Source organism: Papio anubis, chromosome 14 (genome assembly GCF_008728515.1).
Source record: "Papio anubis isolate 15944 chromosome 14, Panubis1.0, whole genome shotgun sequence".
Taxonomy (NCBI): domain Eukaryota; kingdom Metazoa; phylum Chordata; class Mammalia; order Primates; family Cercopithecidae; genus Papio; species Papio anubis.
The window spans coordinates 64,926,622-65,214,979 of NC_044989.1; the positions used below are offsets into that span (position 1 = coordinate 64,926,622).

The 288,358-nt window shown below is 41.4% G+C and overlaps 2 protein-coding genes, 1 long non-coding RNA gene, 1 other non-coding gene and 2 pseudogenes across 12 annotated transcripts; 4 read left to right on the plus strand and 2 right to left on the minus strand.

Annotated features, from left to right (window-relative positions):
- The first annotated feature begins 1,041 nt into the window (after nt 1-1,041).
- Nucleotides 1,042-71,563, plus strand: AFTPH (aftiphilin). Of its 3 annotated transcripts, XM_003908731.5 has the most exons (10): nt 1,042-1,237; nt 28,615-30,581; nt 45,734-45,885; nt 47,283-47,409; nt 47,817-47,873; nt 51,687-51,809; nt 58,151-58,211; nt 59,762-59,845; nt 63,691-63,814; nt 70,451-71,563. In XM_003908731.5, exons 2-10 carry the CDS (start codon nt 28,647-28,649, stop codon nt 70,593-70,595), a joined length of 2,808 nt encoding a protein of 935 aa, XP_003908780.1. In that variant the 5' UTR covers nt 1,042-1,237; nt 28,615-28,646; the 3' UTR covers nt 70,596-71,563. The 3 variants fall into 3 exon arrangements, 2 of the variants coding, with proteins under 2 accessions (XP_003908780.1, XP_003908779.1); XM_003908730.5 differs by lacking the exon at nt 59,762-59,845; XR_636502.4 differs by lacking the exons at nt 58,151-58,211; nt 59,762-59,845.
- On the plus strand, nt 57,554-57,659 carry LOC116270397. The gene has a single exon (XR_004178438.1). It is a non-coding gene; the product is annotated as a U6 spliceosomal RNA (small nuclear RNA).
- Nucleotides 71,564-110,085: 38,522 nt separating the features above from the next.
- Nucleotides 110,086-232,737, minus strand: SERTAD2 (SERTA domain containing 2). 6 transcript variants are annotated; one of them, XM_009184314.3, is made up of 3 exons: nt 147,879-148,434; nt 145,377-145,450; nt 110,086-115,399 (listed from the first exon to the last, which is right to left on the minus strand). In XM_009184314.3, exon 3 carries the CDS (start codon nt 115,393-115,395, stop codon nt 114,451-114,453), a length of 945 nt encoding a protein of 314 aa, XP_009182578.1. In that variant the 5' UTR covers nt 115,396-115,399; nt 145,377-145,450; nt 147,879-148,434; the 3' UTR covers nt 110,086-114,450. The 6 variants fall into 6 exon arrangements, with proteins under 6 accessions (XP_009182578.1, XP_009182577.1, XP_009182580.1 ...); XM_009184313.3 differs by lacking the exon at nt 147,879-148,434 and adding an exon at nt 147,646-147,730; XM_009184316.2 differs by lacking the exons at nt 145,377-145,450; nt 147,879-148,434 and adding an exon at nt 231,918-232,737.
- LOC101026614 lies at nt 144,190-144,711 on the plus strand (annotated as a pseudogene).
- On the plus strand, nt 153,844-154,541 carry LOC101026259 (annotated as a pseudogene). The gene has a single exon (XR_004178282.1). The product of XR_004178282.1 is annotated as a 60S ribosomal protein L10a pseudogene (transcript).
- A 6,252-nt stretch (nt 232,738-238,989) lies between the features above and the next one.
- LOC116270287 lies at nt 238,990-244,391 on the minus strand. The gene is made up of 2 exons (XR_004178283.1): nt 244,195-244,391; nt 238,990-239,568 (listed from the first exon to the last, which is right to left on the minus strand). It is a non-coding gene; the product is annotated as an uncharacterized LOC116270287 (long non-coding RNA).
- Between the last annotated feature and the right edge of the window lie 43,967 nt (nt 244,392-288,358).

Below are 288,358 nucleotides of genomic sequence, written 5' to 3' on the forward strand. Positions count from 1 at the left end.
TCAAATTACGATGCAGACGTTTGGCAAACATGGGCAGAATGAGGAACCGGCGGGGCTCATGATTTGTAGGACCCCGGGCTCATCATCCGAGACAGTAATAATAATCCTGTAGCCTGTAGTCTGATGGTTACACTGGCCGGTGTTCTAGCAGATATTCATGGTAAAGGAGGAAAGGTAATAAAAACGCAAATAATCAACTGCTCAGGACTGATGATGGAAACAAAATCTGTTACGACCTCTGTTCCAGAAATGCGTTTGAATGCAGAAGTTTATGGTGATCTCTTTAGCTTCACTGGATATTCTCCGGAAGGATCTATGAAAAACGACCACCGTCTCCATCCGTTAGCCAAATTCCGGACTACTATTTTTTTCTTGGTCTCGAAGACGATTTGTCAGTTTGGCGGCTGCGTTCCCACCTTAAATTCTATTTATCGCAATCTCTTGTTATTTGTTAAATACCCAGCTTCTTCCTCTGTGGGCATAAATTTAAAAAGAGGAAGAGACAGGCTGTGACTGAAAAAGTCGTTTTTCGGGGCGAAAAGGGCAAGCTGACGAATGCTCTCTAGCAGGTTTTTCGTAAAACGGGTTCTGTATTTCCAAACCTTTACAATTTTATTTGGAGAGCAAGAGACTTAACCCGGTCCTGAGATGAACGTTAACCAGCTGAGAGGAGCACCTGTCCCTCGCCGGGAGCGCAGCCTCAACGGGCGCCTGAGTGCGGGAAGACGTCTATCCCCCTACAGCTCTATGACTCGCAAAGAAGTAAAAGGAAAGGGCAGCTTGCCCGCACCCAAAATGGCGGCCGGCGTTCTGTACGACAGCGCCTGCGCAGGGGTAAGCGTTCTGTGACACCAATTCCCCTGGAGTGTCCTCCCCCACCCCACAGCACCCACCAGCGCCCGGTCCCGACCTAGCCACCTGCGCCCGGAAGTGACGTGTCGGCGGCAGCGGTTCCCCCGCTGCATGATGGGAAAGTGTGTGGAGTGGGCGGGGGGTCTCCGCGGAGGAGGTGGAGGCGGCGGCGGCGGAAGAGGGCGGAGGGTAGTGGGATGGGGGTCCCGCGGCAGCGGTGAAACTCCGGGTGGGCGTCCATGGGGCTGCTGCGCTGACAGGGCTGTGAGCAGCCGGCCTTCCGCTTTCACCAGTTCCGCGTCGGAATAGACGGTCCTTCCCCGGGGAGCCAGTTCCTCCCCGGGCCCCTGAGCCATGCCCATCGCGGCCGCCCCGAAGGAGCCAGGTAAGCGCCGCCGCTCCGCTCCCCTAGCTGCGCCGGGGAAAGAGGGTGTGGGGACCGGGCCCGGCCCAGCAGCCGGACCCTCACCCGGGCCGGGAGCATCTGCCCGCCGCGGAACCGGGGGCTGCGAGGACGGAGCCGGCTCTGCGGGCCTGCGGGCTCCCGGCTTGGGCTCTGCTCTCTTCTGCGGCGAGTGCGGGAACGCCGCTGGTGGCGCCCGAAGCGCACGGCCCCCTCCTCGCCATCCCGAGCACCGGCCGGGGAAGTGGGAGTCCTTCCCTCCCCGGCCACCGCCGGCTCTCCCTGCCCCTTTGCTTCCACCTGCCCAAAGCTCCGCTCTGGCTGCGTTCTCCCGGGAGCTGTTCAGAAGTTTGGGGCTTTGCTCGGGCTTCCTTGCTCTCCCTCCCCCTCCCTCGTGACAGGTGTAAACACTGCTTCCTTCACCGAGGCCCGAGGCTGGCCGCGACCTGAGTGCTGCTTCCAAGGGTCTCTGAAGCAAGCGAATTTGGAATCCTCCAACAGGCAGAGGGAACAGCCCCAAAGCTCACTCATCCCTTCCTGAGAGTACCTTTTCTGCTGTCTTCTTGCACTCTTCAAGAAATTATCTGCGTCTTCTCCCCAGATTGCGTTTGAAAAGTTGAGCCATTATTCTTTAAGCGCCTGGTTTGGCAGGTGCTGCGTCTTGCTTGGGGCAGAGGCAGCGTATGGGGTGAGCGGTGGTAGGGTCCTTGCTCTATTAAGAAAGTAGTGGGGATAGCAAGGTTTTTTTTCCTTGTTGCTTTGTGCAAGTTATAGCTTGGTTATACTGAGTCTTTTCTGTTGGGGCCGAGGGAAGAACTGACTCATACATGTAAATTTTTTTATTGGGCGGGGGGATGAAACAGAAGTAATGGTTCCGTTTCAAAGTTCTCACTTTAGGATAAGTAAAGTAGAACTTTGGTTTTCAACTTTTCCTACGGTGTAAGTCTTCCTTCCACCTCGTATTCCGAGGATTTTCTTTGGTGGAGGGGAGACACAGAGTTTATCTTTGATGTTACACTTAATTGTTGCTTTCAGTTAATCTCTTAGACATTAAAATGTATGCTAAACTCTAGGGACAACAAATGTTTCAACATTATTATGTTAATATAATTAGCACAGTCACGTACATTTTATATGCTTTGCCAGTTTAAATGTTGGCTTTTTTAGTAGTCATTTTTAACACTTTGCAGAGGTATATTTGTTTAAACAAAGTATCTGTAGTAGTCTCCTAAATTTTGTTCATAAAGATATTTCAGATGGATTAAAAGACAGATCTTGTGTAAAATATGTAGCCCAGCAAATGGCACCTAGCAGATATTCATTAGATCTAGTTGTTCCTCCGTATATCAAATTAGATATATTAGTTGATCTTCAAAGTACATACATATTTCTAAATCTTCAAAAACCTCTGGAAAAAACCCACTACATTTCACATAATATGTAGGGCACTTAAGTTTTAATGTTTGCTGATCTTTTGACCTAGAAACTAAAAAAATAATCCTATATCACAACGAGGATAATAGCATTGATACGTCTTGCAGAATCTAGTTTTCTTTATGAAAATTGTATAATCTGGGTGAATCCCATTATAAAACATCATTTTACATTTTCATTTGTTCTGCTTACAGTTTTTGAAAAACTAATTCAGAAATGTAATGAAATTTGAGTACCAAATAATGTTTTATTTTGTGTGAAATCTAAAGTGCTTTCCTTAGCAGGCAAAGTCTTTGAATAGCATCTCATTAAGGGATTGCCCCTTCTCTCCCAATCCTTCCCCCAAATCTCATAAAAGGAGGCCGCTAAGTATTTAGGTATTTTTAAATCATCATAAATTATTTAAATAAAATGTTTATATTCTAATTTAATGTTACCTACACTTTGTAGGTTAAAAAATAAAGGTTTTTCCCTTATTCTTAGCACTTTCAATTCCTCTTTAAGTAGAATAGTGAACCTTTCTGGCCGGAACTTTGTAAGTATTTTTAGTTTTCACACTATTTTGAAAATCTGGCATTATATGGATTTTACGTATCTCATTTTGGTAATCATTTTCTCTATCAGTTTGTGTATATATCAGATATAGTCAAGTCCTTTTGCAGCTTTATATGATAATTACTAACATATCTGAGCAATATATATGTTGCTCATACATATTGCTTCCTGTGAGCAAGATACTTTTCTAAATGCTTTATATACAGTGTACTAACTCACTTAATCCACACAACCTGTAAGGTAGTAAGTAGTATTATCCCTCATTTTTCAGAGAGGAAACTGAGGCACAGAGCTGTTAAGTAACTTGCCTTAGGTCAAACAGCTGGTAAGTGACACAGCCATTTGATAGACCATTTATATAGTCTCATGCAAAACTATATTGTCTGTGATTTGTGCAGTGTGTAGCAAAAGTATAACAACGTGCATGGGAATGATAAACACCAAGCAGAATAAAGGTGACCTCTGGAGAACTTGAGAGGCATGAAGGATCTAGGAGGGGCCCATGAGTTTACAAACATATCTTTACATCCTTAAAAAAATCTGAAGTTGGCTTCGTAAGAGATTAAGATTTAACACACCTGGGTGATGGTTACTTGATCATTCCTTACGGCCTTTTTGCCCCTAAGGTTTGTATATGCATGAAATTCTTCACAATGAAATTAAAAGTTTAAAGGCTGGGCGCGGTGGCTCACACCTGTAATCCCAGCACTTTGGGAGGCTGAGGTGGGCAGATCACCTGAGGTCAGGAGTTCAAGACCAGCCTGACCAGCATGGAGAAAACCCTTCTCTACTAAAAATACAAAATTAGCTGGGTGTGGTGGCACATGCCTGTAATCCCAACTATTCGGGAGACCGAGGCAGGAGAAACGCTTGAACCCGGGAGGCAGAGGTTGCGGTGAGCTGAGATCACGCCAGTGCACTCCAGCCTGGGCAACAACAAGACCAAAACACCATCTCAAAAAAAAAAAAAAAAAAAAGACATTAAAAGTTTAGGTATTTAACTTTAAAACATGTATCAAGTATCACTCTTCTTTCTGCATTGTATATGCTGAAAGAGGACCCGGAAGGAGTTAGTATTATTTTTTGTTGACTTTCTTTTAAAATACAAGGAGCTTCTAAGTTTAAAAAAAAAAATTTTTTTTTAAATTAATTGGCCTCTCCAGATTCCTCTGCGTTAACTTACCTTGCCTGGGCTCTTCTCTATTGCTGGCAACCATTTAACAGTCCTTTATCACACTTCTAGTTTCTATTTCTGGCCTTACCCTCCTAGCATAGGGGCTCATAGGTCTGTGGATTAGAACTATTCCCAAGAAAAAGAGAAAGGTCAGAACTAAGTGAGGAGGAAGAAAGAAGGTGGGGAAATCACTGCTTATTGATTTGGGAGAATTGAAAAGAGGAGGGAAATAATGATTTAAGACTCCATCCTGTGGTTGTCAGTCACTGTCACCCTTGTTCCAAATAGCTAACTTCAAGATAAGCCTTGCAAAGATAGATTGCTAATTAATTAAAGGTTAATTTACAGGCACTGTATTAGTGAATAATTCCCGTAGGAAAATTACACAGTACATGGTAATTTACTGTAGGTTCTATTTATGTAAATATTTACAGTATGCCATAAACCATTTCGATTAAATATCTGCTGACACCATGCATGTTATCTTCTTCCTTTCATTCATAAAACAAGTGTCTATTGAGCACCTGCTATTTGTCAGGCCCTGTTGTAGCTGCTGGGGAAACTGAAATGGACAAACAAGAAAAAAAATCTGCCTGCCTACAGCTTCAGTTTCTTTGTGTATATATGTATGTACTCACACGTTTGTGTACGTATTTGGGACAAATAAGCAAATAGCAATAAAATGACAGATGATGTTAAGTATCATCAGAAAAATGGAATCAGTTTTGGGGGATAGGGAGTGGTGAGTTTTTTGCTTTGAACCAGTAGTAAGGGAGGTTGGTGGGGCTTGCTGTTTTATATAGGGTGGAGTCACAGAAGGCTTAAACCCAAAGAAGGGGAAGCAAATAAGAAGAGTGGTAGAGACGGAAGTATGCCTGGAATAGTCAAGGAATTGTGGCAGAGAAGTCCAGGGTGAATAGAATAGGGTGAATAAGTAGAAGAGTAGTACGAATTATGATCAGAGTTAGAGGGTAAGAGGGGCAGTGTTTTAGGGTCCTTACAGAAATTCTAATGACTTAGGCTTTTTACTATGGGGGATAGTAAGTCATTGCAGGATTTTTGAGTAAAGGTGTAAGATAATTTATGTTGTAAAAGGATCTGTCTAGCTGCTATATAGAAAATAGACTATAGGAGTGGAATGTAAGAATAGAAGCAGAGTCAGGAGATAATTGTGTTGATATAGTTAAGAAGAGATGGTAGTGGCATGAACCAAGATGGTAGCAGTAGAGATGGGAAGTGGTAGGACAGTTTCTTGAATTGGAACCTGCAATAATTCCCTCATTTTTAAACTCAGCTTACAGAGGCACTCCCTTCTGAAAATTCAAGGCCCTCGCCACCTATGTTTCTAGCTTAATCCTTGTGCCCTTCATAGATCCTGTGTTCTAACCATATTTTATTATGTGTCTTACTGTTCCTTGACAGGGGCCCCATGCGTTATCTTTAGTGACTACCATTTCCTCTGTCAATTAAATCCTTCCTATTTCAAATTTTCTCCTTATGAAGTTTGTTTTTTGTGGGTTTTTTTGTTTTTTTTTTTGTTTTGTTTTCTTTTACCCTTCCTTCTCTTCCCAATCAAGTGTGATATTTTTCTTAGAATCTTGGTAGCCACATTTTACTGCAGTGATGTTTATATTCTGCAAAAAACATATGCATTATTTTTGCTGTTCTCTTGTGTTATTCTCCTTAATTAGTTGTAAGTTTCTTTAAGGTTGAGACTCCTTTTACTCAGTTCTACCACTGTTTTGTATGTAATAGATGCTCAGTAAATAGTGGGCATATACATATTTAAATTTTTTTAAGTAGTCTTATTGCAGAAGCATACAGGAGCATCATAGAAAATAGACAAGCAAAAAAATCACTTTTTTTTTTTTTTTTTGAGACAGAGTCTCACTGTGTCACCTAGGCTGAAGTACAGTGAAGTGATCATGGCTCACTGCAGACCAGACTTCCTGGGCTCAGGCTGTCCTCCTGCCTCAGCCTCCTAAGTAGCTGGGACCATGGGCACACACCACCATGCCTGGCTAATCATTTTTATTATTTGTAGAGACAGGGCCTTGCTATGTTGCCCAGGCTGGGAAAAGATACTTTTAAAAAAATCCCTCAAGCACGTCCGGTGGCTCATGCCTGTAATCCCAGCACATTGGGAGGCCAAGGTGGGCATATCACTTGAGGTTTGGAGTTGGAGACCATCCTGGCCAACATGATGAAACCTAGTCTCTACTAAAAATAGAGAAAAATTAGCCGGGCATGGTGGCGGGCACCTGTAATCCCAGCTACTTAGGAGGCTGAGACAGGAGAATCACTTGAACCTGAGAGGTGGAGGTTGCGGTGAGCCAAGATCATGCCATTGGACCCCAGCCTGGGCAACAGAGTGAGACTCCATCTCAAAACAAACAAAAACAAAAAACAAAAAATCCCTCACTGTTGCAGTGTATATAATAATGCATAGTTTCCTACATATTTTAATGTATTTATATATGTGTACTTTTTACCAAAATGAAGACTTGTTGTACATAGTGTTTTGTAGACCTTTTTGTTTTAAGTCAGTTGGTTTAGTCATCTAAACTAATAGTCAAGGCCATATTCAGATTATTCCCCAGTTCACCCAGAAAAGTCCCCTTGCAACTGATTTACCCAGATCTTTATCTACTTCATATTATGTTTTTCCAGTTATTAAAATTATGAAAAAATAATGTGCTTATTATAGAAAATTTGGGAAAATGTGGGAAAAAAAGTAGAAAGAAAATGGGTGTGTCCATGATGGCAGGAACCCATCTGTTTTAATGCCTGGCACAAAGTAACACTCAATAAATACATGTTAAGAAGGATAATAGAAGAAAAATATCACTGGTCATCATGCTACAAAAAGAAAACTGTTAATATTTTGGTTTTCTTCCTGTTTTATTTTTACTGTGGATATGTGAGTGTGTCATACACATGCATATGAATCATATTACATTGATTTTTTACTTATTAAATTGTGAGCATTTCTCCTTGTTACTAAATTTTCCTTAAAACATGCTTTTTGGCCGGGCATGGTGGCTAACGCCTGTAATCCCAGCACTTTGGGAGGCCAAGGTGGGAGGATCACCTGAGGTCAGGAGTTTGAGACCAGCCTGGCCAACATGGTGAAACCCTGTCTCTACTAAAAATACAAAAATTAGCCAGGCATGGTGGCAGACACCTGTCTTCCCAGCTACTCGGGAGGCTGAGGCAGGAGAACTGCTTAAACCCGGGAGGTAAAGATTGCGGTAAGCCTAGATCATACCACTGCACTCCAGTCTGGGTGACAGAGCGAGACTTTGTCTCAAAACAAAACAAAACAAAACAAAAACACAAAAAATGAGAAGACCGTGCTTTTTAATGACTGTGTAGAATGCCATTTTCAAGTTATCTCTGCTGTTTCCCACTAATGTGGCTTTTCCAGATTTTACCGTCATAGAAGAGCATCTTGGTGAAAAGGTTTGTACATAAATCTTTGACCTTATTGTTGATTATTTCCATAGGATCAAGTCTTAAAAGTAGAGTTATTAAGTCAGAGGGAGAGCCTGTTGCTTTTTAAGAGGTTATAATAAAATCACTCCTACCAGCAGTGGTTGAGTCCCCATCTCCCTCTCATTTCCTCAGATGATCAGTAATATGCAGTTTTTAAATTACAGGAATTTTTATTTTGAATTTAAACTTTTCAGCGGTGTGGAATGTTTGCATAATTTAAATTTTTTGAATGATTTAAACCTGTGATATGCCTTTATTTAATATAAGGTTAATCTTGCTTAATGCCATGCTCTTTTTAAGGTAACCTATTCTGTTAGCAAGTGATTTCAGTATTAAAAAATACAGTACTGTCTTCTAGAACTGTCTTGTCTAATATGGTAGCCACGAGCCAAATGTGTCACTTGAAGTGAAACTAGTCCAAATTAAGATGTGATTTCAGTGTAAAATAGCAGATTTTAAAAACTAATGTGAAATATATCAGTACTCTTTTACATTGCTCACGTTAAAATAATAATATTGTAGATACTTTGGGTTAAATAAAATTTCATCTGTTTCTTTTTAAATGTGGCTACTAGAAGATTTTTAATTGCATATATGGCTTTATTGTCAGTTGGCCACGCTGCTCTAGAAATGACACTTTTTATTTAGATAAAAAATATAAGATTAACTTCACTCTTATAGAAAGGAATACATAGATTTTTCTTAATTACATATTACATTTAAACCTCTCAATATATTTTCCATAGTATACATGGGTTGCACAGTAATTTTTCAAGTTACAAGTGTTTGATCACAAACTGTAACTTACTATGGTTCTTATGCTCTGAAAGAAATATGTGTAGGAGGACTTGAGGAATGGTGTTAGGAAACTTACCTGAGGAATTGATCTCTCACCTAAAAATTGAAGGATGTATGGGAATGTCTTAGGCACTGGGACTGTAAGTGCAAAGACCCTGTGGCACAAGGAAATGTTAATTATCTACCTTTCAAAAACTGAAAGAAGTCCTAGCCTAGAGCATTGAAAATGGGGGAAAGGAGGAGTAAGGCTGGAGAGATAGGAATGGTTTAAAGTCTTTGTTAACTTTTTTTTTTTTTTAAATCTTTATCACAAGAAGAGGATTGGCATGATCAGATTTGACTTTCAAAAAGATTACTTGGGTTGGGCGTGATCGAATACTACTTAGGGAGATTAGTTTAGATGATAATGGCATTTTGGACCAGAGTGGAGTCAGAGGTGAAAAGAGGTAGATATTCCAGAATTGAGGGATTTGTGAGGTGAAATCATTTGTTACAGATATTAAAGGATAAGGAGCTTTGTCAAAGGGGATCTTAAGTTTCTGGTATGGTAACTGGGTTAGAGAGCCCTGGAACATAACCAGCTTTCAGGAAAAAGCTTGAGCTCTGTTCTTGTTAAGCTCAGTTTGAGATCTTTGTGGAATCAAGTGGAGAGGTCTAAGCAGAGAGCTGGCTTGGCTAGGCTGTAAAGATGAATCTGAGAGTCCAAGAATATGGTAATTATTAATAAAAGCCTTAGGTAGATGAAATTGTTTTGGGAAAATTGAGTAAGGATGAAACCTAGATAAACTTATATTACTAATTTGAGTGTGTTTAATACCTATGGGAAAATTGGTTTATTTTGCAGCCTATTTTGTGTAAAAATGAAAGCAAGGAGTAAGATCAAATAAGTTTAAATACGTACTGTTTGACATATGTGTAATTAAGTAGATAATCTTACATAATGCTTATTTGATTCTTTGGAAACATTTACCTTTATCCTGCAGCAGAAAATAAACTGGGCTTCCTAACTATCAAACAAGCTGAAGACAATTATTAATAGGTATTGCTGTTTTTGCTGTATTAATAGATCTAGGCCAGGTGTGGTGGCTCATGCCTGTAATCCCAGCACTTTGAGAGGCCAAGGTGGGTGGATTCCTTGAGCTCCGGAGTTTGAGACCAGCCTGGGCAACATGACAAAACCCCATCTCTACAAAAAATATAAAAAATTAGCCGGGTATGTTGGCATGCACCTGTAGTCCCAGCTACTGGGGAATCTGAAACGAAAGGATCACTTGAGCTCAGGAGGTCGAGGTTGCAATGAACTGAGATCACACCACTACACTCCAGCCTGGGCAACAGAGTGAGTGAGATCCTGTTTAAAAAAAAAAAAAAAAAAAAACTAAGGAAAACTTATATAATTATCTTCAAAAATATTGAAAAGGCATTTAAAAACCCATTTGTGATTTTTTAACAAAGCAACTTAAAATAAGAATAACTGAATAATTCTACAATACAATAAAAACATACACCTCAACTCAGAAATCAGTATCTTAATTAAGGGTGAATATTAGATTCCTACCTATCACCATTGTTATGAGACTTGGAAAGGAAAAGTCAGTCTACCCCAATTTGCTAGTGATGTGATAGTATACTATGTAAACACCAAGAACTTTTGTTTATGTAAATAATGCTTGCCAGTTAGACAGGGTGGAAGTGAAGACTACCATTTACATGAACAGAAAAAGGTAAAATACCTAACAATAAACTTGATAAATGTAAAAATTCTGTATTGCTAACAGATTCAATTTTTATGTTATATAAAATGAACAATTCTATATTTAGGTAATAAAAGTGATCCTTCCTGATGAATGAATTGCCACTTGTTATTCTTTAAATCATTTTAAGTGACATGTGATACTTTTCAAAGCAAAACTCCTAGGAGTAGGATTTTTAATATTTGCATACATTTTAGTGAGGCCACAGTTTTTTAAATGGTCGAAATAAATAGTGTTTCTGCCTTAGCCACCCTCCCAAGTGAGTTTTTTTGGTGTTTTCTTCTTGGTGATTGCTTAAGGTTTTTGTAGTATTTTCAGTTTCGCTGTGGTTTTTCATCTCTCATCTTGTTTATTGTGTGGATGCAAAAATGTTGACCTGGAGTATTTGCAGCTAAAATACTTCTGCTACAATGACACTCAAAATCTGAAGCATCGATTTATTTTCTTAAGGCTTTTGTTTTTAGTGGCTATTTATAAAAAGCAATGAACTTATTAAGAGATAATTTAACTATTTTTATACTGAATGCTTTTTATACTTTTCACTATTTTTGATAATATCTTCATTCCAAAAAAAAATTACTAAGAGATTCAGGTATCAAAAATTTGTATTTTCTCTCACCTAAAGCCCAAACAGAATATTTGAGTATTCATCACTTCATCACTTCTTTCTTCTTTTCCATATTTCAGATTCTGGGCCAGCAGATGGTAGTTTTCTGTCTCATTAGGTTTCATAAGTTTACACAAAGCACAGGGCAAGTGTTACATGTAAATAAAAAGTTCAGATTTTAATCAGATTAGCAGTGACCCTGGTTTCTGGAAGTAGGGAAGTTTTTGGATGGTGCTGCTGTTCACATAAGCATTTCTTTGTGTTCATCTGCAAGTGAAACTGTGATTAATTCTTTAAGCTTGTTTTTTTTTTTTTTTCTGAGAATTCCTTAACATTTAAATTATATACTAATTATAAGTGAAGCTTCAAAAAGGAATAAACAAATGATTTCATAAGCTTTCTAGCTAAGTAGAAAGTAGTAATATTTCCAAAGTGGAATTTCCCATATCTAGAGCTGTATCGAATACTTATGTATTGTTTCAAAAATTGTCACAGTGCTTAAACTTTGATCCTTTTAAGTAAATTTTTCAAGTTTCATTTTTAAGAAGAGTATTGAAGATTTAATATTGTGAACTCGTTTTTGAAATCTTAAAGATGTTAAGTTTCTTAGTGCTAGTCTCAGATAAATGTGTACAACACAACTTTAAAATATTTATACAACCAAATCATAAGAGAAAACATTTTTGTAGGAAAAAGTACTGTTGCAGTGATTTACCTATATCAATGAGTTTAGCAGTTCAGTTTAGAAACATTTAGGTCATCCCTGGAGGTATAAAGTCCAATGGCATTCCTATACTCTGGGAACTTAACACAAAGGTTCTCAACCTTAGCTATCCCATTTAGTATCAACTTCGAAACTTTGAAAAATATATAGATGTTTGGGTCTACCCATTCTATTAGAGAAAAAAGTTAATACAAAGCTAAGGTTGAAAACCTATTAGGGGAAAAAACCATGGAAACAAATGTGATTTGCTTTGTTAAATGTAATAGGAAGTAGATATAAAGGAGGATTAATTCAGACAGGAAACTTGATACAATGAAAAGAACACTGGTTTTGATGTTAGAGTCCCACTTTCCCTACTTATTCTTTGTGGGACGGTGAACAGATTATGTGACTTGTTTCTTCCTCTGTAAAATGGGTTTTTGTGATTAAACTGAATGTATGAATAAACTGGTGTACAAATAAGTACCTTGCACAGTACCTGTCACATAGTAACTTAGTAAGTATAGGTGATCTCGCTTCTCCAGACTTCATAGAAAACTTCATGCTTGAATAGAATTTTGAAGGCTTAGTCAGTGGGTTCTCTGGACATATAAGAACAATACATTAGAAGAAATGACATGTGTGACAACTTAGAGGTAACAGTGCCAGTGGAGGATCCAGAGGTAATTTTGTCTGGCTGGAACAAAGAGGGAGTCTCTTAGCCACGTTGGCTAAGATACAGAGTTTTAAGCAGACTGCAGTAATCCTGGCCAAAAATAATGAGGCCCTGACAAGGTGTAGGTTGTGGATTAAAACAAATACAGTAAGAGATGTTAAAGAGGTAGAAACTTGATTGATTTAATTTGTGGTAGAGGGGGAGCAGTCAGGGGTAACACTCAGATTTCTAGACTTCGAATTCAGAATATAGTGTAGGAACAAGTGGTTTCTGTTTACCTTTTGAGTAGAGGTTGAATTCAGTCTTGGAACTGGGGAATATGGGATGTCTCTGAGACCTCTAGGTAGAGAGATTTTAAAAAGGCATTTGGGTAGGTAGATCAGGAGGTCAGACATATAGATAAGGTTTGAGCATTATGAACAGATAAAAACAAAAGGGGGATGAGATTTCTCAGTGATAAGATATGGGGAAGTGGCTGGGCATGGTGGCTTATGCCTGTAATCCCAGCACTTATGGAGGCCAAAGTCGGTGGATCACCTGAGGTCAAGGAGTTTGAGACCAGCCTGGCCAACATGGTGAAAACCCATCTCTACTAAAAATACAAAAATTAGATGGGAGTGGTAGCACATGCCTGTAATCCCAGCTACTGCTTGGGAGGTTGAGGTGGGAGAATCGCCTGAACCCAGGAGGCGGAGGTTGCAGTGATCGTGCCACTGCACTCCAGCCTGGGCGATAGAGCAGAGCAAGACTCCAGCTTAAAAAAAAAAAAAAATAGAAGCCAGGGCAATCAGATTCATTGACGGAGAAAGGATAGGATAAAAGGAGAATCAAAAGAGAATTGCCAGCAGGGTGTGGTGGCTCAAACCTGTAATCCCAGCACTTTGGGAGTCCAAGGTAAGTGAATTGCTTGAGCTCAGGAGGTTGAGACCAGCCTGGGCAACATGGCAAAACACTGTCTTTACAAAAAATTTAAAAATTAGCTGGGCATGGTGGTATACACCTATAGTCCCAGTTATTTGGGTGGCTGAAGTGGGAGGATTGCTTTAGCCCAGGAGGCAGAGGCTGCAGTGAGCCATGATTGCACCACTGCACTGCAGCCAGGGCAAAAGAAGGAGACTCTGTCTCAAAAAAAAAGAAGAATGCTTTTCAGAAATGCTTTTTCACTTAAAAATGTATTTTAGACACTTTCGCCTGTTAGTAATATAGCTTTCTTTTTTTTAATGGCTGCACTTTTTATTTACCCACTTCTTTATTAATTAAGTTTTCAGCTGCTTTTAAAAAAAATTGAACAAACAATACTGGAATTAATACTTTGTGGAAATATCTTTGTATATTTGCATGAATGCATCTGTAGAATACATCTTTGCAGATGAAATTGCTTAGTCAAAAGAATGGAAACAACAGACACCAGAGCCTACTTGAAGGTGGAAGGAGGGAAGAGGGTGAGGATGGAAAAACTACCTGTCGGGTACTAGACTTATTACTTAGGTGATGAAATAATTTATACACCAAACCCCCATGACACACAATTTACCTGTGTAACAAACCTGCACATGTACCCCTGAACGTAAAATAAAAGTTTAAAAAATTAAAAATTTAAAAAAGAACTCACTAAAATGTTTGATATGCTACTAAACTGCAATAGGGTGCGTGAGCCAATATATACTCCTACCAATAGTATCTTTTAGAGAACTTTTACATTGTAGATGCTGCCCCAGAAAAGTTAATGTTTGCAAACTTAAACAATTGCTAAATGCTTTCTGAAAGTGAAAATCGTTAAATGCCAAAGTGTTCAAGTTTTATGTTATGTTTGTATTTTTTTTAAATATTATCCTTAAAGTAGCATGCTTCCTAGATTGAAGGTAGTATGAATTTGAAAAATAGTAATTTTCATTTATTACTTTTATGCAAAATTCTGTAAAGAGAAAACGAACACTTTTATTTTATCAAATACTTGGTTCGTTGAAATAATGTAATTTAAGAATGCATTTTGTTTTTGTAAGCATCAGAATCAGGGAGGAATTCTTTGTTTTAAAAGAAGCCCTGTTCCCTCCTCTCATATGCTGGAAGTAATAATTAGATTTAGAGGAATTGGATCAAAAGGAAAGAATACTTTTTTATACTTTGTATTAAAACCTATTTCTGGTTTGTAAAATCAGTTTAGAGGGTCATGACCAGCTTTTAAGAAAAAATGAAATAGAACTAAAAATCAGAGTACGTAGAGAGTAAGGGTAAATGCTGTTTGGTGAAATTTTTTTTTTTTTAAATGTATGTTGGGTTATCACGTAAAATGTATTTCTTCTGTGAGTCACGGGAAAAATGTGTGAAAAATTCTGCTTTATATGACAGGCCAATTCTCAAGTTGTTTCTAACCAGATGTATTTGGTACATTGCAAATAATAAATGTTATATATTTTTTTCTTTTATCCTTTAGCCTTTCTACCTCTCAGGAAAAAGTAAAACTTTAAACTGAGTAAAAACACCATTTAAAAAGGTCAACCAGCTAGGAATTTGTTCACCAAGGAATTCCTTCCATAGTTTTTGTGGGGTTACTAGTATCGGCAGACCCATTTGTGGCATTACCTGTATACACTCCACACGCATACACTCTTGAGCACTATTTTGGAATGTGTTTGTATTTGATTTTTCAGGTATACAAAGTTTGTTTTATAATAATTCCCTGAAGAATATCATGTGTGCTATTATCTGTGGATCATTTATGACTGTCTTTAAGTTTGGTTAATTGTTTTGTTTCCTTCTGTCACTTCATTGCCTCCAGGTCATCTTTTTCTCTTAATTGATGGGTGGTAAGAAAACAAATTAAAGTAAAATTAATAGCACCTGGCAGAGACTTAATTTGTGCGGTAAATCTGCTGTTACGTAGATCATATTTTAAGGCCAAATTTGTGAGTTGTAGATTATATTGGACATTGTTGCTTACTTTCTTATTGGCTCAGATAATTGAATTCTAACTGCATTTGGTTGAAGTTTTATAACCTTTAGTAGATGCTTCTTTCTCTAAGAGGTGAGTTGCTCTCATGGTGGGTGTTTGTGATGTAGAAAGCAGCACTGTTGGCCAGGCGCAGTGGCTCACGCCTGTAATCCCAGCACTTTGGGAGGCCGAGGCAGGCAGATCATGAGGTCAGGAGATCGAGACCATCCTGGCTAACACGGTGAAACCCCATCTCTACTAAAAATAGAAAAAATTAGCCAGGCGTGGTGATGGGCGCCTGTAGTCCCAGCTACTCAGGAGGCTGAGGCAGAAGAATGACATGAACCTGGGAGGTGGAGCTTGCAGTGAGCTGAGATCTTGCCACTGCACTCCAGCCTGGGTGACAGAGGGAGACTCTGTCTCAAAAAAAAAAAAAAAAAAAAAAAAGAAAGCAGCACTGTCAGAGGAATGGCAGCTGCCACAGCGTACATTTTTAGGTTACAGACTAAAGTATTTTTTTCATTTTGAAAGTCCACGCAGTAGTTTGTTATTTTGTTTTTCTGGGAATTTTTTTCTCAGACTACACTAGTCACTTGAGGTTTAACTTAGTCTTGACCAGAATGCTAATTTAAAACTTTACAGCAAGAAACTTATTTTGAAGCATGTCAGCTGTTCATGTCAGCTGATTGCAAAATCTTCTGTGGGAAATTTTTCATGTAGTGTTAAAGCAAGTCCTGGGGAGCGGAGAACAAGAAAAATTAGTTGGACTATCCAGAGTGTAGCATTATGCTCTGGCGACACTCGCTGACACCTCTGCTTATGCTGAGGAATTGTCTCAAATCAAAGCACATATTCATGATAGCAGGTCTGTTAAAAACTTCACTACACTTTGGGAGGCCGAGACGGGTGGATCACGAGGTCAGGAGATCGAGACCATCCTGGCTAACACGGTGAAACCCCGTCTCTACTAAGAAATACAAAAAACTAGCCGGGCGAGGTGGCGGGCGCCTGTAGTCCCAGCTACTCGGGAGGCTGAGGCCGGAGAATGGCGTGAACCCGGGAGGCGGAGCTTGCAGTGAGCTGAGATCCGGCCACTGCACTCCAGCCTGGGCGACAGAGCGAGACTCCGTCTCAAAAAAAAAAAAAAAAAAAAACTTCACTACAAATTTTTGTCATTTAGCTAGGGTGTTTTGCAGCTTGCATATAATGTACTGCCCCTCTTAACATACTTTCTCTTTAGGCATGTTGCAGCACAAATGACTGGGTTGTTTTTCCCACATTCATCACATTTCAGGCCAGCCTCCCTCAAATCCCACTTATTTACCTTGATTAAATTTGGATATTTCATAACTTATTTGGTAAAGCACCAGGAGACCAGAGGTGTGGTTATATAAATCTAATTGGAGTGTGGGTGAGTTGGAGCACAATTCAAGAGTGGTTAGGAGAATAAATGCCCCAGCAAGAATGGTGATAATATATTTAGTTCCTGCTGTGAGCCAGGCTCTGAGGATGCAGTGGTAAACAACAGAGGTCTATGCCTACACAACATTTACAGTCGTTTGAGCTCAAATAAAGTAACTCTTGAAAGAGCAATTTCAGTAGAGTGGTAGCATGGAAGCCAGATTGTGTTGAGTTGAGAAGTGAGTGGGAAGTTAGGAAGTCGAGCGAGTGAATAGGCACGTCTCTTTCAAGAAGCTTGGTGGTGAGAAGGAGAAGAGCTAGGCCGCACAGAAGAGAGGAGGATTTTGTTTTGTTTTGTTTTGTTCTGATTTGTTTTGAATTTGGAAGAGGCTGAACGTTTATAGGAAAGGATCAATAGTGATGGAGAAAATTTTAAAGCCCCTGAGCAAGCAATTGAGAAGAAAAACAGAAGGTCCAGGGATTATCTGTACGCAAGATTATGGATGTAAGCAAGATTTTAGTGAAGGGACGTGAAATCAAGCAGTTTCTGCCTTTCAGATTCTATTTGCATTGCAGAGTTTAAGGGATATGAGAGTTGAGAATTAGAGTGACTAATTTATTCTGCATCTATATGATAGGAGCTGAGAGTCCTAGGGCAAAAAAATGTTTTCCAAGGGCTAATCCATCTATCCTCATGGCTGCTTCTATTTTGTTGCCCTTGTTATCAATAGTTATCCAATGTTATGTATTCAATTTTATGTTAAAGTACCTTTTGGGAAAAATAGCTAGTAAACTCTCAAATATGGTCAGCTGATATGACGAGTTAAAGGTACAACAATCTCTAATATTTTTATCTTGTTTAATTTTTACATGAAACTATCCAAATGCAAATAAAATGTGTTGTTATGAATTTGTGTAGAAGGTTAAAATGTTCAGCAGAAGAAAAACTTTTTCATGGAAATTTTTGAAAACCGACTTCTCTCAAATAACTCATTGCTGTTTAGCAAGGTGATTATCACTTGAAAAGTGAAAGTGTGTTGCTGCTCATGTAACTGACTTATATATATTTTTACTTTTATGGGTCAATTGTATTGACATCAAAACTAGAAAGACAAAATATTTTGTTATCACTATTGACAGTGTGGCTTTTTTAGGGTGATCAACTTCAGTATAAAGATATTTTGCTGCTCATTTTCATTGTTTGCTCATGTTTGGTACTATGTACACTAATACTGAAACAAGATATTTGCTGCTTGGCATTTTTGTTGGTTATACTGTACTTTCTCGTCTTGTAAAAATCTTTCTCCTTCCAAATTACTCAGCGGTTTCAGAAACCTTTTTCTGAACCACTCAGAAACCTTTTTGTGAGAATTTTTATAATTGTAATATTTGCTGTCAATCACGTCTAATATTTTAAGACATGTATAAAATATTTGATTAGCTTGTGATTAATTCATCACTTACTAGTTATGCTACCTTGCAGGATTACTTAACCTCTTTGAGCTTTTATTTCTTCATCTTTAAAATGAAGCATTTCTACCTCATATGATAGTATGAGGAGATAATTGAGATAATTCACGAGTTCTCTTCATATAATATTGGCCCATAGTAAGCACTCAGTAAGTATTAATAATGACATTGGTGTAAACACGGAGTGAAAACACATGGAAGATACTATTTATTTAACAAATGTCATCTTAAATAATGTACATTATGCACTTGGTGACTTAGTGACATACAGTTGGTGTCTGATATCTTGGGTTTTTGTTTTTAGGTTGGCAAGTTAATTAGAGGCTCTCCTTGTATTTGTTAGTTTCTGTTGCGCTAATATGCTAAGAACAAAAGAAAAAAACACCCATAAAGTAAAAACAATTATTTCTCTAGATTTTAAAATTTAGAGCCATGAAAACAACTGTGATATCATAGCATTCTAAATATATTGAAAACCAAAAAGTTAACTAAAACCCAAATCTTCATGTGGTTCAGAAGAAGGACTCTTTTCTACTTCTTTATGACTCTCAAGCAGAAATGTAGGCTGGGCAAATTCATTGAAGTACATTTTGATATTACCTTAAAGTTTCCATAAGGATATTATAATAAAGGTTTTTAATAATTTGAACTACTCTACACCAGACAATACTTGTAATGTAAATTGATGTTGTTAATGCTTATATAATATTTTCATTCATTTTTCTAAAGAAAACACAGTTTTTCTTTTTTGTTTTTTCCTTTATTCACCCAAATGACTCATTATAAACCTTGGACATACTGTGGTAAAAAGCTGGTGATTATTTTTTGCCATCCATTAAATATACTTTGCTAATGTCGTTGATACTATTGAAGTCATTAGCATATTTCAGATACAGTTGTTTTTCTTCTCCCTTTTCTTATCATCATCCTTCTTTCTACAATATCTTCTCCTTCACCCTCCATCCTAGTCCCTATAAAAATAAGTTGAGAGTGAAGGGCCCTGGGTGAAGCTGGATTGTATAATCTAGGTCAGTTTATCTGTGCTTGAAAGATGATGTGCACATTGATACAGCTGAGCTGATACCCTGTAAAGGATGGGAGTTTCTCCCAGTTAAGCAGTGTGTGCTGTACGTTTTTAGCTTGTCTGGAAGGAACTCTCGATGTTTGATTCTGGAAAGATTGCTAGAGGACCTCTTACTTAGAGACACTCTGCCCGCCTCAAATGTGAGCCCATGGACCTTTAGGGTGCATGATACTGTGTGTGGATGATAGGGGGTAGGAGGGTACCAGGGATTAACTATGCCTTAGAGGAATATGTAGGGAATACCCTATGTATTTCCCACATACGATGAATCCTTTCCATCCCAACCAAGCACCTTCTAAATTCTTGTGGTTGTTCATCTAACCAAATAGGAGCTACAGGCAGTTTACTTCAAGATACCAGTGAGACCTTCTGAGTTACATTTTTCTATTTCACTTCAAAACTTCCATCTTTTAACAGACTAGTAACTGGACCCTCGAGTTTGTTTAGAGGTTATGATCTCAGTCCTTCAACCTTGGGCTTCAGATTTAGTTTGTTATCAGCACCCCCCATCCCCCATGCCCCCAAGCCTATGAAATTATGTAGTTATATAAGTCAAGTTTTATATTTTCTAGGGATTAGTTATAAAAATTGGCAATAAAGTTAACTTCAGTAAAGTCAATGTATCTTTAGTGTGGTTATGAATATTTTTCTTAAGTGACTTATTCTTTGAGTGACCTTTTAAAATATAGAGTCATATGAATGTTTGTGCCAATTAAGCAAACATTGACTTAGATTTTGTTACAGATAGATTATTATTTTAGCCACAGAGTTGGTCAAAGTTAAAATATAATGGTAGTTGATCATTTACTTAGTGCACAGAATGTTCCAGGTACTGAAGGTCTGGTATAGTTTTAGTACGTATTATCAAACAGTTTTCTAAGTATCTGTACCAGTTTATACTTCCACCAGTAAAGTGTGGGAATCACAGTTTCTCCATGTCCTTACCAAAAGTGGCTATGGAGAGAACAATTTTATTTTAGTCATTCTGGTAGATGTATAGTGGTATCTTATTGTTGTTTTAATGTGCATTTTTCCCTGATGATTTTTTATATGCTGTTGGCTATTTGGATATCCTCTCTTGTGAAATACCTGTTCAGATATTTTGGCCATTTTTCTGTTGGATTGTTTCACATGGATTCGTAGGAATTCTTTACATATTCTGGATATGAGTTCTTTGACAGTTACATGTGTTGCACATATCTTCTCCCAGGCAATGGCTTTCTTGGTTTTTCACTCTATGGTATTCTTTTGATGAACGGAAGTTTTAAATTTGAATGCAGTCCAATATATCAGTCTTTTCTATAGTCAGTGTTTCTGTTTCTTGTTTAAAACATTTATACCTTTCCTAAGGTCATACAAATAATCTCTTCTGTTATCTTCTAGAAGGCTGATTGCTTTACCTTTCACATTTAGGCCCATGATCTGTCTATCTGGACCTTATTTCTGTGTAAGACGTTAGAATCAAAGATTTTTTTCCTGCCTGTGTAGATATCCAGTTAATCTAGCATCATTTGTTGAAAAGTCTATCCTTTCCCCTCCACACTGTAGTGGCGTCTGTATCACAAGACAATGGGACTTTAAACCAAGTCTTGATATCAGGTAGTTTAGGTCTTCCAACTTTGTTTTTCTTGAGAAACTATTTTTAAATGGCCAAATAGTCTCAGACAGTTGTTGGCCCCATTCCTTCCTTCCTTCTGCCTTCTCAAGCCCATTTGCCTTTTGACCCCAGAGCTTACAACTTACAGACTCATCATCTCTTCTCTTCCATGACCATTTCAGACTAGAGGCTAGAATTCCATAAGCAAGTGCAGCTGCTTCTTTGGTGGAAGATTAATACAGAATCACCTTCACCTGTTGTATGCCCTGCCATCCTGGCTACTGATTTGACTCGGGGCTTAGGTTCCACTGCTGATTGCTATTGGGCTTCTGGACTATTTCCCTGACCCCTTTATATTGGACCTTCTATGCCAGAATTCCCAAACCCAAAACCCACTGATTTTCCTGGTTTGTAGCCCTGAAAGTCGGCTTCAGTTTGCACTTTTATTATTTTTATTCACCTATATTGTCCCCTAATCTTCTTATAAGGATGTGATTTCTCATAGACAAATCTCCAAAGTACGGGAAGCCCACCCCAAATTCTCTATGCTCTAACTACTAGGATATCTTGTTTGCTACCCAATTATGAGACCCTCCTGTCAACTGTTTTTGTATACGGTGGCTTGCAAGACAATAGCTGCATTATTTATTTGCTCCCCTGTAACAGGTCTTAGAATAAGTAGACATAAAAATGGCAAGTTACACACAAGCACGCACGCTTGTTTGTACAGGTTATAAAGAAATTAGATGACTAATTGGGACTCCTTGTGGTGTGGATGGAGAAAGTAGTCCATTAAGAAGGATGAAGAAACATTTATTCAGTTTGTTGTGTGCCAGACACAGTACTAAAGTAGCTCATCTATCCTTTTTTTCTCCTATTAAGTAGGAACAGCTATTTAAAGCCCATATTTTATGTGTTAAAGTGGATTATATAAATGAAACTTTATTTGTAAATTCATTATACAAGTAATACTTCAATTAACATGAAGCTTCTTTTAAGTAGCGTTGGCCTAGACACAGAGGAATTTTCTGGAAAGTTTTGAGCCTCCCCTACACTGACTGGTTTGAGGACACTTAGAAGCAATGGCACTCTCTTAGGTTTCTAAAGGGTAAGTTGAGTCAGAGCCAAGACCTGCTACAGGGGAACATGGAGCAGCCCAAGTTCTCACCATCAATAGGTGACCCCCCTTTTGAGAAATATGAAAATGTTTTTACTCTAGAAGGCCAATAAAGCCTGTCTCACCTATAATGGAAAATAGAGTACCTTGCAAAGGTATGACAGGAAGAAAAACTTTCAGAGTTGTTGCTTTGGTTACAAAGTTTCTGATTCATATCTTTGTATTTGCATTAACGTCTGAGTTTGGAATAGGTTGTGAACCAATACATTATTTCATTTTTAAACAGTAAAAGTTTTGGAAAAAAGCAATAGGTTAATCACAGATTAGGCTAGAAAAAAAAAGCCATCACACATAGTTCTTTGAAAGTAAGGTATTATGGGCATGTAAAATGGTACAGCCACTCTGGAAAAGAGTTTGGCAGTTTTTTACATAACTAGACATATACTTACCATGATACCCAGCAGTCACACTCTTGAGCATTTATCCCAGATAAATGAAAACTTACATGTCCAGAAAAACCTGTACATAGATGTTCCTAGCATCCTTATTATACATACTATTTATATATACTATTTATACTATTAGTGTATATGTATGTACACACACACTATACATATGCAATTTATAATAGTAAAATACTGGAAACAACCAAAATGTCCTTCAGCAGGTGAACAATTGAACAAACAAACTGGTATATCTGTACAATGGAATGCCACCAGCAATAAAAAAAAAGACTAGACGGGTGGATCACGAGGTCAGGAGATCGAGACCATCCTGGCTAACACGGTGAAACCCCGTCTCTACTAAAAAATACAAAAAAAAAAAAAACTAGCCGGGCGTGGTGGCGGGCGCCTGTAGTCCCAGATATTCGGGAGGCTGAGGCAGGAGAATGGTGCGAACCCGGGAGGCGGAGCTTGCAGTGAGCTGAGATCCGGCCACTGCACTCCAGCCTGGGCGACAGAGCAAGACTCCATCTTAAAAAAAAGGCCTAACCTATTGTTACATGCAGCAACCAGAATGGACCTAAAGGGCATTACACTGAGTGAAAAAAATTCAACCTCAAAGGGTTGCATACCTTATTACTCTATTTACATAATACTCTTGAAATGACAAAACTGTGGCCATGGAGAACAGATTAGTGGTTGCAAGGAACAGGAATGGAGGTGGAGTGGGGGCAGTTCTGCGTCTTGATAGTGGTGGTAGTTACACAAATCTGAATAGAGGATAAAATTGAACAGAACTATACACAAACACAAATGCAAGTTCTTTTTTTTTTTTTTTAAATGAGATGGAGTCTTGCTCTGTTGCCCAGGCTGGAGTGCAGTGGCACGATTTCGGCTCACTGCAACCTCTGCCTCCCGGGTTCAAGCAATTCTCCTGCCTCAGCCTCCCAAGTAGCTGGGATTACAGGCACCCGCCACCACGCCCGGCTAATTTTTGTATTTTTAGTAGAGATGGGTTTCACCATGTTGGCCAGGCTGATCTCAAACTCGTGACCTCAAGTGATCCTCCTACCTCGGCCTCCCAAAGTGCTGGGATTACAGGCATGTGTCACCACACCCAGCCTTTTTTTTTTTTAATGGTAAAAATTGAACAAAGTCTGTGAACAATAATGTTAACAGTAATGTACCAACATTGTCATGGTAAATTTTATATTATGTATATTTTACCACAGTTTTTTAAAAGGTGTTATTGTATAAGTAACACATTTATTCTAAAATACACATATTTAAATGCAGGCATATAAATCTCTTTGATTGCTTTCTTTTTTTCCATTTTGAAACAATCACAAACATAAAAAGTTGCAACGTGAATACAAATAACTTTTTTTCCGGAACAATTTAAGACTGCCAGCCTGATGTCCCATCACTACCAAATAGTTTAGTGTGTATCTCCTACAACCAAGAACATTCTCATGCATGACTACAATACTAGCATCACAAGGCTGGGCGAGGTGGCTCATGCCTGTAATCCCAGCACTTTGGGAGGCCGAGGCAGGCAGATCACAAGGTCAGGAGATCGAGACCATCCTGGCTAACACAGTGAAACCCTGTCTCTACTAAAAAAAAAAAAAAAAAAAAAAAAAAAATTAGCCGGGTGTGGTGGCAGGTGCCTGTAGTCCCCGCTACTTGGGAGGCTGAGGCAGGAGAATGGTGTGAACCCAGGAGGCGGAGCTTGCAGTGAGCCAAGATTACGCCACTGCACTCCAGCCTGGGTAACAGAGCTAGACTCCATCTCAAATAAATACATACATACATACATACATACATACTACCATCACAATCAAGAAATTAACGTTGATACATTGCTGCTATAGTGAATCTTTTGGACCCTGTTAAAGTAGATGATTCACAATCATCCCAGTAACAACCTTTTTAGAAAAGAGATCAAGTGCTGCATTTACTTCTCATGTCTCTTTATTCTTCTTCAATCTGAAACAAGTTTTCAGTCTTTCCTTGGCTTTCATGAGCTTAATACTTTTGAAGATTACCGGCCAGTAATTTTGTAGGCTCTCTCTCAGTTTGAATTTCCCTGAAATTTCCTCCTGAAGTCAGTTGTTGTATTTTTGACAGGATATCCTAGAAGTGACCGTGTATTCTCATTGCATCTCATCAGATGGTGCATGATTTCAATGTTCCCATTACTGATAGTGTTCATGTTGATCACCTGATCAAGGTAGTGTCAGGCTTCACACTGTAAGCTTATACTTTTTCCCTTTGTAGTTAAGTATATTGTGGGGAAGTACTTTGAAACTATGGAAATACCCAGTTCCTCGTCTAACTTTCAGTTTATTTACTTACATGTTTATATCTGTGAGGACTCAGTTTATTATTGTATTGATTGGGTTATAATCCATTATCATCTTTATTCAGGTGCTCAAAATGTTCCTGATTTAGTTAGTAACAGCCCCTTAAAGCTAGCTTTTGTATCATATCCTTTTGACATGTCACTATCTTTACTAATGCTTTTAAATTTTATTTTTACTTACTTTTTTTTGAGATAGGGTCTCACTGTCACCCAGGCTGGAGCAGTACAGTGGTGTGATCAGAGCTCACTGCAGCCTTGACTTCCTGGACCCAAGCAATTCTCCCGCCTTAGCCTCCCAAATAGCTGGACTACAGGTGCATGCCACCATGCCTGGCTAATATTTTGTACTTTTTGTAGAGACATGGTTACATCATGTTGCCTAAGGCTGGTCTTGATCGAACTCCTGGGCTCAAGTAATTCACCCGCCTCAGCCTCCCAAAATGCTGGGATTACAGGTGTGAGCCACTGCACCTGGCTGCTTTTAAACTTTAGAAAAAGGAATCCTGTAGTTAATGGCTGTATAATATGCTGTTGTAGGGATATAGCATAACTTGCTTAAATAATCTCTTTGCAGCATTTTGTTTTAGATTTCTTTAAAAAGAGTTTGCATAGTACAACCATATTGCCTTCTGGAAGGCTTGTAACAGTTTACACTCACAAGCAATGTGCATGTGTGCAAGGGTTGCTATCCCCACATTCTCATTAACAATCGCAAAGTGATTTTAAATAATAGGAATTTCATAATTAGAGGGACATAGTTAGAGGTCACTAAGCATTAGAAGGGGTTATCAGGACACTAGGCAAGGGAAGAAAATAGGATTTATGTGTATCTTGTACTTTTTTTTTTTCTATTTAAATCAGCAGCAGGAAAGAAGAGTATGGCAGAGCAAAGCAGTTATTCTCTTTATGGTGCTAATTTCGTAAGAAAGATAATTTGAAGTAGATATATTACAATGGAGCCTTTTCGTTTTCTTGTGACTTGCTCATTTCTTCCTGGTAACTCTCAGTGACTGACCAATCATTAACCTCAAAGATCCTTTTCAAAATTCTGAAGCCATTCTCCACTAAGCAGCTGTCTGAATGAACTTTGGGAAAGTTGCTCACTAGTTGGCTTCATTTTCCTTACCTCTAAATTAAACTGTGTGGTTTCTACAGTACCTTCACTCTAAAACTGGAAGATCTTAGGAAATTTTATTCTGAGAGAAGGCTAGCTTGCAAAACTGGTTGAATTTTCTAGTAAACATTTTCTTCATGTATCTAACTGGGCAACTGTGAGTTGTAAGAATTATCTGTTTATTATTTATGGGCTGGGTTTATTCTAGGACTTTGGCTGTTAGTCCTCTGTTTGCTTTCTGTTTTTTTTTTTTTTTGAAACCGAGTCTCACTCTGTCACTCGGGCTGGAGTGCTGTGGCATGATCTCGCCTCATTGCAACCTCCACCTCCCACTTCCCGGGTTCAAGTGATTCTCCTGCCTCAGCCTCCTGAGTAGCTGGTATTACAGATGTGCATCACCACGCCCAGCTAAGTTTTTTTTTAGTGGAGATGGGGTTTCACCATGTTGGCCAGACTGGTCTCGAACCCCTGACCTCAAGCGATCCACCCACCTCAGCCTCCCAAAGTGCTGGGATTATAGGTAGTCCCTTTACGTCTAATGTTAAATCTGACTTGTGGAACTTTTGACTCCTTAGCACAGAGGAATAGAATAACTCAGGTTTCATTTAAGAATTAAATACATTAGGCTGGGCGCGGTGGCTCACGCCTGTAATCCCAGCACTTTGGGAGGTCGAGGTGGGCAGATCATGAGGTCAGAAGATCAAGACCATCCTGGCTAACACGGTGAAACCCCATTTCTACTAAAAATACAGGAAAAAAAAATTAGGCAGGTGCGGTGGCGGGTGCCTGTAGTCCCAGCTACCTGGGAGGCTGAGGCAGGAGAATGGCATGAACCTGGGAGGCAGAGCTTGCAGTGAGCCGAGATCATGCCACTGCACTCCAGCCTGGGCAACAGAGTGAGACTCCGTCTCAAAAAAAAAAAAAAAAAAAAAAAAAAATTTAAATATATTGAAAAGAAGCTATTATAAATTAATTAGTATGGGAAGGATTATTCAACAAAAGGGATTAAGACCATTGCTTGGCTGTTTAGAAAAAAAAAATTCACCTTACATTTTTGCTTTACATCATACACCGAAATAAATTCTAAATGTGTTAAAATTAAATGTTTTTTTAAACCCTAAACGTAGAAGAAAATAAAAGTGAATATTTATTAAATTTTATATGATAGTGAAATAATGAAGAAAGTTGCATAAAACTTTCTTCATCTTCCTGAAAAGATCAATTGGTTTGACTTCCTAAAATTAACTTGGGAAAACAGCTTGGCAGTTTCTTATAAAGTTGAGTGTGCTACATGACCCAGTATTCACACTCCTGGGTTTATATATTTTAGAGAAATGAAAACTTGGGTTCACATAGTAATCTGTACATGAATGTTCATAGCAGTTTTATTTGTAATAGAAAAATACTGGAAACAACCCACATAACCTATATGGAGTGAATGGGTAGACAACCTGTGGTACATCTGTACAATAGAACACTAGTTAGCAATGAAAAGGAGTCAGACCCAGGAGTGGTGGTGTGCACCTGTAGTCTCAGCTACCCAGGATGCTGAGACAGGAGGATTGCTCAGCCCAGGAAACCAGCCTGGGCAACATAGTGAAACCCTGTCTCTAAAATAAAGAAAAAGAAAAGGAATGAACTGTTGACACATGCAGCAACATGGATAGCTCTCAAGGGCATTAGGCTGAGGGAAAAAGCCAGCTTCAAAGGGTTATGTGTTTTGTGATTCTATTCATGTAACATTCTTGATGTAACAAATTATAATGATGTAGAATAGATCAAGGATTAGGGTTTAGGGAAGAGTGTGACTATTAAGGGGTAACATGAGGGAGTTTTTTTGTGTTGATAGAATAGTTCTTATCCTGATTGTAGTGATGGTCACTCTAATGTAATCCACACACATAAAATTTTTAGAACTGTATACACACACACACACATAACTGGTGAAATCTAAACAAGGTCTGTACCTGAGTTAATAGTTGTACTGATGTCAGTTTCCTGGTTTGACCACGTGTTATGCTTATTACTGTATTACCACTGGGAGAAGCTGAGTGGAATATACACAAAAATGCTTTTATTTCCAACTTGTTTTGAGTCTCAAACTATTTCAAATTTTTAAATTATTTAAAAATTAACTTGGGTCAGAAATAAACATTGAAAAGCCAAATGAAGAAAATATTTGTAACAATTATTAGAAAATTTTTATGCCTTTTATTTATTAATATAAAGAACTCATACAAATCCATAAGGCAAGCACTGAATCCTTAATGAATTGAAGGAGAACTTAACAGAATAAGCATGTACCCAGGAGAAAATTTTGTAGGTGTACTTTTGTAAGTGTATATTCAGAATTATCTGGAATCCCCACAATCAGTCAGTGTGCCACCAGTGCTCTTGGTAACATGTCGTCTAAGATAACTCTTTTTTTTCCAGTATATTATAGCTGTGTAAAGTAATTTCACCTAAGAGAAAAATAGATTAAAAGATACAAAACATTATGCAGGAAATGGTCAAGGAAAAAAGGAGACAAAAGAGAGCACTGTAAATTTGCATTGTTTTAAAGTAGCTTTGAGAGAATTTTGAAAGATCTTGTTCTATGTAATCTGTCCCCTCCAAAAAAAAATTTTTTTTTTTTTACAGGTGTAAATTAATTATTTGAAAGCAACTGAACAATGGAGCCAGACATCATTCGAATGTACTCTTCATCCCCCCCACCACTAGACAATGGAGCAGAGGATGATGACGATGATGAATTTGGGGAATTTGGCGGGTTTTCAGAAGTTAGCCCTTCTGGTGTAGGGTTTGTTGATTTCGATACAGCAGATTATACTCGTCCCAAGGAAGAGTTTGTACCTTCAAACCATTTTATGCCAATTCATGAATTCTCAGAAAATGCAGATAGCCTTACAAGCTTTAAGTCCATTAAAAATGGTAATGATAAGGACATCACTGCTGAACTTTCTGCTCCTGTGAAAGGACAGTCTGATGTTTTACTTTCTACCACCAGCAGAGAAATAATTTCATCTAAAACATTAGATACTTCCATTGATGGCATGGAAAGTCCAGGAAATTTAAATAAAGTAGTGGAGCAGAGACAGAATGTTGGAACACTTGAAAGTTTCTCTCCAGGAGATTTTAGAACTAATATGAATGTTGTTCATCAAAACAAGCAGTTAGAGAGCTGCAATGGTGAAAAGCCTCCTTGTCTGGAGATTCTAACAAATGGGTTTGCAGTGTTAGAAACTGTAAATCCTCAGGGAACAGACGATCTGGACAATGTAGCTGATTCAAAGGGATGGAAGCCTCTTAGCACTCATAGCACTGAGTATAATTTAGACTCTGTACCTAGTCCTGCTGAGGAATTTGCAGATTTTGCCACATTTTCCAAAAAGGAAAGGATACAACTAGAAGAAATAGAATGTGCAATTTTAAATAATAGAGAAGCACTAACCATTCGGGAAAACAATAAAATTAATAGAGTCAATGAACTGAATTCTGTAAAAGAAGTGTCTTTGGGTAGAAGCTTGGATAACAAAGGAGACACTGATGGAGAGGATCAGGTTTGTGTTTCAGAAATAAGCATAGTGACTAACAGAGGTTTCAGTGTTGAAAAACAAGGCCCTCCAACACTGCAACAGGATGAATTTTTACAGTCAAGTGTTCAGTCAAAGGCTTGGAGTTTGGTAGACTCAGCTGATAATTCAGAAGCCATTAAGAGAGAACAACGTAAAACTGAAGAAGAACTTGACTTACTTACTTCTAAATGTGCTCACCTATGCATGGATTCTGTTAAAACTTCGGATGATGAAGTCGGTTCTTCCAAAGAAGAAAGTAGTAAGTTTACTAATTTCCAAAGCCCAAACATTGACCCCACAGAAGAAAATGATTTGGATGATTCTGTAAGTGTAAAAAATGGTGATAGTAGTAATGACTTTGTGACTTGCAATGATACCAATGAAGATGATTTTGGTGATTTTGGTGACTTTGGCACTGCCAGTGGCTCAACTCCACCTTTTGTTACTGGTACTCAAGATTCAATGAGTGATGCCACTTTTGAAGAGTCTTCAGAGCACTTTCCACATTTTAGTGAACCAGGTGATGACTTTGGAGAATTTGGGGATATAAATGCTATTTCTTGCCAAGAGGAGACAATATTAACAAAGTCAGACCTAAAACAGACTTCTGATAATTTATCAGAAGAATGTCAATTGGCAAGAAAATCTAGTGGAACAGGCACTGAACCTGTTTCAAAACTTAAAAATGGGCAAGAAGGTGAGTTTGGACATTTTGATTCTGTGCCAAATATTCAGGATGACTGCAATGGTTTTCAAGACTCTGATGATTTTGCAGACTTCAGTTCAGCTGGTCCTAGCCAAGTTGTAGATTGGAATGCTTTTGAGGATGAACAAAAAGATAGTTGTTCTTGGGCTGCTTTTGGAGACCAGCAGGCTACTGAATCTCATCATCGAAAGGAAGCCTGGCAGTCACATAGGACAGATGAAAATATTGATACTCCAGAAACCCCCAAAATGCACAGTGTACCTTCAGCAACTTCCAAAGGAGCAGTTGCTAGTGGCCATTTACAGGAATCAGCCACTTCAGTTCAGGTATTTACTAATTTTCTCTAGTTTGTATGACGTAATAATTGTTGTGGAGGCTTCTAATTTCAGCTTTTCAAAAAATGTTTTTTCAACTGAGTACCTGTTGAAGAAGTCTTGTTATGTTGTATAATGCCTGTCTGATTTGTGGGTTGGTTACATTTTTCACAACCCTTTGGGAAACTAATAATAGTCCTATAGTAAAGCACAATAAGATTTTTTTTTTATCTCAATGAGTTTCATTAATATTTACAGATATTCATCAACTTGGATTTTTTAGTGACTATAAATACCATTTATGTTAAAAAAAAAAAAAAAGCCCACACTTATTAGCTAATTAATGGTTCCAGTAAATCCTTCAGTATTGCTCTTTACAGTGATTTTAAAAGAAGGTTAAACTGAGATTTAGATTTTTTTTTAAGCTTAAGAAAAAAATGTTAATTTTGTCCATCAAAGACCTAGGAAATTCAAGTACGGTTTTGATTCCAGGAGAGAACAAGCAGAATTTGAAACCTCATTCTGTGCCAAAGGCTATAGTGAATTGAAGAATAGAAAAAACAACTAGAAAAAAGCAAATTTTTCTTTTTCCTCATAATTTAGCAGCTACTAAAAGACTTGGGGTGAGGGTATGAGATGAATTAAGGTCTAGTCCTAAAATAAGAAACAACTATAGGTTCACTTATTGTAGTTGTATTTATTTGCCTATACTTTCTTACAAATGTACCTGTTAGCTCTTCCTAGAGAGTAGGTGTGTCAGGGAGAATATTTTTACCCCTTAGCTCCTATACATTATCCTTTTTTGATTCAGACTCTTTCAGAAAAGATTCATTAAGATTCACTTTGACCTAAAGTAGCCCCTAGAGGTGTAGCTTGATATCTCAGTTGCTCCCCAGTCCGGAGTTGTACCCTGTGCTAAATTTTACCTTTTTTCAACTCCAGGGGTGTGGAAGAGGGCACTCCCTTGAATGTCACTGCCTTATACTGACAATTGATATGTGTAACTAACACCTGATCCACAAGCTTATTTTAAATATGCCATTAATAAACTCAGAATCTGGCCGGGCGCGGTGGCTCAAGCCTGTAATCCTAGCACTTTGGGAGGCCGAGACGGGCGGATCACGAGGTCAGGAGATCGAGACCATCCTGGCTAACACGGTGAAACCCCGTCTCTACTAAGAAATACAAAAAACTAGCCGGGCGAGGTGGCGGGCGCCTGTAGTCCCAGCTACTCGGGAGGCTGAGGCCAGAGAATGGCGTGAACCCGGGAGGCGGAGCTTGCAGTGAGCTGAGATCCGGCCACTGCACTCCAGCCTGGGCAACAGAGCGAGACTCCGTCTCAAAAAAAAAAAAAATAAATAAACTCAGAATCTACAAACTTTATCCAGTTATCTTTTGCTAAGAAAACCATTTTCAATTGGAAATCTTTCCAAAGTCTTTGTAATTGAAATAGTTATACTTCATTGCCTTGATAACTTTGACACAGTAAGATATTAGAGAAACTATGGTATTACCAGTTGGTGTGCATAGCTAATCGCTTTTTAGTTGGCTTTTGTGTCTGGGTAGTTTAATTTGCTAATTCAATTATTACATGGTTTGACTAATGTGTATTATTCCTAATGAGTAATTCATTATTTAGGCAGAACCTTGCCATTTTAAACAAGAAGTGAACTAATTAGTTCTAATTATGATGCTAAATGAGAACTGTTGCTTTTGACCTAACCCTTTCCCTATTTAGTTTCATCTCACTAGAGGATAGGGTGACACTGGTATTGGATGATCTTGAATTTATAGCCTTAGAACTTTTAACATCATCAGATAATGCATTTTTAAAAGTGTGACCACTTCAAGTAGGAATTTCTTGCATCATACAAGTTGATTGAAGTTATTTATGTATAATTTGATAACTGGATATAGGAGATAATAAAGCATGTGGGCTTCATGAAATCTGACAGATCTGAGTTTGAATCTTGACCCAGCCTCTTAAAAAGCCTTATGATTTTGGATAGGTTACTTCTGAACTCAGCTGTATATACAAAGAAGATAATATCTACTTCAGAGAACTTTTGTGAAGATAAAAGGAAATTTTTAAATGAGTGAAGAAATCAATCTGCTAGAAAATAAGAATTTTATAGTATGATTCTATTTTTTTATAAAAAATAAAACAGAAACTGTATAGATGTGGCAAGATACATTAAGAGTTTCTGAGGCCAGGCACAGTGGCTCATGCCTATAATCACAGCACTTTAGGAGGCCAAAGTGGGTGGATCACTTGAGGTCAGGAGTTCTAGCCCTGCCTGGCCAACATGGTGAGACCCTGTCTCTACTAAAAATTGGAAAATTAGCTAGGCGTGGTGGCATGCATCTGTAATCCTAGCTACTCAGGAGGCTGAGACAGGAGAATAACTTGAACCCAGCAGGTGGAGGCCGCAGTGAGCCGAGATCATGCCACTGCATTTCAGCCTGGGCTACGAGAGAGACTCTGACACACACACACACACACACACACACGCACGACTTAGATTTGTTTGGCTCAGGCCTTACGCTTTTATTTTTGCTAATGGGTTATGGAAAATGAACAGAATTTGGATGTCGGGAAAGAGAAACTGCTGGAGGAGGCCAGAAGAACTTTGGGAAGAAAGTTGAAGTAGTGAAATGGGTAACCCCTGCTGAGTAAGTGACTGAGTCAGAAGTGGAGAAAGATTGAACCAAGACTTTCATTCTTACCCTGCTGTTGGTGAAGGAGAGTTGCAGCCGGCACTTTCTTTCTTGGGCTTCAGATTCTGCTGGAAGAGTATATTAATTTAGCCCTTTTGGAGAGGATTAGATTTATTAGTATTTTTCTTAAAATGTTTTCCCTAGTTGCTCCGGACAGTGTTCCAAACAAGCACAGAATTCCTTTTTTTTTTGAGACAGAATCTTGCTGTGTCGCCCAGGCTGGAGTGCAGTGGCACGATCTCAGCTCACTGCAGCCTCCGCCTCCTGGGTTCAAGCAGTTCTGCTGCCTCAGCCTCCCAAGTAGCTGGGACTACAGGCCCGCACCACTACACCCAGCTAATTTTTGTACTTTTACTGGAGATGGGGTGTCACCATATTGGCCAGGCTGGTCTCAAACTCCTAGACCTCAGGTGATCCACCCAGCTCGGCCTCCTAGAGTGCTGGGATTATAGGCGTGAGCCACCGTGCCCGGCCTCCTCACATATTAATAACAGTAACCATTATAAGTTTTTTAGTGGTAAAAGTTGAAATGATTTATTCCTGTTCAATCTTACCTGGATGCCACAAGTGTCCCGAACAAAATGCCATCAAGTGGTTTTGTCTGAATTTTGCTTTGACAGAATGTGAGTGTTTCAGAATTCAGAGCTTAATTAAATTAAACAAACATGGCAATTTGATTTAATTTGTTTGATTAAGCAAGCATGGAAAACAAATCTTTTGTGAAGTCAGACAAATGGTATAGTTGGTCATTTCAGATTTCTTCCACTTTTCACTATTTGGTATGTGACATTGTCCAGGTCCCCATTTCTTAGCACTTTCCTATTTTTAGCCCACCAAAAAGATATCTTAAAATGTTAATAAATATGTCTTCCTTGGGGTTAGTGCAATAATTTGTTACTTAGGTAGGGGAAAGTCAAGCAAGAATTCTTTTGAAATTAAAAAAATGTTCTTAGTCTAATTCTCAGCTGTGGGTCCAGCGAGTCTCAGTGGGTTCAAGCTTTGATGTAAAAGCCATACATGAACATTATTAAGAAATGGGTACCTTCTCCCCTCAGTGAATAATTTTTTCTGAGAACCTAAAGTTTAATATATTTCATTCTTTTTTTGTTGTTGTTGTTTTTTGAGGCGGAGTCTCACTCTGTCGCCCAGGCTGGAGTGCAGTGGCGCGATCTCCGCTCACTACAAGCTGCACATCCCGGGTTCACACCATTCTCCTGCCTGAGCCTCCCGGGTAGCTGGGACTACAGGCGCCCGCCACCATGCCCGGCTAATTTTTTGTATTTTTAGTAGAGACAAGGTTTCACAATGTTAGCCAGGATGGTCTCGATCTCCTGACCTCGTGATCCACCCACCTCGGCCTCCCAAAGTGCTGGGATTACAGGCATGAGCCACAGTGCCCAGCCTGTTTCATTCTTTTGTTAACATTCGTATAAATTGTAGAGAAGGTAAGTACTGGTATCTCCATTATACAAATGAGAACGAAGTCTTCACTTTTTGGCTAAAGATTTAAAACAACAAAATGCCAACAACAACAACAAAACCTTCCTTACATTTCAAAGCAGTCCTTTTTTATGAATGTTATTTTAACCTTTTTTTTTTTTTCTATCCTGGGAAGCCAGGAAATTTTCTGTATTTTTAGTAGAGACAGGGTTTCACTGTGTTAGCCAGGATGGTCTCGATCACCTGACCTTGTGATCCACCCGCCTCGGCCTCCCAAAGTGCTGGGATTACAGGCATAAGCCACTGTGCCCGATGGAAATTTTCTTTTTTAAAAAAAAAAAACAAAACTTTTTTGTTTCAGAAAGAAATCTTGATTGAAATAACCAAGATGCTTGTTTCACAGATATATGGTAAAAGAGATAATAAATGTCATAAGCACTGCATTTAACCCTGAGCTTTTCTAAAATGTTAAAATATTGTTCTGGATATCATTTAGAAATTTAGGTAACAGGGAAGTAATCTGTTTATATTAATTGGCTATAGAAAAGGAGGCTATGAGTTATTTTTTATTAGACATCCAACTGATAATGCTACAGGGAAAATGCTATTAGCTGAAGATTTGTTTGGAGAGCTTTGAAAGTCGAGTGCCACCAAAAAGAAGAGAATTACTAATACCTTGGCTTGTGTTAGTTCAGGATTAAGTTACTGGTTTGTTTTGTTTTGTTTTTGAGACGGAATCTTGCTCTGTCGCCCAGGCTGGAGTGCAGCAATGCAATCTCGGCTCACTGCAACCTCCGCCTCCTGAGTTCAAGCGAGTCTCATGCCTCAGCCTCCCAAGTAGCTATGATTACAGGCACAGAAACTCAGCGTTCTTAAACTGAATATAACCAATCCTACCTTTTCATCTTCACTTATTTAATCATCTAGCTAATATTTATGCAGGTTTTCCCTCCTGTGAACATTGGAACATACAACTGAAAACAGAAGTAAGCAACAAAATAAGAGAATTAAGATTTAAGACTTGAGCCTTCCTTATAGATCTTTGCTTACTTATTTGAATAGAATTTCCTTTTGCTATTTTTTCCTCAGAAAATTTGACTATCTGGTGTTTAATTTCAAAATAGAAATGCTTTATTAGGTTTATTCAGAAACTGTGCAGAAGGGAAAAATCATGTTTAGATCATGGGGAATATTACAGCTGCTCACTCTTCATAGAGCTTGAAATTGGGGATTGGTAAGTATACAGTTGTAGATTGTACTTGATAGCTTACTTAATATTTAATGGTGATGCAGCATAAGATATCCTCTTAAATGGAAGATTAAATTACCCAGTGGATTTTAATGTTTCCTCTAAACTTCTACCTGAGTGTGAAACCTAATGCTATCAATATTAAAACTGTTGATATTAATCAACTTCTGTCCCTAAGCAAAAAAGGAAAACTAACTGGAAATAAGTTGAAGGAATATCAAGAGTTACCTTAAATATAAAATACTTAAGTCATTACTTAATATCCTTGATAGGGTCTTGGAAACTGCAACTTTAAGGGAAAGGACATATAACAAAACCAATTTTACTGTAGGCTAACTGATATAAACAAGAGTTAAGTTTCTATGGCATCTTTCTGGTCACAGAAACATCGCTGAACTTCTAAATAAAGACACAAAGCACTTCTAATATTAAACATTTAAATAAATGTGAGCTATACTTACATTTTTAAAAGATTACTAAAAACAAACATAATTACATACCCAGTTTTTGGTGAATCAGTGAGTGACACCACTTGTAGTGGTGCTGGGTAAAATCAAGGGATAAATGTTTGCGAAGCAAAAATGATCTAAGGAGCGTCTCCTACCACCATACAATTCAAAAACAATCACAAATCCGGCAGACTCACTGGGCACTTTCATACTGCATCATTTATTGCTGTGCATTTGTATGATTAGTGTAGACTTCATGAATGTTTATTTTATAATTTATTCTTTTTGCAATCTACTTATTCCAGCTCAGAGTCACCAGTGACCAAAGCCTATCCCTCCAGCTCAGGGTACAAGGCTGAAACTATTCCTGGCCTGGATGTCATTCCATTGCAGAGCACACTCACACACATACACCAGCACTCACTCAGACTGGAACAATTTAGACATCTAATGTGCATGTCTTTAGGATCTATGAGGAAACTGGAATACCCAGGAAAAAACCCATGTGGACATGGGGAAAATGTGCAAACTCCACACAGATAGTGGCTGCAGCCAGGAATCAGTTGTTTTTCTCATCAACATTACAACAAAATGACGTTATTCAAGGACCTGCTGTCCTTTAAAGGAGATAGGCATTTGAGTGGCATAAGAACCAGAGTCTGGGCTCCTATATACACCTCTCTGGAAAGCTGAATGAGACTTGCAATACACTTAATCTCTTTATGCTCAGGTGTAGTCTTTTATAAAATAGAGGTATATTAGTTACAGTTCCAGATAAACAGAACCAATAGGGTATGTGTGGAGGTTAGGGAGGGAAGGATGGAAGGGAGGTAGGAGTGGAGGTAGTAGAGAGAGAGAGAGATTGATTATTGGAAATCGAGAAGTTCCAAAAGCCACAGTGTGTAAGCTGGAGACCCAAGAGCTGATGGTGTAGTTCCAGTCTTGAGTCCAAAGGCCTAAGAACCAGGAGAGCAGTGGTGTAAGTTCCAGCCCAGAAGCCAGCAAGCTTAAGATCCAAAAAGAGCTGATTTTTTAGTTCAAGTCCAACTGAAGTACCAACTCAAAATCAAGCAGAAGTTCTTTAGCCTTTTTGTTCTTTTCAGGTCATCAGCTGATTGGATGAGGCCCACCCACATTAGGGAGGGCAGTCTGCGTTAGTGAGATTACCAATTCAAAGGTACTGCCAGAATAACGTGTTTTGGCATTTTTTGGTTTGTTTGTTTTTGAGACAGGGTCCCATTCTGTTGCCCAGGCTGGAGTGTACTGGCATGATCTCTGCTTACTGCAGCCTCCACCTCAGCCTCTCTAGTAGCTGAGACTACAGGCATGTGCTACCACAGCTGGCTAATTTTTGTATTTTTTTTATAGAAATGGGATTTTGCCATGTTGCCCAGATGGTTTTCAACTCCTGGGCTCAAGCAATCTGCCTGCCTCAGCCTCCTAGAGTACTGGGATTATAGGCATGAGCCACCGTGCTCTGCCTCAGAATAATGTTTGACCAAATGTCTGGGCACCCATGGCCCAGTCAAGTTGACACATAAATGTAACCATCACAAGAGGGAACACCTTACATCCATATATAACTTTCAGGATGTTTGGAAGACTAACCTGTTTGTGACTAAAACATGCCAGTTGAGAAGGTGTGCATTAGATAAAATGGCTTACTTGCACCAATGGATAAAGTGAAATGGCTGCTTATGTACCCTGGGACTTTCTTCCTCTACCCCCAGACATAAAGACATGACAGAACTGGGAATGAGCAAAAGTTGTCCATTCATACTTGAAGCTTTGCCCCATTGATGAATTAAACCATTGGGTAATCATTTTTTGCTTTCCCAGAAACCAAATCTGGTTTAAAAAAATAAAAGTAATTATAAAGACATTCAAGGTAATGAAGGACCCTGATAGGAAAATGAATATATAAGAAATGAGAAAATTGGGAAAGAGGAAAAAGCTATAAAAGCAAGTGTACCTTTGAAGATGTGGTATAGCCAAGGATGCATTACGACTTTCGTGAGCCCTTTCTCCATAAAATATGTTTTTTGATTAACAGTAGAAAGTAATATGGAAGGGCCGGGCATGGTGACTCATGCCTGTAATCCCAGCACTTTGGGAAGCCAAGGCGGATGGATCACTTGAGGTCAGGAGTTCAAGACCAGCCTGGCCAACATGGTGAAACCCCATCTCTACTAAAACCACAAAAGTTAGCCAGGCAGGCATGGTGGTGTGCGGCTGTAATTCGAGCTATTCAGGAGGCTGAGGCAGGAGATCACTTGAACCCGGGAGGCGGAGGTTGCAGTGACCCGAGATCGTGCCACTGCACTCCATCCTGTGCAACAGAGCAAGACTCCATCTTGCTGGGGGCGAGGGGGAAGAAAGTAGTAGGGAGGCAAATTTGTGTGAGAGTGCCCCCTAGTTCTGGCTCTTGTCAGTATACTCAGCTATCAAGCTATTTTGAGAGCAAAAGCTCCTGCTTTGGGCTAGTTTCCATTCAGAATGATTTTTGATAGGTACGAACTCGTCTAAGCGTAAGTATACTTCTGTGTAAGTAGCATAGCTCCGCTACTTGGCTTCGTAGCATTGGACATTAATAGAGAAAATGAAAAAGGAGGGTGTGGTACCTGCCTTGAATAGCATTTGATTTTTAATCCTACATTTATCAGAGCCCCAGTTTTTGAAATGTTTAATAGCCAGATGTGCTACTGTTTGCCAGGCTTAGAAGCTGGTACTTATATGAATGAAAAGGCATGACTGAGTCACATAAACTGGCATTCAGCTAGCCAGTCACCAGTTTATTCCATATTCAAAGGAAAACTGAGGACTATTTTTCCTCTTTATACTTTGAAGATGATGGCATTTAAAATTAAAGTAATCAGGGCTGGGTGTGGTGGCCCACATGTGAAATCCTAGTGCTTTGGAAGGCCAAGGTGGGAGGATTGCTTGGAAGTAGAAGTTCAAGACCAACCTTGGCAACATAGTGAGACCCCATCTCTACAAAAAATAAAAAGTAGCCATGCATGGTGGTGTTCACCTGTGGTCCTAGCTACTCAAGAGGTTGTGGTGACAGAATCGCTTGAGCCCAGAAGTTCAAAGCTGCAGTGAGCTGTGATGGCACTGCTGCGCTGAAGCCTGAATGAGCGAGTGAAACTGTCTCTTAAAAAAGAAAAAAAAAAATCGAGTAATTGGTGTAAAGACTATTTTAATTTAACGTTTAGTTAGTATTGTAACATCAGCTAAATGTTTAGTATGCTAAGTATGTGTGCATTTATTTGTTACCCTCATTTTCAGAATGCAGCCCTGACTCTTTAGTAAGAATTAACAACTAACTTTGTTGAAAATGATGAATTTTAGTGTTCGATAAAGTCATTTGCTTTAAGCATAGTTATCACTGCACATTTAACAGGTAAATCCCTTATCTAATAATGTCTGGAAATGTTTTGAAAGACCACAAAAAGTGGGGGAAACATGGTTTAGTGAAAAGAATGTAGGCTTTGCAGTCAGACTTTGGATCAAATCTCGCTGTGTACTATACCACCAGTAAGGCTATGGTTAATTATCTGAATCTTCCTGAACTATAGTTTCTTCATCTATAATATGAAGACAATAATACCTCTGGAGTTTCTCTTAGAAGATTCATGGAGTAAATACATGTAGAGCGTCAAGCATAGTATGGTATATAGAAGACAAAATTTGGCTATTATATGTCTTATAATTATTTAAATATGCCCAACCTGTGTATAAAAATGATTTAGATGGCTTACAATAAGATATACTTTTATAAGTAGAACAATTATGCCCCCTGCAGTCCTAAATGAAGGCAAAGTGTTTGTTTTTTGTTTGTTTGTTTGTTTGTTTTTTTGAGACGGAGTCTCGCTCTGTCGCCCAGGCTGGAGTACAGTGGCCGGATCTCAGCTCACTGCAAGCTCCGCCTCCCGGGTTTATGCCATTCTCCTGCCTCAGCCTCCCGAGTAGCTGGGACTACAGGCGCCCGCCACCTCGCCCGGCTAGTTTTTTGTATTTTTTTAGTAGAGACGGGGTTTCACCGTGTTAGCCAGGATGGTCTCGATCTCCTGACCTCGTGATCCGCCCGTCTCGGCCTCCCAAAGTGCTGGGATTACAGGCTTGAGCCACCGCGCCCGGCCTGTTTGTTTTTTTTAAACTAGTGCACATTAATACCAAGTATGTGCCGGAACCTAGGTACTAGAAATTCAAGAAAAAGACATAGTCCCTGCCCTCAGAGCTCTTGTAATTTTTAGAAATTGGACTTAGAACCGCTTTGATGACAACATAATATAGTGGTTAGGAGCACCTACTCTGAAGCTATACTTCCTGGGTGGGAACTCAGCCTCTCCACTTAATATTCGTGTGACCACAGGAAAGTTAACCTCTTTCTGTTATGCTTTTCTCATCCAGGAAATGGAGATAATATTATTACCTCCCTCACATGGTTCTTTTGAAACTTAAATGAGCTAAAATTTATAAAGAATTTAGAATAATGTCTGCCATGTGGTAGGCACTATGCGAACATTGAATGAAAATTATGATGCACCATAGCAAGCTTTTGTAGTTTCTGAGTAGGTTTCAGAGTACATCTTTTGATCTTTTGCTGAATTTAGGCTCCCACTTTCCTGATCTGGGTTAAAATAATATTGTTTGCTTTACCTATACTGCCTTATGTGCCTAAGGAAACTAGAGCTCAGCCAGTCTCACTTCACCAATTCTAAATAATAAAGTATTTATTTTTTGGAATTTTACATCTAATTCAAGTCCACATGTACTGTGTTAATAAATGTCACTGTTTGATGCAACCTTTTTCTGCATTAATCTGCTACAAGGAGTTTGAAGATTTGTGTTGTGCCCCCACCTAATCAAAACCAGTAGATTTCCCATTATGGCTACATGTACTCTGTATTGAAATAGGAGTTCACACAAGCAGGGTAATATAAGCAAAGTACCTTTTTACTCATAAGAAGAAATCCAAGTTTAATATTTTACTTTAACTTGAGTTTTGATGTGATACTGAATTTTACCACTAATTTATATGCATATGTTAAACTATCCTTGGCTGATATTGAGAGGATGATTGTAATTTAAAACAGATTAAAATAATGTATGTACCCCCAAAAAAAATTTTTGAAAAACAAACTTGAAACCTTTGCCACTCTCACAGTTTTGATACACCTTTTATCCCAAGTGCTCAAATTTTATGTTCAAAATAACAATGATTTCTTTTTAAAAAGTAGTGTCTGATTAACAATCTGGGAAAATCTGTTTCCTGAAAAAAACCTGTCTGGTCATAAGAGAAACTGTTCTTGTGGTAGGTTATTTTAACTTCTCTTCTTCTGAGTATTATATTAGTTATATTCTTGTAACTGTTCTACTTACCAAGTTATTTGGACTGTGTTACATCACATTTTTGCATGTTTAACTTTATTTTGCTTCTTAGGAAGCAAAGTACTCTTTTTGAGATGGAGTCTTGCGCTTCCGCCTCCCAGGTTCAAGCGATTCTCCTTGCCTCGGCCTCCCACATAGCTGGGATTATAGGCACCCACCACCACAACCAGCTATTTTTTTGTATTTTTAGTAGAGACGGGGTTTGACAGTGTTGGTCAGGCTGGTCTCGAACTCCTGACCTCGTGATCCGCCCGCCTCGGCCTCCCAAAGTGCTGGGATTACAGGCGTGAGCCACCGTGCCTGGCTGAGAAGCAAAGTATTCTTAATGCCTAATGGTTTACACATTTTGTGTTTCATAATGCAATCAAGATTTAAGTCATAATACCAATAAGCCAACCACCAATATCCAAAATGTAAACTCTACAAGGAGTAACCATAGCAGATTTCATTTATATGAGACTCTTAAAAATAGATACTTAAAAACTAGGTACTTTTTTTTTCCTCCCAACTCAACAGGGATGACCTTGGGAAGGATGCACAATACTTGGATTAATTTCTTGTTATAATGTGTAGAAATTGATAAATTGAGATAAGTATTTTCATAGTGATTTAGAATGCTAAATCATAGTAGAGAAATATTCTTAGTGAGCTTTGATTCTAGTTTTGAGACTCATTTATTTAATTCCCTGGCAAGCCACCTGTGTCTATATGTATCATCTGTATAATAACAGTAGTAATGATAAAAACTGCCACCTCTGACACCCTGGGTGCCAAGTATTTAATCCTCTAAATTATCGTCCACCTCATGAGGTAGATAGACCCTGATATCTCCAGATTATAAATGCAGAAACTGGGCAGAAACAGTGGTGGGCACCTGTAATCCCAGTTACTTGGGAGACTAAGGCAGCAGAGTCGCTTGAACCTGGGAGGCCAAGGTTGCAGTGAGCTGAGATCGCACCACTACACTCCAGCCTCGGTGACAGAGTAAGACTCTGTCTCAAAAAAATAAAAATAAAAATAAATGTAGAAACTGGAGTCTTAGCCCCTGGATCTATAGCCCTCTATTGAAGTGTTATACCAGTCATTTACTTACTGGAATTAACTAATAGTAAGTTAAATTTGGCCTTATTTATTACCAAGAACAAGATAGTGGTGAGAAACTCGTTACAGGATGTCCTTACCACCAAACTGGTCTTATGGAAATTGATATACTTTTTTTGGAGACCAAGTCTTGCTCTATCACCCAGGCTGGACTACAGTGGCACAATCTCAGCTCACTGCCACCTCCATCTGCCTGGTTCAAGCGATTCTCATGCCGCAACCTCCTGAGTAGCTGGGACTACAGGTGTGTATCACCATGCCCTGCTAATTTTTGTATTTTTAGTAGAGATGGGGTTTCACCACGTTGGCCAGGCTGGTTTCAAACTCCTGACCTCAAGCAATCCACCTGCCTCGGCTTCCCAAAGTGCTGGGATTACAGGTGAGACACTGCACCTGGCCGGAAATTGATACACTTTTAAAAGTAAAATGTCAGAGCAAATTTAATTTTAATAAAAATCTTTGGGCTGGGCGCAGTGGCTCACGCCTGTAATCCCAGCACTTTGAGAGGCCGAGGCGGGCAGATCACCAGGTCAAGAGATTGAGACCATCCTGGCTAACACGGTGAAACCCCGTCTACTAAAAATAAAAAATTAGCGGGGCGTGGTGGTGGGCACCTGTAGTCCCAGCTACTTGGGAGGCTGAGGCAGGAGAATGGTGTGAACCCGGGAGGCGGAGCTTGCAGTGAGCCGAGATTGCGCCACTGCACTCCAGCCTGGGCGACAGAGAGACCATCTCAAAAAAAAAAAAAAAATGTTGGGCAATGCTGTTAATGGATGCTGGTTATTTATTATTTACAGCTCTATCTCAAGGGTCAAATCATGACCCACAGAATGAATCTGTCCTGCCGCCTGTTTTTGTAAATAAGTTTCACTGGAACATACCCATGCTTATTCCTTTATGAATGGCCTACAAGGCCCAATGTATTTACTATCTGGCTGTCTAAAGAAAAGATTGCTAATCTCCTGCTTTATCTTATTCAACATAAGATTTCAAGCAATCTAATGTAATATCTGATCCTAAACATATATGAAACTTTCTTTAGAAATTTCCATTCAACTTATATCCTTTATGGGAAAAGGCTGAAGAAGAAGTAAAAATTGAGGCAATTAGGTAATGTTTCTTTGCCTCAGCTTCATTCCACTCATTGGAGAATTTTGCTGGTGTCTTGACACCTGGCAGTTATGTGTAACATTGCCCAAGTGGTTGGATGTGTTTTAGGGTCATTTCTTTTCTTCCTGTGGTAAACATTTTTTTCCTATCCCATTAAAAAGATAACAAAGAGGATACAAGAAAGATTTAATTTACAGAGAAATAAAATTTGGTCATATGTGAGTTTTTTGTTTATCTTCCCTGCCCAGGAGGAGCCAATCATGTATCCAATTAGGTGGTTATCTGATCTCTTTGAAAATAATGTCTGTCCGTTCCCTCTGTTGAGGCAAGTGAGAGCAAGGGCCCCTTGATGCACTCAAGTTTCACAAGCCTTGGGATCTTGAGGCTACCCTTTACTTAGGGTTCATAATTGATAGAACCTTTTCCAATATCACACACATGAATATAATTATGATGTAACTTTTGTAGAATTACAAAAGAGTACCCTGAGACTAATTATGCAGTGTTAAATTTTTACTCTGATACAGCTTCCAAAAGAGATTTGGATTCAGAAATTTTTTCCTTTTCCTTTTTTTTTTTTTTTTTTAAATTTTCTTGGGTGCTCACTACACTACAAAACAGAAATCAAGTATCAGCTTGTTTTTGTTACTTGGCAGGAAGTACCACCATGATGTGGCATTTTGCTCATACAGTCTGTCAATTCAATAGTAAACTTAATCTTACAGCAGGCTTTAACTTACTAACAATTTGTATTCGTAGTTGATGTTTACATGGTAAACTGGGCTAAGTTGGAAAATATATTACATGTATCTGAAATAGGAAAATAGGAATAAATGTTATTGTAGGTTACACATGTATAGTAAACCTAGTGGTACCAAAACTAAGTTGATCTAAATCCAACAAGTTTTAGTTAATAAAAATACGTTAGAAAAAATGCCAAGAGATTTATCTGTTTGTTCTTGGTGAAACTACTCTGGGGAATATGAAGGCTTTACTTAGGAGAAAGGTAGTATTCTATTCAAAAATAGACATGCAACAAAGACGAGTAGAAATGGAATATCTAAAAGATAATACATATCACCAAAATGATGAATGAGCTTTTTGAATTTTTTATCAGTAAAAATTGAGACATTCTTTCCTACTTTGCTTTGTACTATTAGCAGCAAAAATATTTCCAAAAGGCTATCAAAATTCGTGTTTATGTCCAAAAAAAAGATTGTTTAGCTATAATAGCATAATACTTCTCACAAGCATCTGATCTTTTTGTTCCTAAATCTAGAGTAGATGAGTGGTGGTAAGAGACATTCCAGTGTGGTGGAAAGAATATAAATGCTCTCTGGGTTTTTTGGGTTTTGCTTTGGGCAGATTATTCACACATTGAGATTGCTTTCTCACTGTAGAATTGGGTAATTTATTTTTTGTAGAATTTTGTAATAGATTAAGATACTACATGTAAAGTAGCAGGTATATTGCTTGGCACGTTGCTTTTACTTGCCAGCTACGTAGCTCATCATCATTATTTAAATTAATCATTTAGAGTGATTGTTTCGTGAGTAGTTGTGTTCTTTTCACTTAGTGTTTTCTGTATCTGAGTGATGGTTCTTACAGTAGTGGACAGGGTGTGCATGTGTTTGCATTTTAATGCTATTACTATGATATCAAAATTAAATGAAAATAAACTTTTGGGGGGTGTTTTGATGCAGACAGCTTTATTAAACCGCCTGGAGCGAATTTTCGAAGCATGTTTTCCTTCCATACTTGTCCCTGATGCTGAAGAGGAAGTTACTTCCCTGAAGCACTTGCTGGAAACAAGCACTTTGCCAATAAAAACAAGAGAGGCCTTACCTGAAAGTGGGTAAGTAGAAGAGAGTTTTTAGATAGCATGTGTTTTTGTTACTTTCAGCAGTTCTAATTTATAAGTTTATCTTAAAACATTAAGGTTCAGGCCGGGCGCAGTGGATCACCTGAGGTCAGGAGTTTGAGACCAGCCTAACCAACATGGTGAAACCCTGTCCCTACTAAAAAATACAAAAAAATTAGTAGGGTGTGGTGGCGCATGCCTGTAATCCCAGCTATTTGGGATTGAGGCTGAAGCACAAGAATCGCTTGAACCCAGAAGATAGAGGTTGCGGTGAGCCAAGATCATTGCACTCCAGCCTGAGTGACAGAGCAAGACTCTATCTCCAAAAAATAAAAAATAAAAAATAATTAAGGCTCAAAAACATTGTGTCAAAACCTAAACTCCCTGCCTCTTTTCTTTTGAGCTGTTTGTTTTTATATTTCTAAATCAATATTCTAATCAATTGATGTTATATATTATTTTTTGACTTCTTAGAATGGTAACTGAAAATTTAGATCTTACCTCTGCTATTCTCCCCTCATCTTCCCCATATATCAGTTTTTGGTTAATTCCTTATTTGGCATTTTCATTATTATAATCATGTATATATTGTTTACTCTTAAGCCACTGTTTTCTTTATAGTACAACTTCTTCCTGGGCTTCTCTTTTTCATTAGTGTTTCCCTACCCTTTGAGAGCTTGTTCATACACTTGTGATCCAACCCCTTATTCTGCTCCCATCTAGAATGGTTTCAGTCTGGGCTTACACATATGTTGTCTTGGGACTTCCCTTCACTTAGATCCCATTTTGGTGGAACACATCCTCCAACAGCCTTCTGAGAAAAAAAGATAGATGGGAGGTAAAATTTTATTCTACTCTCACATTAAATTTATAGTTTAAGATCTCTTTGTTGCTGATGTTCTGAAATTTCACAATGAAATATCTTTTTTTCTTTGAGACAGAGTCTCACTCTGTTGCCCAGGCTGGAGTGATCTTGGCTCACTGCAACCTCTTCCTCCTGGGTCAAGCGATTCTCCTGCCTTGGCCTCCTGAGTAGCTGGGATTGCAGGCGCCCACCACCATGTCTGGCTAATTTTTTGTATTTTTTAGTAGAGATGGGGTTTCACCATGTTGGCTAGGCTGGTCTAGAACTCCTGACCTCAGGTGATCCGCCCGCCTCGGCCTCCCGAAGTGCTGGAATTACAGGCATGAGCCGCCATGCCTGGCCTCATTTAGTTATTTTTCTAGTGACTGTAAGTGTTGGCTCTTGATTTCATTCAAATAGTTATATACTTACATTGGATCCAAGAATAATTGGAATGTGTAACATGTCACAGCCATATTGTAAGTAGAACTCATGGTGAAAGTTATTGAGTAACCTATTGTTGATGGCTTCATCATGGCCTTTGCAGGGAATTGCTAGATGTGTGGACTGAGCTACAGGATATCCATGATGCACATGGCTTGAGATACCAGTGGGGCGGCTCCCATAGCAACAAGAAGCTTTTGTGCTCCTTGGGAATAGACACCCGAAACATTGTGAGTTTGTTAGTACCTTGAAAAATCTTTTAATCAACCTGTGGGTGTTTTAAAATTCTGTTATACTTCTGTTTAAGCTGTGGTAAGCTAGTTCCTCAGAAAATAAATATTTGGTTTAAATGTTTCTTTATATTGAATGTGCTGACTTTTAAACATCAATCTACCTAAATTTTTCTTCAATACTTATTTTTAGAAAAAATTGTTTTAGTAGTTTTTCTTAAATATAAAATGAAGGAATTGGACTGGGAGATAAAATAACCCCATATGGGCAATTTTTAAGTTTCATCAATTTATTATTCCCAATATATGTAATAAAACATCGCAAGCATATTTGGAAACTGTTTCATTGTATGATAGATTATTCTCTAAATATATGTTCTTTCTGTCTGTCTAACACGTGTGTGTAGCTCTTCACGGGCAATAAGAAGCAGCCTGTTATAGTGCCCATGTATGCAGCAGGATTGGTAAGTACGAAAATCTCTCTGCATGTATTTATCATTACTGCATTTATTCTGTAAAATCATCTTAAAATATACTTCTGTGTCATGCTATATAAGAGACATTTAGTGTTGGAATCTGAAGGATATAAATAGATCTTTTTTGAACTCATAAATCCCATCAAATACTGATCGCAGGACTTTTAAAATATTTCATTAATTACAGATACTGTTTTGTTTTAGATTGAAAATTTTTATCTTACTAATATTAGCATATATAACTGTTTGTAAAATGCACCTTTGGAGGATTCTTTTTCTTTTTTTTTTTTTTTTTTTTTTTTTTGGAGCCAGTTTAGCTCTGCCGCCCAGGCTGGAGTGCAGTGGCGGATCTCCAGCTCGCACAGCTCCACCTCCCGGGTTCGCCATTCTCCTGCCTCAGCCTCCCGAGTAGCTGGGATTTACCACGAAGCCCGCCACTGCGCCCGGCTAGTTTTTTGTATTTATTTTTAGTAGAGATGGGGGTTTCACCGTGTTAGCCAGAATGGTCTCGATCTCCCTGACCTTGTGATCCGCCCGTTCGGCCTCCCAAAGTGCTGAGATTACAGGCTTGAGCCACCCGGCGCCCGGCCCTTTTCTTTTCTAAACTTGCTTTAAAGAAAAAGCGGCTGGGGCGAGCGTGAGGTAACTTTCAGCCAGCACTGGAAAAGAACAAACGGCGGATACCGGTCCAGGAAGACCTGGCTGCTGATGGCTCCGATAAAATATAACCCGGCCGAGGTATTCGAGCAATGGCGCTCTTCCGGAAAGCGGCTTAGAGTGACCTACTACTCAACCTAGTGTTCATGAACTCGTCTCAACATAAAAAGAAAAAAAGAAAAAACTTTAACTGAAGTATCTGAAGGCCTAGAGATGTAATTTGTTTTAATTCAGTTATTAATTTTAAATAATGCAATATTGAGGCTATAGATGTACGTAAAAGCTTAGAAACACCAAATTATAGTGAAATTAAAATGAGCCAGGACTTATAATGGGTTCTTAGTTTTTCCATTAATGTTTTAAATGTGTTGAAATTTTGTTTTTTCAGATATGCCAGGTAGTACCGGAAAACAGACATTTTCATTCTGTTCCTCCTCGAGACTCAGTCACATTTTAAAGTTTGATGTTTGTGTTTTTTGGTGTGTCTTTTTTATTGATGAATAAAAATGTCCCATCAAACTTAAAACATTACTCTAACCGTTAAATTGGAAATAAGGGAAAAATAATGAAGGAATCTTTGGTATAGAATTTATACAACCCATTATGTGCATGTGACAATTTGCTGTGGAACTTGACCTTTAAATCTATAAACTTTCTCCATGAATAAGCACTAATTATTGATTTTGAATTGGAACATTTTGATTTTTGTGGAATTTTCTAGAGTTTTGTTTTTTTTAAATCAGTGTTTACTCCTTCGTAAATGGTTTTTATCATGTACTTTAAAAACACTTTGATGATTCCCCATTGTTTTCTGTTGTAGGTAAATATAATGCTGAACATTTCTTTAACTTTTTGGTTATTTGGATTTCTTTTTTTCTCAAGGAGTAGCACTCCAGAGGTTGTTGATGTTATGGAACTAGGAATTTAATTTGTAGGCACTTTCATTCAGCATATTAAGGGCAGTGACCTACTTAATGCTAATGTGTAGCCTCACCCCATTAACCAGTTCTGTGAGGTTTGTGAGGAGTTAGAAGCTAAAGCTTATGCTTTATTTTTCAACCTTTATTAGAAATATTTTTACTATTTCTATGGGCTTTTTTTTCCACTTCTTTCCTCCCCGCCACCTTTTTTCCAGTTTATTTTCACATCTATCAGCTCATACCTATAGCTACTATTTCTATATAAGCTTTAATACCAAAGTTTAATGAATATAAATGTATCTCCCCTCCTCCATCTTTGTGGTATCTTTCATTTAGAAACCTTTCTTTTAATACCAAGTTTTAATTTATAGCTAACTTTACCCATGGTGCCTTACATGTATGAGATGTTCAATAATCTTTTGATCTCACCTGGAGAAATAGTACCTGAAATGATCATTTAAGCCACTGGTTCTCAAACTTTCATGTGTATCAGAATCACTTGGAAGACTTGTTAAAACACAAATTGCTGAGCACCCCCCCGCCACCCCCGTTTCTTGTTCAATATTTCTGAGGTAGGCTCGAGAATTTGTACATCTGACAAGTTCCAAGGTGACACAGAAGCTGCTGATCGGGGATCACAATTTCAGAACCACTGCTTAAAGTGATCATTCAAATTACAAGCCTTGGCTGAGACTAGTAATTGTTTACCAAATGTATCGACTCTGCATACGGGCACACTAGAGAGCCTGTATAATACTTACGATACTGAGTCAGACCATGAACTTCTTTCATTTTTCTAGCTGCTGGGTTAAAGCCTTTCAGATGTGCTACTGTTAAGAATTGATTCTGCAAACTGTTTTAGTTTACGCCTATTTTATTGGGGAAGGGAGGAGGCAGGGATTCTCCTGAAAATCTTAGAAATTTACAGATTCTAACATTAATGACTTAGCAGCTTTGAGTTTTGTTTTGTTTGTTTCTTTTTGGTCCAGTTAAGGGTGATTTTGTCTAGGATATAACCTTTGATTGAAAAATATTCAAAAGCTTATCAGATATTATTTTAAAACATGTAACAGTTTGACTTTTTTCAGACCTAGATTATGGCCCATTTTGAGTTTGGTAGAGTGTTGATGAAAAATACTGGTTTTTTCCCTATTTCTGTAGCCATACTGAACATCTATCTTTCTTACTCAAAAAGCATATTAGGCCGGGCACGGTGGCTCACGCCTGTAATCCTAGCACTTTGGGAGGCCGAGACGGGTGGATCACCTGAGGTCAGGAGTTCAAGACCAGCCTGGCCAACGTCCCATCTCTACTAAAAAAATACAAAAAATGAGCCACACATGGTGGTGGACACCTGTTTCTTAGCTACCCAGGAGGCTAAGGCAGGAGAATCGCTTGAACCCAGGAGGTAGAGGTTGCAGTGAGCCAAGATCACACCACTGCACTCCATCCTAGGCAGCAAGAGCGAAACTCCATCTCAATTTAAAAAAAAAAAAGTATATTAGATTTGTACCAAACCCTGTGGAACCTGTAAGATGTTTTCCTCTCTAAAAAGGCTGTGTATCTGCTTTGCCTGTCCAAGGAACTAAGTACTAAGTTTCCAGTGCCATCATAGGGATCAGGATCAAACATTACATTTACACTGAAGGATATAGATGTCATATTATATGGCGTGTTTTAGAATCAGCTCTCACTTCTCACACCACCATGGGGTAATGTGTACAAAGGGTGCCCTTTCCATTTTAGTGTCATTAAAGTGTTGGATTTTTAGAGGTTAGATGTGACATATTGTTGTCTCCCCCAACCCATCCCGAGTTGGTGCTTATGCTTTCATGTGACAGTAATAACCCTGTACTTTAAAACATCTGATTTACAATACAAAGTCTTGCTTTAAAAACTTTTGATTCTAAAGGTATTGTGAATGGTTCTCATTATAGTGCTATAGGATTTTCAGTAAATAAAATTTAAGAATAGCCAGGTGTGGTGACATGAGCTTGAGGCAAGAGGATCCCTTGAGCCAAGGAGTTTGAGGCCAGCCTGGGCAACATAGTGAGACCTTGTCTGTTAAAAATGTCTCTTAGAAAAAAAAACAAAAAGACTACTTCCTTTTTGTCTTCAGTACTTTCCAAGTGACCTGTTTTTTAGTTTCTCCTTTCTGATAGATTAACTTAAGCTTGTGGGCTGTGCCTCCTACCACCATTAAAGGCTAATATTCCTTTTTCAGGGTATGTTAGAGCCCACCAAGGAACCATTGAAACCACTTTCTGCTGCAGAAAAAATAGCTTCCATCGGTCAGACAGCCACCGTGTCACCAGATATGAACACATGTACATCTGATCAGTTCCAGGTAAAAATATCTATATGTGTATAAATATGTTTATGCATGTATATACACATATATCCACACATACTGCCTTTTTCCTTCATTTATGACTGTTTTAAAAATATTTTTAAAGCTTGATTTAATGATGGATATGATTTTGATTAACATCCCTTGGAATACAATGAACAAATCGTCTTTAATTTTTGAAAACAGAAAAGCTCAATTTGAGAAATGGGTGATTATGGGTAAGTTCTTAAACCTTTCCAGGCCTTAGTCTCTTTATCTATAAATTGAAGGGTTTAAAATGAATATCTCTAAAGTCCCTTACAGTTTGAATATTGTGTAATCATAATTACTGACACAAATCTGGTAAGTGCTGGATTTTCAAAAAGAAAAAAGGAAACATTGTATTTATACCAACTCTATAAGTCTGCCAGTGTACAGGGGAGTAGTAACACCTGCAGAACTAGTATTTTTTCTGGAATCCTGTGAAATTTTATAAAGCAGTAGTAAAGGTTAGGTATGTCCATTGCCTTAAACTTGTTTTTAGAGTTTAAGCAAAATGGTTATTTAACTCGAAAATGACGTGACCTTTAACTGAACAATCTATGGATTAGGAAAATAGAAAACTGTCTTACTTTTTTTTTCTTTTTTTTGAGATGGAGTCTTGCTCTGTCTCCCAGGCTGGAGTGCAGTAGTGCGATCTTTGCTTACTATAATCTCTGCCTCCCAGGTTCAAGCAATTCTCTTGCTTCAGCCTCCCAAGTAGCTGGGACTACAGGCATGTGCCAACATGCCCAGCTAATTTTTGTGTTTTTAGTAGAGATGGAGTTTCACCATGTTGGCCAAGCTGGTATCGAACTTGTGACCTCAGGTGATCCACCCACCTCAGCTTCCCAAAGTGCTGGGATTACGGTGTGAGCCACCACACCCAGCCAGAAAACTGTCTTGCCTTTCTTATCCTTTACCTCCTTGGCACACTTAAGCACAAATTTTTTTTCAGACTAATATGTTAATATAAAGTCTTCTCTCACTTTTTGTCTAGGTAAAATGGGCCATTTGGGCTTGCTTACTCTTTCCATATCAAGTTAGAAACTGACTCAGTGCTGGTTAAATATTTTTTTTAGAAGCTTAGTATTTTTAAGTGAACATTACCATTTCTAAAACATATTCTTGCCATGTTTTGTCATTTCTTAACCTTAGATGTCATCTTTAGTTGTATCTAACACAAAAAGTGTATGCTTAGACAGCCTTTCCCAAAATGTGTTCTCATTGAATATTAAATCCCCATTAAAACCATTTAGAGATGGTTCACTAAAGGGTTCCAGGGTAAAGTAAGTTTGGGAAGTACTTCATATCATACCCCCATAACTACCCTTAGAGATCACAACACACATTAAGGACACTGAAGGGTCCTGCAATGAATGGCCTTAATTTTAATTCATTTCTCAGATTTACTTGGCCACAGGACCTTTTTTTGCAGAGACCAGAGGAGAGGGGAGTGGTAACACCTGCAGAACTAGTGTTTTGAAGAACATACTTTAGAAAATGTGTAAAGCATAGGTCCTACCATTTTAGGTGTGTTTCAAGAAACATCTAATATTACTGCTGTGTACCACTATGTTTTATACTTGGACATAGCTTAAATGTTGAAGCCAGCTTATTACTAGCACTGAATTAGTGGGCCATGTTTATAATACCTGGCCTTGATGGTTGGGCAGCAGACAAGGTGGCTTGGGCAGAATGTCTCCATAGGTAGACTCTGTTCTTAGTTACCTTAATTTTGTTGCCCCAGTGTGCCCTCTGGCTATAAACTGCTCTCCCAGGTCTGCCCTGTCTATGCATATTTCAGAATTACCTTTCCCATGGCACATTTTTATTTCTGCCTCGATCTGCATTCTTATTTCTACAGTGTTAGGTACTAGGAAAGGATTTTGAGTAACTACTTGGTACATTCACTGAAAATGGAGCTGTTCTTATTGAGACCATTTGTTGCTAGTTTTGCTTGCTTCCTCCTCCATCTAACCACTTCCACCTTACAACCCCATAAACTATTGCTTATTGTGTCAGTTAGCTGTTGCCTGTCTTTTTTGCCTCTAGCTGATTTGATCTTACTGTATATTTCATTTTAGTCATAGCTTATGTTTCCTATATAATTTCACTGTGGACTTGACAAAAAAGTAGTCCAGATGACCTAATGAAAAAACGTGTTTAGAATTTTGTGCTAAGATGCCTGACCTCCATCACAGAATTGTATGGTGCTTGCTTGACTCCATACCTCTGACTCAGGTTAAAATATTTAACAGAGCAGGCGTGGTGGCTTATGCCTGTAATCTCAGCACTTTGGGAGGCCAAGGCAGGTGGATTGCTTGAGCCCAGGAGTTCAAGACCAGCCTAACCAACATGGCAAAACCCTGCCTCTACAAAAATTAGCCAGGCATGATGGCATGAGCCTGTAGTCCCAGCCTCTCAGAAGGCTAAGGTGGGAGAATTGCTTAGAGCTCAGAAGGTTGAGGCTGCAGTGAGCCATGTTCACACACTGCACTTCAGCCTGGGCAACAGAGTGAAACCCTGCCTTGGAAAAAAAAAAAATTTAACAAACATCTGAAGTACATTTTCTAAAGAGTCTCTTTACAGAAAATTATATATATATTATATATATATGTATGTGTGTATGTATATATGTGTGTGTGTATATTATATGTGTGTATTTTTTTTTTTTTTTTTTTTAGGTAGAGTCTTACTATGTCACCCAGGCTGGAGTGCAGTGGCATGATCTCAGCTCACTGCAGCCTCCACCTCCCAGGTTCAAGCGATTCTCCTGCCTTAGCCTCCCAAGTAGCTGGGACTACAGGCACACGCCACAACACCAGACTAATTTTCGTATTTTTAGTAGAGACGGGGTTTCACCATGTTGGGCAGGCTGGTCTCAAACTCCTGACCTCAAGTGATCTGCCCGCCTCAGCCTCCCAAAGTGCCGGGATTACAAGGCATGAGACATCGCACCCGGCCTAGAAAATGATACTTCTTACTACTCTTGTTTAGCATGCTACATACACACACACACACACACACATATGTGGATTTCATACACACAAATGAAATACACAAATGTGTGTGTGTGTGTGTATACATAATTTTACTTTTTGGCCATGCAGGAAGTTACATCTTCCTACTAGTCTTACTTCTTTTAGATGGAACAGCTCTAGCCTTTAGTGCTAGAAGCAACAGTGGCTTCCAAACTTAGCACAAGCACAGTTGGATAATTCCCATTATGACTACATGCTTTTGGGTCTATCTGTTCTATCCCAATTTTGGTACCCATTGAGTTTGTTTTTGTCTTCCAAATTGGCTTGTATTCATTGATCTTATAACTATTGCATCTCTTGTTTAGAAATGTATTAACTTAGTTTACAGGTGAAAACAGTAATTTTAGCTTTTTTGGGATTGTGTGTGTGTTTTCATTTTTATCTGCTAAATTTCAAGGTCACACCATTGTGACCACTACTGATTTCCATCTTAGTAAAGTCAATACTTTACACTTTATTCATCGTTAAGTAGGGTCAACACTCGGACTAGCAGTTATCTATCTAGTCACCACTAGCAACCTCTTAGACTGCCTGATATATTTTAGTTGTGAATCAGAATTTTAGAGCTAGAAGAAAAAATGATTATCTAGTTCCATGTTTTTTTTTTTTTTTTTTTTTTGAAACCAAGTTTTGCTCTGTTGCCCAGGCTAGAGTGCAATGGTGCAGTCTCAGCTCACTGCAACTTCTGTCTCCTGGGTTCAAGCGATTCTCCTACCTCAGCCTCCCAAGGAGCTGGGATTGCAGGCACCTGCCACCACACCCGGCTGATTTTTATATTTTTATTGGAGATGGGTTTCACCATGTTGCCTAGGCTGGCCTTGAACTCCTGACCTCAAGTGATCCACCCACCTCGGCCTCCCAAAATGTTGGGATTACAGGCGTGAGCCACTGCGCCTGGCCACTATGCTCACTTTTTACAGCAAGAAAACATATTTGGAAAGTCTAAGTGATTTACCCAAAACTATGTATTAGTGGTACTGCTAGGACTAGAATCCAAGCCTCCTGTCTCCATGTTTTTGTTCTTTTTATTATGACCTTATTTGCCTAGTGCTGTTTTCTCTGTAGTAATAATTCATACCACATTGCTTCAAGTGGTTTTAAAATGCTTCATTCTCATGCTTTCTCTTGAGTTTCCATACTTGTGAACATCATTAGTTTTAATCTTTTTTTGCTTTGGTATCCTGTTTTTCACCTTTTTTCATTTCCATTAAATGTTGATTCATGTGTATCACCTCATTATGATTTTGGCTGTCTTCTAAATACCATACCCTATTTGAGAAGCTCAGATTTCAGCAAATCATTGAAATATTTCTAAGCACCCAGCTACTTGACATCATTCAGATAGAATGTGTTCATGAAAGCTACTTGACATCATTCAGATAGAATGTGTTCATGAAAGAACTTGCTCCATTTATTCAGAAATTGTTATTGCATAAACCTAGATTTTGTCCATTCAGTGTAGATTATGAGCAAAGGTGTCACTGATCTAGAAGTGGAGTAAGTTGAATCTGCTAGAATGCTTAGAGATGTTTGTTTCCTTTTAAGATCAGCTAAAGAAAATATTTTCTAAATATTTATTAGCTGTGTAGGTAGGTTATAAACTAGGTTTTCAACAGTTTTTTAACTTTTATCTGAAATAATTATAGATTCACAGGAAGTTGCAAATATAGTACAGAGAAGTCCCTTGCACCCTTCACCAGTTTCCTCCATGGTTACATCTTACATAATATACTATAATGTAAAAGCCAGGAACATGACATTGGTACAATATGTGTATATAGGTCTATATCATATCACATAGATTCATGTAACCACCACCACCACTATTAAGAACACCCTTCATAGTCACTGCCCCACAACCATCCCTTAGCCCTGGCACCCACTAACTAATGTTATAGTATTTTACTCAATTTATACCTTGCTCCAGGCTGGACCTGATTTTTGGAAACTAAATACTTAAATTAATTTGCCTGTCATTGGTATCCCAGTTATCCTGATAGTCATATTATAATATCATGGATTAGACTTTTCAAAAATAACTGATTCATGCTCCTTTTCTATAGAAAACAGCAAGTGACCTTACCTACCCAGAAAAAAGTTAATACAAAGTTTTAACAGTGCCTGCCTTACAATAAAGTGTAGTGTTAAGTGATGTCCAAAAAAACTGATAACAAAGTCTAATAAAATACAGCCTATTTTACCACCCCCAAAAGAAAAGAAAAAAACCAACATTTTTTTCTTGTGAGAATATTCTTAAAATGAAGTGTGAATGCTCATTTTAAAGATGTTTTTGCACTGCCTTCCATCTTAAATTTACCATTTGCTTATTTTATATGTTTGACAGTTAAGAAATTTAAACCCCTGGAATAGTGGTTTTTTTTTCTTTTTTTTTGGAGACAGTGGCACGATCTTGGCAACCTCCGCATCCCGAGTTCAAGCTATTCTCCTGCCTCAGCCTCTCAAGTAGCTGGGATTACAGGCGTGTGCCACCATGCCTGGCTAATTTTTTGTATTTTCAGTAGAGACAGGGTTTCACTGTGTTAGCCAGGATGGTCTCCATCTCCTGACCTCGTGATCCGCCCTCCTTGGATCCCGAAGTTCTGGGATTACAGGCTTGAGCCACTGCGCCCAGCCTGAGCATCCCTTTAGTTTTGTTTTAGTATTGTTTTTAAAATTCTATGCTCACTTCAGCAGCACATTATTAAAATTGGCAAGGTACAGAGGAGATTAGCGTGGCCCCTATACAAGGATGACACCCAAAATTAAATTCTGGTATCTAATACGTAATTTCTAAATTAAAGAAGTTGATTAAAATAAATATTTTAAATCAACACTTTAAAAATGTCTCATTTATTAGCCCATGATTTTCTTCAAAATTTGGAAAATTGTAAGGAACCAGACAGACCTTAGACATTGAATCTTCTCATTTTATACCATGTTTTTTTATTGTAATCACACCAATAGTTTAAATCACGATTTGAGAATAGATTGAAATCTTGGCATAGAATCAGTTCATAAATTTGTTTAAAAATGTAAAGATAATTTCATTTCCCAGATACAGCTTTTTAAATGTCAATAACCTGTACTGTTTGTAAATTTTGCAATTTCAGTTTGTGCTAATATTTGCAGGTAACCTTCTGAAATTGTAAATTATCCCAATTTTGTCTTTAGGTACTTTGTTGCCTAATGGTCTTGCTATAATTTTTTTTTAAAAGGATTCTTTACGTTGCTACAACCTGTACTGATTAATTTTGATTTTTTGGTTTTCAACTCTAGGAGTCTCTACCACCCGTCCAGTTTGACTGGAGTAGCAGTGGCCTTACTAACCCTTTAGATGGTACGTCTCTCCGTAGAGCCTCTAGCACCAGAGCTAGAGTTAAGAAAGCTACAAAGTTCAGACAAACTTCTCTCTGCTGATTTCCTTTTTTGTTTGAACATAACTTATTCTTATCTTTGGAAATTCAGGCTTTCTTTCTGAATAGTAATTGCTCAAGAAACCAGCCGTTACTATTATCAACAGTATTAATGTCCAAATATAGGTAATAGTAGTTAGGTAAAATTTTAGTTTCTTTATCTTAAGTCAAAAGTAAGCTTCTTTATTTTTTACAAATATCTAGGTAGTTTAAAAAATTTTAGCTAGGACCAATTTACCTTGAATTTTTTTCTGTAAGTTTTAATTTATGGAATTTTCTTGGATGCAAAGTCTTGTGGCTAGAGGCTGCTTCAAAGCACAAAGCACAATTATTTAACCAAAAACAATGTGCATAGATCCATGTTTATTGACTTAAAGTAGCTTTTAGATTTAATATTTTATAGAGCACCTATATGCAAATAGAAAATAAATTTCACGATCCTTTTCTAAAGCGTGTCTCCAAATGTTAGTAGGCAGTTCTAAAAATAATTGGTTTCACTTATGGCTTTAAAAGAAAATCCTCAAAAAGGAATAACTTATTCCAGTAATGTAATGTGGGCTTTTTAAAATAAGTAACACACCAATGCTAGTTTCTAGTGTTGACACCACAAGTTTTAAGTGGATCCCAAGATGTAATTGGTCTTACTCCTTGTGCTTAAGTTGTTCGAGCCATTGTCTAAAACACCTGTCATTGTCTAAACGGCAATTATTTTGCCATTGTAAAAAGACACTATCAGCTTGGCCTTATAGTGGGGTCCTAGGATATCTGGAAAGCATCCAATTGAATTAATATAGTGCTGAAGGAAAGCCTGGATGCACTTTTTGCTGTTGTCTGGTGTCTTCAGTCAAATCATCATGCTTTTTATTAACAAACAACTTCTTTAAAAATGTATACTATTTCTGATTACTGTTTCAGAGTTAAAGGGGAACAGTACAGCTTGAGGTTGCACATCAGGGTAGGGTAGTTATGACATTCTTTATTATGTTATTTTAAACTAAACATATTGGTGCGTGTCCTGAAACTGACAACTTTGTCACTTTTTAAAAAGCATTAATTAGAAACCAGTATTACTAACATGAAAGATTGATTTGGGCATGTACAGCGATTTTTAATATTGGGTTGAGATTAAAGTATTGTTTCCCTTTAACGGGTACGCTTTCCTTTTGGTCCTTCTGGTATGGCTTCCAGTTTTGATTGAAGGAACTGAACTCCTAAAACCTTACTAAGTGTTACATTCTTTACATTGTACATGAGAAAATGTACATTGAATTAAACTGTTACTTTAGAAATGTCCTTAGTAATGAAAAACTAATACTGTACACATTGTTTTAATGTTGATTTTTAAAATGTGTAATGATTACTAATTATAACCTGCATGTTCAAGTGTGTGTCTTACCCCTTTTTACACATAACCCCTCCTCCCTTGGCTTACCTTCTGTGTGGCTGCCTACCAACACGGTCACTGAATTTCAAGCTAGTGGAGGTTCCACTCTTCTGAACCTTGATTTCTTTGGGCCCGTGGATGACAGTAGCTCTAGCAGCAGCACCACAATCCCAGGTCAGCAGAGTGTTAAAACCACAATTCCAGTTTATTTACTAAAAGCATGACCACATCACTTGACTTTCCTATAAACAAGGAAACAAGTAGATTGTATTCTCTATGTCTTTTTAATACTTTTCTTTCATCTGTTATTTTCTAGTATCTGATTACAAAAAAAAAATGACTTATGTGAAATGTATTTCAAGGAAAACTTTCTCAAAGTGTAATATTCAAAGCTGAAAGTAGTTTCTAGGAATAAAACATCCCTAATGTCCTTAGAGAGTTAAAGGTAGGGTTGTTGGGTTTTTTTCCCTCTAAGTGGAAAATGTGATATTTTATAGCTTATTTTTAAAAGCATATTCTATAAAGCCATTTGAAAAAAATACAAGTTTAGAGATAGAATATTTTAGTATACAAAGATGACTTTACATTGTAGTGCCTGTAATAATATAACCTTTACGAATTCCAGCATTCAATTAGTTGCTTATTAGTGCTGCTAAATATATAATTAGGTTCCAAAATGTTGGAGTCTAGCACTAAGTATATAGTCCCATATAGAACTATTTCTGTTTTTATGTAGCTCTTAAATAGAAAGTATACTGTTAGTTTTCCATGGGGAAAAAAATGTTACAAAAGTTAATAGTAGAAAATAATTGCTATGAGATACTAAAAGCTAGAAATTAAAAATTACTGGAGTGCCTGTTAATGTTCAGCCCTGCAAAAGTTCAGTTCATTGACCAAAGGACTAATGTACTTTGTCATTTTCTAACTGAATAAAAGATTAAAATTATAATGGCATTTTTATGTTTACATTTTATTCAATATTATTTTAATAACTGTCGTCCCAACATGTGATCTGGTAATCATGCCCATTGATCACCAGACAGCTGTTGGGGTGCCATATAGATGCCCATGCCCAGAATGCATAGTGAGAGTCCCTTTCTGTCCCCACCAGTGGCTAGTTTCACAACTGGCCTGGTTCCTGAAAATTCACTGGTTTTGTGCTATTCCACTAGATAGTGCTACCACCCACTTCCAACAGTTGAGCAGCCATGATGGGATATGGATGGGGGAGACTAATAGTCAGCTCAGAGTGAACCTGGGACCCAGGAAGCCCTTGAGATTTGTTTATGGAAATCTGATTCTGCTGCAGGGAAGTTCCAAGGTCATTTGGTATAGAGTGACTGGATTCCTCAAATCCAAGCCCCTGATTGTTCTTACTGTTTTCAAGATTTTGCAAGCATATGAAAAACCAATCTGTCTGGTTTTGACTTCAAAATGCTATTGTACTATTTACTTAAATTACTTCTAAATTTACATTTTATCTATGCAATGACCTGGGTAAGCTAATTGTCTGACATTTTAGAATACTTACTGGGGGGTGGGAGGGACAACCAAAAACATGTATATCCTTTTGTTACTATATTCCCAAGAATTAAGCTCCCATTTTAAATTTGCTGTCAGCTTTGTTTTGTCATAAACTGTATTATCATTTGAATGAGGTCACTGTTTTTCTTTTGGGTCCCTAAAAACCTGGTTTAAATTTAATTTTTGGTTACATTTCAAACTCATTTAAAAACCATTCATAGGAGCACAAATAACGTGGCTATATAAAGAAGTACAGAAATGACCTGATAATCAGGCTCAGTGTACACAGCTGCAAGAAGAGCAAGCGGTTTCAGAAGCTTAGAGCTGTAATGGAAGTGAAATCAGCATGGTCAAATGCAGTTCTCATTACTTTGGAGCCTTTTAAATATTTTTGTTCAATATTTTCATTAATATGCTCTAGCTGCTATATAAATTTGATTACTATATATTTGCTTTGGCTTCTTTTTATTGCTATTGGGTTTTGTTAAAACTTACCATCAAGCTACAGGTATCAACACCTTCCTTAGTATTCCATTTCACCACTTGCTTGCATTTTTTCTGACTTGTTTCTGGGAAAGTCATTTTGTCTTAGCTTGCGGTTAATTATTTTGTGTGTGAGACTTAGGAGGTTGGCATAGAACTTGGTTGGCTAGCTTTAGTAATGTAACTAAACTATGCCTCATTAAGGCTCTTAAAAAAAAAAAAACCTTCCATTAAAAAAATTACTCTCCAATTATTATAGTAAATAGTTGTCTTGTTTTTGAAAAATCTAACCATAGTTTGGGGGGGGGTTTTGGTGTAGTGGTAGTTATTTGGGGGTGTGATTTTGTTGTCTTTTTTTATTAATCTGCCACTTTACTGTTTGACAGCCAAGTGGCCAGTATTTTATAAACCCAACTAAGTTTTTACTAGCACTTTCCTACTGCCAGTCAGAATGCAGTTATTTATTCTGCCCTATACACTAGACAGCAGCTTAAATTTTGTGGTTGCTGGAATCTAGCCTTTAGAGAGAGGGAAGTACTTTGGGCTCATTTGGTCCCTTTACAGACATATACAATTTTTTACATTTTAATTGCAACCCATATTCTTATTACAGGAACACAAAGGAAAGTCCTTTTAAAGTATATTTTGAAACTGTACCTTAATGAAATATTGAGAACTTGGGAGAGTCAACATACATTTTCTATAGCCTTCCTCCCTCGTTAGACTTCGTAACTGTGGAAGTCGCTTTTGCTTGTCTGATTTCTGTAAACATCTGAGATCTGTTTACTTCTGTAAAGTTGGTTAATAGAAGTCAGTTTCTGATTTTTTAATTTGCTAAGTATCTTAAAAGGAAAAAACTTGTTACTCTAAATATATGCATTTATATATAACTTATATATAACTTTATCTGCTGATCTTACAGGGCATTTTTTTTAAAAGAAATAATAAGTAAAAACTTCAGAAACTGTAAGACATTCTTCCTTAGAATTTTGCTTTGCTGTTACACCCTGCAACTCATGAACTTTTTTTCTTAAGTTATTTGCTGGTACCAGGAGAGTGTAGGATTAAAAACTTTTTTTTTTTTACTCTGAATATCTTTATTATCCAAAGTGTAACTTAAATTTAAAATATTTAAACTGTTCTTTTCCATGTTATTGTTGTCATCATTGCTATAAATCTGTATTACATGAGAAATATGCAAAGTTATATGTATATTTTAATGAAGTCAGATGGGGGAGATTTTTTAAATCAATTTTTGCAATAAATCTAACCCTCTGAGCTTCCTTTTGAATTACTCTAACAAGATATTTGAACTAATGACTACCAGATTCAGATATGAGACTACAGAAATATAATTAACCCTATAGACAAGAATTTTCATTTTGTCCAAAAGTGGTACTTTTACTCACCTTTTCTGAAAATCTTTTACCCTCCCCACCTCTAACCTGAATAAAGAACTATGTGGTATATGTTTATGATTAGTCCTTAGTCAAAATATATTTAAACGAACCAGATCATTTACCATGTTTGAGACTTTATATTAGCTTCTAAATCTTTTTCAGTGAAAGAAAATAGAGAAAAAATAAGGAGGTGAGGAAACAGGAAAATTTTTTAAATGAGGTTAGTTAATTGAAAAATGGGATGTCATATCATGTGCATTCTTTTTATAAAACATTGATAATTTTATATCCCTTCCTGATCCAAATTGAGGGAGTTTTCTATAGCAGATAGAAATTTTAGAAATATTTGGTTAGCATCTGCTGCATAAATGCTAGCTTAAGGATATATTCATTCCAAAATGGAATTTGAAAAGTATTTTCCTGTTTTATAAAAACTCCAAAAAGTAGAGTTCATAATTTAAAAAATAAATGCAGTATTCCAGTGTTCTGAAGATAGTTCTGTTTGTAAAAGACTCAGATGTTTACAGAATATTGCCTTTTGCATCTTGGATTGTGGCTAACTGGGTAACCCACTGCAGCCTACCATCACTAACTATCATTTTATACTATAAGGTGTGGATCCGGAGTTGTATGAGTTAACAACTTCTAAGCTGGAAATCTCCACCTCAAGCCTCAAAGTGACTGATGCATTTGCGAGACTCATGTCTACAGTAGAGAAGACAAGCACATCTACCAGGTAAACAGTTAGTGTCAATTGTACCCACATTTTGAATTCTGAGACAAAATGGCCCAAAGGAAAAAGCACGTTAAGTTGGCAGCATTTCAATATATTGTATTACAACTTGCTTTATAAAAGTCAGTTGATGCCCAAGTCCAGAAAATATTATCAAATTATGTTTAATTATGAACTTAATAGAACAGGATTATTTCATAAGAGATTGGCCAAGGCTGACAGACGTGGTTTTCTTCCCCCCTCCCGCCTCCTCTTTGTAGAGACTAATTCTGATTAAGTATTGTGATCATAAGGCCATTATAGAAACACTCTCCCTTTCTCTTCATAATTGCTGAGAAGATGATCTTTGAGAACCCAGTTTTATAATCCTGGAGTCACCTAGGCTGATCTTTTTACTTGCAGGCTAAGATGGTTCTTGGAATTTTCATTGACGTGCACCTCTGATTTGGGAGGTAAAGCCTTACTTTACCAGGCTTTCTAGAAGCCCCTTCAGAGGCATGTCCTATAGAAAAGTAATTACCATCTCCCTATGTTGGAACTAAAGGCACGGAATGTCACTCGGGCCATGTGTTTGGGATTCAGAAAATCTTTAGTTTCATATGATTAGGCTGGTACAATCCATTGCTTTGAATTACTGTTAACCATGAGACTGAGCCAGTTTCTAACAGGAAGATGTCATTCTGAACCAGGAAATCACTAGTGCAAAAGCAAATACTGGTTGATTGGCACACCAGCTCTGCTGTCTCAATCCGCGATTCATCAGCGTTTTAAAGTGGAACTATTTACCCATTGGTTGCCCACTTTGAAAGAAGTCTTATAGCTCTTTCTCCTGAATAAATACATGCCAATCACATGTTAAATTCAGGTTTATATTTTAAATAGATTCTTCTATAGAAAAACATCAATTTAAAAAAGCCTTTTTTATTGTGAGTAATAAATGTTCATCACTCTTAACTTTAGCTTGAATTATCACATTGTCGTTTAAAACTGTGTGTGCTTAGGCCGGGCGCGGTGGCTCAAGCCTGTAATCCCAGCACTTTGGGAGGCCGAGACGGGCGGATCGCGAGGTCAGGAGATCAAGACCATCCTGGCTAACACAGTGAAACTCCGTCTCTACTAAAAAATACAAAAAACTAGCCGGGCGAGATGGCGGGCGCCTGTAGTCCCAGCTACTCGGGAGGCTGAGGCAGGAGAATGGCGTAAACCCGGGAGGCGGAGCTTGCAGTAAGCTGAGATCCGGCCACTGCACTCCAGCCTGGGCGACAGAGCGAGACTCCGTCTCAAAAGAAAAAAAAAAAAAAACCGTGTGTGTTTTTATTCCCCCAGATTTTTCTTGTTACCAATACATATAATGATGAAATACATTATTATACATTTCATAATTGTAGACTACCTTTAACTTTTCCCTAGAATGGCTTTGTAGCATGTAAATCCTTGTCTGCCAGTTCTCTCCATTGTGCTCATTGCCCCATCTCTTTACAGTATGCCACCTGGCACTGCCAAAGCCTCCTCTTCAATGAACCTACTTGTAAATGTGGCTATGTGGATTTTTTTTTTCTAATTTTTTCTCTTTCCAAATAAATCACTTCTTCAAATTGAAACTCCTCTCATAGAAAAAAATGGATGAGAAATTTGTATGTGTTAACTAAAAGCTAACGCACATTTGACTTAAAAATAAAAAAGGATGCTTTTATTGTTTGGATTTCCCCCTGCTATTTTTAGGACAACCCCTTCTAGGACAGTTCTACTCTTTCCTCACTTTGTTTCCTCTGCATTCTCACTGACGAAAGAACTATAATTTTGAACATCGCAGTGATGAGAATTCATTTTGTGCCATTAGGAGGAGCTCTAAACCACGTTAGGCTCTCCTGATTCTTTAACTCATCTTTGAAACACGCTGAATCTAGAGAACTCTTCCAAGCCCTATCACTTTAAGAAGCTATTTTTTCTCTTGTTCTATACTAATAGGGAATGAACTTATCATGTATCCTGGAGTTAACGTCTGCTAATTCTGTATTGAGTTACTCGCTAGGACCTGTCCAGCATCATGTTTAAAACAAAAATTGGAGAGAACAAGTTGCCAACTTTGTATTTTCTGTTTTGAGAAATGTCATTTGAAAATGGTAAATACAAATGCCCACAAGTATTAAAATACTGTAAAATGTCCCAACGAGTGATTCTCAATTGTATAGAGCAGAGACAGGCTTGTGGCATAATTTCAGAAAGCATTTTTAATATCTTATTTTTAGGTTTTCTTTCATTTTTCTCTTGAATAAAGTGAACTGCAAAAAAGCTCAGCAAAATCTTCTTGGCTATTGACAGTAAGCAGAAGATAAAGTGAAAAGGCATTGTGATAGACTGTAGGGTAAGAAGGAGTTAAAACAGTGGTCAAGGTAGAGGAGAATGGACATGGACCAAACAATAACCAGTATTCTTTACTAAGTGCCTTTGAATGTGTGAGGGAATGTATATGGGCTCTTCTCTTTTGGAACACAAGTTGTGAAAGTGACTTCTCACTTTGAGTTTTTTAAAGATATGCAAGTTCTTAGTTTTAAAATAGTTCCATCTTCTTGCCTACCTTTCCTAATATGGAGGAAAATTACTTCCTATTGTAAATCACTACTAACTAGTGACAGCTAGTTAGTAGCCATAGACCTGTAACTGAAGTTTATACAGGTCAAAGAAATAGTGCCAAAAATAATAGATCTTTTATTCTTTTTAGGCCTTTTTATTGAGATAAAAATTTGTAATTAACTCAAGTGTTCAGTTCACTGGTTTTTAGTATATTCACAAAGTCGTGCAACCATCATCACTATCTAATTTCAAAACATTTTTATCACCCCAAAAAGAAACCCTGTACCCATTAGCAGTCACTCCTTATCCCTCTCGTTCCCCAGGCCCTGGCAACTACTAATCTGCTTTCTGTCTCTATGGATTTGTCTTTTCTGGTTATTTCACAAGGATGGAATTCTACAGTCTGCAGCCTTTTGTGTCTGGGTTTTGCTTAGCATTCTGTTCTCAAGTTCATTCATGTTGTAGTATGTATCCATATTTGTAGCATGTATCCGTATTTGGCTGCACAATATTTCACTGGACATAGCACATTTTGCTTATCTGTTAATCAGTTGATAATTGGGTTGTTTTCACTTTTTGACGATTATGAGTAATGCTGCTATGAACATTTGTGTATAAGTTTTTGTGTGGACAGATGTTTCCCACTCTCTTAGGAATGGAATTGCTGGGTCATATAGGAACTCTTAACTTTTTGGGGAAACTGCCAAACTTTTCCAAAGTGATGGCACCATTTTACATTCCCACTAATAACATACATTCAACTTCTCCACATTCTTACAACACTTGTTACTGTCTTTTTGGTTATAGCCATCGGTTTGAAGTGGTATCTCATTGACATTTTGGTTTGCATTTCCCTGATAGCTAATGATATTGAGCATCTTTTCATGTGTTTATCGACTATTTGTATATCTTCTGTGGAGAAATATCTATTCAGATCCTTTGCCTTTGTTTTGTTTTGTTTTAGTAGAGACAAGATCTCCGTATGTTGCCCCAGGCTGGTCTTGAACTCTTGAGCTCAAGCGATCTCCCTCCTCAGCCTCCCAAAGTATTGGGATTACAGGCATGAGCCACTGTGCCCAGCCATTTGCCTATATTTTAATTGGATAATTTGTCTTTTTATTGTTAGGTTGTAAGATTTTTAAGTATATTCTGGATACTAAGCCTTTATCAGAGAAATGATTTGAAGGTATCTTCTCCAATTCTGCAGGTTGTCTTTTCATTATCTTGATAGTATTCTTTGACACACAAAAGCTTTTAATTTTGATAAGATCTGATTTTTCTTGTGATTTAGGTATCATATGTAAGAAATCATTGCCCAATTCATGATCACAAAGATTTATACCTAGATTTTCTCCTAAGAGTTTTATAGTTTCAACTCTTACATTTACGTCTTTAATCCATTTTGAATTAATTTCTGTATATGGTATGAGGTAGGAGTCCACATTCATTCTTTTGCAGGTGGATATCCAGCTGTCTGAACACTGTTGAAAAATTTCCATCACTGAAAGGTCTTGGCACATTTGTCAAAAACAAGAATTAAAACACAATTGATCATGTTTTTTCCTGGACTCTTGATTAGAATCTATTGACAAAAAGGATACATCTTCACTAGAGAGAATATAGATCAAAATTAGGTCACTACCTTTGAGAAATGATGGTAACTTTTTATTTTCAAATTCTCCTTAAGTGTTAAGTGTTTACTTCTTTCCATATTCTAAGAAGACTAGCTCACAGCCATCCACAATGACTATAGATAAATGCACAAACTAAAACTGTGTAAACTTGTTTTTATTTTAAAATATAATTTCATATTGCCTCTGAAATAAAGCAATTATTTAAAACCCTAGAATAATTACCAACTGTTTCTTAGGTAAAAACTTATTTTTTGCTCTCTGTTCCTACACCCAAACTGTACTCCACAAATAGGGAAGTCCATTTAGGTGCACTTTTATTCACTATTGTTATAAATAACCGTTTATCATTATAGAAGTAGTAAAGTATATTTTAGAAAGTTAGGAAATCCAGACCAAAAAAAATTAAAAATGAAAGTATCACATTCTTACCATTCAGGATCACTAAACTCCTTAGTGTATATTCTTTCAGATCTTTTTCTATGCAAATATGTATGTGGGAAGGGGTTCTACCAAAAATGAGATTTTATGTCCATAGTGAATTGAACCTAATCTTAGTGGTCTCCATCTGTCAATTTCAGTGAGTTTTCATTTCATCTACTTAGGCTATATTCAGATTTCTCCAACTATCCTTTCTCGGCTTTGTACAAACCAGTATTCAATTGAAGACTATTGTATCTGGCTGTTAAGGCTCTTAAGTCCCTTTTAACCTAGCATATCTCCTCATTTCTTCTGTTTTCTGTTTAATAACAGTAGCTTGTATAAAGATTAGTCTGGGTGTCCTGCGGAATGTCCTAAAAACTCTGGATTTGTCTGTTTGCTTCCTTAAAGTAATATTTACTGTGTTATGTATCTCCCTATATTCCTGTAAATTGGAAATTATATCTAAAGGCTTGCTGAATTCAGGGTAAATATTTTGGCTAGAATGCATCCTAGGTGTTGTATCACATCAGAAGGTCCATACATCTAGTTGACTCCATTGTTAGTGGTGCTGAGATTGATGATTGGTGAGAAGCTGACCTTTTCCATTATACAGTCCCAGGTTTTCAATTGTCATGTATCTGGTTTTACTTTGGAATGATGCAGATATCCAGTTCCCCATCAAACATCCACATAATAGTTTTGCCACTATTTAACTGCAATTTAAAATGTAGATTTTCATCAGAAAAAAATGTTGGATTGCTCTTTCATTCTTCTAAGAAGCTAGTACTGAATGCAGTATTTGGTTCATCTGCTATATGCTTGATGCTTTTTCCCTTTTGAAGAACTTTAGTCCTAAACGTCATTGGATTTTTTATTCATTCTATAAAATTTTTTCAGTCTGGGTTCAACATGGTAACAGAAAAGTCCTAGGAATAAAAAAGCCTGTAGCTACCGTTCCTTTCTGGCTTTACCTCCTGGCTTCCTGCACCCCATCCAAGGAAAAAGGAAACATTTAGGTCAAAGAAATAACTTGTGTCACATCTAAGAATACCAGCTGTCCTTTACCATAAAAGAGAATTAGGCTTTTTATAATGAACAATTTGAAATGATCTTTGGTCTAAAGTTAATAATCTGTGTAACTATTCCTTCAATATATTTAATGTCACGGAAAAAATAAAGTTTGAATTGCAATCATGTGCTCAATTTGAGGCTCATTTGGCATTTTCTGTGGCTCACCTGCTGAGTAGACCTGGGTCACCAGGGGTTTTCATGTCTGTGCTAGGCACTAAACTGCTTATTTCTCATATCGGGGCCCAGTGCAGCAAAATATACTTCATCTACAGGACCCATAGGATTTAGAGATTTCCCTCTCCCAGAGTTCCGTCCTGCCTGTGTACATGCATAACACCAGCAACCAGCCCTGAATGCCGCTGCTTTTGGACCTGCTGTTTGCATCCCAACAGGCTGAGACTGGGTCTTAGTGAGCTGAGAGCTTTCTCTCCTGGAATTCCCCACTGGGAATAAAGCCTGAGGTTTATGTCCAGGGCAAGACTAAAATGACTTAGTCTTGCCCTGGACATACTTTGTTTCATGCTGAGGTTGTTTTAGGGGGTGGAGGGACAGGGAGAAATCCAGTTAGGTGGAGTGTTACTAAGGCTTCAGCATTATATTTCTGCTTAGTAACATTTTAAAATTATGCCTGGGTAGATGCTTCTCGTGTAATGTAAAGCCTAAAAAGTACACGAGCTGTCCAGGTATGCATGTGAGTATCTGTGTGTGCATGCCTAGCTTTAATGAACATAAATAGGCCACGTGTCACTCTTCATGAAGATTTGGCATTTGGCACAGAAAGCACACTACACAAAAGTATTACAAGATTCAGGAATTAGCAGAGGAAAAAATACTCAAGTCCCCTCAGATTGCTAACTGTCTACCTTGAGAGTGGATTTTCTTCCATTTGACCTACGGCGAAGTCACATTAACACACTTGTCTTTTTCCATTTGTCAATAGGAAACCGAAAAGAGAAGAGCACCTGAGTGAAGAAGCTATCAAGGTGATCGCTGGCCTTCCTGACTTAACGTTCATGCATGCCAAGGTGTTGATGTTCCCAGCCACGTTAACACCTTCCACAAGCTCTCAAGAAAAAGCAGACTGATAACTGATGTGAATTGGACGGTTACTATTGCTTTTCCTTTTTCCCATCCCTTCCCTACCATCAAAAGCATACCTGCTCTAATTAAAAACAAAAAATTCAAGTTCAGCTGATTTGTTGGTAAGCCGCACTAGAAAGGTATACATAGTAATGTATATTTATTTACATACTGAAGTCCTAAATTTATATTAGAAAAATGTAAATAATCGGGGGTAAACATTTTTGAAGATTTATTCTTTTTGTGTTGCTGGGGTGTATACATTTATGTCTTTGTGAAATACACTGGTGGTGTCCTTCTTACAAAACTTTTGAAATAAAAAAAAAACCTCAAATCTTCACTGTCTGAAATCCCCTTCAGTCTTTTCAGATTGCATTGACTGTCCTCTTGATTTTTCATATTACATGTGGAATTACTTTTGCTATCATAAATAAGCTCCAAAGTCCCCCATTTAATTGGTTTTTAATTTTGCGTATGATGGGTTTCAGATCTGGCTTTTGTTAACATTTTGGGGCTTTTTTAATCTTTTCAATCTGGCGTATTGCTGTTTGGCCTTTTGCAAGGTACTTAATCAATTGCTCTTTTGTTATAGGGTATGGATCACTGTCAGAACTTGATTGGAGGGGTTTAAAGAGATTGTGTCTGTTTAAAATCAGTTTGATTCGGAGAAGGACCAAATTATATGAATGTCTTACAATGGAATTTACTTGTTACTGATTTTTTTGTTCTATTGTACCACTATTTTTTGAGGATTTTGCACAGTGTAAAATGACATAATCATAGATTGCTATGGTTTAGGCTGTATATACAGTGAAAACTATGGGTTTTAAATGTTTGGGGAAATTCCTATGGAAAAAAGAGAGACATGTAGAAGAACCTCTAACAAGGTTAATGTGCATGCCCAAGGTCTTTTGAAATTTCAGTGTGTAAATTTCCTTTTAGCTTACACAAAAATAAAATAATTTAAAAGAAATTTAGCCTGGTGTCTTTGTCCTTTGGTATGTGAGGAAAAATGTAATGAGTTTGAATCAGAAGTTTTATTGAATATTAACATATTTCAATCCAGAGAAAATCATTTGGTAGGGCTTCTACTTTGTTGAAGCCAGGAAGAATTAGAATCTGGCCTATAAGAATTGGATCAGTACTTTTAGTACCTGAGCTGTTTGTTTTTATATAGAACATGAGATCGGTAAAGAAATTCCCATGATTCATTATAATGTATCTTCATCAGAATATTGGCAAGGTTAAATTGGGATTTGCAGGGATTTTTTTTCTTTCCAAGAATATATAAGTGTGAAATGAAGGTAGACAGAAAAAGTCTAAAAAGTAATTTAAGAATATTATTAGATATTGTTTCAGCAAAAAGTCACATGACATTGCATCAGGAACAGGCTGACAGTCGGCCTCATCCACTCTGGGAATGTGCCAGTGGAACGCCTGCACCTCTGTCATTGACAGATTCCTGTGTTGCCAGAGGATTACACTGGCCATTGGAACACATGCGTGAGTGTAATGTAAGTACGACCTGGAGTGACAAGATGCCTATCCAGTCCATATCCCACCATTTCCCCAACTATTTTTTTAAAAAAAGTTTGGTCTTTTTCAGAGAAAGCTTTCCTTCAAAATAATCACAAGTTTTTAGTATCCCACAAACCTTTCGGATGGAAAAAGATGACTCAGAAAATTCCTTAGCAGAATTTTTCATGTTTCAGTAATTGAAACATAAAGGGCTACTTCTGTAGTACCTTACAACTAAATTATAATGGCAAGTTTCACCAACCTAAGTTCACAGCCCACATGTTAACTGTGTTACCATGAGAAAATTAATCAACTTCTCTGAGCCCGAATTATCCATAAAAATGGGAGTGATCTCCTACCTCATGAGGTTGATGTATAAATAATGGATGTATTTAATAAGACGTTTGTCACATGAGTAAACAGTCAATGAGTGGCAGCCAGAGCATAGCATCAGGGAACTCTGTGAAAGCTACTGGAGTCCCAGTAGATTCAAGAAGCAGCTACAGGAGAAAGGGTCACTAAATAATAATAGAGTAACTTGGCATTTTAAAATTGTTAAGTGGGCCTTCGTTATGAAAGTGGCTTAAGCCAGACTTTCCTTTTGTTGTTGTACTAGTCTTTGATGATTTCATAACAGGTACATTAATATTGGATCATCATAGCTTAAAGTTAATGCTTCAGTACTGAAGACCAAAAAATGGTCAGCTTTGTGCCAGACCAGGTTTAAACTATACAATAGCAGTGGCTGTCAGGAAGAGCTTTGAGCACCTTCCTGGGATCTCAGCTAAGGGGCAGCCTGTCGCTTCCAAGCTTGTCTCGGTCATCAGCAGCTGCACATCTATCTTAAAGTCAACCAGGAAGATCCTGCAGAGTTGAGAGGGGAAGAAACTAAGGAGTAGGAGCCCCAAAAGGCCAAATCCTACACTGGGGCTCAGCAAACAGTTTTGGGTCCTCTATATCTTAAAACCAGCTCATTCATCCCGCAGCTTCATCCCACTGGATGCCCAAGTCCCGAGAGCCATACATAATTCCCCAGGTTAATCCCAGCCAGACTGGGAAGCACGGGAGAAAACTTTCGTTGAGTCACATCAGTACTATTTTTATGAGTCTTTTTTTTTTTTAATAGAGAAGCTTGTTCTTCCTTCTTCACGATTGTGTTCTTTATATAGAATTTGTCATCTTTTCATGCCTTCATGTTTTTTGAATCAATTAGGATTAGGCCTGACTGTGAGTAACAAAAACCCAAAATACTGCATTTCATGTAATAAGACTCATCCTTTTGTCACATTTTAACTTCTCTGAAATTGGAATGCATCATACAATTGGATGGGTTGTCTTTAATTGGCTGTGGTTTCTTTTTCTTAGCGACGTATTAAGTAATGCTACCTTATAACCAATGACAGAGTAGATGAAAATGGTAATGGTGGCTTAAACAGTGGAATTTTATTTCCCTCCAGTCTAGGGCTGGTAAGGGGCTTCCTATGATCACCTCCTGAAGTTCTTACCAGCTTGTTGTTTCACTATTCTCAACACATGGTTTCTACCCTCTGGTCCAAGGTGACCATTAAGGTTATGGCCTTCATGCCTATATTCCAGCCATCAGGATAGAAAGAGTGAAGAGGGGACTCTCCTTCCCATTAAGGAGACTTTCCATAGGGCATACACAGTATTTCCAGTTATAATCTGTTGGCCAGAACTTCACTGCAGGTTCCTAACTAGCTGCAACAGAGGCTGGGAAATCCTCTATTCTGGGTGGCCATCTAAAAGAAGGGGAATCTAGTTTTAAGGAAGAAGAGAACAGATCATGTAGGGCAACCAGTAGTCTGAGCCACACCTATGTTTTATTTCTCAGCTCATCTATTTCCTTGAGATAACGCATAGAGAAATGAATTCCGAGATCATTTTCTCAGGCTGCAATGCCCCAGGCTAGATTTATTGCCTTGCTCATGCTTTTCCAAAAGGGAAAGGATCTGTAGAGGGCAGTACAGGATTTCCTGGGACCGTGGGGGAACAAGTGCTAAGACAAATCCCGGGTAGAAGTAGGGGCAGCCTGACAAGATGAAAGGAGCGCTGAATTGGAGTGGGAGTTGTGTGTTAAATACAGCCCTGCCACTAACCAGTTGTAAGATCTTGGATAAATCCCTTTTTTAAGCACCAGGTACTTCATAAAATGAGGGATTGGAGTCTACAGAATCAAAAACTAAGGTAGGAGAAAACCTTAAAGAATAGAATTTTAGGGCTGGAAGATCAGCTGGTTCAGCGCTTTCCAAACTACTCCCAGGAACCCCGCAGCAGTGCCAGGAGGCCTTGGCACCTGTAGTCAGGGTGTGTCCAATAATAACACACGGGGCTTCTATATTTAGGGAGGGGAAAGGTGATTGCAGAAGATTTCATGTAATAGAAACGTTCCATTGCTACCAAAAGTTGAAAACCAAAGATGACTCAATACTCATAGCTGAAGAAATGGAAGCCTAAATAAGAAAACTGACTGGCACATCATTACATATCTATAACCAGGGGCAGGACCTGAATCCAGTTTCCCTGACTCTTGGCTTTTTTGTTTATACCCTCCTGCATCCCCACACCCCCATCTGAATAGCTGGCTGGCCAGCTTTTGCCCGAACATTTGCAGGGACACTGCACGGGCTCAGGACTTCACCAGGAAGTCTCCTTGCCCACCTCCGATGCACACACACATACACACGCTTGGTTGGCAGCACAGATTGTTAGGACCTTGAGTGGAAACCTGATTTCCCATAACCGGTTGCGCATTGGTTCAAGTTACCTTCTCTCAAGCCACAGGGATGAACCTAGACTTTTCCATGAATATCTGAAGATCACTATGATGCTTCTCCTCCTACCAAACTTCCCATGATGACATGGTTTCCAGGCCTTTCTTACACACATTATTCTTTATTTATTTTATTTTATTTTTTTTTTGAGATGGAGTCTCACTCTGTCGCTCAGGCTGGAGTGCAGTGGCCGGATCTCAGCTCACTGCAAGCTCCGCCTCCCGGGTTCACGCCATTCTCCTGCCTCAGCCTCCCGAGTAGCTGGGACTACAGGCGCCCGCCACCTCGCCCGGCTAGTTTTTTGTATTTTTTAGTAGAGACGGGGTTTCACCGTGTTAGCCAGGATGGTCTCGATCTCCTGACCTCGTGATCCACCCGTCTCAGCCTCCCAAAGTGCTGGGATTACAGGCTTGAGCCACCGCGCCCGGCCTACTTACACACATTATTCTTTTCTGGACATCGTCCAGTTTGCCAAAGTTCCTCTTAAAATGTGCTCCCCTGACAGAGCTAGATGTCATCTCATCACTGGCATGGGGCTCGTTTTATTTCAGACACTATTTTTAATGTAGCCTAAAATTGCATTACTGTTTATGGCAACAATATTGCCTCTTTAGCTCACTGTGTGAACAGTCTTTTCCCCCTAACTGCCATCAAAACAGATTTTTTCTCTCATCTCTCATCTCCTGGTGTCATTGAGTTTTTAGAGCCTAAAAGCAGGGTTTTATATTGATCCTTTTCCAGCTCTTTTTTGTCAGCTTTAGACCATTGTTTCAGCCTGTTCATCTCATCAAATCTTCATTGTACCATCAACACACACACTTGCCCTCCTTCCTCTGCTCTGTCATCCACAGATTGATAAACATCCTTCATATTCCAAATCACTAACACAAAATGTTGACCAGTAAGACATCCAGTGTGCCAGGAAGACCCTGGGTGCGGCTTCTCAACCCAGTGATGCCCACATTTCTTCATCTTGCCCACCAGTCATAAGAACAGGTGAAGCCTTGCCAAATCCAATCACATTACACCTGTGGCATCTCATGGGCCATCCTGAGCATTTTTACAGATGCTCCCCAAAACCTCATGCAGCTTAAACATTTCTGTGACTGCCTGGCATGGTGGCACACACCTGTAGTCCTGGTTACTCAGAAGGCTGAGGCAGGAGGATCACTTGTGCCCAAGAGTTTGAGACCAGCCTGAGCAACATAGTGAGACTCCGTTTTCTTTTGTTTTGTTTTTTTTGTTTGAGACGGAGTCTCCCCCTCTGTTGCCCAGACTGGAGTGCAGTGGCAAGATCTTGGCTCACTGTAACCTCCACCTCCTGGGTTCAAGCGATTCTCCTGCCTCAGCGTCCAGAGTAGCTGGGATTACAGGCGCGTGCCACCACCCCTGGCTAATTTTTGTATTTTTAGTAGAGACAGGGTTTCACCATGTTGGTCAGGCTGGTCTCGAACTCCTGACCTCATGATCCACTGGCCTCAGCCCCCCCAAGTGCTGGGATTACAGGTGTGAGCCATCGCACCCGGCTGAGACTCGTCTTTAAAAACAAACAAACAAACAAACAAACAAAACTGACTAGTTCTCCAAAAGCAGCATAAGGATGATAAAACAAGTAGAAGATAAAATGACATCTAATCAGGATGGGAGATTAAATGATGATCCATATCATCACTGGCATATAGAAAGCCCTCAATAAACAACTGTTTATTTTCATTCATCCAGATCAGTCTTCTGTCGTTAATGATGCAGATAGGAGGAGGATATGGTTGTCTTAAAGTTGCCCTGAAGGGATCTGCTTTGTTTCAATTATCTGTCATTTCAGTTATCTTTTCAGCCTGGACCATCTGTGAGAATGCTGCATATCACTTTACATAATGTTATTTCAAATTTACCTCTTTCAAAAACTGCTCCCTTCCTTCAGTTTTCAAAAAACCAGGATTTAGGGAACAAAATACTGGTCACTATTGTTGTAAACTGTGACCTCAAAGCCTTTTGCTTGCTCGCTCCCAGCTCTCCTTTAGACCAGAGCTCGTGTTCCTCTCCCGCCTCACCATCCCTCCCCTGAAGGTCAGGGACTAGGGTCACAAAGAACAAAAGGGTCAAGGAGGGAAAATGAGATCTTTTGTGATCTGCGCTGTGTCTACCTTAGAAGAGGGGCTGCTGTCATCTCCTACCCAGTGTTTCCTCTACAGAATCCTTGATCAAAACAGCTAATGATGATCTCAATGGAGATCCTCATCTTTGCCTCTCCCCCTGAGCTATGCCACCTTTTTTTTTTTTTTTTGAGACAGCCTCTCACTGTGTTGCCCAGGCTGAAGTTCAGCGGCACAATCTCGGCTCACTGCGACCTCCGCCTCCCAGGTTCAAGGATTCTCCTGCCTCAGCCTCCCAAGTAGCTGGGACTACAGCTGCATGCTACCAAGCCCGGCTAATTTTTGTACTTTTGGTAGAGATGGGGTTTCCCCATGTTGGCCAGGCTGGTATCAAACTCCTGGCCTCAAGTGATGTGCCCACCTTGGCCTCCCAAAGTACTGGGATTACAGGTGTGAGCCACTGTGCCCAGCCCTGCACCACTATTCTGTCGGCCCTATGGCCATCCCCACCTAGATGTCCCCAAGACACTCCTGCAATTAAACATGTGCACCACAAAAGCAAGTGCTCACAGCCTTTCAACCCTCCACCCAACCCCACCATGCCCCTGGCCTTAAGACGGCCCTTGCTCCATTTGTCACACTTCAGGTTCACTCTCAGCCTGCTCCCCTTCCTCACTCCTAATCCTATTGACCTGGAGTCCTGTCAATGACACCTCCTAAGTAGCCACTGCCTCTCTCTTCAAGCCTTCATCATCCTTACATGATTATTTTAACAGCCTCACATTGACCTTCCTCTGCCTGTCCCACCTCCAATTTAACCTTCCACTGTGCCGATGGAAAGCTCTCTTCCTGTTGAACATCCTTCATGGCACCCCCTTGCCCTCTGGACAAAGTCAGCTCCTTGGCAGGTTCCACAGCACTGGGATAGTCCTCTCTGCATGGAGGCTCCCACCTGGCCTGCCAGCTCCTTGCTAGTTACCAAATGCCCACTGAGGGCTGGCCCGTGCTTGTCTCTTAGGAAAACCCTTTCTCCCCAGCCGGCCAGCCCCATTTCCTCAGGGAGCCTTTCTGGGCCAGCGCGACAGACAGAGCTGGCTCTCTAGCCTCTGCGATTGCTTGGCAAATCTCTCTGAGCATGTAATGTTCATCATAAAACTGTTTTACGTTTATTAAGAGCTCTGCTGAGTGCCAGGTACTGGGCCTCACATTCTCTCTCTTAATCCTCACAGTAACCCTAAAAGGTACCTGAACTCTTCTACTGATAAGGAAACCAAGACAGGACATGATGTATCTTCCCCCAAGATCATAGAGCCAGGAAGCAGAGAAGTCTTGAGCCCAGATCTGAAGGATCAGAGCCTGAACACTTAGCCACAGAGCATCAGCCTCAGTGGGGTGATGGCTGTTATGTCACCTCTCACCTTGCTTCCTGATGACTGATTTGCTTGTCTCTCTCCCTCAGGCCATGAACTCCTTGAGAGCAGGGACTGTATCTGGCTCATGTTTGTCCCCTGTCCTCTGGCACAGCGCACGGGCAGACTTTCATTTTGTTTGCTTCCTAAACCAGTTTATGCATGAGCCCCTCAGGGGAATGTACGGGGACCCTTCCTGAATCTGTGCTTTGCCTCTGCCTGCAAACATTGTGACCCTCACCTCAAGTCCTGTCCAAATTTTCCCCCCAAATATCATATTCTATCAATCACTAACTCAGCTCTCCAAGCTCTGAAGCAATCCCCCAAACCGTTCGGGTTTCCATTCTGTCAAAAGCTATTTGTTTCTGTTGGCTTTTGTCTCAATCCCTACCTTGTGTAACCAGCAGGTAAGAACTGGATATGGGGTGATCCTACTCCCAGGGTACAGCTCTACAACCCACAGCACCAGAAAGCCCCTAGTTGAAAAGTATGTACGCAGCACTGTAGGAGAGACCCAAGTGGATGGCTGGAGAAAATCAGTCAAGATGCCTCTCAGTTGCTGAGTGTGACACCACAGGAACACCTGAGGGCATGCTCCTAAGGAAACCTGCCCCATCCACTGTCAGCCTCACCATACCGGACCCCCCACCTTTTTTTTCTGTTATCCAAAGCAAGACTTCCAAGTTTGGGCTGGAGGTGGTGCAGGCAGGGTAGGTGGAGTTGCTCCTGACTTTGTAGCTCTGGGACCAGGCTTCCCAACATGGCTCAAGGACCCCCAAACCCAGCAGGATTACTGCCACAGCAAGCCACACTGGGGGATCTCCTTCTGTTATCAATTCAAGTCACATAGCCCGGGCACGGTGGCTCACACCTGTAATCCCAGCGCTTTGAGAGGCTGATGCAGGAAGATGGCTGAAGGCCAGGAGTTCAAGACCAGCCTGGGCAACATAGTGAGACCCTGTCTCTACAAAAATAATTTTTTTTTAGACGGAGTCTTGCTCTGTTGCCCAGGCTAGAGTGCAGTGGTGCGATCTTGGCTTACTGCAACATCCACCTCCCAGGTTCAAGCGACTCTCCTGCCTCAGCCTCCCAAGTAGCTGGGACTACAGGTGTGTACCATCACGTCCAGCTAATTTTTATATTTTTTAGTAGAGATGGAGTTTCACCATGTTGGCCAGGTTGGCCTTGAACTCCTGATCTCAGGTTATCTGCCCGCCTCAGCCTCCCAGAGTGCTGGGATTACAGGCATGAGCCACTAAGCTCAGTCAAGAATTTTAAAAAATAAATAAATTCAAGCCATGGCTTAAAAGAGACCCTCAGCTCAATGGAAACATTTTACCAAAATTGGTATTTTTACTCAGTGGGAGGAGAGAAGCCTTGCCTAAGGACTGTCCAACTCCTCATAGAACACTTCAGTCCGGGGAAGCATTGGGGGAGTGGGGTTGCCATTTATTTCACTTCATTTCTGCTGAGTTGCCTTGGGAGTCTGAACTTTGATCCGGGTAGGAATCAGAGAATGGCATGGGCCAGTTCAAGCTCTCGTCAGATAAAATGTTTTCCCTTGGCTCAAAGAAGACGCCTGAGCTCTCTTCCCCTTAACCTAATATCTGTCTTGGCACCCCTATTCCACGGTGATCCCTTCTCCCCCACCCTGTTAAATCAGCTTTCCTGGCCACTGCTGTCCTGGCCATGCGGCAACAGCTGCAACCCAGAAGACAGGCAGGTGTTGCTTCCCTTCAGCTACTATCTTGTAACTCCCTCTTCATTTACAATCTGCTTTTGCTGTTTCAGATGTTTGGAAAGAAAACGCCTTCGTCAGCAGCCCTAGAAAGCCGCATTTTCAGTAAAATCTGGACACTTCTTTTCCACCCCAGGGTTGTGGGCTTTTTTTTTTTTTTTTTGCTGGAAGCTAACATCTGTGAGGCAGGCAGGACCACATGGGCTCTGTGTCACCAGACACCTGTTGAAAGGATGCAATCAGGGAGAGAAAATCTGGGCAGAGCCCACCGGTGACAGCTGGTATTTATCTAATATCAGCCTCCACTAAAGGGAAATGGAGGGCAACCCAGCACTAACAGAAGAGCAAAGAGAAGAAAAGGTGATGGGTCCGAGCTGCAAATGCTCCTGGGGACCTGCTGGGAATCCCTTTCCCCACTGACTGACAAGAAACCCAAAGGTGCTTGAAGACATGATGGTTTTCCCTGCTGAAGCGGGGTGGGTGCCGCACCTCCATAGGGCTGACCTCTGGGGAGAGGGTCCTCCCGGGCACATCCGTAAAAGGAGACACCTGTCAATCTGCCCGAGTTTTCATGGTCTTGTGGTGTGCTTCTGAAGGATCATGAAAGAAACGGCAGGCGCGATTTTACATAATCATTTCAACATGGCGCTTGGTAGAAAACAAAACTCATAACTGAAACTGTGTTTTATGCATGAGGCAGCTGTGGGGCCCTCCAGCTCACGGCTCGCTTAGGCCACTGTCCTCAAACATGCACCAGCCCCAGGACATGAGGAATCCTGAGCCCTCAAGAGTCACAGAAGAGGTGGCCTGTGCATTGCTCCGGGAAAAGAGGCAGAAAAGTGGCAGCCAGAGTTCGAATGAGGGCACCGCCACTTCTGTTGTGAGACCATGGACCAGTATGTAAAGTGTGGCTAGGAATTAAAGTAAAAAATACCAAAACAGCCTACTTAGGGGAGTTAGAGATAACTCATTGTCTTCATCTGTTTGGGCTGTTATAACAAAATACATTAGACTGGACGATTTATAAACAACAGAAATGTGTTGCTTACGGTTCTGGAAGCTGCAAAGTCCGAGATCAAGGTGCCAGCAGACTCCGCGTCTGGTAAAGGTGCACTCTCTGCTTCATAGATGCCTTCCTACAGCGTCCTCACCTGGAGGAAGGGGCAAGCACCCGCCCAGGCCCCTTTTATAGAAGCACTGATCCCACTCACAAGGGCTCTGCCCTGGTGGCCTAACACCTCCCAGGTGTCCCAACTCTTAACACCACCACATTGGGGATTTGGTTTCAACATATAAATTTTGAGGGAGACACAAACATTCAGACCAGAGCACTAAACCCTTAGCACATGAATCTCCATAGGGTATAACAGCAACATCAACAACCATTTAGCATAACACTTGGAAATAGTAAGTGCTCGATAAATGTTATGTGTTATTGTTTAGGGCACCAAGATCTTAGTGAGTATCTACGATGTATACTGCCTGAGTTGGGAACTTTTTAGGGCATTAGGGTATTTAAGATGCAGCACCTGATTCAACGAAATAATGAGCGACCACCAGGTCAGCTGTTCATGATCAAATGATTATGAGCAACCTACTCTTGACTTAATGATGAGGCTACAGAAGTATGCCCCGTCAGGAGGCTGGGAAGGGGCTCAGTTTGGGTAGACAGCCATGTGGCCCAGAATCACCCAAAGAGACCTCAGAGGGATCTCATAGGCATGTCCATAAAAGGTGACCCTTGGCAATCTGTCCACATTTTTAATTGTCTTATGATGGGCCCACGTTTTTAATTGTCTTCTGGTGGCCTGCAAGGTGGGTGGGATGTGAACATGTGCAGAGGGAGTGATCAGCCAGGGCCCATCCTGGGAAGTAAATCCCAACAAAGACTATCCATCCATCCATTCATTCAACTTCTATTAAGCACCTACTATGTGCCAGGTGTTTGTGTGTTCCATCCCGAACACACAGAGTGTTCACCCTTGGGTTTGTCAAGCATCTGGTACCTGGTCAAGCCCAGGAAGGTGAGTGGTGTCCTTTAGGGTATCTCATCTTCCTCCCTCAAGCCATCCCTAACTTCAAATATCTTAGATTTTATTTATTTTGCTGAAAATTTTTAGAATAAATTATGGACATTCTCCCATGTCACCCACACATAGCAACACCATATCCAAAATAAAGAGATGATTTTCCATATCTAACCTCAACACGTTATCACACCTAAGACAGTTAAACATAATTTCTGACTCCCATTTGAAATGAAGTCTATATTTGAATTCCCCCAAATGTCCCTAAAATGTCTTTTATAGCTTGCGTGTTCAAACCAGGGGCTGCTCAAGGAAAATACATCTCATTTGGTTGTATGTTTTTTTTTTCATCTAGAACAGTTCTCCTATCTTTTTCTTTTTCTTTATAATTTCAACTTTTATTTTAGATTCAGGGGGTATATGTACAGACTTGCTACCTGGGTATATTGTATAATGTGAGGTTTGGGGTATGAACGATCCTGCCACCCAGCTAGTGAACATAGTATGCAATAGTTTTTCAACCTTTCCCCTTCTCCCTCCCTCTCCTCTCTAGTAGTCTCTGGTATCTATTGTTGCCATCTTTATGTATGTCCATGAGTACCCAGTGTTCAACTCCCACTTACATGAGAACATGTAGTATTTGGTTTTCTGTCTCACATTAATTTGCTTAGGATTATGGCTTCCAGCTGCCCCTAGGTTGCTGCAAAGGACATGATCTCATTCTTTTTTATGGCTGCACCTTTATTTTTCATTAAATGGATTTTTTGAAGAGATCAGGCTAGTTGTCTTATAGAATGTCCCACATTCTGGATTTATCTGATTGTCTCCTCCTAGTGTCATTTAGCTTGTCCCTCTATCTCCTATGCTTCCTGTCATGGTATCCATAAGCATGGGGGTGCTCAACAACCTCGTCATCTGGAAACCCCAGCAGTGGGAACTGACCCTGTGGGTCATCACTCCTACTGGGCTATCCCAGCCCCATCAGGATTGGTCACCTGGTACCTGGTCCTCCTTCCTCACAGGGGCCTTCCTCAGACCTGTGCTGAACTCCCTCCCTTCCCACTTCAGCCTCTGCTGGAAAAGAAGCCTTTCCTGACCATTCACTGAAAGTGTGCCCCCCAACCTTCTCTAGATCCCAGCCTACTGTATTTTTCTTCTTAGCACACAATATCATCCAAGATATATTTACTGTTTATTTTGTGTTCTTTGTCTCTCCTGCCAACACTGTCAACTTAATTAGGACAGGGACCATTATTGCCACAATCACTACTGTACCCCCAGTGCCTAGAACAGCCTTTCATACAAAGAAGGCACTTCATCAACCTTGAATGAATGAGTGTATTAACGAATGGGCCCTACGGCAAATAATCCAATTCTAAGTACATCATCTACCCCAAGTAATATTGTTTGAGGCTATTATCTTCCCAGAAACACATACAAAATTCTGAAACTACACTTAACATTAAGCAGGGCAAAAACCACATCATCTGTGAACAGCAACAAAGTCTCCCTGTGCAAGGTGTCTGGTCTTCCAGCCCTCAGGCCCGCCCCGCCCTCTCCACCAGACTTCGGGCAACTCCTGGATCACTCAACCCAGGGTGAATCCAGGGCCGCTTGGCCATAAATACCATTTAGTCTCACTCAGCAAATATGAGCCCTGTGAATTATAGCACTTGGCTTGGAGGATGATTTCTTTTGTCTGATTTTTTTCTAAGTCGAGTCTACTTTTTTCCTCCTTTTTCTTTCTTAGCCTTCAAATGCTGAACAGGTTCTGCATTCAACTCCCAGCCAAGTTTTGTAGCTTGGAGCTGGTACTGAGCCAGAGGGCCCGGGCAGAGGAATCAAGGAGAGTCCCTGGAGCCAGGGTGGAAGCTGGGATACAACTCACTGATGAGCAAAGGAGCAGGGCTAGCTTGTGTTTTGTTGGGATCAAAGCAACAAATGAGACTCGGCACAGTGCATCATCTAAAACGGAGCTCCTCAGCCCCGCTCCCGAGGAGCCCAGGAACCCCCTGAAACTGTGTGCAACATATTGTGAACATTTGCTTCCAAGCACCTTTCTGGGCAGAGGGTCTGTAGCTTTCATCAGTTTCCCAAGGGAGTTTGTGACAACTTCACTCCACCCCCAAAAAGAAGGGTAAGAAAAACACAGTGTCCAGCAGCTTTTCGGATACACGATCAAAACTGTGTGAAACTCCTGCTGTGCCCACGCCTCACCCAGGAGCTCAGGCTCATTTAGGAGACAAGGCCCGACTGAAGGAGGCGGGTTCGGGTTTTGTTTTATTTTCTTTTGTTGAGTTATCATTTCTTGAGAGCTTCCTGTATGCACAGCACAATATTAAGCTCTATGACAACGACAATAATAGCTAGCTCTCCACCCAGCATTTAGCGCCAGGCCCTGTTCAAGGTGTTTTCTGTGTATTTGCTCATTGAATCTCCCAAGAGTCCTAAGAAATAGGTATCATTATTCTCATCTCACTTTACAGATGATAAAACTAAGGCACAGAAAAGTAACTTGCCCCAAAACGCATGGCAGGACAGATCTGAACCCAGAGGGTCTGGCTCCAGGTCCACGTGCCTACAGGACCTCTCAAGCTCTGTTATTTCACTGGAACATACAATTACCTCCAAAGTGTGTAGTCTTGTTTTCTCCATTCTACAGGTGATAACACTAAGGTTGAACAACTTGCCCAAGGTCACCTCATGCTTTACACACCTCTCACTGTCAGACTGACAACCAGAGAACAGTCAAAGGAATTCAGAGGGGGTCATGCCGGGAAGGGGAGACAGGCGAAGAGTCAAGCAGGGGCGGTGGGAATCTGGGAGGTTATGGAGCTCCAGTGTGTGTGCCTGAAAAACCGTTCCCCAAGTGCTGAGGAGCAGCCAAGCCTCCTTCCAGAGCCCCTCAGCCCAGGAGAGGTGGCTTACAGTCCCACAGGTGGAGAAGGAGCCTTAGGCTCAAGGTTAACACCCACTCTCTTTCCCTGTTCTGCATCAAAGTCACAGGGGTCACCCAAGGAGTGCCTTCTATGGCAGAGAGAGATTAACAGGGCAGCTTCCCAGCAGCCCCCACCCCAACCCTGCTCCCTGGGCCAGCTGTCCCGCTGTCATTGACCCAGTCCCTATTCACAGTTCAGTAGCAGAGGCCCGTGACTCAGGGACAGAGGGAATCCCCACAGTGCCAGGCCTCAGGCCATGTGGAGAGTGGCTCATTAAGAGCCACAGCACAGCGATTACCTCCAGAGAGGTGGCGTGTGAGTAGGTACTTTGGAAGCTCTGTTTCTAATGTTTCTGAAGATCGCCAAGGTGTTGTGTCCTGAGTAATGATGAACTGCCCTCATTATTCACACGCACAACCTGCACCACCACCCACAAAGGCCTTGGACACTCCTGCTGAACAGGTCAAGTCAGCCCTCTGGTCCCAGCTCTCCCATTGACTGACTGGTGGGTGTCAGCCTAGGAACCGTATGGACTTCATCAGTGCCGGAGTGTGAGGCACTTTGTATCTTGGAGCCATAACCAGAAAGCAAAGCCTACAGTAGACCTTTTTCAAACTTTCTGTGTGGTTTGCACGTTCGTCCACTGCACCGAGGTAGCATTTCTTCTCATTATGACTCCTGGGGCTGTCCACCCGCCTCCGGTTCCCAAAACCCTGCGGGTGTGGAAGCTGTGAGGTAAGCAGAACATGGCCCACCCCCCGGGCCCTGCTGATTGGTTCAGAAGTGGACCTCTGGCGCAGGCCCCTCCAACCACAACATCCTGAGCTCTTGGCAACAATTGCTTGGTGACGGCCTCAGCCTTTAACTAGAATTTTGGAGAAAAGTTGCAGTGTGACTTTAACTTGTTAAGCTTGGGAGCTGCTATTGGAGAGTCTTGCATTCTGGGCCCAGCCACATCCCTGCTCTTGGTAAAGGTTAGTTATTTACCTTTAGTTAATTACCTTTACCAAAATTATTTGAGCAGAAAATAAATTATATACATGCACACGCATGTACACACACACACACACACACACACACGTCTTTAAACTACTCAGAGGGGCGTTCCTGCCACTCGCAGCCAGCCTGTTATATATACTTCTCTGAACCATCTGGACATTTTGCAGGAGGTTCCCTTTCTGCAGAGGGACAAAGGGGTAGGCTGGGGAGAACATGAAGGCCTTTGGGTTAGTGTGTTGGAAGCTGCCACCAAGCTTGTAAACAAAAAGCATCTTTGAACTCATTGAGTAAATGTATAGGAAAGTGGATTTCTATTGAACGTCATCTGCCTACAGTCTTGGAAGCACATGTGTATGGCCCCAAAGATAAAGGCTACTAGACATTCTGCACAGGAGCCTGCAGCCCGGTAGTAGTCACTTCCCTTGGCGGGGCTTCCTGGGGTCTAGCAGCCTTACTGACACGTGACACAGGGGCAGAGCCAAGCAAAGCTTCAGCCTCCAGTGTGAGGTGCAGCCACAGTTATCTCCTGCCCAGCTGGATTTTCCAGTCCTGCCGGCACGTTCCTTCCTGTTCCTTCCCTCATTCTCTGGCAAACAGATTTCTGCAAACTCAGGCACCCAGAGAGTGAGGGGATTCCCATGGGGGCCTTCCGTAGTATAGGCTCTTGGGGCTCTGCCAGCCTGCTCTTAGGCTAGGCTGGCAAAGGTATCCTCCATGCCCCGCTCTCCTGCCTCCTGTTTTCCTTTCTTCCACCCACCTCGCAGTCCCTGGCCTGCCTTTACCCCCAGCTCTCCTCCCTGAACCAGACCCGGGTGTTCCACCCTCTGCCACTTACACCTTTAAGGTGGACAATTGAGCTGGAAGGAGCCTCAGAAACCATCCCCATCTAACCCAGTTCCTTTCAAGAAGGAGAAACTGAGGACAGGGAGGTGAAGTGAGCTGTTAAAGGTCATCAGCTCTAAGGAGCTGCGCTGGGGATAGAACGCGGATGGCTACGCCGGGCGTGGTGGCGCGCGCCTGCAGTCCTGGCTGCTGGAGAGGCTGAGGCGGGAGGATCGCTTAAGCCCCGGAGTTCGAATCCAGCCTGGGTAAGGGGCGGGATCTTCCTCTCTTAAAAAAAAAAAAAAAAAAAAAAAAAAAAGACAGAAGGAAGGAAGGAGGAAGGAGAACCAGTGGCCAGCGCCCAGAGCGTGTTTGGAGAGGGTTGGGGTGTGGGGGTGTGCGTTTGAAGACTTCTGTCTCTTGTGGCCAAGGAGGAGCGCCCTGTGCCCGGGTGACAGGAAGCCAGGAGAGAGGAGGGGTTGGAGAGGCAGGGACCCTATCCGCCTGGACACTCGGGAGCGAAGGCGTGAGAGGCCTCAGCCGGCCGTCCCTTCTTGCGCCTCGGCCCCGGGGGACGCACGAGGACTGGAAAGCCGAGGGGGCGCCCGGCCGGCTCTGGCCGCTGGGCTCAGGACGCGAGGATGCGGGGGGCCGGGGCTGCGGGCGCTCTGGGGGGCAGGGGGAAGCTCCATTCCGTCTTCAGAGGCCACCTCAGCTGCCGCCCCAGCAGCCTCCGAAACGCCCTCTCCGCGCTTCACTCTCAGCCGCTCCCCCGGAGCCACGCGAGCCGGCCGGGGTGGCTGGACCAGCGCCTGAGAGCTTGCGGGCGGCCGCGCCGCGGCACCCCGCCGAACCGCCCGGAGCCGCAGGGCCGCCGCCCGCCCGCTCGAGGGCGCCCCCGCTTCCGGCCTCTGGCGGCTTCCGCGTCGCGCTCCCCAGGCCCAGCGGCCACTCCAGGCGCCTCGGCGCCCCCCGCCCTTTCTGCCGGGCGCTCGTCCCCGCCTCCACCCTGGGATCTGAGCCCGGGCTGTCTCCCCGCGGCGCCGCGCCTTGCGGTCACTCCCTCTGACCTCCTGGGCCCAGTTCTGGGGCCAAGAGCCGCATCCCCAGGGACCTCGGTGGAAAAATATGCGGCTCCTGTAGCCACCCGAGACCTTCTGGATCAGAACCCCTGCACCAGCAGACTGGGTGTTGTGGACCTCCAGGCGGTTTTTACGCTGTGGAAGCTTGAGAACCTTGGCTCTAGAGCCTAGACCCCGCTGGAGGGTGGACAGAGCCGGAGGGTGGACTGAGCCCCTCGTGGACAGCGACCCTGCCTTTGTTCCCTCAAATAGCAGAGTGTCCTGTTGATTATTGACTGGTGAGACAGGGAAAATGGTTCCTGCAGGCAGCCCTGGGGTTCTTTAATAAAAATGGTCTTTCCTGGGTGATGACCAGGAGTGACTTGGAAATTGACACAGATTTCCTCAAAGGATTGATCCACTTAGTATCTGTTTAGAATTACCTCCCAAGTTGTTGACAATGGAGCTGAAAAAGCACTCTGACCCTCTATTGTCGATGGTCTCTGAGCGGCTCACAGCACCTGGCATGGCTCACATGGGAACATGGACCCTTGCTTCATGGATGTCATTTATAGGCTGAGTGAAAATCTATCCCAGAAGGTTTGGGATACATTTGAAGATACTTTCAACCTTCACTGAAGATTATTCCCATTTCATAGGAAGGAACTACTTCCGTTCTTTTTCCACCTAGAAAAAATGTGGAATAATTCAAAAGATGTGACCATAACTTTTTGTCTTTTTTCCAGAATATTTTAAAATATGTTTACATAATATTTACAATAAAATTTAACACATTCATAACTCTATAATGTGTCCCATCCCCTGAGACCCAAGTCTCTGCTCTTAACCTAGTGACAGGGAGGGTTAAGGCCATGGTTTGTTAAGAACTGTTGGCTTACTGCACAGTGTCTCCCACCAGAAGTCCCTGCCCTTGACTCAGGATGATTCTGATGGTGGAGTACAGATCACAGTGAGGGGAGATTTGGGCTAGGCCAGCCAGGTCTCTCAAGTACCATCTTCCAGGTGACCCTCTCACCTGCTTCTAAGCCTTTGAATGAGTTGTAGGGGGCTGGGGGCTGGGGATTAGGGATGAGAGGGGGACCCCAGAAGATGGGGCTTTCTGGCTGGTCTGCTTGGGGAGGATGGGAGAGGGTTTGATAGAGCAGGGGTTTGTTCAGGGCCAGTTGTGCTGTCAAGAGCCTGGACATACTCCTTTTCTTTATCCCAGCAATTCTACTTCAGGAATTTCTTCCATGGGAATAATCAGAGGCCTTAAATGACCAACAATAGGCCAGGCACAGTGGCTCACAATTTGAATCACAGCAGTTTGGGAGGAGGGGGGTGGAGTTCGAGACCAGCCTGGCCAACATGGCAAAACTCCGTCTCTACCCAAAATACAAAAAATTAGCCGGGCGTGGCACCTGTTATCCCAGCTACTTGTGAGGCTGAGGCAGGAGAATCGCTTGAACCCAGGAAGCAGAGGTTGCAGTGAGCCAAGATCTAGCCACTGCACTCCAGCCTGGGCAATGGAGCAAGACTCTGTCTCAGAAACAAACAAACAAACAGAAAAACCCAACAACGTGGGAGGAGCTTAAAGAAGAGTGCTCAGTCACATGCGAGAACAATCTGCAGCCATCAAAAAATCCCATTTTCAAAACAGTTCTAATGACATGGAGAATTGCTCATGATATGAGGTGAAAAGCAGCGTAGAAAATGGTATTGTATGATACCTACTTTATGCAAAATACGTATTATATGCCTAAGGAAAAATATATTTTTAAAAAGGACTGGAAGAAAGTTTGTCAAAATATTAACAATGATTTTCTTTGGGTGATGGGTTCACAGGTGATACTTGGTTTCTGCTTTATTTTTTCTGTTTTCCATAATGAGCACGTGTTACTTTTGAATTAGAAAAATAATTTAAGAACCTGCAATGTTCTAAGCATTGTGCCAGACTCAAAGATGAATAAACTACAAAGACATGTGTTCTGCCTTGGAGGAACTCATCACGGTCAGTGGAGATAAGAGGTAGCCAGAAAATCGCAGTGTGGGGCAGGGTGGGGCAAGTGTGGAAGAGAGAGAGGAGTAGGACACAGTGGGAGCTCAGGGGAGGGACAGAGGACATCCCCTGAAATCTAAGCTTCCTAGGAGGTCAGTAAAGCGGGATGGGGTCAGAGTACCAGCTCTGCTCCCTGATGCCCCTGTAGCTTTGGGCAGTTTTCACCAACTAGTCTGGCTTTCCCATCTGTAAAATGGGATAATGAAAGGTTTTTGTGAGTAATTAATAAGGTAATGAATACAAAACATGGTCCCTGGCACAGAGTAAGTGCTCAATAAAAATTAAACTTACAATAGAATGTCTAAAGTCAAGTCTAGGCAGCAAAGTGCAAGGGTAGCGAGGAACTGGTTGAGGTTGCTTGGGGTTCACAGGGAGAGGGTGGGAGAGAGGATAGAGGATGCCAGCCAAGGGGCATAGCTTCCAGCATAGGTGCTGCACGGTGCTGGAGGCTGGGGGACCAGTTGAGTGGGGGTTGCCTCTTGTACCCCTGAGGCAATGGAATGAGTAGAGGATGACTTGGGGATGAAAGGATGGAGAGTCAACGGGCACAGTGGCTCACGCGGGTAATCCCAGCACTTTGGGAAACCAGGGCAGGTGGCTCACCTGAGGTCGGGAGTTTGAGACCAGCCTGACCAATATGGTGAAACCCCACCTCTAACAAAATTAGCCAGGCATGGTGAGCATGCCTGTAATCCCAGCTACTTGGGAAGCTGAGGCAGGAGAATTGCTTGAACCCGGGAGGCAGAGGAGGTTGCGATGAGCTGAGATCACGCCATTGCACTCTACCCTGGGCAACGAGAGTGAAACTCCATCTCAGAAGAAAAAAGAAAGGATGGAGAGTCTGGAGCTAAACTCAAAACCCTTAGCCCTGACTGGAGAGGGTGAGGGCATGAAAGGACCTCCACAGAGCACCCCTGGCATTAATCAAGCAGCTACAGTGTTGTATGTGCTGTGTTTCCAGTCCTGTTAGTAACCTTGACTATCAACATTACTATCTCCATTTTACAGATGCAGAAACTGAGGCCCAGGACCACACACTGACACCAAGTGGACTAGTAGGATTCAGGCCGTTGACCATATTCTTCCAACTTCAGGAGCAACAGCACCTGGAGGACCCAAATTTGCTGTCATCCTCCACGAGGCCTCAGCAGTCTCCAACATGGAGGGGCACTGAGCCAGCCTAGGGGTTTCCAGGGACCTTCCTGACTGAACACTGGAAAGACCCTTTCGTTCATCCTGTCCCCCAGGTGGGACCCCATGCCCTGAGGTGGAACAGAGGTGAAAAGGAAGGGGAGTGGCTCCTGTGCGTTTTAATACAAATGAATTTAAGTAAGTTTGAGAATGTCATAAATCCCTCAAGAGGGCTAGAAGTGGTGGAGGAGTCCCTGTACCCCCAAGGGATTCCTCTGATGTCACGACAGGTTGTCTCCTGAAGGACTCAGTTCCTTGGGCCCAAACTTCTCCAGTCTCTCACGAAAGGGGATGAACTGCCTCAGATAAAGTGCTAATCTTCAGCCTCGAAGTCCTCGAAAGGGTAAGATTGCTATGTATCTGAAGATGGGTGCAACAGAGAAGCAAATGTCCCATAAGACCCCAGCTCTCTCCTCCTCCACTGAGAGCTCACACTGTCTACAGGGCAAGTCTCATTGCTTGAGAAAGCTCTTTTAATTTTTCCCAATCCACCTGGCAAACAGCCTGACCACAGCGTCTGTCTCACCCTCCTTCCCGAAACTTCGGTCTCCCCCATGGGATTTGCAGAATTTGGGAGGGGGTGCTGTGTTGCTTTGCAGTTCTGCTGCCCATTTTTCATAAGAGAAAACTGGGTGTCAACAAAATGAGAATAGATTCTGCATGAAAGCATTTGGAGCCAGACAGTGGGAGAAATCTAATTTATAACAGTGGTTTTCAACCACGGCTGCAAATTAGAAGCACAAGAACACTTCAAAAAATACTCATACCCATGCCCCACCAAATATTTATCTTGAGATGGGACGCTTTCTTGCCTGCTTTCCTTGTGTGTGGGGTGTGTGTATGTGTGCGTGTGTGTGTGGTGTGTGTGTGTTTTAAAAAGTCTTCCAGGCGATTCTAATGTGCCAGAGCTAAGAATGACTCACCTAAAATAAGACAACTGTGTTAGAAAGAATATCCAACAGAGAAATGAACAAAAGACATGAATGGGCAATTCACAAAGACAGAATAAAAATGGCTAATGGGCACATGAAAACCTGTTGACCCCAATTAATAATTAAAGAAATGCTAAATAAAACAATAATGAGATAGCATTTCATGTATCAAGTTGTCAACCCTTTTTTTTTTCCTAACGAAAGAATATTCCCATGAATAACAACAACGCGTTTGTGTGTGTGTTGGGGGTGGGGCTGTGGCGAGTCTCAAACACTGTGAGAATAAATAGCTACAATCTCTCCTGAGGGCAGTTGGGCAATATACACCTTTAGATCCATCAATTTCACATTAAGATTCTATATGGATGCACTGAGATTTAGCTAGAACTGTTAATCTTAGCAGGAACAGAAAATTGGAAATTCCTAAATATTTACCATTAGGAAATGAGTTCAATGAATTACGGTGCTGCCATAAAACAGGATGCCACACAATCACTGAATGTAATAGAGTCGATGAATATGTCCTGATTTGGGAAGATGTTCAGATAAATTATTGAGTGAAAAAAGAAACAGTTTCCAAATAATAGCATTTTTGCTTTTAAAGAAATAATGTCCTTCCATGAAATAGAAGTAAAAAAAATAGAAGAATATGAAAAGTATATGTGTGTATGTGTCGGTACTTAGGAAAGAGTTTGCAAAAATATATGCAGGCCAGATGTGGTGGCTCGTACTTATAATCCTGGAAAGACTCAGGAGGCTAAGGAGGGAAGGTTGATTGGGACCAGGACTTCAAGACCAGCCTGGGCAAGATAGGCAGACCCTGTCTCTATAATTTTCTTTTCTTTTTTCTTTCTTTTTTTTTTTTTTTGCAAAGTAGCCAGGCATGATAGCACACACCTGTAGTCTCAGCTACTTGGGAGGCTGAGGCAGGAAGATCCTTAAGCCCAGGGGTTCAAGGTCACAGTGAGCCATGATTGTACCACTGCACTCCAGCATGAGTGACAGAGTAAGACCCTGTCTAAAAAAAAAAGAAAAAAAAAAAAAGCAAGATTTTAGTAGTCATCACCTTTGTGTACTACAAAGGTATTTTATATTTTTATTTTTGCTTCTCTGTATTTTCTAGCTTTCCCCTGCAAAGGATATACTGCATTTGTGTTTGCCAAAAGGAAAAACTTACTTTTAATTTAAAAAATTTACTTTCCAGAGCAGTTTGCTCATCTGTTTTCTTCTGGGAGGAGACGGTCAACATCTTGGTGCAGCAAAATCTCCAGAAAATCCCCAGACTCTCCACCCTTATTTCCGCACCCCACCTTTGACCAAGGAGCCAAAATATAGCCTCAGACTGGACTTCTTCTCCCTCCTCTTCCAGGCCCTTTCCATGCTGCTGGGCTGTGAAAGGCTGAAGGAGGTGGAGCTGGGGAGGAAGAGGAAGATCTAGAGGTCTGAGAGAGCCTCAACTGAGTAGAGAGCAGCCTGGGTTCCGAAGTCCTGGCCCCAGTGGTGTGTAGCCATGTGACTTTAGATCAGGCCCTTGACTTCTCCAAGCTACTGTGTGCATAGCTATCAAATGGGAATAATAACAGTATTGACCTCATGCGTGGTTATGAGGCTTTACTGAGATGGTACAATGTCAAGGACTTAGCACATTGCCTGACACGTAACACTCAGTAAATGCCACCCTGACTGCGTTTAATTTGGGAAGCCAGACCCTTACCTACCCAAGGGCTGTGATGGTAGCAAGCCCACCTGCAGCAATCCTCAGAGGGCAGGTGGAGAGCGAAGCCACGCCCCAGAGCCACGGACTCCAGAACGCCTGTCATGGACTCTGTGCCTAGACCTGTTACTTGATTAGGACTTCTGACCCCAGCTTCTCCCCCATTTGCCCTGTCACACCATCCCTTAAGTGTCCTGTTGCCCCCTCTTGACCCTTCCTCCCACCCCAATTCCATTCATCACAGCCCACTTGTGGTGGCAGAACTGAGATGCCCAAGGCACCAAGCTCATGTTGCCACTGTTTGTCGCCCTCTGTGCCTTACAACAATGTGGGACCTGGGGATTCTAAACCACCACACTCACCAATTCTCTCAATCAATCCCCATGACCATCTCCATGCCTCCAAGCCCCTCTCTGTCAGCCCAGAGAGGAAGCTGCCCGCAAGGTCTCTGGCTCCTTAGTGCAGAGCGGGGTCTACACCAGGTGCAGAGTTCCATGGTCAGTGCAGCAGTGGGCCTGCCAACCAGACACAGAGGCAGCTCAGCAACAGTCAGAGGCCCTCGGACAACATCAGGAATGGAAGTGGCTGTATGAGCTTCCAAAAGGCCCCATCTGGAAGTTGGAGAAGCTGGGTCCATTCCCTAACTCAGAGGAGGCCACAGTCCCTGGGGCAGGAACTGGCCCTTCCTATTCTTCCCCTGCCTTCCAGAGTGGGGTTGCCTGGGACCAGGTACTCAGAAACTGTGATGGGAGGAGGGTGCCTTTACGACAGCAGGTGGAGCAGCTCTGAGTCCCAAGTTCCCTACCCTAAAGACCAAGAAAGAGTCGGGAGAACATTGGAGCCGGCCTTGCCTTCTCCTCTCCTGAAGGAATGGATGCGTAAATGAATGAATGCCTCTACTTTACTCTTTTATTTTTAGAATGAAGGTAGAGAAAGAATAAAATAGCTGTGGATGTACAAGCACTGTTTAGAACACAGTTAAATAAGCCCAGAAACTTTGTTGAACACAAGTGTCAATAGGCAACCACATTTTGCATTTTCTGCCCAGCAGCTAAGCCAGAACTGGGCCCTGCAGCACAGTAGTTTGGCCAACTATTTAATGAATGACATGACATGACATGACCACACATTTCAGGTAAGGGGGAAAGGGGGAGGAAGCTTTGGGGGGTGTGTCTCCGCACCCACATAGAGTTGAAGTCACTTGTACTTGATGTAACTTGACAACTCGGTGAGCTTAGAATCAAGCACCCACAGATGGGGAAATCTCATTTTCTAAATGAAATTAACAAAGTAGGAGGGGCAGGTCAGGGTGTTTCAATTCATACCCCAGCCTGCTCTCCTAGCAATCTGGTAACTAGACCAGAGCTTCTGCTAAGTAAGTGAATCAAACAACACCTGCTGGGGCAGTGTTGCCCACAGACTTGCCCACCATTCTAAGACCCTGTACACACACACGCGCACACACACACACGCACACACGCACGCACTGTCATCCTGTTCTGGGCTATTCTATGTGTTTGATGCTTGAGCCAAAGATAGAATTTGTGTGGACTGTTTTCCCTGAATACTTAACTTTTGCCTGGGACCAGGTACCCAAGAACTCTTCCTGAGAGCCCAACCCAGGCCTTGAGCAGCCACATTGCCACAGGCCCTCTGGCTTTATTGCTGTGTTGTTGACTCAGCTGGGGATTTCTGGTGGCTTTGAGATTCTCTCTCCATCTGGACTCAGTCTCTGAGGCTCCGGGCTCCTTCCTAGTCCCTATTTCCTCCTGTCTCTCCCCCTTGGACTCACTTGGGCAATGGGCTGCTCCAGTCTGAAAGGGTCAGGCCCTGTTAGGCTGGGGCCACTGCCCTGGGCAGCATCTGCAGTGAAAAGCAGGCTGCTGTCAGGCCCTGAGAAGCAGGTATTTTTATTCTGGGGAGTGGTCCCTTTTCCAGACTCAGACCCTGGGAATTTTGGGTTCCCCACTCAGCTCTAGCTAAAGTTGGACTCCCAGGACCCTCACCAGGCTAAGAGTGAATGCACTTGGGTTTCTTAGCTCCCCTGCCCCCCACCATTCCCCATAGTGGGTTCCTTTTGTCTTCACTAAATCCCCTCCAATCTCCCCTTCCAAAAGCGAGCAGATCCAAGTGGAATTCAACACCCAAACACTCACACAAAGGCAAGGATTAATAGCTGGCTTTGTCTGGACACAGATGTGCAGCAGCTTGGTGGGGGGGGGCGGGGCGAGGGGGGCATTTTTTTCTTGCCACTTGAGTCAGTTGGGCTCTGGCTCCACACTTGAGGGTGGGGAGGGGAGGAAGCCAGGGAGGAACTGCTGCACGGATTCTCCCTCGAGGGCACCACACCCGACTTCTCTGAGCTGGTGTGTTCTAGGGGGTCTGGTCCCCATGGAGAGACTTCCTCTACCAAGTTCTTCTCTGGCTGGGAGGCCTGTCAGCCTCTCTTCCTTTGACTTCAACAAGTCACATTCACAAGCTGGTTCTCTGTTTCTGGACTCAGTTCCTGTTCTTCCAGAGCCTGAGCTCTAAAACAGGCCCCAGAAATTCTCAAAGAAACCCTGAGAGCTGAATGGACTAACTGGGACACTGACAGGAGGCACACAGGGGTCCATATTGCAGGAGGATGGGGAATGTTCCTGGAGGAGGTGGGGCTTAATCGGAGCTCCAAAGGATGGACAGAGGGGAAAGAAGGAGACTTCTTTTTTTTTTTTTTGAGACGGAGTCTCGCTGTGCTCCCAGGCTGGAGTGCAGTGGCGTGATCTCAGCTCACTGCAAGCTCCGCCTCCCGGGTTCACGCCATTCTCCCGCCTCAGCCTCCCAAGTAGCTGAGACTACAGGCGCCCGCCACCACGCCCGGCTAGTTTTTTGTATTTTTAGTAGAGACGGGGTTTCACCATGTTAGGATAGTCTCGATCTCCTGACCTCGTGATCCACCCGCCTCGGCCTCCCAAAGTGCTGGGATTACAGGCGTGAGCCACCGCGCCCGGCCGAAGGAGACTTCTTTGCAGGGACTCCAGGAGGGGTCAGTGGGGCAGGAGAGAGCAGGGCCTTGAAGGTATGGGAAGGGGCATGAGCATTTTCTGTGGCAATAGGGAGCCACTGAAGTTGTGGATCAGAGTCAGAGCTGGAGGAGCACCATGGGTGTAAGGAAGCCTGTTCTGTTGTTGGGCATAGAACAGGCTGGAGGAGATGGTAGTCAAGGAAACAAATGGGTGTTGCTGGGCCAGAGCTCATTCTCACTCAGTCCCTCTGCATCCAACAGAATCCCTTATTTGAACAATCCATGCTACAATTCAACCACACAATCATGGAGTTACGAATTTGGTCCTCAATACTTAGGGACAGAAATATCATGTTTCCCTATTGTTCTATGTCAGGTAAATTAGGCTTCATTCCCAAACACAGAGCTCGTTGGAAATACAACATCAGTCAAGTTCGGGGTGAAGGGATGCTTCCCCTTCCCTAGGGTGGGACAAGTATCTGGGGTCTCCAACCCAGCTGGTCTCTGAGGGGCTTGTTGATCAAGACAAGGCCCCTGGTATCAGAAGGTTTATATGCTAGAGGAGGGAAAACAGTAAGAAACAAGGAAGCAAATGAATACATGAGATGGCTTTAGATCAAGTTTGTCCAACCTGTGGCCTGCAGGCCACGTGCAGCCCAGGACAGCTTTGAATGCAGCCCAGCACAAATCTATAAACTTTCTTAAAACATTATGAGAATTTTTTTTTTTTTTTTTTCTGGAGACGGAGTCTCACTCTGTCACCCAGGCTGGAGTGGAGTGGCATGATCTCAGCTCACTGCAGCCTCCGCCTCCCAGGTTCAAGCTATTGTCCTGCCTCAGCCTCCTGAGTAGTTGGGATTACAGGCATGTGCCACCATACCCAGCTAATTTTTTGTATTTTTAGTAGAGACGGAGTTTCACCATGTTGGCCAGGTTGGTCTCGAACTCCTGACCTCAGGTGATCCGCCCACCTTGTCCTCCCAAAGTGCTGGGATTATAGGCATGAGCTACCACGCCTGGCCAAACATTATGAGATTTTTTAGCAAATTTTTTTTTTTTTTTTTTTTTTTTAGCTCATCAGTTAACATTAGTATTAGTGTATTTTATGTGTGGCCCAAGACAATTCTCCTTCTTTCCATGTGGCCCAGGGAAGCCAAAAGATTAGACACCCTTGCTTTAGATGGTGAGAAATGCTGGAGAAGAACAGACTGATATGTCTGGCTGGGATGAGTGGTCAGAGAAGGCTACTCTGAGGAGACAGCATTTCAGCTGAGAACTGGAGGATGAGAAGGAGTGAGACATAGTAGAATCTCATCTAGACTAGATATTTAGCCCTTTTTGGTCTAAAAAATATAATTTCAGAGAGCTCAACATAATACAGAGATAGAGGTGCTAAGCATATTTAATGCAAAGGAATGGAGGCAGGATGAGATTGGAGTGGCAGTCTCAAGTCAGAAAGGCTGGTGCAATGACAGGGTACTGCGTGAGGGACACATAGGAAAAAGTGAGCTCGGAGGGCAGGCCTGGCTAGAGAAGGAGTTGAGAGTTCAGTGGGACAAATAAATTTCGAGGGCCAGATTGTGAACAGATTGGAATGTTGAAAAGTTGAATGTTTTACAATTTGAAATTAAAGACAATACCATTTACATTAGCACCTCAAAATAAGAAATACTCTAGTATAAATCTAACAAAACATGTATAAAATCTATATGAGTAAAACAATAAAATGCTGGTAAAATAAATCAAAGATCTAAATAAATAGAGAGATATTCCATGTTCATGGATGGTGAGACTCAATATTGTTCAGATATCGGTTCTTTCCAACTTGATCTATAGATTCAATATAATCATAATCAACTCCCAGTAGCCTATTTTGTGGATATTGGCGAAGCAATTCTTAAGTTTATGTAGAGAGGCAAAAGATGAGAACAGTTAACACAATATTGAAGGAGAAAACAAAGTCAGAGGGCTGACACTACCCCATTTCAAGACGTACTATAAAAGCTATTGTGATCACCTGTAGTCCTAGTTCCTTGGTGGGAGGATTGCTTGTGCCCAGAAGGTCGAGGTTGCAGTGAGTTATGATTGCACCACTGCACTCTAGCCTGGGCCACAGAGTGAGACTCCACCCCCAGAAAAAATTCAAAATAGATTATAGATCTAAATATAAAGGCAAAACTATAAAAATTCTAGAAGATAATATAGAAGAAAATCTAGGTGACCTTGGGTTTGGTGATGACATTTTAAATATAACACCAAAAGTATGATACATAAAAGAAAAAAATTGACAAGTTGAGTTTCATTAAAATGAAAAACTTCTCTGCAAAAGACATTGTTGAGAGAATGAAAAGACAAGTCACAGACTAGGAGAAAATATTAGCAGAACACGTATCTGATAAAGGACTGGTATCCAAAGTACACACAAAGAACCCTTCGACAATAAGAAAACAATTCAATTAAAAATGAGCAAAGATCTGAACAGACATCTCACCAAAGGCATACAGATGGCAAATAAACATATGAAAAGATGCTCAACATAATACGTCATTAGGGAATTGCAAATTAGAATAACAATGAGATACCACTACACACCTATTATAATGGCTAAAGTCCCAAACACTGGCAACAGCAAATGCTGAAGTGGCTGAAGAGCAATAGAATTCTCATTCATTGCCGGGCGCGGTGGCTCAAGCCTGTAATCCCAGCACTTTGGGAGGCCGAGACGGGCGGATCACGAGGTCAGGAGATCGAGACCATCCTGGCTAACACAGTGAAACCCCGTCTCTACTAAAAATACAAAAAATTAGCCGGGCGTGGTGGCGGCGCCTGTAGTCCCAGCTACTCGGGAGGCTGAGGCAGGAGAATGGCGGGAACCCGGGAGGCGGAGCTTGCAGTGAGCCGAGATCGCGCCACTGCACTCCAACCTGGGTGACAGAGCAAGACTCCGCCTCAAAAAAAAAAAAAAAAAAAAAAAAAAAGAATTCTCATTCATTGCTGGTGGGAATGCAAAATGATACAGACACATTGGAAGGCAGTTTGGGAGTTTCTTGCAAAGCTAAACATACTCTTACCATATAATCCAGCGATCACCCTCTTAGGAATTTACCCAAATGAACTGAAAACTTCTGTCCACACTAAGGCCTGCACATCAATGTTTACAGCACCGTTATTCAAAAAATTGCAAAAACTTGAACCAATGTATCCTTCAGCAGGTAAAGGTTAAATAAATAGTGGTTCACCCAGACAATGAAATATTATTCACGGTTAAAAAACGATCAAGCTATCAAGTCATGAAAGAACCTTAAATATGTAATGCTAAGTGAAATAAGCCAGTCTGAAAAGGCTATATACTATAGGATTCCAGTATTTGACATTCTGGAAAAGACAAACTTGTGGAGACAGTGAAAAGATCAGAGGTAGCCCGGGTTCCTGGGGAAGGGCCACGGATGAATAGTGGGAACACAGGATATTCAGGGCAGTGAAACTCCTCTGGATGACACTATAATAACCGTGGCTGTCATACATTTGTCAAAATCCATAGCACGCACAACACTAAAAGTGAACTCTGATATAAACTATAAACTTCAGCTGATAATAATATATAAAGCACTTTGGGAGGCCGAGCCAGGAGGCTAGTTTGAGCCCGGGAGTTCAAGACCAGCCTGGGCAACAGAGCAAGATCTCAGCTTTACAAAAAATAAGAAAAATTAGCCAGGCATGGTTGAGAGCGCCTGTAGTCCCACCTACTCAAGAGGGTGGAGGATCGCTTGAACCTGGGAGGCCCAGGCTGCAGTGAGCTGTGATCATGCCACTGCACTCCAGCCTGGGCAACAGAGTGAGACCTTGTCTCAAAATAATAACTACAACAATAATAATAATGTATCAATATTGGCTCATCACTTGTAACAAATGTAAAACATGAATACAAAATGTTAATAGCAGAGGAAACTAGGGGCCAGGTGGGTGAGGTGGCTCACGCCTTTAATCCCAGCACTTTTTGGGAGGCCGAGGCAGGCAGATCACGAGGTCAGGAGTTCGAGACCAACCTGGCCAACATGGTGAAACCCCGTCTCTACTAAAAATACAAAAAATTAGCCATGAAAAATTAGCCAGGCATGGTAATGCATGCCTGTAATCCCTGTAATCCCAGCTACTTGGGAGGCTGAGGCAGGAGAACCGCTTGAACCCAGGAGGTGGAGGTTGCAGTGAATGGAGATAGTGCCATTGCACTCCAGCCTGGGCAACAGAGCAAGACTCCGTCTCAAAAAAAAAAAAAAAAAAAAAAAGAAAAGAATACTAATAGAGGAAACTTGAGGGGTTGGGGGAAGGGGTTTATGAGAATTCTGTACTTTAAAAAAAAATTCTGTAAACCTAAAAGTGCTCTTTCTTAAAAGCCTGTTAATAAACATTTGAAAAATAATTTCAAAAAAACTGCTGCCTACTCCCATCTCCTTCAGGGCAGGTCGAAGCAGCCCCTCTCCCTCAGCACCAGCTGCCAGCAAACTCTCCTTTCTCCCCAGCCAGAGGCCTGGAGTGCTCATGAGGGAGCCCAAAGCACCACTTGGGGCCAGGCGACAGCGCAACATTTCTTCGGCTGGGCAAGGGGAAAAGTCTCTCCCAACACCAGCACGCAAATCATCTCAATCCATGACCTGGGCTGGGATGATGTCGCCAGACCTCCTCCCTGCAGGGGTGCCATCCGTACTCCACACCCCTTTCCCGCCCTCCCAACCCTCTCCGGTGTCCCTGGGTGGGGTGCCAGATTAATCCAGTGCCCAGGGACAGCCATGGTGCCACAGCCTCAGGGGAGTGGACCGGGAAGCGCTAGATGCTTCCCTCCCTGCAGGCTGCCTGTGCCTTGGCTCGGGGCAGGATAGGGTAACGAGGTCAGGCCACCGATCCCCGGGCAGACAGGGGAGCCCTGAAGAGCTGTGGGACAGCAAGCAGGAGGCCACCCTCCAATGGGGGGTAGCGATGATGGCAGTGCCTTCCTAGCTGGGCTGTAATGAAGATTAAAGGAGATAATTCACAGAAAACCCTCAGCACAGGGCTGACACAGGAAGCGGTCAGGAAGTATCCACCATGGCTATTCCCACTCGTCACCCCCACGCCTGTCCTCCTGCTGGGGAACAAGGCTGTAGATGACGCAGAGGCCAGGCACCAGATCTGCTGCGTCGGTCCTGGAGCCCTAGCATGTAACAGGATCTTGCATTTCCTCAGCAGGCAGTACTGAGGGTCTGCCCTGTGCCAGGCTGGGGAGAGAGTCACACACAAACACACACATTCCAGCCCTCCCAGGCTCTGCAATTCAGTGAGGGAGACATGATCATCAAACAAACACAGAGAGGTGTACTGCAAGGAAGGGATGTGTGCTGTGAAGAAAAAGAAGGAGAGGAAAGGGCTACTGAGTGACAGGCTGCTACCTTAGGCAGGGCGGTCGGGAAAGGCCTGGGAGGTGGCCTGGGAGAAGGAAGAGGGTGCCAGGCGGAGGGAACAGTGTGTGCAAAGGCCAAGAGGCAAGAACATGCTAGGTGTGCTTGAGGAACAGCAAGAAGGTTGGTGGGGCTGGAACAGAGAATAGGGGAGAGGGGAGGAGTGGGACTGGACAAGCAGCCAAGGCCACAGAGGCCAGGAGAAGAACTTTGGGTTTTACTCCAAAAAAGTCCGTGGAGTGCTTGGAGCACAGAAGGAGCATAATCTGATGCTGGGCCAGCACCGCCACACACGCAGAGCTTGTCAAACACCCAGGCTGTTGGTCCCCTCCCAGACCTGCTGTTTACACTCTGCATCCTCACAAATCCCCAGGTGCTCCTATTTGGAAGCACAGGGCTAACTCATTTCTTTTTTCTTTTCCTTTTTTTTTTTCTCTTCTGAGATAGAGTCTCGCTCTATGGCCCAGGCTGGAGTGCAGCGGCATGATCTCAGCTTACTGCAACCTCTGCTTCCTGGGTTCAAGCTTTTCTCCTGCCTCAACCTTTTGAGTAGCTGGGATTACAGGTGCTCTCCATCAGGCCTAGCTAATTTTTGTATCTTTAGTACAGACAGGGTTTCACCATGTTGGCCAGGCTGGTCTCGAACTCCTGACCTCAAGTGATCTGCCCGCCTCAGCCTCCCAAAGTGCTGGGATTACAGGCGTGAGCCACCACACCTGGTCAGCTAACTCATTTTCTAAAGCATCACTCTGGATGCTGTCTTGAGAACAGACATCCAAACGAGGATGGGAGCAGGGAGGCCAGCATGGAGGCTGTGGTGAGAGGTGACTGGCAGGGGGGACGGTGAGATGCCAGTGGATCCTGCATCTATTCAGAAGGCAGAATAAACCGGGTTTGCTGATGGGGTGTGTGTGGGTGGGAAAGGGGAAAGGCAAGAATGACTTCAAGGGCATTATGAGTTAGGTAAGTAGTGGTGCATCTGCTGAGATGGGCGCACCGGGAAATGAGCTCATGGGCCAAAGAGCTCCCTGACCCACAGCCTCCCCAGCCAGTCTTCCTCAGCTACCGGCCGTCAGACAGGTTCTTTCTATCCTCTGGCCTGTTTTGACCCATGGGGATAGGCCTCAGTGGGTGTGAGTGAGCCCTTTTCTCTTCCAAAGATCCTCTCTCTTAACCATCTTGTCTTCTGTAGCCAAGCTGAGGGGCCTGGCAGGCCACAGTAGCAGACTACTAGGGTTTGGAGACCAGAAAGTATTCCTGGTTCCTGATTCCCCTCTGGGCCAGCCCTGAGAAAGCCAGGGATCATGTCTAAGCTTTCTGCATGGTGGCATCTCTATGATAACCCACAGTGAGGCCTGGGTCCCCCGGACAGCAGGGAAATGTGTCCAGCAGGGGCAGAGCGGAGTGCCACAGGCATACTCAGACCCCAGCTCCCAGGTTCCAGCTGCCTTGCACAGTTCGCCTCACCTTTCAGGGCCTTGGTTTCCCTTTTTGGATCTGTGAAAGGGAGACCAAAGAAAGCCCAGCTCAGCACCCACACTTTCTGTAAAAGCAAAGTGCTTTCCACAGGTGGTCTCCCCAGCCTCAAGAGCTTCTTGGGCAACTCAGAAAACAGAGATAGAAAACTTTTAACCCCAATGATCTCATAGCCTGCAGGCTAAGAAGCCCCAGATGGGGAAGCCAGGTACTCAGGGGGCAGTACTGAGGCCCTGGACACCCTTCTCCATCCCAGAGGGTCCTGGGGCCCTCTTGTGGTGACTCTGAGGACCCCAGACCTTAATGAACCTGAGCCCTGGAGCCACCCAGCCCCACCAGACCTGCCTCCAAGCCCAGAAGCTGGAGCCCAGCACGTCAGACCCAGAAAACCCAGACCTCGAGAGGGCAGGGGGCCGTGTCACCCAGCTCCCAAGGTGAGACTCAGTTGCTCTGCGAGAGTGAAGCTTGCTTTCAAGTAATAATGCAGGAGAGAGACAGAGACAGACACTGCAAGGGAGAGGAGGGGAGTAAGAGCCAGAGACACAGTCAGAGATGGAGGGCAGGAGCGGGAGAGAGACTGAGAGACTGGGAGGCAGGGAAAGAGGAAGGAGAAAGAGGATGGGGGCGGTTGTGGGGAGAGAGCAGGTGTGCCAGTGAGCATGGGGGCTGTAGAATTTCTGCACTGGCAAGGCTTAGGGGCAGCAATCTGGTTGGAAGGGGACCTGGGGTTTGTCTCAAAGCTGGATTAACACAAGTGCTGGCTGGGTGCCGTGGTTCACGCCTGTAGTACTAGTACTTTGGGAGGCTGAGGCGGGAGGATGGCTTGAGGTCAGGAGTTAGAGGCTATAGCAAGCTATGATTGTGCCATTAGGTGACAGAATGAGACCCTGTCTCAAAAAAAAAAAAAAAAAAAAAAGCAGAAAGAACACAGGAAGTGCCTAACTCTGTCTCTCTGTCTTAGGTGGAATGTTTGAGGAAGGCAGTGGCCACCCGTAGCTGTATCACTTCTGTCCCCTCCACTATGACTGTGTGTGTATTTGGGGCAGCGGGAGGAGAGGGGGTCTCAAGGACAGAAAGGACAGAATCAAAGCTCAGAATGGTGTCAGTTCCCACCCTGTCCCTGTTACAAAGCCCCAAGAGAGTATGTGACTTCTGGCTCCATGGCTTACTTATAGACCTTGATTTTTTCATAATTACATTTCTGGCTGTTTTTTCTAAGCCCGAAAGCCGCCACCTGAGGGTGATAAAGGGAGGGTCCCGGGTCTGGACTTGCTCTTCTGTCTGTGCCACTCCTGTACTCAGTGGCCCATGGCCTCTGCTCCTCCATGTCCCCACATCTACAGAGCCTCCCTCTCCTGCCACCTCCTCCAGAATTGTGGTGAGAATCAAAGAAAACGAATGGGCCGGGCATGGTGGCTCCCGCCTGTAATCCCAGCACTTTGGGAGGCTGAGGTGGGCGGATCACGAGGTCAGGAGTTTAAGACCAGCCTGGCCAACATGGTGAAACCCCGTCTCTATTAAAAATACAAAAATTAGCTGGCATGGTGGTGTGTGCCTGTAATCCCAGTTACTCCAGAGGCAGAGGCAGGAGAATTGCTTGAACCAGGGCCTGGGAGGTGGAGGTTGCAGTGAGCCAAGATCACACCACTGCACTCCAGCCTGGGTTACAGAGCGAGACTTTGTCTCAAAAAAAAAAAAAAGAAAGAAAAAGAAAGCGAATGTGTGTGAGGCGCTCAGACACCATGAAGCTACCCACAAACGTCGGGATCCTCAACTCCACGGGAGCCTCTCCAGGCCCAGGGAGTGCATTCCACTCAGAGCATGGGCTGGACTGACAGGAGCAGCCTCTTTCAAATGCACTCGGCCACCTGGCACTATTTGCAGGCCATCAGCTGGGAAGTAAGTGACCATAAATCCTTTTCTAGAGGAGGCCTGACTCTCTACATCGACCCACGCAAACAGTGCCACACACTTCCACCCATCATCACGTCCCGAGAAGACAAATGAAAAAGAAGTCTGTGAGGCCCTAAGGAAGGAGGGGACAGACCCAGCACAAGCGGTGTGTTTGTCCCTGACTCTGCCCGGCACACAGGCCAGCGCCCCAGGGAAGCCGGTGTCGAGGACATTTCCCCAACTCGCCCCACCCTCCCCCTTCCGCCTCCAGCCTCTCTCCAGGAGGGTGCTGTGCTCCACAGCCATTTCTTGTCACTGCCGAACAATAGGCCTTGCTAGCAGCTGGCAGCTTGGCCGCCCTGCCCAAGAGGGGAGGGAGGGAGGGAGGCCGCTGGCAGGCTGTGGGGCTGGGGCAGCCAGCCTGCTGTGGTGGGGGTTCCCAGTTCCAGTTCCAAGGACAATGAGGGCGTGTGTCTCCAGGATCATGCACACGGCTGCACTATCCAGAAGCCTCAAAGGCTGGCACCATAGAACAGCGCTCGCCTCCCACCCGAGAGCTTTTGTAAAATCCTCGAGGCCGGGATGGCATGCCCAGGGACGCTGGCAGAGACCTTCACGCTTCCAGTGTGTTATAGGGAGAAGCATAGTTCAGAGCTTGCAGAAGGCATGTATGTCCTACTTCCGTCTTTTGCTCCTGAGTCCCAGAGAGGGGAAGTGACCGGCCCAAGGTCACACAGAGCCAGGACAAGAGAACCCAGGGGGCATTCAGCCCTGGAGAGCTGTCCTAACTCCTGGTCTACTGCTGGCCCCAGCAGGAGATCTTCCTCTTCTTGTTCCTCAGGGCAATGCTGTGCATGTGCCAGGAGAAATCCATAACCCATGAAGAAGAGAGGTTCAAGGTCAGGCAAGTTATAGAGGTAACGACTGGATTCGAACACTTTGCTCAGCTTTGAGGCTGAAGACAAGACATGTGCTTGAAGGTGTTCTAAGAGTCAGAGAGACCAATCCCAGCTCTACCACTTGCCAGCTGTGTGACCTTTGGGAAGTTGCTTAACCTCTGAGCCAGCTGCCACCTCTGTAAAGTGGGGGTAGTAAAATAAAACTCAAAGTGCTGGAAAGAGTTCATGAGATCACACACACCAGTATATAGCAGTGTCTGGTACATGCGAGTGCTCAGTAAGTGGTAACCCTGGAAACTATTACTCCTGATCCAGTCAAATATTCCTCTCCAAGGGGAACAAAAGGACATTAAAACAAAGATGGAAGAGGCAATAGGGACTCTGGGACCCCACACTGCCAAGCAAGCACGGAGCACCGTGTTCTCTGTAAGTGGCTGACCACCATGACATGCATGGTACTAGGAAATCGTGGTTCCGCCCAGCAAACATGCTTCCGGCATTAAGATACCCCAGTTGTGCTTTAAGGTTTAACCTAAAACACCACACTGAGAGTGGAGAGTTGGATTTTAGCTGTCATGTTAGCTGTACTAACATTTGTGGACTTTCCAGTGCCCTAGAAATGCTCGAACGAGTTTCACATCGACTCAGTTGATCCCCACCATCCCCTGAGACAAGCTCAGTTATTTCCCCCGTTTTATAGATGAGACAGCTGAGGCACAGAGAGACTCAGGAACTTGCCCAAGATTGTAGGTGCCAGGATGCAAGCTTGGGAGATCTGGATGCAGAGCCAAACTGTACTCGGATGCTATATTTCGCCCCGGACAATAATCTCCTTCCCTCTCTGGGCTTCAGTTTGCACATCTGTCAAAAAGGTCCCTTTGGTGGGAAGATCTAGCTCTATGGCCCCTCCCAAGTCTTAAGCTCTCTGAATATGTCCACTCTTGTATAACTTTCCAGACCGCTATGCTCCGTCTGGTCGTCAAAACCCCGCCTCCAGCACTCTGCGCCCTTAGGATTCCCCTGATGCCTGTACCGTATTCATCTTTCAGGGGTGTGTGTCCCCAGTCTATGGAGCCCTGAGCCTATCCCATCTATGGTCAGACTCTGTGCTAAGTATTGGGAGAGTTGCAAAGATCAAGATTTGGCAAACATTTTCTGTAAAGGGCCAAATAGCAAACAGTTCAGACTTTGAGAGCCATGTGGTCTTTTTGCAACTACTCAACTCTGCCATCATACTAAGACAGCACACAGGGCAACACACAGATACACAAGCTTGGCCAGGTTCCAGCAACGCTTTTCTTACAAAAGCAGGCAGTGGGCAGGCTCTGGCCTGTAAGCTGCAGTTTGCCAACCTCTGTCAAAGATAAACAACACAGGGTTGCTGCTCTTAAGGATACTGGGGATACAGAGGCAACAAACTGCACAGCTAATCCAAAGACGCGGCAGGACTTGCTAAGTGCATTTGCAGACGCACGGAGCCCTGTGAAAGCCCAGAAGAGGAAGAGGCTGGTTTTGACTCCGGGCATGCAGAGGAGGCTTCGTGGACAGGAATTTGAGTTTGGCCTTGGAATGACGGGCAGAATTTCCAGAAGCAGAAGGGGAAGGTGCAAGCAAGGACACGTGGAGGCAGGCCGCTGGTGCGTGCTGGCAAAGCAGCACACCCCGAGGGTGAGGGTGGAGTGAACCTAGGACCCAGAAAAGAAAGATGTTGAGTGCTGGGCTTCTCTCATTCTGTAAAGAAAGGTGAACTGCAAGATTGTTTTTTCTTCTTTTCATTCAACAAACGTTTTGAGTGCCTACCATATGCTGGGCACAGTTCTAGGCATGAGGATATTCATAATTTGCATTTTCATTGTACTATCAACATTTTCAAAGAGCTCTGGGAGCCACGGCTTTATCTCATCCTCATAAATACAGAGATTGAATGATTTGCCAAAGTTTTATCATTAATTAATAGCAGATGCTCCTAATTCCAGATACAAACCAGTCTACTGAACAACGGACCCTCCGTCCTACTTGCCTGGTGCTTATCTCTGCGGGGTGTCTGGAAAGTGCTCGCCCTGTTCTGCCCCTGCATCAGTGTGCTAGGGCTGCTGAAACAAAGTGTCCCAAACTGGGTGACTGGGACAACAGGCATTTATTTTTCTAGAGCTAGGAGTCCGGGATGGAGGTGTCAGCAGGCTTGGCTGCTCTGAGGGCCGTAAGGGTCTGTCCCACACCTCTCTCCTGCCTTCTGGTGGTTTGCTGGTATCTCTGGCGCTCCTTGGCTTGTAGATCCACCACCCCAGTCTCCGCCTTCATTGTCACATGGCCTTCTCCCTGTGTGCGTGTATGGGTTCAAATCTCTTTTTATAAGGACATTAGCCACTGAATTAGGGCCCACACTAATAACCTCATTTTAACCTAATTACCTCTATAAAGACCCCATTTCCAAATTAAAGTCACATTCTGAGGTACTGAAACCCATCTTCTTGGGGGAAACAATTCAGCCCCTAACACCTCCCCAGCACTTCACGCCCCACTCCACATTCCACCGCTGATTGAGCTGAACCTCCACTTCCCAGGCCTCACACATCCAGCCCTTTTCCCTCGCCAGTGGTGTGGTGGCCCAACCACACTAAAATAAAAGCCTGCCCCGGCCAGGTGAGGCCAGATCCCATGACTCCATCCAAGACAGCCCAGCAGCCAAGGAGGTTGCACAGGGTCTCCCGCACTCCCCATTGGAAGACAGCAGCGGCAGGGTTCGGATGGTATAATCGGGGGGTACACCTGGAGGACATGCAACAATCACGTGACCCACTGGCATTTTAGAACGTCAACTCCAGCATCAGGGATGGTAGAGAGATGATCACAGCAGGAAGACTGGTCAGGAAGCAGGTGCGGTGGTCAGAGGCAAGGAGGGAGGAAGGGTCCGAGACGGGCATGCTGTGGTGAGGATGGAGAGGTAGCAGAGGGAATGACATGGCTGGGACTGTGGAACAGGCCGCAAGGGTGGGCAACTGTGTGGAGCGGAGTGCTGAAGACAACGAGCCCACAGAAGAATCAACCCCCGGGGAAATGAGAGCCCTTTAGGTGCCCCAAGCATGAGGGAGCAAATCTTGGTAGATACTGAAGTCTGAAGCTCAGGAGAGAGGCAGGGGCTGGAGACCAGTTTTGTGAATCCTGAGTGGACCAGATCGCCTTGGGAAAGCCAGCGGCAGCAGGAGTGGAGGCTCAGTGAAGAGTTAGGCATGGGCCAAACCCTGGAAAAAACAATGTTTTAAAGAGAGCTGGGGCACAGATGTGAGAAAGAGGTCCAGAAGGGTCCAAGAAGCAGGAGGAAAACCAGGAGAGAAGGGTGGTTCCTGAGACCAGGAGGGTTCAGGAAGACCAGCAGCACCCACTCCTTCAGGGCCCCCCCCGCTGCTCTTTCTTGCTGGACTTCGCTTAATGTGAGCACATTGTCACAAATAAGCTGGTTGAGTTCCCATCAAAAGAAAACTGCAAGCATGCCTCTCTCATCTTTTAACTGTTTATTGTATAATATAAAACTACAAAAGTAAGACTGCTCATTTCCATGTACATTTAATCTGTCCAATTGTTTAGATTACAGCCCAAACCTACGTGTGAATACAGCCATCTGGGTTCCGATGTAATGTCTGTAATATTGCATAGAAAAGGCACAGCTCTCAGGTCTGTGGGGGAAAGGTTATACCTCCTTTTTGACAAAAGCCCTCCTCAAAACCATGCACCAAACATGTCACTATGTACATCTTTTTTCAAAATCTCGGTCATGCGCACATATGGCCTGCATTTCTCTTCCAAACTTGTTATCCCCAAAAGAAGTCCAACTTTTTATTGGCTTCGTCTGCAATAGCATTTGATCCTGGCTAATTTTCAAGAACCATTCAGACTCATTCTTAGAAACACTGAAAACAATTGTACATAAGCAGGACGCACACAACTCCATGCCTCCAGGTGCGGGGCAGCTACAGGAAGGTAACCATTTACAGCCAGAAAAGGTTAAATATGCTCTTTTCATTGTTTTTAGAAAACGTATAAAGGTCCAATTTGTAACAGCAAGGTTTTCAAATTAAGACAATTCCTATAGAGTAGACTAGCAATCGCTGCACAAAGTAGAGTCTCTTATTACTTTTTTTACATCTGTCATTTAAGAAGGCTGCCCTGCGGTATTCATAATTCATTGTTTACCACAAAGGTGGTTAATAAATTTAAGCTTTAAAAACGATCTGTAAGTTGATACTTTGGCTCTTTGGAGCTTATTTCATTAAGGAATTTTCCTTGATTGACCTCAGGGCAGTTGGGGCACTCCAAGGGGCTATGGCGATAAAAAGCTCAATTGGTAAAGACACTCGAGAGGTGCAGAGGAGGCTCTGGCCACTGCTCACCCTTTGGTATGAACGAGGGTGCCCATGTGGTTGCCCCTTCTGTCATCCAGAGAAAGTGCTACTAAAAAAACTTTAAAAAATATCAACCCTTTGATGCTTTTCTTAAAAATTTGGAGGTATTAAAACATTCCTCATCCATACCTTTTGCATATTTCAAATAGACCCATATTAGAGAAGAGTAAAAATGAATGCAGACTGTGCATACAATGAGAAGACCTGGGGGCCTGGCTTGGACCCCCTTTTAATACAGATTTACATTCCTACAAGAGAATACATTCCTACCATACATTCTGCACATGTTACGATCCAGATGTTAGCGCTCCACAGTAAAATAAATATATTTACACAGAAAAAAGGAATAAATAACTTATGGGAAAAAAAAAAACTCACTTCAAATTCAAAGCTCTTGCAATTCTGCTCTCATCTTGTCACTTCATTGCACATCACTGTCAATAACTGTCCTCTCCCAGCCCCAGCTCAGCTTTCTCGTGAAGGCACCTCAAGCTGCCTGCCTGGCCCTGGATGCCGTGTGGTATCTTTCATAAAGGGGAAGGCACTGCTGGAAGCACATCCCACACTCAAACTGGGACTTGGAGATCCCACTCCAGCTCCTACTGTTCCCTGTTGGGACATCACTTTGTAAGAATAGGATGCAAAGGCAATTAGAACCCTAGATCATTTTGATCTTTCTGAAAATGGGCTGCTAATTTTCCATGTCTTTCTTGTTACACTTTGAGTATCAAGGATTTATGGCAAGGGTGTCCGAGTTAAAAAGCATTTGCCTGCTGTTATTGGGGTTTTTGTTTTGATTTTGAAGCCCAGCCTTACAAATACATGAGAGTCAGAGAACCAAGTTTGGGCAACACTTCTCCGTGCTTATTTGAACTGTTGCCCAACATATGGGATTTGTTTAAACACATGATTTGCTAATCCAACAAAAGTACAGTTGTTGTAAGTTACTGTAAATCAGTTTTTAACAATAGCAAACCAACTGCTGTACCCTGTTGTTGTTCAGAATCATCAATACTATTGTATATGTAAATGTAGGTAGATGTGTGCAGCATGTGGCAGGTTTGCCGGGTCTTCCAGTTATAGAAAGCATGGAATCTGGGCACACTTGTACTCTGCAAGAAAGGTAAGCTCTTAAAATTAACAGGCACACTGACACTGGAAGCATCTACTACAACCCTCACCTCAGTTGCATGGTCCCTGGTCCTATTAAAGGAAATGACATACCTGTAGTAGTACGAGGTGTCTGCGTGGAGGTTGCTTGTAGGAGAACAAGTGCAATTTGATCAGTTTCTCACTGCTCTACTGAGTTGATAACTAGCCTTTAAAACACATTCAAGTGGGGGAAGAAATTAGAATGTAGAAAGACTTTATCATATCACACTCAAATCTTTTGCTTAGATGAGCAGTTCCTTCATCACAAACATCTTTGCTTTGCCATGTGCATTACAAAAATAAAACTATCTATGGCTTGCTTAAAGTGCCATTTTATAAAGTTGTCTTTTTTAATTAGCCAGAAAGACCCAATTTGATCCATGGCAAGAAGTGAGCAGAATAGGTGACTGAATAGTGACAAATGACCAACAACAAAGACGACGACAACAACAACAAAACAAAATCCCATAATTTAAACATTTTTAAATAAATATAAAAGTTATTCCTAAAGAAGCCATCTGCATAACAATATAGGTTGTAACCTGCACTCAACAGCTAAAGTACCATTGGAAGAAAAGAAAAAACTGAAACAAGAAGGCCATAAACAGTTTCGGCAACAAGCATGATACATTGCAAACTTTTTCAAATTAAATGTACACCACTAGGAATAAAAAGCTACTTCTCAAGTGTGTCCTGGGAGATAAGGTGGGCAGGGGGTGGGGGTGGGGTAGAGATTGGGGGCAGGAGGGAAAACATGCATAGAAAGTCCTGTCTGAGTTTTGGGGTAAAACAGCCTTGACAAGTGTAAAGTAGCTGATTTAGGAAAGCAACCAGATGGGAAGCTGTGACGTAATGTGATGAAATCCAGGTTCAAGAGTCACACATGTTGTAAGAGTGCATCCCGGGCCGGCCGAGGTGAGCCAAGCTCACTGTGGTGATCGTGAAGATGCCACTTTCAGCTCTTAGCAACAGAAGGAAAACTCTAGGGAAAGGAAGCTGCAGAAGACAATTTAGCAACATGATGGATGCCTTCTGAGGAGACTTTCTTCTTTAAGGGCCCTAAGCATTGCAACAGGGCCGAGTTCCATGAAGAAGTTGGTTGCTTTTCATAAAATTTTGTTCAGATGTAAAATTTCAGGTCATCATAAAAATTATGCCAAAAAGGAAAGATCTAGGTTTTCATTAAAAAACAAAATAAAAACAATTAAAAGCACAAACTTGGCATAAATACACTCTTAAGAAAGATGGTAGCTTTACCCTCAAAAGAGGGAGCAAAAGAGAACCATCACTTAAACCCCCAGCTCCACAGCCATCTCCCGCCAACTGCTTAATGCAAGTTTGCTGAGCACATGTGGCTCTGGCTTTGGAAGTCACAGTACTGGCAGGTGTTGGTGCCAGGGGGTCAGTGTTTGTGAAATTTGGGTGTGATATCACCTGGCCCTTTCTTAAAGCGCTGTGTGTGTGCGTTTATGTGTGTGTGCATGTGTGTGCCTGTGTTTGCATTTGGGGACATCAACTGCAGATTGATTTGATCCAATTTTCTCTTGCACCATACACATATAAAACATTACAACTCTATAAAAGTACAAGTGCAACTTGTACATCTGAAGTTTGCAGGAACTATGTGAGCAAATCCTATCAAAATAGCTATCTCATATGTATAAACAGCATTTGTTTTTAGAAAAACAATATCATAAACTGCAGAATCTGTACAAAAATATAAAATAAATTTGGGCAGCAGTTTTCTAAACAGCCATGTAAATGCAACACTTACGAGGAGTAGTTAATGCCTCTAAAAAGGCCGAATTGCCAAGTCAACCTATACAGGGCGAAAATGCCAGAAAAGGTACTGAGATTATCTAAATAAGATATATATATATGTGTGTGTGTGTGTGTGTGTGTGTGTGTATATATATATATAGTTTTCTTCTTTACCTCTTGCAATAAAACTTATAGAAAAAATAGACAAATATGCACATGCAATTTACAGCTTTCCCAACTTAATCCTTGTGCTTCACTTGAACTGTTTATTTTTGTCATTCAACATTGCAACATTGTCTTCGAATGGATTCTTTCCTAAACCAGGGTAGTAGGTCTCTGAGGAACCACTCAAAAAAGTGTATTACAAGTGGTCATACTTGGATGAAGGCACTCCAACTCTGCTCAAAGCAAAAACTAGTGTGATCCTGTTGTAAAATTTTCTTTTTCTCTGAAAAAGGCAAGCAAGGGTGCATGCACAGTGTGGAGAATTGTCAGGGTTATGGGAACGCTCTGGGGTCTGGGTGGGCACAGTCGCTGGGTCCCTGGGTCTTAGGACCCGACAAGCACCTCCATGATGTGGTCCAGCTCTGTGAGGTCCATTTTGAAAGGCTGACTTGGGGCGACAGGCTGACTGCTGTAAGGAGCCAGAGTTTTGAGGAGGTCGTCGGCAGACACAGGGGCCATTTTTGAGGCTGTCCCTGATGAGGAAGTGCAGGGGTCAAAATCATACATGGACGTATCAATGTCAGCAAACAGGATGTCATCTAGGGTCAAGTCTGTGAGGAAACCCGTGGACGTCGTTATTTCAAAATTCCCAGGCAGAGAGTCCATCAGTTTTGAGTCATCTGCGCGGCTCTCTTGAGGACCGTCGAGTTTCTGGGCACCAGCCTCGCTGGAGGTCCCTTTCACGCTGTCCGTCGCAGCCGCGGCCGCCTCTGTGGAGGTAGATGTGGGACAGAGCTCCTCGATCTCGTCCAAGGCGGAGGAGAAACTGTCCTTTTCTGGCGAGAGGGTTGGAGGTGACAGTTTGGTGGGAGCCGTGGGCTGCATGGCCTGGGAGGTGCAAAACGTGTCATCGTCGTCCTCGAGCAGCGAGGCTGGGGTGAGGCAGGCCTCCAGGGGCGTAGTGCTTCCGAGGTCGCAGGGGTGGGAGGATGGGGGCGCCAGGTGGCTGAAGGCCGGCGGGCCCTCTCGGTAGCTGTCACTGGGCTCAGTGGTGGGCTGGGAGGAGGGGGTGAACATGGGCCTCAGGCTGCCTTCCTGTTTGAGTTCCTCCTGGATCCGCCTCAACATGTTGTTAATTAAAACGGTCTTTTGCAAGCTGGGCTCTGTCAGGGGCCTGTGGTTATAGAGTTTCATAAGGGAAATGTTGAAGATAGTCTGACGCTGTAAGGTGTAAGACACCTTGGATGGACCGTCACAGGGAGACACGATTTTGCCTTCCAGCCCATCTTCATGCTCATCAAACTTCCGTTTTCCTCCTTTACCCAACATAAATCTGCAGAGGGGAGAGGGAGGAAATGGCATTAATCACATGAAAGCTGATTTCTACCATAAAAAAAGAGACTGATTTAGAGGGCAGGACTTGGACCTCAGTTTCCTACCCAGGGTTATTTACAAGTACACGTGGATTAATTAGGGGTGGGAGGAAGGAAGACCTTTTACAATAAGAGAGAGTTAGAAAATCCACGTTTGTATGCCTGTGGAGCAATTTTTATCACTAGGTAGTCTGGTGAGTGTATTTCTTGAGAAATGTGTACGACACAGACAAGTTAAGAGTTACCATGGAAACCATGATTTTGACTTTCTCAGCTCATGTGCTTGTGTTCGCATGCCTAAGATTATCGTGCAGGTTCAATTTCCCTCCCCCAAGTAGATTTATTTTTAAAGCCCAAGAAAACACTTACAATGCTATGACCTAAACAGACATAGGTGTCACAGATTACAGCTTGAGCACTTCTTAAAGGATTAAAAGAACCAAGTTAAAGAAAGGGAACATGTATAATTTGGGTAGAACTGTGTATGCTTTCAAAATGCTTTTCCTTCCTCATTAAGCATAGAGCCTTTCTGCCTGGTTGGTGACATGCGGTAAAGCACTGCGCGTGTGTTAAATGACCACAGTGACTGAGCCACCACCACTTTCCATTGTAGAATCAAGTGGAGGAATGTGTAGCCTAAGTTTTTCTTTGGCTCAATTTCATCCACGCATAGTTATGCCTGAAGACAACTGGATTAATTTTAAAGTAATTAGTTCTGATTATAAGCATTGCTGTTTGGGTACTTGAGACATTTCCTAACAAAATACCTCCTGTGATTCCAGAGATACATGCGTATTTTGAAGAAACCATGACCTCGTATCTCAGACCCTGAGAATCCGGTAATGGGTGGAATTTTAAAACTGCAGCGAGGAACTCCTGCCCCACCTCGCCTGCTGCTCACAGGCCAGACTGTCCTCTCTTGCTCTGGCCTTCGTGAATACGTTTTGTCATCTGGCTGTCACCTTCTAGGGAGTGGTCCTTCCAACTCTCCAAGATCACCACCTCCTTTCAGAACGTCTACTGTCTAAACAGAACAATCTCAAGTCCATTAGCCTTTGGCTCAAAGACCTCACTTTCTAACCATTTAACAAGAAATCTGCCTTTTGGTGTTCAGGCGAGGATCATGGTTCAAATGAAGCCGGGCCCATGCTTGCTCCCTCACCATCCCCGTCTCCCGCTACAGCATTCTCAGGGACTCCTGCTAATCCTGTCCTCAGTGTGACTCACTCTCATGTCTTCATATACAGGCAACTGCTTTGTAGTTATCCAATTTCTCTTCTAAATGCCACTTACCTTTTAATGAACTGCTTCAGCTGATTGATCACACCTCATTCAATCCTCTATTAACTTCTCCACATCTACACTGTCGTAGGCACTTGGCCAGGCCCAGTGGGGAGCCCCACGTGAATACCCTGGCCTTCAAGAGGCTAAACATCCCCTCCTGCACCTGATCGCCATTTTGAATTTCAAGTCTCGTCCTAAAGAAATAAGGCTAAATGGAATATAAACTTCACAGAACTTCTTTCTCATACTTTGTCAGAAAGCAGGCCATGCTGCCCTCAAGGCCAGTATACAGGTGGACATGGAGTCTGCCACTTGAGACCATCTCACCTGTCTCAGTCTCCAGAAGAGACAGATGAACAAGCTGTGACCTATCAACATCAGAACTGGCTTGAGATTTGTTAATGCTTACGAAGAATGTGGAGTTACTTGCATGAAACATTTCCCCTCATTTTGTTAACATTTAAAAAATGGCTGTCAATCCCAATGACCAGTCCAGTAATTAACTGTTCTCCAGGGCAAGAAAGGTTATGATAGTAACAGCTGGTTTCTCTAATACTCCATGTGATAGACATATTTCCTACTGTTTAGTGCTAAAAGTCTCATTTGTGTATTTACTTTGCACAGAACATTTCCTATCTAAAGTATCTGTTTAAACTTGAAGGTGAATCAGAGTGGAGGTGGTTTCATCTCACATTGCAAAACATTTTCTAGTTCATGCATCAGAGGTGCTACTGGACAACTGGGTTTTGAAACATGTAACTGTATTCACGAGTATACTATTGGTATTTGCTTATAATTTAAGCATTTAAATACTAATAGAAAAAATTCACTTTTGCTAAAGAGCTTACTCAGTGCATTTAATTCTCATATAAAGTTCTAAGATCTATGTTATGTTATAATGTGATCATGGCAACACACTTAAATGTATGAGTACACAGATACATACACACTCTAAAACAGTGTTTCTTGAAGTGTGGCCATAGATGGTGCCTATCTGTGAACTGTTACTGGTCCATGATGAGATATGGAGAGACATTTTATTATTTAGAAACTTCTACAGCAAATGTACACAGTAACTGTATGTCTGTACATGGAATTTTTTTTAATGGGGCTTCTATTTTCCATAACTTTGTATTTTTATTTCATTTTATGGTAATTATTTTGATTGCATCTTACTAAAGTCTATGAAAGATAGAGGAGATAAAGTGGAGTGTCAAAGCCCCAGGGTGACCGAGGAAGCCAGTGGGTCACAGGCCCCCCTTTCGTGAACTCCAGGCCCAGCCTGGAACTATTGTTATTTTCTTAAGAGTGCCTGAGGATAAAGAGAGGCTTCTTAGGAGCTAGGAGCTAGGGGGCCAGGGAACCAAGAGAGCCCCTCGTCACAGAAAGCTTGAGAAGCACTGTCCGTAAGCATAAAACAAAATACAACCGAAAACAAACTAGCTTATCGCCACTGTGATAAGCTAGTGATTTTTATCGGTTTTCTGGAGGAGAGGTAACATTTAGGGAAGATGGTGTAGACTCTTCTTATAGTCATCAATGCAGAATTGTCTTTTTAAGACTTGTTACTAGAACAAACAACAGGACTTTTTAAATAATGCATTTTTCTAGAAATAATCACTGAATCTACAGAATTCACATATTTAAAAAGTATACAGGTCATGCAAAATACTATAGGCATTTAGTAGAATTCCCATAGCTGAAAGAGATCTTTGGAGGTATTTTCAGAAGGATTTCAATGTGAGAAGCACCTAATTTCCAATTAGAATGATCCAGCTGGCCAGAGCTGTGTGCTAATCCTAATGATTTAGAGAAAGCCTCATAAGACATCTGTAATGCTGCCTGGAAGGGGAGGGCAGAGGGCTCGGTAAGCAAAATCTGTGAGCAGGAACAGACACACACACCAAATCTTGGATGCGCTTCAGAGGTATGAATAAGGACCCCTGATGGAGTGTACCTCAAGGCAGGTTTGCCACCATTTCTCTATTTTGTATTATATTATAAGGCAAAACTGACTCCACACACCCAGTAAGACTGTAAAATGCATATCATCTTGATTTTTAATCCTATCTAAGCTGTTACAGAAAGGAATACAATGCAACATAATAAAAAGTGAAGTCATTTTCCTTAAGTTTGCCTGACACACTGCAGTAACATTACAATGAGCATATTCAGAAGAGGCCTCCAACTCCTAGATGGGGAGGGCAGTGGGAACTCTCACTCTCAGGGTTTTGTGTAACAACCACCTCCTTACGCAGGGCCCAATTTAAAGGAGAAAAGACACAACATGCCCTCAAGAACTAGAGGGCAAGAAGCCAGGCGCATCAGCCCCTCCGGGCCTCTCTGGGCCTGGCTCAGGCTGGCCAAGGTCAGGGTCGGCCCAGCTCCTAGCTCCTCAGAAGCCTCTCTTTCCTCAGGCAGTCTAAGAAAATAACAATAGTCCTTTAACCGCCCTTTGGAGAGGCAAGGGACCTTTAAAAAAGGCCTCACTGGGCTGCAACTTGAAGATGAAGCAGTAGCAGGAGCTGGCTAAGGATGTCTAGGTAACTCTAGTGCGGGGTGCTGTGGTTCCTGTGGAGGATGGGCCTGGAGTTCACGAAAGGGGGGCCTGTGACCCACTGGCTTCCTAGGTCACCCCAGGGCTTTGACACTCCACTTCATCTCCTCCCTTGGCTGGTGAAGACCAAAGCCTAAAAAACCCATGCCTTCTACCCAATTTTTCCAGACAAAGACTCAAAGTGACCCTGAGCTCCAGGGTGGGGCTGGAGACTCCCACGTGGAGGAATCATGTGGGTGCTCCTCCTTCTTCTGCCCACCCTAAGGGGCCTAAAACTAACCACAGCCACTTTTCTACTGAATAGTCATCGGCTCTTAACATGAGGTTTGAGATCAAACGACTTCCCTCCCCAGTAAACTTTTCAGAAACAAATTCCTAGCATTCTAGTTTTCTAAACATTAATTTTAGCAACTATTAACTGCAGCAAACCAAGTTTCAAACATAAAGAACAAAACTCACAGGTAGCGACATAAATGAAAACTTTTGGAGTTTTCCAGGAAATTTCATACTAAACACAACTCTGTACACCAAAACTAGTTTTCAACTGTGCAACTTTTCATTAGGAAGGACCCCGCCCTCAAAAGCTACAATCTGGGCAGATGCTCAAAAGTAACAAATGTCACTCACTAGAAGTGTCCTCAGAAGTCAAAGGACCAGAGGACCAGGAGCCTGAATGACTTGACTTTTGGGGGTTTTGCAATTCCAGAATCTGAGCGACTCCCACCGTAAGGAGTCTGAGAGATTCCTGTGGGCTGGGGGCAGCCGGGAGACCAGTGGAAATAGATTCGTAGCCTATTTGAAATTTATATTTAAGGTGGGACTGTCTCTTCATATCTGTTTCCTGTCTCAAGATAGTGAGCCCCCCAGGGCACAGACGGTGTGTGTGTTTTGTTCACTTCTGCATCCTCAGCAGACGGCAGTCTCCAACACAAGATGCTCCTTAGATAGTCACTGAATACACGAACGGTAAGTGGAAATAATGAGGAAAGACACCAAGGGGCAGGCAGGGCAGCACTGTAAAAACAGAGACAGGTGTGTGTGTGTGTGTGTGTGTGTGTGTGTGTGTGTCCTTGAGTGAGAACTGTGTCTGGGAGGGAGGAACAGGAGGGTTGCACAGACCTCCCAGTTGAACGGTTTTACAGGGCGGGATCAGGGTGGCGCAATGCACCAGCAGCTGAGATACAGAGTAGGTAGGAGAGCTCCAGATACAGAGTAGGTAGGAGAGCTCCAGCTGAGAAGCTCTTCTGTGAGCCACTCTCCCATCCTTCACTTCTCAACCACGGGAAAGCCTTAGGCTCACCTGGAGGCCTGATAAGCACAGGCGGTTGGGCCCCACCTCCCATATTTCTCCTTCAGCACGTCTGGGGAGGGGCCCTCGAATCGGCATTTCCAACAAGCTTTCAGGTGATGCTGGTCTGGGAACCTCACTTTGAGAACTACCGTTTCTTCTTTCCCTCATCAGGCCATTTCAAGTTTAGGCCAGAGGATATCTTTATTCAGTTAATCTTGATTCCCAAGGCCTTCCTTATTTGTGTCTAATTTAGCAGGGCAAAAAGGAATGAACAGCATTTTTGTGATAGTAACTGACAACTGACATTAGAAAACAAAAGCCTGCATGCAGAGTTAAGATGTCTTAAACTCAATTTTAATGACAAAACTCAGGTTCTCAAACTCATGTGTCAGATCCTACTGGCCCAGTGGAGCCCAGATTCTCCTTGCTGGGGTCTTAAAGTGATGGCGGTGGGATCTTATCCAAAGCTCAAAAAGGAACTGAAATAGTACTTACGCTTAAAACAGTAAGTAACAACTCCCACTACTACATTTTGCAAAAAAAAAAAAAAAAAAAAATGCAAACAATTTTTTAAAAGATAAATCAGAAAAAGTTATCTTTAGCTCAATGTTTTCCAACTATTTAAAAGCTACACCTCTTTAAAATCTTTTTTTAAAAAAATTACTGTCCTTTAATGTTATTTGAACCGTCAAAATAAATGTTAGGAATTTTTAAAGTAAGAGTATTAAATCGACTTTTCCAAACTACCGCTTCTGTCATCCTACCACCACCAACAAAAACCACTGCTTTCACCTGCAGGCTCACCCCAGCCTCTTCAGACATCACAGCATCCTGGTAGCTCCCTCGACAGACCCTGGGGGCAGTGCGGGGGCTGTAGGAGGCCTGCACAGGGAGCCCTCCTCAGCCCATGAAGACTGGCTTGCTGGGTTTCTCTGTGCCAGTCAAAAAAAGATGCAAAAGTCTTCATAGATGTAAAACTCTGCATTATGTTTTAACTTGATTCATCCCAAATGACTGTCATTAACCCCGGGCAGAAGGAAAACTCTTAACAGACTTTTCTACTCAGTGTCTGGAGAAAGCGAATTCATGCCACAAAAGGACTTTAAAAGGGGGTCAAAGTTGACAGCTTAGTTCTAAATTCTTAAGAGAGGAAATAATTGGGGAAGGTGTGACTGATCTTGTGACCAAAAAGGAATCAAAGCTTGAGTGGAGACACCTGGTCCTGCACTCCTGGGGCTTGTGCAGCTCGGCACCACCTTGACCCGGTGCGGGGATAGACGGGGAACCCAGGAAAGCATCGCCTTAGAAGCCCAACTGGTTTGTACCTTGTGCACCTTTTCAAGAGCTTTTTCCAATTTCCTTTTGGGAAACAGCAACAACTAGACATTCTGTATGCTCTCTTCTCAAGAGTGCAGCAGGCTTCACAATTAAGTGGTATGTTGTTTTAAAAGTCAGGTAACAAGGCAACACTGAACTCCCGTGTCTGCCGTGGTGTACCGGCGGCCAGTGGGGCGAGCTGGCCATGCTCTGCCGCTCACCTGGGTGGAGAGTGCAGCTGGGGCCTGCCTCGTGATGAGTCACTGGCCTGCACACGCGGGATCCTGCACGGCTCCACATGCACGCTATACTTCAACAGGAATGTTTTCAAAACGCTAGCTAACAGCTCTCAGGAAAAAGGCTCCTAATTCAAAGAGGAGCTTTAAGGAGTCGTATCCCTAACCTCATCAGATACACTGTCCCATATGGCTGCTGGTGTGACCACTGGTTGCTGATGAGTCCAGAGGTGCCAATGCTAACGCTAAAACAAGAAAGATGAGGCCTTTACCCCAATGCCAACGCTCAAAGTAGTGATCTGCCCTCATGCACCCACTTCTTTGTCAGAAAAAAGCTGAGAGAAAACGTGTGGCAATTGTCTTACGAGAAGGCTGGCAGCGGTCCTTCTCTTCCCCTGACATCCTGTGCCACCAAAGCCCACAGCCCTAAGTGGAAACACATTCATTCTCCTGGTGTCTTTTGGCGGTGGTGGTAGAAGAAAGGGGTGCCCCTGGTAAAATTAGCTGGGCATGTGGCAGACTTCTGAGCCGAAAAGAGGCTCGAAGTAGGGCCAGGATTGTTTTGAGACAACTTCTGAAACACAATGCTGTTTCTCTTCTCCTCACTCCACAGGCTGGCCTTCCAATGCATTTAGGACCCTGCTTTTGAGGCATCCAAGTGGGAGAGCCTCTGTTCATGACAAAAGGGAACCTCCCACTAGCCTGAGGGCGGGACGCTGAGGACCCCAGTGCTCTGCCTCCAGGCTGCTGTCGTAGTGTGACACAGCAACTTCTGAGCCGGAAGGAGAAGCCCGATCCTAATTGGGGGAAGCTATTTGCTTAGACAACTTTCTACACTTAAAATATTACACCTTAAACAACACACTGGACTAAGAAATCTGATCATGTCCAGGCTTTTAACACCCTCCTCCCCCAAGGAACAAGAAAACACACCAGCGAAAACAAAGAGGCTGCCCTGAAAAGGTTGCAGTGGTGGATGATGCTGGCAGAATCAGAAAGGAAGCTAAGAGAAACAGGCACGTCCTCAGCCGGGCCTCGTGTGTCCTGACACTGCAGCAGGCACGGGATGTGGGCTGTCCCCTCCAGCACGGTGCGGGGAGGTGCTGGGGTATCCAAAGAGCAAAAGTAGACCTCGGACCCCAAAACAACTGCGTCTGGCCCAGGGGAGTGGGCAGAAACAGGGGCAAACATTCCAACAGGGAGAGACCGTCTCTGGCTTATTTACAGACACAAGGATGCCCAAAGACAAGAGGGAGTATTAGTAACAGAACCCATGAAGTTCTATGGATCGGGATGCTTTAAAACAAAAACAAAAACAAAAACAAAACAACCAAAGCTCATCCAGAATTTGAGGCCCCTGCAGTAACATCCATGCTAATTGGTAAGGAAGACAAAGCCTCCCCTAACAAATCGGCAATGTAATTATAAAGCCAGTCACTAGATCAAGCCAGTCACCAGTGCTCCAGCGATATTCTGAACCTGTAACCCGATACCACTGTTTGCTGCCGGCGCCTCCTCCGGGCTCTCCCGCTGCGCACCGGCCGCGCGGGGGCCCGCAGGGCAACGCAACTTAGGCTGTTTGTGCAAGATCAGACCCTGCATTTGACGAAGACCTGCAGGAGCAATCCTGGCTTTCTTGACAGTGGAGAAGAGGGCAGGGGGCGGGGAAGCCTGAGGATACACTGAAATTCGACCAGGAAGTCAAACCCTAAGTAAATTTAAGAAACAACTTTTACTGTTTGGGGTTGTTTTCTGACGTTCAAATTTTTTAAATTCTAGTTTTTCCTCTCAGATTTTCACATGCTTCTATTAAATTGAAGACAATTTCCAATACTGGAGGTTTCTCAAATATAATCTTTTCTCCTAGTAAAATAATTTTTAAAAATGTTGACAACTGCATTTAGTAAGCAAAATATAGTCAAATTCTGGGAGAGAATGTTTCAAATAAATATTTCTTTAAATTACGGCCTTGTTAGTACACATCTGGAAAGAAAATGGGCTTTTTAGAATATAAATGTCAATGGTATAAAATGTTTCTAATATCCTGTCTCAGTGGTTCCTCTGCCAGCTGAGAATTTTAAGTTTTAATCCCAACTCTTATGAAGCTATGGACACCAATCACCTTCTTCCAAGGACAATGAGAATGCTGTCAATTGTTTTATTTTACCTAAGGATTCTGGCTAAAAGTATGGTACACTCGATTTAAAAAAAAAAATTAGAAAGAAAAAAGCTTTATTTGTTTTCTCAGTTTTAAGGAATTTTTTTTTAAATTTATAAAGAAAAAGGATTATTTGGGAATGGCACACTTAATTCAAGTAAAAGACTGAGTAGAATTATACAGTTTTTAACCTGAAGTTAACAAAAACATAATATGCTCTGATGCCTGGAATTTGCTTTAAAATACTCCAAAACAAACAAACAAACAAAAAACCCAAAACCTGGCCATGTAGATGAAACGAGATTTGACAAAATGTTGATACCTGCTGAGGCTGGCTGATAAGTACAAGGCAGTGCATTGTACTCTCGCTTTTACTTTTGAGTGTGTTTGGAATTTTCCATAATAAAAAGTTACAAACCACAACACGCCAATACATATTTTTAAAATTAAAACATATAAAATAAGCACAATAAATTACTCACACCCCCAATGAAAACTATTATATTAATTTGATAGGTTTTTTTTTTCACACAGAAGAAAGCTATTACTGCTCATGTAAACAAGCACGCCCAATTCAAGTTGGAACTCTTTAAACTCTGCAAGACAGCACATCACATCCAGCCACGAGGGGGCGCAGCCGAGCAGCAAGGAGCGCAGAAGTCTGATTCTTCACTGCAATTTCTACCTACAGCTCTCAAAGTATATACATTTTCAAGATTGTTTTCAAATTCAGGTATCCACAGAACAATGCTAAGCAAGCTGGGAGCTTTTCCAAGGCCAAAATAAATTAAATTATGGTATGGTTCAAACTCTGGAAGTACTGTGTATAAGAAAGTTTGTTTCCCTGTATGCAAAAGTTAACACTGATGTTTCAAAAACCATGGTTAGAATCCCTGGAGGATTCCTGAAATGAGAACAAACACACAACAACAAACACACACCCAAGTCAGGAGATGTGAATGTGGAGAAACCAACAGTTCAGAATTTCCAGTGGGGCTTCCAACATGGACTCCCAATAAAACAATGAGTCTCAATAAATTAGGCTAAGACTTTTACCAGTATAGATGCCTTTACTAAGCCTACTTGCTACTTCTTAATAACTATAAATTATCTCCATACTGAACAGATACCGCTTCAGGCAGTTATTTGGGAAAACCCTTCAGAAAAGACATTGGGGAGGGGCCATTTAATTATAAAATGTAACACAGTTAACCTTAGGGAGATAATGAAGCAAGATCATTATGTGTAACTACTTGCTGGAATTCTTTCTATTTAAATTACAAGTTCAGGTTATATGATGTTGTACGTTCAATAATAATGCTCATAATAGATGAAATGTTATAATGAGTCTCCCCATTTGAAAATTGGAAAGTATAAACATATCTATATATTATAATCATTTGAATTGTGATGCTACTTCATAATAATTTGGTGTCAGAATATGATATTTTTAGCATTTTGAATCTAAGGCCTCATTAACATTAGGGTAAGGAATTCTCAGATTTGACAATTTTTCCCATAAGATTACGTGCTTTACTAGTAAAGGCTAGCCACCATTGCCCAACCCCCATTCTCCAGCATAATGAAAATATTTTTTTCTCCTGTATTTATAATTGCTTGGATGGGATTCTGTTTCAATCCTCCTGTAGCATCTTTTCCCTAAAGATACACTGTTTTTCTCCCTCACGCTAGAGACCCTTAATAAACAATGTCAAGGGGGTGGGGGGCTTAGAGTAGGAAGGAAAGGCTTTGCCAAAAGCATGTGACAGTTTTTGTGTTAAAAAAAAAAAAAAAAAAAAAACCTCAAGACTCAAGATGCATGTAAGTCTTACTAAAACAGGGAAATAGAAGATTTTAGAACAATTCTGTGAGAGATAAAATTACATCTTAGTTAAAACCGAAGGTGGCCTTCTAGGTTTTATTAGTTAGACAACTATTTGCCACTGAATAAAACTAAGGAATAAAAATAAAGTATGCTACTTCAAGAAATGCTTCAATAGAAACGTTTCTTAAAAGTTAAAAATTAAAAACTAGTCATGCCTTCAAATTTGGATGCTTCATTACTACAAAAGAATCACTTAAAATATTGCTTACAAATACAGAACATATTTCATCTTATAACTTATCCGTGCAGTCCAAAGAGGAAAACCAGAGAAATGTTGTTTCTTTTACTTACTGTGTAAAACTGAACATTGTATTGTATGGCCTAAACCTGGATTCCTTAGAGAACAATATCACATTTCTACATGATATGAGTACAACAATTTGAGGTGCAGAATAATAGAAATATACTTGAGACATGCAAATGGCAGGAAATAACTATTCTACGTAAATACCGGTCCCATGTAAGTAATCTACATGTTTCGAATGTTTAGTTGCCTCTAAGAATTAGGTAGGCTAATAAGGTTTTACAAAGACAATTTAAACTTTGTATCATATACTTGAATAATTCACACACAGAAAATAATTTTACAAAGAAAAAGGCAACGAGGATACAAACTAAACTTGAGGGGAGTAAATGATACTTTGTAAATATGGCAGCCATTAAAAAATAACTACTTTGGGACTATTCTGAGATAAAACGTGTATCTTCCCAAGGACTTCTGTGCATTGATAATGAATGGCTCACTGAACTTTAAGCTAAGTCACTTAAATACAATAAAAATAATCAGAGTACCACACTAAATGTAATAACTATTTATTTTCTAAGGAAAATGCTTCATAATTCTTCAGTTACCTTCAATGGTCTTCATGGAAAGCCTTCCTCAACCTCCCCAGCCTGCCACCCCCTCACACTCGATTCATCCTACCTGTCTTCTGGAGCTTTAGAAGAAGGCAGGAACCACCTGAAGAATCGAATTTTTAATTTGTAAACCAACTACTTGTCAGACAGCTAAGAACCACTGCCAGTGAAACATACTTCATTTTCTATTTCTGGACATGGTAAAACTACTAAAACAAAATTAGTTTGCCTTAAAAAGTTCAGAAAAGACCACCAAGTTCCTGAGAAGCAGAGAGACAGAGCAAAAATTATTCCACTCTGGATCATAGCACCCAAATTCCTCAGGCAGATTGGTTTTCTCTGATAGCATGGAAGACACAGAAGAGGTACAGATGGACAGGGAGATGTCCCCTCAAAGTAGGAAAGAAATCTGAAAAGCAAATCTGTATCACCTATTATAAAATGGGATAACCACACAGGAAGATCAGTTTAAAGCAGTTGCCAGCTCGGTATCTCATTAGCGTGACTAGGATTTTATGCAAACCTGTTCTGGTGCAGAGATGACCTTGGGACTTTCAGATTCTCTGAGTTTAACTTGGGCAACACTTCTAAACACAAGGGTGGGGTACACTAGCAGGCCTGCTCCAAACCCCAGGAGCTGCAGTGCATGGCGTGGAATGATAAGCAGCCGGCTGGAGCAGAGGCAAGCAAAGCGCTAAAGGCTGATGTGGAGCAAGGGACTTTTGATCATTCAGTGGTTTTGACCATGGTCTATTCAAGTGTACATTTTACTTTTCTTCAATAGGTTCACTCAGCCCACTGTTAAACATCAGTGTGTGCATACGGATATACAGAATATATAGACATAGATCATGCCTTTAAGAGCCAGAATCCCTTCCCCTTTACTATTCTATTGGGGAAGTCCTTAGAAAATGCTTAGCTTCTTTTCAGTTAACTGCCTAGGAAGGTTTTTAAAGGATAAAAGCTTAGAATTAGTAATTCTGCAAAGACACAGGTTTTTGTAAAATGACAAAAAAGACAGTAAGGCAGACATGAATGAGTTTTAAGAACTGAAGTTTGCTGCTACCTGGAGTTACTAGAAAAACAAAGCTGCCTTTGGGCACCTCAAACTAGTCAGACCTGCTGTAGCAGTTGCACAGTCGGCTCCAGATCTATCCTCTGCTCTTCCCCTCCAGCCCCCACCCGACGCCTCCACATAGCTCAGTCCACTCTCCACTCAGGGTGGAGGTGGGCCGGGCACATGCACCCCTTGATCTGCTGTCCCTGTGGGGAGGCAGGGGCCAGCTCTGGCCAGACAGTGTGCAAGTGTAAGAAGAGGCCGGCCAGGAGCACAGATGCCAACTCCATTCTGAGCTGAAAACTGCAATGGATGCAGAATACAGCTTAGGTGATCTTGGGTTTCCAAAATAGATCAATCAAATTGTGGGGTTTACTTCAGAGAATCCTAGCATTAAGTTCAGATGAGGGACAGAGGATTCTGAGAAAAGACAAATGGGTCTTTCCAGCTTTGGGATACCTCAGACCACAGAGAGGGCAGAATTTTCCAAAGAGTTTGTGCTGTCTATATGTGGTGCTTGTTGAAACTGGCAGTATCTGTATCTGTTCTGTCCTAATAGAAATCATATATTATAAAATATATTGTGATGATTTTACTTTGAAATTTTCATTTGTATTTCAAAGAAAATTTTTAGACAGCCAATTCTGTTTTGTTTGTCTCGTGATCTCCGAGAAAAAAAAAAAAACAAAAAAACAAGGAGTCTATTTATTACTCAGAATAGGAATGTCGTCTTATTGGGCTGACATATGCCATTCACAGATTCATACAAAGAATGAACTGCCACACAGGGCTAATGGAGAAAGACACTGCTCCACACAATGAGTGACGGACGCTCCAGGGGACAGTTCTGTTCATAAGGGTTTCCCAGCATCTGCACACAGGGCAGAAGTTTGCCTTTAATACCAACTGCACCGGCCATTTGAGACAATCATTTTTTCTAGATTAGTAGCCATTTCCTTCAAACATACTAAAATTAAATGAAATAGGCACACATTTCTTAAACAGGAGTCCTGGCTTGTGGATTTCTATCAATTGCTTAATGAATAATTATTAACAATAGGTACAAAATATATGAGTTGTGCATATAAACTGGCCATGGCACTTTTAGATTTTCATGTTTTGCTAGTCAGTATTAACAGAAAGACCTATGAGAGCTGGTGTCACCCTTATTGTAAGGCCATTTTCACATCAACTGGAGCTTGCCTTCTGGTGCCTTCAGTACACACCTGATCTTTGGACTCAGTAATCAGAGACAGCGCCTGCGCTTGCTCTCTCTCTCAGGCACCAAGAAACTACCGCAACTAGAGCTATCTCCTATAGGACATGCCATGACACTGAATACAAAATTTCTGTTGCCAAAAAGCTTTAAAAATTCTATGAGTGAATTGAAGTTCATGGTCCCAAATACTCTTATCTATACATAGCTTTTTCCATAGGTAATATTGACAAAGTGGTCTTGATTCTGTTGATATATGTGAAATATAAAATAAAGCTTCATACTTTTTTTCTGTGCTCTTTAACAAGAAACCACAGCAAAAGAAACCTCTCAAAGTTTCTGTTCCAGCTTTCACCTTTCTTAGTTACTAAAATGTAAAATATTTTGTAGTATAAGTGGACACTGATAACTTGCAGCATGCTACTTTTATTGATAGAAATTTTTATGTATTTGCATTCGAACATCTTCAAACTGCCTTCATACGTTTTGTAATGTTTTTTGTGTGTGATGCATGTGTGTGCCTTTCTAAAGTAGTGTTGTAACTTACTCTGCCATTGAAACCCTGTTTAAAATAGATGCCATAGGCTATCAGTCGCCACACAAATTTGAATGAGTTTTAAAATATCAAAATATGTGCTATTTTACTATGCTCATTATCAGTAATAATTCAGTGTGTAGCAATTGGGCAAAATTCATATTTTAGCTTCTCAATTAAATACAAAAACTTTAAAGAGGGACAATTCAGCAAATAGAAGTGTAAAGATTTTCTAAATCTGAATTAATATCCTTCTCTTAATTCTTCAAGGGAAACAAGCTTGAGCAGCTGTTAACCTAAGACGTTGTGACATTCGCCTGACAATAAAACCGTTCCCTAGGACACCTCCTGTCATACATACACTTGGTTGGCATTACAAAATGTGAGTCCTCTCCCCTACCTGTCTTAATGAGGTAAGGAAAAGAGCCAGGTGTTAAGGAAAAAGGGGGTTGGGGGATGTCAACTCCAAAATAAAATTTCTCATCTGAGAACAACATGGTTATGTACATTTTAATTAAGGGGTGAAAGAAGTTAAAAAAAATTGTTAAAGGATTCCAAACTTAAAGAACGACATAAAAATTTTATATTAACATATAATACACCTCTAAGGAAGTCGATGGAAAACTTTTAAGTATTTGTCTCTTTTAAATAAAAAGAAAAAAAAAAAGAACCCTGAAAAAATAAACAGAAAAGCAGAGATCCACAAACAAACTATTCTTGTTCACTCCAGAAGTTGGGATCTTAGGATGGATATTTTCATCTTCACAGCACACCCTAGCACACTCATATCAGAATAGACTTCTATAAAAAGGGGGAGGGATGGGAGCTGCCAGGGTGAGACATGCCTTCTGCTGAGCTGAGCAACTACCCCCAACCCCCATCGGCCAAGCAGCCCAGACGCTCTCAGGTGGACGGTCCTTCAGGGGCGGAGCGAAGCCAAAAGCCCACATCACTCTTGTCAGGGACTAGTCTCTAATTACAAAAAGCTACTGCGAACACTTAGGGCCTCAGGAATCCTACTGGTGACTACAAATTCTAGGCTCTTTACACACATTATGGATATTTCTTAACATATATTGGGAAATCAAAACGCGTATTTCATGAACAAAGCTTGAAAACATGTACTCTCTCCCCTAAGACCAACTGGGGCTGCCCAATTCGATTCAAATAAAAACTGCTGTGGTCTGAGGCTGGCTGTCTCACTCTGCTGACGGTCCTCCCCATTCAGTGTCTGTGAAAATTAACTTTCTACCTCCTGAAACGACTCAGCTTGCAAGCAAAAAGTTATTCCAATGCAAACTATACCTGATCTTTTCGTGAAACTTAGAAACTAAACCTAAAACTCGACTCCCATTCTCAATCCATTACTACCACTTCTGCTAAAGGTAAGATAACTTACAGCCAAGAAACAAAACAAAACAAAACACGATTTTCTCTCCATGCAGTGGCCCTGTGACGACACCCCCTGTCTTACTGGTACAAAGTCTAGAGCTTGGGACAGCTGGCTCCCCTCAGCCCCCTCCCTTTCAGTCATAGGCGGTTACCACCAAGATGACTTGTAGATTTCTAACTTAAAAACCAACGAGACGTTCAGTTTAATATACATATAGATCCCAAATCAATTCATTTGGGCATGGGCGAAAAGAGGGTGGAAAGGGACGTTTTTAACATAAACAAAAACACCGGGAAATTCACAAAAACGCACTACAGCAAGTTGGATGCAAACCCGGCCACGGAACTCAAAAGTGAAGCAGCCTTCGCGCCAGCAATCCGAGCCTTAAAAAGTCTCGCACGTTCACAACAACACAACCGCCACAACGCGCACACACATCCCAGCTGTAGAGGCGACAGCTCCAGGCGCCCCCACCCGCCGCTCGGCTCTCAGAGCTCCCGACCCCCTCCTGACCCCGGCCCTGCCCCCAGCGGCTCAGCCCGCAGGCGCCGGGGGTCCGAGAGCGCGGGGCCGGGGCCGCGGGAGGGAGCGCTCCTCCCGTACCTGTTCCGTCCCCGGCTCCCTCCCGCTGCGGCGCCCGGCCCCTCCTCCGCCCTCAGGGCTCTCCCGGCCCTGGCCGAGTCCCAACACCGCCCCCCATCCACCCGGAGCCCCAGCGCCCACGGATCCTCTCCAGCCCGGCTCCGGGAGAACTTACCACATGCAGCTCCACCTGGGAACTAACGCATCAGGAGGGGTTTCCGCCCACTCCTCAGCTACTCCAGCTCCATGCGGAGTGCCCCGCTCCAGGGGCCCGAGGGTGGCGCCGGGGAGCGGGCAGCAGGCGAGGCCGAAGCTAAGACTCCGCCGTCCTCTGCCTGCGCTCCCCGAGCATTATACAATGGTGGAGGCGGCGGCGGCAGGCAGCAGAGGAGGAAGCGAGAGGCGGGCGGAGGGGGCGCCCTGACCGAGCGAGCGGCAGCTCGTGCTCCAGCACTCGCCGTGCAGGAGTGACGTGCGGCCCGCGAGCCTCCCGCGAGCTCCGGGCCCCGGCGCCGCAGGCCCCGCCCCTCGCCGCCCGGCCCCGCCCCCGCCGGCCCCGCCCCGGCCCGCCTCTCCCCCGCGGTCCCGGGAGGCGCGATAAAGGCCGAGCCCGGCCTCGGCCGCCGGAGGAGCAGGAAGGGGCGACGGAGCGCAGGGGGCGGCGGGTGGCAGCGCCGCCCCCAGCTCCCTCCCGGGCCGGCGCGCCCCTATTTTCTCGTAAGGACGGGCTGAAAGAGGAGGAGAGAGAGAAGGAGACACTCCGGCCTGAGGACCACCACTGCCACTAGTAACGCCCCCCATACTCTAGAAGCGCTCAGGCGAATGACGAAGCGGCTGGTGACAAAGGCGGCGGCGAGTGCAGCGCGTGCACAGCCCGCGGAGTCGCGCGACCGCAAATATGACAAGCATTTGAGCTATTTGGCAACGTGGGGCCGGTCAGCGGGGCGGGCAGGGTCCCCGCGGGGGGCGAGGGGCAGAGAACTGGCCCGGGCGCCCGTCTCGCTGCCTGCGGGGTTCCTGGGCGGGGGTCCGCTGCGGGACACTCCGAGGCCCGCACGGGTCCGAACGGCAGGATGGGGGCTCCAGCCGTGAGTCGGGGACAGAAAAAGTCCCTTGCCCTCGTGGCCTCAGCCCGACGCGCGAAGTGGGTCACCAAGTCCACGGTACTTGGGGAGCCGGACCGAAAGAGTTGCATCCTTCGGGGTCGGCCGGGCCGCGGTGCAGACCCGGCAGGAGGGAAGCCAGGCTAGGAGACGCAGCCAGGTCGGAGGCGCCCACAAGTTTCACGTTGGTGGCCTTTCCCTCCCGTGGAGTAAGCTTATGCTTGGAACTACTTAAATTTACCAGCGAAATTTATACTAGTTGGAAGAGAACGTGTGTATGCTCAAATGGTGAGAATTTAAGAGCACTAGGGAAAGAGGCCAGAGAGATGGTTCGACTGGAAAATTAATGATTATTTTAAAAATTACACGTGCATTCAGTGTAAAGATGTAAAAAGCAATGCAGGCAGGCACCTTAAAATTTTGGCTGGCACCCCAATCAATATCATTTCAGATCACTTTGGAGTTTAATGGTTCACTATGCTAGTTGTATTTAAGGATAATAAAGCTTTAAGACCTAACATAAAGGTGATTGTAAGTCGTTAACATCAAGAGAAATTTAGACCTGTTTAAACTGTTCTGTAATGATTTGTTATCAATCAAATTGATGATCTCATCGAAATTAAACGTGCTAAAATGTTGATAGAGGAGACAACGCTTCTTGTTTTATCCTTGAGGAGGATGGAAAAGGTTTTTACTGGACCCTTAGTATGATTAAAGTCTTACACAGTATAACCTAAGCCAAAAGCTAAGTGTTTGTGGATATCTTTGCAAAGTCTCATTATAATGGCGTTCAAAATGAGATAATATGGAAGCTGTGCTCACCGGCCCTCTGCAGGTCTTGCTCAGTTTGCGCCTGAGTGGCATAACATTCAAACATTTTGCTGTGAAGCCAAGATATTTTTCATTTCCAGAGTTCTGCAGTTTAGAGACGACATTAACTACTAACAGTTTCCTAACCACCCACTCACTTATACTTTCAGTGCTCACTTTAAGGAAAAGCCATTGAAATAGAAGCTGCAATAATCTCTTCCTGTGATATCTTTGTAGAGGAGGCCAGAGGCATTAGCTCTGTTGAATTTAAAGTGAATTTAAACTGCTATTCATGGATTAAAGTAAGCAGGAAGTTACACTTGCAGAACTTTTGTGACACTTGGATATTTTCTAGCAAATAGGTTACACCAAGTGCAGTGTTTCTGAATAACGTAACAAGATTTAAGTCAAAGTGACAATTTTGTGTCACCAGGGTAGGCACGATTCTGCTGAAGTCTATAAGGTCTGTATTTTGTACCTGCTCAAAGGTTTGCACTCTTAGGAGACCAGCAACCTGCGTTTTTTGGAGTGAAATGGTTTCCATCCGTTTATACCTCTGAAGGCTGTAACATCTTATCAATGCACACATTACAAACAGCTCCCACTTCCCCCACTTTTAGAATCTGGCATCTTTGACCAAGAAGTTTAAGTGAGCTGGCAGCTTCAACAGCTGCCAACGTGGTTAACACCTGCTGGTTAACCCTCTCCTTCCCCTTATGCAATCCCCTACCCCAAGGCTGAGTGACACACAGGCCAGAACAGCAGTCTCTACCCAGCCCTAGAAATTCAAGTCTATGGGGATAAGGAAAGGCACTTCCTGCACTTTTGAAGTCAGTTCCCTTCAGTGAATAAGAAGTGTTTAGTGAATATGTAAATTTTGTTCTCACTCTTTGGGAGATTTAAAAGCCCATTTAAGGGCTAGGTGCAGTGGCTCACACCTGTAATCCCAGCAATTTGGGAGGCCTAGACAGAAGGATCACTTGAGGCCAGGAGTTTGAGACCAGACCCCCGTCACCACAAAAAATGAAAAAAGTAGCCCTGCATGGTGATGTATGCCTATAGTCCTAGCTACTAAGGAGGCGGAGGTGGGAGGATTGTTTGAGCCCAGGAGTTCAAGGGTGCAGTGAGCAATGACCACACCACTGCATTCCAATGTAGGTGAGACCTTATCTCAAAACAAAATCCCATTTAAAATAATCCTACTCTGACGGCCTCATCCAGAATTTAGAAGTTCTCCCTCTCACTTTCATATAACATAACTTTAGAACAGTTATAAGAAATTAGGCTAGTCATCCACATTTAACTACCAGGAACATATCTGTTTAGGGAGAAAAGAAACATTCTTTTTATAAGTATAGAACTGTGATGGTAAATTTTAAAAATGCTCATGAGTTTAATTTCAGAGAAGTACTTCTCGGCATCATTTTGTAGTTCTGGGTACTAGTTTACACTTCACTGCTTCTCTTTTGAAAGTTTCTGTGCCCTCACATCTTATAGACTGGTACACTAGTGCACTAACTGAAGGCCACTTTTAGCACTTAATTAGCACACACCAAAAACACAAGGGGCAAGCTGGATATATAAACTGAGAAATAAAGACTTTAAAACAGGTTTTGAACTGAATTTCATTTTTCTTTTGGTTTTATTAAATTTTTATCTTTCAGGTTCCACCTGAAATACCAGTAATGATCATCCATCTATATACCTTGCAAATAATTGTTCTTGGTTTTATGGCAAAAAAGATAAATGTTTCAGTTATTAAATAAATTATATAAAGTCAGCTAGGCTAAATAAGCTTTTCATGGAAAATACAGAGATCCTAACTGTGGACTTACCATTCGGATAACTGAAAATTGGAATAAATCTTCAAAATAAAGTTCTGGAAGTCACACAACCTAAATGATTATTAAGGAGTCAATAGAGGATACAATGATTTGGAAAAGTAAATACTCTCACAAAGATGGCACAGGCAGATTCAGTCCTTTTCAGCCACTAACAATTTAAAACAATTCTATCAAAGCAGCAAGTAAACTCCTCTACTTCTGCAAATTTTCTCCATCTCTTCTTCCACCTGCTTTTGTCATGGTTTTTTTTCTGCTCCTCCCTGAAGTCACAATTCATAAAAGCAGAACTACAGCTCCAGTGAAGGCCCCTTTGCAAAGCTTTCCATGTTGTTACGTTGAACTGCTTTGCAACGACTGCTTTGTACCTTCTCAGGGAGGTTTCACTTGTCTGTTAAAGATACACTTTTTTTTCTCTTTTAAAAATCTGAATATGTAAATCTAAACCTGAAACACAATCTTCGTGGCAATATTTAAAGAAAATGCTTTTAAAACCATTTCCTTTTTTTCTAGCTTTCGGGATCAGTCCCTTCTCACTATTACTGGAGAAGATGGCTTCTGTTAGGCATTAGCTTCCTTCCTATTCCATTTTCCACTGAATCTTCAAAAGCCTTGTGCAGTCTATCAAAATGCAAATAACTTTCTTGGTGACTCTGACAACTCCAGGGTTCCTTCCTGCAGGGACACTACTCCACTAAGACTGGTGGTCTCTTCTCAGAAACTTTTCCCATCCCCAGCTCCCTACACAACACACATCACCTCTACACATGGACTCTGTATTTCTTCCTGTCTATAAGCCATCCACAATTCTTGAGGAGTTCTCACTCTTCTCAAGGCACTGAGCACTTCTAGCTTCCACAGAAAATTTCAATGAATGTTAGAAATTACACAGACCTTTCTTGCCCCCAGGAACCAGCTTGGTGAGATGAAAGTCCTGGACTAGGAGTTTGAAGATCTTGTACACATTAATTACTTAACCATGATAAATCTATGACTTTTTAGTTTCTTAATCAACTGGGTCACAGATTTAGGATAAGCACCAGTTCTGGTCAAAAGAGCACAGGGTTGTTAAGTCAGGTGATTTCAGGGCTAGCTCCTCAGCCACAGCGAGCAGGGAGGCCGAATCAGACCCTCTGTACTGGGCCTGCTTCCACACCTGGCAAAAAAAAGGAACTTGAACTCAAAGATTTCAAGAGCCCCTCCCTAGAGCTAAGTAAGAGTCTATGAAACAGTGATTACACTGACTATCCTCATGGAGGAGTTTTAAGGCTAAAATGAGATAAAATGCTTTGGAAGCTGCTCAGCTTGTCTGGAAGAATATAAAACCAAGTTCATGTTCACATATTTCTAAATGAAAGGACTAGAAATGCAAATAATGATGATGTACTCTCTTCAATAAGATATGTTCTTTGAATTATTTTTTTAAGTCCAGAAGATGGACTTGAGCAGTTCTATCCATATTCTTCTAGATTTGTTACCCCTTAGGGTTCAAGTCACCCAGCTGTGAGACTGGAAATACCCCTACCCCCTAAGTTTGTGTAGCAGCAGGGCAATTTACAAGGCGATTTTCTTTCTTTTTTTGAGATGGAGTCTTGCTCTTGTTGTCCAGGCTAGAGTGCAATGGCACAATCTCGGCTCACTGCAACTCCACCTCCCGGGTTCAAGAGATTCTCCTACCTCAGCCTCCCAAGTAGCTGGGATTACAGGCATGCACCACCACACCTGGTTAATTTTGTATTTTTAGTGGAGACAGGATTTCTCCATGTTGGTCAGGCTGGTCTCGAACTCCCAACCTCAGTTGATCTGCCTGTGTCTGCCTCCCAAAGTGCTGGGATTACAGGCGTGACCCACCGCGCCCGGCCACAAGGTGCTTTCATATGGATCCACTTGTTTGCTCTTCATAATGCCTTCCCTGTGCCATAGGCAAGGGAGGTACTACTACCCACCTCTCAGAGGACTAAACAGAGGATCTGAGAAGGACCCACCAATGGAACTCTTTATCAAGCTGACTCCAGGGTCAAAGGAAGCCTGGATCTAACAGATCTAACATTTATTGAAGCATTCTGTGAAAGCCAGGAGTGCTGAGCGTCTTGAGAAGAGCATACACTCCTCAGAAACAGCAGATGGTGCAGAGCCAGGAAATACAGAGTCAACGTGCAGAGACCAACAGGAGGGTAGTGCTGGGCCAGGAACTGGATGCTGCTTAGCTCCATCTCTCTACTCGGGTCATGGAATAACAATTCTATTTCTTATACAAAAAACTCCAACCCTGCCTATCCTTAGCCTTGTTAGCACCACATTTTATCCCACAGAATTAACAACCCACAACCACCACAAGAAAAAGAAATAAAATTCATCATATCCTCTAGCCCCTCACTCATTTCCAGTAAGGTTCAAAACACGGTCATTCTTGTTTACCACCCTGTCTCTAGCCTCTACAGCACTGCCTGACACAGCAGGCATTCAATAAGGATCACTCAATAAGTGGACCAATGAGGAATGCTGAAGCACTTACACCGGCTTCATAAACTCAAAAGGTTAATCTTTCCTGCTAAAATTTACCTCATGAAGTATGTACTGTTAAGAGTTAATTTTAACAGGATCATTACATGGGGAACAACCTCGCAGATAAACACCAAATTATTGCCAGAATCCCACCATTCTGTACCTTTTAATGAAGGTTCTTCTCTGCCTACTTACTTTAAGAGTGAAAAGTATTAAATAACATTTTAAAACACAGCAGCATTTGATTTTTAGGTTAAAGAAAAACGCCAGATAGGAGTTGAAGAAAACCAAAATATATGCTTAGGCCTAACATCAACCTGAAGATAGATAAAAAAAAAAAAAAAAAAAAAAACTATGTCTACTAAAAATAGCAAAAATTAGCCGGGTGTAGCGGCGGGTGCCTGTAATCCCTGCTACTCAGGAGGCTGCGACAGGAGAATCTCTTGAACCCGGCAGGCAGAGGTTGCAGTGAGCTGAGATCGCGCCATTGCACTCCAGCCTGGACAACAAGAGTTAAATTCTGTCTCAAAAAAAAAGACTTATCTATCCAAATTTTCCAATGGCTACCTGAATGGTTCAAATGAGCATTTAACACTGTCACCTTCACACCCTTTTGTTCATGGAATACAAAAATATGACAGTAGTTAAGAATATTATCTGTTAATTCTGAGGAAAAAATGGCAAAATGATGACAGAAATTTTTTTTTTCCAAAGTGTTACTCTAATACTAAATGTTTCTATGTTTTAAAATCAAGCAAATTTATATGATTGGCTAGACTAAATTCTATCTTTTGGTTTACATATTCTTGTATCTATTGTAGAAACTATCTAGGATTGAGTACCTTTAAACCTTATAAGTAAAGAGGACTTTTAAGTATGGTGATTTTTGTAATGTAAATAATATATTTAAACCATTTTTTGAAGTCTCACCTATAAAAATTCTACTTTAGAGAAGTTAAAAAAAAAATCGAGGCTTTCATGTGAATAGGTGCCCAGGAAGTGCCTCCAAGTTTAGGCTATGAGGCATCATTAGAAAATAAACGTGAACAGAGGATACAGTTTAAGTGTAAACACAATATACAACTAAAAATGAATCAGCCCTTTGCCACATGAATTATTATTAGTTTTCTAGGGGAGAGGTAACACTTGCCAAGACTGCATAGGCTTTACCTTTCAGTCGCTAATGTACAATTGTCTTTTAAAGACCTGTTGCCAGAATAAACAAGACTTTTTCAAAATTATCCAACCTGTCTAATAATAGTAGTCTTTTTCTTTAAAAAAAAAAAGAATATATATATATATAAAATTTAAAATTTATAGCCAGGTGTGGTGGTTCATGCCTGTAATCCCAGCACCTTGGTAGGCGGAGGTGGGCAGGTCACTTGAGGCTGGGAGTTCGAGACCAGCCTGGCAAACATGGCAAAACCCCATCTCTACTAACAATACAAAAAAATTAGCTGGGCATGGTGGCACACGCCTGTATTCCCAGCTACTTGGGAGGCTGAGGCATGAGAATTGCTTGAGTCCAGGAGGCAGAGGTTGCAGTGAGCTGAGATCACACCACCGCACTCCAGCCTAGGCAACAGAGCTGACTCAAAACAAATTAATGAAAATAAAATAAAATGTATAATTTTTGTTTTCTTTCTCTTTTGTTTTTGTTTTTAGTTTTTAAATTTTTATATCTAAAATTTCAGAAATGCAGAGTAAAGTCAAGTAGGAAGAAAATAAAGCAAGTAGCTCAGACACCAACACCACATTAGGTACACTTGTGTAACTAGTCAATTGCTTTTTTCAAAAATACACTTTAAATATTGAACAAAATATTTAACCTTGCTAAGTAATATTTGTTTCAAAATGGTTTTCTTAGAGAAGTCTTGTTTAGGTTATAGGAAACTCCTTACATGGGCAGAGAAACTGGCTTTAAGGAGAAAATAATAGTGTGAATGATCTATCTGCAACTTCCCTTTTTAAAAACAGAAGTTGAATCTGTAACACCAAATTTAGAAAGGAGAGTGGATGGCAGCAAATACCCTAAGAATATCATCTGTAGCACAGACGCCCACTGCTGTTCTGTTCTGTTACAATTAAATGTACACTTTACAATCCTGAACTTGCTCAGACAATGCATATATTTAAAGATGATTCATTTAAAAGAAAACATACATCTGAAAGAGTCACAACAAGTCAAAAATCTCACTTAAAAAGTGCCAGATTCCCTCACTATGAGTGCAGAGCTATTCATTTGGCCTCTTTACACAGAGTGCAGCACAATCCAGTACTGGGCTACAGAAAAATCGTTTTTGTGGGACTAATATTGATAATTTCAACATCATATTTGTTTTGCTTCCTTTAAGAAATTAAAGCCCAGGCCGGGCGCGGTGGCTCACGCCTGTAATCCCTGCACTTTGGGAGGCCGAGGCGGGCGGATCACGAGGTCAGGAGATCGAGACCATCCTGGCTAACAAGGTGAAACCCCGTCTCTACTAAAATACAAAAAAAAAATTAGCCGGGCGCGGTGGCGGGCGCCTGTAGTCCCAGCTACTCGGGAGGCTGAGGCAGGAGAATGGCGCGAACCCGGGAGGCGGAGCTTGCAGTGAGCCGAGATGGTGCCACTGCACTCCAGCCTGGGGGACAGAGTGAAGACTCCGCCTCAAAAAAAAAAAAAAAAAAAGAAATTAAAGCCCAAATTACAAAAAGGTAGAAAAAATTTTAATCAGATACTCATTTTCAATCCATTCTGATTTGTTGTCCCTTTAAAACTCTGAGACATCATGCTTTTTAGTTTTAATAACAATTAACAGCGATGAGAATAAAGATTCCAGAATTACTATTTTCTCATTACAGCCAAAAATGAAAAGTGAGAAAACAAATACCTTTCCAAAAGTTCATCAGATGAAAAGATCAAAATTAATGGGGAGCCATACCATTTAAGGGACAAGAATACTTAATACTATACACATGCAGATTCTCCCCCAAACTTATCAACAAATTAAATGAAGTTTAAATCCCATATTTTCCTTCAATGGAACTTGGCAAATGAATCCTAAAATTCATCTGAAATAGGAAAGGGCCAAACACAGTTGTAATAAGCTTAAGGAACAAGATAGGGGACATGTCCTATCAGAGCTTATTATAAAGCTCTACTAATTAGAACAGGGTAGAGTTGACGTAGGTACAGATAAATAGATCAATGGAACAGAATTGAGAGTTCAAAACCACATATATGTGGAAGTGTAATATATGACTGAAGTGAAATTACAGATCAGTAAGGAAAGAATTCAGTAAGTAGCTCAGGGCCAGGCACGATGGCTCATGCCTATAATCCCAGCACTTCAGGAGGCTGAGGCAGAAGGATTGCTTGAACCCTGCCTGGGCAACACGAAGAGACCCTGTCTCTACAAAAATTTTAAAAATTAGCTGAGCAGGCCAGGCGCGGTGGTTCACGCCTGTAATCCCAGCACTCTGGGAGGCCAAGGTGGGCGGATTACGGGGTCAGGGGTTCAAGACCAGCCTGGCCAACATAGTGAAACCCGATCTCTACTAAACATACAAAAAAAATTAGCCAGGCGTGGTGGTGGGCTCCTGTAATCCCAGCTACTCGGGAGGCTGAGGCAGGAGAATCACTTGAACCTGGGAGGCGGAGGCTGCAGTAAGCTGAGATTGCACCACCACACTCCAGACTGGGCAACAGAGCGAGACTCCATCTCAAAAAAAAAAAAACAAAGAAAATAGAAAAAAAAACCCAACATTTAGCTGAGCATAGTGGTCCCAGCTTCTCAGGAGGCTGAGATGGGAGGATTGCTTGAGTCCAGGAGGTCAAGGCTGCAGTGAGCTATGTTGGTACTACTGCACTCCAGCCTGGGTGACAGAGCGAGACTGTCTCAAAAAAATTACAAATAAATAGCTCAGGGCCACCTGATTACCTGTATGAAAAATAAATTAGGTGCCTAATATTTACAAAAAAACATATTTCAGGTAGACTAAAATCTAAATATGTAAAACAAAATTTTAAACTTTCGGGAGAGAATATATGAAAATACGTTTATGGCTTTAGGACAAGGAAAGTGTGCTGATTATAGTTCATCTGAGATTCATTCTCCACTTGCCTCTGCTTGGCTCCATGCCTTGAAATGCTGACATCTAGGGACCACCTCACCCAAGTTCCTTTGCTCACTAGCTTCCAATTGGATTCAGACAAACAAGGTACCAGAAGGAGTTCAATGGGTCAGAAGGTGGAGAAGCTGGGGTACTTCTTCCCTGCTCCTTCCTGCTTTGGGCCCTCACCTGCGAGTACCCATCCCTCCACAACTACAGCTTCTGCCAGGTGGCCCCTTCTCCAGGATGACAACTCCCTCTGGGTTCTAGCAACACCATTTCCTCCCCTTTCCCTTTTAGGCTTAAGGATAGTGACAGCTTCCTACAGTTATTTGTCTTCTGTGCCTCAACTTTTGTCACATCTCTGTAAAATGTCCCTTCACTAGTATCTCTTTAGTTGAAACATTTCAGTGGAATTCTGTTTCCTGCAGGGACTCTGACTACTTAAGAAACAAAACCCCCAATGAACAAACCATAAAGAAAAAGATCAATAGCTTTGATTACACTAAAGTTAAACATCTCTTACACAAAATACACTACAAACAAGTTAAAGGCAAGCTAAAGATTGTCAAATGATATACGTGATTCACAGAAATAGAATCAACAAAAGATGAGTATTCTGAATTAACGAAGAACTCCTCTAAATCAATCTTTTAAAAGACATATAAACCCAATAGAAAAATGGGTGAGGAAACTAAAATGTCCAGTGAACACAGGAATAGACACTCAACTTCATCAGTAAAAAAAAAAAAAAAAAAAAAATGCAAAACAGGTTGTGTCAGTGGACATGCCGCTAATCCCAGCACTTGGGAGACTGAGATGGTAGGATACTTGAGGCCAGGAGTTCGAGACCAGTCTGGGCAACACAGCTAGACCCTCATGGCAACACAGCTAGACCCTCATTTCTACAAAAAAAGAAAAATGCAAATTATAAAGAGATATTTCATAGCTATCAAATTGACAAAAATAAATGTTTTATATGTATACCAATATCAAATACTGATGATAGAAGGCAGATAAAAAGGAACTCTCATAAAACTTGTGGGTATATAATTTGGTATGACCACTTTGGAGATAATTAGGCATTTTCTTTGTTTGTTTGCTGTTTCTGCAACAGTCTTGCTCTGTTGCCCAGGCTGGAGTACAATGGTGCCAACATGGCTCACTGAAGCCTTGACCTCCCGGGCTCAAGCGATCCTCCCACTGAGACTCCCAAATAGCTGGGACCACAGGTACACATCATCATGCCCAGCTAACTTTTATGTGTTTTTGTAGAGATGGGGTCTCACTATGTTGGCCAGGCTGGTCTCGAACTCCAAGGTCTCAAGTAATCCTCCTGCCTCAGCCTCCCAAAGTGCTGGGATTATAAGCCTGAGCCACCATGCCCAGCCTAATTTGGCACTGTCTAGTAAAGTTGGAGATGCACACACCCTGCCACATACAGTCTTTCTCATACAGAAAAATAAGCTCTACAGAAAAAGATTCAAGTGACTGTTTCCTAAGTTCTCCCAAGGATGGTGTAAAGTTAAAATCTGTGGTGTGCTAGCAAATGTTTAACAACCGGCTAGGGGGATAGGGAAGGAAGTTTTATTCGTAGCATTTGCTGATTTCTGTGATATCAGCATGGCTGATTTCAAGCCTCCCAACTGAACTCAAGAATTAGGAAGAGATTAGCACATTCATTTCTAGGAGTGGCTATCAATCTCCAGCTCCAGCTCAACATTTGAACTATTCCAGACTTACAGGACAGACGTTAATTCATTACCCTTCAAAGATACCTTAAGAGATTGGGGCTTAATTCTCTCGAGGAATTCTGGATGAGAAGGGCTAAGTCTAGAATCTAGAGAAACTCTTGTTTTTATCCCCATGGAGAGATAGAAGAAGAATCTTCATGGCAGCATTGCTTATAATAGCAAAATATTGTAAGCAATCTGAAAGATCATCAAGACGATACCCTTGAAAACTACAGTGGTTAAAAAGAACTAAAGATCTTTCCAGCCCTGGCTCCAGACCCTACAGCCACGGAGATGTTGATGCCTAAGAAGAACCGGGTTGCCATTTATGAACTCCTTTTTAAGAAGGGAGTCACGGTGGCTAAGAAGGATGTCCACATGCCTAAGCACCCAGAGCTGGCAGACAAGAATGTGCCCAACCTTCATGTCATGAAGGCCATGCAGTCTCTCAAGTCCTGAGGCTGCATGAAGGAACAGTTTGCCTGGAGACATTTCTACTGGTACCTTCATCTGCTCCCAGAGATTGTGCCTGCCACCCTACGCCACAGCCATCCAGAGGCTGGCAGGCCTCGGCCTAAAGGTCTAGCGGGTGAGCAACCTGCAAGACTCATGAGAGGGGAAGCCTACAGAGATACCTACAGATGGAGTGCTGTGCCCCCTGATGCCAACAAGAAAGCCAAGGCTGGGGCTGGGTCAGCAACCGAATTCCAGTTTAGAGGCGGGTTTGGTTGTGGACGTAGTCAGCCACCTCAGTAAATTCGGAGAGGATTATTTTGCATTGAATAAACTTATAGCCAAAAAAAATTAAAATAAAAAAAAAAAGAACTAAAGTTACCATGTATCGTGTGTTGATCTCAAAATATAAAGTTATATCTCAAAAACAAATACTGACTAAAATAAAGCAAGTTATAAAATATATACACCATTTATATAAAATATTTTTAAACATGCAAAACACTGTATATATATAGATACATATGTATGCAATTATAGAAAATAGATTTAAAAATTCAAGAAAGTAGTTACCTCTGGTAATAGGAGGAGGGTAATAGAATCAGGGAGAGACACACAGGTGATGTCTTTTTAAAAAGTGTCAAAGTATCAAAAGCAAATAAATGTATTCTAATTATTTCATTGTTTCAGAATATAAGTTAAAGAAATACATTTTCTCTTCTTTCTTCCTTATGTTTCCCATGAAGTAGAACTGTGTAAGATTTTTTTCCCTACAACTTCTAGCACCTGTTAATACTGGACAATATTTGTATTGCAAGCATTCATTTATTTCCCATTATTTCAGTAATAAACAATTTATTCTTCTCATTCGTTCTGATATATTATCCTTCTCGCTCTCTCTTAATATTAGACTGTAAAATCCAAAGATAATGCTAAATCAACCTAAAGTTCTTCAATAGGAAGCCCAGCTCATCGCGCAAGTATAAGAGAATAAGTGGTTCAATGCCTGTTTTGGGTGTATTTCTTACCTGCCAGGCGAACTTCTATCATGCTAACAAGGATAAATCTTCCTCACAAAATATGGAAGGCTTCTTGTTACTTCCTTAAAATGACAAAGAACTCAGCACTAAAAAGTGAAATCTTGTTTTTTTTTTTTTTTTAAGCAAAAAATAGAAACACAGTTTCCCCATAAAGAATCTTTCACTAGGTGTTCAGGTGACCACCAAGTGCTACACGAAACGCATTGCAGCTCCTTCTTATGTCTCTTCTTATTGGGGATTTTGACCTTTGGGAACATGAGTTTCAGTGCATGTGTAGTGTGACTTTTTTTCAAAGAGATTGTCTTGAAATAAGCCTATGTTTTAAGTACACACTTTTCTGCAAGCTAGCAGGCATTCTGAAGCTAGGTGGTTCTAAATAAAGAACTCTAGTCAACAACAGGAAATAACTCCCACAGAAAAAAGGGGCAGAATACAAACTCTCACCAACTCTTGTACACAGCTCACAACGGCCTTTTGTTCCATGCACATTAAGCCTGAAATCTTTACTTTTCAGAGCATGTTGGGGCCTTTGCAGAGCAATTAAACATTTCTTTTCCTTTTGCTGGTGTCCTTGCCTTCTTTCCTCTGAGGAAGTCAATCTTACAACTAACTGCTTACTATGAGATAGCAAATCAGAAAACAGAACAGTTTGTATTTCAACATCTTTTTTCTTAATGGAACTTCTCAAGATTAAAACACATTTTGGTGTAAAAACTCACTTTTCCACCTAATACACATGACACCATAGACAGACACACATATATGTACGAAAAGAGTAGGTTCGCGTGCAGTATAGGTTTCTAAATCTACCAACAAGGATGCATCACATTAACCCATAAACCTAGATTGATGGGTTATCAGCACTTTACCAGTGATCAGCAAATCAATACAACTAGAAGACAAATTTATATTCTCTTCAAATGTTCCCATCTTCAGTCTTTAGAAAAAGAGGAAGAACTATGTAGATCCCAAGCCAACCAAACAGAAAGACATTTGGATGGTAGTGTTTAAAGTCAATGTGACACCTATTAGAACAGACTGGTGGCATTCAACTACAACACAGCACAGGTGCTCCTGACAAGGGAATAAGACTGAGCAAAAAAGCTTCAATATGACTGAAGATTGGTATTTCTTCCCTCTCTTGTACATTCAGCCTTGCCCTTGCTACTGGCTCCTTGTTGCAATCAATAAATTACAGATTCAATGCATTCTATCTTCACTTTTAAAACAGGAATCAATCCTCCCCATGTTTAATGCTGCAGGAATGCTGCTGGTAGCTACTTCTGTCTATCCACAACTTTATTTTTCCTCCTGCTTCCTCTGCCTACTGCAGAACAACTCTACTGCCCATCCCACAAACAGGCAACAGTGACCCCTAAATGGCATGGCCAATGGACACTTCTCAGTTCCTCATACTACTTAGCCTTTCTGTAGCATCTGACATTACTGACCACCTCAAAAGGTGTCCTTCAAGTTGAACTGTAGTCTCCTGGTTCTTGTCTCCTTGGCCACTTGTAGTTTCCTTTGTTGGTTCCTCTACCTCTGCCCTCCCTATAAACCTGTAGTTTTAAACTTAAACAACAACAACAACAACAACAAAAACTTCTGGCTGCAGAGAGGGCGAGAGAGGGGTAAAGTACTGTGGTGAGGGGCAGGATGGAGATGGCCATGGTTCATGGTCGGGTTGGGAGCAGACATGGGAATGGCTGATTAGGATATTAGAATCCTCAGAAAAATTTAGGAATGTAAGTGTTTTGAAAAACAATTTCCCAGTTAATAATCCCAGTTACATAGTTAACTATGCAAATATTAGTATTCCCTATGGTTTTGTCTTGCCTCTTTTCTCCTCTTATCCTAGAAACTCTCCCTAGGCAATCTCACCCATTCTCAGAGCTCCTATATGCTAATGACTCACAAATCATTAACTACATTCCAGACCTTTCTCTCTGAGCTCCAGATGTGACCTTTTTATACAGGAAGACCATGCAACCCAGTTTATAAGGGTCATTCCTGGTTTATGCTTGTTATCCTGGCATAATTATTAATAGCATTCTGTGTCAATTTCAAAAAGGTCCTGGTTTGAATGATAAAAGCATATAATTAACCTATTCATGTCCCATTGGCTATCAGACATCTCCACTGGGTATCATAAAGGCATCTCCAACTCACAGCACATCTAAAGTTGTCCTAATCATATTCTCCTTAAATTGCCCCCTACTTCCCAAATGCCTCAATATGGTTAAGGTACAACATCTACCTGGAGTCTCCGTTGGAAATCTCAGATTCAAAGCATCTTCCATCTCTCTTACCCTCACATTCATCCAGACACAAAGCCCGGTCAGTCTTCTCTCTTATTTTCCATATATGTCCCATTTCTCCCACTGCTGCCCTAGTCAATACTCTAGTTATCTTTCACTTTGATTATGGTAACAATCTGTCTCCCAATTTCCAGTCTGGAATATTCTCCTCTACTCCATCCATATGACTTACTGTATGACAGGTAGCATGGTAGGTCTTAGAAATACAAAATGAACATGAGATGCTCCCACCCAGTTCAGGTGGAAGATTAACTCATCATTGTGATGCAATGGGTTATGTGGTGTAAGAGACATGCACAGGATGACAATGGACATGCAGGAGTGGCCGCAGAGCCTGGCCAGTGTGGAATGAGGCCAGGAAATGGATTTTAGGGTAAACAGGAATTAGTCAAGGTCATTAGTCAAGGTCATTAAAGGCAGATGGAACAGGATGAGCAAAGATAGGGAGGTGAGAAATAGCATGTGATGTGGGTACAGATCTGAAGTGTAAATTTCAGGCAGGGAGTGGCAATACGTAACACTAGAGAGTTTGGCTGGGGCAGGTCTAGGAAGGTCTTGGAGGCTGTTAACACTGAGTGTGGCCTTTATGTTCTGAAGTCATTAAGAGATCTTCCATGGGAGAATGGCATGATGTGGTTTTCACTTTAGGAAGTTAACTCTCCATTTATTCTTGAACTTTACTGAATGATTCTAAAATTTACTTAGACAAACCAACAAACGAAAAAATGAAATAAAAATTAAAAGAGGATATTAAAATATATTTTAAAACAATAATTAAGAGTTGGATTCTGGCAAAAGAAAAATATAAATTAATCTGAATTGAAACACTTGGAACAGACTTTAGTGAAAAGATTTAGTATACACTAACAACACATTCTTATAAGTGAGGTAAGGAAGGCATGTGCAATGAATGGTTTATTATTTAGGGAGGAAAAACTAACATTAGATCCTTGCCTCACACAATATGATAAAACACCAGAGATTAAAGAATAACATTAAAAAACATAAGAGAACTAAAAGAAATTACAGATGAATAATTGATCTTAGAGGTAGATAAGACCTTTCCAAAAAGGCAAAAGAACTATGCAGCAAAAGAACTATAAAGCAAAAGAACTATGAAGATAAAACTGACTACACTAACAAAAACTATATAACAAAAAGCACCATAAGCAAATTTTTTTTTAAATGACAAACCAGGAAAAATAACTACAACACAGGTAACAAAGACTTAGTAACTTTATAACCTAAAGAAGTCTTATGAATCAATTAGAAAACCATCAATACTAAATTAGAAAACACTAAAACAAAATTTTATAAATAAGCAAAGGACCCAAACTCATCATTATCAAGGGGAGAAATGCATGAAAAAGCAATATAAATTTAAAAGAACTGTAATTTTTACATACTAAGCTGGCTAAAGTTGTTTTAAAGTTGATAACAATGTGAGGGCACAGTGGACATGTTGTCTCACAGTTCCTGATGTGAGTACACACTGATTTAACCTTGGGAAAGACAGGGTTTTGGTGATGTGTATCAAGAACCTTTTAAAATTTCTATATCCTGTAATGTGGTCATTTCATTTCTAGAAATTTGCCCCATAGACCTAATCAGAACCGTGCATAAAGAATGTATTCATTCAACATTTATTTATTTATCTATTATTTATTTGAGACAGGGTCTTATTCTAACTCCCAGGCTGGAGTGCAGTGCCATGATCAAGCTCACTGAAGCCTCAACCTCCTGGGCTCAAGCAATCTACTCACTTCGGCCTCCCAAAGTGCCAGGATTATAGGTGTGAGCCATCACGTCCAGCCCAACAAAACTTTATTGAATGCTTACTATGTCCTAGCATTTTTTTTTTTTTTCTTTTGAGACAGAGTTTCACTCTTGTCACCCAGGCTGGAGTGCAATGGCACAATCTTGGCTCACTGTAGCCTCCACCTCCTGGGTTCAAGCAATCCTCCTGCCTCAACCTCCCGAGTAGCTGGCATTAAAGGCATGCACCATCGTGCCCAGCAAATTTTTATATTTTTAGTAGGGACAGAGTTTCACCATGTTGGCCAAGCTAGTCTCGAACTTCTGACCTCAGGTGATCCATACTCCTCGGCTTTCCAAAGTGCTGGGATTACAGGCATGAGCCACTGCACCTGGCCTAACTATATCCTAGTTTTAGGAGCTGGAATATGGCTGCAAACAAAACACAAAATCCGTTTTCACGGATTTTACATTCAGGATGGTGGGAGAAAGTGAAATAAATCCGTAAATTATATGGTATATTAGAAATTAACTGCTATGGGGAAAATAAAGCAGGAAAAGAGGATGGGGAATGTGTGCTTGGGTGTATATGTGTGGGGCAGGGCTATAATTTTAAAGAGGTGGTTGAATGTACCTTGATAAGAAAATGACATTTGAGGCTGGGTGCAGTGACTCATGCCTGTAATCCCAGCACTTTGGGAGGCTGAGGCAGGCAGATCATGAGATCAGGAGATTGAGACCAGCCTGGCTAACATGGTGATACCCCGTCTCTACTAAATATACAAAAAATCAGCTGGGTGTGGTGGTGGGCACCTGTAATCCCAGCTACTTGGGAGGCTGAGGCATGAGAATAGCTTGAACCTGGGAGGCGGAGGTTGCAGTGGGCCGAGATCCAGCCACTGCACTCCAGCCTGGGCAACAGAGTGAGGCTCTATCTCAAAAAAAAAAAAAAAAAAAGGGAAATTACTCACTCCATGGAGTTGCAAAGATTAAATAAATTAGTGTTTTCTTTTTCCAAAATGACAGGAGCCATTTTATTATTTTAATTTTTTATACAGACAGGGGTCTCACTTTGTTGCCCAGACTGGTCTCAAACTCCTGGTTTTAAGCGATCTTCCTGCCTTGGGACTCCCAAAGTGCTGGGATTACAGGAGTGAGCCACCGGCCTGAGATAGTTTTAAAAGGGACCTGACACTAAACAGCCATGTTGGAGGAGGGAGACAAAAGCCAGATGAAAGGTAAGTGTTGTTGGAGGGGTGCACGCGTTTCCCAGGAGGAGAAGGGACACAGAATAATGTTTTGAGATACCATATGAGGTTTCTTGCTGTCCAGCCTCCTGTGCAGCTGGAGATGGCCAGGTGCTGCAGTTCTGGCTAGTCAGGTGTAAGGGGAAGTCTGCTGGAAGTTCTGGGAAGGTATCTTCTTTCTGGTAGCCATCGGTGACCATGATGTAACAAGAATAAGGGTAAGGCTGGATGCGGTGGCTCACACTCGTAATCCCAGCACTTCGGGAGGCCAAGGGCAGGAGGATCGCTTGAGCCCAGGAATTCAAGACCAGCCTGGACAATATAGCGAGACCTCATCTCTACTAAAAATAACTTAAAAATTAGCCAGGAGCCGGGCGCGGTGGCTCACGCCTGTAATCCCAGCACTTTGGGAGGCCCAGGCGGGCGGATCACGAGGTCAGGAGATCGAGACCATCCTGGCTAACATGGTGAAACCCCGTCTCTACTAAAAATACAAAAAATTAGCCGGGCGTGGTGGTGTGTGCCTGTAGTCCCAGCTACTCGGAGGCTAAGGCAGGAGAATGGCGTGAACCCAGGAGGCGGAGCTTGCAGTGAGCCGAGATGGTGCCACTGCACTCCAGCCTGGGCGACAAAGTGAGACTCCGTCTCAAAAAAAAAAAAAAAAAAAAAATTAGCCAGGTGTGGTGGTGTGCACCTGTAGTCCCAAGCTACTCGGGAGGTTGAGGTGGGAAGGTTGAGGAGGTACCAGGAGGTTGAGGCTGCAATGAGCTATCATCACGCCACTGCCCTCCAACCTGGGTGACAGAGTGAGGCCCTGTCTCAAACAAACAAACAAACAAACAAAAAAAGGGGATAGGGTAGGTGACAGAGCAAAAACTTGTCTCAAAAAAAAGGGGATAGGGTAAAAGACCAACACATTGAGGGGAGTACAGCAGAGGTCTAGGTGGGGCCTGGGTCCTTGATGACACCCCCACCCCCAACCCTGCCATGCTGGGACCACCCACCTCTAGACACCTGAGGGAAACAGTAAATGGCCTTGTGATTATTTTGTAACTCTGCAGATACAGGCCAACAGGACAAAAACCACAGGCCACTAAATCACCAAAGGACTAGTTTAAACACAGCTCCCTAAACCTCACCCACTCTACCAAAACTTTATCTTAGTGGGAGGGGTTTAAGGATCTGCATTTTATTTTATTTTATTTATTTATTTTATTTATTTATTTTTTTTTTGAGACGGAGTCTCGCTCTGTCTCCCAGGCTGGAGTGCAGTGGCCGGATCACAGCTCACTGCAAGCTCCGCCTCCCGGGTTCACGCCATTCTCCTGCCTCAGCCTCCCGAGTAGGTGGGATTACAGGCACCCGCCACCTCGCCCGGCTAGTTTTTTGTATTTTTTAGTAGAGATGGGGTTTCACCGTGTTAGCCAGGATGGTCTCGATCTCCTGACCTTGTGATCTACCTGTTTTGGCCTCCCAAAGTGCTGGGATTACAGGCTTGAGCCACCGCGCCTGGCCAGGATCTGCATTTTATACTTCCCAGTTGTACTGGTTTCCTATTGTTGCTGTAACAAATTATAACTTAGTGGGTTAAAATGACACAAATTTATTCTCATATAGTTCTTGAGGTCAGAAGTCTAAAGATCAAGGTTTTTTGAGGGCTGCATTCTTCCAGAGGCTTCAGGGGAGGCCCTCTTTTCCAGCTTCTCGAGGCTGCCTTGCATTCATTCCTTGGCTTGTAACCCCTTCCTGCATCTTCAGAGCACATCATTCCAACCCTTGCTTCCGTCATCCACCTTCTTCTGCATTTGATGCTCCTGCCCCACTCTTACAAGGACCCCTGTAATTACACGGAGCCCAGCCAGATAATGATGATCTCCCAATCTCAAGTACCTTAATTACATTTGCAAAGTCTCTTTTACCACATAAAGTAACATACAGGAAGCATTACTCTGACCACCACACCAGCTGATAGTGGAACCACTGAAAATCAGATTTAAGCCACTGTTTGTTGGATTTTCTATAACCTGCAGGTGAAAACATCTTAATAAACCACTTACTGGTGATAAAAACTTTAACCTAGCAGTTCTCAGTGGGAGCAGAGGTGGGGGATGGGGGACAGAGAAAAAGGTCTGAGAAAGCTATGCACATTAGAATCATTTGGGACCTTTTTCCAAAATATATGTAACCTGGGTCCTGCCCCAGACCCATGGAATTGGGATACCTTGGTACGTGTAGGTGAACAAACTTCCCTGGGAGATTCAGCTGCAATCCCTAGTTAAAATCTACTCAATAACCTCAAACTATGCCTTAGCTTTCTTATCTGTAAAATATTAAGATATGTCCTGCCCATCTCTCATGATTTTGTGGAGATCAAGGTAGGCAAAGTATACATAAGCACTTTGTAATTAATAAAGAGCTATATAAGAATAACTGGTGATTGGCCAGGCATGGTGGCTCACGCTTGTAATCCAGCACTTTAGGAGGCCAAAGTAGGAAGTCTGGAGTTCGAGGCCAGCCTGGCCAACATGGTGAAACCGCATCTCTACTAAAAATACAAATAATTAGTTGGGCAGGGTGGAATGTAACTGTAGTCCCAGCTACTCGGGAGGCTGAGGCAGGAGAATCACTTGAACCTGGGAGGCGGAGGTTGCAGTGAGCTGAGATCGGGCCACTGCACTCCAGTCTGGGTGACAGAGAGAGACTCCATCTCAAAAAAAAAAAAACCAAAACCAACCAAACAAAAAAACCCCGTATAACTGGTGATTATTAGAGGAAAGTGATGTAGGCTGTTTTTAAATGTTGGTGTGTAAAACAATTCATCCAGAGAGAACTGGTTACTTGGAACTTATAAAATTGGCAAAAATAAATCCTTCAACAAAAACAAGATATAACAAAGCACATATACCAAACCTCATACATTAACATGTATTACCTAAGTGCCTATTTAATCTTAAAGATTAAAATATATCTGGCCTTTTTCCCAAACCACAGATTGTAAATGAAAATTTAGAAATTTAGAAGGGAGAAAGAATTAAAAGAGGCAAGTACATGATAGTAGAAAAAAGAAAAAGACAGCTAACAACGAGAATAGAAGGGAGGGATTATAAAAACATTGATTTGTCTTTTCCGGTTAGCACGGCGTAAGAAGCCATGAGCAGCAGTCTCTCGCGACACCCGGCGGTGCGGGAAGTCCTACACCGGAACCAGCGCAAGCGCCGGAAGTTCCTGGAGACGGTGGAGTTGCAGATCAGCTTGAAGAACTATGACCCCCAGAAGGACAAGCGCTTCTCGGGCACCATCAGGCTTAAGTCCACTCCCCGCCCCAAGTTCTCTGTGTGTGTCCTGGGGGACCAGCAGCACTGTGACGAGGCCAAGGCTGTGGATATCCCCCACATGGACATCGAGGCACTGGAAAAACTCAACAAGAATAAAAAACTGGTCAAGAAACTGGCCAAAAAGTATGTTGCGTTTTTGGCCTCAGAGTCTGTGATCAAGCAGATTCCACGCATCCTTGGCCCAGGCCTAAATAAGGCAGGAAAGTTCCCTTCCCTGCTCACACACAACGAAAACATGGTGGCCAAAGTGGATGAGGTGAAGTCCACAATCAAGTTCCAAATGAAGAAGGTGTGATGTCTGGCTGTAGCTGTTGGTCACATGAAGATGACAGACGATGAGCTTGTGTATAACATTCACCTGGCTGTCAACTTCTTGGTGTCATTGCTCAAGAAAAACTGGCAGAATGTCCGGGCCTTATATACCAAGAGCACCATGGGCAAGCCCCAGCGCCTATATTAAGGCACATTTGAATAAATTCTATTACCAGTCAAAAAAAACCACAACAAAACATTGATTTGGTTGGGCATGGTGGCTCACGCCTGTAATCCCAGCACTTTGGGAGGCAGAGGTGGGTGGACTGGTTGAGCCCAGGGGTTTGAGACCATCCCTGGGCAACATAGCAAGACCCCATCTCTTTTAATTAAAAACAAAAACCAAAATTGATTCAATAATTCAAAAAATTTACTAATCTAGGACCATTTAAAGTAAGGGTAAATAGCACCATGTCCCTTACTAGTTCCACCCTAAAGGAATCTGTTTCAATAGAATATTTGAGCAATCTAAATTATCCTGAATCATGATGAAAACGTAGCATTGCTCAATGCTGTCTATGGAAAAAATATTATAATAACATCAACAACAGAAATGATATAAAGAGAGATTTTTATTGAACAAGCTTATGTTAAACAAGTTTAAGTACTTAAAGAGATAAACTTCAGGTGTCTATAAAATTCACATGTACAGAAAGTTGGTATGCTATATAAATAACAAGTGTGTGTAAACAAAGGCTCTATAAATCTACATATAAATTCTGCTGATGTGAAGGAAGTCCTCACAAATCATAAGAGCTCAATAAATGTATAAAAACAAAACAAAACGAAAAAACCTGTGTTGTTTAGGGGACCAAAATAAACATTATCCCCTTCATGGATGAAGAATGATGATAGATCAGTTCATCTGCTGGCTGTGGATAATTTTAAACTTGGATAATTACAGTACTTTAAAAAACTGTATAGCATTTTCAGATTATAAAGCACTTTGACATCATCATCTTATTTGTTCCCCATCCCCAAGACCCCAAGCACCAGCTACGATTCCGTTTTACACTTGAGGAACTGAGCAAGGCTCAGAGAAAACTTTCTCAAGATGCCACAACCACCAAGCAGCAAAGCCCAGGCTGGAATCCATATCTTCTAGTTCAAGATCTGGGTTTCATTTTCGAATTTATATTATTGTAAATATCACTTTACTTAACTGTCTAAAGAAGATTCTTTGCCAAGGCACATTTCTAAAAACAAACTCAGATGGAAACAAACTTTTGGTGATCGATCTATCTATCTATCTATCTGGCAATCAATCATCTATCTGTCATCAATCAAGCAGCATGAACCAGAAAAACTTTACTGTATCTGTTTAGAAATATATTATATTTTTCCTTTTTAATACACCCACATGCAGCCTAAGTTACTATAAACAGCTTTAGCTTAGAGTGAAATTTTATGACTGAATTTTAAACACTTAAATAGAAAATGCTAAGATGGTCTTAGCTAGTAAACAAAAGCATTAGCTCTAAAAACAAAAAGCTCAAAATGTACTGATTTCACAAGCTTTTGGTTTCCATGTGAAAAACTGCAGGTATTCCAATGCTGTGTTTTACTTTTATTTGTGTTTCTAGAGTACTACTATGCTTCCATGCTAATTCAACCCACGTATGTTGACGACACATGCGGATCCTAAAATGCCATGATTCATCTGAGGCTGCCACAGTCGTGCAGCTTCGGGATGTACCCATCAGATGTAAGGCTGCATGCATTCACACTTTCTGCCCCTGTCACACACTGCAAATAACTCCAGCAAAGCATAGTCATCCACCTCTGACTCACCCTCCCACCTGAGGGAGAGCCTGTGCTATGAGACTGAAGTAAAGGCACCCTTCATCAGAAATCATCTTTTCTACATTAACGGTGAAAAAAAAAAGAAGAAGAAAAAAGTCTTCATTATTTTCAGGCCTCTGAGCCCAGGCTAAGCCATCATATCCTCTGTGACCTGCACGTATACATCCAGATGGTCTGAAGCAACTGAAGATCCACAAAAGAAGTGAAAATAACCTTAACTGATGACATTCCACCATTGTAATTTGTTTCTGCCCCGCCCTAACTGATCAATGTACTTTGTAATCTCCCTCACCCTTAAGAAGGTTCTTTGTAATTCTCCCCACCCTTGAGAATGTACTTTGTAAGATCCACCCACTGCCCGCAAAACATTGCTTCCTAACTCCACCACCTATCCCAAAACCTGTAAGAACTAATGATAACACCATCACCCTGTGCTGACTCCTTTTTCGGACTCAGCCCACCTGCACCCAGGTGAAATAAACAGCCTTGTTGCTCACACAAAGCCTGTTTGGGGGTCTCTTCACACGGACGTGTGAGACAATTATGAGTTTGGCCACTTTTATATCATTTTATACCATTAGAACCTGTCAGTTCTTTTGCAGAGAAACCAGAGAAGCAAAACAAAGAGTATTTTGAGACTGTTTAACATGTAACTTAGCAAACTATGGGCAACATTTTCTGACATGCCTGCAAACACTGACTGTGGAGTCAAACAGTCCTGGGATACACAGGGTTTCAACTTCTAGCTTGACCATGTGTTGGTTGGTTGACTTTCAGCAACTTGCATAAGCCTCAATTTCCTCATCTGTAAAAAAGGGGTAGACCCAGAACCTGCAGTGTAGTGTTACTGTGAGGATTAAATGAGATAATAATGTAGAAAAGTTAGTGCAGCCTCTGAAAATGATAAACAACAGTAGCTATTTTTGTTAATAATTGTTTAATCACATAATGCTCATTAAATTCAATACTGTGCTGGTGGTCACTGGCACTGGATGGAGAGCTCCCTGGTTTGTCCCCAGCAGGCCTTGTCACTGCTGCCAACTGGGACGAATCTTACAGAGGCTTTGTGGTACGCACTGTACACAAGAGATCAGATGAAACTCCACTCATTTAAGGCATTAGGTCAGACTGGAGTATAGGAGAAATATATTTTTACTTAATGAATCTCATCATCTGACTAGCATTCAAAATGTACCTCTGTCACTGCAATTTAATATAAAACCAATACCCCTGTTTTTTCTTCATCTAACATTTACCAAATGTCCACTGTGCCAGGCTTTCGGCTAAGCTTAAGAAAAGATTCTCTCACAAATTACTAAGAGCGTCAAACCTCTGGATTGTTCATTTTCTGAGATTCTCTCCTCTTGTCCCTTTGCTTTAGTTATATTCTGATGGGAAAACATAATGAAGACTAGGAAAGACCAGCTACTTTCTTCAATGGCTTTATAACTCAAGTAACAGGAGCAATCAGCATGCTTCTTCCTACTTTCATTGCTACAACTGGGTTACAGCACTTTTTTTTCTACATTAAAAAATGCCAGTAATGAGCTGGGTGCACTGGTGCACACCTGTAATCCCAGCTATTTGGGAGGCTGAGGAGGGAGGATCACTTGAGCCCAAGAGTTTGAGACCAGCCTGGGCAGCATAGCAAGATCTCATCTCAAAACAAACAAACAAACAAAAAACAGGATGGGAGAACTGGGGGAATAGATATAGCACTGAGAGTTAATAGAGTGGTAAGTAGTCCATAAGTGGTAAGAGACTGTAACTTAAATTTATGCTTTTATGGTAGAAAAAAATGAATTAAAATATCAAATGATTAGCAACTGAAATGGCTTTGGATTTGGTTGGTAATTAATAGAAATAACCACAATGGCATTTTAGACTTCTGCATATAGCGCTTTTCTCCAAGGATCTCCATATGCTCCTTTACCCCTCCCAGCCACCCTGTGAGGAAGACAGGGCTCCGGCTCTCACTGGACAGGGAGGCAACCTTCTGGACTTTGGATTTGGACCCCAATGCTCTTTTCACCACCTTTCCCCTTTTCACTGTCTTCTCACAACATCTCTTGAATATAAAGAAGGACCCTATACCTGGTAGAAATGAAGTAAAATGGATCAGAAGAATTATGTAAATTCAAGGATAAAGAAAGGCTAGAAAGGGGCTGGGCGTGGTGGCTCACGTCTGTCATCCCAGCACTTTGGGAGGCCGAGGCAGACGATCACTTGAGGACAGGAGTTCAAGACCAGCCTGGCCAACATGGTGAAACCTCATCTCTACTAAAAATACAACATTTAGCTGAGTGTGGTGGTGGGCGCCTATAATCCCAGCTACTCAGGAGGCTGAGGCAGGAGAATCACTTGAATCTGGGAGATGGGGGTTGCAGTGAGCTGAAATTGTGCCACTGTACTCCAGCCTGGGCAATAGAGTGAGACTCTCTCTCAAAAAAAAAGAAAAGAAAAGAAAAAAAGGCTAGAAAGGCTTTTAAAAGCTGTTCAAGAGAAATGCAATCTGAGTCTAATTAGGTTCATCCACAATGAGTGTGCTGAACCTAACAACTCTTCATTAACGCAATACTCACCTCTCATCAATGAAGGTTGCTAGCATAGCCCTTGTGAGTAGTGGGTACAGTGGAACAAAAAAAAGGTCTTAATATTTAGGTCAACGTGGTCAAGCTGTCAGTGCTAGACCCATAAAGGAAGGGAGGGAAAAAAGAAGAGAAGGAGAAGCTTTGATTACTATGGAACATTTCCCAAAGATTTAGATGAAATCAAACCATGTCACCTAAGATGTTATTCCCTGTAATTCAAATGTAAATTCAGAGATGGGTAGCTCTGCCCCAAGGAAATTCAACTTTCAGAGAACATGTATGCAATATCTTCAAGCCCAGAATATATTCAAACTTGGTAGGGTATCACATGGCCATTAGTTAACATTAAAATTTGCTTTTGAACATAGAGTGTTTCTAATTCAACCAGAGCTTATTTCCAAATCTTTAATCATTCTGTAGACAAAAAAAAAAAAAAGAAAAAGGTAGCATTACGACATTATTACTAAGCAAAAGACTAAAAATACTAAAATGCAATGGAAACTATTCTTTGAGTACAACTCCCATTGTTATTAAGAGAGCTGAGCACACACACATTTAGAGGGGAAAAAAACTCTGTAATGCTTCAGAGCTATTGTGATGCACTAGCTTCCTAAAAGTAAAGAAGAAAAGCAGAGACTGGTTAGATTTACAGTTTTCCAATAGGTACATGTCCAATCAATTATTTATTTTGGGTTAATTTTAGTGAAAAAAAATTACCTCACATGAAATGGTTGCATCACTGACGGGTTAGATCATAACACTCTTTTCAGAAAAGCAAAGATAAGTTTAGTACGTGTAAATAATACACTAAATAAAGGTCCCCTTTCTCAGTTGAGAAAACACGTGAGTTGAAATCAAGCATAGAGAATTCTGGAATCAGTTTCATAATTACTTATGACACCACAAGTAGTGAGAGCAAAAATCCTTTATAGGAACTTTTTTTTTAAGTTCACAATTATGTGGTTGGGTACTTATTTACCCACCAATAGCTATGCAGACCATAAGGGCTCAAAAACAAAGACGTATGCTCTCTCTGTGTTAAGACTTCTGTCTTTCTTTGGAGAAGAATGGGTGTGGTCGTGGTGGGGGGGAGGGCATTTAAGCTGGAAGAGGCCTGTGAAACCCCATCCAAGACTTTCATTTTAAGAAAGATAGATAAACAAACATTGGTTCCTTCTATTGAGGAATCTGCCTATCTGCCTGGTTGCAATAGTGAATGAACTTCTTTTACTGTGGTATGGGTGTTGGCGGGGTTGACAAGATTTTTAATTGTCAACCAACATGGGTTTAAAACTTTTTTTTTTTTTTGGTGTTTTAAAACTAACCACCCTCCCCCTTCAAAAACAGTAAAACTTTTTTCTTCTGGTGAACAAAGCCTTGGGCCCTCTAATGGTTTCATACAAGTTGGTTTTTTAAGACCTGGAAACTGATTGGGTGACATTTAATCTTCGAGATTAAAATCACTTGGTGAATATTGTATTGTTCCACTGTTCTCACTGTCATTTTGGCATTTGGGGCCTCGCTCTGCTGCTTCTGCTGGAGCACTTACCGGCTAATGAAACCTAGCCCAGGAGCAGCTGCCTGAATCTATGTCAAACTGCATCTGGCACCCATCTATCTTCCAGTCATCTAAATTCACCTCGGAAATCATACAAAAGCAGCCACATCAACACACCAGTCTTTGTTTTATCAAGGCTGTAAAGCAATTTTAGATTTTTTTAAAAAATTGCTATGTATTTCAGAGTGGCAGCTTTTGAAAGGGTGGGGGAAAGTATTTTCTAAATCCTGAGAATATTGAGACTTTAAAATACCAAGTAAAAATTTGGTAGACCATCATTAGCACGGTTTTGGCTGAAACAGTACATTGAGGGGCCTGCCAGTAGAGACACAATGCTGCCGACAGATCCCAGACAAGGAGGCGAGTCTGCTTAAAATTCTTGAGTTGTCACGGTTATTAAATATGCTGCACCACAAAACCTTCCAGTACTCAAGGTTTTCTCCCTATCAGTTCTGTGGAATTATCAGAAACGCTGGTTTTAGCAAAGAAATTATTTACATGTGCATTCAGGGAACATTCTTTTCAAAAAACATTATATAAGAGAGAGAACAGTTTTCCTGAATGAGAGTATACGGATAAATAAAATATGTTATTTAAAAGATACACTCTTATTAAAATTGTAAGTAGTTGGATCACTCTGCAGTAGCTGACTTTTCTCCTGCCCTTCTGATGATGACCTGTATAAAGGGATATCGTTTTCTTTAACTGTGATGGCTAAGGCTTGAGCCTTTAAGAAATGAGTGTAACAAACATGTACAAAAGGATCTATAAGGAAAGCCAAGTTATAGATGATGCCTAAAGCAAACTTAGTTTTCAGGTCAGCAATATATAAAAGATAGCTTTACTTTTGCTTATTTGTTGATTTTAATTCCAATATATGTTATGAATTTCCCTTGAGATAGTGTTTTACCTGCATCCTATGCTTTTTTTAAAAAAACTGTGCACTTTGGGAGGCCAAGGCGGGCAGATTGCCTGAGCTCAGGAGTTCAAGACCAGTCTGGGCAACACTGGGAAACCCTGTCTCTACTAAAATACAAAAAAATTAGCAGGGCATAGAGGCGGGCGTCTGTAATCCCGGCTACTCAGGAGGCTGAGGCAGGAGAATCGCTTGAACCCGAGAGGTGGAAGTTGTAGTAAGCCGAAATAACGCCACTGCGCTCCAGCCTGGGTGACAGAGCGAGACTCTGTCTCAAAAAAACAAACAAAACAAAACAAAACAAAAATTAATTGTGGCACTTACATTTACCATTCTAACCTTTTTAAAGTGTACAATTCAGTGGATTAAGTTCCTTCACAATATTGCACAACCATCACCATTACCACTTCCAGAACTTTTTCATCCCCCCAAGAAGAAATGGTATACCTATTACACAATGATTCTCCATTCTCTCCTACCCTCAGCCTCTGGTTAGGAGGCTATTCTATTCCTCAGCTATTCTATGTTGTCTTTATGAATTTTACTATTTTAGGTACTTGACGTGAGTAGAATTTTGTTATTTTGTGCATGATTTACTTCACTTAATACATTTTCCAGGTTCACACATGGTGTACCCAGTATCAGAATTTCATTCTTTTTTAAGGCTAATATTCTATTGTATGTACATACCACATGTTGTTTATCCAGTCTCCGGTGATAGACATTTAGGTTGTTTCCACCTTTTGGCTATTGTGAATAATGCTGCTGTGAATATTGACATATGATTATCTGAGTTTCTGCTTTCAATTCTTTGGGGTATATACCTAGAAGTGCAATTGCTGGATCATATTGTAATTCTATGCTTACCTTTTTGAGGAAGTGAAAAATAGCTTTTTAAAACAAATCTTTTAAAACATAGTTACATTCTTGTAAAGAGCCATACATTCCTTTAATGGCTAAAATTCTTTCTCTCTGATGTGTGGAGGTCCCAGTTGTCTCTACATTGCTAAATTCAATGATCAGTTCTCACACCTTACCTGACCTGACCTACACAGTTGATCAGGTGACCACTCCCTCCTCCAGGAAATACTCTGTTCACTTGGCTTCCAGGACCCTACACTCCTCATTTTTCTTCCTCTTTCACTGGTCATGCCTCTCAGTCTCTCTCAGTAAGTTCTTCTCCCTCTCCTTGGCCTTTAAAACTCCAAAGGGTACCTGGGGCTCAATCCTTGGGCTTCTTCAATATGCTCCTCCCTTGGAGATCTCATCTAGTTTTATGGCTTTACATACCATGTAAATATTGTCAACTTCCAAATTTGTATCTCCTGCCCTGTATTCCTCTCCTCTAAGTCCAGTCTCAAATCTCCAACTGCCTATTCAGTATCTCCATATAGATGTCTCAACAATATGCACTCCTCAACTTCCCCCCAAAGCCATCCCCCTGCATTTTTTTTCCAACTCAGTTAATGGCAACACTATTTGTCCAATTCCTCAGCTGCAAAGCCTTGGACCCATCATTGATTTCTTACATCTAATCTGGCAGGAAATCCTGTTGGCTCTGTCTCAAAACCTAAACATGAATGGGTCATTTCTCACAACTCTAGTGCTACTACCCCAGTCCCAATCACCATCACCTCTTGGACCTTGAATACTGCAATAGTTTCTGAAATAGTTTCTGAATACTTCCTTACTTCCACCTTTGTTCCCCTACTGTCTTTTCTCAACACAGCAGTCAGAGTAATTGTTTAATTGTTTTCTTTTCTTTCTTTCTTTTTTTTTTTTTTTTGAGATGGGAGCTTCACTCTTGTTGCCCAGGCTGGAGTGCAATGGCGTGATCTTGGCTCACTGCAACCTCCACCTCCCAGGTTCAAGCGATTCTCCTGCCTCAGCCTCCCAATTAGCTGATATTACAGGTGCCCGCCACCACACCCAGCTATAGAGTGATTCTTTTCCAAACAGAAGTCAGATCACGCCACCTCTCCACTCCTCCAATCCTCCAATGGCCCCCATCATTTCACTTAAAGGAGAAGCCAAGGCCGGGCGCGGTGGCTCAAGCCTGTAATCCCAGCACCTTGGGAGGCCGAGACGGGTGGATCACGAGGTCAGGAGATCGAGACCATCCTGGCTAACATGGTGAAACACCGTCTCTACTAAAAATACAAAAAACTAGCCGGGCGAGGTGGCGGGCGCCTGTAGTCCCAGCTACTCGGGAGGCTGAGGCAGGAGAATGGCGTGAACCCAGGAGGCGGAGCTTGCAGTGAGCTGAGATCCGGCCACTGCACTCCAGCCTGGGCAACAGAGCGAGACTCGGTCTCAAAAAAAAAAAGGAGAAGCCAAAAGACTCTCAATGTTCTATATTCTCACTGTCCCTCTAACCTCTCACCAAACTATTCTCCCTCATTCATCTTGTTTCACCAACACTGGCTTTACCTGCTCACTAGTCTTTGAACATGCTAGACACATTTCTACCTCAAAGCCTTTACAATGGCTGTTCCTTCTGCCTGGAACTTTCTTCCTTCATATATCCGCATGGTTTTCTCTCTCACTTTCTTCAAGCCTTTGTTCAAATGATATTCTTCAAACTGTTTAAAATTGCAACCACTCACTCTTGCAGGCCTTTCTATATCCTTAACCTGTAAACACTGCTTTAAAATTTTTTCCATAGCACTTATTACTTCCTAACATATTGCATAATGTATGTATTATATTCATTGTCTTCCGCTCAGTTAAACTGTAAGGTCCCTGAAAGCCAGGGCATTCCCCCCTGATTTTGTTCACTACTGTATTTCTAGCTGCTATGATCTCAAAGTTTATGTCCCCTTCTCAAATTCATCATTGAAGCTTTAATCCCCAGTGTGATGGTATTTGGAGGTGGGGCCTTTGGCAGGTAATTAGGTTTAGATGAGGTCATAGAGTGGGGTCCCCAGCATAGAGGTTAGTGCCCTTGGACAAAGAGAAAGAGACAGGGGATCTCTCCCTCTCGGTGTATGTGCTCAAACCAAGGAAAGGCCATATAAGGATATAACCATGAAGAGGGCCTTCACCAAGAGCCCAACCATGTTGGTACCCTGATCCCAGACTTCCAGCCTCCAGAACCACGAGAAATATTTGCTTTTTAAGCCACCCAGCCTGTGCTAATTTGTTATAGCAGCCTGAATTAAGACACCAGCACTCAGAACAATGCCTACCATAAAGTAGATGCTCAGGAGATAGTTTTTAAAAGAATGGGTCAGCACAGAGTTGCCCTTCATTTGGAGATGTACTGTCAGTTATGGGTGCTTAATATGGCTACATTCAAATGGTTAGCCTCTCTCACCTAAGGCAACCCACAGACACTTTTCAAATATCTTCTACAAGTCAGCACTGTATCAGCTGCTGAATAAATAAAATACACTTTCCCTCAAGGAGTTCACAGTCCAATGGAGTTTTAAGGAGCTCATAATTTTTTAAGTGAACTTTGTTTTTGAGATAACTATTTTCATATGCAGTTGGAAGACACAATCCTGAAAGATACTATGCCCCCTTTATCCAGTTTCCCCCAAGGGTGCTATCTTGCAAAAGTATAGCACAAGATGTTACCACTGATACAGATAAGATACAGAACGTTGCCATCACACAAATCCCTTGTGTTGCCTTTTCATAGCCATACCCACTTCCCTCCCTCCCTCCCACTCCCCACTCCCCACCTTCCTTACCTCCTGGAAACCACTAATCTCTTCACTATTTCTATGATTTTGTCATTTCAAAAATGTTCTATACATGGAATCATACAGTCTGCAACTTTTGGGATTGGCTTTTTTCACTCAGCATAATTCGTCCAGGTTGTACAATGAATCATTAGCCCGTTCCTTTTCGTTGCTGAGTAGTGCTGAAAGTACCATAGTTTGTTTAACCACCCACTCACTGAAGGTCATCTGGGTTGTTTACAGTTTGGGGCTATTATAAATAAAGTTGCTACCAACACTTGTGTATATAGGTTTTTGTAAGAATTTAAGTTTTCATTTCTCTGGAATAAATAACCCAGTGTGCAATTGCTGGGTCGTGTGATAGTGGCATGCTTAGTTTTTAAAGAAACTGCCGAGCTGTTTTCCAGAGTGCCTGCAATATTTCACATTCCCACCAGCAAATGTGCCTGTGAACTAGATTCTCCATATCCTCATCAGTACTTGGTGTTTTCACTATTTTTTATTTTAGCCATTCTGAGGTGTCTAAGGTGTGTTTGTATCTTGTGGTTTTAATATGCATTTCCCTAATAATGTTGAACATCTTTTTGCACTTGTATATCCTCTTTCGTGAAATGTTTCTTCATGCCTTTTACCCATTTTTAAATTTGATTTTATGATTTTTTTACTGTTGAGTTTCCAGTGTTCTTTATATACTTTAGTTGTCAGATATATGGTTTGCAAATAATTTTTTCCGAAGTCTGTAGTTTGTCTTTTCATCCTCTTAACATGGTCTTTCCTAGAGCAAACTTTTAAACTTTGACTGTCTAATTTGTCAGTTTTTCCTTTTATTGATAGTGCTTTACATGTATAATACAACTTATTTTATAATGGGACGTGGTCTTAAGCAAATAAAGGTTTGCCAGATACAGAAATGGGAAAGAACATTCCGGGATAATGTATCAGGATTGCAATACTACCTAGCATGCCAGTTGGCTTAAAAAACATGAGAACATGGGAAATTTCTGATAATCCTATACCTACAATAATACTTTCTGTGCAGCCAGAAAGTCCTATACTCTTCATAGGATGGGGAGGTGGGGATGGAGAGTAACTGCTCTGTGTCTACAAGTTGAAATATTTGGGGATTGGTGAATATAATAAGTACTTTCTTCAAAAACAAGGAAAAGTACTAGTGCCAAACCCTCTGAGATAATATATAATCCTAGACTCCAAAAATTGAATTCAGAAGGCATTTTCCTACACAAACAATGTGGTGTTGATTAGATGAAGGTGAAAAGAATGGCGAGCAGAGGGGCCTCTCCTGTATTTGACAGAATCACTTTCATAGAACATTATACATAAATTAAAATTCCAGAAAACTGATGAAGCTTACCTTCTTTTAGAGTGTCAAAATGTTTTTTCTTTTAACCACAGTAGAAGACTCTGGATCTTGATTACTTAACCTAAGTATTTTACTATGTGGCAATGTTGTTAAATGGGCAATGCCTCGGGGCCACTAAAGTTCATAGGACTGTTTGCCCCCATATCAGATTCCTCTGATTTGCCAGTTTAGCTTTTGCCTCAGCCTCTTGTACGTCCTTATTTGTTATGGGGCATTCTGCTCTCAATTTTTGCAGCTGTCAAGATGCCTGCCTCTTACTACACTTACGTTTAATCTGTAATGATTTAGGAAGCCCTATAACCAAGCTAATAAGAATCCCATTTAAATAAGACTAAGAGGCTCTGAATTGGGGACATGATTTTACTCACCTTTGGGTAAAATGCATTAATGCATGGCTGTGTGATATCCACTTTAATGTTGTTGACAGCCTTGGGCAGAGACTTCTAGCTTTATATGTAATATATAATATATTATATATAATATGTATAATATATAATATATAATATTATTTTTTTATATATGTATATTCTCCCCTTTCCTCCACAATAATTAATTTTTAGTTGAGTCCATGACTGCCCAACCAAAGACTAAATTTCCTAGCCTCTTTTGTAGCTGGGTGTGGCCATGTGATTATGTTCTGGCAAACAGGATCTGAGCTGAAGTGAGCTCAATTGACAGCTGTCACTTTTGGGTTGTGCCCATCCCTCCTCCCTTTCCAATGGCTGATTTAATGGGTGTTCAGCCATCTTGGACAAAGGCAATGCTCCAGGGATGGTGAAGCAAATGAAGATAGAAAATTATATGATCATAGTGCTAAGTGTATTGTTCCCTAAGCTTTCTTTTTTATATCTTTGAGTATCACTAATATTTTCAGGAGATACCAGAAAATTCTTACTAAAAAATATATTCTAAGATAAAATATAAATTATGTAGAAAGTTTTCTGAGAGACACGTTGTGGTAGGCAGCCTCTAAGAGGGCCTCCAGTGATTCTTGCCTACAGGTATTCACACCCTTGGGAAATTCCCTTTCCTTGAGAGTAGGCTGGCCTAGCCACTCACTTCTAACAAACAGAGGCAGTAAAGGTCATGGGATGTCACTATCAAGATTAGGTTTACAAAAGGACTGTGGATTCCATCTTCCTTATCCTTTCTTGCTCTCTTGCTTGCTTGCTCTGGTGAACGCCAGCTGCCATGCTGTGAGTTACTCTAGACAGAAATTCCTATGATAAGGACACCATCCAACAGCCCATGAGGGACTGAGGTCCTCATTCCAACAGCCTGTAAGGAACTGAATCCTTCCCCTAACCATGTGAGTGAGCCTGGAAGTAAATCTTTCCTTATTTGAGCCTTCATATGCGACTGTGATCCTGCCTGACACTGAGACACTGTGGGGCAGAGGCACCCAACTACACTGCAGTTGGATTTTTGACTCATGGAAAAACTGAGATAATAAATGCTTGTTGTTGTAAGCTGCTAAATTTGGGGTACTTTGTTATGTAGCAATAAATAGATAACTAATACAGACGTACAAAATAGAAATATCAACGACAAGAGGTAATTTTTGAGGGCTGGGCGCAGTGGCTCACACCTGTAATCCCAGAACTTTGGGAGGCTGAGGCGGGCAGATCACCTGAGGTTAGGAGTTCGAGACCAGCCTGACCTACATGGAGAAACCCCATCTCTGCTAAAAATACAAAATTAGCCAGGGATGATGGCACATGCCTGTAATCCCAGCAACTTGGGAGGCTGAGGCAGGAGAAAAGCTTGAACCTGGGAGGCGAAGGTTGCAGTGAGCCGAGATCGTACCATTGCACTCCAGCCTGGGTAACAAGAGCGAAACTCTGTCTCAAAAAAAAAAAAAAAAAAAAAGAGGTAATTTTTAAAAGGCATACATGCATTTCATTTCATAATTTTGCTGCTTTTACACATACTACAATCTTGTAGGTAGTATTTATATGAAAATAAAGGGAATACATCATTTGGAGTATTAAAATAGCTTTGTTTATAGCTACAATTTGGACACTAGCAAATTAGCCTTTGAAATACTCAAATAATTAATTTTGCTTAAATATTTTACGGCTAATTATTTCATATCAAAGTAATAATCTGTATTATAGCCATAAAGATCTCTTACTCTTTTCCACCAAGATAAAATAGAATCTTGATTATAACTCAGGATGAAATTCCATCTGTGAGATTTATAAAATGTTATAAAACTCATGAGGTATCAATAAAAACAAGCAAATTTCTAAATATTCAGATTTGGAAATGTTTAAGTATTGATAATTTAAATATTCACATCTTGGTAATTCCAACCCTCTAAGTAGACTCTTTCTTGCAGAAAGAAACCATTTTTTCTTTTGTTTCCCTTCAGATTTATTTTTTAAAAACTCAAATACAGCGGAGGGAAATATAACAGATCTATTGAGTTAGAATTCACATACCATACAACTCATCCATTTAAAGTGTACAATTCAATGGCTTTTAGTATATTCACAGAGTTGTAAAACCAGCTGCATTTTGCACATGGTGTTTTGAGAAGGCAGGATGATAAGAAAGTAAAAAGGAGGAACTTTTCCATAAATTACCGCTCTTTTCAAAGGCTAAGGCCTATCTTCCAAAGCTAACCTGCAGGAATTTTTTCAAAGCTTATTCTCAGCTGGGTCCAGTGGCTCACATCTGTAATCCCAGCATTTTGGGAGGCTAAAGCAGGCAGATCTTTTGAGCTCAGGACTTCTAGAGCAACCTGGGCAAGACGGCAAAACCTCATTTCTACAAAAAATACAAGAAGGCTGAGGTAGGAGGGTTGCTTGAGCCTGGGAGGCTGCAGTGAGCCGAGATCACGCCACTGCACTCCAGCCTGGGCAACCAAGCAAGACTCTCTCCAAAAAAAAAAAAAAAGCGTATTCTCCTCCACGACTAGCTAAAATCCCTAGATTACTTTTCAGCCTTTATTCTTAAATGACTCTGCCCTCCAGCCCCATTGCCATCCAGTTGCTCTTGGCCACTGCTCTTTCTCCATTTCCTCCAACTATAACCTCCAGATCCATAGACCTCTAATAGCACATGGTACTCTCCAGTGCATAGCTTCTGCACAGTGTGCAAAGTACCATGAATGGGTGGCAGGTACACTGAGATGCTGATCCTTCCATCTGCAAGGCAGTCACCGAGGGCCCAGAGAGAGCAATGGAAACCCTCAAGCCAGTGCCTCTGCAGGGCTCGCTCTCTTCAGTATTTTTTATGTGTCAACACAGAAAAAGCTGTGAAGCACTGTTCTAGTTTGACTAATTTGGTAAACAAACATATCTTGAAACCAACCATGTTCCAATTATTCTGTTAGGTATTGGGGCAATATAAATAAAAAGATAGTCCCTTATAATCTGGAAAAATAGACATCTAAGTAAGTATAAGACATTGTGATAGGAGTACCCAGGTAACAGTATAACAGAATGTAACAAAGAAAACCCCTGGACCTGGTCTGAGAAACAAAGAGAAGAGAAATCAGGCAGCAGATGAGAAATGGCTGCCTCTAGCTAAGGAACAGATTTCTCATGGAACCTGGAATGCAAACTTCATGAAGGCAGGGACAACTTCTACCTTATTTACCACCATATCCCAACACCATACAATGCCAAGCTTATTCCAGGTATTAGATACATTTCGTTGAATGAGTAGAGTTCACACTCTTCTTCTTATGCAATGTGACCTAGTAACCAAGGGTTCACTTTTCCCAGTCTCTACAGAATTACAAAACCATTGGAAACATGGTGACCTTTGGCTTTAGTCGGCTGGGATTAATTGATCCCTTTCTGGGGACTCTGATAATATGGGTATTTCTCAATTCTGCATTAAATCTAAGTACAAGAATTCATTTTAATAAGTCAACATATATTTATTTAGTGCCCACTATGATGGAAAGCTATTATTTTTACTAGAAAATTTACAGATTTCACAATATTCATTTTAAAAAATGTTATCTGCCAAGTAAACCGTGTAAGAAAAGTGAGGTTCTAGACAGGCCTTTTTTTGTTTTTTTTTTTTTTTTACACAAAACATAGGGAAGATCTAGTTCTGAGGAGAAATAATTAAGAACCGCTTTAGCCTAGGAAGAGACATCTAGGAATAAGAAGAAGAAGAGGGAAAGAATAAGTTGGGAAGTTGAAATCAGAAAACGGAAACACTCATTAAAACAAATCAAAAAGAAAGGCAGAGTGAGTGCAGATGGTCACAATTTATTTTATGTCTATTTATGATGGCATCAGATCTTAGCCTCTGCAACAATAAATCTTAGAATTCAAATTTGTCTGGTGCTTTATTTCCTCTTACTTCATAAACACAGCCCCAAATAAATAAAAACAAACCCTCATACTGGAGAGTAAAAAGAGATAAAATTACAGAAAATAGAGTTACAGCTATATTACATTGTTATGTTGAACTATAAAAATACTACTGTCAAATAGCACATCTGTCAAATAGAGCAAACTCCAAAAATGTGGAAGGAAGACATGCATAAAAGAAACAAAAGTGCAAACAATTCCCAACAATAATGGGTGTAATGATTACTCTGTCTTTACTTAATCCCTGGGATTCACAGCACTTAAAGAATTCCTGGTAGCTGAACACTGTACAACAGGCAGAAAGAATGACAGTCCTCTATCCTTAAAACTGGTTCTCCTCTGGGCCAGTCAAAGGTCTCCTTCTGTTTCTAGCCTTGTTCCCTATCTAATCAAACCATCAAAATTCCCTCAGAAAAATGAATCTTTATAAAGTTTTCCCTTTTGTCTGCCCTATCAGTCTATTAACTCTCATCTTTTGCCTGGGGTGAAAATTCATACTTCAGAAAGAAGATAATAAAAAACAGAAACAAACTATTCTTGAGAAGCAGGTGGACAAGCATATTACAAACTAAGAGGTTAAATGAAGCTAAAAATTAGAATTTGAAATTCAATTCTACCAATAATCCTAAAATTCTAAATTTAGTTGTTTCATCATTGTATATCCACCCTCCACCCCACTTCTCATCCACTACAACATGAAGAAATCTCTTAAAAGCACTATTAGAATATAGCAGAACTCACTGGTTCAATTTTAAGTATTTCTTCCTGTATCTGGGAGGCTCATGATCAGTGACATGTTCAAAAAATGAAAAGAAAAAGGAAACTGAACGAGGGGCTGGACTAATATTATTTGATTCTAAGATTTTATAAGCAAACAGAAAATCCATAGTCTATGAACTAAATAATCAGATAGTGAATCATCAAGAAAGAATATAAATTTACTAAATATCCTAGTGGTTATGAGAATTTTAATTAATTTTACATTTTCCTTGGGCTTGTACTCAGTATTTGCTGAACAATCAAGTAGTTTATTATCTTACAAATTGAAGAAAACCAAATAGTTGAAATCATTTTCATTAAGAACAAAATTACTCCTTATACGTACATATTTACTTCATCTTTATTACAAGATTCTGTCACTGAATAACTACAAATAGTGGCACAGATTACTTATCAATGGGTTTAGTAACTGAAGAGATAAACTATTAAAATTGCACATGATCATTGATAGTTTGGTCTTTGTACAGTTTTATTTCTTTTGGAAATTTTTAAAAAATAATCTATAGTATCTGAGTAACACCTTGCCATAAATGTTGCATATTATGAAAATATATTTCTTGCGAACGGAATCTACAAATGTCCAATATGTGTCTTTCAACATCTTTAACTGAATTTTTCTGGAACACATATTTTTTGTCTTGATCTCAAACTTTTCATCACCTGCTTTACATACCTTTTTTGTTCAAAATTAAAGACAAAATAGAGAACACATAGATTGTAAGGTTTTTCCCCAAATACTATTTCTCCATAACTCTCTTTCAGAGGAAACTTTCTGAAATGTTTGGACAAAAATAAATACAATTTATCATAACTAAACTTGTAACTGACACTTGCTTAAGTAAGTTTTATTTTGGCTGAATACTCAAAACAAGGCCATATATCTCAAATAAAGAACAATTAGGAATTCAGCATTTTGGCTTTCAAAAAGTCATGTCAAAAGTGTACTGTATTTTAAGGATGCAAAAATGAATTAGACTCATTTAATCAATTTTATTATTCCTTGTAAAGAACCAATTTTTTGTTTCATAGATTTTTGGGGGAGTATTAGCTGCCCTTTTTCTATTTTTTTTTTTTGAGACGGAGTCTCACTCTGTTGCCCAGGCTGGAGTGCAGGGCGCTGACCAGCCTCACTGCAAGCCCTGGCCTCCCGGTTTACTTCACGCATTCTCCTGCCCCAGCGCCTCCCAAGTAGTTGGGACTTACAGGCTCTCACCACCCGCCTCAAGGTTTTGATGAGAGACGGGTTTTGACCATGTTAGCTTGCAGGATAGTCTCTGATCTCCTCTGACCTTAGGATCCACCTCACTGCCTCCCAAAGTGCTGGGATTACAGGCTTGAGCCACCGTGCCCAGCCCCCTTTTTCTATTTTATAGATTTCTCTTTATTAGTTTCTTTCTTCTACTCATTTTGGATTTAATTTGCCTTTCTTTTTCTAGTTCCTCCAGGTAAAAACTTAAATAATTGATTTTGGCTTTTCTTTCTTTTCTAGTATAAGCGTTTAAAATTATAAATTTCCCTCAAGTACTGCTTTAACTGCATCCCAAAACTTTTGACATGTTGTGATTTCATTCAGTTCAAAATATTTTCTATTTTCCTTTGTGATTTCTTCAAACCATGTGTTATAATTAAAGTACAAAGTTTAATTTCTAAATATTTGGAGAATTTCTCAGGTACATTTCTGTTATTGATTTCTAGTTTAACTCTGTTGTGGTCAGAAAACACTCTTCATGATTTCTATCTTTTAAAATTTACTGAGACTTTTTCTACAGGTCAGAATATGGTCTATTTTGGTGAACACTCCATATGCACTTGAAAAGAATATGTATTTTGCTACTACTGGGTAGTGTATTCTGTAAAAATCAATTCAATCAGGTTGGTTGATAGTGTTTTTCAAGTCTTCCCATTCCTTTCCAATTTTTTGTCTATTTGTACTACCAATTACTGAGCTGGGAGTGATGAAATTTCCAACTTAATTACAGAATGATCTATTTCTGGTTTTAGTTTTCTCGGGTTTTACACAGTATATTTTGAAGGTGTCAACTGCATACAGATTCATGATTTGAATATCTTGATGAATCAATCCTTTTTTAATTCTATTGGATATCTAAAGCTGGGTAACAAATTATTCTAAAACTCTGCAGCTTAAAGAAACAAACATTTATTATCTCACGCTGGTTCTGCGGGTCAGAAATTCGAGGGTAGCTTAGTCGGGTGCTTCTGGTTTGGGGTCTCTCATGAGGTAGCCGTTAACATGTTGGCTGGGGCTGCAGTTATCTGAAGGCTTGACTGGGGTTGTAGGATATGCTCCCAAGATGGCTCACACACGTGGCTCTTGGTTGGAGGTCTTAGTTGCTCACTGTGTGAACCTCTCTTCATCCATAGCAGGTGACCTCTCTCAGAGCAAATGACTAAGTAGAGAGCAACTAAGTTGGAAGCACGATATCTTTTATCTCTTCTACCATATTCTAGTCATGAGTCACAAAGTCCAATCAACATTCAAGAGGAGAAGAATTAGGCTCTACCTCTTAGAGAAAAGTATACCTAACAATATAAAGACATACTTTAAAATCGCCACAATCATTATAAAATGTCTTCTTTATCCCTGGTAATATAGCTTGTTTTTTGGTTTTTTTTTTTTTTTTTGGGACAAAGTCTCACTCTGTCGCCCAGGCTGGAGTGCAGTAATGCGATCTTGGCTCACTGCAACCTCCGCCTCCCAGGTTCAAGTGATTCTCATGCCTCAGCCTCCTGAGTAGCTAGGATTACAGGCACCCGCCACCACACCCGGCTAATTTTTGTATTTTTAGTAGAGACGGGGTTTCACCATGTTGGCCAGGCTGGTCTCAAACTCTCGACCTCAGGTGATCCACCCGCCTCAGCCTCCCAAAGTGCTGGGATTACAGGTGTGAGCCAACACACCCAGCCAATATTTCTTGTTCTGAATCTACTTTGTCTGATATTGATATAGCCACTACAGCTTCCTTTTGATTAGTGTTTGCATGGTTTATTTTTCCTTATCCTTTTACTTTTAACCTATCCGTGTCTTTACATTTTAAGTGCAGATAACATATAATTATAGATGCCATATAGTTAGGCCCTGCTTATAGATAGCATATACAGTTGAATCATTTTTTTCCCCACTCTCAGTCCCTTACATGGATTGTTTAAACCATTTGTACTTAATGTAATTATTGATATGGATTTGCTCAAGTCTAGCATCTTGGTACTTGTTTTCTATTTGTCCCATCTGTTCTTTGTTTTAACTTTTAATTTTTATGGGTACATAGTAGGTGGATATATATATGTGGTACATGAGATATTTTGATATAGGCATACAATGTGTAATAATCACATCAGGGTAAATAGAGTATCACCTCAAGCATTTATCATTTCTTTGTGTCACGAACACTTCAATTATATTCTTTTAGTTATTTTTAAATGTAAATATGTTGTTAGCTGCTGTCCTACCAAATACTAGATCTTATTCATTCTACCTAACTATATTTTTGTACTCATTAACCACCCCCAACTCCCCCCCGCCACACACACCCTCATACCTTTCCCTGCCTCTGGTAACATTATACTCCTCATCTCCACCATCTGTTCCTGACTGCATTTTCCTCCCTTCTTTTGAGTATTTACTATTTCATCTTTTCCATTTATATATTAGCTATTTCTCTTTATTTCTTTATTAGTATTTACACTATGTTTTTTTTTTTTGACTGAGTCTTGCTCTGTTGCCAGGCTGGAGTGCAGTATAGCAATCTCAGCTTACTGCAACCTCTGCCTCTCGGGTTCAAGAGATTCTTCTGCCTCAGCCTCTCAAGTAGCTGGGACTACAGGCACACGCCACCACACCTGGCTAATTTTTTGTATTTTTAGTAGAGATGGGGTTTCACCATGTTGGCCAGGATGGCCTTGAACGCCTGACCTTGTGATCCGCCTGCCTCAGCCTCTCAAAGTGCTCGGATTACAGGCGTGAGCCACTGTGCCCGGCCCTACACTATGTATTTTTAATTTAACAGAATTAGCATCCCTAACCCAAAAATCTGAAATCCAAAATGCTCTGAAATTGGAAAAGTTTTTAGCCCTGACATGATGCTCAAAAAGAAATGTTCATTGGAGCATTTGGGATTTCAGATTAGGGATGTTCAATCAGTAAGTATACTGCAAACATTCCAAAATCCAAAATCTAAAACATTTCTGGTTCCAAGCAATTTGGATAAAGGATATTCAACCCGTACTTTCAAATAATATTAGATCACTTCACATACATTGTAAAAGCCATTCTTGGTACTGTATTAGTGTCATATATTTACTTCTATACAGGTTATAAGGCCCACAATACAACGTTCTCATGTTTGCTTTAAACAGTCAATTGTCGTTTAAAAGGATTTTTTATAAAATTTTAATGGGGAAAGAAGTCTCCTGTATTTACCCATATATTTGCCACCGCCAATGCTCTTTATTGTTTTGTGTATTTCTAAATTCCCATCTGAGATCTCTTTTTCTTCAGCCTGAACATTTTCCCATTACATTTCTTGGCGTGCAGGTCTACTGGCCATGTATTCTCATAGCTTTTGATTTGAAAATGTCTTTGTTTTGTCTTCATTTTTGAATGGTATTTTCACCTTTATTTTTATTTATTTATTTATTTATTTTTTATTTTGAGACAGAGTCTCGCTCTTTTGCCCAGGCTGGGGTGCAGTGGCGTGATCTCGGCTCACTACAACCTTTGCCTCCCGGGTTCAAGTGATTGTCCTGGCTCAGCCTCCCAAGTCGCTGGGATTACAGGCACCCACCACCATGCCTGGCTAATTTTTTGTATTTTTTAGTAGAGACAGGGTTTCACCATGTTGGCCAGGCTGGTCTTGAACTCCTGACCTCAGGTGATCCACCCACCTTGGCCTCCCAAAGTGCTGGGATTACAGGCATGAGCCACTGTGCCCAGCCACTGATTTTGTTTTGACTACCATTTAAGTTACTTGCAAATCAACTTGATCCCTTCCAGGCTTGTTGTTAAATTCTGTTAGGGTAGGTCTAGACCAGAGTTTCTCCACCTTGACACTACTGACATTTTGGGCTACATAATTTTTGGTTGAAGGGGTGGGACTGTTCTGTGGATTGCATAGCGTTTAGCAGCATTCCTGGCTTCTATCCAATGTATGTCCGTGGACCTCCCAGTTATGACAACACAAAATGTCTCCAGAAATTGTCAAATGTTCTCTGGGATCTCTTACAGTTCTCTGCCCAAAGTATATTAAAAAGTTAACACAGCAGGTGCAAGTGCTGCCTTTTGAAAGGCCTGCTTACAAGGTTGGCCCCTAGCTAACATCTGGGAACTTGGATTTTAGGAGCATTCTGAATACCCTCTTAAGAGTGGCTCACAGTGCCTAAATTATTTGTGCAAACAATATGGTTTGTGCTGAACACCTGATTTCTTTGTGAAAGTCTGGAATTTTGGTATGTGGCAGGCAGAATGTGACTAGCCCCTAACAAAAATCCTGGCACTGAGTCTCTAATGAGCTTCCCTGGTAGAGACAGCATTTCACATGTGTTGTCACAACTCATTGCTAAGGAAATTAGGTGCATCCTGTGTGGCTCCACCAGAAGAGGACTCTTCGAAGCTTGTTTGTGCCTGGCTTCCTCCAAACTTCATCTCATGCACCTTTTCCCTTTGTTGTTTTTTGCTTTGTACCCTTTCACTGTAGCAAATCTTAGCCAGGAGTACATCCTGAGCCCTGTGGGTCCTCCCTAGAAAGTCATCACACAGAGGGTGATCTGGAGACCACCAACACAGATGGCCCATGGGGAGTTTAACTGTAGGCATGCATAGCTGAGTATCTGGCAACAAACTCAAGGGATCCTATGCAGATGTGTGAAGTTCTTTTTCTGCATAGCTCCCTCCTCTCTGGCACTTTGCCTCACAAGTCCAGCCTTTTCCGCTTCGCTGACCTCCAATCTCTCTCCTTCCTCAGCTCTGCTACATGGTGGATGAACAGTGCCTGCACTCAGAAACCTGTGGTGATCCCAGGACTGACTCTGTTCTGCTCTCTCGGAGATCCCTGTCTGCACTGCCTGTTGTCCAGTGTTGGAAACAGTTCTTTCATACGTTGTGTCCAGTTTTCTTGTTACTTGAAACAGGAGGGAGGACCAGTACCAGTAACTCTATCATGGTGGAAAAATAAATTCTCATTGTAATATATTTTAATTGGGGTATAAACTGAGCTCATTTGAGGCATAAAGCTACTTTTTGCAATCCAGAAGCTTTCCAACTCAGAAAATAAAGTTTTATGTATCTGCAAAGGACACTAATACTGATTACCCCCTGGTGTTACTATAGTACTATGATCAATGTTTCCTCTTACTTAGTTTAGCTCTTGATAATTTTTTCTTTACTTCTTACCCACATCTCTTTCAATAAGACCATTTCCTAGCACTCCATCCCACATGCCTGTTCATCTGAATCTCATTCATCTATTTGTTCCAATGGAGATTTACTAAGCACCTACTAGGAGGTAGCCTAGTGTGGTGGTTAATAGCTTGGAATTTGTTCCAGGCTGCCTGTGGTCCAAATTCTTACTAGCTTGTGGCCTTAGACAAGGTACTTAACCTTTCTATGCCTTGGTTAAATGGGCGAAACAATATCTCCCTCATAGAGTTGTTTTAAGGGTATTTGAAGGAGATACTTCCTGGTGGAGAGGAAGATCTAAAGAATGCTTAATACTAAAACTAATAATAGTGCCAAGAACTACCATAAATGTTGAACAAAAGGGAATAAGATACAGCCCCTTCCCTCATGGAGTTTACAACCCAGGATGGGGCACACAACAAGAAGTTTTTTTTTCAAATATTTGATAAATGTTCAGATAATCATTGTAAGAAAAGATTTACTGTGCACTAAATAACTTTCTCTGTCACTTAATCCTAGTGACACAGTTAGAGACCACTGTTATATCCAGGTTACGAATAAGAAAACTGAATACTTGAAGGTTTACACAATTACCCAAAGTCATTCAGCTGCTATATAGCTGGGATCTAAACCCAGGTAGTCTACTTCCAGAGCAATAGGGATTTACTGGCTTGCCATAGCATAATGGTTAAAAGCATAAGCTCTGGAATCACAAAAGAAAACACCGTTAATTCTCCCTACTAAGGCCAAGGAAGAGAGAACATTTGTGTTGTGCATAAAGGTGGAATAAAATTTCACCATGCAGAAACAGGGAGAAGCAACCACAAAATGATGTAATTAAGGATGGGGAAATAAAATGGCAAAGTGTGTTTAGGGTACTGAGACTTTTTTTTTGATGAGGTTATAACATAAAATATACTTGAGGAGAGAGGGAGAGGATGAAGCCAGAAGTCAGTTGGGGTCATTTCTGGCACAGCCTTCATAGGAGTGTAAATTCTATCCTGAACACTTTCTAAACTTTTTCACATCATGGCATACAAAAATAAAACATTTGTACAGCATACTGCAGGAAATGAACACATCTGCTTGCTGCTGGAGCCCACCGGTGACTGGCGCAGCCAGGATCTATTGCCCCCTCTCCCCTAAGGGCTGAGGGGATTGGATATGGGGTGTGAAATAGAGAGCTGGGATTCCAGTTTAGATGATTAAGGGATGGAAAGAGATGCTGTGACAGGAGATAGAGAATTTAGGAGGGTAAGCTGGGGAAACAGAACAAGTTTAATTCAGGATACGCTGTCAGGGGCCTGCAAGACAATTAGGAGAGCACTTTGTAATACCTTACTGGAGGGAGATCAGGAGAAAAATCCTACCATTATCTGACTCATCAACCCACACTTTCCAAAATCCTTGCTTTCTTGCCTTAATTAATTATTACCCCAGTGTTGAGTTCAAGCCATATGTCCAATGTCTTTCGGATCCATGAAAAAGAAAATTGAATATTTTGGGGGAAATATGTCTATAAATATGGGGGGAAAATAGAAGGATTAGAAGGAGAGGGAGTGAAAATGACTTGCATTTTCAGAAAAGGTGACAAGTGGGGCTTTTGATATATCTTTATAAGAGCACAGCCTACGAAACAGTTCTAAAAAGTTAAAGGGAATAGTTTGTAGCCAAGCAATTAAATTCACTAGGTATTAGGGAAGGTAGAATGCAATTGTGCAACACTGGAATTTGACCAGGCCATTAGGGTCAAGTAGTTAAATGTAGAAGGTACTTCTGATTATCTAGAATATGAAAATGTCTGTTTTCCTATGCATTAAAGCAAAACTTCTAAATCATACTGTCTTTCATTATCTTGTCCCTTAATTCTGAATGTAAGCAATGATACTTAAGTGGTACAACTGGAGGAGAAAAAAGATAATACTCCCAAAATACAGATGAGAAAATGTTTTAATTAGTGATTTTGAAGTAGTTTAATGTGTGTATTAACAACCATGGTTCTATAAAAAGAAACCATGCGGAGAATATACCAATGTTTAGTTTATGTTTTCACAAGTATATGCTGACTGTCTCATTATTAAGTACACGGAGCTCAAAAAAAGCCAATGCTACACAGAGTGTACACTAACTGTTAAACATTGTAGAAGAGGTTGAGAGATACTGGCTAATGACTGCCATAAAAGGAGTAGATGACTAAGAACAGAGAGGATGTGTGACTAAAAAGTCCCTCTACGGTTCTTTGAAAATTCCCTGAATAACTAGGCATGCCAAATGTGGTCTGTCATAAAATTATTTGATGCTAAACTCTGTAGTTAGACAACAAATATATGCTGTGTCCAAAGGAGAAAGCCTTTGTATAGATCATTCAATTGCAGAGTGCCAAGACAAATCAAGACCATCAATAAGTGAAAGTGTTAATCAAATTAAAGTGTGACCCAGAGTTCAAACACTGCTGGGCTACATTGGGCTCACTCTACAGACGCATTCAATTATTAGGGGACACGACCACTGTGCAGTGGCCAGGCACTTTGGGCCACCACTGCTCCTTTCTACTCCTGAAAATGTACAGGAAGTTCTGCTTCTCGCAGATCCTTGAACACTGTAGAGTAACACTAGCTGGCACATCACAGCCTATCTCTAGTAAATCAACCTTTTCACCCCAAAGGCTTACTTACAACAGCTATACCAAAACTGCAGATATTAAAAAAAAAATCCCAGTACACATTTGGAAATGTATCATAATTCTCTTACACATACAGCTGTCTCTGAATATGCTAATTGGAACAACTGATTTTCTTTAAAAATGTTACTTTTCCCTCAATAATGACTCCAAATTATTATAATAATGATAATAGTTACTACTGTTATATAAAAACATCATTTGATCCCTAAACTCATGAGGTAGGTTTCAGATGGGGAGACATATGCAAGGTCATATCCTTTAAGATCAGACTGGAAGTCAGGCACAGTGATGTGCCCCTGAAATTCCAACTACTCAGGAGGCTGAGGTACAAGGATCACTTGAGCCCAGAGGTTTGAGACCAGCCTGGGCAACACAGTAAGACCCTGACAAGGTCTTGCTCTGTGTCCCCACCCAAATCTCATCTTGAATTGTAATCCGAATTGTAATCCCCATGCACTGGGGGAGGGACCTCGTAGGAGGTGACTAGATGATGGGGGCAGTCCCCCCATGCTGTTCTCATGATAGTGAGTGAGTTCTCACGAGATCTGATGGTTTTATAAGGGGTTTTTCCCACTTTGCTCGCACTTCTCCTTGCCGCCACCATGTGAAGAAGGACGAGTTTGCATCCCCTTCCGCCATAACTGTAAGTTTCCTGAGGCCTCTTCAGCCATGCTGAACTGTGAGTCAATTAAGCCTCTTTCCTTTATAAATTACCCAGTCTCGGGTATGTCTTTATTAGCAGCATTCAGAATGGACTAATACAGACCCCATCTCATATCAAAACAAACAAACAAACAAACAAACACATCAGATTGAAACCCAAGTTTGTCTAACTTCAAAACCCATGTTTGCTTCACTACACTACATTGTTTCTTGATATTTTTCTGTTTGCTAAAACACATATTACCGACATTCATGGGAGAAAATACATTGAGCAAGTAGTGACTCAAATGGGGAAACAGTTTTGAATGACTATAGGACTGTCTTGTAAAACACAGCAGTGACATTTTATGCCATATAATTGAAGGTTTTTTGTTTTTTTTTAAGTTTTAGTTTTGGCTTTCCTAGTGTATGCTGTTATGTATCCCTCTAGACATCTCTAGAATACTGTATCAAATTTCACTAATATACAGTCCTTTAGTAAAATGTATACCCCACCATATGTGAATCCTGCATATTTAAGAATCCATATTCCACGTATACAATGGAAAATAAGCAAATCTTTACTCATCTTTACTTCTTTCTTCCTTCTCTCTCTCTCTCTCTTTCTTTCTTCTTTTAGACGAAGTCTCTCATCCCCCAGGCTGAAGTGCAATGGTGTGATCTCAGCTCACTGCAACCTCCACCTCCCAGGTTCAAGTGATTCTCCTGCCTCAGCCTCCCGAGTAGCTGGGATTACAGGCACCTGCCACCATGCCCGGCTAATTTTTGTATTTTTTAGTAGAGACAGGGTTTCACTATGTTGGCCAGGCTGGTCTCGAACTCCTGACCTCAGGTTAACCTCCCGCCTCAGCCTCCCAAGTGCTGGGATTACAGGCATGAGCCACCATGCCTGGCCCCATAGCTTTCTTTAATTCATGATAATTGATTGAAAAATAAAGAATGAAGCTTACTTTCCTTATCGGTATTTTAATAAATTCTTGCCAGTATTTTAATAATCCCACGTACAATGAAGAACAGATTTAATTAAAAGATAGTTTAATTTTCTGAAACAATAAATTGTAAAATGGCACTTTGCTCTCCTAAAAGAATACAGTCAAATATTAAAAATATAATCACAGGGGATATTTATTTCTCTTGTTGCATCTATTCCCCTTCTTTCACAATGGCACCTTTCTTTTCCTTGAGAACCACCCCTCCCTTTTTTCTCAGTCTGGATGATTTAATTCTCGGCACCAGGGATGCGCACATGGCCTAGGCCTGGCCAGTCAGTGCATTCATCCCCTTTGCCACAGTGGTTGGTTCACAGATGCATACATATCCCAAGACAGGCCAATGAGATTCCGTACCAAGATTTCCACACAAGATATTGGGAAGTGCCTTCTTTCTTTCTGGGATGCTAAAATGGTAAGACTATGGATTCTAGCTGTCTTTACTACCGCACGGGAACAATGCGTGTAAGAATGAAGACACCACAGGAGAAACCAATGAAGAAAAGTGAGAAAACAACATATCCCTGATATTATTTGAGTGGCAGCAAGTTCAGGGATGGGGAAGGTTGGTCTCACCAGCCTATCCCTGCTATGTGGCCTTACTGTGATGCAGGCCACCCGGCTCCCTTAACATCTTATTTCTAGTCTTCCTGCCAATGCCAGCAACACCGGATACCGTTTTTGTTTTTTTAAATAAACCACAATCAGTTTCTGTTTTTACAACCAAGAACCCTGGCTACTCCAATGAGTGAACACTTTTATAATTTTAGGGTGGAGAAGGCCTGCCTAGAAAGATACATCTGACTACATAACAATCAGACATTGGGGAACAAACTGGCAACATCATAAAATATTGTAATGTACATTCTGCTAGACTCAGCAAGCCCATACCTACAAAGGTACTCTATGGAGAAAAATGAAAAAAACATGTGACGGTGCTAAGTTTAAATGATGTTCCCAGCAGCACAATGCCTACAAGAGTACAATGAAAAAATAAGGCAGATGCCTGGAAATACTGGCTTGTTGAATAAATTATTATACATTCACACTGGAATACTATGCTGCCTTTTAAAAAGACAGTCTATATTGACATGGAAAGATTCCCATGACTGAAAGTAACAGAAAGCAAAACAGCATCTATAGTATGATTTTATTTATATAAAGTTATCTATCTCTCTATATATATACACCCTAGGGGAGGGTGGGGTCTAGAAGCTTATTCATTAAAATGATGCCAGTTGATTCTGGGTGGAGGGCTTGCGGGAGGGGGGTTATGTTTTTATGGTTTGAATCTCTTGCACAAACGTATCTTTATAATCACACAGAATCATAATGCAAACCACACACATGCACATATATAAAATTAGTACAATTTCCAAAGCAATTAAATTCACTCTGGAGTCAGTTAAGACATAAGAGAATTTTAATCTTTTCATTATGGCAATGTAAGCCTAAAAACATATAAAATTGACCTAATAGAGAATAACTCCCCTCTCTTTTCATTCTAGAGATATAAGACCCAAGGGAAAGGCCTAGGCTAGACCAGCAACCAATGTGAAGCATCCTGAGGAAATAATTTGTTTTATCTTCTGAATAAATGAACGACGCTCTTCTGAATGTTCCCCATCCCTGAACTTGCTGCCACTCAAATAATGGTATCTTGTAAATAATGCTCTTCTGAATTTGCACAATAAGCAAAGGTATATAAGGAACTATGAGGGAACAAATGAAGGCGATAAAGATTTGTCTAGATGGTTGTTGTGTCATTTTTGACCAGTCAGAAAAACTACTTGAAAAAGCAACCAAAATGCAAGGAAATTATTTTGTCCAAAACCACCCAGTATCTCTTCTTTGCTACAAACTGAAACATACCGACTACTTATCCCCAAATCCTCAGACATTGAATCAATTTTAAAAGCAGTAAGTAAAATATTTAGTGTGTATTATCAAAGGCAAGATTGATAACCAGAAGAGGTAATGTAACACAACCTGTCAGTCTACTACACTAAATAGTACAACCAGCACATCTCAAAGTCTTGTTTCAATGGCCTATAATATTCTGAATTATTTAAATTCCCAAGAATTCTACCTCTGAAACAGAAACCTCTCTACAGGGTACCATAACTAGTACAATAAACCCAAGTTAATTTTGTAAATTTGCCCTACTTCTTTAAAAATTAAGATATATGAGAATTTAAGGATGTTAAACTCTAACTCAGAATTTATGTATTCAAGTAGAGGCTGGTTAAGGGCCTGGTAGTGGCTTATATGAATACAAATCTCGGTGCTGCCATATACTATCTATGAAGTCTTTGGCAAGTGACTTAACCTCTCTATGCCTCATTTTCTTCATCTGTAAAAAAGGGGCAACAAGACCTGCTTCACAGAGGTGTAATGATTAAATAAGCTAATATATGTAAAACGCTTAGAATCGTTTCTGGCAAAAAAAATGCTCAATAAATATTAGCTACTTTATGATTATGAGGCATAAATTATTCTAGTACTCTTAATGCTATGGGATAGCCATAGAACTAACCAAACTAAATTTAACTTTTAGGACATTTATTATTCAACTCATTATGGTTCTGACTTTTTAAAAAAGTAGTGAATAATGAACTTTAATTCTTCAAGGCACTATTAGCTCAGTGGTAACTAAATGTTATTCATAAGTTTATACAGTACCATAGTTTCAAAGCACTAAGAAGCTTAATTTAATTATTTTCTGAGCCAAACTGTGGTAATTTTTTTTCAAATAGACAATTTCTAAACGTGGACATGTTTATCGTGGCTTCCAGTTTTATTCTGAAAAAGAAATTCTTTACAAACACGACAGATATACTTCAAAGAAGTAGTAATGGGAAGTTTATGCCAGTTATTACTAAAAATTTGAATGGAACCAATGCAAAATCCAAACATGAAAAGCCTTGTACTCAAAACTGACCTAATCTTAGATGTGTTGTTTTTTTTCCCCCACACTATCAAAATGAAGCTTCTTTTTTATCCCCACTTTATCATCACATTTTCAGACATCTCTTTTTCTTCTTCTTTTTTTTTTTTTTTTTTTTTTGAGACTGCATCTCACTTTGTTTCTCAGGCTGGAGTACAGTGGTGTGATCTGCGCTTACTGCAACCTCCGTCTCCCAGGTTCAAACGATTCTCGTGCCTCAGCCTCCCGAGCAGCTGGGACTACAGGTGCACACCGCTACACCTGGCTAATTTTTGTATTTTTAGTAGAGATGGGGTTTTATCATGTTGGCCAGGCTGGTCTGGAAATGCTGACCTCAAGTGATCCACCTGCCTTGGCCTCCCAAAGTGCTGGGATTACAGGCGTGAGCCACCGCGCCTGGCCACCATCCTTTAACTTTAATGATGATTAACACATCATTAGACTTCATTTCATTGTCCCTTTTCAATAGGGATGCTCTTTTGAAATAAATGTCTCTTTCTCTCTTTGCAAAAAATCATAAGACCTAAAATCTGATGAATTTATCATATCACATCATCAAAAGAGTCTGCCTTTAACACACACAGCACCATAGGTTTTGGTAGAAACAATCTGAAAAGCTTTAATTAACTAAGAATCTACTACATCCCAATGTATATACCATTTATCTTAGTCCAAAGACCATGATTTTGTGTCTTGATTGGTGTATTTGTTTTTTTCTGAGTTTTGAAAGAGACCCCCTTTGTGCAGGCTCAATTTTTTTAAAGTCATAAATAAGCCTCCCTGCCCCCAGCTTTTTACAGTAAAACATCTGAACTTTGTCAGCAGCTCTTTCATCCTTTCATCTGGTCCTTGATTTGAAAAGCAAGATAATATACTGGGCCACAGCCTAAGCTCTAGTAAAAGCCTGACCTTGTGATATAAGTTGTAGCCTAACCTCAAATCACACTTATGCATCAGCATACACCATTACTATAACAATAATAACTTCTGACAGTATTGAGTGTTTTACCTGTATTAACTTACTTGGTCCTCACAACAAACCGATGAGGTAGATACTATTTTCATGCTGACTTGATAGATGGAAAATTGGAGGAAAAGCGCGATTAAGTAACATAACCAAAGTTACACATATTGTGAGTGATGCTGACATGATTTAAACCCAGGTGGTCTGAGCCAGGGCCCATCCTCTTAATGACTGTGTTATACTCTCTCAATTTTGGGCAAGTGAGAAATAAAAAATGCAGTGATGTGAGCTGCATCATCATACATTTAGTTTACTCAAATTCAATTATATGTGCTCAATTAAAAATGAAAACTGATTGTCAACTGATCACAGGATATTTAAAAAGAAAAAGAAAATTGAAAATAACAACTTAATGTATACAATTCCTCATTTTATTCATCACATACCTACAAGCAGAGAGACAGGGAACTAATTCTTTTGTACCCTCAGTTAATTTCCATACTTAAGTATCCCTCATTAATGACCCAAGTACTTCTTCTTAATGAGAGTATTTAATTAAACTGAGCATGGCTTTGGTGTAAAGAGTCACATTTTTTTCATTTAACATTAGTTGTATACAAGTCTACTATTTCATCTGGTGCTTAAGTGAAGAATATTCTGCTGCTTCCAGGGAGAGCTGGCTCTCTGTGGAGATGGAAAGGCAGTCCCCACTGTGCACCTTCCTAAGAGATTTATAAGAACAATTTTGACCAATGCCATTTTTGCCTTACATGCTAACTTCAAAATCTATTTCAGCCCCTAGAAGCAACTCCACCACATGCATTGGCGCTGTATGTGTTACATCAGTAACAGTTGGTAATAGGGGCCACATAATTACAGAATGCAATTCATGCTCTTCCAGGCCATCACTGTAGCCTTGCAGACTCTTCTTATATTCCTAATAGCATCTCTTCGGTGCTTCCCCACTCTCCACGAGTCTCAAAAAGTTCCACAGTTCAAAAAGATCCAACTCATAGCAGTTAACAATAATACTTCATAAGATAGGGGCCACGCAGCATCAATTCTCTCCATGTACTTTACTTTCACCACAAAACCCTGTATCCTTATCCAGCCCTTCCTGCTATAAATTGGAATCTAGTCTCATCACTTTACTGAAACTGCTTCCTCAAAAGCCACTGATGTCCTGCTTGCCAGATCCAATCACTTCTTAGTCTTCATTGGACTCTCACTCTCTCTCTCTCTCTCTGTCTCTCTCTCTGTCTCTCTCTCTCTTTCTGGCAGGGATTCTCAACCCTGGCTACCAATTACAAGCTTGTAGTACAAAAACATCAACTCAAGATGGATTAAAGACCTATATGTAAAATCCAAACTATAAAAGCCCTGGAAGACAACCTGGGAAATATCATTTTGGACATAGGAACTGGCAAAGAATTCATGATGAAAATGCCAAAAGCAATTGCAATGAGAGCAAAAGTCAATAAATGGGACCTAATTATACTAAAGAACTTCTGCACAGCAAAATAAACTATCACAGAGTAAACAGGCAACCTACAGAATGGGAGATAATATTTGCAAATGTACATCTGACAAAGGTCTGATACCCAGAATCTACAAGGAACTTGGGGAAATGTACAAGCAAAAAACAACCCCATTAAAAAGTGGGCAAATAACATGAACAGACACTTTTTAAAAGACATACACGTTCCAACAAGCATATGAAAAAATGTTCAATATCACTAGTCATTACAGAAATGCAAATAAAAACCACAATGAGATATCATCTCACCAGTCAGAATGGTTATTATAAAAAAAGTAAAAACAAACAAACAAACAAAAAACCAGATGGTGGCGAGGTTGCAGAGAAAGGGGAATGATTATACACTGCTGGTGGGAGTGTAAATTAGTTCAGTCATTGTGGAAAGCAGTGTGGAGATTCCTCAAATAACTAAAAACAGAAGTACCATTTGACCCAGCAATCCCACTACTGGGTATATACCCAAAGGCATATAAATCGTTCTATCATAAAGACACATGTATGTGTATGCTCACTGCAGCACTATTCACAATATCAAAGAAATGGAATCAAACTAAATGCCCATGAACAGTAGACTGGATAAAGAAAATGTGCGATATATACACAATGGAGTACCATGCAGCAATAAAAAAGAAATACTAAGAAGTCATAAAAAAAATTGGTCTCCAGTTCCACGGAGGTCATTATCCTTAGCAAATGAACACAGGAACAGAAAACCAAATACTGCATGTTCTCACTTATAAGTGGGAGCTAAATAATGAGAAGACAGAGACAGAAATAGGAGAACAAGAGACACCGGGGCCTACTTGAGGGAGCAGGTTTGGAGGAGAAAGAGGTTTAGAAAAAAATAAAAACCTATTGGATACTATGCTTAGTACTGGAGTGATTAAATAACATGTATACTAAGCCCCCAAGTCACAAGTTTACCTGTATTACAAACCTGCACATGTACCCCTGAACCTAAAATAAAAGTCAAATTTTTTTTTTTTTTTTTTTTTTGAGACGGAGTTTCTCTCTCATTGCCCAGGCTGGAGTGCAATGGCGCGATCTCGGCTCACTGCAACCTCCGCCTCCCAGGTTCAAGTGATGCTCCTGCCTTGATCTCCCCTAGTAGCTGAGATTACAGGCATGTACCATCACGCCTGGCTAATTTTTGTATTTTTAGTAGAGACGGGGTTCCTCCATGTTGGTCAGGCTGGTCTCGAACTCCCAATCTCGGGTGATCCACCCGCCTCGGCCTCCCAAAGTGCTGGGATTACAGGCATGAGCCACTGCGCCCGGCAAGTTAAAATATACTATCCTGGCTAACACGGTGAAACCCCATCTCTACTAAAAAATACAAAAAACTAGCCGGGCGAAGTGGCGGGCGCCTGTGGTCCCAGCATTTCGGGAGGCTGAGGCAGGAGAATGGCGTAAACCCGGGAGGCGGAGCTTGCAGTGAGCTGAGATCCGGCCACTGCACTCCAGCCTGGGCGACAGAGCCAGACTCAGTCTCAAAAAAAAAAAAAAAAAATATATATATATTTTTTAAAAAGAAGTTTGCAGTACAAAGAAAAACTGTGATGCCAGGGCCCCACCCACGGATTCCAATTTAAGTGGTCTTAGATTGGCAGAGGCATGGGTATTTGCTTAAAGATCCCCAAGTGATTCCAGTGTGAGCCAAGGTCAGGAATCACTACTCCACAAAAGTGACCCCACTCATTAACTCACCCCTTCTACTTGAACCTTTCTCTCCTCCCAACATCCTCCCTCAAGTAGGCCCAGTGTCTCTTGTTCTCCTCTTTCTGTTCATGTGTTCTCATTATTTAGCTCGCACTTGTAAGTGAGAACACACAGTATTTGGTTTTCTGTTCCTGTGTGAGCTTGCTAAGGATAATGACCTTATCTTGGTTGCCATGATATCATACTTGCCGGGTATTTCTATTTCTCCTGCTGTTCCCCTTCAGCTTTATCCTACTGTTCCTCCTTATCTGGAGTTTCTTTCTCTGATTCCCTTTGCCCTACCAATTGTTCATTTTCTATTCAACCATTGATTTAAATTGTCTAACAATCCCAAATCTCCATATCTAATCTTAAACTCAAGCTTCGGCTCCAAACCCTCACCTCACATTGATGTTATCTCTCTGGAATTCAAATTCCATATGCCCAAAATTATCGTACTGTGTTAATTGCCTCTCTCCCTTCTCCACAGTAGTTATTTCAAACTTTTTGCATTTTCCTCAAACTCCTCATTCTCCTCATTCTGCTGCTTTGTTTGCAGCAGAAAACTCTGCTCCTACTTCACAGAGAAAATAGAAGCCATTAGCCTCTCTTAACTTGATCCCAACCCAATGCAGTCACCTACACATGCACCTTCTCTGCACCCAACCCATCTGGGGCTTTTGTTTTCAGCCTCCCTGGAGACCAGGACCTATCAATTATTTCCTTTCTCTCTTCTGGATCCTTCCCATCAATATCTAAACATGTCAATGCCCTTCCCCATTTTCAAAAAAGAAACTCAGAAAACTGTTCAACTCCACATATTCTCCTAAGTACCACCATCTTTCTTCTCTTTGCAGTCAAAATTCCTAACAAGCTGTCTCCATCCACTTTTTCCCCTTCTCAGTCTCTTTTGGAGGCCCCTCTCCCTCAGGTATTCCTCAGGATGCTGTCCTCACTTGTTCACTTATATGCTCTTCCTGTACACTCTCATCTGCTCCCATGATGTCAACTGTGAGCTATGTCCTGATGCCTCATAAGTTTATCTCCAGCCAGATCTTTGATGACATTCAGATTTACGTCAAATGCCTAACTCTACTGCTCCCCTGAGAAGTCTTAAAATAAGACTTATAAAAAGTCTTATTTTAAATTCAACATGTCCAAAACAGAACTCATCCTCTTCTCCATGCCTCTCCTGAAACCTGGTCCACTTTCTTTCTCTCACTGAAAGGCATCATCATCATCCATCCAATCTCCCAACTCAGAAACTGCAGCACAATCCTTTTCTCCTCCTCTTTCCAAGCTCACCACATTGCAAACACCAAGGTGTGCCCATTCCACCCCAACTGCTTCAGTTCAGTTCAGGCTGAGATGCTCTCTTGCTTGAATTTCACTGGAACAGAACCCCAGCTAACCAGTGCAATCCCTCTACAAATGTGGATCTGATCATGTCACTCAGCTGCTGGGGATGAATAAGACACTTGAATAAAAGTCCAAACTCTTCAGAAGGACACATACAGTGTTACCCTTGCCTGCTCTTTAACATCCTCTCTCTCCACTGCCCCTACTCCTGCTCTCTGGTCACAGGAATTTCTTGGTCCAAGAGATGCTCCGTGTACGCTCTCTCACCTGAAGACCTTTGCAATATTCTTTTGTCCTCTCCAATTTACTCAACTGTCCCTCCTGTTCGCTCTGATTTTATTTTATTATTCTGTTTTGTTTTATTTTACTTTATTTTATTTGATTTGAGATGGAGTTTTGCTCTTGTTGTCCAGGCTGGATTGCAATGGCATGATCTTGGTTCACTGCAACCTCCACCTCCCAGGTTCAAGCGATTCTCCTGCCTCAGCCCCCTGAGTAGCTGGGATTACGGGCATATACCACCACACCCGGTTAATTTTGTATTTTTAGTAGAGATGGGTTTCACCATGTTGGTCAGACTGGTCTCGAACCCCTGACCTCAAGTGATCCACCTGCCTCGGCCTCCCAAAGCACTGGGATTATAGGCGTAAGCCATGGCGCCCAGCCTCCCTCTGATTTTAAATGCTGTATTTATCGTATGTTAAATTTAGTTCCTTCTATAGCAGGGTTTATAACAAGAAAAAGAGAAAAAAGAAGAAAAAAATTTGGTTCTAAGTCCTTTTTTTTTTTCCCTGGATTCTATTCTGTTTCAATGATCTGTTTGTCTCTTCTTGTGCTAATGCCACACTGTTTAAATTTAAGATATACTTTTATACCTGGTAGGACTATTCCTCTCAATCTTCTTCATTCAAATTGTGAGGAACCTCAGAATAAGTTTATCAAACTAAAATTCCACTGGGACTTTTGGTTGGAATTACACTGAATCTACAGATCCCTTTGGGGAAAACTAATATTTTCTCTTCTAGAAATATGTTTCTCCATGAATTTAATTCTTCAATAAATTTTTTTTGCAGTATGTGTCACAGAATTATTAATTTTTTTCTTGGGTATTTTATAATTTTAATTGCTATGGTGATTGGAATTTTATTTCTTTAAATTGATCACTGGTGGTTTACAGGAGAGGTACTGACTTCTGTATACTTACTTTGCATCTGGCCACCTTACTGTTTTATTTGTACTCCAGGAGATTGAAAGAGTATTTATGGGGTTCCACAGGAAAGAATAAAACAACAGTTGAAGCAGGTTTGTAGGCAAAATAATGAAGTCCGTTTAAGAAAGAGTAGGCTTAAAGTGACAATATTATATATAGCTGAAGATGTCAGGAAAGTATATAGAAACAAAGAACTGGAGCAGAGGGGAGAGGCGTGGGCTGGACAAGATGTAGGAGTCACACGCGTACAGGTAAGAGGTGAAAATACTGCTTAAGGGCAATGTCATGCCAGGATTAATTAAGAAAACTGCTTCTCTATTCTAAAATCTTCTATTAAAAACAGAGGCCGGGCGCAGTGGCTCACACCTGTAATCCCAGCACTTTGGGAAGTCGAGGCAGGAGGCTCACCTAAGGTCAGGAGTTCAAGACCACCCTGGCCAACATGGCAAAACCCCTTCTCTACTAAAGATATAAAACTTAGCCAGGCATGGTGGTGGGAGCCTGTAATCCCAGCTACCCAGGAGGCTGAGGCAGGAGACTCGCTTGAATCCGGAAGATGGAGGTTGCAGTGAGCCAACATCATGCCACTGCACTCTGGCCTGGGAGACAGAGCAATATTCTGTCTCAAAAATAAAAATTAAAATAAAAGACAGAAAAATACATTTTTATATTGTGTGGTGGTTTCATACTACAGTTATGGAGTACAGACCTGTAAAGTGTACTTTTCCAAAAGAACTTCAGGAGACCAAGGGTGGGGTCTCCTGACTGTAGATATGACTACTACATTACTACCGTGGGATTCACGTGAAAAAAAGATTCTGACGATCAAACGTAAAGGCAGGAAACGGGTGGAGGGAAGAGGAAATGCTGAACTACAAGGTCATGGTCAGGAAACCAATTTGGCAAGGTATGTGGAAAACCAAGGCATATAGAATCAAATACCACATACAGTAGTGCAGAGACCAAAGCCAGCTTTGTTTTCAGTAGCAGGACTCAAATGGCAGAGTGAAGGCCAGTGCCTGCTGTCAACAGTGGGAACCTCCTCAAAATTCCCTGTTGGGCTCATTTTCTTTTAGTCACTCTTACGGGTAAGACAGGCTTTTTAATGGATCCCAGACAAAAAGCTGTCTAGGTCCTAAGAAATGCATTAGTAATAAATGCCTATTGCTGGTAGCCAGCAATGTATACAAAATCTCCTTATCATTCATTTCCATATTTTTTAAATAAGTCAAAGAACAATACTTGTAAATCACATAATAAAAGAAAATTAAGATATGTATGTATAGTTAGATCCTAATTTTATGAAAGGTGTGTGTGTGTTCATTGAAAAAACAAGAAGGACATTTATCAAAATGTTAAAAGTGAGTATCAGTAAGGAGTAAAATGCAGCAGTTTTTATTTTTAACATATTCTTTTCTGCATTTTTACATAGTTTTCCACAATGAATATATATATTGATGTGGTAATAAGGAAAAATACAGGTGTTACAAAAAACATAAATCAAAATTGTGATATCAAAGGAAAATAATCACAACTGTAATGTAGAATTTCAGACGACTCAGGAAGATAGGAATTCTGATTAAATCTCCAAATTTTCAGAATATGAGTAATAAAATAAAGGAAGATGTACACCTAAATTTCTCCTTTGTAGAAAGCTGGAATATAACAGTCTTTTAAGGACTAAGGGTGAAATCCACAAAAGTAAGTGTAACAGCATGAAAAGGGAAGGTAACTGACACTCTCATGATGCAGAGAGAATAAAGAAGAGGTTAGAGAAGACAAGTAGCTCAAAAACCACCCCTTAAAAACAGCATACTTTTTGGGAAATGAATCCAACATCTCTCTCAAATGATAAGGTCTACAGAGTTAACAGTGTCTTCTCCATATGAAGTGCTTGCTAGGTGCTATAGGGGATATAAAGAATTACCCACAGTATTATGGGAGCTAGTGTTGATACGGGTGGAAGTAGGGAAAAAAAGTAAATCAATAATAACGCATTATAATAATGAGAAGTAGCATAGCATGGCAGGTAAGAGTGGGCTCTAGAGTCTGAAGCTTTTCAGCTGTCTGACCTCGAGCAAGTCACTTAACTTCTCTGTCTTAGATTCTTCACCTGTAAAATAATAATAGCAATATTACCTCATAGGGTTGATGGGAAGGGTTGGTGAAAACACGAAGAGTTTAGGACAGTCCTAAAACATTTAAAATATTTGCTGGCTGGGCTCAGTGGCTCACGCCTGTAATCCCAGCACTTTGTGAGGCGGAGGCAGATGGATCACCTGAGGTCAGGAGTTCGAGACCAGCCTGACTAACATGGTGAAACCCCATCTCTACTAAATACAAAAAAATTAGCTGGGCATGGTGGCACAGGCCTGTAATCTGAGCTACTTGAGGGGCTGAAACAGGAAAATTGCTTATACGGGAGGTGGAGGTTGCAGTGAGCCGAGATTGCGCCATTACCCTCCAGCCTGGGCAACAAGAGTGAAAACTCCATCTCAAAAAACAAACTAACAAAAAACTACATTTGCTATGATTTTGTGCCTACTATGTAGTGATGTGCTAATATTTTCTTTCTTTCTTTTTTGTTTTTTTGAGACAGGGTCTACTGGAGTGCAGTGATGCAATCTTGCTCACTGCAATCCCCACCTCCTGGGCTCAAGTGATTCCCCCACCTCAGCTTCCCAAGTAACTGGGACCACAGGAGTGTGCCACCATGCCCGGCTAATTTTTTGTATTTTTTTGTAGAGAAACAAGGTTTTGCCATGTTGCCCAGGCCGGTCTTGAACTCCTGAGCTCAAGTGATTCACTGCCTTGGCCTCCCAAAGTGCTGGGATTACAGGCGTCAGCCACCACGCCCAGCCAATGTTTTCTATCTGATATCAAATAAGGTAGGCATTATTTGTCCTATTTATAGACAAGGAAACTAAGAATCAGAGAATTAGGCAATTTGGGTAAGATCTAGAGAGAGGGGGAATAGAGTTGTGATTTGAGCCCCCATCTGCCTGAACACAAAGCTTGTGACTTTTATTACTACTACTATTGTGAAACAATAGCACCTAACATTTGTCCGGTGCTTACTCTATACCAATTATTATTGTACATATAATTGCAATTTTTCTCACAAGATATCATTTGACCACATTTTACAGAAAGCAGCAGCCTATGCTTTGAGAGGCCTGCACCCATACTGGAAATCACTGAGTTGTAAGTAAGTGGTAAAGGCAAGACAGGAGTCTACCTCTGCCTGTTCCCCGTGCCAGAGCTTGCCACCCCTGGCTAGTGGTGCCTCAGCTGTGGAGCTTTAAAAAACAAGAGATTCCAGAGGGTCCTACACCTAGAGGTTTCGAGCAGGTGGCTCTGGGCCAGGGGCCTTGGCCGCCCACTTTTATCTCCTCGCCAGTGGTTCTCATGAGACTGCAAAGATATGTTGTGTTGTAGGTGTTAAATGCCAAGGTGAAAAGTTTCTGCTCAATCCATCTAGAAATGGGGAGTCAATTAAGGTTTTTTCAGTGTGGTTTTTCAATAACCAGTGTTTTAGAAAAATTAATCTAGGAGTAATGAATAGGATGGACTAGAGGGGAAAGAAAAGTGTGGCAAAGACTGACTGGTTAGAAAGCTATTCTAGGCCACAAAGTTTCTTTTAGTCTTAATAAAGCCATGTGTCAGACATATAGAAAAATGAATCCTTGGAAAAGACCCATCTAAACATAGAAAGATTTGCAGCTTGGAGAAAAATGTACTTTAGTATTCCAGATCTACATATACTGGCTGAAGTAAAAATCAGGTTGTTCCTTTTTTTGTGTGTTTTTTTTTTTTTTTTTTTTTTTGAGACGGAGTCTCACTCTGTCGCGCCCAGGCTGGAGTGCAGTGGCGAGATCTCGGCTCACTGCAAGTTCCGCCTCCCAGGTTCACACCATTCTCCTGCCTCAGCCTCCTGAATAGCTGGGACCACGGGAACCTGCCACCCCACACCTGGCTAATTTTTTTGTATTTTTAGTAGAGACGGGGTTTCACCATGTTAGCCAGGATGGTCTCGATCTCCTGACCTCGTGACCGCCTTGGCCTCCCAAAGTGCTGGAATTACAGGCGTGAGCCACCGCGCCCGGTCCAGGTTGTTCCTTTTTAAAAATTAACAAAAAAGCCGGGCACGGTGGCTCATGCCTATAATCTCAGCAGTTTGGGAGGCCAAGGCGAGTGGATAACTTGAGGCCAGGAGTTCAAGGCCAGCCTGGCCAATGTGGCTAAACTCCGTCTCTAGTAAAAACACAAAAATTAGCTAGGTGTGGTGGCGCACACTTGTAATCCCAGTTACTTGGGAGGCTGAGGCATGAGAATCACTTGAACCTGGGAGACAGAGGTTGCAGTGAGCCGAGGTTGGGCCACTGTACTCCCGCCTGGGGGACAGAGTAAGACTCTGTCTCAAGAAAAAAAAAAAAAAATTAACAAAAGAAACATACGTGTGTGTACAAACATCAAATTTTATAAAGTAAATTCTGAGACATACTAGATATGTAAATATAATTGACTGACCTAAAATATTATAAAGAAAAGAAAATTAGAATTCTATAGTGATTTATAGGTTTAACAAACTAGTGATATATGCTTTCTGGAAATAACGAATCTAAGATAATGTGTGGAGTTTTAAAATATATAATAAAATGGGAGGCCATGACAGGAGGATCACTTGAGCCCAGGAGTTTAAGACCAGCCTGGGCAACATAATGAGACCTCATCTCTACAAAAAATAAACAAAATTAGCCTGGCATGGTGGCACACACATGTGACTCCAACTACTTGGGGAGCTGAGATCGGAGGATCGTTTGGGCTGGGGTGGTGGAGGCTACAGTGAGCCATGATCACAACACTGTACTCCAACCTGAGTGATGGAGAAGACCTTGTTTCAAATATATGTATAATAAACATAAAATAAAATAAATATATAAAATAAAATTAAAGATATAGTTTATTTAGATATTATAAAAGATGTAGCTTTCATAATTATATTTTATTGTATTAAAAAAGATAGCTTATTTAGATAATTATACATTCATGAAGTGAATTTATTTTTAAATGATGTAAATGTATTTATGTGATGCTAAATTTAAGGGAATAATAGTTTTTATCAATTTGGGATTTAAAAACTATAATCAAAACTGTGGTAAAATAAGAAACCTCCATAGTTTCTAGGTTTATTATCATTAGAGTGTTGAGCAGATGAAGTAGTCATTTTCAGAAAGGAACTGGGACAAGCACCATAAAGATATTATACTCTTGACTCAATAAATATGCTCCTAGGAATCTATTCTAGGGAAATAATGGAAGGAAAGCAAAAAGGCATATGTAGAAGATAAACAATGCAGTGTTTCTCTAGTACCTAAAAATAAGAAATAATAATCAAGTATTAGAGAACTGCTTGATAAATTATGATGAATACATATACTATTTATAATATTAAATTTTTATTCTAAAAATGAGATCGACATACAAAAGTATCACTGTTGTGTTTTAAGTGCCTATTCTGGGAAACAGCATTGTATGGATATTATTTACAACTGCATAAAAACATATATACATGGAATAAGGCAAACGACAAATATAAAAATCGTAGTTCAATGGCTGTGATTGGGTATCCCTTATCAAATTAAAAATGTCTAATGTTTTTCTATTGTCTTCATATCTATATTAATTTTTCAATTTCATTAAAGCAGAGAAAACTTAAGGGAAAGCCACCTTCCTACTCCCAATCTCACTGATAACTTCTATCATGCACAGTTTTGCCTAATTAGTCTCATTTCTAAGGCAGCACTAACAGTAGCCATTCTTCTCACTTTAAACATTTATATTAACTGGAAATAACACAAGTCGCTGTCCCTTTCCAAGACTCTGAGTTTGTCCAGGACTAAGCCAGGGTGCTTCTACACCTCCAGGCCTTCCTTACTTTCTGGATATGACAGTCCTGCAGCCACATGGATTGGCTTCCGATGAATCTCCTCTGATTTCTAAATAGAGTATTTCTCTGTGCTTATTAATGGAAAAGCACCTATACTCTCCTGAAGAGTTCATTTTATCTAGGCCATGAGATAAAGAATGCCTGACAAAGGGAGAATGAGATTTGGGGAAATAAGAGCTGTGGATGGTTTTCCAGGGAAGTCTTCCTGTTGCTGGGTTTTTCGAAGTAATTTGGGAGGAATCAGCAGTTATAAGCAGGTTGCAATTGAAACATCTTCTCTTAAACAATGTTTCCAATATTCTAGACTCGGTTCCAGAAAAAAAATTCTCAGCAAAAAAAAAAAAAAAAAAAAAAAAGGTATTTTGCAAAAAATATTCTAGCTTTTTTTCTGTGCCTTTGCATCTCTAGGAATAACCCAAACAGTGGTTTGAAATGGGCCAATACAGATCTTGCGGAATAAAATGTAGACAGTAGGCAACAGCGGGCAGAGTAAAAGAATGAGCTCCCCCTCGGATCCAGCCGCCTCCTCTCCTGTTTCCCATTCTCATCATGTCAGCCCAACCACTATTGTTCATTGTTCAACACGCACTGTTCCCTCACTCCTTCACACAGCCCCTTTTCTTCAGAAAAGACATATGTCCATGAGAACATATCCGCTTCCAGTCCTCTCCCCTCAGTTTACTGTCATTCAGCTTCCTAAAAGACAGCTCTGTCCACATCACCTTCCTCAAGACCTACGTTAACTTGCCATATTCCTTAGCATGAACTTCACGTCTCTCCCATCTGGTCCATCTATTGTTCCTGCTTTCTAGTTAGAATTTCTTTCCTTAACATTCTCTCTGCTTCAATCACCCAGCACAAGGAACTACTTCCCATATATATGCCTTGGGCTTTGCCATCTCCAAGTCTTTCCTTGCCATTCTCTCTCTCTGAAATATCTTTCCCCTGCTTCATCCCTATGGTCCAAAACCCTAGCTGTCCTTTAGGATCCAGTTCCAATGGTACTTCCTTCAAAAAGCCTTCCCTGCTAGCACTGAAATACTTTGTCCTTTCTCTGAACTGTCATCCTAATTTGTACCTCTATTTGGCATTCATAGTATCTCGGAATTTTTTTTTTTTTTTGAGACGGAGTCTTGCTCTGTTGCCCAGGCTGGAGTGCAGTGGGCTCACTCACTCACTCTCGGCTCACTGCAAGCTCCGCCTCCCGGGTTCACGCCATTCTTCTGCCTCAGCCTCCTGAGTAGCTGGGACTACAGGCGCCCGCCACTGCGCCCGGCTAATTTTTTGTATTTTTAGTAGAGACGAGGTTTCACCGTGGTCTCGATTTCCTGACCTTGTGATCCGCCCGCCTCGGCCTCCCAAAGTGCTGGGATTACAGGCGTGAGCCACCGCGCCCGGCCATATCTCGGAAATTTTACACTTAATTGTGAATAAATTTTACCTTTCCATTGACAATAGCATTTCTTCTGCACTCCTTATGATTGTTGAATCAAAGAAGGACTGTCCTGGTGAAGTTAAAACTGCATATGCACATTCGTGTGTGTGTGTCTGTGTGTGTGTATGTCTGGTGTGTGTCTGTGTGTCGTTCCCACTTGTTCAGAAGATAGAATGGGCAGGTTTCCAGGCTAGCCTTCACAAGTATACTTAACCCAAACACAGTTCAAGCGCTTCTCAACCCTGGCTGTGTATCGGTTACCCGAGGTGCTTCTGAGTCTCACCCCTAAGAGATTCACATTTGAGGGACTAGGGCAGGGGCCAAGCATGAATATTTGTTTTAAGCTCTACAGGTGATTGAATGCACAGCCAGAGGGAAGATACAGTATTAACAGTCCAGGCCTGAATTTAGGGTCCTAACAATGAGTATATGGTTCAACTGCAGGAGGAATACACCACTCCCACTTTTTAGAATTCTCCCCATTTCCCAGGTCCATATGATGCACTAAATCTCCTGAGTTCCCCATCCTGACCTGCCTTTTTCCCTAACATCTCCATGCTAAAAGTTCCCAACTGTCCCACTCCTCTCAAAATGTCAGTGCCTCCAGGGAGTAAAGTTCAAGTTGATATTTGAAATAAAGCATATAAATCATAAAAATAATTTATGATATATAAATCATTTAAAAACTTTCAGTTGTTTACATGTACGTTAAGAGCTACTGTCTAGTAAGAGTTTAGTACATCTTTGGCATGGGATCATGTACACTGTATGTATACAGATCTTCATTTAATCCTTAGAGTAACCCTGGGAGGTAGGTACAATTATCCCCATTCACAGAAGACAAAATAGACTTGACAGGCGAGGTGAGCCAACCTGCCCAAAGGTCACACCACTGGGAGGTAGTAATGCCCAGTTTCAAGTCTGAAGTGTCAGACTCCAAAGCTCATGCTCTTAACCTTTTTGACATATGTTAAAGAAGACGCGTGTTACCCCAAACGTGTTACTCTATTCAGTGGCACTTGACAAGGATAAATAAGAAAAACTCCAACAGCAAACAAGAGGGCAGGAAAGCACCACAATAGGTCCAGATGGGCTCTGTTCCTGGGGTCTGCTCCCCTGTTTACTGTTTCTATAACTTCTCCTCCCTCCTCTGCTCTGACCCTCTCATTCTCTACAAGCACTGACAATGCCTTCTGTGGCAGCAGCATCTGGGCCTGGTTAGAAGGGGAAAACTGGGGCAAGAGCAGCAGCCATTTGTATGTAGGGGATGCTTATAATTAGAGACTGCCCTATTTGAAATGCATCAGGAAAAATGCAATTAGCAGATTCATTTATCAGATTTCTGTTATATTTCACTTGTGAAACACTTGGATTAAGACCTTATGCCTTACAAATAATATCCTTCCAGGATTTAGTAAGAAAAGTATTTACTGAATCTGGATCCTGTATTGTGAAATACAGGGCCTATAATGTTCAAAAACGTTTTTATTTATTCAGAGACACCAACATCAACAACAGTAAATCTTATTTTTTTAAAAAGATTAGCCTGGACAAACTATATAAAGAGTCTCAATTTATTTTCTAATTACCTCACTCTTTTGCCAGATATTCTTAGCTGCTTTTGCGAGGATTTTATATGTCCATTTAAATCAGAGTGAGTTCTGTGAGGATGCCATCCCACATACACAACAAAGCCCGGGCAATCTTTGCTAATCTGTTGCAACCAAGCTAGAATAATTCTTTCCTCTTACTGCATACACTCTTGCACACCACACAAACCCCGAGTGGGTGAACCAATGCCAAGGAACAGGAAGATATTCCTGTTGGGAGATCAGGTACATCTCAAAGTTAACCGCTTTTACCCACAGCCCAACTACACTGCTTTCCAGTCACCTTGACAGCTGATAAATGGAGAATTAACACGTCTCTCACTTATAGCACCGGGATTCAGGCTGACAACTATGCGTCGTAGCAGAGAATGCACACTTCATCGGACTCCATTTCTAACAGAGAAAACTGAAATTCAATTTAGTCTTTATGGTCTCCTAAATGTTCTCATTTCAAGTCTCAGAATGTAAAGAAGCACAGCAGATGATGCCAACACATACATAGGACAGACTGAAGGCAGGAGAGCTTGGCTTGCTGCACGATGACCCATGAGGCAGGGACAAAAAGGTCCTGATTTTGATGGCTATCCTGAATTGCTTACAATTAAACAAGCTTTGTAGGAAAAGCAAATTCTAAGATTCATGAAATCTAGGCTAGTTCTGGCTTTGCTACTGAATTAGTTATATGTAAGTCACTGATCTTTTCTATGCCTCAATCTTCTTATCTATAAAATGGAAGTATTAGTACCTGTTATGCCTAATTCACAGTGCTAAAGAGAGAAAATGAGACGACTGAAGTGAATGTGTTCCTAAAATTCTAAAGGCATGACCATAAGCCATTTAATACAGCAGGGCCAAAATCTTACTGTATTTTATTTCACTTACCAAGCCAACATAGTTTTATGATTTAGTAACAGCGAACTTATTAAGGAGGTTAGAAATGCTTTTATTCTACACTTCGTGTTCTTACTCGTCACTCTTCATTTTGTTCCCCTTCCAGAAAATAATGATAGTAGGAGCTGCTTCTATGGTAAGGTTGCTAAATCTCAAGTAACTAAGCACAATATAAAGTTGTGGATTTTTTAAAAATGTACTCCAGCCGGGTGCGGTGGCTCACACCTGTAATCCCAGCACTTTGAGAGGCCAAGGCAGGTGGATTGCTTGAGGTCAGGAGTTCGAGACCAGCCTGGCCAACATGGTGAAATCCCGTCCCTACTAAAATACAAAAATTAGCTGGGCATGGTGGCGGGCACCTGTAATCCCAGCTACTAGGGAGGCTGAGGCAGGAGAACTGCTTGAACCCAGGAGGCAGGGGTTGCAGCAAGTTAAGATCGTACAGCTGCACTCCAGTCTGGGCAAACAGCAAGACTCTGTCTTAAAAAATAATAATAATAATTTTCACTGCCTTAATCATGTCAGTAACTATGAGAGGGAAACTGCACAGGAGAGTACTTAAATTCCTACCTCACTCATAATATAACCAAAGGAAACAGCCCAAAAAGCAGAAAAGGTTCAACAAATAAATCCTGCATACAGCACAAAGAGGGAAATACCAGAAATGGTTCTTTCTGTCTCAACACCGTCTGCATCACAAAACCAAAGGCTAACAATGCAGTTTACAAAACTTAAAAGTCAAAGCCATGCGAGAAAATTAATTTTTAAAAAACCTTAAAACAGACTTTTAGAAAAATACACAAATATAAATGACTGATTGACATCGTCTAGAACAAATGTCCCTACCCAAGTCAGTACTGCAAAAGCTCCTTCCCTTCCAGCCACGCACCCTCCTTGATCAGGGCCCCTGCTTCCCATCCCGTTGGAGTGCATGTACTCCCAGTGCACAAGAGCTGGGCATGCCCTAGGGCTTCCAAAGTGTGGTCCTGCAGGGAGGAAAGCAGGACCCCTGGGAATCTCCAGATCCTTTCAGAAGGTCCACAAAGTTAAAACTATTTTCATTCTAGTTCTAAGATATTCTTTGCCTCTGTCGCTGTTAACATCTGGCTGGAAGAACTGCTGGTGCCTTGGCATGAACAGAGGCAGTACTAGCAGTCATTGTATTCCTCTCCTCTACACGCTAAAGAAAATATGCCAGTTTCACTTTAAAATGTCCTTGGTGAGGCAGAAGAAATATTACTTTTATTAAATCTCTACCCGTGAATATATGTCTTTTTAATATTCTGTGTGACAAAATGGGAGAGCACACACAAAGCCCTTCTACCGCACACCGAGGTAGCAAGGTACCGAGGTAGCCTTTCCTGGAGGAGAAGCACTGGGGCGGTTGTTTGCTTTTGAGCTGACATAGTTGCTTTTATCACAGAACACCATTTCTACCTGAAGGAATGACAGTTAGACAAACAATGGTTCTTCCAATGTGAGGATCTGACAGACAAGCGAACCTATCACATGAAGAAAAACAACTGACAGGCCGGATGTGGTGTCTCACATTTGTAATCCCAGAGTTTTGGGAGGCTGAGACAGGAGGATGGCTTGAGGTCAGGAGCTCAAGACCAGCCTGGCAACACAGTGAGGCCCTGTCTCTACAAAAAAAAAAAATGTTTTAATTACGTCAATGTGATGGCGTGTGCCTGTAGTCCCAGCTACTCGGGAGGCTGAGACAGAAGGATGGCTGAGCCCAGGAGTTTGACGTTTACAGTGAGCTACGATCACACCACTGCACTACAGCCTGGGTGACAGAGCAAGTCCCTGTATCTAAAACATTAAAAAGTTAAATAAAAAAAATAAAGCTGGAAACCAATTGACAGTTGGTGCCAGTGACAAAATTCAGGCTTTCCAGTGAAAATTAATTTTGGAAAACATGTCTGCCACTACGAGCTTGACAGTTTCCTAATACTTAAACACTTTTCTAATAAAAAGACTATAGAAATGATCCCTGAAAGTATAGCCTTACCAAACACTTTTCTAATGAGATCAGTGGTGAAGTTACAGAATGTGATATCTTAATATTGTATAATAAAATGTATCAACAATGGAAAGATCTACATAACTCAGTAAACCAATGTTTCCAAATAATCAATGTATGATATTACAGAATCATACATAAGTAAAAACCTACTCAGTATGCAAGGTAAACCAAATATTTTAATGCAATAAATATTAAAATTTCACTGACATGGATTCAGATTTCACACTGCCACCAACCTTTCAAACTACCATTTGTCAAAGTTTTAATTAAGTATCAAAAAGGAATATCTATAATTATTTAAAAGGTTATGAAAATACTCCTCCTTTTTCCAAACTACATAGCTGTGTGAGGCCACATTTTCTTACATGCTTCAAACAAAACAACACATCACAACTGCTTGAATGCAAAAGTAGATGTGAGAATCCAGCTGTCTTTTATTAAGCCAGACAGTAAACTGATTTACAAAACGGTAAATGCCACTCTTTCCACTAATTTTTTTTATGTTTTGGTAAAATGGTATTTTTCTTTCAAAAATCATTATTTATATCAACACATAATAGGTTTTTAAATGAACAATATTTTTAAAATGTCTCCATTTTGTACTATGGTAGATATCAACAGATATCATCCATATAAACAAAAGTTCTTTGAGGTCCTCAATAATTTTTTTAAAAGTATAGAGGAGATCAAGTGTCAAGTGAGATCAAAGGTATGAGGAACTGCTGCTTTAGAGTATAAACCTAGGAGTGAAACTGCTGGATCACAGGGTATCTTATCTCCAGCTGTATGAGACACTGGTAAACATGGTTGTACCAGACTATACTTCCACCAGTAGTTATTTATATATTCTGAATATGGGTCGTTTGTCTCTTGTGTTCTAAATACTTTTCCCAATCTGTCTTTGAGTGAATAGAAGCTCATCAACAGAAGTCAAACTTACCAGTCTTTTCCTTAATGGTCAGTATTTTGTGTGCCTTGTTTATGAAATCTTTCTCTATCCCTAACTCTATATTCCTAATACATTTTTCTAAAAGTTTTATTTTAGAAGAATGAGTCATGGAATCATTTAGGTGGGCTACAGTCAGCATTTTTAAAACATAAACTACCTTAGAATATAACAGAAGATAGCAGAATGCTTTGCACATAGTGAGGATGAGTATCGTTTCAAGGAAATGTACTGCTTTGCATTTCATAGTTAGATCCCTGCTACTACTTACTTATTAGTTATTAAGGATCTCTCTGGGCTTCCAACTATGGCAAGGAACTCCGCCACTCTTCTCTGCATTTTCATATGTCACATTCAGAAGTCATTCTGTACTACTGTTACTAAGTTTCCATCTGAATCTTTAAATGCAATTTAAGAGATAGAAGGTTATAGGTTCAAATGTTTCAAAAGAAAATTAAAAACTGGAGACCTTAGAGTTTTTTGTTTTGTTTGTTTGTTTGTTTGTTTTGAGATGGAGTCTCACTCTGTCGCCCAGGCTGGAGTGCAGTGGTGCGATCTCGGCTCACAGAAAGCTCCGCCTCCCAGGTTCACGCCATTCTCCTGCCTCAGCCTCCTGAGTAGCTGGGACTACAAGCGCCCCCCACCTCGCCCGGCTAATTTTTTGTATTTTTTAGTAGAGATGGGGTTTCACCGTGTTAGCCAGGATTGTCTCAATCTCCTGACCTCATGATCCGCCCGCCTTGGCCTCCCAAAGTGCTGGGATTACATATGTGAGCCACCGTGCCCGGCCAGAGTTTTTCAGCTGATTCCTGGATATGTAAAGATATCATTCATCGTTTTATAGTATCACAATGATCAGGAAAGCTGCCCTTCCTGCTGCCACAATAAAGCTTTCAAGAAAGCTGTGTTGATGGTTTTTTTTTTTTAAGAGAGAACTGAAAGCACTTTGGGACATTTTCTAGGTCCACAGAATTTCAGTATTTCTCAGCAAAAGATAAATCCAAAACAAAGAGGAGGGGAGCTGATAGCACAGGGCACTTGTTTCAACTTGCTTGACTTTACAAAGGGCTGAGGAGAGGCTCCAGAATATTCCTCAGTAGGAAAGCTGCTGCCATCTCCACCATGGGAACTGGAAAAGGCATTCACGTCAAATATTTGTCACCCTTGAGTCCCTAGTATCTTTCTAGAACGTAAGTTATTCCTTCAAGACTCAATGAATATCTATACCCAAATATCTACTGACACATGAACTTACCTGATACTTTTAATGTCTAGCGCAGTATTTTTCAAACTACAGATCATTACCCACTGAGTCATGAGATCAATTAGATGAATTACAGTCAGAATTTTTTAAAAAATGACCTACCTTTGAATATAATAGAAAACAGCAGAATGCCTTGTACATAGTGAGGATGAGTGTTGTTTCAAGATAATTTTCTTCAATCAAATGTGTGTGTATACGTGTGTCTCAATGTAAAATACATTTCTTACTGTGGATTTCTGTCCAAACATTTGAAAGGCGCTAGTTGGGCACACTGTACTGAGCATACATGCTGGGTAATTTTCTGCCCAGCTACTATCTTTCCAGGGAAACAGCCACCCAGCCACTTACAGCCATACAGGCAAACACACATGTCACCATGTTTCTATGTGACCCTCACCTCATGAGTTACTTGCTTATAATTTTTTAACTTGGCAGTCACAGAACTTTTCAGTAACAGAAGCTACAGGATAAATTGCTGGTGGGCATGTTTCCAGCCATACGGAGAAATGGTCTGCTCTGAGAAGGAATGGAATAAACACGCAGAAAGAGGCAGAGATGAAAAATGGAGAGTTCTGGCCATACTGAGGCCAGTTGCATTACTGCTCTTCCCACAGTTTGGTGGCCCAATTCTTTCTTAGATCCTGTAAGCAAGTAAGTCCCCATTTTCTGCTAAGTTACTTTCATAGGTTTCTGATATTTTCAATCAAATATATATGCAATGCCTGTTTTTGTCCTAAAGACTTGGGGGCTGAAGTGATGAACTGAAAATTTCAATCCCAATAAATAATAAACACATTATTGTCCTAAAATTCATTAACCTCCCTGCCCTCACCACACTCTATTTATCATGGAAGGGAAAACTGGAACAATTCATTAAAAGTTACAAATATTAAAAGATTATTGCTGGCCAGGCGCGGTGGCTCACGCCTGTAATCCTAGCATTTTGGGACGCCAAGGTGGGCATATCACAAGATCAAGAGATCAAGACCATCCTGGCCAACAGGGTGAAACCTCGTCTCTACTAAAAACACGAAAATTAGCTGGGCGTGGTGGCTCATGCCTGTAGTCCCAGCTACTCGGGAGGCTGAGGCAGAAGAATCACTTGAACCTGGGAGGTGGAGGTTGCAGTGAGCTGAGATCGTGCCACTGCACTCCAGTCTGGCGACGGAGCAAGACTCCGTCCCCTCAACCAAAAAAAAAGAAAGAAAGAAAGAAAGAAAAAACAGGCCAGGTGCAGTGGTTCACGCCTGTAATCCCAGCACTTTGGGAGGCCGAGGTGGGCAGATCACGAGGTCAGGAGATCGAGGCCATCCTGGCTAACACAGTGAAACCCCGTCTCTACTAAAAATACAAAAAATTAGCTGGGCGAGGTGGTGGGCACCTGTAGTCCCAGGTACTCGGGAGGCTGAGGCTGGAGAATGACATGAACCCGGGAAGCGGAGCTCGCAGTGAGCTGAGATCCCGCCACTGCACTCCAGCCTGGGAGACAGCGCAAGACTCCGTCTCCAAAAAAAAAAAAAAAGAAAAGAAAAAAAAGAACATTTTAGGGTAAACATGGTAAGTGGAGGTGGAATCCTCAAACGTATGCACTGTTTATAATATTTTACTTCTGTCTCTGGCCTGATTTAAAGCCAGTGAGACACATTATGGTAGTCAGGGACTGCACAGTCCTTTATCAATACAGTGTCTTTATTTTTTAAAAACTAACCCAAAATTGGCCAGGTGTATGGTTCACGCCTGTAATCCTACCACTTTGGGAGGCCAAGGTGGGCAGATCACCTGAGGTCAGGAGTTCGAGACCAGCCTGGCCAACATGGTGACACCCCATCTCTACTAAAAACACAAAAATTAGCTGGGCGTGGTGGTGCACATGTGTAATCCCAGCTTCTCGGGAGGCTGCGGCAGAAGAATTGCTTGATCCTGGGAAGTGGAGGTTGCAGTGAGCGGAGATCACACCACTGCACACCAGCCTGGGCGACAAGAGCGAAACTCTGTCTCAAAAACAAAACAAAACAAACAAAAAAAAAACTCACCCAAAATCATTCTATTCTATTGAGTTCTTAGACCCTGGAGAACTAAGTGAGGGCAAAAACACCCGATTATAGCCAAATACTGCTGACTGAGAGGCAGAAACATGAGTAAATGAAAAGAGGTTGGCTAAAAGGCAAAAAAATGGAAGCTGAGTATGATCCACGCGAAGCAAGCAGGATACTGAATGCAGTTTTTTAAGTTAAAGAGAAACTCATTCCTCTAAGAATGCAACACAGCTTCCTCCCATACCTGCTTTATTGGAGACTACTTTGCCCTTGAAATTTACAATCCAACTGTCTTTGTGTATATCTGAATATTTCATGCAGAGTACTGTGAAAACTGACCCATTTACACCATGCAGTTTGTTCAGTTTGGGAAGCAACTATTGAGAAAGACAAACTTAATTCTGGTGCAAATTAGGTCTATAAAGGCATTCTGTGAGTGTTCATTGGCAAAGTGATCTCTTTCATATAATGACACTTGTAATTATTCTGATCAATTTTGCATTCCCTATCAATTCAGCTTGACTTGGAGACAGCCCAAATTATCAGGGGTGCATTCAGAAAGGCTCTCCAGGTTCTCAGCTGATCAGTGCTCAGGGAAGGCCGTGAAACATGTGGCTTGCTAACCATTAGCTCTTTGAAAATGTATTTTAAGCAGTTCAAAGTTATTAGCAGAGCTTTTATAATAAGATATGAGTAATATGTGATTTTCTAAGTTAAAACTTTTAGGGACAAGGCCTAAAGAGAAACTTGGTGCTAACAATAACAGTTTGATTTGCTTTTAATATTATCCTTCAGCTTCTCAGGGATGGGTGGCATTATTCCAAAAGTTCCAAAGTGGCCACAGTTGCTATTTTTGTACAAATAGGAGGTCATATAAGAACATATAAGAAAGGGCTTCTTCATAAATGTTTCCTGACGACCAAGACCAAATTTGGATTATCTATGACATTCTTAGTCTTTTAAATGGCTGAAGACTTAGCACTAGGTGCATTTTCTCCTGAATTAAGCCTCTCCCACTAGATCCAAAACTCCTCCAGAGCTGGTTCCACACAGGTCTTCGCACAGAGTAGACACTCAGGAATATCTGCTAGAAGCTCAAGTCAAATTAGCTCTTGAGACAAGATCTGTACCTCTGTTGAAGGAGGTGTCCTTTAAAAGAAAGAACACAATGGTCTGAGTTTGAGGAAGTGGGCCCTAGTCTTTGCAATTAACTGGAGTTTCACTTTCCTTATGAAGGGCTTTACTCTAGATTTAAATATATATATACATATTTGAACCAAATGGTCCCTAAGGTTCATTCAGCATGGTTCTAAGTAAGAAATAACAAGGCTCTTCTTTTATTCAATTATTGACTTCAAAGTCAATCAAGAAGCTACCCTTTGATGATATATATGTTCTTATTGTGAGTAACATGGAATGGTCACTAAGGCAGATTTTTAGACGGTGGTTTTCTGTGAAAATATGAGAGTGACAGATAGGGAAGACCAGGAAGCTAGAGGCTATCAAAGTGCTGGTTGCACGGTGGAGGGACTACTGGAGCAGGATGACTCTAATGACTACTAGCTGTGTGCCCTTGGACAAGCTGTAAACTCTCAGAAGTCTGTTTCCTCATTTGTAAAATGGGAGGCAGTACCTCACAAGGTGGTTGTGGCTGTGGGTGTTAAATAGGATAATGCTCATGACAGCACTTACAAACTGCAAGGCACCATATAGATATAGATGGTATTACTCCTTGTACCAACCTGCCAAAATGTTTTTTTCGACAAACTCTGAAGTATTAAAATAAAAAGCTAATGCTTTCCCAAATAACTAAAATTGAAATTCTACTTTGTTTTCTGTTCATATGACATCTACGTGTGGAGTGGACAGCAAGACAACTTAAGAGTTAAAATCTAAGCCCAGCTTGGCTCTCCAGCTGGTCTACCACTGACTTCAGTTATCTAACATCTGGCCTCTGCCCTTACTACTATTAGTTTACAATTGCAAACAACCTCAGGTAGTGCTGAGAAACCCCACTGCCTGTTAGATGATAAGCTGGGGCACTTCAGGAATTGTTTTGCTTTGTTTTGTTTTTAACTTAAAGCTGGTTTGGGCAGACCCCCTACTGCCATTCCTGTAAGAATAGGTGTGGGTTTCCCCAAGGGCAGTGTTGGGGAAGACCCGGACTGGCACGCACGCTGCACTGGCTGCTTTCTGCACTGCATTCCACAGGGTGCCCACAGCACTGCAAGGGCTGCCCTCTCCTTGAGCTCCTGCATGGCTACTCCCTGCATGAGTAGCTTACCGCATGGCTGCTCCTTGCATGGGCAGCTCCCCGCAAGGCCAGCACAATGCATTGCACAGGCTGCTCTCTGCACGCATCACTCCATGCTCACAGCAGCCCTAGACTTTGAGACTTTAACTGCAGAACAGAAGTGAGAGGCTTTGGCCGGCAGCTGTTACTTGCTCCTTATTCTTTGTCACTCACAGAAAAAAGAGAAAGACGGTAAGAAGGCAGTGACTTGTTTTCTTTGTTTCTTCATAAATGGAGGCTTTGAGAACCTTCTATATACTTTATTCCTTCAGCCTGCTATAATTTTAAAAACTGGTAGTGTCATCTTTTAAAGGCAAAACATTTTTTTCCATTTAATGCAATAAAATGCAAAATAAATAGCCTTTTAGATTGTTTTACTTTATTCAGTAAGATACATTTCTTTCACCCAAATTTATTTATTTATTTAATTTTTTCTTTTTTTATTTTTTGAGACGGAGTCTTGTTCAATCACCTAGGCTGGAGTGTAATGGTGCAATCTTGGTTCACTGCAACCTCCGCCTCCCAGGTTCAAGTGATTCTCCTGCCTCAGCCTCCTGAGTAGCTGGGACTACAGATACACGCCATCACGCTCAGCTAATTTTTGTATTTTTAGTAGAGACGGGTTTCACCATGTTGGCCAGGCTGGTGTCGAACTCCTGACCTCAGGTGATCCTCCCACTTCAGCCTCCCAAAGTGCTAGAATTACAGGCATGAGCCACCACGCCAAGTCCAAATGTACTCTTTATCTTGGGTATATTTTAGTCACTATTGTATAGATGCTAGCTTATTGAGGTTGCTAAATAATTAACTTCTGATTATCACAGCTTTATTTAAAACTCATTTCTTTGAGTGCCTGCTATCTGCCAAAGTACATTTTAAAAAGCAGTTTATTTTTTAAAACTGCATTTGCTTTTCATTCAAGGGTAAACTAAAATCAACATAAATTTGTATTCCCTAAACATACACCTCCCAGGTGAGCTGCTCCAAGTTCTGGGCATTCAGCAGAGAAGGCCCCATACTTCACTATGGATAATCCACACATATCTAAGCACTCTTCCCGCCTATTCTTAATGTCACCCTGAAAAACTAACTCAGTCACAAACAGAAAACCAAAAGCTACCTACAACCTGAAGTATTCCCAAATCAGATATGCAACTATATAAATCATGGAAAGTAATAGTTCTTTTTCTACTTTTTGTAACTGCCTGAAAATAAACCAGAAGTGAGCACATGAGAAAAGACAACTATTTTATATAACAAATAAGTTATATTTTCACCAGTGGCTATTCAACTTTCTCTTCCTCCCCCAATAAAATTCTGATTTCTAACTAATAGAGGAGTCCTTTTATGTTGGTTTTGCCTCTTCCAGTTAACAACACAAAAGAATTACGACCATTCATCCTCTCAATTTTATGTAGCTTTCAGAAGCCAAATGAGCAACAGGATCATCTTGTTAATAAATCTTTCCAATTAAGCTGTGAGTATAGGCTTATGCTAGATTTTTCAAAGGCTCTCTCAGAAGCAGAGGAGTGGGTTACCTTATTGTCTAGGAGTTCCCAAATGCAAAAAGAATGTATCTGATGTTCATGCACAGATGTCTTGACTGGGGAAAAAAAGAAAATTCATAAATCATCAAACCACACATTTTAGATGGGAGAGGAAGTAGCAGAATGGAACAATTAACAGTTACTATTCTACAGAAATTATTTAATATAGTGGAAAGAGAGACAAGGCAGGGCTTAGAAGGCCTGAATTTCAGTCACTCCCCCACCACTTACTAACTTTTTTATTCTCTGGACTTGAATTGGCACATTTCTAAGATAGGAACAGCCACAATTCTCTTGCTGATCACACAGATTTGTTGTTGGGATTACATGTGAAAATTCACAGATAAGTACTTTAAAAACAGTTTTAAAGGGCTACTCCAGTGTTTCTGACATTAACAAATTTCTCTGCATTACGTTCACTCAAGCGTGACTGAAGATGATCAAAGCCGGCCCTTCCACAGTTCTGTCAATGGGGAATCTCTGAAGTGGGTCCGCTATCACCACTGCATGGGGTGACGTCAGGCTGTTGTTTACAGGAGAAGAGAGGCTGCCAATTTCCACTGAGCCCAAGACCTCTGTGGCCAGGCTTCTCGGGCTGCACATGAGCAAGAATGGACTCTTTATGTGTGGCATGTGTGGACATGCACCAGTTCACGTTCAGCGGCACTAAAACAACAAAACTGCTTAACTGCTTGGTGTGAACACAACAGCATGCACTTTGGATCTTATTTCACTTAGAAGACTACGCAAAATTGATCAAAATGCAACTTTCACTTTTGTTACTCTGAAAGTGGGGAAAACCTGTCATTCAGCAACTTTATCCTCAGTTTGATTTTTTAAAAGCATTTTGAAAGCAGAACAGTTGATTCTAGTTTTTACAGAACTCCCCTCAAGCTCTACATTCACTAACAAAAAGAACTATGGACAAAATATTTCAAAGCATAAAATATGTTCAGACTGCAGTAACCAAGTTTTATAGGAACCACTTCATTTTCAGAGTGGTTGCAGTTGCTTCTTCCTATAAGTTCAGGAAGTACTCACTCAAGTACTAACATAGTCTAACTATGGGGAGATATTTTGTTACATTTATTACTATAAAGGGGAAAAATCTGGCTTATTAACATTTGCCCATTCATGAAATTTCCTGGCAGAAATCAGCCTGTTAAATCAAATTTAGAAGGGCAAAAAAGAAAATAGGGGCTGCATTCATTATAATCTTTCTTCAACTATCCATCACCTTCTGGGATAGCAGTCAAATCAGGAATAATATGGGAGCGGATCGTGTTTATAACTGGCAATGAAACTTTACTTCAGACAATAAATCTCGTGTAAATCCTAACACTGGAACACTGAAGAAGAGATGTGGGAAATATTCTTGGTCCCTGGAAATTAGTTTCTTTGGTCCTGTTTTAAGTGTAGCTGAAAAAAGGAGAAACTATGGCTCAGTAATAAAATGAAGCCCAGAAAGAATCCTAAGTTCTGTTTTTGGCTCTGCAGTTGATTACGTATAATCCTAGGTCAAACACTTAGCCAAGATAGGCCTTATTCTCAGTGTCTGAGAAATGGTGATGATAATAACAAATATTACTTTTCAATTTTTAGGAAGACATAAGAAAAAAAGAAGATAACAAGTGAAAGTTTTATGCAGCATTACCTTACAGGAACTAGAAAAGAACAGAAACATGGACTGGGCATCCAGCCGGACCGTGGCCAACTCCTCTGAGAGCTGTGGAGGAGAACTCACTAAACAAGGGGGAAGTGCCATGAGCACTTCCTTCATTCTATAGTTAGACGTAACAGGAGTGTAAAAAGTATGACACCAGTTCAACTTTTTCAGGGTCGGTGCCAGCAAGTAATATTGGCCACATATCCTAAAGACATCAAGAAACCTAGAGGGCTATCTAACGCCAGGGTTCCTCCCCAGCATGAGTGCTAACCCAGATGCCAAACACCTTTGTAGAAAAATCTGGAAGTAGTTTCGGATTATACTTGAAAATGGCTGTCACCAGCTTCATTCCTTTATGTGGTGAAAGATACCTGAATACACGAGTCAATGATGATGTGAAACAAGGATAGCAAAAAGGCAGCAGGCAGGAGCATTAATAGTCTCAGTCAGGAATGCTTTAAATGAGTAGGAATTTTATCGACGGAAAAAAAGCAATGATTAGAGCAGAGCTTCACACATTTGGAGCCAGTACAAAGTTCACGAACTCTATCTTTAAAAGAATAAAACCTCACATAAAGTAAATCAGCCAACTTGTCAGTCAAGGCAATCAGTAAGAATACTAAGAGAAACTGAATTGACGGGAACCCTTATTCTTAATATTTGCCCCGATCCAACTTTTACTTAAAATTCTAAAACTGGCTATTTGGACTTTACTTTTGTTACCTTTTCTGTTTGTCAAATTGACAGGATCACTAAAAGCAATTATAAATGCACACAGAGAAAATAGGAGGACATGTGAAGAATAGAAATTTATAAGTGGGTTGACCAGGCGCCCGTGTTTCCACTTGACACCCCATGGTGTAACTGCTTGCTGCACTCCAGTACATCAAAGCATCATGTGCTTGATGGTGTGATAGTTAGAAAAGTCATAATACACTTACTTACTACACGTTTGCTACATAAACTGCCTCTCCAGGAGCACAAAGGGTTCCAAGAACTCACTACACAAATGTTCATAGGTGACTGTAAGCATTGAATCATTTCAGCTTCAAAGACACACCTAATAAAAAGCGGGTGGATCACCTGAGGTCAGGAGTTTGAGACCAGTCTGACCAACATGGAGAAACCCTGTCTCTACTAAAAATATAAAATTAGCCAGGCGTGGTGGCGCATGCCTGTAATCCCAGCTACTTGGTAGGCTGAGGCAGGAGAATCGCTTGAACCCGGGAGGCGGGGGTTGTGGTGAGCCGAGATAGCACCATTGCACTCCAGCCTGGGCAACAAAAGCGAAACTCCATCTCAAAAAAGAAAAAAAGGAGAAGACTCCATTCCATTTCAGTAACTGACTAAACAAAACAGAACTTTTCTCTGCCAATAACTTTTTCCTAGTCACAAAAATGCCTATTTTTTCCTCATCATATAATGGTGTAATGAGTTTAAACTGATACCTGCATCTAGCATTCAAAAGTTAAGATTTAAGTATTCCATAGAGAATCTCATTTTGTATTCCCAAGGTGAGAGGTAGGGATACTGTTAGCTGGAATGTCAACAACTTGAACTGAAGAACAATTTAAAAGAGTAATTCTCACACCAACAATGTCAATAAGTGTACGAACAACATAAAGAGAAGCGAAGCAAAAGAATCTTAAAGAAAAGGCCTCTATTTTAGGAAATGGAAAATCCATGTTTAAAAAACTCCTTATTCACATAATTATTCAATAATAAAAATCACTGTTTCTCCAAAATACATGAACCTAGGTCACCAGAACAGTTGTCAGAGGCCATGTGAACTGATTTGTAGACTGCACAAACAAAAAATGGTGGTAACAAGCACCTCTCCTCCATCATGAAAGTGATCTCTTTTATGCAATGCTTCTTTGTCCATCTCCCTGTCCAATCATCATGTAAGATCAAAACAGAAAAACAAGTGGTCAAATACCTTTATAACTATTAATAACCCTAAATTAGCCCGCATGGAAAAAGTTTCCATTTTTATCATATTGTTCTTAAAATGCCTAAGTACTGCAAAAAATAAATATTCACGACCCATGTCAATCTAGTGTACTTACTATTCAGTAATCACTACACTAGTGATAACATGAAATTAGTGGCAGTGGAACACAACAATGCTGAGGAGACAAGAGTGTCTTTGTACCACAAGGATTTCATGCTAAGGTAGGAAAGATGGATCCATGACCTGGTACACAATAAAGCTTATGTCTAGGGACTTAGCCAAAGTACAGACAAATTTTCTCCAAGTATAATCTCTTTTCCAAATAGTTTTTAAAAACTATTGTAAATGCATTTTCCTTAGCTGGTCAACAATTTTTCACTGGTCATGCTGCAGTTTTCAGTCAGAATAAGAATTCCTCGAGAAAAAAGAAAACAATAAATGACCTGGAACAATTGCACTTTGCCCTTAAAATCCATTGCACACAACTTGAAATTGTAGATCTTGCCCATGAGAAGCTCCAAGAGAGTACACAGGAATGACAGAATTAAGAAAGAAGCAAACATAAAGACAAAGCGCTAGCAATTGCTCTATCATTGGAGTATAAACCTTCAGTAATAAGTGGCAGATAATACACTCTGGACTCTTTGTTGCTTTCCAATCCACTGTTAATTAGACTTTTGTTCTATTCTCTCAGGCAGACCAAGAAGTAGGGGCAAGAAACACAGTTAAAACATTTCTCAACAGAGAGGAAAAAGAGAAATTGAGTCAGTCCAACTGCTTAGTCTCAACTGGTTTTTACCTGCTTGATTGTTTGAAGACAAGAATACACCCTGATCCAGCAATGAGTATGGTCAACTGCGCAGCCGTGAATAAACGTTTCCCATACAAGACTTTCACGTCACGGCAAGGCCAGTCTTATTCTAGTTGGGAAATTAAATGTGAGTTTGTTTGAGCTTTTGGATCTTGATCTTGGCTTTCTTTTTTTTTTTTTAACACTGGGTAGTGGAAATAAAAACAAAATCAAGCTATTAGATGGGAAACAACAGCCATTTCACTTTTCATTTCAGCCTCTGAGCCATTAGTAGCAAACCTTGGCTAAACAGTAAAAGTATTTGTTACACAGCAAAGGGAATCTTGTCCACAAAACTTTTCTGCAAGGCACTAACATTTAAAATGTGCTCAAATGAAACCAAGCTTCATAAGTTATAATCATATTTCATCCTTCTTAAAAATAACCAATAGCACTTCAAGGAATGCAATATGAATTTCAAATTTTTTTATTCTCAAAACTCAGCAATTTTAACCAAAATTATAGCCACAATGTCCTTTCTCTGGCCTCTTTAATAAAATTATAATTTATCTCAGAGCTTTGCCTTCATTGTGCAGCATTACAATTATAGAACCTAATTTGAGATGTGTTAGAATTATCAACACACACTTAAAGAGTTCCTTTAAAAAACATCTCTCTGGCTGAAAAGATTCATGCCAGCAGAAGCTCTGAATTACGGATCGAACCATCCAAAATCTGAGTATTTTCAGTATTTACAGAGTTAACAGATCAATAGCTACCTCAACACTAAATCTATAAATTAAAGACACTGAAAAAAAGTAACAGAAAGGAACAAGCCAGGGTTCAGCATCTTCCAAGTCAAGAGAGAGATCAGACTTCTCACCCTTCTTCCATTCTCTTGCCACGGAGGGTGGCAGAATTAAACGTTCTACTTACAGGGGTCAACAGGGATCAATAACTTTCTTTCAAGAGTGATCCTGTCATTTTGGAAGAAAATCCAAAAGGGAAGAACATCTCATGTAATTAGGTTGTGGCAATTTTGCAGGAAGTCACAGGTGTTTCAGAAGTGCTTTAGAAATACCATAGGGGGAAAAATATGACAATCCTTCTCTATTTTGAAAAGGGCATGCCTGAACAAAGACCCTCCATTGTTCCCGCATACAGTATTGGAAAACATGTCTTTGGAAGATGACTCTCTCCTGCAGTAGGTATGAGAGGGTTCAAGACCAAAGAATCCAAAAAAAAATGTATTGGTAAATTAGACACTTTTTTTTTTTTTTTTTTTTTTGAGACAGAGTCTTGCTGTATCACCCAGGCTAGTGTGCAGTGGTGTGATCTCAGCTCACCGCAACCTCCACCTCCCAGGTTCAAGCAATTCCCTGCCTCAGCCTCCCGAGTAGCTGGGATTACAGGCGCCTGCCACCATGCCTGGCTAATTTTTGTCTTTTTAGTAAAGACGGGGTTTTACCATCTTGACCAGACTGGAATTAGACATTTTTTTTTTTTTTTAAAGGAAATTCTGGTGAAACTGGAGCAGCTACACTACTGTGGTGAGTCTAGATTTTCCTAAAATATCAAAAACCTGGTCTATCCTGCACAAATAAGTTACTATATTTCAAATACCTTTTTATTTTGCTTACCTTTTCATGGGTCATCATGGTTTTCTTTTCATAAAGGGGGAAATCTATTTCAACTCGGTTTTTATGGACAGTAAAGCTGAAGAGATTTTTCTTCACATTTGATAAATATGTACAACACACAGTTTTTTTAAGTGTTATTTTTAAAATATGGGGTCTTGCTACGTTGCCCAGGCTGCTCTTGCACTCCTGGGTTCAAGTGATCCTCCTGCCTCAGCCTCTGGAGTAGCTGGGACTACAGGTGCATGCTGCCATGCCTGGCCTTGTACACAATGTTAACAATTTCCCGTCCTTGGTTTTGGAAAAACATCAAGTGAAGTTGAAATACATAAGATGTTTCTAGGGATATATTATAGAAAAAATTTAAAAGAAATACATAAGGCTGGAAGCAGGCGCTCAAGCCTGTAACCCCAGCACTTTGGGAGGCCGAGACGGGTGGATCACGAGGTCAGGAGATCGAGACCATCCTGGCTAACACGGTGAAACTCCCTCTCTACTAAAAAATACAAAAAACTAGCCGGGTGAGTTGGCGGGCGCCTGTAATACCAGCTACTCGGGAGGCTGAGGCAGGAGAATGGCGTAAACCCGGGAGGCGGAGCTTGCAGTGAGCTGAGATCCGGCCACTGCACTCCAGCCCGGTTGACAGAGCAGACTCCATCTAAAAAAAAAAAAAAAAAAAAAAAAACATAAGAAAAAAATTAGATGGGCAAGATAGGTTAATGGAAGGTCTGACCAATTTGCAAAGCTCACATGAAATGCTATGCCCTAGATAGTGAGGTGAGAGGTCAGGTAGGAGACCAGCCAAGGGAGAGTTACTTACAAATGCTTACTAGTATGGAGGGTGGCAGCATCAAAGGAAGATGGGATTTTATATAAGATTGAAAGGAGAGAAGAAAGAATAGGAATTAACATTTAGTAAACATCAGCTTTGTGTTTGTTGCTTTACTTATTTTATGTCAGTAATAAGCATAGAGGTAGATATCATTGTTCCCATTTTACAGCAAAGAAAATGGAGTCTTAGAGACATACCCAACATCCATTCCTCCCTTCCTCTCCCTAAGTGAACCCCATCCTGGCTCTAGGGGTAGGTTTACAGGTTAGTCCAAGCCATCCAGGGCAGAATGCTCTCTGAAGACAGTTACTGGCCCAGAAGTAAGCAGAGATGCCCAATCAGACAGGAAAACTGACAGTCCATCCTGTGGAGAGGTTTCTGACTTCTCAATACGGTGATGTATGGCTATAACCCAGCTGGAGGAAGGAGCTGAAACAAAGTCAGAGCCAACAAGGAGCCTGGCACAGCAGAAAGACACTCAGAACCTGAGCTCCAGAACTGACCAACCCTGAGGCCTGCCCTGCCTCTGAATTTTTTGTGAAAAGAATACATTTCCTGACGATTCCAGCCAGCCTGAGGGCAGCTTCTAAAAGCATCTTAACTGATACAAGACCTTCACTTCTGCAAGGTCACCTGCAGTGAAGGGTCAGAGCAACTATTTGAACCAACACTATTGCTTCTGACTTAAGACTGAGCTTTTCCCACGAAACCACACTGCGGCATGAACTTTGAGAAATGTTTCTTTCTTCTCATCGCTATGATCATGAGTTGGGAAAGCTAGAAAAGATTTTACCTCACTAAACATAGAAAATGTGTTTACCTCATAAAAATGTTTGAAGTAGTGGCCTCACTTGCAAACACAGAGAAGAAATGCATATCTTTACCAGCAATTTCCAGAATTCCATATTCTGTGAAACTTCTCACTTCATATGCATTTAATTTTTAGTAGGATATAAATTCATATGTCTTTAATGAACTGAATTTTTGAAAAGCATTCCAAGTTATTACCAATTTTCCTAGGTGTGATAATGGCATTGTGGTTATGTAGCAAATGTCCTTGTTCTCAGAATATGTATTCTGAAGTATTTGATGGTAGGGACTCACGATGTCTGAAACTTACTTTTACATGGTACAGGAAAAAAGTACCCAGAGAAAGAGGGACAGACTCATAAAGCCAATACGACAAAAGGTTAATAAGTACTGAATCTGGGTAGAGAGAATATGGGTGTTTGTTGAATTACTGTTAGGTTTTCTACATGTCTGAAAAGTTCTATGATAGAAAGCTTGGGTATGGGGGAATATGGTATCAGAGACAGCATCATAAAGCACAGTGTAGCTGTACATTACAATAACCCAGGGCCTCACCTCTGGGTTGTGGCCTGGACATAGGTGATTCCAACGTGTCCTGCTAGTGTTGTAAAAAGAACTAGAGCTTTCAAATCACTCATTAATGCCCTGATAGCCCCAACCCCAGTAACACAACTCTGATCATTTTAGTAGACTATTTTTTTAATTCATGAAAATTTGTCAATGTTCTAAATTTAACATAGGCATTAATTCCAACAATAAAGAAGCTTCAGCTGGGCACTGTGGCTCACACCTGTAATCCCAGCACTCTGGGAGGCTGAGGCAAGAGGATTGCTTGAGGCCAGCAGTTCAAGAAAAGCTTAAACAACCTGGTGAAACTCCATCTCTACAAAAAAAAAAAAAATTAAAAATTGGTTGGGCATGGTAGCTCACGCCTGTAATCCCAGCACTTTGGGAGGCATAGGCAAGTGGATCACCTGAAGGTCAGGAGTTCAAGACCAGCCTAGCCAACACAGTGAAACCCTGTCTCTACTAAAAATACAAAAAATTAGCCAGATGTGGTGGTGGGTGCCTGTAATCCCAGTTACTCAGGAGGCTAAGGCAGGAGAATCGCTTGAACCTGGGAGGTAGAGGTTGCAGTGAGCTGAGATTGCGCCATTGCACTCCAGCCTGGGCAACAAGAATGAAATTTCATCTCAAAAAATAAAATAAAATAAAAATTATCCAAGAGTGACGGTGCACACCTGTAGTCCCAGCTACTTGAGAGGCTGAGGTGGGGGGACTGCTTGAGCCTGGGAGGTTGAGTCTGCAGTGAGCAGTGACCACACCACTGCATTCCAGCCTAGGCAACAGAGCAAGACCTTATCTCAAAAAAAAAAAAAAAACATTCCTGATATTACACATATAGAAATTTACCTGATACATATACTGGGCAGCATAAGGAATATTTGATTAACATTAAACTACCAATTCACAAACTTATATTAAGATATCTGTACTGTGCTGAAGACCATAGAGGCAAGAACAATGGAACAAACTTAGTTCTTCCCTAAACAAATCTGTTCATAGAGTCTATGGCCCAACATGCCAAAATTTAATGTATAACATGCGGGGGAGAAAAAGGAATATTTAAAAAGCATTAAGCCATTTAACCTCTTCCAAAAAAAAGAAAGAAAGAAAAGAGGAGGAAAAAGCCTCACTAAAATCACGCTCTTTACTCCTTGCCAAAGATGAGTCATAATCTGTTAAACTATAAGAAAAGGATTCCTTGAAGAATACACAACTGCAATTCTCCAAATTCAAATTTGGGCAAATTACTTAAAGATACTCCACTGAGTCTTACATATGGTAAAAAGCTCTCTAAGGTCCTATATCTAAATTTCAACGGGCACAAAGGCCTCCTTAATTCTATTTGTCTTTCTTACTTTAAATATGTGTTTCTGGGGTATAAGATACAGGTGAATAAAGGGTGGATGAAATAAAGAAATAAAAAATAAATAACAAATTTTAAAAATATAATTCTTGGTCAGGCGCAGTGGCTCACGCCTGTAATCCCAGCACTTTGGGAGGCTGAGGCAGGCAGATCACCTGAGGCCAGGAGTTCGAGATAAGCCTGGCCAACATGGTGAAACCCTGTCTCTACTAAAAATACAAAAAATTAGCTGGGAGTGGTGGCGGGTGTCTGTAAACCTAGCTACTCGGGAGGCTGAGGCAGGAGAATCACTTAACCTAGGAGGTGGAGGCTGCAGTGAGCCAAGATCGCACCATTGCACTCCAGTCTGGGCAACAAGTGCGAAACTCCGTCTCAAAAAAAAAAAAAAAAATACCTATTATAAGAAGAGTGTGTGTGTATATATATAATATATATTATATAAATATATTATACATATTACATATAATATATAAACATATAATATATAATATATAAACATATGTAATATATATTATATATAATAAATATACATCATATATTATATATATATAAGTTTTATATATATATATATTTTTTTTTTTTCTGAGATGGAGTTTCACTCAGTGGCCCAGGCTGGAGTACAGTGGCACAGTCTCAGCTCACTGCAACCTTCACCTCCTGGGTTCAAGTGATTCTCCTGCCTTAGCCTCCCAAGTAGCTGGGATTTATAGGTGCCTGCCACCACACCCGGCTAATTTTTTTATAGTTTTAGTAGAGACGGGGTTTCACTATGTTGGCCAGCCTGGTCTTGAACTCCTGACCTCGGGTGATCCACCTGCCTCAGCCTCCCAAAGATAAGAAGTATTTTATCCTGAAAATATACCTTACAATCTGGTTGGCTTTTTAAAAAGTTTTATTGATATATAATAAGTGCATATATTTAAAATGTACAATTTAATAAGCTGTGACATGTATACACCCTCAAAACCATCACAACTTTCTAGATAATTAACATAATTAACACCTTTGGTGGCTTTTTGAATCATATAGATTGAGTGATGGTTCTAGGAGAAATAGTTTTCAGGAAAAGAAACTTTTCATACAGGTTATCTTTTTTTTTTTTTTTAAAGGAAGTATCCACATAAGTATCTGAATACTGCTGTTAACAGATAAACTTTGGGGTTTTTTCCGCTTATTTATTTATTTATTTATTTGAGACAGCGTTTCGCTCTGTCTCATAGGCTGGAGTCTAGGGGCACGATCTTGGCTCACTGCAACCTCCGCCTCCCGGGTTCAAGCAATTCTCCTGCCTCAGCCTCCCGAGTAGCTGGGATTACAGGTCCTGACCAGGCTGCTCTCGAACTCCTGACCTCAGGTGATCCGCCTGCCTCAGCCTCCCAAAGTGTTGGGATTACAGGCATGAGCCACCGTGCCCGGCCTTTTTGCCCTAATTTAAATATAAGAGACAAGCATACATTGTATTATCCTATCTTAGATTTAGCTCCAAATAAACAAACACCTGTACTATAAAACACAGATTCTTAATATTTTCAAATGTCCAAGAAAATGAAAACAAAAGCCACAGTCACATAACATTACATTTGAGGATTTAAACACACACACACACACACACACATCAGGAACTTCAGCTAATTCCAAAGCAAAACAATTCAGAGAGATTGTATCTATAAATCATAGCAATATATGCAAACTTCCTAAATTTGTCATATTCGGTCTGGAGGACACCCATCTTGTAGGCAGGGCTACTCTAGGAAAAACCGAGGAAGAAAGTGTCTTCAGTAACTGTCAAAAGCCTCCAACCCACATTTTATTTAACCCTTCCAGTGATTTATTTAACCCTTCCAGTGATTCTTCCATTTTTTTTCAGAGAACTCCTCTTGTCCATGGGGCCCATATTGATGTATCAGGCTTCTCAAAGCTATGAAATAATTTTTTTTTTTAAACAGTGTCTCACTCTGTCGCTCAGGCTTGAGTGCAGTGGCTCAATCATAGCTCACTGCAGCTTTGACCTCTTGGGCTCAAGCCGTCTTTCTGCCTCAGCCCCGCCAAAGAAGCTAGCTAGGACCACAGGTGTGCACCACCACCTAGAACTAATATTTCTTGTGCAGAGACAGGGTTCTTGCTACGTTGCCAGACTGGTCTCATACCTCAGACCTCAAGCAATCTTCTCAACTCAGCCTCCCAAAGCACTAGGATTACAAGCTTGAGCTACTGTGCCCAGTCTTGAATAATTTTTATGCTCAAGAAACTAAAATATATCCATACTGTGTCCATATATTCTATTCTCAGGCGCACTTTTTGCTTCCCAAGGTGATAGCTAGTGAATGTAGTAAATGGGTGGAATGCGTGCTCCATTCCCCTTTCCTCCCCTCTCTTGCTGAGCCACTGCAACAGCTTGCACAGAGACTATTCTACCCTTAAGTGTCCAGGGACAAAAAGAAAGCCTGCTAACCATCTTTGCCCAGACTTAAAAGGAAGGATGGGTTCCCAGGAAGGCCACATAGAACTTCTGCTAGAAGGCAAGTTCACTTGATGCAAGACTAGGCTTACTGTAGTGGTCCACCCTAGACTTCCCATTAAGCGAAATCACATATTGCCTAATATAAATGATTTAATTTTCATATGGGGCTCTTTTGTCTCTAACTGGACTGTGAACACCATTATAGGCAGATGCCATATGTCTTATTATTAGTCTCTGATACCCCCAAGCACTTGGGACATGTATTAAATATTAATAAAAATAAAACAATTAATGAAAATCATTATACGTTATACTGTATTAATGCTACTTGTACTGCATACTTAGGTGTATCTACTTCAATATTTGAGGTAGAAATGAACCCTAAGGGTTTTATTTATTTGTTTGTTTGTTTAGGAAATTACATAGTACGATCACAGAAACAAAAAATTAGTTCTTAATGTATACTAAAGAAAACTTAAGATTTTCTTGCTAATTGTACAATACAGCAGAGAGGACTCCATTTCCATTGTGCAATTTTCAGTGTTACCATTTTTCTCAGGCTCTATTACAAAGAAAACAAAGCAACAGGAGAAAACAACTTAAAAGTATAAAGAAAACCTAGGAGAAATTTCAGACTCTGTCCACTGTAAGGTTTTCCAGGGTTCAGAAATGAGGATGATTCATGATTTCTGTTGGAAACTACTGGCATTATTGTTTTTAATATTTCAACTCAAATTCATATAAAAATTGTCCATTTAAGTGAAATTTTGTTTTAGGATTTAGGATTCCTTTTATACCAAGTCAGCAGGCATAAAATCCATGTAAAGAATCCTTACTTTTTTCAGGTCATTATTGTACAATGTTTAATTATAACTACTCCAAAAAGTAGACAACAAGCTGTAAATACCCCCAAAATAGTTTAGAATTTCCATAAAGGCAAGCATATTCATCCCTCTTCTTCCCCGCTATATCATACGTGTTTAATAAGAGTAGCTGACCCATAGTAAGTGCCCATTAAATATCTGTTGAATTAACTGAATGAGTAAATGAACAGAAGCCCAAAATGGGATGCACATGTATAAAAAAGATCAAACTTCTTCCATGAGGCATAGATTTTATAAAGTACCATTTCTGGGAAATCTCTTATTTAATCAACTCCAAAACTCAGTTTATCTAATTTTGTTTTCAAATTGTTTAATAAAAAGTAAAAATAGACTTTGCCTTTTAAATCGAAAGAATTTATTTTTGTTTAATCAAATTTAAAACTTTTCTACTACTGATGTCTGAATAATGTCAGATATTTTGAGAAACTATTAAATATTTTCTCCAGATCAATGAAGTTTGGTCCTTACGAAAACTTTTTTACTTACAGGACTTTTATGTAAATCTTTTATGTTTAAAAATACAAATTTATTTTTATACTCTGATTTTCCAGATAAAAAGAACCCTTAAAATCAAAACTAAAGTTAACTCAAAGGCATACATTTCATTTGAGTTGAAGCCATAGAAGACAATGAAGCTGATGGTTACTTTACTAGGGAACATTCATCATTCCACAATGGTGAACCTTGGAAAATCTCACAGTGGACATGGTCTGATGTTCTGCCTGGCTTTAAGGAGCTAACAACAAAACAAAACAAAACAAACGAGCTGCTCATCCCGGCTAATGTGATGTTCTCAGGCAAGCCACCCTCCTTGTGGTCAGGTGGTAATGATCATGGCAGACACCGTCTCCAAAGCTCACCAGGGCACCAGACATGGAACAAAAACAAAAAGCTTGGATGAAACATTTCAAGATAATGTGAAAAGAAAAAAATCTGTGGGCTCCTCCACATAAAATAGATTAACAGAAAATCAGCAAATAATAAACATGTTACAGTTTTCCCATGTTACCACCTCATACAACCTAAAACTTGGTCTTAGGTTTATGACGTAGTCCCTTAAGTTTGTGTAGATAAGATGATTAGAGAGCTCATCTTCTGAAACAAGGCAAAACAAATGTTCTATAGAGAAGGTCGTTCCATCAGTCTCATAAAGCAGACTAAACTAAATAAAAACCACTACTCCATACATTATATAGAGGCAAATGCAAAGGGAGCTAACAGAAAAAAACCTGCTATGATCAAGGAAAAAGAATTCCTATGACTCTTGGGAGGAGGACAGAATAGAGTAAAATGAGGAAGATGGTACATAAAAAGAAAAGAAAAATGTGGAAATATTAAGAAAACTGAAATACAATGTAAGAACAAAAAGAAGGGTGTGAAAAACAGATGAAATTTAAACAAAAGGTAGACTAGTTTCGTCATTTTATGTAGTATGTTAAAGGTAAATATTCAATACCAAAGAGTTATACATGCCAACACACAACACATTATAAACATCAATGTGAACTTTAAATTCAAAAAGAAAACTCATCATTCTAAGTTTCAGCGGGTTGGCTACTGAACCGTAAGGACAGTATGTTTTTTAAAGTTGCTTTCTGCTTAGAAACCTCACATTTGAGGATCACTATTCACTCTTCTTAATGTCAGTTAGAAGAAATAATATTTCTTTACATGTCTTACTTGTTTTAATAGTTGTTATTCTGAGTACACTAGAATTTCATTTTCACTTAAAAAAGTGAGTAACATCATGAGGTTGTGACAATTCTGCTAATAATCACAGAGACATAAAACTGAATTCAAAGGAATGTATATAATGCTAATGTATATAATGTATATAATGCTAGGGCCTTCCCTAGCTTTCCGAAATACAAAATTAGCCAAAATAAATTAAATCCTCCAAGCCACTATATTTTGAAATAATGCATATTTGACTACATTCAAGGTAAAAAAAAAAAAAAAAAAATGAGTATAAAGAAGGGTCCTTTCCAGGGATTCCATTCTTCTCAAAAAAATAAAAATAAATAATAAAACAAGAGAGGTCCCACAGCCAAGTAATCCTTTTGAAATTTAAAAGTAAATAATACTATTAATTTTTCTATTTGAATATACTGCTAATGGAATCTAAGTCTGAACATGTTTTCCTGCAATGCAAGTGTAAGTTTTATAAACTTTAACTTAATAAAATGTATTAACTCTCAGATACCTGAAGTTTGTTCTCAAAAACATCAACATCTGTTATAACCCAGGACGTACCAAAATCTCAGTGTTAACATTTAAAACCCCATTCAGCTAAACCAAAGTTCACTGCTTCTTTAAAAGGGACCATATATATTTTTTTGTGAGCATACTAGTAAGAAGTCTCTTCACATATAAAATGAAAAGGAAAAATGCCCATTAGGTAAAAAATCTGAAAGATCACAATTTTTAAATAATGGTGAACAAATATTCATTTCTAAATGCTAATGTTTACTTTGTATTTGCTTGCATTGTGTCCTTCTCAAATGCTTTTAAAAAGCACTTACAACTGACCCCTACAACTTTCTCTGTGAGTGAGCAGAGGGTAACTGCCTTCACTCATGGAGAGAGTGGTAAAGGTTAAGTGTAATGCTCAAGGTCACATGCCAATCAGTAGCATCACTCAGTATAGAACTTCACGGACCTTAATTCTGAGTTTACGCCATAAGATAATGCATATGTTATTTTCTTCTCCTTTTGATTACTGACAAAGTATATAGATAGTTATCCATGTCCCTAATGTTAGAAGATAAGGATAGAAATCGCAAGTCTCAAAGGTTATTTCTACCCCTCCTTGCTCTTCTTTCCAAATAACTGCACACAACAAACATTGGTTAAGAAAAAAACCTGCAGAAATTGTATATGTCTGTAAAATACTAATAAATACCCAAATGTCCTTATTTTAAAAAAGCTGAAAGAAAGAAAGAGGTGTGACCTATGGAATATATGTCATGCTAAAATGCGTCAAGAGAAAAATAAAGAGACTTTCTATCTTGCACACCAAACACTTAAGTACAGTCTCTAAGTGCTTATAAATTATTATTTCTTAGAGTTTCACTTTAGATTAGCTGCTTTAAATGTATCAAAACAAAAAAAGGGCAAGTTTTCTAAATTAATTGTTTTAGCCCATGAAAATGGAATATATTCAACTAAACAGGGTAAGTGGTGATTTGGTTAAACAAAGATTTAATACACAAAATTGCTCACATTGTAATAGATATTTCATATATGTGTTTGAAAAGTGTTAACAATGTGATGGAAAACTGTAACAATTCTGAGTCGATTAGCATTCAGGTTTTATTACCAAGGATCTCTAATGAAAGATAATTCTGGCTTTTTATAACTTCAGAGGGCTCAGGAATTAGACTGGATTTTATTGACAAGTAAAATAGAATGATTCTATAAATGAGGCAGGTGGTAGGCCCCATCAACTTGGCTTGTTTTGAAAAATTGATTCCCCAAGTGAGTAACCATATTAAGCGTATGGTAAAGTTTAGTGTGTTTTATTTACTAATTTCATAACTTCATTTATGATTCCTGCCACACTATTTAGTGCAGCTATTTCAATAGCTAATTATTTATTAAGTCTACTCAAGAGAAAGTTTCACTCTTGAATGGAAAGAGAGAATAAGGATGTGGTCCCTAAGGAAATGATGCCATTTTAAATTTCACACGATTAGGTTGATACATTATCTGTATTATTATTAATCTGTAACAGATAATAACATCATATCATTTTTGGGACAGTCCAAATCCAATTCATATAATTCATATTAATCATTAACAACATCCAACTTAATGACAGAAAGTGTGGGAGTCAGAAGATTTTATGATTAAAAACTGGACATGTCAGGTATCAAAGGAGGATATGACAGGCATACTTTTTCAGACTATTTTCTGTTTAACCTTGAAAATAAAAAATAGTTCTATAATGAAAAGTAAATTATACTGTAATTCCTCTCATTTATTCTCTGTTTGCAAAAATAATTGAGAAAGTGAAAATTCAATTCAATAATACAAATAATAGCATTCTCTGCAATATCACTTATAATGTCACTCAACTACTATGAATATGAGAGTAGCATTATTTAATTAATTTCACACACAGTAATTAAGCTTCTTTAAATACAAGGTACTGGGCACTGGAGATTAAATTATAAATGAAATACTATTCTTACCCTCAAAGAGTTTTCTGTTTAACAGTAGGGAAAACCACAGATAACAGCAAATGCGTGATATGTACTACACTTTTAATAGCGACACGTACATTCTAAATGCAAGTTTAAATGAAAGGGGATCAACTCAATTCATTCAATAGCTAAATTTCTTTTTTTTTTTTTTTGGAAGGGTCTTACCAAGCACAGTGGCTCATGCCTGTAATCCCAGCATTTTGGGAGGCCAAGAGGGGCGGATCGCTTGAGATCAGGAGTTCGAGACCAGCCCAACCAACATGGTGAAATCATGTCTCTACTAAAAATACAAAAATTAGCGCAGCTGTAATCCCAGCTACCTGGGAGGCTGAGGCAGGAGAATTGCTTGAATCCTGGAGGCAGAGGTTGCAGTGAGCCGCAATTGCGCCACTGCACTCCAGTCTGGGTGACAGACTGAGACTCCGTCTCAAAAAAAGAAAAAGAAAAGGAACCCAAGCCGGAGTGCATACAGTGGCGTAATCATGGCTCACTGCAGCCTCCACCTCCAGGGCTCAGTAGCTGGGACTACAATCATGTGCCAGCACATTCAGCTGATTTTTGTATTTTTTGTAGACACGGGGTTTTGCTGTGTTGCCCAGGTTGGTCTCAAAGTCCTGGGCTCAAACAATCCTCCCACCTCAGCCTCCCTAAGTGCTGGGATTACAGGCATGAGCCACTGTGCCTGGTCCAGTAACTGTATTTCTTAAAGGGTCATACAAACTCTAGATTAAAAGTATAAATCCCATAAAACATCAGGCATATTGATAAAAATTTTATTTTATTGATAACAATAATTTTTATCTTCACAAAAAATTGTCTAAAAAACATAGTCATTCATATTTCAAGATATGCAAGGCACATAAGAGTTAAACTTGCAAAGATGCACCAAAGACTACTCAATATCTTTGCATATATTAACTCTCATTCTGTGCAATCACAATAACCCTATAAAGTAGGTGCTATTATTCCCATTTTACAGATGAGGAATCTGAGGCTAACCTGGCCAAGGTCACAAAGATAATGAGGAAAAGCTGGGATTTAAACTTACGGAATCCGGTTCTGGAGGCCCCATTCTTTTTTTTTTTTTTTTTTTAATTATTTTGTAGAGACCAGATCTCACCATCTTGACCAAGTTGGTCTCAAATTCTTGAGCTCAAGCCATCCTCCCACCTTAGCCTCCCAAAGTGCTGGGGTTACAGGCATGAAGCAGCGTGAGGTCCTACTCTTAACCACTATACTAGAAACCTCTCTAAGACTGCTGGTGACGATGGAGCAGCTAACATGGAGTGCTCTGTGACATGCACTCTCATGCAACCTTACAACAAACCCTTGAGAAGTCATTCTTTCCATCTACAGGACAAAACTCACAAAAGCCAGGTTAGAAACGTCCCCGAGGTCACACAGCCAGTGAGGGATGGTGGTAAGATTCAAACTCTGGCAGCATGGCTCCCTTGTGCTATGAGGTCTTTCAATAATTCAGTCTTACACTCATAAAAAAGGTCACATGACAAAATGTATTAATTCAAAAAGGCTTTGTATAAGTCTTCCTGAAACACTCTGGAAGGTTTTGGGGCTTATGACAAGCATTTCTTTAAGACAGCATTTACATTTAAGTCACTTTTCAACTTCACTACTTTGGACTGATCATAAACACATTTCTGCTCTTTAAAAAGAAATCTTTCTGTAGCAACTTGGCAGATTTTGGTACAGGAACAGTCTATTCTTTAAAATTAAATTTAGTAACAACTTATTCTGGTTACTCTGAAAGAGAAGGAGAGAATGAACTATTAAGAGGCCTTTCCTGTACTTTAATATTTCAAAACATGTTTGGTTTGGCCTAATTTGAATCTTGTGGACAACTAGCCCAGAACTTGACTCAAAAAGAGTAACACCATTTTAAAACAGCTGAATTCAAAAAAGCAACCTCAGGAGCCAATTCTGACAACTATTTCTCATAATTTTTACTTTTATTTCAAACAAAATATGAACGATGCATACAGCAACATCCTCATAAAGCATATATGGACAGGTATTTGTAGTTCCGAACTATGGACAACCAAGAAACCAAATTGAAATTTTACAAAATTCTGTGGTATGACATTGCTGAACAAGCAATCAAGTACACAAAAGATGGTTATCAAAAGAGAAATAATCCATATTTCTCTCAAATCCTTAACATGCTCCATTGTGTCCAGTGACTGAGAAATTTAAAACTCTGTGCTGTAATGCCTCCCTGGAACAGAGGTGAGCTAAAGATGAAGTGTCAAGCTGGATTTCCATCTTACCTTGCTTTCCTCCAACAGGTTCAAAGACTTCATAACCTTTGATACAGACTTGATATTTTTTCAATAGGGAACCCATAAAACTATTTTCAAATAAAAACACTAAGCAATGCCACTAGACAATCTGTCTTTCTCTGATCTATCGCTGCTCTATCGCTACGCATTCAAATTAAAAATATCTTTTTGCTTCCCCTTTATTGAATAAAAGTTTAACTTTGAATTAGAAGAAAATGTACCCATCGTCCCTTTTACACTTTTTGCAGGTGATAGAATCTATCGGATCACATTGGTGGCTATCACTGCTCACTAAGCATCCTAAAGACAGAAAGCATGCCATTACCAAATGTTTTATAAGCGTTATAATGCCCCGATGGTGGAAGGCTGGCAATACCTAGATATACAGCAAGGCTGGTGAATAAGGAGTTGAGGGGCGGGGGAAGCGGGAGTGAGGGAGGGAGGAAAGGAGGGAGTCGCCACCTTAAATCCATGCCGGACCGGGAACCTGCAGCCCACAATCTGATCCCTACCCTCCCCAACAGTGGACCGGCCACCACATTTTTTCAGATCCTCCCCACCCAACCCAGCACAGCACTCACCCTTCTGCGAAGAAGTCGGCACCCGGTCCAGCTCCGAGACGGGTCGGGGTGGCAGCGAGGGAGGGGACGTCTGGGCTGTGGGCGGGGGGTGTCTGTGCGTCACTCGAGTACAGGACGGTGAGTTCGAGGGTTGGGAGCGCAGAGGAGCGGGGAAATCAAGTCACGGCCGAAAAGGGAGGAGGAGAAACGGAGGGGTGGGGTGATGGAGCGCCCCCTCCCTAAAATAAACCCACTGGCCCCTGCGATCCCTGCCCCACAGAGGGAAAACAAAATCAGGGGAAATAATAGACCGACCAATAAATCTCTAAAACGACGAGGAGCGAGGAACAGACTTTAATTTAAAGGGGGGAAAATTGAGCGAGGGCTGGAGGGGAGACAGAGGGAAGTGGCTCTGGGTCTATCCCATGCCTTTGCAGTCCCCAAGCAGAGGAGGAGGCTGGCTGAGGGGAAGTTGCAGCGGCTCCCGAGGAGGAGGAGGAGGAGAAGGAGGAGGAGGAGGATGTTACACCGTAACAAGTACAGACAGACAGCCATGGATCAGAGGGGCGCTGCAAGCAGGAGCAGGGGCGGCCGCGGCTGGGCGAGCGGCGGCGGGCGGCGGGCGGCAGCACCGCCTGCTCGGCTCGCTCAAGACATTTAATTGGATTGATGGGTTGTGCAGTGACTCACAGACTTTACAGAGTCGTACAGCAATCCCCGCCCAGCTGGACAGGGGAGATGCGGCGGGGACAGGCGGGGTAAGGGGGCCGAGGGAGAGCTGGGCTGGGAGGCGGCGACGGGAGGCTGAGGCGCTGAGGGGGCGGGAGCGGAGCGGAGCTACCCAATGGTGAGGCCCGCTGTTCCGACGGGCGTGGGCCTCGACCTATGGCGGCGCGGCTCGTTAAGCGGCTGGCTGCACCCCTGGCCCAATGAGTCTTCTAAGGACACTGCCGCGAGCGGGGCGGGGGCAGTGGAGTGGGGGGTGGGGAGAGGTGGGTGGACGTTCAAGTGTGGGGTGGAGGAAAGGAGGAGGTGCCGGAGACCCGCGGAGTTACTCGGCCCTCCTCGCTCCAGAAGTGCGCCTTCTGCCAATCCGAGCGCCTCGCGGGAGTGATGGACTCGAGCGTGTGACCAATGGGGAAGAGAGGGCTTCCGCAGCCGGCCTGAGAGGAAGGAGCGGGCGGGCCGGCCTCCCCCTCTCCGCCCGCGCCTCTCCGGGCCCGCCCTCCCCTCCCGCGCCGCTCGGGTCAGTCACGCAAATAACAGTGTGAGGGCCGGGGCCGCGCGGGGGGGGGCGGGGGCCCGCTGCTGGCTGCGTGACAGCGATAGGGACTGGCTGTGCTGCCTACTTCGATCCGGCAGGAGGAGGCGGCGGCGGAGGCTGGCTCCTTACTCTGCGTGCAGACGGCTGCTGCTGCTGCTGCTCAGCCTCTGCCTGGCGCTGCCGGGGAGCCCCTGCGGCCAAAGCCCACTCTCGAGGGACAGCCAGATTTGGAGTGAATCAGATCACGCAGTGCCCACTCTTGGAAACCGCTCCGGGGGAAGTCCGGCGGGGCTGTGCGCTGGGATCTGAGGAGGCTGGAAGCCGTAGGCGGGAGGCTTGGCCGTGACATTTGCCCCTTGCTTGCTTGCCTGTTTTCTGGGAAAGTCGGGGTAGGGTGTGGGCAGGTCGAAACAGCTCCTGCATATGTCCTGTTTCTTTACTGAATTTCTGGAAAAGGCACTTCTTAACCTGGTATGAGCGAAGCTGTAAATGCATGTCGATACCTCAGCTTCCTCCAACCCTCCCTCCCGCACTGCTCTTCCTCCCACTGGCTCACCTTGAACCCTGACGGCAGTGCTCCACAGCACCCACTACTAGATCTTCTCCTCCCTGCTGATTCCCCGGAGCTATGGCTTTTCTCAGTTTCTTGGCTACTGTCCAGCAATCATTTTACAGACCTTAACCCTTTCCACACCCTTGTACTTGAAAGTACTGTAACTGTAACCACCAATAAACCTGAATGGAGAAGTTCACTAAAGCAAATATACTGGCAAGAACCCACCTTCTTCCCCACAGGTGCATTTCTGCACGTTATTTGAGACTTAAAGACAATTGCTTCTGTGAAGAAACTAAGGAAAGGCAAATTAGACGTTGCATCTCTATTCAAATTCACTTAGAATATCTGACGTCCCCTTTCCACAAAGGAGTCATCTGGAGAGACCTAGGAATAATTTAGGTTTGGAGTCTTGAAGTGAGCGAAATCTTTACATACGCGCGTGTGTGTGTGTATGTACATATATGTATATATTTCAAATATATATGAAATGGAAACCTACAGTGGTCTGGAATTCAGAAGAGAGATACTAAGTGAACACAAAGCTTTACTTTGGTCATATTGGGACCTTTCTTGATTATTGTCATTTTAGGATACAGATCCTTCCCCTGGGCCTGTTAAGACATACAGCCTGACATTTTTCCCTATCTGATTTTAGCCCTACTCTATGATTTCTTTCAGTAGTCCTGAGTCCACTTACAAAAATGAGCTGTACCACAAACTTCTTGTAGCACACAGCTTGTGTATGTGTTGCCTCTCAGTATACTGAAACTCCTTTGGAATTCCACAGTGCAAGAAGGCCAGTGTCTTCACCCCAAGACATGATTTGCAAAAAGTGGACAGTGTTCCCTTAGCCAGGTCACCCTGTGGTAAGTGAAACAAATTAGATCCCTCGTGTGGGAAAAATTCGCTTCTTTTCCAAAGTGGGTTATTGAACTACATTTAAGAATGTGCTGGCTGGGTGCAGTGGCTCATGCCTGTAATCCCAGCACTTTGGGAGGCCGAGGCGGGTGGATCACCTGAGATCGAGAGTTCGACACCAGCGTGGCCAACATGGTGAACCCTCGTCTTTACTGAAAAAAAAAAGAAAAAAAAAATTAACTAGGCCTGGTGGCGCGTGCCTGTAGTCCCAGCTACTCGGGGAGGCTGAGGTAGGAGAATCGCTTGAACCCAGGAGGCAGAGGTTGCAGTGAGCCAAGATTGTGCCCCTGCACTCAAGCCTGGACTGGACAACAGAGGGAGACTCCATCTCAAAAAAAAAAAAAAAAAAAAAAGAATGTGCTAATGATACATTTTAGAAGCCCCTTTCTTATTTCCTCCACTGTGAGGTCATTTCATGACTCAGGTGACTGTAATTGATCAGAGTATTATTTTACATATGAATAACCCTGAAGAAGATTTTGAATCTTCTTCATACACTAGAATGTAGTACGTAGTATGTAGCTGAGTAGACATTCACTAGTATCTTTCAGAGGATCTGCAAATACCTAGGGTTAGCATCTTGTGGCAGAAGCTGCCCCTGTGTCAGTTGTTACTGGCATGCCTCCAGGCCCTACCGTGTGCCTTCTAATTTTGTGCTCTCCTTATTCCAGTGTTTCTTAAAGGGAAGACACACCCAAATTCCTGGGTCTGCTGAGACCTATTGAGTTATCATCTCTGTAGGCTCTACCTGGACATCTGCTCTTTAAACAAATATCCCAGGTGACTTGAATAAACATTAACATTTTAAAATATTAAAATACTAAAATAAATATTTGATTTGAAAACCCTTGTTTATTCCTTCGTTTTGAAAATTTGAGAACCCCTGTTTATTTCTTCCTTTCCTCCTCTTCCTTTCTTACGTGTATCTATTTCTATTTCCTTTCTCCCATTTTTTTTTTGAGACGGAGTCTCGCTCTGTCACCCAGGCTGTAGTGCAGTAGCACAATCTTGGCTCACTGCAAACTCTGCCTCCCGGGTTCAAGCGATTCTCCTGCCTCAGCCTCCCGAGTAGCCGGGATTACAGTCGCGTGCCACCACGCCCAACTAATTTTTGTATTTTTAGTAGAGACGGGGTTTCACCATGTTGGTCAGGCTGGTTTCAAACTCCTGACCTTGTGATCCACCCGCCTCGGCCTCCCAAAGTGCTGGGATTATAGGCATGAGCCACCGCGCCCAGCCTATATTTTCTATCTCATTTTTGTGATCATTTCTCCTATGCTGCTTGCACACAGGCCTTGCGGGGAAGGAGTGATCCCTAAAAAAGAGGATGAAGCTGGCAAATAGTCTTCCATAAATGACATGAGCATACCTCATAACTACAGCACTAAGAAGTATGGGCAAGTCAAATAAAAATTCTATATGTCTGAAAAAAAATCACTGTAATTGATATTGTCCGTGAATTGTAATATATGAGAAGCTTACTAGTTTATGATCTCAAAATACACAGAGACAATTTTTTCTATGGGGGAACATTTCAAAATGCAAATTTCAATGTATTAATTTCAACAATTATGGTGTTACTGTCATTTTTCTTCCAAACAGTGAGATGTACTAGTGATGTACTGGTAGTGTACTAGTGATGTAGTAGTGATGTACTAGTAGTGTAATGTACTAAGGCTGTGATGGTTATTTAAAAGCCAAAGTACTATATGAGATTTTTAGTGTCTCAAATGGCTTACAATCTATTTGAGAGGCTCAAAACTACACACATGCAACATTAAAACAGGAACCTGAGGAAACGTGTAGGGAGACTTTAAGTGTGTTTGTCAGAGATAAGCAGAATTTGGTTCATTTCTATCTAGTTTTCCTCTTGCTTATCTCTACTTTCTAATCTGTTGTGATTATGAGTTACATGTCTTTTTAAAAATCTTATGAAAAAAACCAAACAGTATGTGATAATAAAAGATTTCCTTTTTATTATTATTTATATATTTATATGATTGTAGCTGATCTTCTCAATTAGGATTTAAGCTCCGTTTTTTTTGTTTGTTTGTTTTTTGTTTTTTGTTTTGAGACAGAGTCTTGCTCTGTCACGTAGGCTGGAGTGCAGTGACAAGATCTCGGCTCACTGCAGGCTCCACCTCCCGGGTTCACACCATTCTCCTGCCTCAGCCTCCCGAGTAGCTGGGACTACAGGTGCCCACCGCCACACCCGGCTAATTTTTTTTGTATTTTTACTAGAGACAGGGTTTCACTGTGTTAGCCAGGATGGTCTCGATCTCCTGACCTCGGTGATCCGCCCGCCTCGGCCTCCCAAAGTGCTGGGATTACAGGTGTGAGCCAAGCTCCTTTTAAACAGATTTGAACATATACTACCCACATAGATCAGGAAGCAAAAGCAAATACTCTATCAAGGATAAAGGATTCAACCCAGACCTCATAGAATTTCTATATATAAAGCCTAGGCAAACCTGAGCTCACAATCCAAATTACAAAACAAATGAAGAAAAAGGCCATTGTGAGCAAGAGAAAGTAGAGGAAAAAAATTTTTTTTAAACCTGCACAGCCAAATTAGATTCTCAATCTGAAAAAAGAACAGATCAAGAAAAGAATAGGCCCATTTCACTTATGAACACAGATGCAAAAATTATAGGTAAAATATTAGCAAACTAAATCCAACATGCTTATTACAGTGAGCTAGGAGAAACCTTAAAACGTATTTCCCTGTCTTTAGAATGCATTTATCTGACTAGCCACCTATCTAGTCCTCTATCTTGAAAACCTAATAAATCAGGTAGAGTTTACTCCAGAAATTCAAGTATGATTTAACATCAGAAAGCCTATCAATATAATCCATCTCAAAGACTAAGAAAAAGCATTTGAGAGAGTATATCACTTATTAATGATAAAAACTTGTATAAGATTAGGAATAGAAGGAAATTTACTTAACCTTATAAAGGACCAAAATGTACAGCAAGCACATTACTTAATGGATTAACTTTAAACACATTCCACATAAGTTTGAGATCAAGATACTATTGCCTCTACTATTTAATATGATGCTGAAAGTTCTGGCTAACAGAATGATATTTTTTAAAGGAAGAGGAAATTACATAGAAGAATTAGAAGGAAGGAAACAAAATTTGGGTTGTTTGCAGTAATATGATTAACCACATAAAACATCCAATAGAAACAGCAAGCTACTAGAAATAATAAGCATTCAGCAAGGTGACGTGACAGAGATGTTGCTCTCCCCTTCTTCCATAATACTAGGTTTTTTAGCAGGGCACAGGGCCAACCAGAAGAAAAACAACATTTGTCAGCCTCCCTTGCAGCTAGGTATTGTCATGTCCCAGGCAACAGGTTGTAAGCAGAAGTAGTGCATACATCATTAAAGGGAGAAAGTGTGCCTTCATCCTCTTTCCTGTCACCTAGAATGCAGACATAATGGCTGCAGTGTTAGCAGTCATCTTAGATCATAAGCTGACCTTGGATAGGGAAGCCACACATGGCAGAGCAGCAAGACAGAAGATGCCTGCTATAGCAGTACCAGCCCTGAGGTACCTACCCACCAATCTTCTTTAATTTCTTGAATAAACCTCTGTCTCATCATGACACTTTTATTTTAGTTTATGTTTGTGTGTTTGCATTACTTGTAGCCAAATCTAATCCCAATTGATATAGCAAGATTCCCAAATAGAAAATCAATTCATGGCCCTGCACAGTGGTAACACTTTGGGATGCTAAGGCAGGTGGATCATCTCAGGTCAGGAGTTAGAGACCAGCCTGGCCAACATGATGAAAAACCCTGTGTCTACTAAAAATGCAAAAATTAGCCTGGTGTGGTTATGCATGCCTAAGTCCCAGCTACTCAGGAGGCTGAGGCACGAGAATCGCTTGAAGGATCAGAGGCAGAGGTTGCAGTGAGCCGAGATCACGCCACTGCACTCCAGCCTGGGCAACAGAATAAGACTTGGTCTCAAAAAAAAAAAGAAAAAGAAAATAAATTCATGGAAACTGAAAGTATTCATTCACACTTACACTAACAAACTAGAAAAAAAGATACTATTTATACAAGCAACAAAACTATAAAGGATCCAGGAATTAACATGTTTAAATTTATTGAAGGAATTCAAAGGAAACCCAAATAGAGGTATATATAATGTTTATGGATAAGATGATGTAACATTATTAAGATCTCAATTATCTCTAAATGTGTTTATAAATTCAATGCAAACCAAACTTGTAGCAAGATTTGGGGAATTTAAACATACTCTAAAATGCACATGGAAGACTGAATTTCTTTCTAAGTTGGTCATGTTTGAGAGTAGCAGACATACAGAACCATGAAACAATAGAGAACTCAGAAACAATCCATTTACATATGAGAATCTGGTATGTGATCATGGTAACACCACAAATCCATGAGGAAATCGTGTTGAGTTAGTCAGCTATTGCTTGCTGCAATAATAATATTATATAACAGATAATCCCAACTTATCAGTGGCTTATGGCAGTCATTTATTTTTCTCCCTTATGGGTCTGAATATGAACTGAGATTCAGCTCATCTCATCTGGGCTCCTTAAGACTTGGTTGGGTTCAGCTGAATTCAGCTGGACTTGGCTCCAGGATGCAGGTCAGGTTCAAGTCTTCACCACATGTCTCCTTCTGGCAATGCCAGCAGCTCAGGAGGTCAAGCCAAATCATTCAAACACATTTAACACCTCTCCTGTCATCATATCCACTAACATTCCATTGGCCAAACAAGTCATATGGCCAAGTTGAACATCAATAGTGGAAGGTACTGCAAAACTTCATGCCAAAGGGCACAGGTGTGTAATTGTAGAGCCAGGAGCACAAGAAGGATTGGGAACAATAATCCAATCTAACACAGAGATTTGGTTTCATAGATAATATTGAGGAAATTGGTTCACTGTGAGAAAAATATAAAATTAAACCCGTATGTCATACCATATGCAAAGGTGAGTTCAACATTAGCAACAACAACAAAAAACCTAAAAGTAAAAGGTAAAACTATAAAACTAATAGAAATCAAAGACAGAAGAATGGATTTGTAATCTTAGGGTAGAAAAAAGAAGAAAAGCATTTAAACAGGGCTCAAAGCATAAACTATAAAATCAAAAAAATGATGAACTTGATGACATCTGTTATGTTCAACAAAAAATATCATAGACAAGTTTAGAGAAAGTTGATAGATTGGAAAGTATTTTCAAAGGCTGAAGCCAACAAAAGATTAATATCTAGAATATATGGTATTAAGAATTCCCACAAATAACTGAGAAAAAAAAGAAATGCAATAGAAAAATAGCCAAAGGATATGAACAGGCAAATTTATAGAAGGGAACCTTGAGAGACTAACAAGTAGATGAAGAGATATCCAACCCCACTTATAATCAGATAACTGTACATTAAAACACAAAAACACTTATTTACATCTATTCAATAGGCAAAGATGTGAAAGTTGAGTAATATCAAGTGTTGCCTAGGATAGGAAGAAATTTGAATCCTCCTGCTTTGCTATTGGGAGTTAAGTCCTGGTACAATCATTTTGGAGCATTAACTAACACTACTTAATGAAATAAAGAATGTAGTAGAATGTATTTTTCCCAGTGACCCAGCAGTTCCACTCCTGGGAATGTGCACCCTTAAGAAGCTCTTGAACAAGTCCATAAGTGACCACAATTGAGGTGTTCATCACAGCAGCACTTGAGCTAGCCAGATATTGAAGGCAACCTTAGCTATATATCACCAGCACAATGGGTAAGTACGAGGTAATGGACGTCATGGAACAACATACAGCTGTTGGAAGTAATGCACTAAGTGTACATTTTGCAACATGGATACATTTTTTAAATGTTTTATGAATTTTTTAGAAAAGGTAAACAGAACAAGATCAGGTAAGCCCCAGGCCTTTGAATGTCTTTCCTTACAGGGTACATCTCCGTGTTTTTCATTTCTGCTGTTAGCTGGGACACTTTGAGGGAAGGGTAGGTAGGTATTATTACAGTTCACTTCTGACAAATATTTTCTTCCAGTTCTCACATGAAGTTGAGGCAGATTTTCATGTAGTCCCCAGGCCCCCACGGTTTCTACCCTCATAGCATCCACTATCACCTTCCTGCTCCCCTTTTGCATGTTTAAAAGACATTTATCGATTATATGTTTTCTTCCCAGGCTGGATGCAAGATGAGTGATGGTTGTTGAGGAGTGGGTCACAGTCCGAAATATAGAAAACAGTCCTTCTACTCTGCTACTCATATCTGCTCATGTCCCCGTCTCCAAGTTAAAAACATTCAAACACGCCGGGCGCAGTGGCTCACGCCTGTAATCCTAGCACTTTGGGAGGCCGAGGTGGGCAGATCACTTGAGGTCAGGAGTTTGAGACCAGCCTGGCCAACATGGTGAAACCCTGTCTGCATTAAAAATACAAAAACTGGCCGGGTGCGGTGGCTCCCAGCACTTTGGGAGGCCGAGGCAGGCTGATCACGAGGTCAGGAGATCAAGATCATCCTGGCTAACATGGTGAAACCCCGTCTCTACTAAAAATACAAAAACAAAATTAGCTGAGCATGGGGATGGGCGCCTGTAGTCCCAGTTACACGGGAGGCTGAGGCAGGAGAATGGTATGAACCTGAGAAGCGGAGCTTGTAGCAAGCCGAGATTGTGCCACTGCGCTCCAGCCTGGGCGACAGAGCAAGACTGTCTCTTTAAAAAAAAAAAAATCACCCAAACGGTCCTGGATTTTTAAAAGTTGTAAGACTGATCTAAACATGTATTTGCTTATGTATCTTTGTACAACTCTTAATATGCTATCAGTTCTAATAATAACCATAAGGATAAAACAATAACAGTGATTGTAATATCAACTTTGTGTCAATAAGCAAGCAGTAGGCATGAAGGCCATTTAGAGTTGAGAAGCATGAGAAGAAAAAAGAGAGTTAGCCAAAGAAATTTAGGTTAAATATCAGAAATAGCTCCCTGAAATCAGGATTGATGAACAGATGGAGTTACCAAAAGGCTGGGGATACATGGGTAGTTCTCTGAAAAAAAATTTAAGGGTTTTCTAGTTGAAGACAGGAATGGATGAGATGGTTCTTGAAGTTTCTCCCAGCCCTGTTAGGTTATGAGCCCTCCAGTAGGCATGTTAAAAACAAAATCATTTCCAACAAAGGTACGCTCAGAATACCCCATGCTCGAATTATGCTGTTTTAAAAGCCAGTCTCTGCCAGAAGCTTTTCTTAATGGCTATATTACTAGTATACTAAATTCTGACCCTTACTAAGGGCTAGGATTTCACGGCCCTCAAACTCTCATATGCAGGAGCTTGCCTGAGCTCAGGTAGGGAGCTCTACAGGAAGGCCCCTGATGTGAGGCCCAGCTGCTCACACCCTTTCCTGGTGGACTAGCAGCAGCTGCAGGCAATTCTCCAGCAAGCTTTGGGTCCCTGAATCCTGCAGAAGCCAGAATATGATCCTGCGGGGATGACTGTTCTCGGGATCGCATTTCTTACTATTCTCGCCTAGGGTCTGCAACACTCACCACTAGCTCCCAATATTGGGGCCTTAATGTTAACTTGCATGTGTTTCATAAACCTAACCCTAAAAGGTCTGATGATTTATCCAACTGCAGTTTCTGTAACTCCTAGGAGCTGTTGATCAGTCATTCCATATTTGCTAAATAATTACTTACTGAGTTCCAGGGAGCCTTGGGAGATGTATTTGGAAAAGTAGACTGAGTCCAGTTTATAGAGCATTAGATGCCTGGTTAAGAGTTTCAATTTATGGGATAAGACAATAGGGACCCTCTGGTGGTGGTTGAGAACTGGAAAAGCACAAAGAAGAGTGTTTTAAATTTAATTGAACAGGCCGGTCACAGTGGCTCACGCCCGTAATCCTAGCACTTTGGGAGCACGAGGCAGGCGGATTACTTGAGGTCAGGAGTTCGAAACCAGACTGGCCAACATGATGAAACCCCATCTCTACTAAAAATACAAAAAAATGATCGGGCGCAGTGGCTCACACCTGTAATACCAGCACTTTGCGGGCCCGAGGCGGGCGGATCACGAGGTCAGGAGATTGAGAACATCCTGGCTAACATGGTGACACCCCGTCTCTACTAAAAATACAAAAAATTAGCCGGGTGTGGTGGCAGGCGCCTGTAGTCCCAGTTACTCAGAAGGCTGAGGCAGGAAAATGGCGTGAACCCGGAAGGCGGAGCTTGCAGTGAGCGGAGATCGCGCCACTGCACTCCAGCCTGGTCGACGAGCGACAGAGCAATACTCTGTCTCTTAAAAAAAAAAAAAAAAAAAAATAGCCGGGGTTGGTTGGTGGCGGGCGCCTGTAATCCCAGCTACAGGAAGCTGAGGCAGGAAAATTGCTTGAACCCGGGAGGTGGAGGTTGCAGTAAGCCAAGATTGCACCACTGCATTCTAGCCTGGACGACGGAGCGAGACTCCGTCTCAAACAACAACAACAACAACAACAACAAAATTAATTGAACAAACACTTGTTGAGGAAAGGGACAAACAGCTATTAGGACCTTATTACAAGAAACCAGGAAAGCACTGTGGTAAACCCAGGAGGAAGAAAAAAAGTCCTTGCCTTAAGGAATTTATAGTTGCTAGATTTTGTTCTGTTTTTGTTTTTAATATAGGGGTAGTGTTTTGAGGTATTAACCAATGTGGCTTTTCTGCATTTCCTATACCCCGGTCCATTTTCTTGGGGTACAGATGTAGCACAGCAGAGATTTAGAAACAAATAAAAGAATTGATTCTTGATTTATAGTTTTCAAAATGAACTTTAAGAACTCACAACAGAGACAATAGTTTTAAAGAAGTAGCATGGGTTTTCATAAGTTTCAATGCAACATAAATGATAGATTTGGAAGCAGGACTAGCTGTATAATTTGTGGAGCTTGGAAATAAAAAGAGCGGTTAAAGTACTAGAATATAAAGATGTTCCCTTTCTTCTGTAGTGTGTCTCTGAACTTGTGGTGTGGGATTTTTCATTTATTTAATGTCATTCTAAGTTAAAAAAATGGAAAATTTAATTTATTAGCTTGACTTTTATTCATTTTTATATTGTGCGCTACCAGTTTTAAGTGCAAATATAACAGCATTTACTTTATATGTGGAATCACTGAAATTATCCAGTTCATATTTCATAGTTTGTACATGCATATGTATTTTGTTCTTACCAGAACATTGGAAACACTGCACAACCAGCTCAATTGCTTTTATTCCTTGATATGTAACCATTCTACCAACACTCTGTCTTCAGCTTAGTGATGAGCAAGGAACAGCTGAAAGGAAAAGGAACTATACATTGCCCAATATTTCCCATTCCTTCTGTGTCTTCATGTTCAGCATATGTGATTTAGCTAATACAGGGAAATATAACAAGTAAGAAAAGATATATAATCCATTTCCCTGGTCATTCACATTTTTTAGAATGCCATTGCCTTTTTTTTTCTGCATTCAAACAAGTTCTGGTTTGAATGGAAAACGTGATCTCTCAGGGCTGTCAGCACCCCCACTTACCAATCAAAGATGAAACACACATGTCACTGAACCGCCAAACATTGTGAGACAACCAGAATTCTGGGCTTGTGGGGCAGCAAGGAACAGCAGATGTACAACTGATGAATATCTCCTCTGCTCATGCACCATTGTCCCAGCAGACATCACCTACAAATCATAGGTTCAAAAGTAAAATCAAGACTTTCAAGACAGCACAGCAGAGTATTAAACCAAACTTGGGCCCTTCTGAGTGTAAGACCCTGTACAACTGCAAGGGTGGCACATCTGTGATGCTAGCCATGTTTGGAAGAACAAATAAAGAGCCAGGCTACCCAGCTGCAGACAAGATAACGATGCCCTGGACTGAGGGTGGGAGAGAAAGCCAGGGACTTTAGATACAAATGTATCTCTGAGAAAGGGGGTTCTGAGTCGTGATCTTGGGTTCAACACTACCATCTACCCATCAGGTCATGCCCTAGAAACCCCTAAGACGTTGGAAATGAAAGCAGGAAAGAGCAACTGTACCTTGCTGCCAAGGCCTTATGTAATCCATTGAAACCTTGGAAAATATAGAAAATCCCAAAAAAATAATTAAACTATCTGTAATTCTACCATTCAGAGAGAGTCACTGTTAAAATTTTGGTTCATAAGTGATTTGAAATGTATTTATACAAAATTTGTAAATGTAACAATATATGGTAATAATTTCTCATAATACTGCATGTGTTTCTAGAAAATGATTTTTAACTCAACATTGCTTTTTAAGGTGAGTATTTGGTGGCGGTTTGTACGATGAATTCTGGAGGAAACAATCTGACAACAGAGAGCCTGGTCAGGAGAGAAACACAAGAATCCAAGAGGGGAACTCTGGAGGTTTGCAGTGGAAAGAGGCAGGAAAGGACTGGATGGGGCTTAAAAAGATAGTGAAAAAAGCAAGTCACCAAAGCTTCTATCTATATATAGTTCAAATGCAGACAAAATTAAACACCACGTTATTCAGTAATATATATGCAGGCTGTAAAACTACATAGAAAGATTAAATCCAGGATGATAGCTCCTGGGGTGGCGCCAGGGAGGCAAATGTGTTCAGAAATGGGCTCACAGTGGCTTCTAAGGGGCTAGTAATGTTCTATTTCTTAAGCTGGGTGGAAGACACATGAGTGTCGATTTATGATTATTTTTTAAACTATACACTTTCATTTAATATACTCTTTTTTGTGCATGATAGAATATAAGCCTATATATCTTAGGCCAATTCCAAAAGATAAGGTTTTCCCCAGCCCCAGTCTCTGTATCCTGAGGTTTTGCCAGATAGGTTATAGAAACTGAGGCTCTTCCGGAAAAACACCCAACTTCTTCACCACCCACATAATTTAATCTTGTTGCTCTTAAGTAGCTGACTGGAGTATATTTGTCTGAAAGGTTATGTCTGAGCTGAGACCAGCACCAATGCAGGAATGCACTAGCATATAGATACACAGACATACATGGATACATAGCAGACCTAACCATGCGTGGCCAGCACTGGAAAAGCTTTCTGCTCTGGAAGTGTCTTCCTTGTAGCATGAACAGCAGGTACATGGCATGCTTTTCCAGCTTCAGGACAGCCACCCCAAACCAAATCTAGGATGTGGAAGGGGATGAGTAGCTGCCAAGTATGTTATGAAGTCCTCTTCAGGTTATAGCACATCTGCAGGATCCTCAAGGACAGGTATGTTGTGATCTTGCCTTTCCCGTATCCCAACTGGGTAGACATGCTACATGAGATACTTTCAGCAGCCTTACAAACATTTCTTATTCTAATATACAGAATATATTTTATTCTAATATATGAATATTGCATATTCATATATATTATATTAAATATATATGTATATATATCATTGACACCTCAAAGCCATGATTATTGCTTAGAGCAAAACTAAACTGAAGTAGAGAGCAAAGGTAGCCTGAATTAATGTTTTTAAAAGCTTTCAAAAAAAAAAAGGTCCCTATTAATAGTATAGCTCGTACAAAGAGAGAGAGTACAAATCATGAAAGTGGTCCACTTTGGTGGAAAGTTTGCACAGGGATTTTGTGGTTCTTAAGAAAGTGGAATATGGGCAGTGAGCAGCCCTACTCTATGACCCTAAACAGAACTTGTGACCCAAGAGACTATTGTAAATCTCTTCGCATTCCAATAATAAATCTATTTTGAGCTCTGCCAGGCTCTGGTAAAGTGCTCTGTGTACATTAGCTCATATATAGATACACTCAAAATATTTCCATTTATTCAAAGATATCCCTCCTCATCTTCTTCCTCTTTGTCTTCATCAAAATCTTCATCACAGGGCATCAGTGCTGGGTCCTCTGAAGGGAGACCACCCTGGCAGCATCAATCCTGCACCCTTTCCTATTGCACTGAAGAGTAACAAAAGTAATTTATATAAACTTATGGAAGAAGCACCTACAATGGAATTGAAAACAAATCATTTGGCTTATTTCTGGCATGACCCCTGTAGTGCACAACCCCTTTTCTATCTCAATGCCTGTGTTTTTTCACTTTTGTAACAGGCAGAAGCACTCTGTACACATTACCTCACTGGAATATTTTGGAATCTAACTACTTGATCGCTAGTACAGAAAGCCATTGTAGGAAATGTGAATTCTGATAAACAGGTCTTTGTTTTAAGTTACACTCTGGTGTACCATAAAATTGATGTTATAAATTTTTTTACATAATTATTTTATAATGGATACTCAGTAGACCTTTAACTCTGCCATAACATGTCACAAGAATAGAGGAAAAAAATATGAACAACAGCATGTTTTTTAAAATGCTGTTAACACAGGTCTACCAAGCTTTGAGCAAAGGATTTCTATGGTGATTCATAGATTAGGTCCAGCTAGGTTGAGAGTGCTGAGAAAGAACAGTACGGAGATTCCTCAAAAAACTAAAAACAGAACTACCATACAATCCAGCAATCCTGCTACTTCCTTTATTTCCAAAATAAAGGAAATCAGTATCTCAGTGAGGTATCTGCCCTCCCATGTTTATTGCAGCACTATTCACAATAGCCAAAATTTGGAAGCAACCTGAATGTCCATTAACAGATGAATGGATAAAGAAAATGTGGTACATATACACAATGGAGAAGTATTCAGCCATAAAAAAGAATGAGATCCTGTCATTTTCAACAACATGGATGGAACCGAAAGACATTGTGTTGAGCAAAATAAGCCAGACAAACAAAGACAAACTTCACATGTTCTCACTCATTTGTGGGAGCTAAAAATTAAAACAATTGAACTCATGGAGATAGAGTTACCAGAGGCTGGGAAAGGTAGTCAGAGATGGGGTAAGTGGGGATGGCTAATGGGTACAAAACTAGAGTTAGAATAAGATTTGGTATTTGATAGCACAACAGGGTGATTACAGTCAACAACAATTCACTGCACATTTAAAATAACTAAAAGAGTATAATTGGAATGTTTCTTTTAGTATAAACTAAAGAAAGTTAAGTGCTTGAGGTATACCCTATTTACCCTGATGTGATTAGTATGTATTGTATGCCTGTATCAAAATATTTCATGTACTCCATAAATATATACACCTACTAGGTACCCATAAAAAAATTTTAAAAAGCATGCTAAGGATGAAAGATTAGCTTTGTTTGTTTCCCAGTAAACTTCTCTAAAATAATAATCCCAAAACAGAACTTCTACAAATATTGAGTGTTTAGTATGTACCCTCAGGCCTCCACAGACAAGCAAAAGAAGAAACTGAAGCTTTCCCTCCAAAGATGAACTCAACTATAAATTAAAGAGAGATCTGCCATATGTGCCTAAATTTAGAAAAAAAAAATTAAGAGTATTTCTAATTTAAAAAAATTTAATAGATGATACATACTCAATTCAAGATACAAGATACAAAAGGATAGATCATGGAAAATAATTTTCTCTCCCATCGTAGCCTCTCAGTTACCTCCCAGAAGGCAAACATTGTTACAGGTTTCATATATATAATTTGAATATATATACAAGTTCATATATAACATGCATATTTATTTTTCTAATGTAAATCATAGCAGTTTATATTGTTTCTGCATCTTTCTTTTTTCACTTAACAATATCTTGGAGACACTTCCCTATCAGTACAAAAAGGGATTGTTTTAATTTCTTCAAGGCGACATAACAGTTCATTATATAGATGTACCATGATTGTGGGACATTAATATTGTTGCTGACCTTTTGCTAGTACACACATTGCAACAACCAATGACTTCACGTGTGGGTACTGCATCTGTAGCATAAAATTCTAGAAATGAAATGACTGGATCCAAGGGTAAGTGCAATTGCCAAATTGTCTTTCATGAGGTCCTACCATCAAATGGGTGTTTCATAATGCACTGTAACAATTGCTATTGTGGTTGTTCTTTAAGGACTCATACAGCGCACAATACTGTATACAAAACAGCAAAACCATGTAATAATGCTGTTTTTACAGAGACCCCCCACTTCATAGACTAGGTATTAGCAAGAACAGTACATTGTATGCTACTCTACTTAATTTTGTGGTTATAGAATAATTGGCATGGTAACCAAGCCATGGTTTAGCTAGGCTTTTAAAAACAAACCTATATCTATGTATATATATCCAATCCTTTTTCTTAATAAATCTAAAAGGCAGTCGACTCTGGAGTATGTGGAGTTTAGAAAGTGAAACTGACTAGAAACCAAGATGAAAGATAATCAGGCTTCCTCTTCAGTGCTGACTGCAGCAGACCAACCAAATTATAAGAAATAAATTGCCGTTAAAAAAATTCCCCGTTTTAATTAATGCAAATGTTAACGTGACTAGGTAAGAATTATTTTTAATCACCTATAATTACACGGTTAGTGTACAGCTGAAAGCACAAAGTCAGTATCCAAAAGCCACAATTAAAAAACAACAACAACAACACTAAGACAAACTTCGCTTTTGTTTGAAATGTGCAATATTTTTTCTTTACATGCTCTCTCTTCCCGAATAAATTCTACGTTTAGAATTGCTAGGGTTCCGCAGATACAGAAAGCCAGCTAGAAACACCCCTTGCATGAATTCCATGGGTTTACGTCTTATTCAGCTTGAGCAAACTCTTGGCGAATATTTCATGAACTCACAAGAGACGAATTTGACATATTTAGAAGGGATGTAAAATAAAGTCGTGTAGGGTTTAAAGCTTTAGAAAATTGGGGAATTCCTTGGGCCAGGGAGAGATCATTAGACCTGCAGTTAACACTTGGAATTACAAAGGGATACACAAAATTGAATTCTTTCCGATCATTGTGTATTAGTATCTTCCATTCTAGGTAGGATTTTTCGTTCACGATGAAGGCAAGGAGAGGGAGGGCGAGCTAGGTCTGCGGTCGGAGGAGTGTCTATAAATAGAAGGTGAAGTGTTCTAATACCGACAGGGTGCGTCATAGCGTCCCTCCCCCGAGCCGAAAGCGCCCAGGCAGCCCGCGGGAGCCACTGCGCGGCACCGGGACGCCCGCCCGGCTTCCCGCTCCTCGCTCTGGCCCGCGCCCAGCTCCCTCCCAAGAGCTGGAGACCGGCAGGCAGGGGCAGGGGACCCAGTCCCCTGCAGAACCCGAGCCCCGGGTTGCGTTAGACCCACTCCCGGGCGCACGGTCTTCAGCGGAGGGGAGGCGGGGCGCGAAGGACCGAGGAGCCCTTGCTCGGGTGGCAGCCGATCGCCGCCTCCTGCATCCCCCGGCTACCTCCCCCATCCCGTCCCACCCTCCTCCCTGCCCGCGAAGGGAGAACAATAACCGGAGCGTGCCTGGGAAGCGGAGACACTGGGAGGCTGGCAGACAATGCGAGGGAGTTGCGAGGGGGCAGCCCCAGCGCACCGCGCGTTCCCGCTGTGTCCCAGCCGCGCCCGAGGGCTTGGCCTGGGGCGAGCGGGCGGCGGGGGCGCAGTAAGAGGCTACGTGGAAGATAATTTAGGTCTCTTGAAATCTAAAATCTCACAGCGTCTGTTCAAGGCCGGGGAGAATTTCCTCTAGTCTAGATAGAACATCAGCAGTTGGTTAAAATACACACAGACATGTGTGTATTTGGGTCCTTTTCTATTTTGGATCTGGATCTCTAAAGTCACTTTTGGAATTTCCATAAGCCTGCCTTTTTGTAAACAGATTGATCTGGGATTCCCCCACCCCGACTCCTGTCTTACGCTACTTGTTCTTCCAGCTTGACCCTGTCCAGGTATCCCTCCCTCTCTCTCTCCCTTCTTCCTTTCCTCCTTTCCTCTCTCCCTACACACATACATTTGCCCCAGTTTGCACCTTTTTTTTTTTTTTTTTTTTTTTTTGGTGCTGCAATTCTTTCTCCCTTTTGATTGGCGCTTTCTTTGAGTTCTTCTGCTCTTTTCAAAGTGCTGGTTTTATTTCCATCCCTCTCATAATTTATCTTCTCCAATTAATTTTTTTTTTTTTTTTTGTCACAAGTAACTGTATCTGCATGATTTTTTCTTCCTACTGCCATAAGTTCTGTCTCCAGCGTCCCTGGGGGTGGCGGGGAAAAGAGAATTTCATTGCATTTTATCTGAGGGAAATAATGTGTTGTAGTTCCACTTTCAGGGAGCCAGGGATACTGGGATTTTATATTTATTTATGGTCCAAACCATCTTAGCTGAATAAATCACAAACCTCTGTAATGTCTAGGGTGCTTGGGTGCTTGGTTACAATAAACAGGCATGCAGGAAATGTGCGGGGGGTGGGGGAAGTATTTTCAAATTAGGTCTCCACATAGGGATTTTACAACATCTGCTTATTATTATTATTTAGAGATGGGATCTCACTATGTTGCTCAGGCTGGTCTCCAACACCTGGCCTCGAGGGATCCTCCCAACTTGGCCTCCCAAAAGTGCTGTGATTACAGGTGTGAGCCAGCATGCCACCCTCCACTTACCTTAAAGCAAAATTTTGATTATATAGTATGTGAAGTAAGGAGACTGGCATCTTTCATTCACCCATGAAGTGCCATCTCCTTGATCTCATTTTTTGCATTTGTCCTCATGTGCGGAATGTCTGGCCACTTTGCTGTTTCCACTGAGTGTGGTTTAGAGTACAAAGTACAACCCTTTATCAACCAAGCAAATCAGAAATAGCTCCTGGTCATGGGACCCGAGAAAAAAATCAGGCAAAAGAATGGTTAACATTTTAACAAAAAGCATGCCTTTTGTGGCTAAAATATTTGGAGGTAAGAATGGGTGTGAGTGGTCCTGGGGTGAGGGGGCGAGGTAGGAGTGGGGGTTGTGCAATTATGATAAATATCTAGGAGGCAGTTCTCTTTGCCAGGGCTGACCCTCAGGTTGGGCAGGGCCTGGACATAGCACAGATTACGTTTCTCTGCAAGCGATACCAGATAGAAATGAATGTGGTGCAGCCATGACAGAAAAACCAACAACCAGTGGCAGCAATGACAACATGCAGAGATGAGGAAGAGTCGTCCAGCTGAGGAGAGAGGAGTGCAGGGTAACTGACAGGTTTGTCTTTGTGGGTACCAGCTGTGGATCGGGGGCCCTTCCTCTATCCTGCCACCACTTCTGCCTGCCTGAGTTACCAAACCTGCTTTCTGCCAGCCAGGACCTAGATTGAAGGGGGATCAAGAACAAGCTATAGGTCATGATCAATCCTAGTTCCACATGCCAGCTTCACACCCTTCAAAACATTGTAAATATTTGGGTGTCCAAAGGCTAGGTTCTAACCAGCAGGGTTAAGACTCTAAAATAATAATCATATTGTATCAGTATTGAAATTTATTTTATGCTAGGTACATTTATTTTATGCTAGGTACTCTGCTATGTGCTTTAAGACAGTATCTCATTTAATCTATGTGCTTTAATCTCAGTATTTCATTTAATAACAAGAGGACTTTGAGATATGCTCTTATTTTACACATGGGAAAACCAAAGCACAGAGTAGTGATTAAGGGTTTATTTGCCTTTGGTCACAAGGCTAATGAACAGTAGACCAGGACTCAAACCCTTGTCTAGCTCCAAAGCCTGTAATATGAACCCCTCTGAATAAGGAGGAGATAAAGGCCATTCCCAAACACGAGGACCTGAAAACTCATCCTCTAGTGAGGGACAGTTGCAGTAACTCTCCTTATTTATCACCTAGGGGCCCAGGTCTGTGTTTACAGAGGTCTACAATTCTGCCAAGTGAGCACTGTGACAATCACCTTTGTTCCTTTGGAACTTGATTCAGGTCGTTTTAAGGAGAACCTGTAAACTTGAAAGAGCAAGGATTTCTGAGAGGACCCTAAACTGTCCTAAGCTGTGTTATGAAGTTTGGGGAGCAAAGCCTTTATCCACACAGAGCGGGAGAGTTGGCTTTTTCCAGCAGCAAGAGAGCAGATCCATTACCAGGAGCAGTTGCAGCAGCAGCAGCAGCAGCTGTCAGCAGTGATGAGGCAGGCCCCGAGCAAGACGCCGCAGCTTGGGCAGCGGTGGCAAAAGATCAGGGTGGGGAGCAGTGCAGTTGTAGTGGGAAGAGCTTTGATCAGAGACAGGTTGGCAACAGTCCCAGAGATGAGCCAACACTTAGGTCAGCAGACATCGGAGGAGTCCCAGACCCTACCAGGTTGAGTGCAGGCAGCCACAGGCTGGAGGTGTTTGTCTAGAAAAGAACAGTAGAACTGCAGTACTTAACAAGGACTCTGGAGCCAGCCTGCCTGCATTCACACCCTGCCTCCATCCCTTCCCCACTCTGTGACCTTAGACAAGTTCATTAACCTCTCTGCGCTTCAGTTTTCTTATCTGCAAAATGGAGATAAAAATGCCACTAATACCTCCCTCATAGGGCTGCTCTAAGGGCTAAATGAGTGAAGGCTCACCAAGGACCATCTTGGGCACATTGTAAGTCCTCTCTCAGTGTAAGGTGTTGTTATGATAATTATCCAGCATGAACAGGCTGAGCCCCTGGAACTGACAGGGTAGGAGGGCAACAGGGAGAGTCCCACTTCGGGTGTCCATTCCCCCAGTAAGAAAACAAAGCAAAACCAGATAACAGACCGGTAGAGTTTGAACTCCAACAAAAGCCTGGGTAGAAGTTTAAGTGTAGTATAAGACCGTAATTCCTCCCCACCTGCTCCACCCTAGCCCCTGTCTTTTCTGTGCTGAAGACCCTGAAATGCAAATTCCACAGAATGAACAGCAGTGTGGGTGAGTAAACCAAGCATTGGACTAAAGTGCCAGAAGAGTTGAGTTTAAGTACAGGTTGTACCCTTGAGTAAGTCACTTAACTTCTTTGAGCTTCAATTTCCACATTTGTAAAATGAATTAGGATGAACTCTGGGGTTGGGATGGATCTTCCCATCCTTCCCTTCTTCTGGAAACTGTTTCTCTCCAGCCCCCAACTATTGGAATTACCATTTTCTTACATGACTCCATCCCCCTGGCCACAGTTGATTGGTCCATGAGTGGGCACCTGACACAAGCTGGGACAATCAGAGGCCTTCCCTGGGATTTTGTTTTGTTTTGAACTGGTACTGAGTAAAATCAGCACCTCTGTGGTGGTGAGTCTGTAAAAGTAGGTAGAGTGGGGCTCAGGACCATTTGGCAGCCCTGTTTTCACCCTGTGAAGTCTGAGAAGCAAACATGCAATGAAAAGCAGAGACAAGAGATAGGTCCTTCTGATGGCACTTTTATCAGGTGTTTCTGAGACCCACTTGTACCCTTGCCTTGCCTGCAGTTAAGTGGGACATTCAGATGTCCTTCCAATTGATTCACTCCTTTTGCCTAAGCTCAATCAAGTTCGTTTTCTGTCACTTGCAAAATCCTGATTGACACAGACTAGTTTATTTCTAAGATACCTTGAACTCTAAATGTCTATGATTTATATAAAAAATTTATGAATGGTGTTCAAATAGAACTATGTCTCTGAATTGTGTATATTCATGTGAAATAATCAAAGGTTTGTTAAAAAGCTCTCATTTAACTCACTTAAAAGGGTAGACTAGGTTAAAGATGATCTCTAGTCTTTTATTGTATCTAAACGAAAGAAATAAATAGGTCAAGAGCTGGTGTTTTGGTGAACTGTGAGTAAATCAGCCATTAAGTTATAAAAATTGATTTCAAAACTGTTGACGTGGTGATCTGGTTTTGAAATTGAATTTATTTTTTCCTGTGACCAGTATAACACAAGAGGAGATTAGTAACTTTGGCTTGATGAAGACCAATAATTTAGAAAGGCTGGGTCACAATGTGGGTATTTTGGCCTAAGTTACCTACATTGACTGTCTACACTGCATAATTAGTAATGAGTGAGTGAAATCTCTCTTTTGGTTTAAGTAGATAATGTAAATAGCTAGCTAAGTCTCCCACTTCTGGTTTCTACTCTAATCTATCCACCTGTCTGTGTATTATTAAAAATAACTTATATTTTAGCTTTTGGTACATAATTTTTATTTAGACTTCTTGAGCATTTATGGATTTCAATATGTAAAATTTTACGTTTTTCCCATGGTAAAATAACTCAGTTATCTGATATCAATAAATCTTTCTATTTCATTTTTTAAAAAATCCTAAAAATGAGACCCCAAAACCTTTCTATTTCTAATGACCTCTTCTCAGTATTAGATTTGAAATGTGTGCACATGTGTCTATACTTATATCTGTAATTGTGTCTCAATATTCTCATCCAACTATAGTAAATTCTTGGTAATTAGTGGTAGTGGGGGATGGTGCTTTCATAGATAATGTTAATTGAAATCCACAGAAAATTGAGTTCTCATTTTTGCTGTTGTTGTGATTTTAATCTCCTCCCCAGGGGGGAAAAAACTTTAAACCAGAGTTGACATGAGTAGTAGAAAAATTAGCTTTTTTTTTTTTTTTTTTAGACAGAGTCTCGCTCTGTCACCCAGGCTGGAGTGCAGTGGTGCCACCTAGGCTCGCTGAAAGCTCCGCCTCCCGGGTTCACGCCTTTCTCCTGCCTCAGCCTACCAAGTAGCTGGGACTACAGGCGCCCGCCACGCCCAGCTAATTTTTTTGTATTTTTAATAGAGACGGAGTTTCACTGTGTTAGCCAGGATGGTCTCGATCTCCTGACCTCGTGATCCGCCCGCCTCGGCCTCCCAAAGTGCTGGGATTACAGGCGTGAGCCACCGTGCCTGGCAAAATTGGCTATTTTAGGTTTCACCCACTCTTGGCCCACTTTTCTTAGTGGATGACCTTCCAAGATGTAAAACTGTAGGTAAGTGAGAAGTGGGAAGAGGCAGAGGAGGCTGGAGATTGTATGTACTATTACTGAAATGTTAATACGTTTGAATAACAAAATATTGGTGATGTGGGCTAAACCCAGAATATAGTGGCATCTGTTTACTAGCCTCAGACTCCCAAGATCCTCATCTGGAGCAGCGCAGAAACCCAGCTCTCCACATCATCCTTACTTACAAGTCAGAGCCCATGTAGCTGTAACTACTTTCGCTTTCTTTCCACTTAATAACTCTTGTATAATCCTTCCATTCTGGGAATTCCTAACCAGCAGTCAGCTGTTCTCAGTGGTCTAAACTGTATACAATACAACAACCCTGTCCACCTCTACTTTTCCTGTCACCCTTCTCCACCTTGAACTGCTCAGACACCTTCTCACTCTGATGTCCATCATGTCTTGGCCGCAGAGTGTCTTGCTCAGTTGACTATTTCTTGCCTTATGTTTTGGTACCATTTCATTACAGAGGATCATTGGAGGACGGATTTTCTAGGAGACAGCCCGTGGGCGGGGCCTGAGCAGGGAGCTTTTCCGGACTCATGGCTGATCTTGGCTTTTAATCTTCTTTTGTAATGACTACTGTGTATGGCCACGGGTGCCAATCCGTTATGCCTGTCCTTGGTACAGTTCCTGGTTTTGCCCAGGACACTTTGGATCATTCTCAGCATGCTTTATCCACCCTTTCCTATTCACACAGCTAGAAATATCCAGCTTTACCTTACAGGTAGAAATACGGCATACCTCAGAGACACAGCAGGTCTGGTTCCAGACCACTGCAATAAAGCGAGTCATCCTAATTTTTTTGGGTTTCCCGGTGCATATAAAAGTTATATTTACACTATTCTTGGTCTATTAAGAGTGCAATAACGTATGTCTAAAAAACAATGTGCACACCATAATTTAAAAATACTTTATTGCTTAAAAAAATGCTATGATCATCTGCGCCTTCACTGAATCACAATCTTTTTTGCTGGTGGAGGATCCTGACTTGATATTAATGGCTGCTGACTGATCAGGGTGGTAATTGCTGAAGGTTGGGATGATTGTGGCAATTTCTTAGAATAAGAGAACAATGAGTTTGCTACATTGACTGACTCTCCCTTTCAGGGAAGGTTTCTCGATAGCAAGCGATACTGTTTGAGAGCATTTACCCACAGTGGAACTTCTTTCAAAATTGCCGCCAGTTGTCTCAAACCCTGCCACTGCTTTATCAACTAAGTTGACGTAATATTCTAAATCCTTTGTTATCATTTCAACAATGTTCACAACATCTTCATCAGGAGTAGATTCTATCTCAAGAAACCACTTTCTTTGCTTATCTGTAAGAAGCATTCATTCAAGTTTTATCGTGAGATTTTGGCGATTCAGTCACATCTTCAGGCTCCAGTTCTCTTACTATTTACATCACCTCTGCAGTTATTTCCTCCACTGAAGTCTTCAACTCCTCAAAGTCAGCCATGAAGGCTGAAATCATCTTCTTTCAAACTCCCGTTAATGTTGATATTTTGGGCTCCTCCCATGTATCATGAATGTTCTTAATGGCATCTTGAATGGCTAATCCTTTCCAGAAGGTTTTCAATTTACATTGCTCAGATCCATCAGAAGAATCACTATCTAGGCAGCTATAGCCTTATGAAATGTATTTTTTTTAATATTAAGACTTGAAAGTCAGGCCAGGCGTGGTGGCTCAAGTCTATAATCCCAGCCTTTAGGAGGAAGCAGGAGGATTACTTGAGTCTAGGAATTTAAGACCAGCCTGGGCAACATAGGGAGACCCTGTCTATACAAAAAATAAAAAATAAAAATTAGAGCACTGTAGTGACACATGCCTGTGGTCCCAGCTACTCAGGAAGCTGAGGTGGGAGAATGGCTTAGGCCCAGGAGGTTGATGCTGCAGTGAGCCATGATTGCACCACTGCACTCCAGCCTGGGTGACAGGGTGAGACGTTGAAAAAAAAAAAAAAGAAAGACTTGAAAGTCAGAATTACTCCTGGCTCCATGGGCTGAAGATGGAGGTTGTTTTAGTGAGCATGAAAACAACATTAATCTTCTTGTACATCTCCATTGGAGCTCTTGAGTGACCAGGTACATTGTAAATGAGCAGAAATCTTGTTGTTTTTTTTTTTTTCTTCTCTTTCTCTGAGCAGTAGGTCTCAATAGTGGGCTGAAAATATTCAGTAAACCATGCTGTAAACAGATGTGCTGTCCTCCAGGCTTTGTTTTTCCATTTATAGAGCACAGGCAGAGTAGATTTAGCATCATTCTTAAGAGCTCTAGGATTTTCAGAATGGTAACTGAGCATTTGCTCTGACTTAAAGTCATCAGCTGCATTAGCCCCTAGCAAGAGTCAGCTTGTCCTTTGAAGCTTTGGAGACAGGCATTGGCTTTTCTCAAGCTATGAAAGCCCCAGATGACATCTTCTTCCAATAGAAGGCTGTTTTGTCTACATGGAAAATCTGTTGTTTAGTATAGACATTTTTATCAATGATCTGAGCTAGATCTGGATAACTCACTGCAGCTTCTCCATCAGCACTTGCTGCTTCACCTTGCACTTTTATATTATGGAGATGACTTCTTTCCTTAAATTTCATGAAACAATCTCTGCTAGCTTCAAACTTTTCTTCAGCAGCTTTCTCACCCCTGTCAGCCTTCATAGAATTGAAGAGAGTTAGGGCCTTACTCTGGATTAGGCTTTGGCTTAAGGGAATGTTGTGCCTGGTTTGATCTTCTATCCAGACCACTCAAACGTTCTCCATGTCAGTAATAAATCTGTTTCACTTTCTTATCATTTGTGTCTTCATTTGAGTAGCATTTCTAATTTCTTCAATAACTTTTCCTTTGAATTCACAACTTGGCAAAAGAAGCCTTGCTTTCAGTGTATCTTGGCTTTTGATGTACCTTCCTCACTAAGCTTATTCATTTTTAGCTTTTTATTTAAAGGGAGAGATATGTGACTCTTTCTTTCACTTGAACACTTTGAGGCCTTTGTGGGGTTACTAATTGGCCTGATTTTAATATTGTTGTGTCTCAGGGAATAGGGAGACCCAAGCAGGGGAAGAGAGAAAGAGAGAGAGAGAGACAGGGGAATGGCTGTTAAGTGGGGTAGATCACTATAACAAATAGAATAACTATAAAACATTTGAAATACTGTGAGAATTACCAATATGTGACACAAAGACACAAAGGGAGCACACACTGTTGGGAAAATGGCACTGACAGACTTGCTCAAGGCAAGGTTGCCACAAACCTTCAATTTGTAAAAAGATAAATAGAAGAAGCCAAAACCCTGTCTGCATCTACAGAGAATTACATACTCTCACTTTATACACAGATACAAATTCAATAGAGGAAACAGGGCACCCATGTATGTCAACCATGGCTCTCCTGTTTGGTTCACATTGAGCACAGGAAGACAGACAGTCAATAGACTAGTACAGCGATGTGCAAGTGGTGGCCTGCAAATCCTAAACAGGTGGGCAAACAAATTTAGAATAATCTGTGAAATGTGTTTTTACTGCAAGGTAACATACAATCACTACAATGACGTTAGCCAGGGGGTAGTGCTACTGGGTGTAGAGCTGTGTACAGTTTGCTGTCAATACATTAAATACTAAAGGAGTTACACCTAATACTAGAAGATGGGTAGATGCATGTAAATGTATGGCCAGGGAAATAAGCTTGTGATACCCCCGAGAAAACTGTAGATACTTTTACAGTTAATGTGAAACGTTGCTTTGTAATTACTTCTCACTTATTTAGTCCTGTTTTGAATCTTTCAATCTCTTCCAGTGCACAACCAAATTTTCAGGAATTTGGAAATGTGTCATGAGCACACAAAAGACACTGGATTTGAACAAATGTGAGTAATCATATGGCATGGACTAAAACCATGTGAAACCAAGAGCAACAGCATTAAGATGGATGATGAAGAGCAAGGGAAAATGGAAATGCCTAAGGATAGGATATGTGCCTTTATAAAATGACACCAGAGCTGTCTCTCTGTCTCTCTCTCTCTCTCTCCCTCCCCAAGCAGGCACAAAGAAGAGGTCATCTGTGCGCATGCCTACCAACCTGAAAGAGGCCTCACCCCAAACTGGCCTTGCTGGCGCCCTGATCTCAGACTTCCAACTTCTAGAATGTTACATAAGCCACCCAGTTTACAGAATTTTATTATTGCAACTTGAGCAATAAAACAGGAGGGAAGACTTACGGTAGAGAGGGTAAACTGGGAAGGCTTCTAAGACCTCCTAAGTTGGACTTCCCTCCTCAGCTCTTAGCACCCAGCAGAACAGCCTCTGGAGTTACATGGAGACTCCAGTTAGAGAAGCTCTGTATGTGGCCCTGTATCAATAAAGGTCTTTATATTTTTCAAATGGATGAAGAGTGGTAGGGCATAACCAGTGCAGTTCAGAATAACTTCATAAAGAGAGCTCAAAGTCTCTCAGAGGTGAAAAAAGAGTCTATTACTTAGGAGAACCAGTAGTGAGTGGTGTCAGAGAAGTAAAAGGAGGGGATTTCAAAGATTGTAGTTATTAGACCCGCCATTAGATCTTGTTAATTGATGTTTTAGTAAAGAAGCAAATATGTTACTACATCACAAGTTACATGTGGATACCCTCCATTCCTATTCTCCTTTCTGTCTTTACATTTCTCTTTACCCTATCACTAACATGCTGTATATTTTAGTGATTTTCTCTCTGTCCTATGAGACTATAAACTCCCTGAGGGCAGAAATTTTTGTCTGTTTTGTTCACAGCTGTATCTCAGAGGCTAGAACAGGCCTGAACCAGCACATAGTTGAACAAATGCTCAATAAACAGCTGTTGATCCACTGACTGATTTTTCAGTTGACTGACTCTTTTCCGAATACAGCCATAAGCCCCTTGGTCATACAAATTCCCTCATGTCCCTTAAAACACACCTAGCAGGTGTCAGACGTATTGCAGATGACCAAGTGGATGTTGGTGATTGAACTATCTGTGCACAGTCCTGGACCTGACCCTTCAGTGCTCTTTTTTTCTCCTATTAACCCATGACTTGCTAACTCTGAGAGAAATAGAGTCTGGATTGAAGACAAGCTGGTGTCCTGTAAAGACTGAGCACATAAAACAGTTCAGCAAGTGGCTTGTTTGATTTACTTGTGAAAAAAAAAATAACAACAAAACATTTCAGCAAGGATACCACTCCTAGGTGGCTATGCAGGCAGCACTGAAGTGTAAAGGCATTCCTGAGGCCATGATCTTGCCAGATTTCCCACTTTGTGAAATGAAACAGATATGACCCTACCTTGCAAGGTGGTTGTCAAAATCAGGCATGGTAAATGCAAGTATCCATGGCAATGCTTATACACAGGATGTGTTCATTAAATGATGACGATTTGAGAATGAAGTTGGGCAGCCCTCATCCAGTGCAGCCACAGCATTGCTGGTAATAAATATGTGACCCATTCTAAAGCTCACTTGGCAGACTCATCTGATATAGATTCTGAGGTCACAGTCATTTCTTACGGCCACAAGACTGTGCCAAGACCCACTCAGGTATTTCGCACAACTTATTTCCTTCCTCGTCCAGCAGCATCAATGACTTTAGCCATTAAACATTGGAAGAATGCTTCCGTGTCATACTTTAAAACTGATTAGGACTGTGTCCAAAAATAATGTCAAAAGAATTCTCCGGTTTCCAGATAGGAGCCAGTGCTGTGAGCTGTCCTAATACCACAGATGAAACAAGAGGGGTGCTGCCGTCTTTTCTGGGAGAATGAATTCTCCTCTTTATGTAAGGAGGAAAAATGGTCTGCAGCGAGGAAATCATTGATTGATCCCATGAAAGCCCATACTTTGACATTGGTTGCCTTTTCCTCTGAAAGTTTTACTTTTCCTTTCCTTTTTCTTTTTCTTCCCTTTCTTTCTTTTTTTATTCTTTTCTTTTTTTTTTTTTAGATGGAGTTTTGCTCTTGTTGCCCAGGCTGGAGTGCAATGGCGTGATCTTGGCTCACTGCAGCCTTCGCCTCCTGGATTCAAGCGATTCTCCTGCCTCAGCATTCCGAGTAGCTGGGATTACAGGCATGCACCACCATGCCTGACTAATTTTGTATTTTTAATAGAGAAGGGGTTTCTCCATGTTGGTCAGGCTGGTCTCGAACTCCTGACCTCAGGTGATCCGCCCACCTTGGCCTCCCAAAGTGCTGAGATTACAGGCGTGAGCCACTGCGCCCAGCCCTTTCCTCTCTTTTTCAAAAATTCCCATCCAATTATTACTTCCTCTCAGCTCCTCCCTATTAATCACTTTCCTGTTTGCTGACTTTTCTTTTTCTTCTCTCTCATGTTTGCCTGCTGTACTTAATCTTTGGTGAATCACTTTATTTTTTCGCTTGCCTACTCCACAGTTCTTCTGAGTGAGATCTGAAGTTCTTAAGCTCCTTTTCTCTCCTGTGTGGCTCTTCTGACCTTTAAGATACAGTGGCTACCACTCTGGCTCAGAATGCTCCAAACCTCCCTTTTCCACCAAGTCCATTTAGTTTAGAAGAAGCTTTTTTTGTTTGTTTGTTTTGTTTTTGTTTTTGAGACAGAGTCTCGCTCTGTTGCCCAGGCTGGCGTGCAGTGGCATGATCTCAGCTCACTGCAACCTCTGCCTCCAGGGATCAAGTAATCCTCCTGCCTCAGCCTCCTGAGTAGCTGGGCTTACAGGCGCAAGCCACCACGCTTGGCTCATTTTTGTGTTTTTAGTAGAGGCGGAGTTTCACCATGTTGGCCAGGCTGGTCTCGAACTCCTGACCTCAGGTGATCCGCCAGCCTCTGCCTCCCAAAGTGCTGGGATTACAGGTGTGAGCCACCGTGCCTGGCCTAGAAGAAGCCTTAGTTCCTTCTACTTAATGGCCAAGGCCTCAGAGAGACTCTCAGACTAGGAAAATGGCATGCTCAGTGAATCCTTGTTTTCTTACAGCCTGAAAGAGTTAACATGCAAATAGCACTTTATGAATACTAAGGATAGGCTGACATTTAGGGAAAATAGAGTGCCTTGTATGTTGCTGCCTCCTTCAGAACAATGTGAGGCCAAGAGAGCTCATAGGCCTTGGCAGGTGTTGTTAGCGCACATAGGGAGCCAGGAGAGACCCTTGGCCTCAGGGCCATAGCTACATGCCCTCTGAGTTTTGTTAGGAAGATCCTGCCCCTCCATTTTTAAATTTTATTTTATTTTATTTTTGAGATGTAGTCTTGCTTTGTTGCTCAGGCCGTAGTGCAGTGGTGCAGTTTCAGCTCACTGCAAACTCTGCCTCCCAGGTTCAAGCAATTCTCCTGCCTCAGCCTCCTAAGTAGCTGGGATTACAGGTGCGTGCCACCACATCCAGCTAATGTTGGCCAGGCTGGTTTCAAACTCCTGACCTCAAGTGATCCACCTGCCTTGGCCTTCCAAAGTGCTGGGATTACAGGTATGCGCCACTGTGCCCGGCCCCTGCACCTCCTTTTATTATGGCCCCCATGAGTACCCAACTCATCTCTCACCTCTGCTCCAACTTCTTGGCCAACACAACACACCAGAGAGAACTGGACCTTGGCTCATTCCTTTCCAGTTGCCAACCAGCCAAGAGAACACCTGCTTTTCATTCTTTTCAGGGAAGGGGGAACTTTTCCCTTGGGGCTATAACCTGCACCTATGCTATGACCCTCTCCCCTCCACCACTACACATCTTGTAGCCTAACTAAAGAAGGTGCCCAAGAAACCCCCAAAGTTTGCTCTTCACAGTCTAGGGTCACCCCTCAGCTATTACCAAGCCATGGAGGGAGACTCGTGGTGGACAATTTATCTCTATGGTTTTGTTTTCCTTTGTCTACATTTGGTCAGCATAAACACTTCTGAAAAATGGGCTGCAGCTGATGCCTTTTAGTTTAGTTCCCTTTAATGGAAATTTATAAAATGACTCTTACTATGCAGAACACATGTTCTAAGTATTCAGTTACTTGATGGATTGAAACAGTGCTGAGGGATATAGAACACATGCTTAAAAATATTCCTAAAATGCATAATTACCCTGTAGACCAATCAGATACATAATATACATTTTAATATACCTTTTAATTGTTGTTTACCAGGAGACAGGAACCTTTCTGGTCTCTTGGGTTAAACTACAGATTTTTAGAAACTGTCTAAACACATCTTTACTTGATTCATTCTGATCTCTTGGGTGAAGAATCCTTTTTCCAAAGAAGTGGCTTTACATGCAAAACAAGACAATTAAATGCTCTGAGGTGGTGGTTACTCATGAAAAGACAAAGGCTTTATCTTTCATGATTCAGGGATAAAAATCCCAAAGCTCAGCCAAGCCCCAGAGCCCTAAAAATAATCTATACTGGTAACTCCATATCACTGAAGCTCACCCCCTCCAAACACCTAAATATTTTTTCATCATAACTGTCTCTGATAAAAATGTTTAAATTGCATTATACTGGCTTCTTAAAAAGAGAACGTTAAGGATTTATGGTGGATATTTCTACCTCCAGAACCCAGCAAGTCCAAGGGAGAACTCATTATCTCTCTATCCAAAGACTGTGTTTCTCCTCCCCAATTCCCAATCTCAAGGAATAGTACCATATCCACCCAGTACTGGTGTAGGAAACCAAAGCACCCTTCTTGACTCTGTCCTCCCTCTCTCGCATACCTTCACTCAATCAGAAACTATTTGGGCATGTTATTTAGCTCCTCTGCATCTCAGTTTCCTCATCCGTAAAATGAGAATTATAATAGTTCAGACTGGGCCGGGTGCAGTGGCTCATGCCTGTAATCCCCAGCACTTTGGGAAACTGAGGTGGGAGGATCGGTTGAGCCCAGGAGTTCGAGAACAGCCTGGCCAATGTAGCAAGACCTCGACTTTATTATCTTTAAAATAATAATTAAAAAATACAGTACAGACCTCATAAGTTTGTCATTGTAAGTTTTCAAAGTCCAGTGCCCGGGATTGTGCCTAGTACATAATAAGTGTCATATATGGGTGTTCTTTCTCCTTCTCCCACCACATTAAACATCTTTAGAGTCAGTTTCCTTCTCCGCATTACCACTGCCAATGCCCTAAATCAAGCTACTGTTGAATTCCTCTCACCTGCTCCTCAAACTGGTTCCCAAGTGTTCACTGTCTCTGACCCCACCCAACCCCTTTTCAATCCATTCTTTCCAAGGAAGAGCCATCTCCCACACTCAAATCTGAGCATATCTTTTCTATGCCTGAAAGCCTTCCATGACTCTCCCAAAGTCCAGCTTCTAGAAATGGCTTTCAAGGCCCTATGTGATCGGCCTCTGCTTCCAACTCCAGCCTTGTGTTCCGGAAGGTTATGATTAATGGAAGTCTGACTTCAGCATGAAGCATCATGCATCTTGTCCCCCTTCCTAGTAACAAGGGAATCCTCCCAATGAGGTGGCTTCCAAAGAGCCAGGACATCATGTTGCCTCCACTAAGTCCTTCCTCTACCCAAAACCTAAGGTTACGTATTTAGTTTTCTTGTCCTGTTAACGCAACAGTACTCCCTGGGAGGGCCAATACTCTAAGCTTCTTCCCTACTTAGCTTTGGTGGATAATTGGCTTCTCATGAGAGATGATAGAAAAGTTTGATTTATGACCCAAGACAGAAGGCATGGGCTAGCGAGGTGGACCACAGCACCTAACCTAAAGTGACAAAACACAACTACATGGGAGAAACCTCAGTCTTGTTGTGATGGGAGGGAAGTAGACCTGTTTCCTCCTAGGAGAGCAAGAGGATCAGGAGTCCTAAGATAATGTTTCTCAATTTGGAGTGTGCATGAGACCCACCTGGAGGGCTTGTTCAAACAAACTGCAGGGTCGTACCCCAGAGATCCGGATTCAGTGGGTCTGGTGTGGAGTCTGAGAATCCGCACCTCTCACAAGTTCCCCAGTGATGCCAAACTGCTGGTCCCAGGGTCCCACTTGGAGAACCACTGCTCAGGGAGACTGTCACAGGAAGCCTATGGTCCTGGGCAGAGGAGGCAGGATCTTCCTTGCTTCCCCCATCTCTAAGTCCAGGGCTGGGAGGGGAAATGTAACGCAGACACTGTTATTCACCACAATGCTGAAGGAGAGCTGGGTGTTTGTTTGGGAGGGATACTTTGATAAACCACTGGGATGGAGGGTGACCCCAACAGCTTATTTCTGCTACCAAAAGTGGACACTAAATGGCTTACCTACAACAAGTAGAGAGATTCGTTTTGGTCTTAGGGGAAGGGGAAAAGGAAGGCGAGTGAGGAGAACTAGTCAGATGACAAAAGGCAGTAGGCTTCAACATGGGCCCTTCCCCATGGCACTTCCACCTGTAGAAAAGTTGACTACACTCATGAAATGCTTGGCTGAAAGGCCTGTTTGTAGGTGAAGGTCTGAGCTTTTCCCAAGTGTGTGGAAACAGGCTAGAGCCACAGGACCCAGAGGTGGACAGAACTCAGAAAACATCAGCCCCAGCAACTCTTGGCAATCCTGCCCCAGACTTTGGGTTACTCAGGTGTGGAAATGAGTATTTAAGCCCAGCACACACAGGGTGCTGGGGGACAGGCAGCCACAGGGGCTCTGATGGACTGTGGGAGGAGCGGAGGTCCAGGCAGGGCCTGTGGCCAGGTGGAGTGGCCTTTCCCTGCTCTGCGAGGCTCTGAGGCGTGAGCAGTTGAAGCAGGGAGGCCAGTGGGTTAGGTGCCCCCACCCCCCGAAACCAAGGGCCTGGAGGCACTCACCCTGCCACCTGCGGCTCATGGCATCACCACCAAGAGAGGGAGGCTACAGCATGGGCAGAGCAGAGGGACATGGGGCACCACACAGCTGGAGCAGCAGGACCCAGGCTGGCAGGGCAAGCAGGTCCAAATGTCCACAGGCTCACAAAGAACCACCTGAACCTCTGCCTGGGCTGCCTCCTGAGACTGTGCTGTGTCTTTGTGTCCAGTGTATGGAAACCCCTTTGTTTTTCTTTGCACTTTCCTCCCTCAGGCTGCTGGGGCCTGCGGAAACTCCTGTTGCAACTAGGCCAGAGGGTGAAGACTGCAACTGGACTGACCAGGGAGACCAGCTTCAGGGAGGTCATGGCACACGAGCAGGGCTCACCAGGAGCAGTTGCACCAAGGAGAGACGGGCAGTTGAGGCCTTTATCCTGGCACCTCAGAGCATTCATTTGGTCCTGCCCCAGGGACAGCCTTTAGCCTCCAAAGGTCCAGGGTCAGATCCCCAGCTTCAAATTCTCTGAAGAGAACTCCTCTCTACCGCAGGAGCAACTGCCAGCATCTGTGTCTGACATTGATGAGGGGCCATCCACCCTCACATCCAAGTCCTTGTTCTTCCTGAAGGCGACTCTAGACTATGGGCTCAGGGTCCTACATTACAGCCACTTGACCTGGATATGCACAAGAGAAGGGAGGGACGGAGGCAAGGGAGCAAACAGGAGGGAGAGCACCACGGGGCAAACGGGAGGGAGAGCACCACCTAGCAGGTGAGCACTTGAGGAGTGGGGACAGGCAGAAAGGGGGATGCATCCCCTTGATGACATCTGTTTCCATGGTTACAGCCCCAGAAGAGGAGCAGAGTTCTTACCAGGCCCTTGCTGCCTGCTCTAGGCCAAAGGGGAGACCCAAGACAAAAGGTTGACACAGGCCCCTGACCATCACAAAAACCTTCCATTTGCTACAGCAGCAGAGGGGAGCAGTGCCCACTCAGAGCCCCAGGGGAGGGTCGAAAGCCACCGTTCATGACTAGATTTTCAAGCAGAAATGCCAGGCACGGTCAAGTTATCTGAGCAGGGGCTACAGACGCTTGGCCAAACCCTCTAGGGCTTCGGAGCACGAGTGTGGAGGCTGAGAGATTAGGCAAGGAGTTGGGACTAGGGCAGGTACAACCTCTGGAATAGAATTGAAGGATCCTTCCCAGCACAAACCAGCCAGGGCAGCTGGGGCCAAGTGTTCTACAGGACGGTCAGCAGTCCAGTAGCCAGGGAGAACACAGCAGCTTCCAGGGAAGTCTAAGAAGTGATGATGCAAACTTTGAGCTTATCTGGTGCAATAGCTGATGCAGTCCCCAGTGGAGGGGCTATATGACAAGGGCTTACAAGAATGTCTCTGGCAGAAACATAATCAGTAGCAAAAGAAGCTAGCAAGAATTGAAGTCCTACCTGGATTGGTAGGACCAATCTGGGTTCAAATCCTAACTCCGCAACTTATCAACTGAGTGACCTTGGGCAAGTCACTTAAGCTCTCTGTGACTGTTTTGTCAACTCGAAGAGGTGACTATAATGGCACCTGCCTAATGAGATGGTTGAGAGGTGACATGAAATAAAAAAATATTACAGAGCTTGGTATCTTGCCTGGCACAACTGAGTACGAAATTTGGTATTATTATTGACAAGCAACAATGTCTATGATATATTATTAAGTGAACAAATAAAATACATATGTATGGCATAATTCCATTTATGCAAACAGTCACCCTTATATTTTCCTCTATCTGTGTGTGTTTATAAAGAGAATAATCAGGAAGGATCAAACTTCACAGTGGTTAATTCTAGGGAGTGGAATTGGGGAAGTGAGTGAAAGGGGATTTCTTTGTTCCACTAACAAGCATCTAGACTGTTTGGTATTTTGGGGGAAGATGGTAAAAGATGTGGGGGTGGAAGGCACCCTTTCTGTCTCAAGGGACTGTGACCTGCTCACAGAACCTGGCCAAGGCCTCAGTATATACTTATTGGTCTGAGAACCTCATGTGTCCTCAGGTGACACTCACGGAGCTTTCTCACTGTGGATGATGTAGTTTACCAGGCACCGACTACGTGGCTGCCTGCTTCCTCTGCATAGTGGTCCTCCATTCCTCATGGCAGGGCCATGTGTGCCAGCCCGGACATATCCCTGCCTCCAGGCTCCATACTAATCTAGAACCCAACTGGGAGAACCTGAAGAGCAGGAGACTGTCTTTGGTACTCAGCTTTGGGTGAGGCTCACTGCAACGACCGGAGTTTCCCGATGTTGATTGCTGGGTACTGCAGTGGTCATTCTCTCCTTCTTCCTCTTGGTAATTGAGAACCCACAGTAGGCTAAATAACAACATCCCAGAATATCAGGTCCAAATCCCTGAAAACTGTCATGTTATCTTATTTGGAGAAAAGATTTTTGCAGATGTGGTTAAGAATCTCAAGATGGGGGTCAGGAGCGGTGGCTCATGCCTCTAATCCCAGCACTCTGGGAGGCCGAGGCGGGCAGATCATGAAGTCAGGAGATCGACAGTCCTGGCTAACACGGTGAAACCCCGTCTCTACTATAAATACAAAAAAATAATAGCCGGGAGTGGTGGTGGGCACCTGTAGTCCCAGCTACTCGGGAGGCTGAGGCCGGAGAATGGCGTGAACCCAGGAGGCAGAGCTTGCAGAGAGCCGAGATCCTGTCACTGCACTCCAGCCTGGGCGACAAAGCGAGACTCCATCTCAAATTAAAAAAAAAAAAAATCTCAAGATGGGGTGATTATCCTGGATATTTAGATGGGCCCTAAAAATGCAATCACACATGTCCTTATAAGATGAAAGTGGAGAGACATTACACAGACAGAAAGGGAAAAGGCAGTGTGACCACAGAGGCAAGGACTGGAGTGATGTGGCCACAAACTAAAGAATGCTAGCAGCATCCAGAAGTTGAAAGAGACAAGGAAGGGATTCTTGCCTGGAGCTTCTGGAAGAACTACAACCTTCATAACACTTTGGGTTTTGGCTGACACTGATTTTGGACTTCTGGCCTCCAGATCTCCAGAACTGTCAGATTATAAATTTTTTTGTTCTTTTAAGTCACCAAGTTTTTAGTAATTTGTTATAGCAACCACAGGAAACTAATACAACCCTCCTCCTTGGATTTTAGCTGGACACATGACCATATAGGTATAGACTACATTTCCCAGCTTCTCTGATAACTAAGAGCAGCCCTGTGACTAGTTATGGCCAATGACTAGAAGTGACGTAACTTCTGCTTCCTGAGTTTCAAAATCATGTCTTTGTAAGTTGAGACTGCTGTGATAACATAACACACCATAAACTGGGTGGCTTGTAAACAACACACATTTTTAATTTTACTTTTTTTTAACTTTTATTTTAGATTCAAGGGGTACCTGTGCGAGTTTGTTACATGGGTATATCACATGATGCCGAGATGTGGGGTAGATTCTGTGACCCAAGTAGTGAGCATAGAACCCAATAGGTAGTTTAGCCCATGCACCTCCCTCCTCTAGGAGTTTGCACTGTCCATTGTTCCCATCTTTATTTCCATATGTACTCAGTGTTTAGCTCCCTCTTATAAGTGAGAACATGTGATATTTGGTTTTCTGTTCCTGTGTTAATTTGCTTAGGATAATGGCCTCCAGCTGCATCCATGTTGCTGCACAGGACATGATTTTGTTCTTTTTTATGGCTGGGTAGTATTCCATGGTGTACATGTACCACATGTTTTTGGTCCAGTCCACCATCGATGGCTACCTAGATTGGTTTCATGTGTTTGCTATTGTGAATGGTAGCCCTGTAGATGCAGTTAAGAATCTCAAGATGGGGAGATTATCCTGGATATTTAGATGGGCCCTAAAAATGCATCACACATGACCTTATAAGACGAAAGTGGAGGGGCATTACACAGACAGAAAAGGAGAAGGCAGTGTGACCACAGAGTTTCTGCTTGCAGTGTCAAGCCAGCCAGTGACTATATAGGGCTTTCGCAATAGAGATACAGTGTGAATACTAGCTACCATGAACATACAAGTACATGAGTATTTTGGTACAACAATTTATTTTCCTTGGAGTATAGTTCCTCAGTAATAGGACTCCTAAGTTGAATGGTAGTTTTAACAACAGAAATTTATTTCCTGTGGTTCTAGAAGCTGGGAAGTCCAAGATCAAGGCACCAGTAGATTCTGTGTCTCATTTGTCCTCACATGGTGGAAGGGGCAAAGGGTTTCTCTCTGGCCTCTTTTATAAGGATATTAATCCCATGCACAAGGGTTCTGCCCTGTGACCTAATCACCTCTCAAAGGCCCCACTTCCTAATACTATCACCTTAGGGATTAAGATTTCAACATAAGAGTGGGCACTGGGTGGAAGACTTTCAGTCCATAGCATAAAGTTTCTTGCCCTCCATATTCTCTTTCCCACAGGTTGGAACTCCAATATGGTGCTGCTAGCCAGCTATGATCAAGAAGAAGACAACCAGAGCAACAATCTCAGACACAAGGATGGAAGCTGTAAGGCAGGGGAGGAGTTCCAGGGTCCCTGGAGAACTTCATGGAGCTGAGGACGTCCTTCCTGTTTTGTAGTGTTGCATGAGAGAGGAATAACATTCTGTATTAGTTGGCTGCGTGTGGTGGCTCACACCTGTAATCCCAGCACTTTGGGAGGCCAAGGTGGGTGGATCAACTGAGGTCAGGAGTTCAAGACCAGCCTGGCCAACATGGCAAAACCCTGTCTCTACTAAGAAATACAAAAATTAGCCGGGCGTAGTGGAGCACACCTGTAATCCCAGCTACTCAGGAGGCTGAGGCAGGAGGATCACTTGAACCCTGGAGGCAGAGGTTGCAGTGAGCCGAGATTGTGCCACTGCACTCCAGCCTGGGTGACAGAATGAGACTCTCTCAAAAAAAAAAAAAAAAAAAATCTGTATTGGTTAAGCCATGTCATATCAGATCTCTTTGTCACAGCAGCTAGTTCATGCTCTAGCTAAACCATTGTGCTTCTGTGTGCTTCTGTCTTGTTCTGATAATCTAGGTCTCCACCCGCCCATAAATCCTCCCTATAGCCTATGCCTGGGTCCTGGTATCCTGCTGACCTACAGATATCTTCCTGGATTCCTGAATATCACCACCTCCAGGGCTATGGGGTGCCAGGCTCTGTCTATGGGGACACTTCCACTGCTGTGTGTGGAGCTACCTTATGCAGACTGCTGGCACTACCAGAGTTTGCCTGTTACCACACCCTTCAGATTGTCAAGTTCTAACTTCGTTGTTCCTTCAGCTGGCTTTGTCTCCCTGGAGTCTCCCCACTCTGGAGAGAAAGTTGACCTTGCGGCCCTAACTCTCTCTTGTCCATCCTGTCCTGCAGCAATTAACTAGGCCTCTCCTGGCTATGTCCTGAGTTATATAGGGAAAGGTTTGCCTGGCTCCTCACAGGAAGCATACCATGGAAGTACAAATCCCTACCCCCAATACCGTCCCTGGTTTTACCCTGAAGCTGAGTAGAGTCCCTGCTTGCAGAGTCAAACCAGCTGGTGACTATATAGGCTTTTGCAATAGAGATACATTTCATTGTTTGCTAGCTTACGCTTACGTTTGTTTTCCTTCCTGCAACTTTACAGCTGACATCAGATACTGATGTTTGCCTGAGGGTGTGCACTGCTTCAGGAACACAAATTTCACATTTGGAATGTGCACAAGTCTAACTTCAGGCTAAGAATCACCTGTGCTCATAGTAAGAAATGCTTTTGATTAACACTGGGGTGTGGAACAAAACTCATCTGGTATCCTAGATTAGGCAGCTACTATTTATTTATGCAAAACAGTAAAGTCATTAGAGCCCCCATTCCTGGTAATTGTCTCAGAAATTGCATTCCCTGGCCTCACAATTCATTTTATACAAAGCAAGAAGGTATTTGAGTTAATAACCTTGAGTTTTAATGACTCAATCAATATTTTGGTTTCTGCAGGCTGCTTTGCTACTGTAAATTTTGAGTACAGTGCTTGTGGGGTATATAAATATTTAGCTAGTCATTGAAGCACCGATTAATGAAATAATTTAATCTGTTCTTTAATTTAGAAAATACTGTTGGCAATGAACTGGTACGAAGTGTTTATTTCAGCTGCTCTCATAGACTGGGAAACCAAATTGCTACTGTGCTGCATGGTTTATTGCTTTGTCACATTGCAGATCCATACCGCAAGTATCTCTTTTAGATTAATCTCCTTCAAATAGATCTTGAATAACCCAGTCACTTGCCTCAGATGGTTTTGTCCTGATTTTAAATTTACAACCATGCTTCTCTGTCTGTTTTAAGATTTGCAGTATTGTGTGTGTGTATGTGTGTGTGTGTGTGCAGTAAATTTATACATGTACTAGGAATCACAACCAGGACTGATTACAGATTTCTTCCTTTTAGAATGTGATGACTTTGAAAAAGAAAAACCTATATATTCAGAGTTCAAATACCAAATACAGCTATCAAATACCAAAATGGCCATGTGAAGCTTTCTTTCAATGGGTTATTTTGTCTGAATCAAAGCTTCCAAAAATGTGTTCCTTGGCATAGATATTCCTGGGATGCTAAAAGGATTCTACTTTGTTTCTGTTTGGAAATTCACATGAAAACAAAAAAGATTATACAATCCAGTTATTAGTCTCTTCACTAGCCACAGGGAATCTTGAGGTTGAAGGATTGTACATACTCAGTCCTTTATTTTTCAAGCTGAATTATTAGGAGGGATCGTCTTGGTCCATTTTGTGCTGCTTGAACAGAATACCACATACTAGGTAATTTATAATGAACAGAAATTCATTGGCTCACAGTTCTGGAGGCTGGGAAGTCCAAGATTGAGGGGCCAGTGTCTTATGAGGGCCTTCTTACTATGTCATGCCATGGCAGAAGGGCAAAGGAGGGTGGGGAACTCATCCTTGTATAAGGAATCCACTCCTGAGATAATAAAATTAATCCATTCATGAAGGCAATTCCCCCATGACCTAAACATCTTCTACTGGGCCCCACCTCCCAACACCACTGCATTGGAGATCAAGATTCCAACACTCAAGAACTTTGGGGGACATATTCAAATGATAGCAAAGCTTTAGTTCTTTAACAGTGACCTAGAAAATAACTACCAATGATTGCAAGTTTTTCTAATACGTGATTGGTTGGTGCCAGCTCTTGGTAGTAAAATTGAATCAATAGAATCAGCAAATAGTTACAAAGGTTTTTACTGAAATAAACAAGCTCTGATTTTTTAAATCAGGGACTTTGAATATAAGCTGAGTATTAAATTATATTAAGGAACTATTTTAATCTTGATAGATGTGATAACAACACTCTATGTAAGAAAATCTCCCCTTTGTTAGATGCATACTGTGCAATAACATATGCTGTCTGAAATTTCATTTAAGATACTTCAGAAAAAAGAAATGACCATAAATAAAACAAATAGGACAGAATGGTAATGGTTAGTGATGGCTGGTGAGGCTCGGTGATGAGCTCTTATATTCTCCAGTTTTATTTATATTCAATTTTCAGAATACAAAGTAGAAAAAAAAGTTCTGTGGTCAAATAAGCTTTGAGAAACCCTGGTTTCAATAAAATTAAACTAGGCTTTTTTTTTTTTTTTAACCATATGCCTTTTTAGGTATATGTCACTGTATGTGTAAATCTTTTAATTTTTTTCTTTGATTAAAAGAAAACTTTTTTTAAAGACTGATATTCTGCCAAATATGCTAACTAACTTTAGGAATGACTGCATTCTACCTAACAACCAGTTTGGATTGAATTGCCTGCACTGACCACTACTGGACTTCATGATCAAAACAGGTGGTTTATGCTTTTTTTTTTTTTTTTCCCATCTCTCTATTTCAGTCATAGGCAGCAGATCCCTGTGGATGAGCTTCAACTACAGGGAGGTCAACCACTTACTAGCTCTCTAATCCTGGCAAGTCATTAAACCTCTCTGCCCCTGAGTTCCTTCATCTGTAAAAAGGGATAACAATATTACCTGCTTCACAGGATTACCATATAGAATAAATGAGATAACACATGCAAAGCATTTCACATCCTTCCTAGAACACGGTAAGTCCTCAATAAAATCTGGAATTAAAGAATTAAATTCATTCTTTAAAGGCCAGCTTACACAGTATGTGTAATGGAACCTTCTGAGTTTCCTCCACTCAGGATTAATTCCTTTATCTTCTGCATTCTGGAAGTTCTATACCTCTATATGTATGATTAATTGTAAATGTCTCAAAGATAGGGACCATGTCTTATTCATCTCAGTATTACTCCAGCATTCTAATACAGGCTATCAAGCCCCAGTGGATAAAAAAGAGAGGGGGCGGGTCATCTTGGCAGATTCAGCTTCCTTTAATCCTTGAAAGACCCATACAATACCACTTACCTACCAATGCACAACCACATCTAGCTGCAAGGGAGGCTAAGAAATGTAGTCTTTATTCCATACACTGAGGCAACACCCTATCTATCTAACTATTTGTCTATCTGTCTGTCTATCTATCTAAGATGAAACCAAAGGATCAAGACTAGTTCTGTAAAGAGTACATTGCCTGCTCTCAGTGTCTCTTTCTGCCTTTAATATAGTGATTTCAGGATAACAAAACAGCAGCTTCCTGATATTATAAATATCGTTGAGCTTTTGTCATACTAGGAAACATCTTTTGTATTGACACACTCAAACACTATTCAGAAAAGAAGCCTTCAAACCCAGAAAAGAAATAACATCAGTGCCTCTGTAGTAGTAACGTCCCCACTGAGGCACAGCGAGCTCACACACTGAGCATTTTGACAGGAAAACACGCAGATATTTACTTTGGCAACAGCTAGATTTCACAGTTATTACTTCCCAGGTCTAAGCTATATAGTCGTACATCTTCCAAAAGAACACGCAGGCAGCAATTTGAAACCCTGGCTTTAATCAAATTATACCTGTTTCTTTAGTGTGAGCAAAGCTCTCTGCAATACATAAGCATCTTTTCATTTGGTTTGCCTGATGTGGTATATGAGTGAGAAATTGGATTAATCCAGTAGTGAGGATATACCAGTAACAGAGACCTGATCTCAATAAGCTTTTGGCAGGGAAAGCTTTATAGTATATCTGTTCCTTTCTAGTTGAAGTAGAAAGGAGTTGATACAATCAAGAGTGCAAAGCTCTTCAATTCTCATGGGAATGGCTAATTCATGGTGCATAACAAAAAATCTGCAGATGACCTAAACCATCATACTGACTGTCAGATTACATTTTCTTCTTTGATAATATTTTAATCACATGACTAACAAGTATACACAATGAGTAGTGTATTTTTCCTTTGTCTCACTTCCCATATCACTTAGGACATTTCTTCTTATTGAAATTAATCAACAAATATTAATAGAGACAACATTTAATTAACAGTAATTGAAGCATTTGCTGTGCAGTGTAAGAAAGACAAACTATATAAAGGCACTGCCCTCAATGAGTTTAGTTTACAATTCAATTGACTTTGTTTGGAGTTTTTGTTCATTTTTTGACCCAAATTGTGACATATTGTATAACTACTGTGTACCTTGCTTTTTTTTCACCTAATGTACCTTGGAAAGGGTTACATATTATTATAGAAATATGGAATACATGAGACTATGGGATATTCCTATGACAAGACTGTAAAATATTCCATATAGGAGTATGGAAAATTCCATTTATAGAACTATGGAATTCAAAAGAATAGAACTGCCTTAGTCTTTTAAAACAGCTACATAATATTTCATTGTATGAAAATAACATAATTTACTTAAGTCCTTAAATAATGCACATTAAATCTTTTGCTGCTACAACTAATGCTGCAATGAATAACTTTGAACATTCACTACTTCCCACCTGGGCAAATATATCTACAGGATAAGTACCTAAAAGTTGAACTGCTGGGTTGAATTGCAGAGAGCATATGCCTTTGTGATTTGGTACTCGTTGCAATCAAACAGCTATTGCTAGACTGTCCTCCATGAGGGAAAACAATTTGCACACTCCGTAAGCACTCATAAATTTACTTTTATATATTTGGAACTTTACTGTTGAGTGTCCTCATCAAGAGAGGCAATTATCAAATTTTGTGAATTTCGCCAATCAGAAAGATAAAAAAATGCCACTTCCTATTTTTAATTTGCATTTCTTTTATTATGAATGAATGAAGCTGAGCAGTTTTCATATGTTGAAGCAGGTATTTAAGTCTATTTCTGGATTCTCCATTCTGTTTCATTGATCTGTCTGTTATCTGTCTTTTTCAGAATTCAGAAGAATGATTCTTAATTTAAAAAGTAGAAGGTAAAACTTAGTTCTACCACTCACTAGCTAACTGTCTGATCTTGAATGAATCTCTTAATCTCTTTGATCTTAGCTTCTCTGTCTGTAAGATGATAAAGTTGAACCCCATGGGTTCATTAACTCAGATATGTTTGTTGAGTGTTAAACTCCTTTGCTGGGTGCTGGTGATGTCAGGGAGAGCAAAAGCAGACACTGTCCCTGCTCACGTGGAGTTTACCATCAGTGCAGGAGGGTCCAGCACTATTCGAATAATGACTTAGAGCACTGTCAGTCCTAACTTAGGAGACTTGGAGAGGAGAAAGCAGGGAGAGGGCTGGAAAGGTTCCCAAAGGAAGTGAAGGAAGTAATGTGGAAACTGAGATCAGGTGGGAAAAGAGTTAGCCAGGTGAAGCCAGAGGGTGGTGGAGAGGAAGGCGTGTGAGGACTTGGCATGAAAAAATAACTTTCAGCCGGGCGCGGTGGCTCAAGCCTGTAATCCCAGCACTTTGGGAGGCCGAGACGGGCAGATCACGAGGTCAGGAGATCAAGACCATCCTGGCTAACGCGGTGAAACCCCGTCTCTACTAAAAAAAAATACAAAAAACTAGCCGGGCAAGGTGGCGGGCGCCTGTAGTCCCAGCTACTCGGGAGGCTGAGGCAGGAGAATGGTGCAAACCCGGGAGGTGGAGCTTGCAGTGAGCTGAGATCCGGCCACTGCACTCCAGCCTGGGCGACAGAGCGAGACTCCGTCTCAAAAAAAAAAAAAAAAAAAACTTTCTATTGTAGGTGGAGATAGGCAGGAAAGTGGTAAGAGATGAGAGAAGCTAACAAAGTACACAGGAATCAGTTCATGTAGAGCCTTGGATAGATATTATGGTCTTTATACTAAGCATTTGTCTTGCCTGGGTCCTCTAAGAAGTAAAATCTGAGTTAAAGACCAAAGTGGTGACGCTTTCTTGGAAGGCAAAAGCTAGGACAGTGAGGGTGAGGAAAAGGGAGGTAAAGTGAGGAAAGATGTGGAGCAAGGCAATGGTGTGTTATCACTCTGGTTACTGCACCACAATGAGCTCCAGCTGCAAGGAAACACAGCGGGTTGGTTACCAGGTGTGTTTGTTAAGCACACAGGACTTCTCCAGAAAGTTAATGTGGAAAATTATATCTCAGAGCAATTCTTAGCAGGCAGAAAGGAAGGAATAATTTATCTGCCTGGTATTCTCCCATCTTGCATTGCCCATTGTTCATGTTTAATTCTACAGAAGCTAACTTCCATGTCCTTCCAGGGTGCATCACCCAGCCTCTCATTGGTCATGCCTGTGGTGTGGCATTTCATCCAAACCTGGAAGTGGAAGTGCAGGTGGAAGACCAGCCAAGAGAGAAAAAAGGACACAGTCAAGAGAATCTGAGAAGGCACGCAGGGTTTGTGTCCAACAAAGCATTAAAGAACTCCATGCAAGAGAGTGACATGGTCTGGCAACACTGTGGGAGACAGCTTAGAGAGGGTTGAGAATGGATGTAGGGAGATCAGTGGGTGAGTATTGCCATGATCCAGATGAGAGAAGACAGTGTCTGGGGCTGGTGTTTGATGTGGAGATGGAGAAAGTGAATGGACATCAGAAATTTTAGGAGGTAAAATTGCCAGGGTTGAGGGATAGGTTGAATTTGAGAAATAGAGAAAGGCATCAAGGATGCCTTTCTGACCTGAGCAGCCCAGCGGATGGTGGTGTCATTGGCTGAGATAAGAATCTGGGGTAGTGAGTCAAGTCTAGGAGGAAAGATCCTTGGGATTTGAACTTGTGCCTATGAAAAGCCCAACTGGAGACTTGGCATAGGTAACTGAAAGTAGGAGCCTGATCATCGGAGCAGTGCATGTGGGTAGCAGGGACTGCATATAGATGACAAAAGAAAGCTTAAATAACCTAAACATTTAATGGCTCTGTAGAGAAGATTGGGCCTGCAAAGGAGAAAAAGAAAGAGCAGGCAAAAATGTAGGAGGAAAATGAGAAGGGCTTTTGGTCCTTGAAGCCCAGGGACTTGGGTTTTAGGAGGGAATGGTCCCAGAGAGGCCAGGAGAGGTAAGGACTGAGTTCTTTCTGGCAACCTGGTGGTCATTATTTTAGCTAAAGTGATGAGACTGAGGAGTGAGGGGAGCAGAAGAAATTAAAGTGGAGTATAGACGACTCATTTGAGAAGTTTCACTGGGAAGGGGAGAAGAAAGAATAGTTGAAGAAAGGGGCTGTGGGTTGAGAGAGGTGTTTTTGTTTTGTGTTGAGAGAGACTCAAGCATGCTTAAGTGTAAATGGGAAGGATTCAGGTGTCAGAGAAGCGTTGGAAATACAGAGGAGAGGAGACATTTTCTAGTGTGGGGCTCTGGCGGCTGGGATCCAGAACACAGGTGCAGGGCTTGACCTCAGGGCAGGAAGCATCCGCCAAGGGATGGGAGGAAAGGAAGTGGGGATGGCGCCGGGGAAGGTGGGGCTGCAGCAGGAAGCTGGGGGCCTGGCTCCATGGCATCAATTTTTGAAAAGTAAAGGCAGGTCATTTGCAGAAATGTGAGATGATTCAATGATTCAATCGTAGGCTGTTATGACAGGGGAAAAAAAAAGAAATGTGAGGTTGGGGTAGGGAGGTGTTTAAGGAGAATGGGAAGGATTGGAAAGAGAAGAAACTCTCAACTTTGTGATTTTTTTTTTTTTTTTTTTTTTTTTTTTTTTAGACAAGGTCTCGCTCTGTTGCCCAGGCTTGAGTACAGTGACACAAACACAGCTCACTGCAACCTCAACCTCTTGGGCTCAAGTGATCCTCCCACCTCAGCCTCCCTACTAGCTGGGACTACAGGTATAGTCCCAGGTGGCCAATTTTGGTGTTTTTTGTAGAGATGAGCCAACTGAGTGATCTTGAGAGAACTTCAGTTCATGGGCAACTTGGAGGAGTGGTAACTGGGTGAATGGACGGGGGAAGTGCAGGGGGAAGATCGGATGGGGTCACCTGCCAACCCCACGAATCCTGCCTCCCCAGCTTAGCCTTTAGCCAACCTTGGCTCTGACCTTCCAGCTCAAAGACAAGGAAGCAAATGAGGTGGATCTGATACAACAGCCACAGCTTTTGGCCCTCAGATAACTAAGAAGGTGTCACTTTTATGATTTACAAACATTCACTTAACACAAGAACCAATTCATCTTTGAAAAATCTTTTATTGTGGCATACTGGTGACACTTTCAAATGTGGACATTGGAAAATAAAACATTGTGAGCATCCACTAAAGTTTTAACACAGAAGTATGTTAAACGTCTTTTGTTTCTTGGGCTTTTCTTTTCAGCGAGCACAGGACCTAACTGTTTAACTTGCGGTTAAGGATTATTTGTGCAGGGCACCTCAGTAGGTGAAATGTAGTGGATTTGGCATTTTGCCTGTGGAACACTGGGCAGGAGCTCCAGTTACAAATTGCAGCTGTATAAAATAACAGGAAATGTGGGGCTTTGAAAGATTCCACTGGAAAGATTAATTATTTGGAAAAGAGTTATGCATCAGCTTCGTGTGTTTTTAGAGAAAAGGTGGCCCACGCCATTTTTAATAGTGCAAAAGAAAATTCTGCTACCAGGCAAAAAAGGGGAAGAGAGAAACTCTTGTTCAGTCGTTTTCTGGAAGGGCTCACATTTAGTTTTAAAACCATCTTTATTCTCTTTGTTAGAAGACAAGGGGTTAGAAATGAAAGCCAGATGGAATCCTGGAAAGATTTGAGGCTTATAAAAGAAAAGATCTGGATTTCCTAATTTTCTGAGATGACCTCCCTGGGTTTTTGGGTTTTTTCTAACTCTTCTACCATCCCCCATCCTGCCCCTCAACATTTAACAATTTCCTACACATCAGTTCACCATGGACATTCATTTTCCTGTAGGCATAAGAATGTTATTCAAATAAACTCAAAACTTCTGGGTGGACGCTGGCTCTGGATTTAGCGTCTCTGTAATGGCCAAAAGGATAAACCAACATTTATGGCACAGCTGGGACCCTAAATGATCAGACAGGCTGATACTCAGACCTCAGCAGTTTCCTGAGGACAGTGTGTTTCTACACATTTGAAGTAAAATAATTCAATCTCTCCAGTGCACTCTAATTGTGAACTGCCAAGAAAATGTAGGGGAGTGGGTATGTGTTTGGCAAAAAAAAAAAAAAAGGCATTTTCTTGAGTTCCTAAGACGTTCATCCATAAATGTATACAGAGAAGGGACATTTGTTTTCATGTAGGTTCATCACTTTGTTTCAACTTGAACATCCTTCATCTGAAGTTGGCCCTGGAGAGATTTCTTTGGCACGAATGTTTACTTGAGCAATGGAGGGAGGAAATTTTCTCTCAAAGTTGAGCCTGACCACCAAATATGATCAATATTTATTGTCTGACATGATTGGGGAATGAGATCTTCAGGTGAGTCAATTATTTGGGCCAACAAAAAGCAACCATTTGAAGATTTTTTTTTTTTTTTTGAGACGGAGTCTCGCTGTGCTCCCAGGCTGGAGTGCAGTGGCGTCATCTCGGCTCACTGCAAGCTCCGCCTCCCGGGTTCACGCCATTCTCCCGCCTCAGCCTCCCAAGTAGCTGAGACTACAGGCGCCCGCCACCACGCCCGGCTAGTTTTTTGTATTTTTAGTAGAGACGGGGTTTCACCATGTTAGCCAGGATAGTCTCGATCTCCTGACCTCGTGATCCACCCGCCTCGGCCTCCCAAAGTGCTGGGATTACAGGCTTGAGCCACCGCGCCCGGCCTTGAAGATGTTTTTGTACAGAAACACACTTCAAGCCCAATTTTGGCTGCTGTGGAACTCAGACTTTCTGAGATGACCAGGACTTCAGAATCTTTCAGTGCCTCAGATCTCAGGCCATCACTAGAAACAAATCATTTTCATGTAAAGTAGATGTGCAGTAGATCAGATATTCCCCAGTTAGGAGAAGGCCAGGAAAACTTAGTTTTTACTGTAACTCTGTTAAGTTTCAGATTGATTTTTTTTCTTTTTCTTTTTCTTTTTTTTTTTAAGATAGGGTCTGGCTTTGTCACCCAAGTTGGAGGGCAGTGGCATGATCATAGCTCCCTGCAGCTTCCAACTCCAGGACACAAGCGGTCCTCCTGACGAGTATCTGGGACTGCAGGTGTGTACCACCATGCTTAGTTCTTTAAAAATAAATGTATTTTAGAGACAGGGTCTTGCTATGTTGCCCAAGCTGGTCTTGACCTCCTGGGTTCAAGCCATCCATCCTCCCACTTCAGCCTCCCAAGTAACTGGGATTACAGGCATGAACCACCACATTCAACTCCTCAAATTGAATTTTTAAAGGTCAAAGAAGTGTGGCTTTGGATAAGCTACACCAGTGATAAGCAGTTGGGATTTGAATCCAGTCTCGTCTGTCTCCTCAAGCAATGCTCCTTTTTATTATGATGGAAGTCCATGGTTTTCTTTATCCCCAAGACCTTATAGCCCAGAGATGGCTGTCTCAGATATGAAGGAAGAGAAGGAGCTGGCACCTTGCCTATTGGATGCATCACTTCCATTTTCCATACTCTGCCTCCTCCATCATCTTCTATACACCTTGATGCTGATGCCCAGGATCTCTCCTCCTTTTCAATAATAAACTTTTAATAGCCTTTGTGTTAGGGGCTCAGGATGAGAAGAAACACAGTCCCTGGCTTCAGGGAACCTTCATTTTAGCTGGAGAGACATGAAGCACATGCCAATCCAGGGAGGGAGCTGCTCAGAGCCATGGGCAGGTTTTCCTGGCCTGCGTCCAGAAGGAAAGAACCTAGAGAGGGAGAGGCCAGAGCTATACTGTCAACTACCAGGGCCATCACCCTGAGTCACTGAGCTGAGCCATGGGCCTGAAATCTAGAGATGGCTTTGTTTTTCTCACACCTGCTATGTTGGGTCCCCATCTGGGGATGATATGAGGTCAATCCCACCGCTTTTCCTGTCTCACTCAGAAATTCATCAAGAGTCTGCTGCTAGCCCAGCTGCAACCAAACCCATCCTCTATTTCCCATTTTTTTTTCTACCCTAGTCTTCTCTTCCTCCTTCAGCCTCTGACTCCTCCAGGATGCGGCATGAGGAGCAAAGACAGGTAAAGGACAGAAACCACCTACCTGACTGGAGCCGTTGTAAAAAGCCATTATGAAGTGGTCCAGGTGACCCCTCATGCCTCGTTAACTTTTTTGAAACCTGGGGAGGCAATGGCCATATACTAACTGCTCCTTAGCCAGGGTTGCACCCCTGCAGCCCACCACTTTAACCTCATCATGACTTTGGTTTGTGTTGATAGGTTGAGATGCACCGCTCCCTACCCCTGTGGTTAGCAGCCCCAGCAAGCAGATCTCTTGTCCTTGAAAGACATTTGAAAACAATTCAAGCCAACTCTCCACGGTGTCCATTCTGCCAGAGAGACCCTCCAAGATGCTCAGTGGGGCATAGGCTCCTTCCTCGGCAGCATTCTCCTTGCCCAGCTATCAGGAGCGGGGCAGCCAGCCCCTCATCTTTCAACTTTCCCAGTCCTCCCAAGTGTCGGAACCCCATGTCAAGCACTGTGGGTCCATCTCTCGGGTCCTTTCACTAGGCTTGAGGGCAAGGGAAATGCCCATGAATCCAGGGCAACTCTGTCCCCAGTCTTTTTGTCAGAAGTGTTTGAACCACAGCAACTCCATCTTGAGTAGGGTCTGTGTAAAATAAGGCTGAGACCTACTGGGCCGCATTCCCAGATGGTTAAGGCATTCTAAGTCACAGGATGAGATAGGAGGTCAGCACAAGATAAAGGTTATAAAGACCTTGCTGATAACACAGCTTGCAGTAAAGAAGCCAGCCAAAACCCAGCAAAACCAAGATGGCAACGAAAGTCACCTCTGGTTGTCCTCACTGCTACACTCCCACCCAGTGCCATGAGAGTTTACAAATGCCATGGCAGTACTAGGAAGTTACCCTATATGGTCTAAAAAGGGGGGGCAAGAATAATCCACCCCTTGTGTAGTATATCATCAGAAAATAACAATAAAAATGGGCAACCAGCAGCCCTCGGGGCTGCTCTGTCTATGGAATAGCCATTCTTTTACTCCTTTACTTTCTTAATAAACTTGCTTTCACTTTATGGACTCGCCCTGAATTCTTTCTTGTGCAAGATCCAAGAACCCTCTCTTGGGGTCTGGATCTGGATCCCTTTCCAGTAACATTTCACTACCAACATTTAGAATGAATCGCAGAACTAACTCTGTTGCTGTTTTGTTTTGTTTTTGTTTTTGTCTTTTATTTAACAAATCCTGCCCAGAAGGCCTAGAATGTTTCTCTTAAAAGGTGTTCTTGTCACCTAATTTATCAATGTAGAGGCTTCAGCCGTGCCTGCCACAACAATAAAAGTCCTATATTACCTCTCTGTTATTCTTAGTAAAAGTAATAACTAAAAGTTTTATAGAGCTTTCTCAGGCACCACCAGACATTGTGGTCCTTGTGGATGGCACCCTCTGGAGTTGTGCAGTGCACAGTTTGCACAGCTGAGCTGGCAGACTGTGCTTTATGGTTTTGTTTTAAGAAAAACAGGTGCTTTCACATATATAGTAGTAATTATCATAACAACCATTAATACCACTTGTTTGGCATATAGGATATACCAGTGTATATTATACAGTATACAATACACATTATGTTTACTCTCCACAACAAAATAATAGCTGCTGCAAAATGGGGCTTTTATCACCTGCTTTCAAATGAAGAAACTGAGACTCAACTTCCTGCCCAGTGATAAGCAGCTGGGATTTGAATCCAGTCCCGTCTGTCTCCTCAAGCAATGCTCCTTTTCATTTTTCTTTTGGATCCAATCACTGATTTTACAGATAAGCAAATTCCAGCTCAGAGAGAGAGCATAGCTCATCCTGAGGCACACAGGGCCTCCTTGTTTATTTCACAGAACTTTTAGGGACTTGATATATCTGTAAAAGTGTGGCCTTACAGGGAGACTCTCAGGGAGAGACATAACAATATTGAATACACACACCAAAAAGACACAGCACCAGCTCTCTTTGTCATCTGTATAAGTCAGCATTCTCCAGAGAAACAGAACCAACAGGAGATATATATATATATGTTTAAAATAATACACATATTTATTATGAAGAATTGGCTCATGAGATCATGGAGGCTAAGATGTCCCATGATCCGCCGTCTGCAAGTTGCAGACCCAGGAAAGCCAGTAATGTAATTCCCTGTGAGTTCAAAGGCCTGAGAACCAGGAGAGCCTATAGTGTGTCTTGGTCTGAGGACAGGAAAAGACCCATGTCCCAACTCAATAAGTCAAGCAGGGGAAAAAAAGAAAAAAAGAAAGGAAAAAGGAAGTAGATTCTCCCTTCCTCCACCTTTTGTTCTATTTAGGCTCTCAACAGATTGGATAAGGCCCACCCACACTGGTGAGGGCAACTTTACTGAGCCCACTGATGCAAAGTTGGCACCAAATACCTACTATATGATTCAAATGCTAATCTCATCTGGAAACATCCTCACAGACACAGCCTTAGCCAAATACCCAGGGACCCCTGATCCAGTCAAGTTGACACATAAAATCAAACTTCGCAGCATCTTTCTGTTCTGTTTCCTTTGTGTGCAATTCTCTGGGTATCTTGGGAGACATGGTGTGGGGGAGGGCTGATCTTGAGAGAAGGGATCCTTGTATATATCACCCACAGGCAAGTGCTTTGGTTTTTTAGCCTGGATTAATAGTAAGGAAAGAGATTAAATGTGACACGGGCTCAATGCAAATCTGGCAAGTAAAATTGAAATCCTGGAGCCTAACAGTTGTTTTAAAAAACGAATGCTTACTGATTCTTTTCTGATTGAAGATAATATATGCTCATGTAGAAAATTCACATGATACTGCAAAGTATAAAGAAAAAGTAGGGCCAGGCACAGTGGCTCAAGCCTGTAACCCCAGCACTTTGGAAGGCCTGGGTGGGTGGCTCACGAGGTCAGGAGTTCGAGACCAGCCTGGGCAACATGGCGAAACCCCATCTCTACTAAAAATACAAAAATTAGCCAGGCGTGATGGCAGGCGCCTCTAATCCCAGCTACTTGGGAGACTGAGGCAGGAGAATTGCTTGAACTCAGGAGGCGGAGGCTGCAGTGAGCCAAGATTGTGCCACTGCATTCTAGCCTGGGTGACAAGAGCAAGACTCTGTCTCAAAAAAAAAAAAAAAAAAGAAAAAGAAAAAAGAAAAAAGGTAAAAATTTGTTACCAAAAGAGACTAATGGGTTTTAAAAAAATTATTATTTTAAAGCAGACAGAGGGAAATCATACATTTATTTGCTCCCTGCAGCCATCCTGTTGGGGCTGAGGTTTCTGGCATTTTTAATTCTTCTTAGGAAGTAAGCAAGAGGACAGGAAAGATGCATTGCTTAACAAGGAGAATGGCCTGTAAAACCCAAATCCAGTGCGGTTCTAACAAAACCACCCTTTTTCTGTAGTCTTCAGTTCAAAGGCAGTCTCTTCTCTCTTAGTTCACTATTAAAAGTCGTTTACAGACTTGAAAAACAATTTCTCCATTTTGTTGCTGGTCAATAAATGCTTTGAGTTGAAATGGAATGAAATAGATGATACAGTACAAACCCATTATGTTAGATTTTATTAAATCAGATCTAAATGAGGAATTAAGGCAAGCACACGGGTAGGTCAGACAAACCTGGCTGTCCTCCCACTGCTGGTTTGAATTTGGGCAAAAGTTCCACCTATGCCCAAATGAAAGTTGGCACCAAATACAAGTCATCACTAAATTTTCCAAAGGGTAAATCAACTTGAACACATGAAACTTTAAGTGACATAGATGAACTTGTGATAAGCTTATTACATGTATAAGTTTAGTTATATGTACATGTTTAATATCATTTTTATAATATAATCAATTAATTTATAATTGCTGCTTTTTCCCACTCTCATTTTTTTGTTTGTTTTTTTTTGTTTTTTTTTTTGTTTTGTTTTTTTGAGACGGGGTCTTGCTCTGTCACCCAGGCTGGAGGGCAGTGGCACAATCTCAGCTTACTACAACCTCTACCTCCTGGGTTCAAGCGATTCTCCTACCTCAGTCTCCCAAGTAGCTGGGATTACAGGCGCACGCCACATCACCTGGCTAATTTTTGTATGTTTTTAGTAGAGGTAGGGTTTCACCATGTTGGCCAGGCTGGTCTCGAACTCCTGACCTCAGGTGATCTGCCCACCATGACCTCCCAAAATGTGGGGATTACAGGCGTGAGCCACGGTGCCCAGTCTCTCATATTTCTTAAAACAAATCGATTCAAACTTTTCCTGTGCCCCTTGGTCATCAGTATTCTTATTATCATTAGAGCCATTTTGAAGGCATTCTCACTTCCATCTGGATTGCTGGAGATTGTCTCAGACTCTGTATAGGATGCTGTCACTGGAAATTTTCTCCCAAACCACTAAGTGCCCATTTGCACAGCATTAGTCAGTTTGTGTTTTCACTGGTCTCCCCACCATAACCACTCGCTGTACTGCTTTTTAAAGTCATCATAAAAGGCTTGTTTACAGCAACTTCCAGCATTGCAAATGTGAAGTCACACCTCCAGGAATAACTAACGAATCTGTGTTCATTCTCACCTCCTTTTGTACTGAGTCAATGATCTCCCTAAGCATCCCAAACTACATTAATTGAAGTGATTGTAGGCCAATGTCTTCCCAAACTGTACCACAGTTGCTAAATATGAAGTAATTTAGTGAACATTAGTGTAACATGAGATACATTGCAAGGACTCAAAGATAAAGTATTTCTTCCTTTTTTGAGCAAGACTTTTTTGGGGAAAAGCCTTGCCTTATTGGCAGACTCATACAGTGGCTAACATCTTCAGATGTTCCATGCCCAAGTATAAAATGTGGATCATAACCATTATAATTAACTGTGGGCTTCTTGAGGGCAGGACACATCTAATTCATTCATCCTTGTCCTCTGTACCCAGTACAGTGACTAGCTCATAACAAATGACAATATACCTTTGTTAGAGAAGCAAATGAGTCTAGAAGCATGACTTTGTTTGCAAGGCACATGTCCACTTCTGTCTGCAAGGCTGTCCTGACACTGGGCCCTTCTCCCAGGTTCTGGCATGGGAAGTGCAGATCTCAGCCCAAACCAAACAATTCTTTTTCAGGCTCTGTCACACCCATAACTGTACTCTAGGGCTTGGACTAGTACTCCACAAACAGCTATTAAATGGATAGACAGAGGAACTCCTTAAGCCTATTTGATTTCAAAATTCACCTAAATTCGAGTGTATTCTGACAAGATGCTGATTTTGGATGCTGTTTCCTCCATTTCATTTGGGCAGAGCTCCTGTCATTTCCCAGTTAGGGTCTGCACTTTGTGAGGCAGAGCAGCGGTTTGCTCTAGGAGGCTGGGCCTGGAGTGGGGTGGGGGTACCTAGGGCAGAGGAATGCTGGGGCTCAGAGCCACACCAGAGCAGGGGAGGGCCCACACATTGTTAAGACATGTCCGAGAATAACGACTAGTAGCCACAAGCGGGTTTGATTGGTAAAACCAAAAGAGCCGGTATAGTGTACTGTGCCTGTGGTCCTAGCTACTCAGGAGGCTAGGGCAGGAGGGTCCCTTGAGCCTGGGAGGTTGAGGCTGCAGTGAGCTATGATTGCTCCCTTGCACTCCAGCCCCAGTGACAGAGACCCTATTTAAAAAAAAAAAAAAAAGCCAAAAAAGTGTAGCAGTTAGGTGGATGCATCAGAACCCAGGTAGAGAGAAATCATGAGAAAACTTTAATAACCAGACAAGACACAGCCCGGAAACCAAAGCTGAATATTTATTCCTGAAATGGCTATCCTTCCACTATTCTACTTACTAAAGGGACTTAACCACGAATCCTCATGTGTATGTGAATGCTTAT

Bases quoted from the DNA above. Each gene is read 5' to 3' on its own strand.
- SERTAD2 (XM_009184312.4), bottom strand. From the start codon at position 148,021: ATGTCCATTGTCATCCTGTGCATGTCTCTTACACCACATAACCCATTG. The intron at 115,400-147,878 runs GTAAGTCATATG...TCCCCTCTGCAG, and splicing joins ACCATGCTACCTGTCATACA to ATTTATGTTGGGTAAAGGAG.
- AFTPH (XM_003908731.5), top strand. From the start codon at position 28,647: ATGGAGCCAGACATCATTCGAATGTACTCTTCATCCCCCCCACCACTA. The intron at 51,810-58,150 runs GTAAAAATATCT...TTTCAACTCTAG, and splicing joins GTACATCTGATCAGTTCCAG to GAGTCTCTACCACCCGTCCA. The intron at 63,815-70,450 runs GTAAACAGTTAG...ATTTGTCAATAG, and splicing joins AAGACAAGCACATCTACCAG to GAAACCGAAAAGAGAAGAGC.